We start from the raw sequence: 288,358 nt of genomic DNA on the forward strand, positions 1-288,358 counted from the left end.
CAAGGTTTGGAGACAGCGCGTGCGTTCACGGAGATCAAGAGCAGCCGCCGCAGGGGAGGGATACCATGGTAAATAGGTTACCTATTTACCATGGTATCTCTCCCCTGGGTGCGTTGTGTTTTGGTGAGCATTAATGCAGGAAAGCAGCGGGCGGGATGGCGAGCTTGTCCTGCTGCTCCAACACAAGCTACCTTAAGAGCCGGTACGATGCGGGCAATGGGTGAAGTTCGTCAGGAGTACTGCATAAAAAAACGAGTGTGTTGTCGTGGCAGTTGGTGATCAAAGAAATAAAACAAAATAAAATCAATAAATAATAATGTCATAGACTTAAAGTCATACCTTTGAAGTCATAATGCATTGCAAGTGTTATTAGGGAATGTTGTGCTGTGTTTTCAAGCGCTTCAATGTGCTGCTCTGCAAGGTTTGGAGACAGCGCGTGCGTTCACGGAGATCAAGAGCAGCCGCCGCAGGGGAGGGATACCATGGTAAATAGGTTACCTATTTACCATGGTATCTCTCCCCTGGGTGCGTTGTGTTTTGGTGAGCATTAATGCAGGAAAGCAGCGGGCGGGATGGCGAGCTTGTCCTGCTGCTCCAACACAAGCTACCTTAAGAGCCGGTACGATGCGGGCAATGGGTGAAGTTCGTCAGGAGTACTGCATAAAAAAACGAGTGTGTTGTCGTGGCAGTTGGTGATCAAAGAAATAAAACAAAATAAAATCAATAAATAATAATGTCATAGACTTAAAGTCATACCTTTGAAGTCATAATGCATTGCAAGTGTTATTAGGGAATGTTGTGCTGTGTTTTCAAGCGCTTCAATGTGCTGCTCTGCAAGGTTTGGAGACAGCGCGTGCGTTCACGGAGATCAAGAGCAGCCGCCGCAGGGGAGGGATACCATGGTAAATAGGTTACCTATTTACCATGGTATCTCTCCCCTGGGTGCGTTGTGTTTTGGTGAGCATTAATGCAGGAAAGCAGCGGGCGGGATGGCGAGCTTGTCCCGCTGCTCCAACACAAGCTACCTTAAGAGCCGTTACGATGCGGGCAATGGGTGAAGTTCGTCAGGAGTACTGCATAAAAAAACGAGTGTGTTGTCGTGGCAGTTGGTGATCAAAGAAATAAAACAAAATAAAATCAATAAATAATAATGTCATAGACTTAAAGTCATACCTTTGAAGTCATAATGCATTGCAAGTGTTATTAGGGAATGTTGTGCTGTGTTTTCAAGCGCTTCAATGTGCTGCTCTGCAAGGTTTGGAGACAGCGCGTGCGTTCACGGAGATCAAGAGCAGCCGCCGCAGGGGAGGGATACCATGGTAAATAGGTTACCTATTTACCATGGTATCTCTCCCCTGGGTGCGTTGTGTTTTGGTGAGCATTAATGCAGGAAAGCAGCGGGCGGGATGGCGAGCTTGTCCTGCTGCTCCAACACAAGCTACCTTAAGAGCCGGTACGATGCGGGCAATGGGTGAAGTTCGTCAGGAGTACTGCATAAAAAAACGAGTGTGTTGTCGTGGCAGTTGGTGATCAAAGAAATAAAACAAAATAAAATCAATAAATAATAATGTCATAGACTTAAAGTCATACCTTTGAAGTCATAATGCATTGCAAGTGTTATTAGGGAATGTTGTGCTGTGTTTTCAAGCGCTTCAATGTGCTGCTCTGCAAGGTTTGGAGACAGCGCGTGCGTTCACGGAGATCAAGAGCAGCCGCCGCAGGGGAGGGATACCATGGTAAATAGGTTACCTATTTACCATGGTATCTCTCCCCTGGGTGCGTTGTGTTTTGGTGAGCATTAATGCAGGAAAGCAGCGGGCGGGATGGCGAGCTTGTCCCGCTGCTCCAACACAAGCTACCTTAAGAGCCGGTACGATGCGGGCAATGGGTGAAGTTCGTCAGGAGTACTGCATAAAAAAACGAGTGTGTTGTCGTGGCAGTTGGTGATCAAAGAAATAAAACAAAATAAAATCAATAAATAATAATGTCATAGACTTAAAGTCATACCTTTGAAGTCATAATGCATTGCAAGTGTTATTAGGGAATGTTGTGCTGTGTTTTCAAGCGCTTCAATGTGCTGCTCTGCAAGGTTTGGAGACAGCGCGTGCGTTCACGGAGATCAAGAGCAGCCGGAGATCAAGAGCAGCCGCCGCAGGGGAGGGATACCATGGTAAATAGGTTACCTATTTACCATGGTATCTCTCCACTGGGTGCGTTGTGTTTTGGTGAGCATTAATGCAGGAAAGCAGCGGGCGGGATGGCGAGCTTGTCCTGCTGCTCCAACACAAGCTACCTTCAGAGCCGGTACGATGCGGGCAATGGGTGAAATTCGTCAGGAGTACTACATAAAAAAACGAGTGTGTTGTCGTGGCAGTTGGTGATCAAAGAAATAAAACAAAATAAAATCAATAAATAATAATGTCATAGACTTAAAGTCATACATTTGAAGTCATAATGCATTGCAAGTGTTATTAGGGAATGTTGTGCTGTGTTTTCAAGCGCTTCAATGTGCTGCTCTGCAAGGTTTGGAGACAGCGCGTGCGTTCACGGAGATCAAGAGCAGCCGCCGCAGGGGAGGGATACCATGGTAAATAGGTTACCTATTTACCATGGTATCTCTCCCCTGGGTGCGTTGTGTTTTGGTGAGCATTAATGCAGGAAAGCAGCGGGCGGGATGGCGAGCTTGTCCTGCTGCTCCAACACAAGCTACCTTAAGAGCCGGTACGATTCGGGCAATGGGTGAAGTTCGTCAGGAGTACTGCATAAAAAAACGAGTGTGTTGTCGTGGCAGTTGGTGATCAAAGAAATAAAACAAAATAAAATCAATAAATAATAATGTCATAGACTTAAAGTCATACCTTTGAAGTCATAATGCATTGCAAGTGTTATTAGGGAGTGTTGTGCTGTGTTTTCAAGCGCTTCAATGTGCTGCTCTGCAAGGTTTGGAGACAGCGCGTGCGTTCACGGAGATCAAGAGCAGCCGGAGATCAAGAGCAGCCGCCGCAGGGGAGGGATACCATGGTAAATAGGTTACCTATTTACCATGGTATCTCTCCCCTGGGTACGTTGTGTTTTGGTGAGCATTAATGCAGGAAAGCAGCGGGCGGGATGGCGAGCTTGTCCTGCTGCTCCAACACAAGCTACCTTAAGAGCCGGTACGATGCGGGCAATGGGTGAAGTTCGTCAGGAGTACTGCATAAAAAAACGAGTGTGTTGTCGTGGCAGTTGGTGATCAAAGAAATAAAACAAAATAAAATCAATAAATAATAATGTCATAGACTTAAAGTCATACCTTTGAAGTCATAATGCATTGCAAGTGTTATTAGGGAATGTTGTGCTGTGTTTTCAAGCGCTTCAATGTGCTGCTCTGCAAGGTTTGGAGACAGCGCGTGCGTTCTCGGAGATCAAGAGCAGCCGCAGATCAAGAGCAGCCGCCGCAGGGGAGGGATACCATGGTAAATAGGTTACCTATTTACCATGGTATCTCTCCCCTGGGTGCGTTGTGTTTTGGTGAGCATTAATGCAGGAAAGCAGCGGGCGGGATGGCGAGCTTGTCCTGCTGCTCCAACACAAGCTACCTTCAGAGCCGGTACGATGCGGGCAATGGGTGAAGTTCGTCAGGAGTACTGCATAAAAAAACGAGTGTGTTGTCGTGGCAGTTGGTGATCAAAGAAATAAAACAAAATAAAATCAATAAATAATAATGTCATAGACTTAAAGTCATACCTTTGAAGTCATAATGCATTGCAAGTGTTATTAGGGAATGTTGTGCTGTTTTTTCAAGCGCTTCAATGTGCTGCTCTGCAAGGTTTGGAGACAGCGCGTGCGTTCACGGAGATCAAGAGCAGCCGCCGCAGGGGAGGGATACCATGGTAAATAGGTTACCTATATACCATGGTATCTCTCCCCTGGGTGCGTTGTGTTTTGGTGAGCATTAATGCAGGAAAGCAGCGGGCGGGATGGCGAGCTTGTCCTGCTGCTCCAACACAAGCTACCTTAAGAGCCGGTACGATGCGGGCAATGGGTGAAGTTCGTCAGGAGTACTGCATAAAAAAACGAGTGTGTTGTCGTGGCAGTTGGTGATCAAAGAAATAAAACAAAATAAAATCAATAAATAATAATGTCATAGACTTAAAGTCATACCTTTGAAGTCATAATGCATTGCAAGTGTTATTAGGGAATGTTGTGCTGTGTTTTCAAGCGCTTCAATGTGCTGCTCTGCAAGGTTTGGAGACAGCGCGTGTATCCCGCCGCAGGGGAGGGATACCATGGTAAATAGGTTACCTATTTACCATGGTATCTCTCCCCTGGGTGCGTTGTGTTTTGGTGAGCATTAATGCAGGAAAGCAGCGGGCGGGATGGCGAGCTTGTCCTGCTGCTCCAACACAAGCTACCTTAAGAGTCGGTACGATGCGGGCAATGGGTGAAGTTCGTCAGGAGTACTGCATAAAAAAACGAGTGTGTTGTCGTGGCAGTTGGTGATCAAAGAAATAAAACAAAATAAAATCAATAAATAATAATGTCATAGACTTAAAGTCATACCTTTGAAGTCATAATGCATTGCAAGTGTTATTAGGGAATGTTGTGCTGTGTTTTCAAGCGCTTCAATGTGCTGCTCTGCAAGGTTTGGAGACAGCGCGTGCGTTCACGGAGATCAAGAGCAGCCGCCGCAGGGGAGGGATACCATGGTAAATAGGTTACCTATTTACCATGGTATCTCTCCCCTGGGTGCGTTGTGTTTTGGTGAGCATTAATGCAGGAAAGCAGCGGGCGGGATGGCGAGCTTGTCCTGCTGCTCCAACACAAGCTACCTTAAGAGTCGGTACGATGCGGGCAATGGGTGAAGTTCGTCAGGAGTACTGCATAAAAAAACGAGTGTGTTGTCGTGGCAGTTGGTGATCAAAGAAATAAAACAAAATAAAATCAATAAATAATAATGTCATAGACTTAAAGTCATACCTTTGAAGTCATAATGCATTGCAAGTGTTATTAGGGAATGTTGTGCTGTGTTTTCAAGCGCTTCAATGTGCTGCTCTGCAAGGTTTGGAGACAGCGCGTGCGTTCACGGAGATCAAGAGCAGCCGCCGCAGGGGAGGGATACCATGGTAAATAGGTTACCTATTTACCATGGCATCTCTCCCCTGGGTGCGTTGTGTTTTGGTGAGCATTAATGCAGGAAAGCAGCGGGCGGGATGGCGAGCTTGTCCCGCTGCTCCAACACAAGCTACCTTAAGAGCCGGTACGATGCGGGCAATGGGTGAAGTTCGTCAGGAGTACTGCATAAAAAAACGAGTGTGTTGTCGTGGCAGTTGGTGATCAAAGAAATAAAACAAAATAAAATCAATAAATAATAATGTCATAGACTTAAAGTCATACCTTTGAAGTCATAATGCATTGCAAGTGTTATTAGGGAATGTTGTGCTGTGTTTTCAAGCGCTTCAATGTGCTGCTCTGCAAGGTTTGGAGACAGCGCGTGCGTTCACGGAGATCAAGAGCAGCCGCCGCAGGGGAGGGATACCATGGTAAATAGGTTACCTATTTACCATGGTATCTCTCCCCTGGGTGCGTTGTGTTTTGGTGAGCATTAATGCAGGAAAGCAGCGGGCGGGATGGCGAGCTTGTCCTGCTGCTCCAACACAAGCTACCTTCAGAGCCGGTACGATGCGGGCAATGGGTGAAGTTCGTCAGGAGTACTGCATAAAAAAACGAGTGTGTTGTCGTGGCAGTTGGTGATCAAAGAAATAAAACAAAATAAAATCAATAAATAATAATGTCATAGACTTAAAGTCATACCTTTGAAGTCATAATGCATTGCAAGTGTTATTAGGGAATGTTGTGCTGTGTTTTCAAGCGCTTCAATGTGCTGCTCTGCAAGGTTTGGAGACAGCGCGTGCGTTCACGGAGATCAAGAGCAGCCGCCGCAGGGGAGGGATACCATGGTAAATAGGTTACCTATTTACCATGGTATCTCTCCCCTGGGTGCGTTGTGTTTTGGTGAGCATTAATGCAGGAAAGCAGCGGGCGGGATGGCGAGCTTGTCCCGCTGCTCCAACACAAGCTACCTTAAGAGCCGGTACGATGCGGGCAATGGGTGAAGTTCGTCAGGAGTACTGCATAAAAAAACGAGTGTGTTGTCGTGGCAGTTGGTGATCAAAGAAATAAAACAAAATAAAATCAATAAATAATAATGTCATAGACTTAAAGTCATACCTTTGAAGTCATAATGCATTGCAAGTGTTATTAGGGAATGTTGTGCTGTGTTTTCAAGCGCTTCAATGTGCTGCTCTGCAAGGTTTGGAGACAGCGCGTGCGTTCACGGAGATCAAGAGCAGCCGCCGCAGGGGAGGGATACCATGGTAAATAGGTTACCTATTTACCATGGTATCTCTCCCCTGGGTGCGTTGTGTTCTGGTGAGCATTAATGCAGGAAAGCAGCGGGCGGGATGGCGAGCTTGTCCTGCTGCTCCAACACAAGCTACCTTAAGAGCCGGTACGATGCGGGCAATGGGTGAAGTTCGTCAGGAGTACTGCATAAAAAAACGAATGTGTTGTCGTGGCAGTTGGTGATCAAAGAAATAAAACAAAATAAAATCAATAAATAATAATGTCATAGACTTAAAGTCATACCTTTGAAGTCATAATGCATTGCAAGTGTTATTAGGGAATGTTGTGCTGTGTTTTCAAGCGCTTCAATGTGATGCTCTGCAAGGTTTGGAGACAGCGCGTGCGTTCACGGAGATCAAGAGCAGCCGCCGCAGGGGAGGGATACCATGGTAAATAGGTTACCTATTTACCATGGTATCTCTCCCCTGGGTGCGTTGTGTTTTGGTGAGCATTAATGCAGGAAAGCAGCGGGCGGGATGGCGAGCTTGTCCTGCTGCTCCAACACAAGCTACCTTAAGAGCCGGTACGATGCGGGCAATGGGTGAAGTTCGTCAGGAGTACTGCATAAAAAAACGAGTGTGTTGTCGTGGCAGTTGGTGATCAAAGAAATAAAACAAAATAAAATCAATAAATAATAATGTCATAGACTTAAAGTCATACCTTTGAAGTCATAATGCATTGCAAGTGTTATTAGGGAATGTTGTGCTGTGTTTTCAAGCGCTTCAATGTGCTGCTCTGCAAGGTGTGGAGACAGCGCGTGCGTTCACGGAGATCAGAGCAGCCGGAGATCAAGAGCAGCCGCCGCAGAGGAGGGATACCATGGTAAATAGGTTACCTATTTACCATGGTATCTCTCCCCTGGGTGCGTTGTGTTTTGGTGAGCATTAATGCAGGAAAGCAGCGGGCGGGATGGCGAGCTTGTCCTGCTGCTCCAACACAAGCTACCTTAAGAGCCGGTACGATGCGGGCAATGGGTGAAGTTCGTCAGGAGTACTGCATAAAAAAACGAGTGTGTTGTCGTGGCAGTTGGTGATCAAAGAAATAAAACAAAATAAAATCAATAAATAATAATGTCATAGACTTAAAGTCATACCTTTGAAGTCATAATGCATTGCAAGTGTTATTAGGGAATGTTGTGCTGTGTTTTCAAGCGCTTCAATGTGCTGCTCTGCAAGGTTTGGAGACAGCGCGTGCGTTCACGGAGATCAAGAGCAGCCGCCGCAGGGGAGGGATACCATGGTAAATAGGTTACCTATTTACCATGGTATCTCTCCCCTGGGTGCGTTGTGTTTTGGTGAGCATTAATGCAGGAAAGCAGCGGGCGGGATGGCGAGCTTGTCCTGCTGCTCCAACACAAGCTACCTTAAGAGCCGGTACGATGCGGGCAATGGGTGAAGTTCGTCAGGAGTACTGCATAAAAAAACGAGTGTGTTGTCGTGGCAGTTGGTGATCAAAGAAATAAAACAAAATAAAATCAATAAATAATAATGTCATAGACTTAAAGTCATACCTTTGAAGTCATAATGCATTGCAAGTGTTATTAGGGAATGTTGTGCTGTGTTTTCAAGCGCTTCAATGTGCTGCTCTGCAAGGTTTGGAGACAGCGCGTGCGTTCACGGAGATCAAGAGCAGCCACCGCAGGGGAGGGATACCATGGTAAATAGGTTACCTATTTACCATGGTATCTCTCCCCTGGGTGCGTTGTGTTTTGGTGAGCATTAATGCAGGAAAGCAGCGGGCGGGATGGCGAGCTTGTCCTGCTGCTCCAACACAAGCTACCTTAAGAGCCGGTACGATGCGGGCAATGGGTGAAGTTCGTCAGGAGTACTGCATAAAAAAACGAGTGTGTTGTCGTGGCAGTTGGTGATCAAATAAATAAAACAAAATAAAATCAATAAATAATAATGTCATAGACTTAAAGTCATACCTTTGAAGTCATAATGCATTGCAAGTGTTATTAGGGAATGTTGTGCTGTGTTTTCAAGCGCTTCAATGTGCTGCTCTGCAAGGTTTGGAGACAGCGCGTGCGTTCACGGAGATCAAGAGCAGCCGGAGATCAAGAGCAGCCGCCGCAGGGGAGGGATACCATGGTAAATAAGTTACCTATTTACCATGCTATCTCTCCCCTGGGTGCGTTGTGTTTTGGTGAGCATTAATGCAGGAAAGCAGCGGGCGGGATGGCGAGCTTGTCCTGCTGCTCCAACACAAGCTACCTTCAGAGCCGGTACGATGCGGGCAATGGGTGAAGTTCGTCAGGAGTACTGCATAAAAAAACGAGTGTGTTGTCGTGGCAGTTGGTGATCAAAGAAATAAAACAAAATAAAATCAATAAATAATAATGTCATAGACTTAAAGTCATACCTTTGAAGTCATAATGCATTGCAAGTGTTATTAGGGAATGTTGTGCTGTGTTTTCAAGCGCTTCAATGTGCTGCTCTGCAAGGTTTGGAGACAGCGCGTGCGTTCAAGGAGATCAAGAGCAGCAGCCGCAGGGGAGGGATACCATGGTAAATAGGTTACCTATTTACCATGGTATCTCTCCCCTGGGTGCGTTGTGTTTTGGTGAGCATTAATGCAGGAAAGCAGCGGGCGGGATGGCGAGCTTGTCCTGCTGCTCCAACACAAGCTACCTTCAGAGCCGGTACGATGCGGGCAATGGGTGAAGTTCGTCAGGAGTACTGCATAAAAAAAACGAGTGTGTTGTCGTGGCAGTTGGTGATCAAAGAAATAAAACAAAATAAAATCAATAAATAATAATGTCATAGACTTAAAGTCATACCTTTGAAGTCATAATGCATTGCAAGTGTTATTAGGGAATGTTGTGCTGTGTTTTCAAGCGCTTCAATGTGCTGCTCTGCAAGGTTTGGAGACAGCGCGTGCGTTCACGGAGATCAAGAGCAGCCGCCGCTGGGGAGGGATACCATGGTAAATAGGTTACCTATTTACCATGGTATCTCTCCCCTGGGTGCGTTGTGTTTTGGTGAGCAATAATGCAGGAAAGCAGCGGGCGGGATGGCGAGCTTGTCCTGCTGCTCCAACACAAGCTACCTTAAGAGCCGGTACGATGCGGGCAATGGGTGAAGTTCGTCAGGAGTACTGCATAAAAAAACGAGTGTGTTGTCGTGGCAGTTGGTGATCAAAGAAATAAAACAAAATAAAATCAATAAATAATAATGTCATAGACTTAAAGTCATACCTTTGAAGTCATAATGCATTGCAAGTGTTATTAGGGAATGTTGTGCTGTGTTTTCAAGCGCTTCAATGTGCTGCTCTGCAAGGTTTGGAGACAGCGCGTGCGTTCACGGAGATCAAGAGCAGCCGCCGCAGGGGAGGGATACCATGGTAAATAGGTTACCTATTTACCATGGTATCTCTCCCCTGGGTGCGTTGTGTTTTGGTGAGCATTAATGCAGGAAAGCAGCGGGCGGGATGGCGAGCTTGTCCTGCTGCTCCAACACAAGCTACCTTCAGAGCCGGTACGATGCGGGCAATGGGTGAAGTTCGTCAGGAGTACTGCATAAAAAAACGAGTGTGTTGTCGTGGCAGTTGGTGATCAAAGAAATAAAACAAAATAAAATCAATAAATAATAATGTCATAGACTTAAAGTCATACCTTTGAAGTCATAATGCATTGCAAGTGTTATTAGGGAATGTTGTGCTGTGTTTTCAAGCGCTTCAATGTGCTGCTCTGCAAGGTTTGGAGACAGCGCGTGCGTTCACGGAGATCAAGAGCAGCCGCCGCAGGGGAGGGATACCATGGTAAATAGGTTACCTATTTACCATGGTATCTCTCCCCTGGGTGCGTTGTGTTTTGGTGAGCATTAATGCAGGAAAGCAGCGGGCGGGATGGCGAGCTTGTCCTGCTGCTCCAACACAAGCTACCTTCAGAGCCGGTACGATGCGGGCAATGGGTGAAGTTCGTCAGGAGTACTGCATAAAAAAACGAGTGTGTTGTCGTGGCAGTTGGTGATCAAAGAAATAAAACAAAATAAAATCAATAAATAATAATGTCATAGACTTAAAGTCATACCTTTGAAGTCATAATGCATTGCAAGTGTTATTAGGGAATGTTGTGCTGTGTCTTCAAGCGCTTCAATGTGCTGCTCTGCAAGGTTTGGAGACAGCGCGTGCGTTCACGGAGATGGTAAATAGGTTACCTATTTACCATGGTATCTCTCCCCTGGGTGCGTTGTGTTTTGGTGAGCATTAATGCAGGAAAGCAGCGGGCGGGATGGCGAGCTTGTCCTGCTGCTCCAACACAAGCTACCTTCAGAGCCGGTACGATGCGGGCAATGGGTGAAGTTCGTCAGGAGTACTGCATAAAAAAAAACGAGTGTGTTGTCGTGGCAGTTGGTGATCAAAGAAATAAAACAAAATAAAATCAATAAATAATAATGTCATAGACTTAAAGTCATACCTTTGAAGTCATAATGCATTGCAAGTGTTATTAGGGAATGTTGTGCTGTGTTTTCAAGCGCTTCAATGTGCTGCTCTGCAAGGTTTGGAGACAGCGCGTGCGTTCACGGAGATCAAGAGCAGCCGCCGCAGGGGAGGGATACCATGGTAAATAGGTTACCTATTTACCATGGTATCTCTCCCCTGGGTGCGTTGTGTTTTGGTGAGCATTAATGCAGGAAAGCAGCGGGCGGGATGGCGAGCTTGTCCTGCTGCTCAAACACAAGCTACCTTAAGAGCCGGTACGATGCGGGCAATGGGTGAAGTTCGTCAGGAGTACTGCATAAAAAAACGAGTGTGTTGTCGTGGCAGTTGGTGATCAAAGAAATAAAACAAAATAAAATCAATAAATAATAATGTCATAGACTTAAAGTCATACCTTTGAAGTCATAATGCATTGCAAGTGTTATTAGGGAATGTTGTGCTGTGTTTTCAAGCGCTTCAATGTGCTGCTCTGCAAGGTTTGGAGACAGCGCGTGCGTTCACGGAGATCAAGAGCAGCCGCCGCAGGGGAGGGATACCATGGTAAATAGGTTACCTATTTACCATGGTATCTCTCCCCTGGGTGCGTTGTGTTTTGGTGAGCATTAATGCAGGAAAGCAGCGGGCGGGATGGCGAGCTTGTCCTGCTGCTCCAACACAAGCTACCTTCAGAGCCGGTACGATGCGGGCAATGGGTGAAGTTCGTCAGGAGTACTGCATAAAAAAACGAGTGTGTTGTCGTGGCAGTTGGTGATCAAAGAAATAAAACAAAATAAAATCAATAAATAATAATGTCATAGACTTAAAGTCATACCTTTGAAGTCATAATGCATTGCAAGTGTTATTAGGGAATGTTGTGCTGTGTTTTCAAGCGCTTCAATGTGCTGCTCTGCAAGGTTTGGAGACAGCGCGTGCGTTCACGGAGATCAAGAGCAGCCGCCGCAGGGGAGGGATACCATGGTAAATAGGTTACCTATTTACCATGGTATCTCTCCCCTGGGTGCGTTGTGTTTTGGTGAGCATTAATGCAGGAAAGCAGCGGGCGGGATGGCGAGCTTGTCCTGCTGCTCCAACACAAGCTACCTTCAGAGCCGGTACGATGCGGGCAATGGGTGAAGTTCGTCAGGAGTACTGCATAAAAAAACGAGTGTGTTGTCGTGGCAGTTGGTGATCAAAGAAATAAAACAAAATAAAATCAATAAATAATAATGTCATAGACTTAAAGTCATACCTTTGAAGTCATAATGCATTGCAAGTGTTATTAGGGAATGTTGTGCTGTGTCTTCAAGCGCTTCAATGTGCTGCTCTGCAAGGTTTGGAGACAGCGCGTGCGTTCACGGAGATGGTAAATAGGTTACCTATTTACCATGGTATCTCTCCCCTGGGTGCGTTGTGTTTTGGTGAGCATTAATGCAGGAAAGCAGCGGGCGGGATGGCGAGCTTGTCCTGCTGCTCCAACACAAGCTACCTTCAGAGCCGGTACGATGCGGGCAATGGGTGAAGTTCGTCAGGAGTACTGCATAAAAAAACGAGTGTGTTGTCGTGGCAGTTGGTGATCAAAGAAATAAAACAAAATAAAATCAATAAATAATAATGTCATAGACTTAAAGTCATACCTTTGAAGTCATAATGCATTGCAAGTGTTATTAGGGAATGTTGTGCTGTGTTTTCAAGCGCTTCAATGTGCTGCTCTGCAAGGTTTGGAGACAGCGCGTGCGTTCACGGAGATCAAGAGCAGCCGCCGCAGGGGAGGGATACCATGGTAAATAGGTTACCTATTTACCATGGTATCTCTCCCCTGGGTGTGTTGTGTTTTGGTGAGCATTAATGCAGGAAAGCAGCGGGCGGGATGGCGAGCTTGTCCTGCTGCTCCAACACAAGCTACCTTCAGAGCCGGTACGATGCGGGCAATGGGTGAAGTTCGTCAGGAGTACTGCATAAAAAAACGAGTGTGTTGTCGTGGCAGTTGGTGATCAAAGAAATAAAACAAAATAAAATCAATAAATAATAATGTCATAGACTTAAAGTCATACCTTTGAAGTCATAATGCATTGCAAGTGTTATTAGGGAATGTTGTGCTGTGTTTTCAAGCGCTTCAATGTGCTGCTCTGCAAGGTATGGAGACAGCGCGTGCGTTCACGGAGATCAAGAGCAGCCGCCGCAGGGGAGGGATACCATGGTAAATAGGTTACCTATTTACCATGGTATCTCTCCCCTGGGTGCGTTGTGTTTTGGTGAGCATTAATGCAGGAAAGCAGCGGGCGGGATGGCGAGCTTGTCCTGCTGCTCCAACACAAGCTACCTTCAGAGCCGGTACGATGCGGGCAATGGGTGAAGTTCGTCAGGAGTACTGCATAAAAAAACGAGTGTGTTGTCGTGGCAGTTGGTGATCAAAGAAATAAAACAAAATAAAATCAATAAATAATAATGTCATAGACTTAAAGTCATACCTTTGAAGTCATAATGCATTGCAAGTGTTATTAGGGAATGTTGTGCTGTGTCTTCAAGCGCTTCAATGTGCTGCTCTGCAAGGTTTGGAGACAGCGCGTGCGTTCACGGAGATGGTAAATAGGTTACCTATTTACCATGGTATCTCTCCCCTGGGTGCGTTGTGTTTTGGTGAGCATTAATGCAGGAAAGCAGCGGGCAGGATGGCGAGCTTGTCCTGCTGCTCCAACACAAGCTACCTTCAGAGCCGGTACGATGCGGGCAATGGGTGAAGTTCGTCAGGAGTACTGCATAAAAAAACGAGTGTGTTGTCGTGGCAGTTGGTGATCAAAGAAATAAAACAAAATAAAATCAATAAATAATAATGTCATAGACTTAAAGTCATACCTTTGAAGTCATAATGCATTGCAAGTGTTATTAGGGAATGTTGTGCTGTGTTTTCAAGCGCTTCAATGTGCTGCTCTGCAAGGTTTGGAGACAGCGCGTGCGTTCACGGAGATCAAGAGCAGCCGCCGCAGGGGAGGGATACCATGGTAAATAGGTTACCTATTTACCATGGTATCTCTCCCCTGGGTGCGTTGTGTTTTGGTGAGCATTAATGCAGGAAAGCAGCGGGCGGGATGGCGAGCTTGTCCTGCTGCTCCAACACAAGCTACCTTAAGAGCCGGTACGATGCGGGCAATGGGTGAAGTTCGTCAGGAGTACTGCATAAAAAAACGAGTGTGTTGTCGTGGCAGTTGGTGATCAAAGAAATAAAACAAAATAAAATCAATAAATAATAATGTCATAGACTTAAAGTCATACCTTTGAAGTCATAATGCATTGCAAGTGTTATTAGGGAATGTTGTGCTGTGTTTTCAAGCGCTTCAATGTGCTGCTCTGCAAGGTTTGGAGACAGCGCGTGCGTTCACGGAGATCAAGAGCAGCCGCCGCAGGGGAGGGATACCATGGTAAATAGGTTACCTATTTACCATGGTATCTCTCCCCTGGGTGCGTTGTGTTTTGGTGAGCATTAATGCAGGAAAGCAGCGGGCGGGATGGCGAGCTTGTCCTGCTGCTCCAACACAAGCTACCTTAAGAGCCGGTACGATGCGGGCAATGGGTGAAGTTCGTCAGGAGTACTGCATAAAAAAACGAGTGTGTTGTCATGGCAGTTGGTGATCAAAGAAATAAAACAAAATAAAATCAATAAATAATAATGTCATAGACTTAAAGTCATACCTTTGAAGTCATAATGCATTGCAAGTGTTATTAGGGAATGTTGTGCTGTGTTTTCAAGCGCTTCAATGTGCTGCTCTGCAAGGTTTGGAGACAGCGCGTGCGTTCACGGAGATCAAGAGCAGCCGCCGCAGGGGAGGGATACCATGGTAAATAGGTTACCTATTTACCATGGTATCTCTCCCCTGGGTGCGTTGTGTTTTGGTGAGCATTAATGCAGGAAAGCAGCGGGCGGGATGGCGAGCTTGTCCTGCTGCTCCAACACAAGCTACCTTCAGAGCCGGTACGATGCGGGCAATGGGTGAAGTTCGTCAGGAGTACTGCATAAAAAAACGAGTGTGTTGTCGTGGCAGTTGGTGATCAAAGAAATAAAACAAAATAAAATCAATAAATAATAATGTCATAGACTTAAAGTCATACCTTTGAAGTCATAATGCATTGCAAGTGTTATTAGGGAATGTTGTGCTGTGTTTTCAAGCGCTTCAATGTGCTGCTCTGCAAGGTTTGGAGACAGCGCGTGCGTTCACGGAGATCAAGAGCAGCCGCCGCAGGGGAGGGATACCATGGTAAATAGGTTACCTATTTACCATGGTATCTCTCCCCTGGGTGCGTTGTGTTTTGGTGAGCATTAATGCAGGAAAGCAGCGGGCGGGATGGCGAGCTTGTCCTGCTGCTCCAACACAAGCTACCTTAAGAGCCGGTACGATGCGGGCAATGGGTGAAGTTCGTCAGGAGTACTGCATAAAAAAACGAGTGTGTTGTCGTGGCAGTTGGTGATCAAAGAAATAAAACAAAATAAAATCAATAAATAATAATGTCATAGACTTAAAGTCATACCTTTGAAGTCATAATGCATTGCAAGTGTTATTAGGGAATGTTGTGCTGTGTTTTCAAGCGCTTCAATGTGCTGCTCTGCAAGGTTTGGAGACAGCGCGTGCGTTCACGGAGATCAAGAGCAGCCGCCGCAGGGGAGGGATACCATGGTAAATAGGTTACCTATTTACCATGGTATCTCTCCCCTGGGTGCGTTGTGTTTTGGTGAGCATTAATGCAGGAAAGCAGCGGGCGGGATGGCGAGCTTGTCCTGCTGCTCCAACACAAGCTACCTTAAGAGCCGGTACGATGCGGGCAATGGGTGAAGTTCGTCAGGAGTACTGCATAAAAAAACGAGTGTGTTGTCGTGGCAGTTGGTGATCAAAGAAATAAAACAAAATAAAATCAATAAATAATAATGTCATAGACTTAAAGTCATACCTTTGAAGTCATAATGCATTGCAAGTGTTATTAGGGAATGTTGTGCTGTGTTTTCAAGCGCTTCAATGTGCTGCTCTGCAAGGTTTGGAGACAGCGCGTGCGTTCACGGAGATCAAGAGCAGCCGCCGCAGGGGAGGGATACCATGGTAAATAGGTTACCTATTTACCATGGTATCTCTCCCCTGGGTGCGTTGTGTTTTGGTGAGCATTAATGCAGGAAAGCAGCGGGCGGGATGGCGAGCTTGTCCTGCTGCTCCAACACAAGCTACCTTAAGAGCTGGTACGATGCGGGCAATGGGTGAAGTTCGTCAGGAGTACTGCATAAAAAAAACGAGTGTGTTGTCGTGGCAGTTGGTGATCAAAGAAATAAAACAAAATAAAATCAATAAATAATAATGTCATAGACTTAAAGTCATACCTTTGAAGTCATAATGCATTGCAAGTGTTATTAGGGAATGTTGTGCTGTGTTTTCAAGCGCTTCAATGTGCTGCTCTGCAAGGTTTGGAGACAGCGCGTGCGTTCACGGAGATCAAGAGCAGCCGCCGCAGGGGAGGGATACCATGGTAAATAGGTTACCTATTTACCATGGTATCTCTCCCCTGGGTGCGTTGTGTTTTGGTGAGCATTAATGCAGGAAAGCAGCGGGAGGGATGGCGAGCTTGTCCTGCTGCTCCAACACAAGCTACCTTAAGAGCTGGTACGATGCGGGCAATGGGTGAAGTTCGTCAGGAGTACTGCATAAAAAAAACGAGTGTGTTGTCGTGGCAGTTGGTGATCAAAGAAATAAAACAAAATAAAATCAATAAATAATAATGTCATAGACTTAAAGTCATACCTTTGAAGTCATAATGCATTGCAAGTGTTATTAGGGAATGTTGTGCTGTGTTTTCAAGCGCTTCAATGTGCTGCTCTGCAAGGTTTGGAGACAGCGCGTGCGTTCACGGATATCAAGAGCAGCCGCTGCAGGGGAGGGATACCATGGTAAATAGGTTACCTATTTACCATGGTATCTCTCCCCTGGGTGCGTTGTGTTTTGGTGAGCATTAATGCAGGAAAGCAGCGGGCAGGATGGCGAGCTTGTCCTGCTGCTCCAACACAAGCTACCTTAAGAGCCGGTACGATGCGGGCAATGGGTGAAGTTCGTCAGGAGTACTGCATAAAAAAAACGAGTGTGTTGTCGTGGCAGTTGGTGATCAAAGAAATAAAACAAAATAAAATCAATAAATAATAATGTCATAGACTTAAAGCCATACCTTTGAAGTCATAATGCATTGCAAGTGTTATTAGGGAATGTTGTGCTGTGTTTTCAAGCGCTTCAATGTGCTGCTCTGCAAGGTTTGGAGACAGCGCGTGCGTTCACGGAGATCAAGAGCAGCCGCCGCAGGGGAGGGATACCATGGTAATAGGTTACCTATTTACCATGGTATCTCTCCCCTGGGTGCGTTGTGTTTTGGTGAGCATTAATGCAGGAAAGCAGCGGGCGGGATGGCGAGCTTGTCCTGCTGCTCCAACACAAGCTACCTTCAGAGCCGGTACGATGCGGGCAATGGGTGAAGTTCGTCAGGAGTACTGCATAAAAAAACGAGTGTGTTGTCGTGGCAGTTGGTGATCAAAGAAATAAAACAAAATAAAATCAATAAATAATAATGTCATAGACTTAAAGTCATACCTTTGAAGTCATAATGCATTGCAAGTGTTATTAGGGAATGTTGTGCTGTGTTTTCAAGCGCTTCAATGTGCTGCTCTGCAAGGTTTGGAGACAGCGCGTGCGTTCACGGAGATCAAGAGCAGCCGCCGCAGGGGAGGGATACCATGGTAAATAGGTTACCTATTTACCATGGTATCTCTCCCCTGGGTGCGTTGTGTTTTGGTGAGCATTAATGCAGGAAAGCAGCGGGCGGGATGGCGAGCTTGTCCTGCTGCTCCAACACAAGCTACCTTAAGAGCCGGTACGATGCGGGCAATGGGTGATGTTCGTCAGGAGTACTGCATAAAAAAAACGAGTGTGTTGTCGTGGCAGTTGGTGATCAAAGAAATAAAACAAAATAAAATCAATAAATAATAATGTCATAGACTTAAAGTCATACCTTTGAAGTCATAATGCATTGCAAGTGTTATTAGGGAATGTTGTGCTGTGTTTTCAAGCGCTTCAATGTGCTGCTCTGCAAGGTTTGGAGACAGCGCGTGCGTTCACGGAGATCAAGAGCAGCCGCCGCAGGGGAGGGATACCATGGTAAATAGGTTACCTATTTACCATGGTATCTCTCCCCTGGGTGCGTTGTGTTTTGGTGAGCATTAATGCAGGAAAGCAGCGGGCGGGATGGCGAGCTTGTCCTGCTGCTCCAACACAAGCTACCTTAAGAGCCGGTACGATGCGGGCAATGGGTGAAGTTCGTCAGGAGTACTGCATAAAAAAAACGAGTGTGTTGTCGTGGCAGTTGGTGATCAAAGAAATAAAACAAAATAAAATCAATAAATAATAATGTCATAGACTTAAAGTCATACCTTTGAAGTCATAATGCATTGCAAGTGTTATTAGGGAATGTTGTGCTGTGTTTTCAAGCGCTTCAATGTGCTGCTCTGCAAGGTTTGGAGACAGCGCGTGCGTTCACGGAGATCAAGAGCAGCCGCCGCAGGGGAGGGATACCATGGTAAATAGGTTACCTATTTACCATGGTATCTCTCCCCTGGGTGCGTTGTGTTTTGGTGAGCATTAATGCAGGAAAGCAGCGGGCGGGATGGCGAGCTTGTCCTGCTGCTCCAACACAAGCTACCTTAAGAGCCGGTACGATGCGGGCAATGGGTGAAGTTCGTCAGGAGTACTGCATAAAAAAAACGAGTGTGTTGTCGTGGCAGTTGGTGATCAAAGAAATAAAACAAAATAAAATCAATAAATAATAATGTCATAGACTTAAAGTCATACCTTTGAAGTCATAATGCATTGCAAGTGTTATTAGGGAATGTTGTGCTGTGTTTTCAAGCGCTTCAATGTGCTGCTCTGCAAGGTTTGGAGACAGCGCGTGCGTTCACGGATATCAAGAGCAGCCGCTGCAGGGGAGGGATACCATGGTAAATAGGTTACCTATTTACCATGGTATCTCTCCCCTGGGTGCGTTGTGTTTTGGTGAGCATTAATGCAGGAAAGCAGCGGGCAGGATGGCGAGCTTGTCCTGCTGCTCCAACACAAGCTACCTTAAGAGCCGGTACGATGCGGGCAATGGGTGAAGTTCGTCAGGAGTACTGCATAAAAAAAACGAGTGTGTTGTCGTGGCAGTTGGTGATCAAAGAAATAAAACAAAATAAAATCAATAAATAATAATGTCATAGACTTAAAGCCATACCTTTGAAGTCATAATGCATTGCAAGTGTTATTAGGGAATGTTGTGCTGTGTTTTCAAGCGCTTCAATGTGCTGCTCTGCAAGGTTTGGAGACAGCGCGTGCGTTCACGGAGATCAAGAGCAGCCGCCGCAGGGGAGGGATACCATGGTAATAGGTTACCTATTTACCATGGTATCTCTCCCCTGGGTGCGTTGTGTTTTGGTGAGCATTAATGCAGGAAAGCAGCGGGCGGGATGGCGAGCTTGTCCTGCTGCTCCAACACAAGCTACCTTCAGAGCCGGTACGATGCGGGCAATGGGTGAAGTTCGTCAGGAGTACTGCATAAAAAAACGAGTGTGTTGTCGTGGCAGTTGGTGATCAAAGAAATAAAACAAAATAAAATCAATAAATAATAATGTCATAGACTTAAAGTCATACCTTTGAAGTCATAATGCATTGCAAGTGTTATTAGGGAATGTTGTGCTGTGTTTTCAAGCGCTTCAATGTGCTGCTCTGCAAGGTTTGGAGACAGCGCGTGCGTTCACGGAGATCAAGAGCAGCCGCCGCAGGGGAGGGATACCATGGTAAATAGGTTACCTATTTACCATGGTATCTCTCCCCTGGGTGCGTTGTGTTTTGGTGAGCATTAATGCAGGAAAGCAGCGGGCGGGATGGCGAGCTTGTCCTGCTGCTCCAACACAAGCTACCTTCAGAGCCGGTACGATGCGGGCAATGGGTGAAGTTCGTCAGGAGTACTGCATAAAAAAAACGAGTGTGTTGTCGTGGCAGTTGGTGATCAAAGAAATAAAACAAAATAAAATCAATAAATAATAATGTCATAGACTTAAAGTCATACCTTTGAAGTCATAATGCATTGCAAGTGTTATTAGGGAATGTTGTGCTGTGTTTTCAAGCGCTTCAATGTGCTGCTCTGCAAGGTTTGGAGACAGCGCGTGCGTTCACGGAGATCAAGAGCAGCCGCCGCAGGGGAGGGATACCATGGTAAATAGGTTACCTATTTACCATGGTATCTCTCCCCTGGGTGCATTGTGTTTTGGTGAGCATTAATGCAGGAAAGCAGCGGGCGGGATGGCGAGCTTGTCCTGCTGCTCCAACACAAGCTACCTTCAGAGCCGGTACGATGCGGGCAATGGGTGAAGTTCGTCAGGAGTACTGCATAAAAAAACGAGTGTGTTGTCGTGGCAGTTGGTGATCAAAGAAATAAAACAAAATAAAATCAATAAATAATAATGTCATAGACTTAAAGTCATACCTTTGAAGTCATAATGCATTGCAAGTGTTATTAGGGAATGTTGTGCTGTGTTTTCAAGCGCTTCAATGTGCTGCTCTGCAAGGTTTGGAGACAGCGCGTGCGTTCACGGAGATCAAGAGCAGCCGCCGCAGGGGAGGGATACCATGGTAAATAGGTTACCTATTTACCATGGTATCTCTCCCCTGGGTGCGTTGTGTTTTGGTGAGCATTAATGCAGGAAAGCAGCGGGCGGGATGGCGAGCTTGTCCTGCTGCTCCAACACAAGCTACCTTAAGAGCCGGTACGATGCGGGCAATGGGTGAAGTTCGTCAGGAGTACTGCATAAAAAAACGAGTGTGTTGTCGTGGCAGTTGGTGATCAAAGAAATAAAACAAAATAAAATCAATAAATAATAATGTCATAGACTTAAAGTCATACCTTTGAAGTCATAATGCATTGCAAGTGTTATTAGGGAATGTTGTGCTGTGTTTTCAAGCGCTTCAATGTGCTGCTCTGCAAGGTTTGGAGACAGCGCGTGCGTTCACGGAGATCAAGAGCAGCCGCCGCAGGGGAGGGATACCATGGTAAATAGGTTACCTATTTACCATGGTATCTCTCCCCTGGGTGCGTTGTGTTCTGGTGAGTATTAATGCAGGAAAGCAGCGGGCGGGATGGCGAGCTTGTCCTGCTGCTCCAACACAAGCTACCTTAAGAGCCGGTACGATGCGGGCAATGGGTGAAGTTCGTCAGGAGTACTGCATAAAAAAACGAGTGTGTTGTCGTGGCAGTTGGTGATCAAAGAAATAAAACAAAATAAAATCAATAAATAATAATGTCATAGACTTAAAGTCATACCTTTGAAGTCATAATGCATTGCAAGTGTTATTAGGGAATGTTGTGCTGTGTTTTCAAGCGCTTCAATGTGCTGCTCTGCAAGGTTTGGAGACAGCGCGTGCGTTCACGGAGATCAAGAGCAGCCGCCGCAGGGGAGGGATACCATGGTAAATAGGTTACCTATTTACCATGGTATCTCTCCCCTGGGTGCGTTGTGTTTTGGTGAGCATTAATGCAGGAAAGCAGCGGGCGGGATGGCGAGCTTGTCCTGCTGCTCCAACACAAGCTACCTTAAGAGCCGGTACGATGCGGGCAATGGGTGAAGTTCGTCAGGAGTACTGCATAAAAAAACGAGTGTGTTGTCGTGGCAGTTGGTGATCAAAGAAATAAAACAAAATAAAATCAATAAATAATAATGTCATAGACTTAAAGTCATACCTTTGAAGTCATAATGCATTGCAAGTGTTATTAGGGAATGTTGTGCTGTGTTTTCAAGCGCTTCAATGTGCTGCTCTGCAAGGTTTGGAGACAGCGCGTGCGTTCACGGAGATCAAGAGCAGCCGCCGCAGGGGAGGGATACCATGGTAAATAGGTTACCTATTTACCATGGTATCTCTCCCCTGGGTGCGTTGTGTTTTGGTGAGCATTAATGCAGGAAAGCAGCGGGCGGGATGGCGAGCTTGTCCTGCTGCTCCAACACAAGCTACCTTAAGAGCCGGTACGATGCGGGCAATGGGTGAAGTTCGTCAGGAGTACTGCATAAAAAAACGAGTGTGTTGTCGTGGCAGTTGGTGATCAAAGAAATAAAACAAAATAAAATCAATAAATAATAATGTCATAGACTTAAAGTCATACCTTTGAAGTCATAATGCATTGCAAGTGTTATTAGAGAATGTTGTGCTGTGTTTTCAAGCGCTTCAATGTGCTGCTCTGCAAGGTTTGGAGACAGCGCGTGCGTTCACGGAGATCAAGAGCAGCCGCCGCAGGGGAGGGATACCATGGTAAATAGGTTACCTATTTACCATGGTATCTCTCCCCTGGGTGCGTTGTGTTTTGGTGAGCATTAATGCAGGAAAGCAGCGGGTGGGATGGCGAGCTTGTCCTGCTGCTCCAACACAAGCTACCTTAAGAGCCGGTACGATGCGGGCAATGGGTGAAGTTCGTCAGGAGTACTGCATAAAAAAACGAGTGTGTTGTCGTGGCAGTTGGTGATCAAAGAAATAAAACAAAATAAAATCAATAAATAATAATGTCATAGACTTAAAGTCATACCTTTGAAGTCATAATGCATTGCAAGTGTTATTAGGGAATGTTGTGCTGTGTTTTCAAGCGCTTCAATGTGCTGCTCTGCAAGGTTTGGAGACAGCGCGTGCGTTCACGGAGATCAAGAGCAGCCGCCGCAGGGGAGGGATACCATGGTAAATAGGTTACCTATTTACCATGGTACCTCTCCCCTGGGTGCGTTGTGTTTTGGTGAGCATTAATGCAGGAAAGCAGCGGGCGGGATGGCGAGCTTGTCCTGCTGCTCCAACACAAGCTACCTTCAGAGCCGGTACGATGCGGGCAATGGGTGAAGTTCGTCAGGAGTACTGCATAAAAAAACGAGTGTGTTGTCGTGGCAGTTGGTGATCAAAGAAATAAAACAAAATAAAATCAATAAATAATAATGTCATAGACTTAAAGTCATACCTTTGAAGTCATAATGCATTGCAAGTGTTATTAGGGAATGTTGTGCTGTGTTTTCAAGCGCTTCAATGTGCTGCTCTGCAAGGTTTGGAGACAGCGCGTGCGTTCACGGAGATCAAGAGCAGCCGCCGCAGGGGAGGGATACCATGGTAAATAGGTTACCTATTTACCATGGTATCTCTCCCCTGGGTGCGTTGTGTTTTGGTGAGCATTAATGCAGGAAAGCAGCGGGCGGGATGGCGAGCTTGTCCTGCTGCTCCAACACAAGCTACCTTCAGAGCCGGTACGATGCGGGCAATGGGTGAAGTTCGTCAGGAGTACTGCATAAAAAAACGAGTGTGTTGTCGTGGCAGTTGGTGATCAAAGAAATAAAACAAAATAAAATCAATAAATAATAATGTCATAGACTTAAAGTCATACCTTTGAAGTCATAATGCATTGCAAGTGTTATTAGGGAATGTTGTGCTGTGTTTTCAAGCGCTTCAATGTGCTGCTCTGCAAGGTTTGGAGACAGCGCGTGCGTTCACAGAGATCAGAGCAGCCGGAGATCAAGAGCAGCCGCCGCAGGGGAGGGATACCATGGTAAATAGGTTACCTATTTACCATGGTATCTCTCCCCTGGGTGCGTTGTGTTTTGGTGAGGGTTAATGCAGGAAAGCAGCGGGCGGGATGGCGAGCTTGTCCTGCTGCTCCAACACAAGCTACCTTAAGAGCCGGTACGATGCGGGCAATGGGTGAAGTTCGTCAGGAGTACTGCATAAAAAAACGAGTGTGTTGTCGTGGCAGTTGGTGATCAAAGAAATAAAACAAAATAAAATCAATAAATAATAATGTCATAGACTTAAAGTCATACCTTTGAAGTCATAATGCATTGCAAGTGTTATTAGGGAATGTTGTGCTGTGTTTTCAAGCGCTTCAATGTGCTGCTCTGCAAGGTTTGGAGACAGCGCGTGCGTTCACGGAGATCAAGAGCAGCCGCCGCAGGGGAGGGATACCATGGTAAATAGGTTACCTATTTACCATGGTATCTCTCCCCTGGGTGCGTTGTGTTTTGGTGAGCATTAATGCAGGAAAGCAGCGGGCGGGATGGCGAGCTTGTCCTGCTGCTCCAACACAAGCTACCTTAAGAGCCGGTACGATGCGGGCAATGGGTGATGTTCGTCAGGAGTACTGCATAAAAAAAACGAGTGTGTTGTCGTGGCAGTTGGTGATCAAAGAAATCAAACAAAATAAAATCAATAAATAATAATGTCATAGACTTAAAGTCATACCTTTGAAGTCATAATGCATTGCAAGTGTTATTAGGGAATGTTGTGCTGTGTTTTCAAGCCCTTCAATGTGCTGCTCTGCAAGGTTTGGAGACAGCGCGTGCGTTCACGGAGATCAAGAGCAGCCGCCGCAGGGGAGGGATACCATGGTAAATAGGTTACCTATTTACCATGGTATCTCTCCCCTGGGTGCGTTGTGTTTTGGTGAGCATTAATGCAGGAAAGCAGCGGGCGGGATGGCGAGCTTGTCCTGCTGCTCCAACACAAGCTACCTTAAGAGCCGGTACGATGCGGGCAATGGGTGAAGTTCGTCAGGAGTACTGCATAAAAAAACGAGTGTGTTGTCGTGGCAGTTGGTGATCAAAGAAATAAAACAAAATAAAATCAATAAATAATAATGTCATAGACTTAAAGTCATACCTTTGAAGTCATAATGCATTGCAAGTGTTATTAGGGAATGTTGTGCTGTGTTTTCAAGCGCTTCAATGTGCTGCTCTGCAAGGTTTGGAGACAGCGCGTGCGTTCACGGAGATCAAGAGCAGCCACCGCAGGGGAGGGATACCATGGTAAATAGGTTACCTATTTACCATGGTATCTCTCCCCTGGGTGCGTTGTGTTTTGGTGAGCATTAATGCAGGAAAGCAGCGGGCGGGATGGCGAGCTTGTCCTGCTGCTCCAACACAAGCTACCTTAAGAGCCGGTACGATGCGGGCAATGGGTGAAGTTCGAGACAGCGCGTGCGCGGAGACAGCGCGTGCGTTCACGGAGATCAAGAGCAGCCACCGCAGGGGAGGGATACCATGGTAAATAGGTTACCTATTTACCATGGTATCTCTCCCCTGGGTGCGTTGTGTTTTGGTGAGCATTAATGCAGGAAAGCAGCGGGCGGGATGGCGAGCTTGTCCTGCTGCTCCAACACAAGCTACCTTAAGAGCCGGTACGATGCGGGCAATGGGTGAAGTTCGTCAGGAGTACTGCATAAAAAAACGAGTGTGTTGTCGTGGCAGTTGGTGATCAAATAAATAAAACAAAATAAAATCAATAAATAATAATGTCATAGACTTAAAGTCATACCTTTGAAGTCATAATGCATTGCAAGTGTTATTAGGGAATGTTGTGCTGTGTTTTCAAGCGCTTCAATGTGCTGCTCTGCAAGGTTTGGAGACAGCGGGTGCGTTCACGGAGATCAAGAGCAGCCGGAGATCAAGAGCAGCCGCCGCAGGGGAGGGATACCATGGTAAATAGGTTACCTATTTACCATGGTATCTCTCCCCTGGGTGCGTTGTGTTTTGGTGAGCATTAATGCAGGAAAGCAGCGGGCGGGATGGCGAGCTTGTCCTGCTGCTCCAACACAAGCTACCTTAAGAGCCGGTACGATGCGGGCAATGGGTGAAGTTCGTCAGGAGTACTGCATAAAAAAACGAGTGTGTTGTCGTGGCAGTTGGTGATCAAAGAAATAAAACAAAATAAAATCAATAAATAATAATGTCATAGACTTAAAGTCATACCTTTGAAGTCATAATGCATTGCAAGTGTTATTAGGGAATGTTGTGCTGTGTTTTCAAGCGCTTCAATGTGCTGCTCTGCAAGGTTTGGAGACAGCGCGTGCGTTCACGGAGATCAAGAGCAGCCGCCGCAGGGGAGGGATACCATGGTAAATAGGTTACCTATTTACCATGGTATCTCTCCCCTGGGTGCGTTGTGTTTTGGTGAGCATTAATGCAGGAAAGCAGCGGGCGGGATGGCGAGCTTGTCCTGCTGCTCCAACACAAGCTACCTTCAGAGCCGGTACGATGCGGGCAATGGGTGAAGTTCGTCAGGAGTACTGCATAAAAAAACGAGTGTGTTGTCGTGGCAGTTGGTGATCAAAGAAATAAAACAAAATAAAATCAATAAATAATAATGTCATAGACTTAAAGTCATACCTTTGAAGTCATAATGCATTGCTAGTGTTATTAGGGAATGGTGTGCTGTGTTTTCAAGCGCTTCAATGTGCTGCTCTGCAAGGTTTGGAGACAGCGCGTGCGTTCACGGAGATCAAGAGCAGCCGCCGCAGGGGAGGGATACCATGGTAAATAGGTTACCTATTTACCATGGTATCTCTCCCCTGGGTGCTTTGTGTTTTGGTGAGCATTAATGCAGGAAAGCAGCGGGCGGGATGGCGAGCTTGTCCTGCTGCTCCAACACAAGCTACCTTAAGAGCCGGTACGATGCGGGCAATGGGTGAAGTTCGTCAGGAGTACTGCATAAAAAAACGAGTGTGTTGTCGTGGCAGTTGGTGATCAAAGAAATAAAACAAAATAAAATCAATAAATAATAATGTCATAGACTTAAAGTCATACCTTTGAAGTCATAATGCATTGCAAGTGTTATTAGGGAATGTTGTGCTGTGTTTTCAAGCGCTTCAATGTGCTGCTCTGCAAGGTTTGGAGACAGCGCGTGCGTTCACGGAGATCAAGAGCAGCCGCCGCAGGGGAGGGATACCATGGTAAATAGGTTACCTATTTACCATGGTATCTCTCCCCTGGGTGCGTTGTGTTTTGGTGAGCATTAATGCAGGAAAGCAGCGGGCGGGATGGCGAGCTTGTCCTGCTGCTCCAACACAAGCTACCTTAAGAGCCGGTACGATGCGGGCAATGGGTGAAGTTCGTCAGGAGTACTGCATAAAAAAACGAGTGTGTTGTCGTGGCAGTTGGTGATCAAAGAAATAAAACAAAATAAAATCAATAAATAATAATGTCATAGACTTAAAGTCATACCTTTGAAGTCATAATGCATTGCAAGTGTTATTAGGGAATGTTGTGCTGTGTTTTCAAGCGCTTCAATGTGCTGCTCTGCAAGGTTTGGAGGCAGCGCGTGCGTTCACGGAGATCAAGAGCAGCCGCCGCAGGGGAGGGATACCATGGTAAATAGGTTACCTATTTACCATGGTATCTCTCCCCTGGGTGCGTTGTGTTTTGGTGAGCATTAATGCAGGAAAGCAGCGGGCGGGATGGCGAGCTTGTCCTGCTGCTCCAACACAAGCTACCTTCAGAGCCGGTACGATGCGGGCAATGGGTGAAGTTCGTCAGGAGTACTGCATAAAAAAACGAGTGTGTTGTCGTGGCAGTTGGTGATCAAAGAAATAAAACAAAATAAAATCAATAAATAATAATGTCATAGACTTAAAGTCATACCTTTGAAGTCATAATGCATTGCAAGTGTTATTAGGGAATGTTGTGCTGTGTTTTCAAGCGCTTCAATGTGCTGCTCTGCAAGGTTTGGAGACAGCGCGTGCGTTCACGGAGATCAAGAGCAGCCGCCGCAGGGGAGGGATACCATGGTAAATAGGTTACCTATTTACCATGGTATCTCTCCCCTGGGTGCGTTGTGTTTTGGTGAGCATTAATGCAGGAAAGCAGCGGGCGGGATGGCGAGCTTGTCCTGCTGCTCCAACACAAGCTACCTTCAGAGCCGGTACGATGCGGGCAATGGGTGAAGTTCGTCAGGAGTACTGCATAAAAAAACGAGTGTGTTGTCGTGGCAGTTGGTGATCAAAGAAATAAAACAAAATAAAATCAATAAATAATAATGTCATAGACTTAAAGTCATACCTTTGAAGTCATAATGCATTGCAAGTGTTATTAGGGAATGTTGTGCTGTGTTTTCAAGCGCTTCAATGTGCTGCTCTGCAAGGTTTGGAGACAGCGCGTGCGTTCACGGAGATCAAGAGCAGCCGCCGCAGGGGAGGGATACCATGGTAAATAGGTTACCTATTTACCATGGTATCTCTCCCCTGGGTGCGTTGTGTTTTGGTGAGCATTAATGCAGGAAAGCAGCGGGCGGGATGGCGAGCTTGTCCTGCTGCTCCAACACAAGCTACCTTCAGAGCCGGTACGATGCGGGCAATGGGTGAAGTTCGTCAGGAGTACTGCATAAAAAAAACGAGTGTGTTGTCGTGGCAGTTGGTGATCAAAGAAATAAAACAAAATAAAATCAATAAATAATAATGTCATAGACTTAAAGTCATACCTTTGAAGTCATAATGCATTGCAAGTGTTATTAGGGAATGTTGTGCTGTGTTTTCAAGCGCTTCAATGTGCTGCTCTGCAAGGTTTGGAGACAGCGCGTGCGTTCACGGAGATCAAGAGCAGCCGCCGCAGGGGAGGGATACCATGGTAAATAGGTTACCTATTTACCATGGTATCTCTCCCCTGGGTGCGTTGTGTTTTGGTGAGCATTAATGCAGGAAAGCAGCGGGCGGGATGGCGAGCTTGTCCTGCTGCTCCAACACAAGCTACCTTCAGAGCCGGTACGATGCGGGCAATGGGTGAAGTTCGTCAGGAGTACTGCATAAAAAAACGAGTGTGTTGTCGTGGCAGTTGGTGATCAAAGAAATAAAACAAAATAAAATCAATAAATAATAATGTCATAGACTTAAAGTCATACCTTTGAAGTCATAATGCATTGCAAGTGTTATTAGGGAATGTTGTGCTGTGTTTTCAAGCGCTTCAATGTGCTGCTCTGCAAGGTTTGGAGACAGCGCGTGCGTTCACGGAGATCAAGAGCAGCCGCCGCAGGGGAGGGATACCATGGTAAATAGGTTACCTATTTACCATGGTATCTCTCCCCTGGGTGCGTTGTGTTTTGGTGAGCATTAATGCAGGAAAGCAGCGGGCGGGATGGCGAGCTTGTCCTGCTGCTCCAACACAAGCTACCTTCAGAGCCGGTACGATGCGGGCAATGGGTGAAGTTCGTCAGGAGTACTGCATAAAAAAAACGAGTGTGTTGTCGTGGCAGTTGGTGATCAAAGAAATAAAACAAAATAAAATCAATAAATAATAATGTCATAGACTTAAAGTCATACCTTTGAAGTCATAATGCATTGCAAGTGTTATTAGGGAATGTTGTGCTGTGTTTTCAAGCGCTTCAATGTGCTGCTCTGCAAGGTTTGGAGACAGCGCGTGCGTTCACGGAGATCAAGAGCAGCCGCCGCAGGGGAGGGATACCATGGTAAATAGGTTACCTATTTACCATGGTATCTCTCCCCTGGGTGCGTTGTGTTTTGGTGAGCATTAATGCAGGAAAGCAGCGGGCGGGATGGCGAGCTTGTCCTGCTGCTCCAACACAAGCTACCTTCAGAGCCGGTACGATGCGGGCAATGGGTGAAGTTCGTCAGGAGTACTGCATAAAAAAAACGAGTGTGTTGTCGTGGCAGTTGGTGATCAAAGAAATAAAACAAAATAAAATCAATAAATAATAATGTCATAGACTTAAAGTCATACCTTTGAAGTCATAATGCATTGCAAGTGTTATTAGGGAATGTTGTGCTGTGTTTTCAAGCGCTTCAATGTGCTGCTCTGCAAGGTTTGGAGACAGCGCGTGCGTTCACGGAGATCAAGAGCAGCCGCCGCAGGGGAGGGATACCATGGTAAATAGGTTACCTATTTACCATGGTATCTCTCCCCTGGGTGCGTTGTGTTTTGGTGAGCATTAATGCAGGAAAGCAGCGGGCGGGATGGCGAGCTTGTCCTGCTGCTCCAACACAAGCTACCTTCAGAGCCGGTACGATGCGGGCAATGGGTGAAGTTCGTCAGGAGTACTGCATAAAAAAACGAGTGTGTTGTCGTGGCAGTTGGTGATCAAAGAAATAAAACAAAATAAAATCAATAAATAATAATGTCATAGACTTAAAGTCATACCTTTGAAGTCATAATGCATTGCAAGTGTTATTAGGGAATGTTGTGCTGTGTTTTCAAGCGCTTCAATGTGCTGCTCTGCAAGGTTTGGAGACAGCGCGTGCGTTCACGGAGATCAAGAGCAGCCGCCGCAGGGGAGGGATACCATGGTAAATAGGTTACCTATTTACCATGGTATCTCTCCCCTGGGTGCGTTGTGTTTTGGTGAGCATTAATGCAGGAAAGCAGCGGGCGGGATGGCGAGCTTGTCCTGCTGCTCCAACACAAGCTACCTTCAGAGCCGGTACGATGCGGGCAATGGGTGAAGTTCGTCAGGAGTACTGCATAAAAAAACGAGTGTGTTGTCGTGGCAGTTGGTGATCAAAGAAATAAAACAAAATAAAATCAATAAATAATAATGTCATAGACTTAAAGTCATACCTTTGAAGTCATAATGCATTGCAAGTGTTATTAGGGAATGTTGTGCTGTGTTTTCAAGCGCTTCAATGTGCTGCTCTGCAAGGTTTGGAGACAGCGCGTGCGTTCACGGAGATCAAGAGCAGCCGCCGCAGGGGAGGGATACCATGGTAAATAGGTTACCTATTTACCATGGTATCTCTCCCCTGGGTGCGTTGTGTTTTGGTGAGCATTAATGCAGGAAAGCAGCGGGCGGGATGGCGAGCTTGTCCTGCTGCTCCAACACAAGCTACCTTAAGAGCCGGTACGATGCGGGCAATGGGTGAAGTCCGTCAGGAGTACTGCATAAAAAAACGAGTGTGTTGTCGTGGCAGTTGGTGATCAAAGAAATAAAACAAAATAAAATCAATAAATAATAATGTCATAGACTTAAAGTCATACCTTTGAAGTCATAATGCATTGCAAGTGTTATTAGGGAATGTTGTGCTGTGTTTTCAAGCGCTTCAATGTGCTGCTCTGCAAGGTTTGGAGACAGCGCGTGCGTTCACGGAGATCAAGAGCAGCCGGAGATCAAGAGCAGCCGCCGCAGGGGAGGGATACCATGGTAAATAGGTTACCTATTTACCATGGTATCTCTCCCCTGGGTGCGTTGTGTTTTGGTGAGCATTAATGCAGGAAAGCAGCGGGCGGGATGGCGAGCTTGTCCTGCTGCTCCAACACAAGCTACCTTCAGAGCCGGTACGATGCGGGCAATGGGTGAAGTTCGTCAGGAGTACTGCATAAAAAAACGAGTGTGTTGTCGTGGCAGTTGGTGATCAAAGAAATAAAACAAAATAAAATCAATAAATAATAATGTCATAGACTTAAAGTCATACCTTTGAAGTCATAATGCATTGCAAGTGTTATTAGGGAATGTTGTGCTGTGTTTTCAAGCGCTTCAATGTGCTGCTCTGCAAGGTTTGGAGACAGCGCGTGCGTTCACGGAGATCAAGAGCAGCCGCCGCAGGGGAGGGATACCATGGTAAATAGGTTACCTATTTACCATGGTATCTCTCCCCTGGGTGCGTTGTGTTTTGGTGAGCATTAATGCAGGAAAGCAGCGGGCGGGATGGCGAGCTTGTCCTGCTGCTCCAACACAAGCTACCTTCAGAGCCGGTACGATGCGGGCAATGGGTGAAGTTCGTCAGGAGTACTGCATAAAAAAACGAGTGTGTTGTCGTGGCAGTTGGTGATCAAAGAAATAAAACAAAATAAAATCAATAAATAATAATGTCATAGACTTAAAGTCATACCTTTGAAGTCATAATGCATTGCAAGTGTTATTAGGGAATGTTGTGCTGTGTTTTCAAGCGCTTCAATGTGCTGCTCTGCAAGGTTTGGAGACAGCGCGTGCGTTCACGGAGATCAAGAGCAGCCGCCGCAGGGGAGGGATACCATGGTAAATAGGTTACCTATTTACCATGGTATCTCTCCCCTGGGTGCGTTGTGTTTTGGTGAGCAATAATGCAGGAAAGCAGCGGGCGGGATGGCGAGCTTGTCCTGCTGCTCCAACACAAGCTACCTTAAGAGCCGGTACGATGCGGGCAATGGGTGAAGTTAGTCAGGAGTACTGCATAAAAAAACGAGTGTGTTGTCGTGGCAGTTGGTGATCAAAGAAATAAAACAAAATAAAATCAATAAATAATAATGTCATAGACTTAAAGTCATACCTTTGAAGTCATAATGCATTGCAAGTGTTATTAGGGAATGTTGTGCTGTGTTTTCAAGCGCTTCAATGTGCTGCTCTGCAAGGTTTGGAGACAGCGGGTGCGTTCACGGAGATCAAGAGCAGCCGGAGATCAAGAGCAGCCGCCGCAGGGGAGGGATACCATGGTAAATAGGTTACCTATTTACCATGGTATCTCTCCCCTGGGTGCGTTGTGTTTTGGTGAGCATTAATGCAGGAAAGCAGCGGGCGGGATGGCGAGCTTGTCCTGCTGCTCCAACACAAGCTACCTTAAGAGCCGGTAAGATGCGGGCAATGGGTGAAGTTCGTCAGGAGTACTGCATAAAAAACGAGTGTGTTGTCGTGGCAGTTGGTGATCAAAGAAATAAAACAAAATAAAATCAATAAATAATAATGTCATAGACTTAAAGTCATACCTTTGAAGTCATAATGCATTGCAAGTGTTATTAGGGAATGTTGTGCTGTGTTTTCAAGCGCTTCAATGTGCTGCTCTGCAAGGTTTGGAGACAGCGCGTGCGTTCACGGAGATCAAGAGCAGCCGCCGCAGGGGAGGGATACCATGGTAAATAGGTTACCTATTTACCATGGTATCTCTCCCCTGGGTGCGTTGTGTTTTGGTGAGCATTAATGCAGGAAAGCAGCGGGCGGGATGGCGAGCTTGTCCTGCTGCTCCAACACAAGCTACCTTAAGAGCCGGTACGATGCGGGCAATGGGTGAAGTTCGTCAGGAGTACTGCATAAAAAAACGAGTGTGTTGTCGTGGCAGTTGGTGATCAAAGAAATAAAACAAAATAAAATCAATAAATAATAATGTCATAGACTTAAAGTCATACCTTTGAAGTCATAATGCATTGCAAGTGTTATTAGGGAATGTTGTGCTGTGTTTTCAAGCGCTTCAATGTGCTGCTCTGCAAGGTTTGGAGACAGCGCGTGCGTTCACGGAGATCAAGAGCAGCCGCCGCAGGGGAGGGATACCATGGTAAATAGGTTACCTATTTACCATGGTATCTCTCCCCTGGGTGCGTTGTGTTTTGGTGAGCATTAATGCAGGAAAGCAGCGGGCGGGATGGCGAGCTTGTCCTGCTGCTCCAACACAAGCTACCTTAAGAGCCGGTACGATGCGGGCAATGGGTGAAGTTCGTCAGGAGTACTGCATAAAAAAACGAGTGTGTTGTCGTGGCAGTTGGTGATCAAAGAAATAAAACAAAATAAAATCAATAAATAATAATGTCATAGACTTAAAGTCATACCTTTGAAGTCATAATGCATTGCAAGTGTTATTAGGGAATGTTGTGCTGTGTTTTCAAGCGCTTCAATGTGCTGCTCTGCAAGGTTTGGAGACAGCGCGTGCGTTCACGGAGATCAAGAGCAGCCGCCGCAGGGGAGGGATACCATGGTAAATAGGTTACCTATTTACCATGGTATCTCTCCCCTGGGTGCGTTGTGTTTTGGTGAGCATTAATGCAGGAAAGCAGCGGGCGGGATGGCGAGCTTGTCCTGCTGCTCCAACACAAGCTACCTTAAGTGCCGGTACGATGCGGGCAATGGGTGAAGTTCGTCAGGAGTACTGCATAAAAAAACGAGTGTGTTGTCGTGGCAGTTGGTGATCAAAGAAATAAAACAAAATAAAATCAATAAATAATAATGTCATAGACTTAAAGTCATACCTTTGAAGTCATAATGCATTGCAAGTGTTATTAGGGAATGTTGTGCTGTGTTTTCAAGCGCTTCAATGTGCTGCTCTGCAAGGTTTGGAGACAGCGCGTGCGTTCACGGAGATCAAGAGCAGCCGCCGCAGGGGAGGGATACCATGGTAAATAGGTTACCTATTTACCATGGTATCTCTCCCCTGGGTGCGTTGTGTTTTGGTGAGCATTAATGCAGGAAAGCAGCGGGCGGGATGGCGAGCTTGTCCTGCTGCTCCAACACAAGCTACCTTCAGAGCCGGTACGATGCGGGCAATGGGTGAAGTTCGTCAGGAGTACTGCATAAAAAAAACGAGTGTGTTGTCGTGGCAGTTGGTGATCAAAGAAATAAAACAAAATAAAATCAATAAATAATAATGTCATAGACTTAAAGTCATACCTTTGAAGTCATAATGCATTGCAAGTGTTATTAGGGAATGTTGTGCTGTGTTTTCAAGCGCTTCAATGTGCTGCTCTGCAAGGTTTGGAGACAGCGCGTGCGTTCACGGAGATCAAGAGCAGCCGCCGCAGGGGAGGGATACCATGGTAAACCATGGTAAAAAAAGGTTACCTATTTACCATGGTATCTCTCCCCTGGGTGCGTTGTGTTTTGGTGAGCATTAATGCAGGAAAGCAGCGGGCGGGATGGCGAGCTTGTCCTGCTGCTCCAACACAAGCTACCTTAAGAGCCGGTACGATGCGGGCAATGGGTGAAGTTCGTCAGGAGTACTGCATAAAAAAACGAGTGTGTTGTCGTGGCAGTTGGTGATCAAAGAAATAAAACAAAATAAAATCAATAAATAATAATGTCATAGACTTAAATTCATACCTTTGAAGTCATAATGCATTGCAAGTGTTATTAGGGAATGTTGTGCTGTGTTTTCAAGCGCTTCAATGTGCTGCTCTGCAAGGTTTGGAGACAGCGCGTGCGTTCACGGAGATCAAGAGCAGCCGCCGCAGGGGAGGGATACCATGGTAAATAGGTTACCTATTTACCATGGTATCTCTCCCCTGGGTGCGTTGTGTTTTGGTGAGCATTAATGCAGGAAAGCAGCGGGCGGGATGGCGAGCTTGTCCTGCTGCTCCAACACAAGCTACCTTAAGAGCCGGTACGATGCGGGCAATGGGTGAAGTTCGTCAGGAGTACTGCATAAAAAAAACGAGTGTGTTGTCGTGGCAGTTGGTGATCAAAGAAATAAAACAAAATAAAATCAATAAATAATAATGTCATAGACTTAAAGTCATACCTTTGAAGTCATAATGCATTGCAAGTGTTATTAGGGAATGTTGTGCTGTGTTTTCAAGCGCTTCAATGTGCTGCTCTGCAAGGTTTGGAGACAGTGCGTGCGTTCACGGAGATCAAGAGCAGCCGCCGCAGGGGAGGGATACCATGGTAAATAGGTTACCTATTTACCATGGTATCTCTCCCCTGGGTGCGTTGTGTTTTGGTGAGCATTAATGCAGGAAAGCAGCGGGCGGGATGGCGAGCTTGTCCTGCTGCTCCAACACAAGCTACCTTAAGAGCCGGTACGATGCGGGCAATGGGTGAAGTTCGTCAGGCGTACTGCATAAAAAAACGAGTGTGTTGTCGTGGCAGTTGGTGATCAAAGAAATAAAACAAAATAAAATCAATAAATAATAATGTCATAGACTTAAAGTCATACCTTTGAAGTCATAATGCATTGCAAGTGTTATTAGGGAATGTTGTGCTGTGTTTTCAAGCGCTTCAATGTGCTGCTCTGCAAGGTTTGGAGACAGCGCGTGCGTTCACGGAGATCAAGAGCAGCCGCCGCAGGGGAGGGATACCATGGTAAATAGGTTACCTATTTACCATGGTATCTCTCCCCTGGGTGCGTTGTGTTTTGGTGAGCATTAATGCAGGAAAGCAGCGGGCGGGATGGCGAGCTTGTCCCGCTGCTCCAACACAAGCTACCTTAAGAGCCGGTACGATGCGGGCAATGGGTGAAGTTCGTCAGGAGTACTGCATAAAAAAACGAGTGTGTTGTCGTGGCAGTTGGTGATCAAAGAAATAAAACAAAATAAAATCAATAAATAATAATGTCATAGACTTAAAGTCATACCTTTGAAGTCATAATGCATTGCAAGTGTTATTAGGGAATGTTGTGCTGTGTTTTCAAGCGCTTCAATGTGCTGCTCTGCAAGGTTTGGAGACAGCGCGTGCGTTCACGGAGATCAAGAGCAGCCGCCGCAGGGGAGGGATACCATGGTAAATAGGTTACCTATTTACCATGGTATCTCTCCCCTGGGTGCGTTGTGTTTTGGTGAGCATTAATGCAGGAAAGCAGCGGGCGGGATGGCGAGCTTGTCCTGCTGCTCCAACACAAGCTACATTAAGAGCCGGTACGATGCGGGCAATGGGTGAAGTTCGTCAGGAGTACTGCATAAAAAAACGAGTGTGTTGTCGTGGCAGTTGGTGATCAAAGAAATAAAACAAAATAAAATCAATAAATAATAATGTCATAGACTTAAAGTCATACCTTTGAAGTCATAATGCATTGCAAGTGTTATTAGGGAATGTTGTGCTGTGTTTTCAAGCGCTTCAATGTGCTGCTCTGCAAGGTTTGGAGACAGCGCGTGCGTTCACGGAGATCAAGAGCAGCCGCCGCAGGGGAGGGATACCATGGTAAATAGGTTACCTATTTACCATGGTATCTCTCCCCTGGGTGCGTTGTGTTTTGGTGAGCATTAATGCAGGAAAGCAGCGGGCGGGATGGCGAGCTTGTCCTGCTGCTCCAACACAAGCTACCTTAAGAGCCGGTATGATGCGGGCAATGGGTGAAGTTCGTCAGGAGTACTGCATAAAAAAACGAGTGTGTTGTCGTGGCAGTTGGTGATCAAAGAAATAAAACAAAATAAAATCAATAAATAATAATGTCATAGACTTAAAGTCATACCTTTGAAGTCATAATGCATTGCAAGTGTTATTAGGGAATGTTGTGCTGTGTTTTCAAGCGCTTCAATGTGCTGCTCTGCAAGGTTTGGAGACAGCGCGTGCGTTCACGGAGATCAAGAGCAGCCGCCGCAGGGGAGGGATACCATGGTAAATAGGTTACCTATTTACCATGGTATCTCTCCCCTGGGTGCGTTGTGTTTTGGTGAGCATTAATGCAGGAAAGCAGCGGGCGGGATGGCGAGCTTGTCCCGCTGCTCCAACACAAGCTACCTTAAGAGCCGGTACGATGCGGGCAATGGGTGAAGTTCGTCAGGAGTACTGCATAAAAAAACGAGTGTGTTGTCGTGGCAGTTGGTGATCAAAGAAATAAAACAAAATAAAATCAATAAATAATAATGTCATAGACTTAAAGTCATACCTTTGAAGTCATAATGCATTGCAAGTGTTATTAGGGAATGTTGTGCTGTGTTTTCAAGCGCTTCAATGTGCTGCTCTGCAAGGTTTGGAGACAGCGCGTGCGTTCACGGAGATCAAGAGCAGCCGCCGCAGGGGAGGGATACCATGGTAAATAGGTTACCTATTTACCATGGTATCTCTCCCCTGGGTGCGTTGTGTTTTGGTGAGCATTAATGCAGGAAAGCAGCGGGCGGGATGGCGAGCTTGTCCCGCTGCTCCAACACAAGCTACCTTAAGAGCCGGTACGATGCGGGCAATGGGTGAAGTTCGTCAGGAGTACTGCATAAAAAAACGAGTGTGTTGTCGTGGCAGTTGGTGATCAAAGAAATAAAACAAAATAAAATCAATAAATAATAATGTCATAGACTTAAAGTCATACCTTTGAAGTCATAATGCATTGCAAGTGTTATTAGGGAATGTTGTGCTGTGTTTTCAAGCGCTTCAATGTGCTGCTCTGCAAGGTTTGGAGACAGCGCGTGCGTTCACGGAGATCAAGAGCAGCCGCCGCAGGGGAGGGATACCATGGTAAATAGGTTACCTATTTACCATGGTATCTCTCCCCTGGGTGCGTTGTGTTTTGGTGAGCATTAATGCAGGAAAGCAGCGGGCGGGATGGCGAGCTTGTCCTGCTGCTCCAACACAAGCTACCTTAAGAGCCGGTACGATGCGGGCAATGGGTGAAGTTCGTCAGGAGTACTGCATAAAAAAACGAGTGTGTTGTCGTGGCAGTTGGTGATCAAAGAAATAAAACAAAATAAAATCAATAAATAATAATGTCATAGACTTAAAGTCATACCTTTGAAGTCATAATGCATTGCAAGTGTTATTAGGGAATGTTGTGCTGTGTTTTCAAGCGCTTCAATGTGCTGCTCTGCAAGGTTTGGAGACAGCGCGTGCGTTCACGGAGATCAAGAGCAGCCGCCGCAGGGGAGGCATACCATGGTAAATAGGTTACCTATTTACCATGGTATCTCTCCCCTGGGTGCGTTGTGTTTTGGTGAGCATTAATGCAGGAAAGCAGCGGGCGGGATGGCGAGCTTGTCCTGCTGCTCCAACACAAGCTACCTTAAGAGCCGGTACGATGCGGGCAATGGGTGATGTTCGTCAGGAGTACTGCATAAAAAAAACGAGTGTGTTGTCGTGGCAGTTGGTGATCAAAGAAATAAAACAAAATAAAATCAATAAATAATAATGTCATAGACTTAAAGTCATACCTTTGAAGTCATAATGCATTGCAAGTGTTATTAGGGAATGTTGTGCTGTGTTTTCAAGCGCTTCAATGTGCTGCTCTGCAAGGTTTGGAGACAGCGCGTGCGTTCACGGAGATCAAGAGCAGCCGCCGCAGGGGAGGGATACCATGGTAAATAGGTTACCTATTTACCATGGTATCTCTCCCCTGGGTGCGTTGTGTTTTGGTGAGCATTAATGCAGGAAAGCAGCGGGCGGGATGGCGAGCTTGTCCTGCTGCTCCAACACAAGCTACCTTAAGAGCCGGTACGATGCGGGCAATGGGTGAAGTTCGTCAGGAGTACTGCATAAAAAAACGAGTGTGTTGTCGTGGCAGTTGGTGATCAAAGAAATAAAACAAAATAAAATCAATAAATAATAATGTCATAGACTTAAAGTCATACCTTTGAAGTCATAATGCATTGCAAGTGTTATTAGGGAATGTTGTGCTGTGTTTTCAAGCGCTTCAATGTGCTGCTCTGCAAGGTTTGGAGACAGCGCGTGCGTTCACGGAGATCAAGAGCAGCCGCCGCAGGGGAGGGATACCATGGTAAATAGGTTACCTATTTACCATGGTATCTCTCCCCTGGGTGCGTTGTGTTTTGGTGAGAATTAATGCAGGAAAGCAGCGGGCGGGATGGCGAGCTTGTCCTGCTGCTCCAACACAAGCTACCTTAAGTGCCGGTACGATGCGGGCAATGGGTGAAGTTCGTCAGGAGTACTGCATAAAAAAAAACGAGTGTGTTGTCGTGGCAGTTGGTGATCAAAGAAATAAAACAAAATAAAATCAATAAATAATAATGTCATAGACTTAAAGTCATACCTTTGAAGTCATAATGCATTGCAAGTGTTATTAGGGAATGTTGTGCTGTGTTTTCAAGCGCTTCAATGTGCTGCTCTGCAAGGTTTGGAGACAGCGCGTGCGTTCACAGAGATCAAGAGCAGCCGCCGCAGGGGAGGGATACCATGGTAAATAGGTTACCTATTTACCATGGTATCTCTCCCCTGGGTGCGTTGTGTTTTGGTGAGCATTAATGCAGGAAAGCAGCGGGCGGGATGGCGAGCTTGTCCTGCTGCTCCAACACAAGCTACCTTAAGTGCCGGTACGATGCGGGCAATGGGTGAAGTTCGTCAGGAGTACTGCATAAAAAAAAACGAGTGTGTTGTCGTGGCAGTTGGTGATCAAAGAAATAAAACAAAATAAAATCAATAAATAATAATGTCATAGACTTAAAGTCATACCTTTGAAGTCATAATGCATTGCAAGTGTTATTAGGGAATGTTGTGCTGTGTTTTCAAGCGCTTCAATGTGCTGCTCTGCAAGGTTTGGAGACAGCGCGTGCGTTCACGGAGATCAAGAGCAGCCGCTGCAGGGGAGAGATACCATGGTAAATAGGTTACCTATTTACCATGGTATCTCTCCCCTGGGTGCGTTGTGTTTTGGTGAGCATTAATGCAGGAAAGCAGCGGGCGGGATGGCGAGCTTGTCCTGCTGCTCCAACACAAGCTACCTTAAGAGCCGGTACGATGCGGGCAATGGGTGAAGTTCGTCAGGAGTACTGCATAAAAAAACGAGTGTGTTGTCGTGGCAGTTGGTGATCAAAGAAATAAAACAAAATAAAATCAATAAATAATAATGTCATAGCCTTAAAGTCATACCTTTGAAGTCATAATGCATTGCAAGTGTTATTAGGGAATGTTGTGCTGTGTTTTCAAGCGCTTCAATGTGCTGCTCTGCAAGGTTTGGAGACAGCGCGTGCGTTCACGGAGATCAAGAGCAGCCGCCGCAGGGGAGGGATACCATGGTAAATAGGTTACCTATTTACCATGGTATCTCTCCCCTGGGTGCGTTGTGTTTTGGTGAGCATTAATGCAGGAAAGCAGCGGGCGGGATGGCGAGCTTGTCCTGCTGCTCCAACACAAGCTACCTTAAGAGCCGGTACGATGCGGGCAATGGGTGAAGTTCGTCAGGAGTACTGCATAAAAAAAACGAGTGTGTTGTCGTGGCAGTTGGTGATCAAAGAAATAAAACAAAATAAAATCAATAAATAATAATGTCATAGACTTAAAGTCATACCTTTGAAGTCATAATGCATTGCAAGTGTTATTAGGGAATGTTGTGCTGTGTTTTCAAGCGCTTCAATGTGCTGCTCTGCAAGGTTTGGAGACAGCGCGTGCGTTCACGGAGATCAAGAGCAGCCGCTGCAGGGGAGGGATACCATGGTAAATAGGTTACCTATTTACCATGGTATCTCTCCCCTGGGTGCGTTGTGTTTTGGTGAGCATTAATGCAGGAAAGCAGCGGGCGGGATGGCGAGCTTGTCCTGCTGCTCCAACACAAGCTACCTTAAGAGCCGGTACGATGCGGGCAATGGGTGAAGTTCGTCAGGCGTACTGCATAAAAAAAAACGAGTGTGTTGTCGTGGCAGTTGGTGATCAAAGAAATAAAACAAAATAAAATCAATAAATAATAATGTCATAGACTTAAAGTCATACCTTTGAAGTCATAATGCATTGCAAGTGTTATTAGGGAATGTTGTGCTGTGTTTTCAAGCGCTTCAATGTGCTGCTCTGCAAGGTTTGGAGACAGCGCGTGCGTTCACGGAGATCAAGAGCAGCCGCCGCAGGGGAGGGATACCATGGTAAATAGGTTACCTATTTACCATGGTATCTCTCCCCTGGGTGCGTTGTGTTTTGGTGAGCATTAATGCAGGAAAGCAGCGGGCGGGATGGCGAGCTTGTCCTGCTGCTCCAACACAAGCTACCTTAAGAGCCGGTACGATGCGGGCAATGGGTGAAGTTCGTCAGGAGTACTGCATAAAAAAACGAGTGTGTTGTCGTGGCAGTTGGTGATCAAAGAAATAAAACAAAATAAAATCAATAAATAATAATGTCATAGACTTAAAGTCATACCTTTGAAGTCATAATGCATTGCAAGTGTTATTAGGGAATGTTGTGCTGTGTTTTCAAGCGCTTCAATGTGCTGCTCTGCAAGGTTTGGAGACAGCGCGTGCGTTCACGGAGATCAAGAGCAGCCGCCGCAGGGGAGGGATACCATGGTAAATAGGTTACCTATTTACCATGGTATCTCTCCCCTGGGTGCGTTGTGTTTTGGTGAGCATTAATGCAGGAAAGCAGCGGGCGGGATGGCGAGCTTGTCCTGCTGCTCCAACACAAGCTACCTTAAGAGCCGGTACGATGCGGGCAATGGGTGAAGTTCGTCAGGAGTACTGCATAAAAAAAACGAGTGTGTTGTCGTGGCAGTTGGTGATCAAAGAAATAAAACAAAATAAAATCAATAAATAATAATGTCATAGACTTAAAGTCATACCTTTGAAGTCATAATGCATTGCAAGTGTTATTAGGGAATGTTGTGCTGTGTTTTCAAGCGCTTCAATGTGCTGCTCTGCAAGGTTTGGAGACAGCGCGTGCGTTCACGGAGATCAAGAGCAGCCGCTGCAGGGGAGGGATACCATGGTAAATAGGTTACCTATTTACCATGGTATCTCTCCCCTGGGTGCGTTGTGTTTTGGTGAGCATTAATGCAGGAAAGCAGCGGGCGGGATGGCGAGCTTGTCCTGCTGCTCCAACACAAGCTACCTTAAGAGCCGGTACGATGCGGGCAATGGGTGAAGTTCGTCAGGCGTACTGCATAAAAAAAAACGAGTGTGTTGTCGTGGCAGTTGGTGATCAAAGAAATAAAACAAAATAAAATCAATAAATAATAATGTCATAGACTTAAAGTCATACCTTTGAAGTCATAATGCATTGCAAGTGTTATTAGGGAATGTTGTGCTGTGTTTTCAAGCGCTTCAATGTGCTGCTCTGCAAGGTTTGGAGACAGCGCGTGCGTTCACGGAGATCAAGAGCAGCCGCCGCAGGGGAGGGATACCATGGTAAATAGGTTACCTATTTACCATGGTATCTCTCCCCTGGGTGCGTTGTGTTTTGGTGAGCATTAATGCAGGAAAGCAGCGGGCGGGATGGCGAGCTTGTCCTGCTGCTCCAACACAAGCTACCTTAAGAGCCGGTACGATGCGGGCAATGGGTGATGTTCGTCAGGAGTACTGCATAAAAAAAACGAGTGTGTTGTCGTGGCAGTTGGTGATCAAAGAAATAAAACAAAATAAAATCAATAAATAATAATGTCATAGACTTAAAGTCATACCTTTGAAGTCATAATGCATTGCAAGTGTTATTAGGGAATGTTGTGCTGTGATTTCAAGCGCTTCAATGTGCTGCTCTGCAAGGTTTGGAGACAGCGCGTGCGTTCACGGAGATCAAGAGCAGCCGCCGCAGGGGAGGGATACCATGGTAAATAGGTTACCTATTTACCATGGTATCTCTCCCCTGGGTGCTTTGTGTTTTGGTGAGCATTAATGCAGGAAAGCAGCGGGCGGGATGGCGAGCTTGTCCTGCTGCTCCAACACAAGCTACCTTAAGAGCCGGTACGATGCGGGCAATGGGTGAAGTTCGTCAGGAGTACTGCATAAAAAAACGAGTGTGTTGTCGTGGCAGTTGGTGATCAAAGAAATAAAACAAAATAAAATCAATAAATAATAATGTCATAGACTTAAAGTCATACCTTTGAAGTCATAATGCATTGCAAGTGTTATTAGGGAATGTTGTGCTGTGTTTTCAAGCGCTTCAATGTGCTGCTCTGCAAGGTTTGGAGACAGCGCGTGCGTTCACGGAGATCAAGAGCAGCCGCCGCAGGGGAGGGATACCATGGTAAATAGGTTACCTATTTACCATGGTATCTCTCCCCTGGGTGCGTTGTGTTTTGGTGAGCATTAATGCAGGAAAGCAGCGGGCGGGATGGCGAGCTTGTCCTGCTGCTCCAACACAAGCTACCTTAAGAGCCGGTACGATGCGGGCAATGGGTGAAGTTCGTCAGGAGTACTGCATAAAAAAACGAGTGTGTTGTCGTGGCAGTTGGTGATCAAAGAAATAAAACAAAATAAAATCAATAAATAATAATGTCATAGACTTAAAGTCATACCTTTGAAGTCATAATGCATTGCAAGTGTTATTAGGGAATGTTGTGCTGTGTTTTCAAGCGCTTCAATGTGCTGCTCTGCAAGGTTTGGAGACAGCGCGTGCGTTCACGGAGATCAAGAGCAGCCGCCGCAGGGGAGGGATACCATGGTAAATAGGTTACCTATTTACCATTGTATCTCTCCCCTGGGTGCGTTGTGTTTTGGTGAGCATTAATGCAGGAAAGCAGCGGGCGGGATGGCGAGCTTGTCCTGCTGCTCCAACACAAGCTACCTTCAGAGCCGGTACGATGCGGGCAATGGGTGAAGTTCGTCAGGAGTACTGCATAAAAAAACGAGTGTGTTGTCGTGGCAGTTGGTGATCAAAGAAATAAAACAAAATAAAATCAATAAATAATAATGTCATAGACTTAAAGTCATACCTTTGAAGTCATAATGCATTGCAAGTGTTATTAGGGAATGTTGTGCTGTGTTTTCAAGCGCTTCAATGTGCTGCTCTGCAAGGTTTGGAGACAGCGCGTGCGTTCACGGAGATCAAGAGCAGCCGCCGCAGGGGAGGGATACCATGGTAAATAGGTTACCTATTTACCATGGTATCTCTCCCCTGGGTGCGTTGTGTTTTGGTGAGCATTAATGCAGGAAAGCAGCGGGCGGGATGGCGAGCTTGTCCTGCTGCTCCAACACAAGCTACCTTAAGAGCCGGTACGATGCGGGCAATGGGTGAAATTCGTCAGGAGTACTGCATAAAAAAACGAGTGTGTTGTCGTGGCAGTTGGTGATCAAAGAAATAAAACAAAATAAAATCAATAAATAATAATGTCATAGACTTAAAGTCATACCTTTGAAGTCATAATGCATTGCAAGTGTTATTAGGGAATGTTGTGCTGTGTTTTCAAGCGCTTCAATGTGCTGCTCTGCAAGTTTTGGAGACAGCGCGTGCGTTCACGGAGATCAAGAGCAGCCGCCGCAGGGGAGGGATACCATGGTACCATGGTAAATAGGTTACCTATTTACCATGGTATCTCTCCCCTGGGTGCGTTGTGTTTTGGTGAGCATTAATGCAGGAAAGCAGCGGGCGGGATGGCGAGCTTGTCCTGCTGCTCCAACACAAGCTACCTTAAGAGCCGGTACGATGCGGGCAATGGGTGAAGTTCGTCAGGAGTACTGCATAAAAAAACGAGTGTGTTGTCGTGGCAGTTGGTGATCAAAGAAATAAAACAAAATAAAATCAATAAATAATAGTGTCATAGACTTAAAGTCATACCTTTGAAGTCATAATGCTTTGCAAGTGTTATTAGGGAATGTTGTGCTGTGTTTTCAAGCGCTTCAATGTGCTGCTCTGCAAGGTTTGGAGACAGCGCGTGCGTTCACGGAGATCAAGAGCAGCCGCCGCAGGGGAGGGATACCATGGTAAATAGGTTACCTATTTACCATGGTATCTCTCCCCTGGGTGCGTTGTGTTTTGGTGAGCATTAATGCAGGAAAGCAGCGGGCGGGATGGCGAGCTTGTCCTGCTGCTCCAACACAAGCTACCTTCAGAGCCGGTACGATGCGGGCAATGGGTGAAGTTCGTCAGGAGTACTGCAAAAAAAAACGAGTGTGTTGTCGTGGCAGTTGGTGATCAAAGAAATAAAACAAAATAAAATCAATAAATAATAATGTCATAGACTTAAAGTCATACCTTTGAAGTCATAATGCATTGCAAGTGTTATTAGGGAATGTTGTGCTGTGTTTTCAAGCGCTTCAATGTGCTGCTCTGCAAGGTTTGGAGACAGCGCGTGCGTTCACGGAGATCAAGAGCAGCCGCCGCAGGGGAGGGATACCATGGTAAATAGGTTACCTATTTACCATGGTATCTCTCCCCTGGGTGCGTTGTGTTTTGGTGAGCATTAATGCAGGAAAGCAGCGGGCGGGATGGCGAGCTTGTCCTGCTGCTCCAACACAAGCTACCTTCAGAGCCGGTACGATGCGGGCAATGGGTGAAGTTCGTCAGGAGTACTGCATAAAAAAACGAGTGTGTTGTCGTGGCAGTTGGTGATCAAAGAAATAAAACAAAATAAAATCAATAAATAATAATGTCATAGACTTAAAGTCATACCTTTGAAGTCATAATGCATTGCAAGTGTTATTAGGGAATGTTGTGCTGTGTTTTCAAGCGCTTCAATGTGCTGCTCTGCAAGGTTTGGAGACAGCGCGTGCGTTCACGGAGATCAAGAGCAGCCGCCGCAGGGGAGGGATACCATGGTAAATAGGTTACCTATTTACCATGGTATCTCTCCCCTGGGTGCGTTGTGTTTTGGTGAGCATTAATGCAGGAAAGCAGCGGGCGGGATGGCGAGCTTGTCCTGCTGCTCCAACACAAGCTACCTTCAGAGCCGGTACGATGCGGGCAATGGGTGAAGTTCGTCAGGAGTACTGCATAAAAAAACGAGTGTGTTGTCGTGGCAGTTGGTGATCAAAGAAATAAAACAAAATAAAATCAATAAATAATAATGTCATAGACTTAAAGTCATACCTTTGAAGTCATAATGCATTGCAAGTGTTATTAGGGAATGTTGTGCTGTGTTTTCAAGCGCTTCAATGTGCTGCTCTGCAAGGTTTGGAGACAGCGCGTGCGTTCACGGAGATCAAGAGCAGCCGCCGCAGGGGAGGGATACCATGGTAAATAGGTTACCTATTTACCATGGTATCTCTCCCCTGGGTGCGTTGTGTTTTGGTGAGCATTAATGCAGGAAAGCAGCGGGCGGGATGGCGAGCTTGTCCTGCTGCTCCAACACAAGCTACCTTCAGAGCCGGTACGATGCGGGCAATGGGTGAAGTTCGTCAGGAGTACTGCATAAAAAAACGAGTGTGTTGTCGTGGCAGTTGGTGATCAAAGAAATAAAACAAAATAAAATCAATAAATAATAATGTCATAGACTTAAAGTCATACCTTTGAAGTCATAATGCATTGCAAGTGTTATTAGGGAATGTTGTGCTGTGTTTTCAAGCGCTTCAATGTGCTGCTCTGCAAGGTTTGGAGACAGCGCGTGCGTTCACGGAGATCAAGAGCAGCCGCCGCAGGGGAGGGATACCATGGTAAATAGGTTACCTATTTAAAATCAATAAATAATAATGTCATAGACTTAAAGTCATACCTTTGAAGTCATAATGCATTGCAAGTGTTATTAGGGAATGTTGTGCTGTGTTTTCAAGCGCTTCAATGTGCTGCTCTGCAAGGTTTGGAGACAGCGCGTGCGTTCACGGAGATCATTGCAAGTGTTATTAGGGAATGTTGTGCTGCTATTTACCATGGTATCTCTCCCCTGGGTGCGTTGTGTTTTGGTGAGCATTAATGCAGGAAAGCAGCGGGCGGGATGGCGAGCTTGTCCTGCTGCTCCAACACAAGCTACCTTCAGAGCCGGTACGATGCGGGCAATGGGTGAAGTTCGTCAGGAGTACTGCATAAAAAAACGAGTGTGTTGTCGTGGCAGTTGGTGATCAAAGAAATAAAACAAAATAAAATCAATAAATAATAATGTCATAGACTTAAAGTCATACCTTTGAAGTCATAATGCATTGCAAGTGTTATTAGGGAATGTTGTGCTGTGTTTTCAAGCGCTTCAATGTGCTGCTCTGCAAGGTTTGGAGACAGCGCGTGCGTTCACGGAGATCAAGAGCAGCCGCCGCAGGGGAGGGATACCATGGTAAATAGGTTACCTATTTACCATGGTATCTCTCCCCTGGGTGCGTTGTGTTTTGGTGAGCATTAATGCAGGAAAGCAGCGGGCGGGATGGCGAGCTTGTCCTGCTGCTCCAACACAAGCTACCTTCAGAGCCGGTACGATGAGGGCAATGGGTGAAGTTCGTCAGGAGTACTGCATAAAAAAACGAGTGTGTTGTCGTGGCAGTTGGTGATCAAAGAAATAAAACAAAATAAAATCAATAAATAATAATGTCATAGACTTAAAGTCATACCTTTGAAGTCATAATGCATTGCAAGTGTTATTAGGGAATGTTGTGCTGTGTTTTCAAGCGCTTCAATGTGCTGCTCTGCAAGGTTTGGAGACAGCGCGTGCGTTCACGGAGATCAAGAGCAGCCGCCGCAGGGGAGGGATACCATGGTAAATAGGTTACCTATTTACCATGGTATCTCTCCCCTGGGTGCGTTGTGTTTTGGTGAGCATTAATGCAGGAAAGCAGCGGGCGGGATGGCGAGCTTGTCCTGCTGCTCCAACACAAGCTACCTTCAGAGCCGGTACGATGCGGGCAATGGGTGAAGTTCGTCAGGAGTACTGCATAAAAAAACGAGTGTGTTGTCGTGGCAGTTGGTGATCAAAGAAATAAAACAAAATAAAATCAATAAATAATAATGTCATAGACTTAAAGTCATACCTTTGAAGTCATAATGCATTGCAAGTGTTATTAGGGAATGTTGTGCTGTGTTTTCAAGCGCTTCAATGTGCTGCTCTGCAAGGTTTGGAGACAGCGCGTGCGTTCACGGAGATCAAGAGCAGCCGCCGCAGGGGAGGGATACCATGGTACCATGGTAAATAGGTTACCTATTTACCATGGTATCTCTCCCCTGGGTGCGTTGTGTTTTGGTGAGCATTAATGCAGGAAAGCAGCGGGCGGGATGGCGAGCTTGTCCTGCTGCTCCAACACAAGCTACCTTAAGAGCCGGTACGATGCGGGCAATGGGTGAAGTTCGTCAGGAGTACTGCATAAAAAAACGAGTGTGTTGTCGTGGCAGTTGGTGATCAAAGAAATAAAACAAAATAAAATCAATAAATAATAGTGTCATAGACTTAAAGTCATACCTTTGAAGTCATAATGCTTTGCAAGTGTTATTAGGGAATGTTGTGCTGTGTTTTCAAGCGCTTCAATGTGCTGCTCTGCAAGGTTTGGAGACAGCGCGTGCGTTCACGGAGATCAAGAGCAGCCGCCGCAGGGGAGGGATACCATGGTAAATAGGTTACCTATTTACCATGGTATCTCTCCCCTGGGTGCGTTGTGTTTTGGTGAGCATTAATGCAGGAAAGCAGCGGGCGGGATGGCGAGCTTGTCCTGCTGCTCCAACACAAGCTACCTTTAGAGCCGGTACGATGCGGGCAATGGGTGAAGTTCGTCAGGAGTACTGCATAAAAAAACGAGTGTGTTGTCGTGGCAGTTGGTGATCAAAGAAATAAAACAAAATAAAATCAATAAATAATAATGTCATAGACTTAAAGTCATACCTTTGAAGTCATAATGCATTGCAAGTGTTATTAGGGAATGTTGTGCTGTGTTTTCAAGCGCTTCAATGTGCTGCTCTGCAAGGTTTGGAGACAGCGCGTGCGTTCACGGAGATCAAGAGCAGCCGCCGCAGGGGAGGGATACCATGGTAAATAGGTTACCTATTTACCATGGTATCTCTCCCCTGGGTGCGTTGTGTTTTGGTGAGCATTAATGCAGGAAAGCAGCGGGCGGGATGGCGAGCTTGTCCTGCTGCTCCAACACAAGCTACCTTCAGAGCCGGTACGATGCGGGCAATGGGTGAAGTTCGTCAGGAGTACTGCATAAAAAAACGAGTGTGTTGTCGTGGCAGTTGGTGATCAAAGAAATAAAACAAAATAAAATCAATAAATAATAATGTCATAGACTTAAAGTCATACCTTTGAAGTCATAATGCATTGCAAGTGTTATTAGGGAATGTTGTGCTGTGTTTTCAAGCGCTTCAATGTGCTGCTCTGCAAGGTTTGGAGACAGCGCGTGCGTTCACGGAGATCAAGAGCAGCCGCCGCAGGGGAGGGATACCATGGTAAATAGGTTACCTATTTACCATGGTATCTCTCCCCTGGGTGCGTTGTGTTTTGGTGAGCATTAATGCAGGAAAGCAGCGGGCGGGATGGCGAGCTTGTCCTGCTGCTCCAACACAAGCTACCTTCAGAGCCGGTACGATGCGGGCAATGGGTGAAGTTCGTCAGGAGTACTGCATAAAAAAACGAGTGTGTTGTCGTGGCAGTTGGTGATCAAAGAAATAAAACAAAATAAAATCAATAAATAATAATGTCATAGACTTAAAGTCATACCTTTGAAGTCATAATGCATTGCAAGTGTTATTAGGGAATGTTGTGCTGTGTTTTCAAGCGCTTCAATGTGCTGCTCTGCAAGGTTTGGAGACAGCGCGTGCGTTCACGGAGATCAAGAGCAGCCGCCGCAGGGGAGGGATACCATGGTAAATAGGTTACCTATTTACCATGGTATCTCTCCCCTGGGTGCGTTGTGTTTTGGTGAGCATTAATGCAGGAAAGCAGCGGGCGGGATGGCGAGCTTGTCCTGCTGCTCCAACACAAGCTACCTTAAGAGCCGGTACGATGCGGGCAATGGGTGAAGTTCGTCAGGAGTACTGCATAAAAAAACGAGTGTGTTGTCGTGGCAGTTGGTGATCAAAGAAATAAAACAAAATAAAATCAATAAATAATAATGTCATAGACTTAAAGTCATACCTTTGAAGTCATAATGCATTGCAAGTGTTATTAGGGAATGTTGTGCTGTGTTTACAAGCGCTTCAATGTGCTGCTCTGCAAGGTTTGGAGACAGCGCGTGCGTTCACGGAGATCAAGAGCAGCCGCCGCAGGGGAGGGATACCATGGTAAATAGGTTACCATGGTATAGGATACCATGGTATCTCTCCCCTGGGTGCGTTGTGTTTTGGTGAGCATTAATGCAGGAAAGCAGCGGGCGGGATGGCGAGTTTGTCCTGCTGCTCCAACACAAGCTACCTTCAGAGCCGGTACGATGCGGGCAATGGGTGAAGTTCGTCAGGAGTACTGCATAAAAAAACGAGTGTGTTGTCGTGGCAGTTGGTGATCAAAGAAATAAAACAAAATAAAATCAATAAATAATAATGTCATAGACTTAAAGTCATACCTTTGAAGTCATAATGCATTGCAAGTGTTATTAGGGAATGTTGTGCTGTGTTTTCAAGCGCTTCAATGTGCTGCTCTGCAAGGTTTGGAGACAGCGCGTGCGTTCACGGAGATCAAGAGCAGCCGCCGCAGGGGAGGGATACCATGGTAAATAGGTTACCTATTTAAAATCAATAAATAATAATGTCATAGACTTAAAGTCATACCTTTGAAGTCATAATGCATTGCAAGTGTTATTAGGGAATGTTGTGCTGTGTTTTCAAGCGCTTCAATGTGCTGCTCTGCAAGGTTTGGAGACAGCGCGTGCGTTCACGGAGATCATTGCAAGTGTTATTAGGGAATGTTGTGCTGCTATTTACCATGGTATCTCTCCCCTGGGTGCGTTGTGTTTTGGTGAGCATTAATGCAGGAAAGCAGCGGGCGGGATGGCGAGCTTGTCCTGCTGCTCCAACACAAGCTACCTTCAGAGCCGGTACGATGCGGGCAATGGGTGAAGTTCGTCAGGAGTACTGCATAAAAAAACGAGTGTGTTGTCGTGGCAGTTGGTGATCAAAGAAATAAAACAAAATAAAATCAATAAATAATAGTGTCATAGACTTAAAGTCATACCTTTGAAGTCATAATGCTTTGCAAGTGTTATTAGGGAATGTTGTGCTGTGTTTTCAAGCGCTTCAATGTGCTGCTCTGCAAGGTTTGGAGACAGCGCGTGCGTTCACGGAGATCAAGAGCAGCCGCCGCAGGGGAGGGATACCATGGTAAATAGGTTACCTATTTACCATGGTATCTCTCCCCTGGGTGCGTTGTGTTTTGGTGAGCATTAATGCAGGAAAGCAGCGGGCGGGATGGCGAGCTTGTCCTGCTGCTCCAACACAAGCTACCTTTAGAGCCGGTACGATGCGGGCAATGGGTGAAGTTCGTCAGGAGTACTGCATAAAAAAACGAGTGTGTTGTCGTGGCAGTTGGTGATCAAAGAAATAAAACAAAATAAAATCAATAAATAATAATGTCATAGACTTAAAGTCATACCTTTGAAGTCATAATGCATTGCAAGTGTTATTAGGGAATGTTGTGCTGTGTTTTCAAGCGCTTCAATGTGCTGCTCTGCAAGGTTTGGAGACAGCGCGTGCGTTCACGGAGATCAAGAGCAGCCGCCGCAGGGGAGGGATACTCTCCCCTGGGTGCGTTGTGTATCTCTCCCCTGGGTGCGTTGTGTTTTGGTGAGCATTAATGCAGGAAAGCAGCGGGCGGGATGGCGAGCTTGTCCTGCTGCTCCAACACAAGCTACCTTCAGAGCCGGTACGATGCGGGCAATGGGTGAAGTTCGTCAGGAGTACTGCAAAAAAAAACGAGTGTGTTGTCGTGGCAGTTGGTGATCAAAGAAATAAAACAAAATAAAATCAATAAATAATAATGTCATAGACTTAAAGTCATACCTTTGAAGTCATAATGCATTGCAAGTGTTATTAGGGAATGTTGTGCTGTGTTTTCAAGCGCTTCAATGTGCTGCTCTGCAAGGTTTGGAGACAGCGCGTGCGTTCACGGAGATCAAGAGCAGCCGCCGCAGGGGAGGGATACTCTCCCCTGGGTGCGTTGTGTATCTCTCCCCTGGGTGCGTTGTGTTTTGGTGAGCATTAATGCAGGAAAGCAGCGGGCGGGATGGCGAGCTTGTCCTGCTGCTCCAACACAAGCTACCTTCAGAGCCGGTACGATGCGGGCAATGGGTGAAGTTCGTCAGGAGTACTGCATAAAAAAACGAGTGTGTTGTCGTGGCAGTTGGTGATCAAAGAAATAAAACAAAATAAAATCAATAAATAATAATGTCATAGACTTAAAGTCATACCTTTGAAGTCATAATGCATTGCAAGTGTTATTAGGGAATGTTGTGCTGTGTTTTCAAGCGCTTCAATGTGCTGCTCTGCAAGGTTTGGAGACAGCGCGTGCGTTCACGGAGATCAAGAGCAGCCGCCGCAGGGGAGGGATACCATGGTAAATAGGTTACCTATTTACCATGGTATCTCTCCCCTGGGTGCGTTGTGTTTTGGTGAGCATTAATGCAGGAAAGCAGCGGGCGGGATGGTGAGCTTGTCCTGCTGCTCCAACACAAGCTACCTTAAGAGCCGGTACGATGCGGGCAATGGGTGAAGTTCGTCAGGAGTACTGCATAAAAAAACGAGTGTGTTGTCGTGGCAGTTGGTGATCAAAGAAATAAAACAAAATAAAATCAATAAATAATAATGTCATAGACTTAAAGTCATACCTTTGAAGTCATAATGCATTGCAAGTGTTATTAGGGAATGTTGTGCTGTGTTTTCAAGCGCTTCAATGTGCTGCTCTGCAAGGTTTGGAGACAGCGCGTGCGTTCACGGAGATCATTGCAAGTGTTATTAGGGAATGTTGTGCTGCTATTTACCATGGTATCTCTCCCCTGGGTGCGTTGTGTTTTGGTGAGCATTAATGCAGGAAAGCAGCGGGCGGGATGGCGAGCTTGTCCTGCTGCTCCAACACAAGCTACCTTAAGAGCCGGTACGATGCGGGCAATGGGTGAAGTTCGTCAGGAGTACTGCATAAAAAAACGAGTGTGTTGTCGTGGCAGTTGGTGATCAAAGAAATAAAACAAAATAAAATCAATAAATAATAATGTCATAGACTTAAAGTCATACCTTTGAAGTCATAATGCATTGCAAGTGTTATTAGGGAATGTTGTGCTGTGTTTTCAAGCGCTTCAATGTGCTGCTCTGCAAGGTTTGGAGACAGCGCGTGCGTTCACGGAGATCAAGAGCAGCCGCCGCAGGGGAGGGATACCATGGTAAATAGGTTACCTATTTACCATGGTATCTCTCCCCTGGGTGCGTTGTGTTTTGGTGAGCATTAATGCAGGAAAGCAGCGGGCGGGATGGCGAGCTTGTCCTGCTGCTCCAACACAAGCTACCTTCAGAGCCGGTACGATGCGGGCAATGGGTGAAGTTCGTCAGGAGTACTGCATAAAAAAACGAGTGTGTTGTCGTGGCAGTTGGTGATCAAAGAAATAAAACAAAATAAAATCAATAAATAATAATGTCATAGACTTAAAGTCATACCTTTGAAGTCATAATGCATTGCAAGTGTTATTAGGGAATGTTGTGCTGTGTTTTCAAGCGCTTCAATGTGCTGCTCTGCAAGGTTTGGAGACAGCGCGTGCGTTCACGGAGATCAAGAGCAGCCGCCGCAGGGGAGGGATACCATGGTAAATAGGTTACCTATTTACCATGGTATCTCTCCCCTGGGTGCGTTGTGTTTTGGTGAGCATTAATGCAGGAAAGCAGCGGGCGGGATGGCGAGCTTGTCCTGCTGCTCCAACACAAGCTACCTTAAGAGCCGGTACGATGCGGGCAATGGGTGAAGTTCGTCAGGAGTACTGCATAAAAAAACGAGTGTGTTGTCGTGGCAGTTGGTGATCAAAGAAATAAAACAAAATAAAATCAATAAATAATAATGTCATAGACTTAAAGTCATACCTTTGAAGTCATAATGCATTGCAAGTGTTATTAGGGAATGTTGTGCTGTGTTTACAAGCGCTTCAATGTGCTGCTCTGCAAGGTTTGGAGACAGCGCGTGCGTTCACGGAGATCAAGAGCAGCCGCCGCAGGGGAGGGATACCATGGTAAATAGGTTACCATGGTATAGGATACCATGGTATCTCTCCCCTGGGTGCGTTGTGTTTTGGTGAGCATTAATGCAGGAAAGCAGCGGGCGGGATGGCGAGTTTGTCCTGCTGCTCCAACACAAGCTACCTTCAGAGCCGGTACGATGCGGGCAATGGGTGAAGTTCGTCAGGAGTACTGCATAAAAAAACGAGTGTGTTGTCGTGGCAGTTGGTGATCAAAGAAATAAAACAAAATAAAATCAATAAATAATAATGTCATAGACTTAAAGTCATACCTTTGAAGTCATAATGCATTGCAAGTGTTATTAGGGAATGTTGTGCTGTGTTTTCAAGCGCTTCAATGTGCTGCTCTGCAAGGTTTGGAGACAGCGCGTGCGTTCACGGAGATCAAGAGCAGCCGCCGCAGGGGAGGGATACCATGGTAAATAGGTTACCTATTTAAAATCAATAAATAATAATGTCATAGACTTAAAGTCATACCTTTGAAGTCATAATGCATTGCAAGTGTTATTAGGGAATGTTGTGCTGTGTTTTCAAGCGCTTCAATGTGCTGCTCTGCAAGGTTTGGAGACAGCGCGTGCGTTCACGGAGATCATTGCAAGTGTTATTAGGGAATGTTGTGCTGCTATTTACCATGGTATCTCTCCCCTGGGTGCGTTGTGTTTTGGTGAGCATTAATGCAGGAAAGCAGCGGGCGGGATGGCGAGCTTGTCCTGCTGCTCCAACACAAGCTACCTTCAGAGCCGGTACGATGCGGGCAATGGGTGAAGTTCGTCAGGAGTACTGCATAAAAAAACGAGTGTGTTGTCGTGGCAGTTGGTGATCAAAGAAATAAAACAAAATAAAATCAATAAATAATAGTGTCATAGACTTAAAGTCATACCTTTGAAGTCATAATGCTTTGCAAGTGTTATTAGGGAATGTTGTGCTGTGTTTTCAAGCGCTTCAATGTGCTGCTCTGCAAGGTTTGGAGACAGCGCGTGCGTTCACGGAGATCAAGAGCAGCCGCCGCAGGGGAGGGATACCATGGTAAATAGGTTACCTATTTACCATGGTATCTCTCCCCTGGGTGCGTTGTGTTTTGGTGAGCATTAATGCAGGAAAGCAGCGGGCGGGATGGCGAGCTTGTCCTGCTGCTCCAACACAAGCTACCTTTAGAGCCGGTACGATGCGGGCAATGGGTGAAGTTCGTCAGGAGTACTGCATAAAAAAACGAGTGTGTTGTCGTGGCAGTTGGTGATCAAAGAAATAAAACAAAATAAAATCAATAAATAATAATGTCATAGACTTAAAGTCATACCTTTGAAGTCATAATGCATTGCAAGTGTTATTAGGGAATGTTGTGCTGTGTTTTCAAGCGCTTCAATGTGCTGCTCTGCAAGGTTTGGAGACAGCGCGTGCGTTCACGGAGATCAAGAGCAGCCGCCGCAGGGGAGGGATACCATGGTAAATAGGTTACCTATTTAAAATCAATAAATAATAATGTCATAGACTTAAAGTCATACCTTTGAAGTCATAATGCATTGCAAGTGTTATTAGGGAATGTTGTGCTGTGTTTTCAAGCGCTTCAATGTGCTGCTCTGCAAGGTTTGGAGACAGCGCGTGCGTTCACGGAGATCATTGCAAGTGTTATTAGGGAATGTTGTGCTGCTATTTACCATGGTATCTCTCCCCTGGGTGCGTTGTGTTTTGGTGAGCATTAATGCAGGAAAGCAGCGGGCGGGATGGCGAGCTTGTCCTGCTGCTCCAACACAAGCTACCTTCAGAGCCGGTACGATGCGGGCAATGGGTGAAGTTCGTCAGGAGTACTGCATAAAAAAACGAGTGTGTTGTCGTGGCAGTTGGTGATCAAAGAAATAAAACAAAATAAAATCAATAAATAATAGTGTCATAGACTTAAAGTCATACCTTTGAAGTCATAATGCTTTGCAAGTGTTATTAGGGAATGTTGTGCTGTGTTTTCAAGCGCTTCAATGTGCTGCTCTGCAAGGTTTGGAGACAGCGCGTGCGTTCACGGAGATCAAGAGCAGCCGCCGCAGGGGAGGGATACCATGGTAAATAGGTTACCTATTTACCATGGTATCTCTCCCCTGGGTGCGTTGTGTTTTGGTGAGCATTAATGCAGGAAAGCAGCGGGCGGGATGGCGAGCTTGTCCTGCTGCTCCAACACAAGCTACCTTTAGAGCCGGTACGATGCGGGCAATGGGTGAAGTTCGTCAGGAGTACTGCATAAAAAAACGAGTGTGTTGTCGTGGCAGTTGGTGATCAAAGAAATAAAACAAAATAAAATCAATAAATAATAATGTCATAGACTTAAAGTCATACCTTTGAAGTCATAATGCATTGCAAGTGTTATTAGGGAATGTTGTGCTGTGTTTTCAAGCGCTTCAATGTGCTGCTCTGCAAGGTTTGGAGACAGCGCGTGCGTTCACGGAGATCAAGAGCAGCCGCCGCAGGGGAGGGATACTCTCCCCTGGGTGCGTTGTGTATCTCTCCCCTGGGTGCGTTGTGTTTTGGTGAGCATTAATGCAGGAAAGCAGCGGGCGGGATGGCGAGCTTGTCCTGCTGCTCCAACACAAGCTACCTTCAGAGCCGGTACGATGCGGGCAATGGGTGAAGTTCGTCAGGAGTACTGCAAAAAAAAACGAGTGTGTTGTCGTGGCAGTTGGTGATCAAAGAAATAAAACAAAATAAAATCAATAAATAATAATGTCATAGACTTAAAGTCATACCTTTGAAGTCATAATGCATTGCAAGTGTTATTAGGGAATGTTGTGCTGTGTTTTCAAGCGCTTCAATGTGCTGCTCTGCAAGGTTTGGAGACAGCGCGTGCGTTCACGGAGATCAAGAGCAGCCGCCGCAGGGGAGGGATACTCTCCCCTGGGTGCGTTGTGTATCTCTCCCCTGGGTGCGTTGTGTTTTGGTGAGCATTAATGCAGGAAAGCAGCGGGCGGGATGGCGAGCTTGTCCTGCTGCTCCAACACAAGCTACCTTCAGAGCCGGTACGATGCGGGCAATGGGTGAAGTTCGTCAGGAGTACTGCATAAAAAAACGAGTGTGTTGTCGTGGCAGTTGGTGATCAAAGAAATAAAACAAAATAAAATCAATAAATAATAATGTCATAGACTTAAAGTCATACCTTTGAAGTCATAATGCATTGCAAGTGTTATTAGGGAATGTTGTGCTGTGTTTTCAAGCGCTTCAATGTGCTGCTCTGCAAGGTTTGGAGACAGCGCGTGCGTTCACGGAGATCAAGAGCAGCCGCCGCAGGGGAGGGATACCATGGTAAATAGGTTACCTATTTACCATGGTATCTCTCCCCTGGGTGCGTTGTGTTTTGGTGAGCATTAATGCAGGAAAGCAGCGGGCGGGATGGTGAGCTTGTCCTGCTGCTCCAACACAAGCTACCTTAAGAGCCGGTACGATGCGGGCAATGGGTGAAGTTCGTCAGGAGTACTGCATAAAAAAACGAGTGTGTTGTCGTGGCAGTTGGTGATCAAAGAAATAAAACAAAATAAAATCAATAAATAATAATGTCATAGACTTAAAGTCATACCTTTGAAGTCATAATGCATTGCAAGTGTTATTAGGGAATGTTGTGCTGTGTTTTCAAGCGCTTCAATGTGCTGCTCTGCAAGGTTTGGAGACAGCGCGTGCGTTCACGGAGATCATTGCAAGTGTTATTAGGGAATGTTGTGCTGCTATTTACCATGGTATCTCTCCCCTGGGTGCGTTGTGTTTTGGTGAGCATTAATGCAGGAAAGCAGCGGGCGGGATGGCGAGCTTGTCCTGCTGCTCCAACACAAGCTACCTTAAGAGCCGGTACGATGCGGGCAATGGGTGAAGTTCGTCAGGAGTACTGCATAAAAAAACGAGTGTGTTGTCGTGGCAGTTGGTGATCAAAGAAATAAAACAAAATAAAATCAATAAATAATAATGTCATAGACTTAAAGTCATACCTTTGAAGTCATAATGCATTGCAAGTGTTATTAGGGAATGTTGTGCTGTGTTTTCAAGCGCTTCAATGTGCTGCTCTGCAAGGTTTGGAGACAGCGCGTGCGTTCACGGAGATCAAGAGCAGCCGCCGCAGGGGAGGGATACCATGGTAAATAGGTTACCTATTTACCATGGTATCTCTCCCCTGGGTGCGTTGTGTTTTGGTGAGCATTAATGCAGGAAAGCAGCGGGCGGGATGGCGAGCTTGTCCTGCTGCTCCAACACAAGCTACCTTCAGAGCCGGTACGATGCGGGCAATGGGTGAAGTTCGTCAGGAGTACTGCATAAAAAAACGAGTGTGTTGTCGTGGCAGTTGGTGATCAAAGAAATAAAACAAAATAAAATCAATAAATAATAATGTCATAGACTTAAAGTCATACCTTTGAAGTCATAATGCATTGCAAGTGTTATTAGGGAATGTTGTGCTGTGTTTTCAAGCGCTTCAATGTGCTGCTCTGCAAGGTTTGGAGACAGCGCGTGCGTTCACGGAGATAAAGAGCAGCCGCCGCAGGGGAGGGATACCATGGTAAATAGGTTACCTAGGTTACCTATTTACCATGGTATCTCTCCCCTGGGTGCGTTGTGTTTTGGTGAGCATTAATGCAGGAAAGCAGCGGGCGGGATGGCGAGCTTGTCCTGCTGCTCCAACACAAGCTACCTTCAGAGCCGGTACGATGCGGGCAATGGGTGAAGTTCGTCAGGAGTACTGCATAAAAAAACGAGTGTGTTGTCGTGGCAGTTGGTGATCAAAGAAATAAAACAAAATAAAATCAATAAATAATAATGTCATAGACTTAAAGTCATACCTTTGAAGTCATAATGCATTGCAAGTGTTATTAGGGAATGTTGTGCTGTGTTTTCAAGCGCTTCAATGTGCTGCTCTGCAAGGTTTGGAGACAGCGCGTGCGTTCACGGAGATCAAGAGCAGCCGCCGCAGGGGAGGGATACCATGGTAAATAGGTTACCTATTTACCATGGTATCTCTCCCCTGGGTGCGTTGTGTTTTGGTGAGCATTAATGCAGGAAAGCAGCGGGCGGGATGGCGAGCTTGTCCTGCTGCTCCAACACAAGCTACCTTAAGAGCCGGTACGATGCGGGCAATGGGTGAAGATCGTCAGGAGTACTGCATAAAAAAACGAGTGTGTTGTCGTGGCAGTTGGTGATCAAAGAAATAAAACAAAATAAAATCAATAAATAATAATGTCATAGACTTAAAGTCATACCTTTGAAGTCATAATGCATTGCAAGTGTTATTAGGGAATGTTGTGCTGTGTTTTCAAGCGCTTCAATGTGCTGCTCTGCAAGGTTTGGAGACAGCGCGTGCGTTCACGGAGATCAAGAGCAGCCACCGCAGGGGAGGGATACCATGGTAAATAGGTTACCTATTTACCATGGTATCTCTCCCCTGGGTGCGTTGTGTTTTGGTGAGCATTAATGCAGGAAAGCAGCGGGCGGGATGGCGAGCTTGTCCTGCTGCTCCAACACAAGCTACCTTAAGAGCCGGTACGATGCAGGCAATGGGTGAAGTTCGTCAGGAGTACTGCATAAAAAAACGAAATAAGAAAGAAATAAAACAAAATAAAATCAATAAATAATAATGTCATAGACTTAAAGTCATACCTTTGAAGTCATAATGCATTGCAAGTGTTATTAGGGAATGTTGTGCTGTGTTTTCAAGCGCTTCAATGTGCTGCTCTGCAAGGTTTGGAGACAGCGCGTGCGTTCACGGAGATCAAGAGCAGCCGCCGCAGGGGAGGGATACCATGGTAAATAGGTTACCTATTTACCATGGTATCTCTCCCCTGGGTGCGTTGTGTTTTGGTGAGCATTAATGCAGGAAAGCAGCGGGCGGGATGGCGAGCTTGTCCTGCTGCTCCAACACAAGCTACCTTAAGAGCCGGTACGATGCGGGCAATGGGTGAAGTTCGTCAGGAGTACTGCATAAAAAAACGAGTGTGTTGTCGTGGCAGTTGGTGATCAAAGAAATAAAACAAAATAAAATCAATAAATAATAATGTCATAGACTTAAAGTCATACCTTTGAAGTCATAATGCATTGCAAGTGTTATTAGGGAATGTTGTGCTGTGTTTTCAAGCGCTTCAATGTGCTGCTCTGCAAGGTTTGGAGACAGCGCGTGCGTTCACGGAGATCAAGAGCAGCCGCCGCAGGGGAGGGATACCATGGTAAATAGGTTACCTATTTACCATGGTATCTCTCCCCTGGGTGCGTTGTGTTTTGGTGAGCATTAATGCAGGAAAGCAGCGGGCGGGATGGCGAGCTTGTCCTGCTGCTCCAACACAAGCTACCTTAAGAGCCGGTACGATGCGGGCAATGGGTGAAGTTCGTCAGGAGTACTGCATAAAAAAACGAGTGTGTTGTCGTGGCAGTTGGTGATCAAAGAAATAAAACAAAATAAAATCAATAAATAATAATGTCATAGACTTAAAGTCATACCTTTGAAGTCATAATGCATTGCAAGTGTTATTAGGGAATGTTGTGCTGTGTTTTCAAGCGCTTCAATGTGCTGCTCTGCAAGGTTTGGAGACAGCGCGTGCGTTCACGGAGATCAAGAGCAGCCGCCGCAGGGGAGGGATACCATGGTAAATAGGTTACCTATTTACCATGGTATCTCTCCCCTGGGTGCGTTGTGTTTTGGTGAGCATTAATGCAGGAAAGCAGCGGGCGGGATGGCGAGCTTGTCCTGCTGCTCCAACACAAGCTACCTTAAGAGCCGGTACGATGCGGGCAATGGGTGAAGTTCGTCAGGAGTACTGCATAAAAAAACGAGTGTGTTGTCGTGGCAGTTGGTGATCAAAGAAATAAAACAAAATAAAATCAATAAATAATAATGTCATAGACTTAAAGTCATACCTTTGAAGTCATAATGCATTGCAAGTGTTATTAGGGAATGTTGTGCTGTGTTTTCAAGCGCTTCAATGTGCTGCTCTGCAAGGTTTGGAGACAGCGCGTGCGTTCACGGAGATCAAGAGCAGCCGCCGCAGGGGAGGGATACCATGGTAAATAGGTTACCTATTTACCATGGTATCTCTCCCCTGGGTGCGTTGTGTTTTGGTGAGCATTAATGCAGGAAAGCAGCGGGCGGGATGGCGAGCTTGTCCTGCTGCTCCAACACAAGCTACCTTAAGAGCCGGTACGATGCGGGCAATGGGTGAAGTTCGTCAGGAGTACTGCATAAAAAAACGAGTGTGTTGTCGTGGCAGTTGGTGATCAAAGAAATAAAACAAAATAAAATCAATAAATAATAATGTCATAGACTTAAAGTCATACCTTTGAAGTCATAATCCATTGCAAGTGTTATTAGGGAATGTTGTGCTGTGTTTTCAAGCGCTTCAATGTGCTGCTCTGCAAGGTTTGGAGACAGCGCGTGCGTTCACGGAGATCAAGAGCAGCCGCCGCAGGGGAGGGATACCATGGTAAATAGGTTACCTATTTACCATGGTATCTCTCCCCTGGGTGCGTTGTGTTTTGGTGAGCATTAATGCAGGAAAGCAGCGGGCGGGATGGCGAGCTTGTCCTGCTGCTCCAACACAAGCTACCTTCAGAGCCGGTACGATGCGGGCAATGGGTGAAGTTCGTCAGGAGTACTGCATAAAAAAACGAGTGTGTTGTCGTGGCAGTTGGTGATCAAAGAAATAAAACAAAATAAAATCAATAAATAATAATGTCATAGACTTAAAGTCATACCTTTGAAGTCATAATGCATTGCAAGTGTTATTAGGGAATGTTGTGCTGTGTTTTCAAGCGCTTCAATGTGCTGCTCTGCAAGGTTTGGAGACAGCGCGTGCGTTCACGGAGATCAAGAGCAGCCGCCGCAGGGGAGGGATACCATGGTAAATAGGTTACCTATTTACCATGGTATCTCTCCCCTGGGTGCGTTGTGTTTTGGTGAGCATTAATGCAGGAAAGCAGCGGGCGGGATGGCGAGCTTGTCCTGCTGCTCCAACACAAGCTACCTTAAGAGCCGGTACGATGCGGGCAATGGGTGAAGTTCGTCAGGAGTACTGCATAAAAAAACGAGTGTGTTGTCGTGGCAGTTGGTGATCAAAGAAATAAAACAAAATAAAATCAATAAATAATAATGTCATAGACTTAAAGTCATACCTTTGAAGTCATAATGCATTGCAAGTGTTATTAGGGAATGTTGTGCTGTGTTTTCAAGCGCTTCAATGTGCTGCTCTGCAAGGTTTGGAGACAGCGCGTGCGTTCACGGAGATCAAGAGCAGCCGCCGCAGGGGAGGGATACCATGGTAAATAGGTTACCTATTTACCATGGTATCTCTCCCCTGGGTGCGTTGTGTTTTGGTGAGCATTAATGCAGGAAAGCAGCGGGCGGGATGGCGAGCTTGTCCTGCTGCTCCAACACAAGCTACCTTAAGAGCCGGTACGATGCGGGCAATGGGTGAAGTTCGTCAGGAGTACTGCATAAAAAAACGAGTGTGTTGTCGTGGCAGTTGGTGATCAAAGAAATAAAACAAAATAAAATCAATAAATAATAATGTCATAGACTTAAAGTCATACCTTTGAAGTCATAATGCATTGCAAGTGTTATTAGGGAATGTTGTGCTGTGTTTTCAAGCGCTTCAATGTGCTGCTCTGCAAGGTTTGGAGACAGCGCGTGCGTTCACGGAGATCAAGAGCAGCCGCCGCAGGGGAGGGATACCATGGTAAATAGGTTACCTATTAGGTTACCTATTTACCATGGTATCTCTCCCCTGGGTGCGTTGTGTTTTGGTTTTGGTGAGCATTAATGCAGGAAAGCAGCGGGCGGGATGGTGAGCTTGTCCTGCTGCTCCAACATAAGCTACCTTCAGAGCCGGTACGATGCGGGCAATGGGTGAAGTTCGTCAGGAGTACTGCATAAAAAACGAGTGTGTTGTCGTGGCAGTTGGTGATCAAAGAAATAAAACAAAATAAAATCAATAAATAATAATGTCATAGACTTAAAGTCATACCTTTGAAGTCATAATGCATTGCAAGTGTTATTAGGGAATGTTGTGCTGTGTTTTCAAGCGCTTCAATGTGCTGCTCTGCAAGGCTTGGAGACAGCGCGTGCGTTCACGGAGATCAAGAGCAGCCGCCGCAGGGGAGGGATACCATGGTAAATAGGTTACCTATTTACCATGGTATCTCTCCCCTGGGTGCGTTGTGTTTTGGTGAGCATTAATGCAGGAAAGCAGCGGGCGGGATGGCGAGCTTGTCCTGCTGCTCCAACACAAGCTACCTTCAGAGCCGGTACGATGCGGGCAATGGGTGAAGTTCGTCAGGAGTACTGCATAAAAAAACGAGTGTGTTGTCGTGGCAGTTGGTGATCAAAGAAATAAAACAAAATAAAATCAATAAATAATAATGTCATAGACTTAAAGTCATACCTTTGAAGTCATAATGCATTGCAAGTGTTATTAGGGAATGTTGTGCTGTGTTTTCAAGCGCTTCAATGTGCTGCTCTGCAAGGTTTGGAGACAGCGCGTGCGTTCACGGAGATCAAGAGCAGCCGCCGCAGGGGAGGGATACCATGGTAAATAGGTTACCTATTTACCATGGTATCTCTCCCCTGGGTGCGTTGTGTTTTGGTGAGCATTAATGCAGGAAAGCAGCGGGCGGGATGGCGAGCTTGTCCTGCTGCTCCAACACAAGCTACCTTAAGAGCCGGTACGATGCGGGCAATGGGTGAAGTTCGTCAGGAGTACTGCATAAAAAAACGAGTGTGTTGTCGTGGCAGTTGGTGATCAAAGAAATAAAACAAAATAAAATCAATAAATAATAATGTCATAGACTTAAAGTCATACCTTTGAAGTCATAATGCATTGCAAGTGTTATTAGGGAATGTTGTGCTGTGTTTTCAAGCGCTTCAATGTGCTGCTCTGCAAGGTTTGGAGACAGCGCGTGCGTTCACGGAGATCAAGAGCAGCCGCCGCAGGGGAGGGATACCATGGTAAATAGGTTACCTATTTACCATGGTATCTCTCCCCTGGGTGCGTTGTGTTTTGGTGAGCATTAATGCAGGAAAGCAGCGGGCGGGATGGCGAGCTTGTCCTGCTGCTCCAACACAAGCTACCTTAAGAGCCGGTACGATGCGGGCAATGGGTGAAGTTCGTCAGGAGTACTGCATAAAAAAACGAGTGTGTTGTCGTGGCAGTTGGTGATCAAAGAAATAAAACAAAATAAAATCAATAAATAATAATGTCATAGACTTAAAGTCATACCTTTGAAGTCATAATGCATTGCAAGTGTTATTAGGGAATGTTGTGCTGTGTTTTCAAGCGCTTCAATGTGCTGCTCTGCAAGGTTTGGAGACAGCGCGTGCGTTCACGGAGATCAAGAGCAGCCGCCGCAGGGGAGGGATACCATGGTAAATAGGTTACCTATTTACCATGGTATCTCTCCCCTGGGTGCGTTGTGTTTTGGTGAGCATTAATGCAGGAAAGCAGCGGGCGGGATGGCGAGCTTGTCCTGCTGCTCCAACACAAGCTACCTTAAGAGCCGGTACGATGCGGGCAATGGGTGAAGTTCGTCAGGAGTACTGCATAAAAAAACGAGTGTGTTGTCGTGGCAGTTGGTGATCAAAGAAATAAAACAAAATAAAATCAATAAATAATAATGTCATAGACTTAAAGTCATACCTTTGAAGTCATAATGCATTGCAAGTGTTATTAGGGAATGTTGTGCTGTGTTTTCAAGCGCTTCAATGTGCTGCTCTGCAAGGTTTGGAGACAGCGCGTGCGTTCACGGAGATCAAGAGCAGCCGCCGCAGGGGAGGGATACCATGGTAAATAGGTTACCTATTTACCATGGTATCTCTCCCCTGGGTGCGTTGTGTTTTGGTGAGCATTAATGCAGGAAAGCAGCGGGCGGGATGGCGAGCTTGTCCTGCTGCTCCAACACAAGCTACCTTAAGAGCCGGTACGATGCGGGCAATGGGTGAAGTTCGTCAGGAGTACTGCATAAAAAAACGAGTGTGTTGTCGTGGCAGTTGGTGATCAAAGAAATAAAACAAAATAAAATCAATAAATAATAATGTCATAGACTTAAAGTCATACCTTTGAAGTCATAATGCATTGCAAGTGTTATTAGGGAATGTTGTGCTGTGTTTTCAAGCGCTTCAATGTGCTGCTCTGCAAGGTTTGGAGACAGCGCGTGCGTTCACGGAGATCAAGAGCAGCCGCCGCAGGGGAGGGATACCATGGTAAATAGGTTACCTATTTACCATGGTATCTCTCCCCTGGGTGCGTTGTGTTTTGGTGAGCATTAATGCAGGAAAGCAGCGGGCGGGATGGCGAGCTTGTCCTGCTGCTCCAACACAAGCTACCTTAAGAGCCGGTACGATGCGGGCAATGGGTGAAGTTCGTCAGGAGTACTGCATAAAAAAACGAGTGTGTTGTCGTGGCAGTTGGTGATCAAAGAAATAAAACAAAATAAAATCAATAAATAATAATGTCATAGACTTAAAGTCATACCTTTGAAGTCATAATGCATTGCAAGTGTTATTAGGGAATGTTGTGCTGTGTTTTCAAGCGCTTCAATGTGCTGCTCTGCAAGGTTTGGAGACAGCGCGTGCGTTCACGGAGATCAAGAGCAGCCGCCGCAGGGGAGGGATACCATGGTAAATAGGTTACCTATTTACCATGGTATCTCTCCCCTGGGTGCGTTGTGTTTTGGTGAGCATTAATGCAGGAAAGCAGCGGGCGGGATGGCGAGCTTGTCCTGCTGCTCCAACACAAGCTACCTTAAGAGCCGGTACGATGCGGGCAATGGGTGAAGTTCGTCAGGAGTACTGCATAAAAAAACGAGTGTGTTGTCGTGGCAGTTGGTGATCAAAGAAATAAAACAAAATAAAATCAATAAATAATAATGTCATAGACTTAAAGTCATACCTTTGAAGTCATAATGCATTGCAAGTGTTATTAGGGAATGTTGTGCTGTGTTTTCAAGCGCTTCAATGTGCTGCTCTCCAAGGTTTGGAGACAGCGCGTGCGTTCACGGAGATCAAGAGCAGCCGCCGCAGGGGAGGGATACCATGGTAAATAGGTTACCTATTTACCATGGTATCTCTCCCCTGGGTGCGTTGTGTTTTGGTGAGCATTAATGCAGGAAAGCAGCGGGCGGGATGGCGAGCTTGTCCTGCTGCTCCAACACAAGCTACCTTCAGAGCCGGTACGATGCGGGCAATGGGTGAAGTTCGTCAGGAGTACTGCATAAAAAAACGAGTGTGTTGTCGTGGCAGTTGGTGATCAAAGAAATAAAACAAAATAAAATCAATAAATAATAATGTCATAGACTTAAAGTCATACCTTTGAAGTCATAATGCATTGCAAGTGTTATTAGGGAATGTTGTGCTGTGTTTTCAAGCGCTTCAATGTGCTGCTCTGCAAGGTTTGGAGACAGCGCGTGCGTTCACGGAGATCAAGAGCAGCCGCCGCAGGGGAGGGATACCATGGTAAATAGGTTACCTATTTACCATGGTATCTCTCCCCTGGGTGCGTTGTGTTTTGGTGAGCATTAATGCAGGAAAGCAGCGGGCGGGATGGCGAGCTTGTCCTGCTGCTCCAACACAAGCTACCTTAAGAGCCGGTACGATGCGGGCAATGGGTGAAGTTCGTCAGGAGTACTGCATAAAAAAACGAGTGTGTTGTCGTGGCAGTTGGTGATCAAAGAAATAAAACAAAATAAAATCAATAAATAATAATGTCATAGACTTAAAGTCATACCTTTGAAGTCATAATGCATTGCAAGTGTTATTAGGGAATGTTGTGCTGTGTTTTCAAGCGCTTCAATGTGCTGCTCTGCAAGGTTTGGAGACAGCGCGTGCGTTCACGGAGATCAAGAGCAGCCGCCGCAGGGGAGGGATACCATGGTAAATAGGTTACCTATTTACCATGGTATCTCTCCCCTGGGTGCGTTGTGTTTTGGTGAGCATTAATGCAGGAAAGCAGCGGGCGGGATGGCGAGCTTGTCCTGCTGCTCCAACACAAGCTACCTTAAGAGCCGGTACGATGCGGGCAATGGGTGAAGTTCGTCAGGAGTACTGCATAAAAAAACGAGTGTGTTGTCGTGGCAGTTGGTGATCAAAGAAATAAAATAAAATAAAATCAATAAATAATAATGTCATAGACTTAAAGTCATACCTTTGAAGTCATAATGCATTGCAAGTGTTATTAGGGAATGTTGTGCTGTGTTTTCAAGCGCTTCAATGTGCTGCTCTGCAAGGTTTGGAGACAGCGGGTGCGTTCACGGAGATCAAGAGCAGCCGGAGATCAAGAGCAGCCGCCGCAGGGGAGGGATACCATGGTAAATAGGTTACCTATTTACCATGGTATCTCTCCCCTGGGTGCGTTGTGTTTTGGTGAGCATTAATGCAGGAAAGCAGCGGGCGGGATGGCGAGCTTGTCCTGCTGCTCCAACACAAGCTACCTTCAGAGCCGGTACGATGCGGGCAATGGGTGAAGTTCGTCAGGAGTACTACATAAAAAAACGAGTGTGTTGTCGTGGCAGTTGGTGATCAAAGAAATAAAACAAAATAAAATCAATAAATAATAATGTCATAGACTTAAAGTCATACCTTTGAAGTCATAATGCATTGCAAGTGTTATTAGGGAATGTTGTGCTGTGTTTTCAAGCGCTTCAATGTGCTGCTCTGCAAGGTTTGGAGACAGCCCGTGCGTTCACGGAGATCAAGAGCAGCCGGAGATCAAGAGCAGCCGCCGCAGGGGAGGGATACCATGGTAAATAGGTTACCTATTTACCATGGTATCTCTCCCCTGGGTGCGTTGTGTTTTGGTGAGCATTAATGCAGGAAAGCAGCGGGCGGGATGGCGAGCTTGTCCTGCTGCTCCAACACAAGCTACCTTAAGAGCCGGAACGATGCGGGCAATGGGTGAAGTTCGTCAGGAGTACTGCATAAAAAAAACGAGTGTGTTGTCGTGGCAGTTGGTGATCAAAGAAATAAAACAAAATAAAATCAATAAATAATAATGTCATAGACTTAAAGTCATACCTTTGAAGTCATAATGCATTGCAAGTGTTATTAGGGAATGTTGTGCTGTGTTTTCAAGCGCTTCAATGTGCTGCTCTGCAAGGTTTGGAGACAGCGCGTGCGTTCACGGAGATCAAGAGCAGCCGCCGCAGGGGAGGGATACCATGGTAAATAGGTTACCTATTTACCATGGTATCTCTCCCCTGGGTGCGTTGTGTTTTGGTGAGCATTAATGCAGGAAAGCAGCGGGCGGGATGGCGAGCTTGTCCTGCTGCTCCAACACAAGCTACCTTAAGAGCCGGTACGATGCGGGCAATGGGTGAAGTTCGTCAGGAGTACTGCATAAAAAAACGAGTGTGTTGTCGTGGCAGTTGGTGATCAAAGAAATAAAACAAAATAAAATCAATAAATAATAATGTCATAGACTTAAAGTCATACCTTTGAAGTCATAATGCATTGCAAGTGTTATTAGGGAATGTTGTGCTGTGTTTTCAAGCGCTTCAATGTGCTGCTCTGCAAGGTTTGGAGACAGCGCGTGCGTTCACGGAGATCAAGAGCAGCCGCCGCAGGGGAGGGATACCATGGTAAATAGGTTACCTATTTACCATGGTATCTCTCCCCTGGGTGCGTTGTGTTTTGGTGAGCATTAATGCAGGAAAGCAGCGGGCGGGATGGCGAGCTTGTCCTGCTGCTCCAACACAAGCTACCTTAAGAGCCGGTACGATGCGGGCAATGGGTGAAGTTCGTCAGGAGTACTGCATAAAAAAACGAGTGTGTTGTCGTGGCAGTTGGTGATCAAAGAAATAAAACAAAATAAAATCAATAAATAATAATGTCATAGACTTAAAGTCATACCTTTGAAGTCATAATGCATTGCAAGTGTTATTAGGGAATGTTGTGCTGTGTTTTCAAGCGCTTCAATGTGCTGCTCTGCAAGGTTTGGAGACAGCGCGTGCGTTCACGGAGATCAAGAGCAGCCGCCGCAGGGGAGGGATACCATGGTAAATAGGTTACCTAATTACCATGGTATCTCTCCCCTGGGTGCGTTGTGTTTTGGTGAGCATTAATGCAGGAAAGCAGCGGGCGGGATGGCAAGCTTGTCCTGCTGCTCCAACACAAGCTACCTTAAGAGCCGGTACGATGCGGGCAATGGGTGAAGTTCGTCAGGAGTACTGACGAACTTCACCCAAGTCATTCCTTTGAAGTCATAATGCATTGCAAGTGTTATTAGGGAATGTTGTGCTGTGTTTTCAAGCGCTTCAATGTGCTGCTCTGCAAGGTTTGGAGACAGCGCGTGCGTTCACGGAGATCAAGAGCAGCCGCCGCAGGGGAGGGATACCATGGTAAATAGGTATTATTAACCTATTTACCATGGTATCTCTCCCCTGGGTGCGTTGTGTTTTGGTGAGCATTAATGCAGGAAAGCAGCGGGCGGGATGGCGAGCTTGTCCCGCTGCTCCAACACAAGCTACCTTAAGAGCCGGTACGATGCGGGCAATGGGTGAAGTTCGTCAGGAGTACTGCATAAAAAAACGAGTGTGTTGTCGTGGCAGTTGGTGATCAAAGAAATAAAACAAAATAAAATCAATAAATAATAATGTCATAGACTTAAAGTCATACCTTTGAAGTCATAATCCATTGCAAGTGTTATTAGGGAATGTTGTGCTGTGTTTTCAAGCGCTTCAATGTGCTGCTCTGCAAGGTTTGGAGACAGCGCGTGCGTTCACGGAGATCAAGAGCAGCCGCCGCAGGGGAGGGATACCATGGTAAATAGGTTACATATTTACCATGGTATCTCTCCCCTGGGTGCGTTGTGTTTTGGTGAGCATTAATGCAGGAAAGCAGCGGGCGGGATGGCGAGCTTGTCCTGCTGCTCCAACACAAGCTACCTTAAGAGCCGGTACGATGCGGGCAATGGGTGAAGTTCGTCAGGAGTACTGCATAAAAAAACGAGTGTGTTGTCGTGGCAGTTGGTGATCAAAGAAATAAAACAAAATAAAATCAATAAATAATAATGTCATAGACTTAAAGTCATACCTTTGAAGTCATAATGCATTGCAAGTGTTATTAGGGAATGTTGTGCTGTGTTTTCAAGCGCTTCAATGTGCTGCTCTGCAAGGTTTGGAGACAGCGCGTGCGTTCACGGAGATCAAGAGCAGCCGCCGCAGGGGAGGGATACCATGGTAAATAGGTTACCTATTTACCATGGTATCTCTCCCCTGGGTGCGTTGTGTTTTGGTGAGCATTAATGCAGGAAAGCAGCGGGCGGGATGGCGAGCTTGTCCTGCTGCTCCAACACAAGCTACCTTAAGAGCCGGTACGATGCGGGCAATGGGTGAAGTTCGTCAGGAGTACTGCATAAAAAAACGAGTGTGTTGTCGTGGCAGTTGGTGATCAAAGAAATAAAACAAAATAAAATCAATAAATAATAATGTCATAGACTTAAAGTCATACCTTTGAAGTCATAATCCATTGCAAGTGTTATTAGGGAATGTTGTGCTGTGTTTTCAAGCGCTTCAATGTGCTGCTCTGCAAGGTTTGGAGACAGCGCGTGCGTTCACGGAGATCAAGAGCAGCCGCCGCAGGGGAGGGATACCATGGTAAATAGGTTACCTATTTACCATGGTATCTCTCCCCTTGGTGCGTTGTGTTTTGGTGAGCATTAATGCAGGAAAGCAGCGGGCGGGATGGCGAGCTTGTCCTGCTGCTCCAACACAAGCTACCTTAAGAGCCGGTACGATGCGGGCAATGGGTGAAGTTCGTCAGGAGTACTGCATAAAAAAACGAGTGTGTTGTCGTGGCAGTTGGTGATCAAAGAAATAAAACAAAATAAAATCAATAAATAATAATGTCATAGACTTAAAGTCATACCTTTGAAGTCATAATGCATTGCAAGTGTTATTAGGGAATGTTGTGCTGTGTTTTCAAGCGCTTCAATGTGCTGCTCTGCAAGGTTTGGAGACAGCGCGTGCGTTCACGGAGATCAAGAGCAGCCGCCGCAGGGGAGGGATACCATGGTAAATAGGTTACCTATTTACCATGGTATCTCTCCCCTGGGTGCGTTGTGTTTTGGTGAGCATTAATGCAGGAAAGCAGCGGGCGGGATGGCGAGCTTGTCCTGCTGCTCCAACACAAGCTACCTTAAGAGCCGGTACGATGCGGGCAATGGGTGAAGTTCGTCAGGAGTACTGCATAAAAAAACGAGTGTGTTGTCGTGGCAGTTGGTGATCAAAGAAATAAAACAAAATAAAATCAATAAATAATAATGTCATAGACTTAAAGTCATACCTTTGAAGTCATAATGCATTGCAAGTGTTATTAGGGAATGTTGTGCTGTGTTTTCAAGCGCTTCAATGTGCTGCTCTGCAAGGTTTGGAGACAGCGCGTGCGTTCACGGAGATCAAGAGCAGCCGCCACAGGGGAGGGATACCATGGTAAATAGGTTACCTATTTACCATGGTATCTCTCCCCTGGGTGCGTTGTGTTTTGGTGAGCATTAATGCAGGAAAGCAGCGGGCAGGATGGCGAGCTTGTCCTGCTGCTCCAACACAAGCTACCTTAAGAGCCGGTACGATGCGGGCAATGGGTGAAGTTCGTCAGGAGTACTGCATAAAAAAACGAGTGTGTTGTCGTGGCAGTTGGTGATCAAAGAAATAAAACAAAATAAAATCAATAAATAATAATGTCATAGACTTAAAGTCATACCTTTGAAGTCATAATGCATTGCAAGTGTTATTAGGGAATGTTGTGCTGTGTTTTCAAGCGCTTCAATGTGCTGCTCTGCAAGGTTTGGAGACAGCGCGTGCGTTCACGGAGATCAAGAGCAGCCGCCGCAGGGGAGGGATACCATGGTAAATAGGTTACCTATTTACCATGGTATCTCTCCCCTGGGTGCGTTGTGTTTTGGTGAGCATTAATGCAGGAAAGCAGCGGGCGGGATGGCGAGCTTGTCCTGCTGCTCCAACACAAGCTACCTTAAGAGCCGGTACGATGCGGGCAATGGGTGAAGTTCGTCAGGAGTACTGCATAAAAAAACGAGTGTGTTGTCGTGGCAGTTGGTGATCAAAGAAATAAAACAAAATAAAATCAATAAATAATAATGTCATAGACTTAAAGTCATACCTTTGAAGTCATAATGCATTGCAAGTGTTATTAGGGAATGTTGTGCTGTGTTTTCAAGCGCTTCAATGTGCTGCTCTGCAAGGTTTGGAGACAGCGCGTGCGTTCACGGAGATCAAGAGCAGCCGCCGCAGGGGAGGGATACCATGGTAAATAGGTTACCTATTTACCATGGTATCTCTCCCCTGGGTGCGTTGTGTTTTGGTGAGCATTAATGCAGGAAAGCAGCGGGCGGGATGGCGAGCTTGTCCTGCTGCTCCAACACAAGCTACCTTAAGAGCCGGTACGATGCGGGCAATGGGTGAAGTTCGTCAGGAGTACTGCATAAAAAAACGAGTGTGTTGTCGTGGCAGTTGGTGATCAAAGAAATAAAACAAAATAAAATCAATAAATAATAATGTCATAGACTTAAAGTCATACCTTTGAAGTCATAATGCATTGCAAGTGTTATTAGGGAATGTTGTGCTGTGTTTTCAAGCGCTTCAATGTGCTGCTCTGCAAGGTTTGGAGACAGCGCGTGCGTTCACGGAGATCAAGAGCAGCCGCCGCAGGGGAGGGATACCATGGTAAATAGGTTACCTAATTACCATGGTATCTCTCCCCTGGGTGCGTTGTGTTTTGGTGAGCATTAATGCAGGAAAGCAGCGGGCGGGATGGCGAGCTTGTCCTGCTGCTCCAACACAAGCTACCTTAAGAGCCGGTACGATGCGGGCAATGGGTGAAGTTCGTCAGGAGTACTGCATAAAAAAACGAGTGTGTTGTCGTGGCAGTTGGTGATCAAAGAAATAAAACAAAATAAAATCAATAAATAATAATGTCATAGACTTAAAGTCATACCTTTGAAGTCATAATGCATTGCAAGTGTTATTAGGGAATGTTGTGCTGTGTTTTCAAGCGCTTCAATGTGCTGCTCTGCAAGGTTTGGAGACAGCGCGTGCGTTCACGGAGATCAAGAGCAGCCGCCGCAGGGGAGGGATACCATGGTAAATAGGTTACCTATTTACCATGGTATCTCTCCCCTGGGTGCGTTGTGTTTTGGTGAGCATTAATGCAGGAAAGCAGCGGGCGGGATGGCGAGCTTGTCCTGCTGCTCCAACACAAGCTACCTTAAGAGCCGGTACGATGCGGGCAATGGGTGAAGTTCGTCAGGAGTACTGCATAAAAAAAACGAGTGTGTTGTCGTGGCAGTTGGTGATCAAAGAAATAAAACAAAATAAAATCAATAAATAATAATGTCATAGACTTAAAGTCATACCTTTGAAGTCATAATGCATTGCAAGTGTTATTAGGGAATGTTGTGCTGTGTTTTCAAGCGCTTCAATGTGCTGCTCTGCAAGGTTTGGAGACAGCGCGTGCGTTCACGGAGATCAAGAGCAGCCGCCGCAGGGGAGGGATACCATGGTAAATAGGTTACCTATTTACCATGGTATCTCTCCCCTGGGTGCGTTGTGTTTTGGTGAGCATTAATGCAGGAAAGCAGCGGGCGGGATGGCGAGCTTGTCCTGCTGCTCCAACACAAGCTACCTTAAGAGCCGGTACGATGCGGGCAATGGGTGAAGTTCGTCAGGAGTACTGCATAAAAAAACGAGTGTGTTGTCGTGGCAGTTGGTGATCAAAGAAATAAAACAAAATAAAATCAATAAATAATAATGTCATAGACTTAAAGTCATACCTTTGAAGTCATAATGCATTGCAAGTGTTATTAGGGAATGTTGTGCTGTGTTTTCAAGCGCTTCAATGTGCTGCTCTGCAAGGTTTGGAGACAGCGCGTGCGTTCACGGAGATCAAGAGCAGCCGCCGCAGGGGAGGGATACCATGGTAAATAGGTTACCTATTTACCATGGTATCTCTCCCCTGGGTGCGTTGTGTTTTGGTGAGCATTAATGCAGGAAAGCAGCGGGCGGGATGGCGAGCTTGTCCTGCTGCTCCAACACAAGCTACCTTAAGAGCCGGTACGATGCGGGCAATGGGTGAAGTTCGTCAGGAGTACTGCATAAAAAAAACTGGTGTGTTGTCGTGGCAGTTGGTGATCAAAGAAATAAAACAAAATAAAATCAATAAATAATAATGTCATAGACTTAAAGTCATACCTTTGAAGTCATAATGCATTGCAAGTGTTATTAGGGAATGTTGTGCTGTGTTTTCAAGCGCTTCAATGTGCTGCTCTGCAAGGTTTGGAGACAGCGCGTGCGTTCACGGAGATCAGAGCAGCCGGAGATCAAGAGCAGCCGCCGCAGGGGAGGGATACCATGGTAAATAGGTTACCTATTTACCATGGTATCTCTCCCCTGGGTGCGTTGTGTTTTGGTGAGCATTAATGCAGGAAAGCAGCGGGCGGGATGGCGAGCTTGTCCTGCTGCTCCAACACAAGCTACCTTAAGAGCCGGTACGATGCGGGCAATGGGTGAAGTTCGTCAGGAGTACTGCATAAAAAAACGAGTGTGTTGTCGTGGCAGTTGGTGATCAAAGAAATAAAACAAAATAAAATCAATAAATAATAATGTCATAGACTTGGCGAGCTTGTCCTGCTGCTCCAACACAAGCTACCTTAAGAGCCGGTACGATGCGGGCAATGGGTGAAGTTCGTCAGGAGTACTGCATAAAAAAACGAGTGTGTTGTCGTGGCAGTTGGTGATCAAAGAAATAAAACAAAATAAAATCAATAAATAATAATGTCATAGACTTAAAGTCATACCTTTGAAGTCATAATGCATTGCAAGTGTTATTAGGGAATGTTGTGCTGTGTTTTCAAGCGCTTCAATGTGCTGCTCTGCAAGGTTTGGAGACAGCGCGTGCGTTCACGGAGATCAGAGCAGCCGGAGATCAAAAGCAGCCGCCGCACGGGAGGGATACCATGGTAAATAGGTTACCTATTTACCATGGTATCTCTCCCCTGGGTGCGTTGTGTTTTGGTGAGCATTAATGCAGGAAAGCAGCGGGCGGGATGGCGAGCTTGTCCTGCTGCTCCAACACAAGCTACCTTAAGAGCCGGTACGATGCGGGCAATGGGTGAAGTTCGTCAGGAGTACTGCATAAAAAAACGAGTGTGTTGTCGTGGCAGTTGGTGATCAAAGAAATAAAACAAAATAAAATCAATAAATAATAATGTCATAGACTTGGCGAGCTTGTCCTGCTGCTCCAACACAAGCTACCTTAAGAGCCGGTACGATGCGGGCAATGGGTGAAGTTCGTCAGGAGTACTGCATAAAAAAACGAGTGTGTTGTCGTGGCAGTTGGTGATCAAAGAAATAAAACAAAATAAAATCAATAAATAATAATGTCATAGACTTAAAGTCATACCTTTGAAGTCATAATGCATTGCAAGTGTTATTAGGGAATGTTGTGCTGTGTTTTCAAGCGCTTCAATGTGCTGCTCTGCAAGGTTTGGAGACAGCGCGTGCGTTCACGGAGATCAAGAGCAGCCGCCGCAGGGGAGGGATACCATGGTAAATAGGTTACCTATTTACCATGGTATCTCTCCCCTGGGTGCGTTGTGTTTTGGTGAGCATTAAAGCAGGAAAGCAGCGGGCGGGATGGCGAGCTTGTCCTGCTGCTCCAACACAAGCTACCTTCAGAGCCGGTACGATGCGGGCAATGGGTGAAGTTCGTCAGGAGTACTGCATAAAAAAACGAGTGTGTTGTCGTGGCAGTTGGTGATCAAAGAAATAAAACAAAATAAAATCAATAAATAATAATGTCATAGACTTAAAGTCATACCTTTGAAGTCATAATGCATTGCAAGTGTTATTAGGGAATGTTGTGCTGTGTTTTCAAGCGCTTCAATGTGCTGCTCTGCAAGGTTTGGAGACAGCGCGTGCGTTCACGGAGATCAAGAGCAGCCGCCGCAGGGGAGGGATACCATGGTAAATAGGTTACCTATTTACCATGGTATCTCTCCCCTGGGTGCGTTGTGTTTTGGTGAGCATTAATGCAGGAAAGCAGCGGGCGGGATGGCGAGCTTGTCCTGCTGCTCCAACACAAGCTACCTTCAGAGCCGGTACGATGCGGGCAATGGGTGAAGTTCGTCAGGAGTACTGCATAAAAAAACGAGTGTGTTGTCGTGGCAGTTGGTGATCAAAGAAATAAAACAAAATAAAATCAATAAATAATAATGTCATAGACTTAAAGTCATACCTTTGAAGTCATAATGCATTGCAAGTGTTATTAGGGAATGTTGTGCTGTGTTTTCAAGCGCTTCAATGTGCTGCTCTGCAAGGTTTGGAGACAGCGCGTGCGTTCACGGAGATCAAGAGCAGCCGCAGCAGGGGAGGGATACTCTCCCCTGGGTGCGTTGTGTATCTCTCCCCTGGGTGCGTTGTGTTTTGGTGAGCATTAATGCAGGAAAGCAGCGGGCGGGATGGCGAGCTTGTCCTGCTGCTCCAACACAAGCTACCTTCAGAGCCGGTACGATGCGGGCAATGGGTGAAGTTCGTCAGGAGTACTGCATAAAAAAACGAGTGTGTTGTCGTGGCAGTTGGTGATCAAAGAAATAAAACAAAATAAAATCAATAAATAATAATGTCATAGACTTAAAGTCATACCTTTGAAGTCATAATGCATTGCAAGTGTTATTAGGGAATGTTGTGCTGTGTTTTCAAGCGCTTCAATGTGCTGCTCTGCAAGGTTTGGAGACAGCGCGTGCGTTCACGGAGATCAAGAGCAGCCGCCGCAGGGGAGGGATACCATGGTAAATAGGTTACCTATTTACCATGGTATCTCTCCCCTGGGTGCGTTGTGTTTTGGTGAGCATTAATGCAGGAAAGCAGCGGGCGGGATGGCGAGCTTGTCCTGCTGCTCCAACACAAGCTACCTTAAGAGCCGGTACGATGCGGGCAATGGGTGAAGTTCGTCAGGAGTACTGCATAAAAAAACGAGTGTGTTGTCGTGGCAGTTGGTGATCAAAGAAATAAAACAAAATAAAATCAATAAATAATAATGTCATAGACTTGGCGAGCTTGTCCTGCTGCTCCAACACAAGCTACCTTAAGAGCCGGTACGATGCGGGCAATGGGTGAAGTTCGTCAGGAGTACTGCATAAAAAAACGAGTGTGTTGTCGTGGCAGTTGGTGATCAAAGAAATAAAACAAAATAAAATCAATAAATAATAGTGTCATAGACTTAAAGTCATACCTTTGAAGTCATAATGCATTGCAAGTGTTATTAGGGAATGTTGTGCTGTGTTTTCAAGCGCTTCAATGTGCTGCTCTGCAAGGTTTGGAGACAGCGCGTGCGTTCACGGAGATCAAGAGCAGCCGCCGCAGGGGAGGGATACCATGGTAAATAGGTTACCTATTTACCATGGTATCTCTCCCCTGGGTGCGTTGTGTTTTGGTGAGCATTAATGCAGGAAAGCAGCGGGCGGGATGGCGAGCTTGTCCTGCTGCTCCAACACAAGCTACCTTCAGAGCCGGTACGATGCGGGCAATGGGTGAAGTTCGTCAGGAGTACTGCATAAAAAAACGAGTGTGTTGTCGTGGCAGTTGGTGATCAAAGAAATAAAACAAAATAAAATCAATAAATAATAATGTCATAGACTTAAAGTCATACCTTTGAAGTCATAATGCATTGCAAGTGTTATTAGGGAATGTTGTGCTGTGTTTTCAAGCGCTTCAATGTGCTGCTCTGCAAGGTTTGGAGACAGCGCGTGCGTTCACGGAGATCAAGAGCAGCCGCCGCAGGGGAGGGATACCATGGTAAATAGGTTACCTATTTACCATGGTATCTCTCCCCTGGGTGCGTTGTGTTTTGCTGAGCATTAATGCAGGAAAGCAGCGGGCGGGATGGCGAGCTTGTCCTGCTGCTCCAACACAAGCTACCTTCAGAGCCGGTACGATGCGGGCAATGGGTGAAGTTCGTCAGGAGTACTGCATAAAAAAACGAGTGTGTTGTCGTGGCAGTTGGTGATCAAAGAAATAAAACAAAATAAAATCAATAAATAATAATGTCATAGACTTAAAGTCATACCTTTGAAGTCATAATGCATTGCAAGTGTTATTAGGGAATGTTGTGCTGTGTTTTCAAGCGCTTCAATGTGCTGCTCTGCAAGGTTTGGAGACAGCGCGTGCGTTCACGGAGATCAAGAGCAGCCGCCGCAGGGGAGGGATACCATGGTAAATAGGTTACCTATTTACCATGGTATCTCTCCCCTGGGTGCGTTGTGTTTTGGTGAGCATTAATGCAGGAAAGCAGCGGGCGGGATGGCGAGCTTGTCCTGCTGCTCCAACACAAGCTACCTTAAGAGCCGGTACGATGCGGGCAATGGGTGAAGTTCGTCAGGAGTACTGCATAAAAAAACGAGTGTGTTGTCGTGGCAGTTGGTGATCAAAGAAATAAAACAAAATAAAATCAATAAATAATAATGTCATAGACTTAAAGTCATACCTTTGAAGTCATAATGCATTGCAAGTGTTATTAGGGAATGTTGTGCTGTGTTTTCAAGCGCTTCAATGTGCTGCTCTGCAAGGTTTGGAGACAGCGCGTGCGTTCACGGAGATCAAGAGCAGCCGCCGCAGGGGAGGGATACCGTGGTAAATAGGTTACCTATTTACCATGGTATCTCTCCCCTGGGTGCGTTGTGTTTTGGTGAGCATTAATGCAGGAAAGCAGCGGGCGGGATGGCGAGCTTGTCCTGCTGCTCCAACACAAGCTACCTTAAGAGCCGGTACGATGCGGGCAATGGGTGAAGTTCGTCAGGAGTACTGCATAAAAAAACGAGTGTGTTGTCGTGGCAGTTGGTGATCAAAGAAATAAAACAAAATAAAATCAATAAATAATAATGTCATAGACTTAAAGTCATACCTTTGAAGTCATAATGCATTGCAAGTGTTATTAGGGAATGTTGTGCTGTGTTTTCAAGCGCTTCAATGTGCTGCTCTGCAAGGTTTGGAGACAGCGCGTGCGTTCACGGAGATCAAGAGCAGCCGCCGCAGGGGAGGGATACCGTGGTAAATAGGTTACCTATTTACCATGGTATCTCTCCCCTGGGTGCGTTGTGTTTTGGTGAGCATTAATGCAGGAAAGCAGCGGGCGGGATGGCGAGCTTGTCCTGCTGCTCCAACACAAGCTACCTTAAGAGCCGGTACGATGCGGGCAATGGGTGAAGTTCGTCAGGAGTACTGCATAAAAAAACGAGTGTGTTGTCGTGGCAGTTGGTGATCAAAGAAATAAAACAAAATAAAATCAATAAATAATAATGTCATAGACTTAAAGTCATACCTTTGAAGTCATAATGCATTGCAAGTGTTATTAGGGAATGTTGTGCTGTGTTTTCAAGCGCTTCAATGTGCTGCTCTGCAAGGTTTGGAGACAGCGCGTGCGTTCACGGAGATCAAGAGCAGCCGCCGCAGGGGAGGGATACCGTGGTAAATAGGTTACCTATTTACCATGGTATCTCTCCCCTGGGTGCGTTGTGTTTTGGTGAGCATTAATGCAGGAAAGCAGCGGGCGGGATGGCGAGCTTGTCCTGCTGCTCCAACACAAGCTACCTTCAGAGCCGGTACGATGCGGGCAATGGGTGAAGTTCGTCAGGAGTACTGCATAAAAAAACGAGTGTGTTGTCGTGGCAGTTGGTGATCAAAGAAATAAAACAAAATAAAATCAATAAATAATAATGTCATAGACTTAAAGTCATACCTTTGAAGTCATAATGCATTGCAAGTGTTATTAGGGAATGTTGTGCTGTGTTTTCAAGCGCTTCAATGTGCTGCTCTGCAAGGTTTGGAGACAGCGCGTGCGTTCACGGAGATCAAGAGCAGCCGGAGATCAAGAGCAGCCGCCGCAGGGGAGGGATACCATGGTAAATAGTTTACCTATTTACCATGGTATCTCTCCCCTGGGTGCGTTGTGTTTTGGTGAGCATTAATGCAGGAAAGCAGCGGGCGGGATGGCGAGCTTGTCCTGCTGCTCCAACACAAGCTACCTTCAGAGCCGGTACGATGCGGGCAATGGGTGAAGTTCGTCAGGAGTACTGCATAAAAAAACGAGTGTGTTGTCGTGGCAGTTGGTGATCAAAGAAATAAAACAAAATAAAATCAATAAATAATAATGTCATAGACTTAAAGTCATACCTTTGAAGTCATAATGCATTGCAAGTGTTATTAGGGAATGTTGTGCTGTGTTTTCAAGCGCTTCAATGTGCTGCTCTGCAAGGTTTGGAGACAGTGCGTGCGTTCACGGAGATCAAGAGCAGCCGGAGATCAAGAGCAGCCGCCGCAGGGGAGGGATACCATGGTAAATAGGTTACCTATTTACCATGGTATCTCTCCCCTGGGTGCGTTGTGTTTTGGTGAGCATTAATGCAGGAAAGCAGCGGGCGGGATGGCGAGCTTGTCCTGCTGCTCCAACACAAGCTACCTTAAGAGCCGGTACGATGCGGGCAATGGGTGAAGTTCGTCAGGAGTACTGCATAAAAAAACGAGTGTGTTGTCGTGGCAGTTGGTGATTAAAGAAATAAAACAAAATAAAATCAATAAATAATAATGTCATAGACTTAAAGTCATACCTTTGAAGTCATAATGCATTGCAAGTGTTATTAGGGAATGTTGTGCTGTGTTTTCAAGCGCTTCAATATGCTGCTCTGCAAGGTTTGGAGACAGCGGGTGCGTTCACGGAGATCAAGAGCAGCCGGAGATCAAGAGCAGCCGCCGCAGGGGAGGGATACCATGGTAAATAGGTTACCTATTTACCATGGTATCTCTCCCCTGGGTGCGTTGTGTTTTGGTGAGCATTAATGCAGGAAAGCAGCGGGCGGGATGGCGAGCTTGTCCTGCTGCTCCAACACAAGCTACCTTCAGAGCCGGTACGATGCGGGCAATGGGTGAAGTTCGTCAGGAGTACTGCATAAAAAAACGAGTGTGTTGTCGTGGCAGTTGGTGATCAAAGAAATAAAACAAAATAAAATCAATAAATAATAATGTCATAGACTTAAAGTCATACCTTTGAAGTCATAATGCATTGCAAGTGTTATTAGTGAATGTTGTGCTGTGTTTTCAAGCGCTTCAATGTGCTGCTCTGCAAGGTTTGGAGACAGCGGGTGCGTTCACGGAGATCAAGAGCAGCCGCCGCAGGGGAGGGATACCATGGTAAGGTTACCTATTTACCATGGTATCTCTCCCCTGGGTGCGTTGTGTTTTGGTGAGCAATAATGCAGGAAAGCAGCGGGTGGGATGGCGAGCTTGTCCTGCTGCTCCAACACAAGCTACCTTAAGAGCCGGTACGATGCGGGCAATGGGTGAAGTTCGTCAGGAGTACTGCATAAAAAAACGAGTGTGTTGTCGTGGCAGTTGGTGATCAAAGAAATCAAACAAAATAAAATCAATAAATAATAATGTCATAGACTTAAAGTCATACCTTTGAAGTCATAATGCATTGCAAGTGTTATTAGGGAATGTTGTGCTGTGTTTTCAAGCGCTTCAATGTGCTGCTCTGCAAGGTTTGGAGACAGCGGGTGCGTTCACGGAGATCAAGAGCAGCCAGAGATCAAGAGCAGCCGCCGCAGGGGAGGGATACCATGGTAAATAGGTAACCTATTTACCATGGTATCTCTCCCCTGGGTGCGTTGTGTATTGGTGAGCATTAATGCAGGAAAGCAGCGGGCGGGATGGCGAGCTTGTCCTGCTGCTCCAACACAAGCTACCTTAAGAGCCGGTACGATGCGGGCAATGGGTGAAGTTCGTCAGGAGTACTGCTTAAAAAAACGAGTGTGTTGTCGTGGCAGTTGGTGATCAAAGAAATAAAACAAAATAAAATCAATAAATAATAATGTCATAGACTTAAAGTCATACCTTTGAAGTCATAATGCATTGCAAGTGTTATTAGGGAATGTTGTGCTGTGTTTTCAAGCGCTTCAATGTGCTGCTCTGCAAGGTTTGGAGACAGCGGGTGCGTTCACGGAGATCAAGAGCAGCCGCCGCAGGGGAGGGATACCATGGTAAGGTTACCTATTTACCATGGTATCTCTCCCCTGGGTGCGTTGTGTTTTGGTGAGCAATAATGCAGGAAAGCAGCGGGCGGGATGGCGAGCTTGTCCTGCTGCTCCAACACAAGCTACCTTAAGAGCCGGTACGATGCGGGCAATGGGTGAAGTTCGTCAGGAGTACTGCATAAAAAAACGAGTGTGTTGTCGTGGCAGTTGGTGATCAAAGAAATAAAACAAAATAAAATCAATAAATAATAATGTCATAGACTTAAAGTCATACCTTTGAAGTCATAATGCATTGCAAGTGTTATTAGGGAATGTTGTGCTGTGTTTTCAAGCGCTTCAATGTGCTGCTCTGCAAGGTTTGGAGACAGCGCGTGCGTTCACGGAGATCAAGAGCAGCCGGAGATCAAGAGCAGCCGCCGCAGGGGAGGGATACCATGGTAAATAGGTTACCTATTTACCATGGTATCTCTCCCCTGGGTGCGTTGTGTTTTGGTGAGCATTAATGCAGGAAAGCAGCGGGCGGGATGGCGAGCTTGTCCTGCTGCTCCAACACAAGCTACCTTAAGAGCCGGTACGATGCATGCAATGGGTGAAGTTCGTCAGGAGTACTGCATAAAAAAACGAGTGTGTTGTCGTGGCAGTTGGTGATCAAAGAAATAAAACAAAATAAAATCAATAAATAATAATGTCATAGACTTAAAGTCATACCTTTGAAGTCATAATGCATTGCAAGTGTTATTAGGGAATGTTGTGCTGTGTTTTCAAGCGCTTCAATGTGCTGCTCTGCAAGGTTTGGAGACAGCGGGTGCGTTCACGGAGATCAAGAGAAGCCGGAGATCAAGAGCAGCCGCCGCAGGGGAGGGATACCATGGTAAATAGGTTACCTATTTACCATGGTATCTCTCCCCTGGGTGCATTGTGTTTTGGTGAGCATTAATGCAGGAAAGCAGCGGGCGGGATGGCGAGCTTGTCCTGCTGCTCCAACACAAGCTACCTTAAGAGCCGGTACGATGCGGGCAATGGGTGAAGTTCGTCATGAGTACTGCATAAAAAAACGAGTGTGTTGTCGTGGCAGTTGGTGATCAAAGAAATAAAACAAAATAAAATCAATAAATAATAATGTCATAGACTTAAAGTCATACCTTTGAAGTCATAATGCATTGCAAGTGTTATTAGGGAATGTTGTGCTGTGTTTTCAAGCGCTTCAATGTGCTGCTCTGCAAGGTTTGGAGACAGCGGGTGCGTTCACGGAGATCAAGAGCAGCCGCCGCAGGGGAGGGATACCATGGTAAGGTTACCTATTTACCATGGTATCTCTCCCCTGGGTGCGTTGTGTTTTGGTGAGCAATAATGCAGGAAAGCAGCGGGCGGGATGGCGAGCTTGTCCTGCTGCTCCAACACAAGCTACCTTAAGAGCCGGTACGATGCGGGCAATGGGTGAAGTTCGTCATGAGTACTGCATAAAAAAACGACTGTGTTGTCGTGGCAGTTGGTGATCAAAGAAATAAAACAAAATAAAATCAATAAATAATAATGTCATAGACTTAAAGTCATACCTTTGAAGTCATAATGCATTGCAAGTGTTATTAGGGAATGTTGTGCTGTGTTTTCAAGCGCTTCAATGTGCTGCTCTGCAAGGTTTGGAGACAGCGGGTGCGTTCACGGAGATCAAGAGCAGCCAGAGATCAAGAGCAGCCGCCGCAGGGGAGGGATACCATGGTAAATAGGTTACCTATTTACCATGGTATCTCTCCCCTGGGTGCGTTGTGTTTTGGTGAGCATTAATGCAGGAAAGCAGCGGGCGGGATGGCGAGCTTGTCCTGCTGCTCCAACACAAGCTACCTTAAGAGCCGGTACGATGCGGGCAATGGGTGAAGTTCGTCAGGAGTACTGCATAAAAAAACGAGTGTGTTGTCGTGGCAGTTGGTGATCAAAGAAATAAAACAAAATAAAATCAATAAATAATAATGTCATAGACTTAAAGTCATACCTTTGAAGTCATAATGCATTGCAAGTGTTATTAGGGAATGTTGTGCTGTGTTTTCAAGCGCTTCAATGTGCTGCTCTGCAAGGTTTGGAGACAGCGGGTGCGTTCACGGAGATCAAGAGAAGCCGGAGATCAAGAGCAGCCGCCGCAGGGGAGGGATACCATGGTAAATAGGTTACCTATTTACCATGGTATCTCTCCCCTGGGTGCATTGTGTTTTGGTGAGCATTAATGCAGGAAAGCAGCGGGCGGGATGGCGAGCTTGTCCTGCTGCTCCAACACAAGCTACCTTAAGAGCCGGTACGATGCGGGCAATGGGTGAAGTTCGTCAGGAGTACTGCATAAAAAAACGAGTGTGTTGTCGTGGCAGTTGGTGATCAAAGAAATAAAACAAAATAAAATCAATAAATAATAATGTCATAGACTTAAAGTCATACCTTTGAAGTCATAATGCATTGCAAGTGTTATTAGGGAATGTTGTGCTGTGTTTTCAAGCGCTTCAATGTGCTGCTCTGCAAGGTTTGGAGACAGCGGGTGCGTTCACGGAGATCAAGAGAAGCCGGAGATCAAGAGCAGCCGCCGCAGGGGAGGGATACCATGGTAAATAGGTTACCTATTTACCATGGTATCTCTCCCCTGGGTGCATTGTGTTTTGGTGAGCATTAATGCAGGAAAGCAGCGGGTGGGATGGCGAGCTTGTCCTGCTGCTCCAACACAAGCTACCTTAAGAGCCGGTACGATGCGGGCAATGGGTGAAGTTCGTCATGAGTACTGCATAAAAAAACGAGTGTGTTGTCGTGGCAGTTGGTGATCAAAGAAATAAAACAAAATAAAATCAATAAATAATAATGTCATAGACTTAAAGTCATACCTTTGAAGTCATAATGCATTGCAAGTGTTATTAGGGAATGTTGTGCTGTGTTTTCAAGCGCTTCAATGTGCTGCACTGCAAGGTTTGGAGACAGCGCGTGCGTTCACGGAGATCAAGAGCAGCCGGAGATCAAGAGCAGCCGCCGCAGGGGAGGGATACCATGGTAAATAGGTTACCTATTTACCATGGTATCTCTCCCCTGGGTGCGTTGTGTTTTGGTGAGCATTAATGCAGGAAAGCAGCGGGCGGGATGGCGAGCTTGTCCTGCTGCTCCAACACAAGCTACCTTAAGAGCCGGTACGATGCGGGCAATGGGTGAAGTTCGTCAGGAGTACTGCATAAAAAAACGAGTGTGTTGTCGTGGCAGTTGGTGATCAAAGAAATAAAACAAAATAAAATCAATAAATAATAATGTCATAGACTTAAAGTCATACCTTTGAAGTCATAATGCATTGCAAGTGTTATTAGGGAATGTTGTGCTGTGTTTTCAAGCGCTTCAATGTGCTGCTCTGCAAGGTTTGGAGACAGCGGGTGCGTTCACGGAGATCAAGAGCAGCCGCCGCAGGGGAGGGATACCATGGTAAGGTTACCTATTTACCATGGTATCTCTCCCCTGGGTGCGTTGTGTTTTGGTGAGCAATAATGCAGGAAAGCAGCGGGCGGGATGGCGAGCTTGTCCTGCTGCTCCAACACAAGCTACCTTAAGATCCGGTACGATGCGGGCAATGAGTGAAGTTCGTCAGGAGTACTGCATAAAAAAAAACGAGTGTGTTGTCGTGGCAGTTGGTGATCAAAGAAATAAAACAAAATAAAATCAATAAATAATAATGTCATAGACTTAAAGTCATACCTTTGAAGTCATAATGCATTGCAAGTGTTATTAGGGAATGTTGTGCTGTGTTTTCAAGCGCTTCAATGTGCTGCTCTGCAAGGTTTGGAGACAGCGGGTGCGTTCACGGAGATCAAGAGCAGCCGGAGATCAAGAGCAGCCGCCGCAGGGGAGGGATACCATGGTAAATAGGTTACCTATTTACCATGGTATCTCTCCCCTGGGTGCGTTGTGTTTTGGTGAGCATTAATGCAGGAAAGCAGCGGGCGGGATGGCGAGCTTGTCCTGCTGCTCCAACACAAGCTACCTTAAGAGCCGGTACGATGCGGGCAATGGGTGAAGTTCGTCATGAGTACTGCATAAAAAAACGAGTGTGTTGTCGTGGCAGTTGGTGATCAAAGAAATAAAACAAAATAAAATCAATAAATAATAATGTCATAGACTTAAAGTCATACCTTTGAAGTCATAATGCATTGCAAGTGTTATTAGGGAATGTTGTGCTGTGTTTTCAAGCGCTTCAATGTGCTGCTCTGCAAGGTTTGGAGACAGCGGGTGCGTTCACGGAGATCAAGAGCAGCCGCCGCAGGGGAGGGATACCATGGTAAGGTTACCTATTTACCATGGTATCTCTCCCCTGGGTGCGTTGTGTTTTGGTGAGCAATAATGCAGGAAAGCAGCGGGCGGGATGGCGAGCTTGTCCTGCTGCTCCAACACAAGCTACCTTAAGAGCCGGTACGATGCGGGCAATGGGTGAAGTTCGTCAGGAGTACTGCATAAAAAAACGAGTGTGTTGTCGTGGCAGTTGGTGATCAAAGAAATAAAACAAAATAAAATCAATAAATAATAATGTCATAGACTTAAAGTCATACCTTTGAAGTCATAATGCATTGCAAGTGTTATTAGGGAATGTTGTGCTGTGTTTTCAAGCGCTTCAATGTGCTGCACTGCAAGGTTTGGAGACAGCGCGTGCGTTCACGGAGATCAAGAGCAGCCGGAGATCAAGAGCAGCCGCCGCAGGGGAGGGATACCATGGTAAATAGGTTACCTATTTACCATGGTATCTCTCCCCTGGGTGCGTTGTGTTTTGGTGAGCATTAATGCAGGAAAGCAGCGGGCGGGATGGCGAGCTTGTCCTGCTGCTCCAACACAAGCTACCTTAAGAGCCGGTACGATGCGGGCAATGGGTGAAGTTCGTCAGGAGTACTGCATAAAAAAACGAGTGTGTTGTCGTGGCAGTTGGTGATCAAAGAAATAAAACAAAATAAAATCAATAAATAATAATGTCATAGACTTAAAGTCATACCTTTGAAGTCATAATGCATTGCAAGTGTTATTAGGGAATGTTGTGCTGTGTTTTCAAGCGCTTCAATGTGCTGCTCTGCAAGGTTTGGAGACAGCGCGTGCGTTCACGGAGATCAAGAGCAGCCGCCGCAGGGGAGGGATACCATGGTAAATAGGTTACCTATTTACCATGGTATCTCTCCCCTGGGTGCGTTGTGTTTTGGTGAGCATTAATGCAGGAAAGCAGCGGGCGGGATGGCGAGCTTGTCCTGCTGCTCCAACACAAGCTACCTTAAGAGCCGGTACGATGCGGGCAATGGGTGAAGTTCGTCAGGAGTACTGCATAAAAAAACGAGTGTGTTGTCGTGGCAGTTGGTGATCAAAGAAATAAAACAAAATAAAATCAATAAATAATAATGTCATAGACTTAAAGTCATACCTTTGAAGTCATAATGCATTGCAAGTGTTATTAGGGAATGTTGTGCTGTGTATTCAAGCGCTTCAATGTGCTGCTCTGCAAGGTTTGGAGACAGCGCGTGCGTTCACGGAGATCAAGAGCAGACGGAGATCAAGAGCAGCCGCCGCAGGGGAGGGATACCATGGTAAGGTTACCTATTTACCATGGTATCTCTCCCCTGGGTGCGTTGTGTTTTGGTGAGCATTAATGCAGGAAAGCAGCGGGCGGGATGGTGAGCTTGTCCTGCTGCTACAACACAAGCTATCTTAAGAGCCGGTACGATGCGGGCAATGGGTGAAGTTCGTCAGGAGTACTGCATAAAAAAACGAGTGTGTTGTCGTGGCAGTTGGTGATCAAAGAAATAAAACAAAATAAAATCAATAAATAATAATGTCATAGACTTAAAGTCATACCTTTGAAGTCATAATGCATTGCAAGTGTTATTAGGGAATGTTGTGCTGTGTTTTCAAGCGCTTCAATGTGCTGCTCTGCAAGGTTTGGAGACAGCGCGTGCGTTCACGGAGATCAAGAGCAGCCGCCGCAGGGGAGGGATACCATGGTAAATAGGTTACCTATTTACCATGGTATCTCTCCCCTGGGTGCGTTGTGTTTTGGTGAGCATTAATGCAGGAAAGCAGCGGGCGGGATGGCGAGCTTGTCCTGCTGCTCCAACACAAGCTACCTTAAGAGCCGGTACGATGCGGGCAATGGGTGAAGTTCGTCAGGAGTACTGCATAAAAAAACGAGTGTGTTGTCGTGGCAGTTGGTGATCAAAGAAATAAAACAAAATAAAATCAATAAATAATAATGTCATAGACTTAAAGTCATACCTTTGAAGTCATAATGCATTGCAAGTGTTATTAGGGAATGTTGTGCTGTGTTTTCAAGCGCTTCAATGTGCTGCTCTGCAAGGTTTGGAGACAGCGCGTGCGTTCACGGAGATCAAGAGCAGCCGCCGCAGGGGAGGGATACCTCTCCCCTGGGTGCATTGTGTTTTGGTGAGCATTAATGCAGGAAAGCAGCGGGCGGGATGGCGAGCTTGTCCTGCTGCTCCAACACAAGCTACCTTAAGAGCCGGTACGATGCGGGCAATGGGTGAAGTTCGTCAGGAGTACTGCATAAAAAAACGAGTGTGTTGTCGTGGCAGTTGGTGATCAAAGAAATAAAACAAAATAAAATCAATAAATAATAATGTCATAGACTTAAAGTCATACCTTTGAAGTCATAATGCATTGCAAGTGTTATTAGGGAATGTTGTGCTGTGTTTTCAAGCGCTTCAATGTGCTGCTCTGCAAGGTTTGGAGACAGCGCGTGCGTTCACGGAGATCAATAGTAGCCGCCGCAGGGGAGGGATACCATGGTAAATAGGTTACCTATTTACCATGGTATCTCTCCCCTGGGTGCGTTGTGTTTTGGTGAGCATTAATGCAGGAAAGCAGCGGGCGGGATGGCGAGCTTGTCCTGCTGCTCCAACACAAGCTACCTTAAGAGCCGGTACGATGCGGGCAATGGGTGAAGTTCGTCAGGAGTACTGCATAAAAAAACGAGTGTGTTGTCGTGGCAGTTGGTGATCAAAGAAATAAAACAAAATAAAATCAATAAATAATAATGTCATAGACTTAAAGTCATACCTTTGAAGTCATAATGCATTGCAAGTGTTATTAGGGAATGTTGTGCTGTGTTTTCAAGCGCTTCAATGTGCTGCTCTGCAAGGTTTGGAGACAGCGCGTGCGTTCACGGAGATCAAGAGCAGCCGCCGCAGGGGAGGGATACCATGGTAAATAGGTTACCTATTTACCATGGTATCTCTCCCCTGGGTGCGTTGTGTTTTGGTGAGCATTAATGCAGGAAAGCAGCGGGCGGGATGGCGAGCTTGTCCTGCTGCTCCAACACAAGCTACCTTCAGAGCCGGTACGATGCGGGCAATGGGTGAAGTTCGTCAGGAGTACTGCATAAAAAAACGAGTGTGTTGTCGTGGCAGTTGGTGATCAAAGAAATAAAACAAAATAAAATCAATAAATAATAATGTCATAGACTTAAAGTCATACCTTTGAAGTCATAATGCATTGCAAGTGTTATTAGGGAATGTTGTGCTGTGTTTTCAAGCGCTTCAATGTGCTGCTCTGCAAGGTTTGGAGACAGCGCGTGCGTTCACGGAGATCAAGAGCAGCCGCCGCAGGGGAGGGATACCATGGTAAATAGGTTACCTATTTACCATGGTATCTCTCCCCTAGGTGCGTTGTGTTTTGTTGAGCATTAATGCAGGAAAGCAGCGGGCGGGATGGCGAGCTTGTCCTGCTGCTCCAACACAAGCTACCTTAAGAGCCGGTACGATGCGGGCAATGGGTGAAGTTTGTCAGGAGTACTGCATAAAAAAACGAGTGTGTTGTCGTGGCAGTTGGTGATCAAAGAAATAAAACAAAATAAAATCAATAAATAATAATGTCATAGACTTAAAGTCATACCTTTGAAGTCATAATGCATTGCAAGTGTTATTAGGGAATGTTGTGCTGTGTTTTCAAGCGCTTCAATGTGCTGCTCTGCAAGGTTTGGAGACAGCGCGTGCGTTCACGGAGCTGTGTTTTCAAGCGCTTCAATGTGCTGCTCTGCAAGGTTTGGAGACAGCGCGTGCGTTCACGGAGATCAAGAGCAGCCGCCGCAGGGGAGGGATACCATGGTAAATAGGTTACCTATTTACCATGGTATCTCTCCCCTGGGTGCGTTGTGTTTTGGTGAGCATTAATGCAGGAAAGCAGCGGGCGGGATGGCGAGCTTGTCCTGCTGCTCCAACACAAGCTACCTTAAGAGCCGGTACGATGCAGGCAATGGGTGAAGTTTGTCAGGAGTACTGCATAAAAAAAACGAGTGTGTTGTCGTGGCAGTTGGTGATCAAAGAAATAAAACAAAATAAAATCAATAAATAATAATGTCATAGACTTAAAGTCATACCTTTGAAGTCATAATGCATTGCAAGTGTTATTAGGGAATGTTGTGCTGTGTTTTCAAGCGCTTCAATGTGCTGCTCTGCAAGGTTTGGAGACAGCGCGTGCGTTCACGGAGATCAAGAGCAGCCGCCGCAGGGGAGGGATACCATGGTAAATAGGTTACCTATTTACCATGGTATCTCTCCCCTGGGTGCGTTGTGTTTTGGTGAGCATTAATGCAGGAAAGCAGCGGGCGGGATGGCGAGCTTGTCCTGCTGCTCCAACACAAGCTACCTTAAGAGCCGGTACGATGCGGGCAATGGGTGAAGTTCGTCAGGAGTACTGCATAAAAAAACGAGTGTGTTGTCGTGGCAGTTGGTGATCAAAGAAATAAAACAAAATAAAATCAATAAATAATAATGTCATAGACTTAAAGTCATACCTTTGAAGTCATAATGCATTGCAAGTGTTATTAGGGAATGTTGTGCTGTGTTTTCAAGCGCTTCAATGTGCTGCTCTGCAAGGTTTGGAGACAGCGCGTGCGTTCACGGAGATCAAGAGCAGCCGCCGCAGGGGAGGGATACCATGGTAAATAGGTTACCTATTTACCTATTTACCATGGTATCTCTCCCCTGGGTGCGTTGTGTTTTGGTGAGCATTAATGCAGCGGGCGGGATGGCGAGCTTGTCCTGCTGCTCCAACACAAGCTACCTTAAGAGCCGGTACGATGCGGGCAATGGGTGAAGTTCGTCAGGAGTACTGCATAAAAAAACGAGTGTGTTGTCGTGGCAGTTGGTGATCAAAGAAATAAAACAAAATAAAATCAATAAATAATAATGTCATAGACTTAAAGTCATACCTTTGAAGTCATAATGCATTGCAAGTGTTATTAGGGAATGTTGTGCTGTGTTTTCAAGCGCTTCAATGTGCTGCTCTGCAAGGTTTGGAGACAGCGCGTGCGTTCACGGAGATCAAGAGCAGCCGCCGCAGGGGAGGGATACCATGGTAAATAGGTTACCTAATTACCATGGTATCTCTCCCCTGGGTGCGTTGTGTTTTGGTGAGCATTAATGCAGGAAAGCAGCGGGCGGGATGGCGAGCTTGTCCCGCTGCTCCAACACAAGCTACCTTAAGAGCCGGTACGATGCGGGCAATGGGTGAAGTTCGTCAGGAGTACTGCATAAAAAAACGAGTGTGTTGTCGTGGCAGTTGGTGATCAAAGAAATAAAACAAAATAAAATCAATAAATAATAATGTCATAGACTTAAAGTCATACCTTTGAAGTCATAATGCATTGCAAGTGTTATTAGGGAATGTTGTGCTGTGTTTTCAAGCGCTTCAATGTGCTGCTCTGCAAGGTTTGGAGACAGCGCGTGCGTTCACGGAGATCAAGAGCAGCCGCCGCAGGGGAGGGATACCATGGTAAATAGGTTACCTATTTACCATGGTATCTCTCCCCTGGGTGCGTTGTGTTTTGGTGAGCATTAATGCAGGAAAGCAGCGGGCGGGATGGCGAGCTTGTCCTGCTGCTCCAACACAAGCTACCTTAAGAGCCGGTACGATGCGGGCAATGGGTGAAGTTCGTCAGGAGTACTGCATAAAAAAAACGGGTGTGTTGTCGTGGCAGTTGGTGATCAAAGAAATAAAACAAAATAAAATCAATAAATAATAATGTCATAGACTTAAAGTCATACCTTTGAAGTCATAATGCATTGCAAGTGTTATTAGGGAATGTTGTGCTGTGTTTTCAAGCGCTTCAATGTGCTGCTCTGCAAGGTTTGGAGACAGCGCGTGCGTTCACGGAGATCAAGAGCAGCCGCCGCAGGGGAGGGATACCATGGTAAATAGGTTACCTATTTACCATTGTATCTCTCCCCTGTGTGCGTTGTGTTTTGGTGAGCATTAATGCAGGAAAGCAGCGGGCGGGATGGCGAGCTTGTCCTGCTGCTCCAACACAAGCTACCTTAAGAGCCGGTACGATGCGGGCAATGGGTGAAGTTCGTCAGGAGTACTGCATAAAAAAACGAGTGTGTTGTCGTGGCAGTTGGTGATCAAAGAAATAAAACAAAATAAAATCAATAAATAATAATGTCATAGACTTAAAGTCATACCTTTGAAGTCATAATGCATTGCAAGTGTTATTAGGGAATGTTGTGCTGTGTTTTCAAGCGCTTCAATGTGCTGCTCTGCAAGGTTTGGAGACAGCGCGTGCGTTCACGGAGATCAAGAGCAGCCGCCGCAGGGGAGGGATACCATGGTAAATAGGTTACCTATTTACCATGGTATCTCTCCCCTGGGTGCGTTGTGTTTTGGTGAGCATTAATGCAGGAAAGCAGCGGGCGGGATGGCGAGCTTGTCCTGCTGCTCCAACACAAGCTACCTTAAGAGCCGGTACGATGCGGGCAATGGGTGAAGTTCGTCAGGAGTACTGCATAAAAAAACGAGTGTGTTGTCGTGGCAGTTGGTGATCAAAGAAATAAAACAAAATAAAATCAATAAATAATAATGTCATAGACTTAAAGTCATACCTTTGAAGTCATAATGCATTGCAAGTGTTATTAGGGAATGTTGTGCTGTGTTTTCAAGCGCTTCAATGTGCTGCTCTGCAAGGTTTGGAGACAGCGCGTGCGTTCACGGAGATCAAGAGCAGCCGCCGCAGGGGAGGGATACCATGGTAAATAGGTTACCTATTTACCATGGTATCTCTCCCCTGGGTGCGTTGTGTTTTGGTGAGCATTAATGCAGGAAAGCAGCGGGCGGGATGGCGAGCTTGTCCTGCTGCTCCAACACAAGCTACCTTAAGAGCCGGTACGATGCGGGCAATGGGTGAAGTTCGTCAGGAGTACTGCATAAAAAAACGAGTGTGTTGTCGTGGCAGTTGGTGATCAAAGAAATAAAACAAAATAAAATCAATAAATAATAATGTCATAGACTTAAAGTCATACCTTTGAAGTCATAATGCATTGCAAGTGTTATTAGGGAATGTTGTGCTGTGTTTTCAAGCGCTTCAATGTGCTGCTCTGCAAGGTTTGGAGACAGCGCGTGCGTTCACGGAGATCAAGAGCAGCCGCCGCAGGGGAGGGATACCATGGTAAATAGGTTACCTATTTACCATGGTATCTCTCCCCTGGGTGCGTTGTGTTTTGGTGAGCATTAATGCAGGAAAGCAGCGGGCGGGATGGCGAGCTTGTCCTGCTGCTCCAACACAAGCTACCTTAAGAGCCGGTACGATGCGGGCAATGGGTGAAGTTCGTCAGGAGTACTGCATAAAAAAACGTGTGTGTTGTCGTGGCAGTTGGTGATCAAAGAAATAAAACAAAATAAAATCAATAAATAATAATGTCATAGACTTAAAGTCATACCTTTGAAGTCATAATGCATTGCAAGTGTTATTAGGGAATGTTGTGCTGTGTTTTCAAGCGCTTCAATGTGCTGCTCTGCAAGGTTTGGAGACAGCGCGTGCGTTCACGGAGATCAAGAGCAGCCGCCGCAGGGGAGGGATACCATGGTAAATAGGTTACCTATTTACCATGGTATCTCTCCCCTGGGTGCGTTGTGTTTTGGTGAGCATTAATGCAGGAAAGCAGCGGGCGGGATGGCGAGCTTGTCCTGCTGCTCCAACACAAGCTACCTTAAGAGCCGGTACGATGCGGGCAATGGGTGAAGATCGTCAGGAGTACTGCATAAAAAAACGAGTGTGTTGTCGTGGCAGTTGGTGATCAAAGAAATAAAACAAAATAAAATCAATAAATAATAATGTCATAGACTTAAAGTCATACCTTTGAAGTCATAATGCATTGCAAGTGTTATTAGGGAATGTTGTGCTGTGTTTTCAAGCGCTTCAATGTGCTGCTCTGCAAGGTTTGGAGACAGCGCGTGCGTTCACGGAGATCAAGAGCAGCCGCCGCAGGGGAGGGATACCATGGTAAATAGGTTACCTATTTACCATGGTATCTCTCCCCTGGGTGCGTTGTGTTTTGGTGAGCATTAATGCAGGAAAGCAGCGGGCGGGATGGCGAGCTTGTCCTGCTGCTCCAACACAAGCTACCTTAAGAGCCGGTACGATGCGGGCAATGGGTGAAGTTCGTCAGGAGTACTGCATAAAAAAATGAGTGTGTTGTCGTGGCAGTTGGTGATCAAAGAAATAAAACAAAATAAAATCAATAAATAATAATGTCATAGACTTAAAGTCATACCTTTGAAGTCATAATGCATTGCAAGTGTTATTAGGGAATGTTGTGCTGTGTTTTCAAGCGCTTCAATGTGCTGCTCTGCAAGGTTTGGAGACAGCGCGTGCGTTCACGGAGATCAAGAGCAGCCGCCGCAGGGGAGGGATACCATGGTAAATAGGTTACCTATTTACCATGGTATCTCTCCCCTGGGTGCGTTGTGTTTTTGTGAGCATTAATGCAGGAAAGCAGCGGGCGGGATGGCGAGCTTGTCCTGCTGCTCCAACACAAGCTACCTTAAGAGCCGGTACGATGCGGGCAATGGGTGAAGTTCGTCAGGAGTACTGCATAAAAAAACGAGTGTGTTGTCGTGGCAGTTGGTGATCAAAGAAATAAAACAAAATAAAATCAATAAATAATAATGTCATAGACTTAAAGTCATACCTTTGAAGTCATAATGCATTGCAAGTGTTATTAGGGAATGTTGTGCTGTGTTTTCAAGCGCTTCAATGTGCTGCTCTGCAAGGTTTGGAGACAGCGCGTGCGTTCACGGAGATCAAGAGCAGCCGCCGCAGGGGAGGGATACCATGGTAAATAGGTTACCTATTTACCATGGTATCTCTCCCCTGGGTGCGTTGTGTTTTGGTGAGCATTAATGCAGGAAAGCAGCGGGCGGGATGGCGAGCTTGTCCTGCTGCTCCAACACAAGCTACCTTCAGAGCCGGTACGATGCGGGCAATGGGTGAAGTTCGTCAGGAGTACTGCATAAAAAAACAAGTGTGTTGTCGTGGCAGTTGGTGATCAAAGAAATAAAACAAAATAAAATCAATAAATAATAATGTCATAGACTTAAAGTCATACCTTTGAAGTCATAATGCATTGCAAGTGTTATTAGGGAATGTTGTGCTGTGTTTTCAAGCGCTTCAATGTGCTGCTCTGCAAGGTTTGGAGACAGCGCGTGCGTTCACGGAGATCAAGAGCAGCCGCCGCAGGGGAGGGATACCATGGTAAATAGGTTACCTATTTACCATGGTATCTCTCCCCTGGGTGCGTTGTGTTTTGGTGAGCATTAATGCAGGAAAGCAGCGGGCGGGATGGCGAGCTTGTCCTGCTGCTCCAACACAAGCTACCTTAAGAGATGGTACGATGCGAGCAATGGGTGAAGTTCGTCAGGAGTACTGCATAAAAAAACGAGTGTGTTGTCGTGGCAGTTGGTGATCAAAGAAATAAAACAAAATAAAATCAATAAATAATAATGTCATAGACTTAAAGTCATACCTTTGAAGTCATAATGCATTGCAAGTGTTATTAGGGAATGTTGTGCTGTGTTTTCAAGCGCTTCAATGTGCTGCTCTGCAAGGTTTGGAGACAGCGCGTGCGTTCACGGAGATCAAGAGCAGCCGCCGCAGGGGAGGGATACCATGGTAAATAGGTTACCTATTTACCATGGTATCTCTCCCCTGGGTGCGTTGTGTTTTGGTGAGCATTAATGCAGGAAAGCAGCGGGCGGGATGGCGAGCTTGTCCTGCTGCTCCAACACAAGCTACCTTCAGAGCCGGTACGATGCGGGCAATGGGTGAAGTTCGTCAGGAGTACTGCATAAAAAAACAAGTGTGTTGTCGTGGCAGTTGGTGATCAAAGAAATAAAACAAAATAAAATCAATAAATAATAATGTCATAGACTTAAAGTCATACCTTTGAAGTCATAATGCATTGCAAGTGTTATTAGGGAATGTTGTGCTGTGTTTTCAAGCGCTTCAATGTGCTGCTCTGCAAGGTTTGGAGACAGCGCGTGCGTTCACGGAGATCAAGAGCAGCCGCCGCAGGGGAGGGATACCATGGTAAATAGGTTACCTATTTACCATGGTATCTCTCCCCTGGGTGCGTTGTGTTTTGGTGAGCATTAATGCAGGAAAGCAGCGGGCGGGATGGCGAGCTTGTCCTGCTGCTCCAACACAAGCTACCTTCAGAGCCGGTACGATGCGGGCAATGGGTGAAGTTCGTCAGGAGTACTGCATAAAAAAACAAGTGTGTTGTCGTGGCAGTTGGTGATCAAAGAAATAAAACAAAATAAAATCAATAAATAATAATGTCATAGACTTAAAGTCATACCTTTGAAGTCATAATGCATTGCAAGTGTTATTAGGGAATGTTGTGCTGTGTTTTCAAGCGCTTCAATGTGCTGCTCTGCAAGGTTTGGAGACAGCGCGTGCGTTCACGGAGATCAAGAGCAGCCGCCGCAGGGGAGGGATACCATGGTAAATAGGTTACCTATTTACCATGGTATCTCTCCCCTGGGTGCGTTGTGTTTTGGTGAGCATTAATGCAGGAAAGCAGCGGGCGGGATGGCGAGCTTGTCCTGCTGCTCCAACACAAGCTACCTTAAGAGATGGTACGATGCGAGCAATGGGTGAAGTTCGTCAGGAGTACTGCATAAAAAAACGAGTGTGTTGTCGTGGCAGTTGGTGATCAAAGAAATAAAACAAAATAAAATCAATAAATAATAATGTCATAGACTTAAAGTCATACCTTTGAAGTCATAATGCATTGCAAGTGTTATTAGGGAATGTTGTGCTGTGTTTTCAAGCGCTTCAATGTGCTGCTCTGCAAGGTTTGGAGACAGCGCGTGCGTTCACGGAGATCAAGAGCAGCCGCCGCAGGGGAGGGATACCATGGTAAATAGGTTACCTATTTACCATGGTATCTCTCCCCTGGGTGCGTTGTGTTTTGGTGAGCATTAATGCAGGAAAGCAGCGGGCGGGATGGCGAGCTTGTCCTGCTGCTCCAACACAAGCTACCTTCAGAGCCGGTACGATGCGGGCAATGGGTGAAGTTCGTCAGGAGTACTGCATAAAAAAACAAGTGTGTTGTCGTGGCAGTTGGTGATCAAAGAAATAAAACAAAATAAAATCAATAAATAATAATGTCATAGACTTAAAGTCATACCTTTGAAGTCATAATGCATTGCAAGTGTTATTAGGGAATGTTGTGCTGTGTTTTCAAGCGCTTCAATGTGCTGCTCTGCAAGGTTTGGAGACAGCGCGTGCGTTCACGGAGATCAAGAGCAGCCGCCGCAGGGGAGGGATACCATGGTAAATAGGTTACCTATTTACCATGGTATCTCTCCCCTGGGTGCGTTGTGTTTTGGTGAGCATTAATGCAGGAAAGCAGCGGGCGGGATGGCGAGCTTGTCCTGCTGCTCCAACACAAGCTACCTTCAGAGCCGGTACGATGCGGGCAATGGGTGAAGTTCGTCAGGAGTACTGCATAAAAAAACAAGTGTGTTGTCGTGGCAGTTGGTGATCAAAGAAATAAAACAAAATAAAATCAATAAATAATAATGTCATAGACTTAAAGTCATACCTTTGAAGTCATAATGCATTGCAAGTGTTATTAGGGAATGTTGTGCTGTGTTTTCAAGCGCTTCAATGTGCTGCTCTGCAAGGTTTGGAGACAGCGCGTGCGTTCACGGAGATCAAGAGCAGCCGCCGCAGGGGAGGGATACCATGGTAAATAGGTTACCTATTTACCATGGTATCTCTCCCCTGGGTGCGTTGTGTTTTGGTGAGCATTAATGCAGGAAAGCAGCGGGCGGGATGGCGAGCTTGTCCTGCTGCTCCAACACAAGCTACCTTAAGAGATGGTACGATGCGAGCAATGGGTGAAGTTCGTCAGGAGTACTGCATAAAAAAACGAGTGTGTTGTCGTGGCAGTTGGTGATCAAAGAAATAAAACAAAATAAAATCAATAAATAATAATGTCATAGACTTAAAGTCATACCTTTGAAGTCATAATGCATTGCAAGTGTTATTAGGGAATGTTGTGCTGTGTTTTCAAGCGCTTCAATGTGCTGCTCTGCAAGGTTTGGAGACAGCGCGTGCGTTCACGGAGATCAAGAGCAGCCGCCGCAGGGGAGGGATACCATGGTAAATAGGTTACCTATTTACCATGGTATCTCTCCCCTGGGTGCGTTGTGTTTTGGTGAGCATTAATGCAGGAAAGCAGCGGGCGGGATGGCGAGCTTGTCCTGCTGCTCCAACACAAGCTACCTTAAGAGCCGGTACGATGCGGGCAATGGGTGAAGTTCGTCAGGAGTACTGCATAAAAAAACGAGTGTGTTGTCGTGGCAGTTGGTGATCAAAGAAATAAAACAAAATAAAATCAATAAATAATAATGTCATAGACTTAAAGTCATACCTTTGAAGTCATAATGCATTGCAAGTGTTATTAGGGAATGTTGTGCTGTGTTTTCAAGCGCTTCAATGTGCTGCTCTGCAAGGTTTGGAGGCAGCGCGTGCGTTCACGGAGATCAAGAGCAGCCACCGCAGGGGAGGGATACCATGGTAAATAGGTTACCTATTTACCATGGTATCTCTCCCCTGGGTGCGTTGTGTTTTGGTGAGCATTAATGCAGGAAAGCAGCGGGCGGGATGGCGAGCTTGTCCTGCTGCTCCAACACAAGCTACCTTCAGAGCCGGTACGATGCGGGCAATGGGTGAAGTTCGTCAGGAGTACTACATAAAAAAACGAGTGTGTTGTCGTGGCAGTTGGTGATCAAAGAAATAAAACAAAATAAAATCAATAAATAATAATGTCATAGACTTAAAGTCATACCTTTGAAGTCATAATGCATTGCAAGTGTTATTAGGGAATGTTGTGCTGTGTTTTCAAGCGCTTCAATGTGCTGCTCTGCAAGGTTTGGAGACAGCGCGTGCGTTCACGGAGATCAAGAGCAGCCGCCGCAGGGGAGGGATACCATGGTAAATAGGTTACCTATTTACCATGGTATCTCTCCCCTGGGTGCGTTGTGTTTTGGTGAGCATTAATGCAGGAAAGCAGCGGGCGGAATGGCGAGCTTGTCCTGCTGCTCCAACACAAGCTACCTTAAGAGCCGGTACGATGCGGGCAATGGGTGAAGTTCGTCAGGAGTACTGCATAAAAAAAACGAGTGTGTTGTCGTGGCAGTTGGTGATCAAAGAAATAAAACAAAATAAAATCAATAAATAATAATGTCATAGACTTAAAGTCATACCTTTGAAGTCATAATGCATTGCAAGTGTTATTAGGGAATGTTGTGCTGTGTTTTCAAGCGCTTCAATGTGCTGCTCTGCAAGGTTTGGAGACAGCGCGTGCGTTCACGGAGATCAAGAGCAGCCGCCGCAGGGGAGGGATACCATGGTAAATAGGTTACCTATTTACCATGGTATCTCTCCCCTGGGTGCGTTGTGTTTTGGTGAGCATTAATGCAGGAAAGCAGCGGGCGGGATGGCGAGCTTGTCCTGCTGCTCCAACACAAGCTACCTTAAGAGCCGGTACGATGCGGGCAATGGGTGAAGTTCGTCAGGAGTACTGCATAAAAAAACGAGTGTGTTGTCGTGGCAGTTGGTGATCAAAGAAATAAAACAAAATAAAATCGTTCACGGAGATCAAGAGCAGCCGCCGCAGGGGAGGGATACCATGGTAAATAGGTTACCTATTTACCATGGTATCTCTCCCCTGGGTGCGTTGTGTTTTGGTGAGCATTAATGCAGGAAAGCAGCGGGCGGGATGGCGAGCTTGTCCTGCTGCTCCAACACAAGCTACCTTAAGAGCCGGTACGATGCGGGCAATGGGTGAAGTTCGTCAGGTGTACTGCATAAAAAAACGAGTGTGTTGTCGTGGCAGTTGGTGATCAAAGAAATAAAATAAAATAAAATCAATAAATAATAATGTCATAGACTTAAAGTCATACCTTTGAAGTCATAATGCATTGCAAGTGTTATTAGGGAATGTTGTGCTGTGTTTTCAAGCGCTTCAATGTGCTGCTCTGCAAGGTTTGGAGACAGCGCGTGCGTTCACGGAGATCAAGAGCAGCCGCCGCAGGGGAGGAATACCATGGTAAATAGGTTACCTATTTACCATGGTATCTCTCCCCTGGGTGCGTTGTGTTTTGGTGAGCATTAATGCAGGAAAGCAGCGGGCGGGATGGCGAGCTTGTCCTGCTGCTCCAACACAAGCTACCTTAAGAGCCGGTACGATGCGGGCAATGGGTGAAGTTCGTCAGGAGTACTGCATAAAAAAACGAGTGTGTTGTCGTGGCAGTTGGTGATCAAAGAAATAAAACAAAATAAAATCAATAAATAATAATGTCATAGACTTAAAGTCATACCTTTGAAGTCATAATGCATTGCAAGTGTTATTAGGGAATGTTGTGCTGTGTTTTCAAGCGCTTCAATGTGCTGCTCTGCAAGGTTTGGAGACAGCGCGTGCGTTCACGGAGATCAAGAGCAGCCGCCGCAGGGCAGGGATACCATGGTAAATAGGTTACCTATTTACCATGGTATCTCTCCCCTGGGTGCGTTGTGTTTTGGTGAGCATTAATGCAGGAAAGCAGCGGGCGGGATGGCGAGCTTGTCCTGCTGCTCCAACACAAGCTACCTTCAGAGCCGGTACGATGCGGGCAATGGGTGAAGTTCGTCAGGAGTACTGCATAAAAAAACGAGTGTGTTGTCGTGGCAGTTGGTGATCAAAGAAATAAAACAAAATAAAATCAATAAATAATAATGTCATAGACTTAAAGTCATACCTTTGAAGTCATAATGCATTGCAAGTGTTATTAGGGAATGTTGTGCTGTGTTTTCAAGCGCTTCAATGTGCTGCTCTGCAAGGTTTGGAGACAGCGCGTGCGTTCACGGAGATCAAGAGCAGCCGGAGATCAAGAGCAGCCGCCGCAGGGGAGGGATACCATGGTAAATAGGTTACCTATTTACCATGGTATCTCTCCCCTGGGTGCGTTGTGTTCTGGTGAGTATTAATGCAGGAAAGCAGCGGGCGGGATGGCGAGCTTGTCCTGCTGCTCCAACACAAGCTACCTTAAGAGCCGGTACAATGCGGGCAATGGGTGAAGTTCGTCAGGAGTACTGCATGAAAAAACGAGTGTGTTGTCGTGGCAGTTGGTGATCAAAGAAATAAAACAAAATAAAATCAATAAATAATAATGTCATAGACTTAAAGTCATACCTTTGAAGTCATAATGCATTGCAAGTGTTATTAGGGAATGTTGTGCTGTGTTTTCAAGCGCTTCAATGTGCTGCTCTGCAAGGTTTGGAGACAGCGCGTGCGTTCACGGAGATCAAGAGCAGCCGCCGCAGGGGAGGGATACCATGGTAAATAGGTTACCTATTTACCATGGTATCTCTCCCCTGGGTGCGTTGTGTTTTGGTGAGCATTAATGCAGGAAAGCAGCGGGCGGGATGGCGAGCTTGTCCTGCTGCTCCAACACAAGCTACCTTAAGAGCCGGTACGATGCGGGCAATGGGTGAAGTTCGTCAGGAGTACTGCATAAAAAAACGAGTGTGTTGTCGTGGCAGTTGGTGATCAAAGAAATAAAACAAAATAAAATCAATAAATAATAATGTCATAGACTTAAAGTCATACCTTTGAAGTCATAATGCATTGCAAGTGTTATTAGGGAATGTTGTGCTGTGTTTTCAAGCGCTTCAATGTGCTGCTCTGCAAGGTTTGGAGACAGCGCGTGCGTTCACGGAGATCAAGAGCAGCCGCCGCAGGGGAGGGATACCATGGTAAATAGGTTACCTATTTACCATGGTATCTCTCCCCTGGGTGCGTTGTGTTTTGGTGAGCATTAATGCAGGAAAGCAGCGGGCGGGATGGCGAGCTTGTCCTGCTGCTCCAACACAAGCTACCTTAAGAGCCGGTACGATGCGGGCAATGGGTGAAGTTCGTCAGGAGTACTGCATAAAAAAACGAGTGTGTTGTCGTGGCAGTTGGTGATCAAAGAAATAAAACAAAATAAAATCAATAAATAATAATGTCATAGACTTAAAGTCATACCTTTGAAGTCATAATGCATTGCAAGTGTTATTAGGGAATGTTGTGCTGTGTTTTCAAGCGCTTCAATGTGCTGCTCTGCAAGGTTTGGAGACAGCGCGTGCGTTCACGGAGATCAAGAGCAGCCGCCGCAGGGGAGGGATACCATGGTAAATAGGTAACCTATTTACCATGGTATCTCTCCCCTGGGTGCGTTGTGTTTTGGTGAGCATTAATGCAGGAAAGCAGCGGGCGGGATGGCGAGCTTGTCCTGCTGCTCCAACACAAGCTACCTTAAGAGCCGGTACGATGCGGGCAATGGGTGAAGTTCGTCAGGAGTACTGCATAAAAAAACGAGTGTGTTGTCGTGGCAGTTGGTGATCAAAGAAATAAAACAAAATAAAATCAATAAATAATAATGTCATAGACTTAAAGTCATACCTTTGAAGTCATAATGCATTGCAAGTGTTATTAGGGAATGTTGTGCTGTGTTTTCAAGCGCTTCAATGTGCTGCTCTGCAAGGTTTGGAGACAGCGCGTGCGTTCACGGAGATCAAGAGCAGCCGCCGCAGGGGAGGGATACCATGGTAAATAGGTTACCTATTTACCATGGTATCTCTCCCCTGGGTGCGTTGTGTTTTGGTGAGCATTAATGCAGGAAAGCAGCGGGCGGGATGGCGAGCTTGTCCTGCTGCTCCAACACAAGCTACCTTAAGAGCCGGTACGATGCGGGCAATGGGTGAAGTTCGTCAGGAGTACTGCATAAAAAAACGAGTGTGTTGTCGTGGCAGTTGGTGATCAAAGAAATAAAACAAAATAAAATCAATAAATAATAATGTCATAGACTTAAAGTCATACCTTTGAAGTCATAATGCATTGCAAGTGTTATTAGGGAATGTTGTGCTGTGTTTTCAAGCGCTTCAATGTGCTGCTCTGCAAGGTTTGGAGACAGCGCGTGCGTTCACAGAGATCAAGAGCAGCCGCCGCAGGGGAGGGATACCATGGTAAATAGGTTACCTATTTACCATGGTATCTCTCCCCTGGGTGCGTTGTGTTTTGGTGAGCATTAATGCAGGAAAGCAGCGGGCGGGATGGCGAGCTTGTCCTGCTGCTCCAAAACAAGCTACCTTAAGAGCCGGTACGATGCGGGCAATGGGTGAAGTTCGTCAGGAGTACTGCATAAAAAAACGAGTGTGTTGTCGTGGCAGTTGGTGATCAAAGAAATAAAACAAAATAAAATCAATAAATAATAATGTCATAGACTTAAAGTCATACCTTTGAAGTCATAATGCATTGCAAGTGTTATTAGGGAATGTTGTGCTGTGTTTTCAAGCGCTTCAATGTGCTGCTCTGCAAGGTTTGGAGACAGCGCATGCGTTCACGGAGATCAAGAGCAGCCGCCGCAGGGGAGGGATACCATGGTAAATAGGTTACCTATTTACCATGGTATCTCTCCCCTGGGTGCGTTGTGTTTTGGTGAGCATTAATGCAGGAAAGCAGCGGGCGGGATGGCGAGCTTGTCCTGCTGCTCCAACACAAGCTACCTTAAGAGCCGGTACGATGCGGGCAATGGGTGAAGATCGTCAGGAGTACTGCATAAAAAAACGAGTGTGTTGTCGTGGCAGTTGGTGATCAAAGAAATAAAACAAAATAAAATCAATAAATAATAATGTCATAGGCTTAAAGTCATACCTTTGAAGTCATAATGCATTGCAAGTGTTATTAGGGAATGTTGTGCTGTGTTTTCAAGCGCTTCAATGTGCTGCTCTGCAAGGTTTGGAGACAGCGCGTGCGTTCACGGAGATCAAGAGCAGCCGCCGCAGGGGAGGGATACCATGGTAAATAGGTTACCTATTTACCATGGTATCTCTCCCCTGGGTGCGTTGTGTTTTGGTGAGCATTAATGCAGGAAAGCAGCGGGCGGGATGGCGAGCTTGTCCTGCTGCTCCAACACAAGCTACCTTAAGAGCCGGTACGATGCGGGCAATGGGTGAAGTTCGTCAGGAGTACTGCATAAAAAAACGAGTGTGTTGTCGTGGCAGTTGGTGATCAAAGAAATAAAACAAAATAAAATCAATAAATAATAATGTCATAGACTTAAAGTCATACCTTTGAAGTCATAATGCATTGCAAGTGTTATTAGGGAATGTTGTGCTGTGTTTTCAAGCGCTTCAATGTGCTGCTCTGCAAGGTTTGGAGACAGCGCGTGCGTTCACGGAGATCAAGAGCAGCCGCCGCAGGGGAGGGATACCATGGTAAATAGGTTACCTATTTACCATGGTATCTCTCCCCTGGGTGCGTTGTGTTTTGGTGAGCATTAATGCAGGAAAGCAGCGGGCGGGATGGCGAGCTTGTCCTGCTGCTCCAACACAAGCTACCTTAAGAGCCGGTACGATGCGGGCAATGGGTGAAGTTCGTCAGGAGTACTGCATAAAAAAAACGAAATAAGAAAGAAATAAAACAAAATAAAATCAATAAATAATAATGTCATAGACTTAAAGTCATACCTTTGAAGTCATAATGCATTGCAAGTGTTATTAGGGAATGTTGTGCTGTGTTTTCAAGCGCTTCAATGTGCTGCTCTGCAAGGTTTGGAGACAGCGCGTGCGTTCACGGAGATCAAGAGCAGCCGCCGCAGGGGAGGGATACCATGGTAAATAGGTTACCTATTTACCATGGTATCTCTCCCCTGGGTGCGTTGTGTTTTGGTGAGCATTAATGCAGGAAAGCAGCGGGCGGGATGGCGAGCTTGTCCTGCTGCTCCAACACAAGCTACCTTAAGAGCCGGTACGATGCGGGCAATGGGTGAAGTTCGTCAGGAGTACTGCATAAAAAAACGAAATAAGAAAGAAATAAAACAAAATAAAATCAATAAATAATAATGTCATAGACTTAAAGTCATACCTTTGAAGTCATAATGCATTGCAAGTGTTATTAGGGAATGTTGTGCTGTGTTTTCAAGCGCTTCAATGTGCTGCTCTGCAAGGTTTGGAGACAGCGCGTGCGTTCACGGAGATCAAGAGCAGCCGCCGCAGGGGAGGGATACCATGGTAAATAGGTTACCTATTTACCATGGTATCTCTCCCCTGGGTGCGTTGTGTTTTGGTGAGCATTAATGCAGGAAAGCAGCGGGCGGGATGGCGAGCTTGTCCTGCTGCTCCAACACAAGCTACCTTAAGAGCCGGTACGATGCGGGCAATGGGTGAAGTTCGTCAGGAGTACTGCATAAAAAAAACGAGTGTGTTGTCGTGGCAGTTGGTGATCAAAGAAATAAAACAAAATAAAATCAATAAATAATAATGTCATAGACTTAAAGTCATACCTTTGAAGTCATAATGCATTGCAAGTGTTATTAGGGAATGTTGTGCTGTGTTTTCAAGCGCTTCAATGTGCTGCTCTGCAAGGTTTGGAGACAGCGCGTGCGTTCACGGAGATCAAGAGCAGCCGCCGCAGGGGAGGGACACCATGGTAAATAGGTTACCTATTTACCATGGTATCTCTCCCCTGGGTGCGTTGTGTTTTGGTGAGCATTAATGCAGGAAAGCAGCGGGCGGGATGGCGAGCTTGTCCTGCTGCTCCAACACAAGCTACCTTCAGAGCCGGTACGATGCGGGCAATGGGTGAAGTTCGTCAGGAGTACTGCATAAAAAAACGAGTGTGTTGTCGTGGCAGTTGGTGATCAAAGAAATAAAACAAAATAAAATCAATAAATAATAATGTCATAGACTTAAAGTCATACCTTTGAAGTCATAATGCATTGCAAGTGTTATTAGGGAATGTTGTGCTGTGTTTTCAAGCGCTTCAATGTGCTGCTCTGCAAGGTTTGGAGACAGCGCGTGCGTTCACGGAGATCAAGAGCAGCCGCCGCAGGGGAGGGATACCATGGTAAATAGGTTACCTATTTACCATGGTATCTCTCCCCTGGGTGCGTTGTGTTTTGGTGAGCATTAATGCAGGAAAGCAGCGGGCGGGATGGCGAGCTTGTCCTGCTGCTCCAACACAAGCTACCTTAAGAGCCGGTACGATGCGGGCAATGGGTGAAGTTCGTCAGGAGTACTGCATAAAAAAACGAAATAAGAAAGAAATAAAACAAAATAAAATCAATAAATAATAATGTCATAGACTTAAAGTCATACCTTTGAAGTCATAATGCATTGCAAGTGTTATTAGGGAATGTTGTGCTGTGTTTTCAAGCGCTTCAATGTGCTGCTCTGCAAGGTTTGGAGACAGCGCGTGCGTTCACGGAGATCAAGAGCAGCCGCCGCAGGGGAGGGATACCATGGTAAATAGGTTACCTATTTACCATGGTATCTCTCCCCTGGGTGCGTTGTGTTTTGGTGAGCATTAATGCAGGAAAGCAGCGGGCGGGATGGCGAGCTTGTCCTGCTGCTCCAACACAAGCTACCTTAAGAGCCGGTACGATGCGGGCAATGGGTGAAGTTCGTCAGGAGTACTGCATAAAAAAACGAAATAAGAAAGAAATAAAACAAAATAAAATCAATAAATAATAATGTCATAGACTTAAAGTCATACCTTTGAAGTCATAATGCATTGCAAGTGTTATTAGGGAATGTTGTGCTGTGTTTTCAAGCGCTTCAATGTGCTGCTCTGCAAGGTTTGGAGACAGCGCGTGCGTTCACGGAGATCAAGAGCAGCCGCCGCAGGGGAGGGATACCATGGTAAATAGGTTACCTATTTACCATGGTATCTCTCCCCTGGGTGCGTTGTGTTTTGGTGAGCATTAATGCAGGAAAGCAGCGGGCGGGATGGCGAGCTTGTCCTGCTGCTCCAACACAAGCTACCTTAAGAGCCGGTACGATGCGGGCAATGGGTGAAGTTCGTCAGGAGTACTGCATAAAAAAAACGAGTGTGTTGTCGTGGCAGTTGGTGATCAAAGAAATAAAACAAAATAAAATCAATAAATAATAATGTCATAGACTTAAAGTCATACCTTTGAAGTCATAATGCATTGCAAGTGTTATTAGGGAATGTTGTGCTGTGTTTTCAAGCGCTTCAATGTGCTGCTCTGCAAGGTTTGGAGACAGCGCGTGCGTTCACGGAGATCAAGAGCAGCCGCCGCAGGGGAGGGATACCATGGTAAATAGGTTACCTATTTACCATGGTATCTCTCCCCTGGGTGCGTTGTGTTTTGGTGAGCATTAATGCAGGAAAGCAGCGGGCGGGATGGCGAGCTTGTCCTGCTGCTCCAACACAAGCTACCTTCAGAGCCGGTACGATGCGGGCAATGGGTGAAGTTCGTCAGGAGTACTGACGAACTTCACCCAAGTCATTCCTTTGAAGTCATAATGCATTGCAAGTGTTATTAGGGAATGTTGTGCTGTGTTTTCAAGCGCTTCAATGTGCTGCTCTGCAAGGTTTGGAGACAGCGCGTGCGTTCACGGAGATCAAGAGCAGCCGCCGCAGGGGAGGGATACCATGGTAAATAGGTTACCTATTTACCATGGTATCTCTCCCCTGGGTGCGTTGTGTTTTGGTGAGCATTAATGCAGGAAAGCAGCGGGCGGGATGGCGAGCTTGTCCTGCTGCTCCAACACAAGCTACCTTAAGAGCCGGTACGATGCAGGCAATGGGTGAAGTTCGTCAGGAGTACTGCATAAAAAAACGAAATAAGAAAGAAATAAAACAAAATAAAATCAATAAATAATAATGTCATAGACTTAAAGTCATACCTTTGAAGTCATAATGCATTGCAAGTGTTATTAGGGAATGTTGTGCTGTGTTTTCAAGCGCTTCAATGTGCTGCTCTGCAAGGTTTGGAGACAGCGCGTGCGTTCACGGAGATCAAGAGCAGCCGCCGCAGGGGAGGGATACCATGGTAAATAGGTTACCTATTTACCATGGTATCTCTCCCCTGGGTGCGTTGTGTTTTGGTGAGCATTAATGCAGGAAAGCAGCGGGCGGGATGGCGAGCTTGTCCTGCTGCTCAAACACAAGCTACCTTAAGAGCCGGTACGATGCGGGCAATGGGTGAAGTTCGTCAGGAGTACTGCATAAAAAAACGAGTGTGTTGTCGTGGCAGTTGGTGATCAAAGAAATAAAACAAAATAAAATCAATAAATAATAATGTCATAGACTTAAAGTCATACCTTTGAAGTCATAATGCATTGCAAGTGTTATTAGGGAATGTTGTGCTGTGTTTTCAAGCGCTTCAATGTGCTGCTCTGCAAGGTTTGGAGACAGCGCGTGCGTTCACGGAGATCAAGAGCAGCCGCCGCAGGGGAGGGATACCATGGTAAATAGGTTACCTATTTACCATGGTATCTCTCCCCTGGGTGCGTTGTGTTTTGGTGAGCATTAATGCAGGAAAGCAGCGGGCAGGGATGGCGAGCTTGTCCTGCTGCTCCAACACAAGCTACCTTAAGAGCCGGTACGATGCGGGCAATGGGTGAAGTTCGTCAGGAGTACTGCATAAAAAAACGAGTGTGTTGTCGTGGCAGTTGGTGATCAAAGAAATAAAACAAAATAAAATCAATAAATAATAATGTCATAGACTTAAAGTCATACCTTTGAAGTCATAATGCATTGCAAGTGTTATTAGGGAATGTTGTGCTGTGTTTTCAAGCGCTTCAATGTGCTGCTCTGCAAGGTTTGGAGACAGCGCGTGCGTTCACGGAGATCAAGAGCAGCCGCCGCAGGGGAGGGATACCATGGTAAATAGGTTACCTATTTACCATGGTATCTCTCCCCTGGGTGCGTTGTGTTTTGGTGAGCATTAATGCAGGAAAGCAGCGGGCAGGGATGGCGAGCTTGTCCTGCTGCTCCAACACAAGCTACCTTAAGAGCCGGTACGATGCGGGCAATGGGTGAAGTTCGTCAGGAGTACTGCATAAAAAAAACGAGTGTGTTGTCGTGGCAGTTGGTGATCAAAGAAATAAAACAAAATAAAATCAATAAATAATAATGTCATAGACTTAAAGTCATACCTTTGAAGTCATAATGCATTGCAAGTGTTATTAGGGAATGTTGTGCTGTGTTTTCAAGCGCTTCAATGTGCTGCTCTGCAAGGTTTGGAGACAGCGCGTGCGTTCACGGAGATCAAGAGCAGCCGCCGCAGGGGAGGGATACCATGGTAAATAGGCTACCAATGTGCATGGTAAATAGGTTACCTATTTACCATGGTATCTCTCCCCTGGGTGCGTTGTGTTTTGGTGAGCATTAATGCAGGAAAGCAGCGGGCGGGATGGCGAGCTTGTCCTGCTGCTCCAACACAAGCTACCTTCAGAGCCGGTACGATGCGGGCAATGGGTGAAGTTCGTCAGGAGTACTGACGAACTTCACCCAAGTCATTCCTTTGAAGTCATAATGCATTGCAAGTGTTATTAGTGAATGTTGTGCTGTGTTTTCAAGCGCTTCAATGTGCTGCTCTGCAAGGTTTGGAGACAGCGCGTGCGTTCACGGAGATCAAGAGCAGCCGCCGCAGGGGAGGGATACCATGGTAAATAGGTTACCTATTTACCATGGTATCTCTCCCCTGGGTGCGTTGTGTTTTGGTGAGCATTAATGCAGGAAAGCAGCGGGCGGGATGGCGAGCTTGTCCTGCTGCTCCAACACAAGCTACCTTAAGAGCCGGTACGATGCAGGCAATGGGTGAAGTTCGTCAGGAGTACTGCATAAAAAAACGAAATAAGAAAGAAATAAAACAAAATAAAATCAATAAATAATAATGTCATAGACTTAAAGTCATACCTTTGAAGTCATAATGCATTGCAAGTGTTATTAGGGAATGTTGTGCTGTGTTTTCAAGCGCTTCATTGTGCTGCTCTGCAAGGTTTGGAGACAGCGCGTGCGTTCACGGAGATCAAGAGCAGCCGCCGCAGGGGAGGGATACCATGGTAAATAGGTTACCTATTTACCATGGTATCTCTCCCCTGGGTGCGTTGTGTTTTGGTGAGCATTAATGCAGGAAAGCAGCGGGCGGGATGGCGAGCTTGTCCTGCTGCTCAAACACAAGCTACCTTCAGAGCCGGTACGATGCGGGCAATGGGTGAAGTTCGTCAGGAGTACTGCATAAAAAAACGAGTGTGTTGTCGTGGCAGTTGGTGATCAAAGAAATAAAACAAAATAAAATCAATAAATAATAATGTCATAGACTTAAAGTCATACCTTTGAAGTCATAATGCATTGCAAGTGTTATTAGGGAATGTTGTGCTGTGTTTTCAAGCGCTTCAATGTGCTGCTCTGCAAGGTTTGGAGACAGCGCGTGCGTTCACGGAGATCAAGAGCAGCCGCCGCAGGGGAGGGATACCATGGTAAATAGGTTACCTACTTACCATGGTATCTCTCCCCTGGGTGCGTTGTGTTTTGGTGAGCATTAATGCAGGAAAGCAGCGGGCGGGATGGCGAGCTTGTCCTGCTGCTCCAACACAAGCTACCTTAAGAGCCGGTACGATGCGGGCAATGGGTGAAGTTCGTCAGGAGTACTGCATAAAAAAACGAGTGTGTTGTCGTGGCAGTTGGTGATCAAAGAAATAAAACAAAATAAAATCAATAAATAATAATGTCATAGACTTAAAGTCATACCTTTGAAGTCATAATGCATTGCAAGTGTTATTAGGGAATGTTGTGCTGTGTTTTCAAGCGCTTCAATGTGCTGCTCTGCAAGGTTTGGAGACAGCGCGTGCGTTCACGGAGATCAAGAGCAGCCGCCGCAGGGGAGGGATACCATGGTAAATAGGTTACCTATTTACCATGGTATCTCTCCCCTGGGTGCGTTGTGTTTTGGTGAGCATTAATGCAGGAAAGCAGCGGGCGGGATGGCGAGCTTGTCCTGCTGCTCCAACACAAGCTACCTTAAGAGCCGGTACGATGCGGGCAATGGGTGAAGTTCGTCAGGAGTACTGCATAAAAAAACGAAATAAGAAAGAAATAAAACAAAATAAAATCAATAAATAATAATGTCATAGACTTAAAGTCATACCTTTGAAGTCATAATGCATTGCAAGTGTTATTAGGGAATGTTGTGCTGTGTTTTCAAGCGCTTCAATGTGCTGCTCTGCAAGGTTTGGAGACAGCGCGTGCGTTCACGGAGATCAAGAGCAGCCGCCGCAGGGGAGGGATACCATGGTAAATAGGTTACCTATTTACCATGGTATCTCTCCCCTGGGTGCGTTGTGTTTTGGTGAGCATTAATGCAGGAAAGCAGCGGGCGGGATGGCGAGCTTGTCCTGCTGCTCCAACACAAGCTACCTTAAGAGCCGGTACGATGCGGGCAATGGGTGAAGTTCGTCAGGAGTACTGCATAAAAAAAACGAGTGTGTTGTCGTGGCAGTTGGTGATCAAAGAAATAAAACAAAATAAAATCAATAAATAATAATGTCATAGACTTAAAGTCATACCTTTGAAGTCATAATGCATTGCAAGTGTTATTAGGGAATGTTGTGCTGTGTTTTCAAGCGCTTCAATATGCTGCTCTGCAAGGTTTGGAGACAGCGCGTGCGTTCACGGAGATCAAGAGCAGCCGCCGCAGGGGAGGGATACCATGGTAAATAGGTTACCTATTTACCATGGTATCTCTCCCCTGGGTGCGTTGTGTTTTGGTGAGCATTAATGCAGGAAAGCAGCGGGCGGGATGGCGAGCTTGTCCTGCTGCTCCAACACAAGCTACCTTAAGAGCCGGTACGATGCGGGCAATGGGTGAAGTTCGTCAGGAGTACTGCATAAAAAAACGAGTGTGTTGTCGTGGCAGTTGGTGATCAAAGAAATAAAACAAAATAAAATCAATAAATAATAATGTCATAGACTTAAAGTCATACCTTTGAAGTCATAATGCATTGCAAGTGTTATTAGGGAATGTTGTGCTGTGTTTTCAAGCGCTTCAATGTGCTGCTCTGCAAGGTTTGGAGACAGCGCGTGCGTTCACGGAGATCAAGAGCAGCCGCCGCAGGGGAGGGATACCATGGTAAATAGGTTACCTATTTACCATGGTATCTCTCCCCTGGGTGCGTTGTGTTTTGGTGAGCATTAATGCAGGAAAGCAGCGGGCGGGATGGCGAGCTTGTCCTGCTGCTCCAACACAAGCTACCTTCAGAGCCGGTACGATGCGGGCAATGGGTGAAGTTCGTCAGGAGTACTGACGAACTTCACCCAAGTCATTCCTTTGAAGTCATAATGCATTGCAAGTGTTATTAGGGAATGTTGTGCTGTGTTTTCAAGCGCTTCAATGTGCTGCTCTGCAAGGTTTGGAGACAGCGCGTGCGTTCACGGAGATCAAGAGCAGCCGCCGCAGGGGAGGGATACCATGGTAAATAGGTTACCTATTTACCATGGTATCTCTCCCCTGGGTGCGTTGTGTTTTGGTGAGCATTAATGCAGGAAAGCAGCGGGCGGGATGGCGAGCTTGTCCTGCTGCTCCAACACAAGCTACCTTAAGAGCCGGTACGATGCATGCAATGGGTGAAGTTCGTCAGGAGTACTGCATAAAAAAACGAAATAAGAAAGAAATAAAACAAAATAAAATCAATAAATAATAATGTCATAGACTTAAAGTCATACCTTTGAAGTCATAATGCATTGCAAGTGTTATTAGGGAATGTTGTGCTGTGTTTTCAAGCGCTTCAATGTGCTGCTCTGCAAGGTTTGGAGACAGCGCGTGCGTTCACGGAGATCAAGAGCAGCCGCCGCAGGGGAGGGATACCATGGTAAATAGGTTACCTATTTACCATGGTATCTCTCCCCTGGGTGCGTTGTGTTTTGGTGAGCATTAATGCAGGAAAGCAGCGGGCGGGATGGCGAGCTTGTCCTGCTGCTCAAACACAAGCTACCTTAAGAGCCGGTACGATGCGGGCAATGGGTGAAGTTCGTCAGGAGTACTGCATAAAAAAACGAGTGTGTTGTCGTGGCAGTTGGTGATCAAAGAAATAAAACAAAATAAAATCAATAAATAATAATGTCATAGACTTAAAGTCATACCTTTGAAGTCATAATGCATTGCAAGTGTTATTAGGGAATGTTGTGCTGTGTTTTCAAGCGCTTCAATGTGCTGCTCTGCAAGGTTTGGAGACAGCGCGTGCGTTCACGGAGATCAAGAGCAGCCGCCGCAGGGGAGGGATACCATGGTAAATAGGTTACCAATGTGCATGGTAAATAGGTTACCTATTAAACATGGTATCTCTCCCCTGGGTGCGTTGTGTTTTGGTGAGCATTAATGCAGGAAAGCAGCGGGCGGGATGGCGAGCTTGTCCTGCTGCTCCAACACAAGCTACCTTAAGAGCCGGTACGATGCGGGCAATGGGTGAAGTTCGTCAGGAGTACTGCATAAAAAAACGAGTGTGTTGTCGTGGCAGTTGGTGATCAAAGAAATAAAACAAAATAAAATCAATAAATAATAATGTCATAGACTTAAAGTCATACCTTTGAAGTCATAATGCATTGCAAGTGTTATTAGGGAATGTTGTGCTGTGTTTTCAAGCGCGTCAATGTGCTGCTCTGCAAGGTTTGGAGACAGCGCGTGCGTTCACGGAGATCAAGAGCAGCCGCCGCAGGGGAGGGATACCATGGTAAATAGGTTACCTATTTACCATGGTATCTCTCCCCTGGGTGCGTTGTGTTTTGGTGAGCATTAATGCAGGAAAGCAGCGGGCGGGATGGCGAGCTTGTCCTGCTGCTCCAACACAAGCTACCTTCAGAGCCGGTACGATGCGGGCAATGGGTGAAGTTCGTCAGGAGTACTGCATAAAAAAACGAGTGTGTTGTCGTGGCAGTTGGTGATCAAAGAAATAAAACAAAATAAAATCAATAAATAATAATGTCATAGACTTAAAGTCATACCTTTGAAGTCATAATGCATTGCAAGTGTTATTAGGGAATGTTGTGCTGTGTTTTCAAGCGCTTCAATGTGCTGCTCTGCAAGGTTTGGAGACAGCGCGTGCGTTCACGGAGATCAAGAGCAGCCGCCGCAGGGGAGGGATACCATGGTAAATAGGTTACCTATTTACCATGGTATCTCTCCCCTGGGTGCGTTGTGTTTTGGTGAGCATTAATGCAGGAAAGCAGCGGGCGGGATGGCGAGCTTGTCCTGCTGCTCCAACACAAGCTACCTTAAGAGCCGGTACGATGCGGGCAATGGGTGAAGTTCGTCAGGAGTACTGCATAAAAAAACGAGTGTGTTGTCGTGGCAGTTGGTGATCAAAGAAATAAAACAAAATAAAATCAATAAATAATAATGTCATAGACTTAAAGTCATACCTTTGAAGTCATAATGCATTGCAAGTGTTATTAGGGAATGTTGTGCTGTGTTTTCAAGCGCTTCAATGTGCTGCTCTGCAAGGTTTGGAGACAGCGCGTGCGTTCACGGAGATCAAGAGCAGCCGCCGCAGGGGAGGGATACCATGGTAAATAGGTTACCAATGTGCATGGTAAATAGGTTACCTATTAAACATGGTATCTCTCCCCTGGGTGCGTTGTGTTTTGGTGAGCATTAATGCAGGAAAGCAGCGGGCGGGATGGCGAGCTTGTCCTGCTGCTCCAACACAAGCTACCTTAAGAGCCGGTACGATGCGGGCAATGGGTGAAGTTCGTCAGGAGTACTGCATAAAAAAACGAGTGTGTTGTCGTGGCAGTTGGTGATCAAAGAAATAAAACAAAATAAAATCAATAAATAATAATGTCATAGACTTAAAGTCATACCTTTGAAGTCATAATGCATTGCAAGTGTTATTAGGGAATGTTGTGCTGTGTTTTCAAGCGCGTCAATGTGCTGCTCTGCAAGGTTTGGAGACAGCGCGTGCGTTCACGGAGATCAAGAGCAGCCGCCGCAGGGGAGGGATACCATGGTAAATAGGTTACCTATTTACCATGGTATCTCTCCCCTGGGTGCGTTGTGTTTTGGTGAGCATTAATGCAGGAAAGCAGCGGGCGGGATGGCGAGCTTGTCCTGCTGCTCCAACACAAGCTACCTTCAGAGCCGGTACGATGCGGGCAATGGGTGAAGTTCGTCAGGAGTACTGCATAAAAAAACGAGTGTGTTGTCGTGGCAGTTGGTGATCAAAGAAATAAAACAAAATAAAATCAATAAATAATAATGTCATAGACTTAAAGTCATACCTTTGAAGTCATAATGCATTGCAAGTGTTATTAGGGAATGTTGTGCTGTGTTTTCAAGCGCTTCAATGTGCTGCTCTGCAAGGTTTGGAGACAGCGCGTGCGTTCACGGAGATCAAGAGCAGCCGCCGCAGGGGAGGGATACCATGGTAAATAGGTTACCTATTTACCATGGTATCTCTCCCCTGGGTGCGTTGTGTTTTGGTGAGCATTAATGCAGGAAAGCAGCGGGCGGGATGGCGAGCTTGTCCTGCTGCTCCAACACAAGCTACCTTCAGAGCCGGTACGATGCGGGCAATGGGTGAAGTTCGTCAGGAGTACTGCATAAAAAAACGAGTATGTTGTCGTGGCAGTTGGTGATCAAAGAAATAAAACAAAATAAAATCAATAAATAATAATGTCATAGACTTAAAGTCATACCTTTGAAGTCATAATGCATTGCAAGTGTTATTAGGGAATGTTGTGCTGTGTTTTCAAGCGCTTCAATGTGCTGCTCTGCAAGGTTTGGAGACAGCGCGTGCGTTCACGGAGATCAAGAGCAGCCGCCGCAGGGGAGGGATACCATGGTAAATAGGTTACCTATTTACCATGGTATCTCTCCCCTGGGTGCGTTGTGTTTTGGTGAGCATTAATGCAGGAAAGCAGCGGGCGGGATGGCGAGCTTGTCCTGCTGCTCCAACACAAGCTACCTTCAGAGCCGGTACGATGCGGGCAATGGGTGAAGTTCGTCAGGAGTACTGCATAAAAAAACGAGTGTGTTGTCGTGGCAGTTGGTGATCAAAGAAATAAAACAAAATAAAATCAATAAATAATAATGTCATAGACTTAAAGTCATACCTTTGAAGTCATAATGCATTGCAAGTGTTATTAGGGAATGTTGTGCTGTGTTTTCAAGCGCGTCAATGTGCTGCTCTGCAAGGTTTGGAGACAGCGCGTGCGTTCACGGAGATCAAGAGCAGCCGCCGCAGGGGAGGGATACCATGGTAAATAGGTTACCTATTTACCATGGTATCTCTCCCCTGGGTGCGTTGTGTTTTGGTGAGCATTAATGCAGGAAAGCAGCGGGCGGGATGGCGAGCTTGTCCTGCTGCTCCAACACAAGCTACCTTCAGAGCCGGTACGATGCGGGCAATGGGTGAAGTTCGTCAGGAGTACTGCATAAAAAAACGAGTGTGTTGTCGTGGCAGTTGGTGATCAAAGAAATAAAACAAAATAAAATCAATAAATAATAATGTCATAGACTTAAAGTCATACCTTTGAAGTCATAATGCATTGCAAGTGTTATTAGGGAATGTTGTGCTGTGTTTTCAAGCGCTTCAATGTGCTGCTCTGCAAGGTTTGGAGACAGCGCGTGCGTTCACGGAGATCAAGAGCAGCCGCCGCAGGGGAGGGATACCATGGTAAATAGGTTACCTATTTACCATGGTATCTCTCCCCTGGGTGCGTTGTGTTTTGGTGAGCATTAATGCAGGAAAGCAGCGGGCGGGATGGCGAGCTTGTCCTGCTGCTCCAACACAAGCTACCTTCAGAGCCGGTACGATGCGGGCAATGGGTGAAGTTCGTCAGGAGTACTGCATAAAAAAACGAGTGTGTTGTCGTGGCAGTTGGTGATCAAAGAAATAAAACAAAATAAAATCAATAAATAATAATGTCATAGACTTAAAGTCATACCTTTGAAGTCATAATGCATTGCAAGTGTTATTAGGGAATGTTGTGCTGTGTTTTCAAGCGCTTCAATGTGCTGCTCTGCAAGGTTTGGAGACAGCGCGTGCGTTCACGGAGATCAAGAGCAGCCGCCGCAGGGGAGGGATACCATGGTAAATAGGTTACCTATTTACCATGGTATCTCTCCCCTGGGTGCGTTGTGTTTTGGTGAGCATTAATGCAGGAAAGCAGCGGGCGGGATGGCGAGCTTGTCCTGCTGCTCCAACACAAGCTACCTTAAGAGCCGGTACGATGCGGGCAATGGGTGAAGTTCGTCAGGAGTACTGCATAAAAAAACGAGTGTGTTGTCGTGGCAGTTGGTGATCAAAGAAATAAAACAAAATAAAATCAATAAATAATAATGTCATAGACTTAAAGTCATACCTTTGAAGTCATAATGCATTGCAAGTGTTATTAGGGAATGTTGTGCTGTGTTTTCAAGCGCTTCAATGTGCTGCTCTGCAAGGTTTGGAGACAGCGCGTGCGTTCACGGAGATCAAGAGCAGCCGCCGCAGGGGAGGGATACCATGGTAAATAGGTTACCTATTTACCATGGTATCTCTCCCCTGGGTGCGTTGTGTTTTGGTGAGCATTAATGCAGGAAAGCAGCGGGCGGGATGGCGAGCTTGTCCTGCTGCTCCAACACAAGCTACCTTAAGAGCCGGTACGATGCGGGCAATGGGTGAAGTTCGTCAGGAGTACTGCATAAAAAAACGAGTGTGTTGTCGTGGCAGTTGGTGATCAAAGAAATAAAACAAAATAAAATCAATAAATAATAATGTCATAGACTTAAAGTCATACCTTTGAAGTCATAATGCATTGCAAGTGTTATTAGGGAATGTTGTGCTGTGTTTTCAAGCGCTTCAATGTGCTGCTCTGCAAGGTTTGGAGACAGCGCGTGAGTTCACGGAGATCAAGAGCAGCCGCCGCAGGGGAGGGATACCATGGTAAATAGGTTACCTATTTACCATGGTATCTCTCCCCTGGGTGCGTTGTGTTTTGGTGAGCATTAATGCAGGAAAGCAGCGGGCGGGATGGCGAGCTTGTCCTGCTGCTCCAACACAAGCTACCTTCAGAGCCCGTACGATGCGGGCAATGGGTGAAGTTCGTCAGGAGTACTGCATAAAAAAACGAGTGTGTTGTCGTGGCAGTTGGTGATCAAAGAAATAAAACAAAATAAAATCAATAAATAATAATGTCATAGACTTAAAGTCATACCTTTGAAGTCATAATGCATTGCAAGTGTTATTAGGGAATGTTGTGCTGTGATTTCAAGCGCTTCAATGTGCTGCTCTGCAAGGTTTGGAGACAGCGCGTGCGTTCACAGAGATCAAGAGCAGCCGCCGCAGGGGAGGGATACCATGGTAAATAGGTTACCTATTTACCATGGTATCTCTCCCCTGGGTGCGTTGTGTTTTGGTGAGCATTAATGCAGGAAAGCAGCGGGCGGGATGGCGAGCTTGTCCTGCTGCTCCAACACAAGCTACCTTCAGAGCCGGTACGATGCGGGCAATGGGTGAAGTTCGTCAGGAGTACTGCATAAAAAAACGAGTGTGTTGTCGTGGCAGTTGGTGATCAAAGAAATAAAACAAAATAAAATCAATAAATAATAATGTCATAGACTTAAAGTCATACCTTTGAAGTCATAATGCATTGCAAGTGTTATTAGGGAATGTTGTGCTGTGTTTTCAAGCGCTTCAATGTGCTGCTCTGCAAGGTTTGGAGACAGCGCGTGCGTTCACGGAGATCAAGAGCAGCCGCCGCAGGGGAGGGATACCATGGTAAATAGGTTACCTATTTACCATGGTATCTCTCCCCTGGGTGCGTTGTGTTTTGGTGAGCATTAATGCAGGAAAGCAGCGGGCGGGATGGCGAGCTTGTCCTGCAGCTCCAACACAAGCTACCTTCAGAGCCGGTACGATGCGGGCAATGGGTGAAGTTCGTCAGGAGTACTGCATAAAAAAACGAGTGTGTTGTCGTGGCAGTTGGTGATCAAAGAAATAAAACAAAATAAAATCAATAAATAATAATGTCATAGACTTAAAGTCATACCTTTGAAGTCATAATGCATTGCAAGTGTTATTAGGGAATGTTGTGCTGTGTTTCCAAGCGCTTCAATGTGCTGCTCTGCAAGGTTTGGAGACAGCGCGTGCGTTCACGGAGATCAAGAGCAGCCGCCGCAGGGGAGGGATACCATGGTAAATAGGTTACCTATTTACCATGGTATCTCTCCCCTGGGTGCGTTGTGTTTTGGTGAGCATTAATGCAGGAAAGCAGCGGGCGGGATGGCGAGCTTGTCCTGCTGCTCCAACACAAGCTACCTTAAGAGCCGGTACGATGCGGGCAATGGGTGAAGTTCGTCAGGAGTACTGCATAAAAAAACGAGTGTGTTGTCGTGGCAGTTGGTGATCAAAGAAATAAAACAAAATAAAATCAATAAATAATAATGTCATAGACTTAAAGTCATACCTTTGAAGTCATAATGCATTGCAAGTGTTATTAGGGAATGTTGTGCTGTGTTTTCAAGCGCTTCAATGTGCTGCTCTGCAAGGTTTGGAGACAGCGCGTGCGTTCACGGAGATCAAGAGCAGCCGCCGCAGGGGAGGGATACCATGGTAAATAGGTTACCTATTTACCATGGTATCTCTCCCCTGGGTGCGTTGTGTTTTGGTGAGCATTAATGCAGGAAAGCAGCGGGCGGGATGGCGAGCTTGTCCTGCTGCTCCAACACAAGCTACCTTCAGAGCCGGTACGATGCGGGCAATGGGTGAAGTTCGTCAGGAGTACTGCATAAAAAAACGAGTGTGTTGTCGTGGCAGTTGGTGATCAAAGAAATAAAACAAAATAAAATCAATAAATAATAATGTCATAGACTTAAAGTCATACCTTTGAAGTCATAATGCATTGCAAGTGTTATTAGGGAATGTTGTGCTGTGTTTTCAAGCGCTTCAATGTGCTGCTCTGCAAGGTTTGGAGACAGCGCGTGCGTTCACGGAGATCAAGAGCAGCCGGAGATCAAGAGCAGCCGCCGCAGGGGAGGGATACCATGGTAAATAGGTTACCTATTTACCATGGTATCTCTCCCCTGGGTACGTTGTGTTTTGGTGAGCATTAATGCAGGAAAGCAGCGGGCGGGATGGCGAGCTTGTCCTGCTGCTCCAACACAAGCTACCTTAAGAGCCGGTACGATGCGGGCAATGGGTGAAGTTCGTCAGGAGTACTGCATAAAAAAACGAGTGTGTTGTCGTGGCAGTTGGTGATCAAAGAAATAAAACAAAATAAAATCAATAAATAATAATGTCATAGACTTAAAGTCATACCTTTGAAGTCATAATGCATTGCAAGTGTTATTAGGGAATGTTGTGCTGTGTTTTCAAGCGCTTCAATGTGCTGCTCTGCAAGGTTTGGAGACAGCGCGTGCGTTCACGGAGATCAAGAGCAGCCGCCGCAGGGGAGGGATACCATGGTAAATAGGTTACCTATTTACCATGGTATCTCTCCCCTGGGTGCGTTGTGTTTTGGTGAGCATTAATGCAGGAAAGCAGCGGGCGGGATGGCGAGCTTGTCCCGCTGCTCCAACACAAGCTACCTTCAGAGCCGTTACGATGCGGGCAATGGGTGAAGTTCGTCAGGAGTACTGCATAAAAAAACGAGTGTGTTGTCGTGGCAGTTGGTGATCAAAGAAATAAAACAAAATAAAATCAATAAATAATAATGTCATAGACTTAAAGTCATACCTTTGAAGTCATAATGCATTGCAAGTGTTATTAGGTAATGTTGTGCTGTGTTTTCAAGCGCTTCAATGTGCTGCTCTGCAAGGTTTGGAGACAGCGCGTGCGTTCACGGAGATCAAGAGCAGCCGCCGCAGGGGAGGGATACCATGGTAAACAGGTTACCTATTTACCATGGTATCTCTCCCCTGGGTGCGTTGTGTTTTGGTGAGCATTAATGCAGGAAAGCAGCGGGCGGGATGGCGAGCTTGTCCTGCTGCTCCAACACAAGCTACCTTCAGAGCCGTTACGATGCGGGCAATGGGTGAAGTTCGTCAGGAGTACTGCATAAAAAAACGAGTGTGTTGTCGTGGCAGTTGGTGATCAAAGAAATAAAACAAAATAAAATAAATAAATAATAATGTCATAGACTTAAAGTCATACCTTTGAAGTCATAATGCATTGCAAGTGTTATTAGGGAATGTTGTGCTGTGTTTTCAAGCGCTTCAATGTGCTGCTCTGCAAGGTTTGGAGACAGCGCGTGCGTTCACGGAGATCAAGAGCAGCCGCCGCAGGGGAGGGATACCATGGTAAATAGGTTACCTATTTACCATGGTATCTCTCCCCTGGGTGCGTTGTGTTTTGGTGAGCATTAATGCAGGAAAGCAGCGGGCGGGATGGCGAGCTTGTCCTGCTGCTCCAACACAAGCTACCTTAAGAGCCGGTACGATGCGGGCAATGGGTGAAGTTCGTCAGGAGTACTGCATAAAAAAAAACGAGTGTGTTGTCGTGGCAGTTGGTGATCAAAGAAATAAAACAAAATAAAATCAATAAATAATAATGTCATAGACTTAAAGTCATACCTTTGAAGTCATAATGCATTGCAAGTGTTATTAGGGAATGTTGTGCTGTGTTTTCAAGCGCTTCAATGTGCTGCTCTGCAAGGTTTGGAGACAGCGCGTGCGTTCACGGAGATCAAGAGCAGCCGCCGCAGGGGAGGGATACCATGGTAAATAGGTTACCTATTTACCATGGTATCTCTCCCCTGGGTGCGTTGTGTTTTGGTGAGCATTAATGCAGGAAAGCAGCGGGCGGGATGGCGAGCTTGTCCTGCTGCTCCAACACAAGCTACCTTAAGAGTCGGTACGATGCGGGCAATGGGTGAAGTTCGTCAGGAGTACTGCATAAAAAAAAACGAGTGTGTTGTCGTGGCAGTTGGTGATCAAAGAAATAAAACAAAATAAAATCAATAAATAATAATGTCATAGACTTAAAGTCATACCTTTGAAGTCATAATGCATTGCAAGTGTTATTAGGGAATGTTGTGCTGTGTTTTCAAGCGCTTCAATGTGCTGCTCTGCAAGGTTTGGAGACAGCGCGTGCGTTCACGGAGATCAAGAGCAGCTGCCGCAGGGGAGGGATACCATGGTAAATAGGTTACCTATTTACCATGGTATCTCTCCCCTGGGTGCGTTGTGTTCTGGTGAGCATTAATGCAGGAAAGCAGCGGGCGGGATGGCGAGCTTGTCCTGCTGCTCCAACACAAGCTACCTTAAGAGCCGGTACGATGCGGGCAATGGGTGAAGTTCGTCAGGAGTACTGCATAAAAAAACGAGTGTGTTGTCGTGGCAGTTGGTGATCAAAGAAATAAAACAAAATAAAATCAATAAATAATAATGTCATAGACTTAAAGTCATACCTTTGAAGTCATAATGCATTGCAAGTGTTATTAGGGAATGTTGTGCTGTGTTTTCAAGCGCTTCAATGTGCTGCTCTGCAAGGTTTGGAGACAGCGCGTGCGTTCACGGAGATCAAGAGCAGCCGCCGCAGGGGAGGGATACCATGGTAAATAGGTTACCTATTTACCATGGTATCTCTCCCCTTGGTGCGTTGTGTTTTGGTGAGCATTAATGCAGGAAAGCAGCGGGCGGGATGGCGAGCTTGTCCTGCTGCTCCAACACAAGCTACCTTAAGAGCCGGTACGATGCGGGCAATGGGTGAAGTTCGTCAGGAGTACTGCATAAAAAAACGAGTGTGTTGTCGTGGCAGTTGGTGATCAAAGAAATAAAACAAAATAAAATCAATAAATAATAATGTCATAGACTTAAAGTCATACCTTTGAAGTCATAATGCATTGCAAGTGTTATTAGGGAATGTTGTGCTGTGTTTTCAAGCGCTTCAATGTGCTGCTCTGCAAGGTTTGGAGACAGCGCGTGCGTTCACGGAGATCAGAGCAGCCGGAGATCAAGAGCAGCCGCCGCAGGGGAGGGATACCATGGTAAATAGGTTACCTATTTACCATGGTATCTCTCCCCTGGGTGCGTTGTGTTTTGGTGAGCATTAATGCAGGAAAGCAGCGGGCGGGATGGCGAGCTTGTCCTGCTGCTCCAACACAAGCTACCTTAAGAGCCGGTACGATGCGGGCAATGGGTGAAGTTCGTCAGGAGTACTGCATAAAAAAACGAGTGTGTTGTCGTGGCAGTTGGTGATCAAAGAAATAAAACAAAATAAAATCAATAAATAATAATGTCATAGACTTAAAGTCATACCTTTGAAGTCATAATGCATTGCAAGTGTTATTAGGGAATGTTGTGCTGTGTTTTCAAGCGCTTCAATGTGCTGCTCTGCAAGGTTTGGAGACAGCGCGTGCGTTCACGGAGATCAAGAGCAGCCGCCGCAGGGGAGGGATACCATGGTAAATAGGTTACCTATTTACCATGGTATCTCTCCCCTGGGTGCGTTGTGTTTTGGTGAGCATTAATGCAGGAAAGCAGCGGGCGGGATGGCGAGCTTGTCCTGCTGCTCCAACACAAGCTACCTTAAGAGCCGGTACGATGCGGGCAATGGGTGAAGTTCGTCAGGAGTACTGCATAAAAAAACGAGTGTGTTGTCGTGGCAGTTGGTGATCAAAGAAATAAAACAAAATAAAATCAATAAATAATAATGTCATAGACTTAAAGTCATACCTTTGAAGTCATAATGCATTGCAAGTGTTATTAGGGAATGTTGTGCTGTGTTTTCAAGCGCTTCAATGTGCTGCTCTGCAAGGTTTGGAGACAGCGCGTGCGTTCACGGAGATCAAGAGCAGCCACCGCAGGGGAGGGATACCATGGTAAATAGGTTACCTATTTACCATGGTATCTCTCCCCTGGGTGCGTTGTGTTTTGGTGAGCATTAATGCAGGAAAGCAGCGGGCGGGATGGCGAGCTTGTCCTACTGCTCCAACACAAGCTACCTTAAGAGCCGGTACGATGCGGGCAATGGGTGAAGTTCGTCAGGAGTACTGCATAAAAAAACGAGTGTGTTGTCGTGGCAGTTGGTGATCAAATAAATAAAACAAAATAAAATCAATAAATAATAATGTCATAGACTTAAAGTCATACCTTTGAAGTCATAATGCATTGCAAGTGTTATTAGGGAATGTTGTGCTGTGTTTTCAAGCGCTTCAATGTGCTGCTCTGCAAGGTTTGGAGACAGCGCGTGCGTTCACGGAGATCAAGAGCAGCCGGAGATCAAGAGCAGCCGCCGCAGGGGAGGGATACCATGGTAAATAGGTTACCTATTTACCATGGTATCTCTCCCCTGGGTGCGTTGTGTTTTGGTGAGCATTAATGCAGGAAAGCAGCGGGCGGGATGGCGAGCTTGTCCTGCTGCTCCAACACAAGCTACCTTAAGAGCCGGTACGATGCGGGCAATGGGTGAAGTTCGTCAGGAGTACTGCATAAAAAAACGAGTGTGTTGTCGTGGCAGTTGGTGATCAAAGAAATAAAACAAAATAAAATCAATAAATAATAATGTCATAGACTTAAAGTCATACCTTTGAAGTCATAATGCATTGCAAGTGTTATTAGGGAATGTTGTGCTGTGTTTTCAAGCGCTTCAATGTGCTGCTCTGCAAGGTTTGGAGACAGCGCGTGCGTTCACGGAGATCAAGAGCAGCCGCCGCAGGGGAGGGATACCATGGTAAATAGGTTACCTATTTACCATGGTATCTCTCCCCTGGGTGCGTTGTGTTTTGGTGAGCATTAATGCAGGAAAGCAGCGGGCGGGATGGCGAGCTTGTCCTGCTGCTCAAACACAAGCTACCTTAAGAGCCGGTACGATGCGGGCAATGGGTGAAGTTCGTCAGGAGTACTGCATAAAAAAACGAGTGTGTTGTCGTGGCAGTTGGTGATCAAAGAAATAAAACAAAATAAAATCAATAAATAATAATGTCATAGACTTAAAGTCATACCTTTGAAGTCATAATGCATTGCAAGTGTTATTAGGGAATGTTGTGCTGTGTTTTCAAGCGCTTCAATGTGCTGCTCTGCAAGGTTTGGAGACAGCGCGTGTGTTCACGGAGATCAAGAGCAGCCGCCGCAGGGGAGGGATACCATGGTAAATAGGTTACCTATTTACCATGGTATCTCTCCCCTGGGTGCGTTGTGTTTTGGTGAGCATTAATGCAGGAAAGCAGCGGGCGGGATGGCGAGCTTGTCCTGCTGCTCCAACACAAGCTACCTTCAGAGCCGGTACGATGCGGGCAATGGGTGAAGTTCGTCAGGAGTACTGCATAAAAAAAACGAGTGTGTTGTCGTGGCAGTTGGTGATCAAAGAAATAAAACAAAATAAAATCAATAAATAATAATGTCATAGACTTAAAGTCATACCTTTGAAGTCATAATGCATTGCAAGTGTTATTAGGGAATGTTGTGCTGTGTTTTCAAGCGCTTCAATGTGCTGCTCTGCAAGGTTTGGAGACAGCGCGTGCGTTCACGGAGATCAAGAGCAGCCGCCGCAGGGGAGGGATACCATGGTAAATAGGTTACCTATTTACCATGGTATCTCTCCCCTGGGTGCGTTGTGTTTTTGGTGAGCATTAATGCAGGAAAGCAGCGGGCGGGATGGCGAGCTTGTCCTGCTGCTCAAACACAAGCTACCTTAAGAGCCGGTACGATGCGGGCAATGGGTGAAGTTCGTCAGGAGTACTGCATAAAAAAACGAGTGTGTTGTCGTGGCAGTTGGTGATCAAAGAAATAAAACAAAATAAAATCAATAAATAATAATGTCATAGACTTAAAGTCATACCTTTGAAGTCATAATGCATTGCAAGTGTTATTAGGGAATGTTGTGCTGTGTTTTCAAGCGCTTCAATGTGCTGCTCTGCAAGGTTTGGAGACAGCGCGTGTGTTCACGGAGATCAAGAGCAGCCGCCGCAGGGGAGGGATACCATGGTAAATAGGTTACCTATTTACCATGGTATCTCTCCCCTGGGTGCGTTGTGTTTTGGTGAGCATTAATGCAGGAAAGCAGCGGGCGGGATGGCGAGCTTGTCCTGCTGCTCCAACACAAGCTACCTTAAGAGCCGGTACGATGAGGGCAATGGGTGAAGTTCGTCAGGAGTACTGCATAAAAAAACGAGTGTGTTGTCGTGGCAGTTGGTGATCAAAGAAATAAAACAAAATAAAATCAATAAATAATAATGTCATAGACTTAAAGTCATACCTTTGAAGTCATAATGCATTGCAAGTGTTATTAGGGAATGTTGTGCTGTGTTTTCAAGCGCTTCAATGTGCTGCTCTGCAAGGTTTGGAGACAGCGCGTGCGTTCACGGAGATCAAGAGCAGCCGCCGCAGGGGAGGGATACCATGGTAAATAGGTTACCTATTTACCATGGTATCTCTCCCCTGGGTGCGTTGTGTTTTGGTGAGCATTAATGCAGGAAAGCAGCGGGCGGGATGGCGAGCTTGTCCTGCTGCTCCAACACAAGCTACCTTCAGAGCCGGTACGATGCGGGCAATGGGTGAAGTTCGTCAGGAGTACTGCATAAAAAAACGAGTGTGTTGTCGTGGCAGTTGGTGATCAAAGAAATAAAACAAAATAAAATCAATAAATAATAATGTCATAGACTTAAAGTCATACCTTTGAAGTCATAATGCATTGCAAGTGTTATTAGGGAATGTTGTGCTGTGTCTTCAAGCGCTTCAATGTGCTGCTCTGCAAGGTTTGGAGACAGCGCGTGCGTTCACGGAGATGGTAAATAGCTTACCTATTTACCATGGTATCGTTCCCCTGGGTGCGTTGTGTTTTGGTGAGCATTAATGCAGGAAAGCAGCGGGCGGGATGGCGAGCTTGTCCTGCTGCTCCAACACAAGCTACCTTCAGAGCCGGTACGATGCGGGCAATGGGTGAAGTTCGTCAGGAGTACTGCATAAAAAAACGAGTGTGTTGTCGTGGCAGTTGGTGATCAAAGAAATAAAACAAAATAAAATCAATAAATAATAATGTCATAGACTTAAAGTCATACCTTTGAAGTCATAATGCATTGCAAGTGTTATTAGGGAATGTTGTGCTGTGTTTTCAAGCGCTTCAATGTGCTGCTCTGCAAGGTTTGGAGACAGCGCGTGCGTTCACGGAGATCAAGAGCAGCCGCCGCAGGGGAGGGATACCATGGTAAATAGGTTACCTATTTACCATGGTATCTCTCCCCTGGGTGCGTTGTGTTTTGGTGAGCATTAATGCAGGAAAGCAGCGGGCGGGATGGCAAGCTTGTCCTGCTGCTCCAACACAAGCTACCTTAAGAGCCGGTACGATGCGGGCAATGGGTGAAGTTCGTCAGGAGTACTGCATAAAAAAACGAGTGTGTTGTCGTGGCAGTTGGTGATCAAAGAAATAAAACAAAATAAAATCAATAAATAATAATGTCATAGACTTAAAGTCATACCTTTGAAGTCATAATGCATTGCAAGTGTTATTAGGGAATGTTGTGCTGTGTTTTCAAGCGCTTCAATGTGCTGCTCTGCAAGGTTTGGAGACAGCGCGTGCGTTCACGGAGATCAAGAGCAGCCGCCGCAGGGGAGGGATACCATGGTAAATAGGTTACCTATTTACCATGGTATCTCTCCCCTGGGTGCGTTGTGTTTTGGTGAGCATTAATGCAGGAAAGCAGCGGGCGGGATGGCGAGCTTGTCCTGCTGCTCCAACACAAGCTGCCTTCAGAGCCGGTACGATGCGGGCAATGGGTGAAGTTCGTCAGGAGTACTGCATAAAAAAACGAGTGTGTTGTCGTGGCAGTTGGTGATCAAAGAAATAAAACAAAATAAAATCAATAAATAATAATGTCATAGACTTAAAGTCATACCTTTGAAGTCATAATGCATTGCAAGTGTTATTAGGGAATGTTGTGCTGTGTTTTCAAGCGCTTCAATGTGCTGCTCTGCAAGGTTTGGAGACAGCGCGTGCGTTCACGGAGATCAAGAGCAGCCGCCGCAGGGGAGGGATACCATGGTAAATAGGTTACCTATTTACCATGGTATCTCTCCCCTGGGTGCGTTGTGTTTTGGTGAGCATTAATGCAGGAAAGCAGCGGGCGGGATGGCGAGCTTGTCCTGCTGCTCCAACACAAGCTACCTTCAGAGCCGGTACGATGCGGGCAATGGGTGAAGTTCGTCAGGAGTACTGCATAAAAAAAACGAGTGTGTTGTCGTGGCAGTTGGTGATCAAAGAAATAAAACAAAATAAAATCAATAAATAATAATGTCATAGACTTAAAGTCATACCTTTGAAGTCATAATGCATTGAAAGTGTTATTAGGGAATGTTGTGCTGTGTTTTCAAGCGCTTCAATGTGCTGCTCTGCAAGGTTTGGAGACAGCGCGTGCGTTCACGGAGATCAAGAGCAGCCGCCGCAGGGGAGGGATACCATGGTAAATAGGTTACCTATTTACCATGGTATCTCTCCCCTGGGTGCGTTGTGTTTTGGTGAGCATTAATGCAGGAAAGCAGCGGGCGGGATGGCGAGCTTGTCCTGCTGCTCCAACACAAGCTACCTTCAGAGCCGGTACGATGCGGGCAATGGGTGAAGTTCGTCAGGAGTACTGCATAAAAAAACGAGTGTGTTGTCGTGGCAGTTGGTGATCAAAGAAATAAAACAAAATAAAATCAATAAATAATAATGTCATAGACTTAAAGTCATACCTTTGAAGTCATAATGCATTGCAAGTGTTATTAGGGAATGTTGTGCTGTGTTTTCAAGCGCTTCAATGTGCTGCTCTGCAAGGTTTGGAGACAGCGCGTGCGTTCACGGAGATCAAGAGCAGCCGCCGCAGGGGAGGGATACCATGGTAAATAGGTTACCTATTTACCATGGTATCTCTCCCCTGGGTGCGTTGTGTTTTGGTGAGCATTAATGCAGGAAAGCAGCGGGCGGGATGGCGAGCTTGTCCTGCTGCTCCAACACAAGCTACCTTAAGAGCCGGTACGATGCGGGCAATGGGTGAAGTTCGTCAGGAGTACTGCATAAAAAAACGAGTGTGTTGTCGTGGCAGTTGGTGATCAAAGAAATAAAACAAAATAAAATCAATAAATAATAATGTCATAGACTTAAAGTCATACCTTTGAAGTCATAATGCATTGCAAGTGTTATTAGGGAATGTTGTGCTGTGTTTTCAAGCGCTTCAATGTGCTGCTCTGCAAGGTTTGGAGACAGCGCGTGCGTTCACGGAGATCAAGAGCAGCCGCCGCAGGGGAGGGATACCATGGTAAATAGGTTACCTATTTACCATGGTATCTCTCCCCTGGGTGCGTTGTGTTTTGGTGAGCATTAATGCAGGAAAGCAGCGGGCGGGATGGCGAGCTTGTCCTGCTGCTCCAACACAAGCTACCTTAAGAGCCGGTACGATGCGGGCAATGGGTGAAGTTCGTCAGGAGTACTGCATAAAAAAACGAGTGTGTTGTCGTGGCAGTTGGTGATCAAAGAAATAAAACAAAATAAAATCAATAAATAATAATGTCATAGACTTAAAGTCATACCTTTGAAGTCATAATGCATTGCAAGTGTTATTAGGGAATGTTGTGCTGTGTTTTCAAGCGCTTCAATGTGCTGCTCTGCAAGGTTTGGAGACAGCGCGTGCGTTCACGGAGATCAAGAGCAGCCGCCGCAGGGGAGGGATACCATGGTAAATAGGTTACCTATTTACCATGGTATCTCTCCCCTGGGTGCGTTGTGTTTTGGTGAGCATTAATGCAGGAAAGCAGCGGGCGGGATGGCGAGCTTGTCCTGCTGCTCCAACACAAGCTACCTTAAGAGCCGGTACGATGCGGGCAATGGGTGAAGTTCGTCAGGAGTACTGCATAAAAAAACGAGTGTGTTGTCGTGGCAGTTGGTGATCAAAGAAATAAAACAAAATAAAATCAATAAATAATAATGTCATAGACTTAAAGTCATACCTTTGAAGTCATAATGCATTGCAAGTGTTATTAGGGAATGTTGTGCTGTGTTTTCAAGCGCTTCAATGTGCTGCTCTGCAAGGTTTGGAGACAGCGCGTGCATTCACGGAGATCAAGAGCAGCCGCCGCAGGGGAGGGATACCATGGTAAATAGGTTACCTATTTACCATGGTATCTCTCCCCTGGGTGCGTTGTGTTTTGGTGAGCATTAATGCAGGAAAGCAGCGGGCGGGATGGCGAGCTTGTCCTGCTGCTCCAACACAAGCTACCTTAAGAGCCGGTACGATGCGGGCAATGGGTGAAGTTCGTCAGGAGTACTGCATAAAAAAACGAGTGTGTTGTCGTGGCAGTTGGTGATCAAAGAAATAAAACAAAATAAAATCAATAAATAATAATGTCATAGACTTAAAGTCATACCTTTGAAGTCATAATGCATTGCAAGTGTTATTAGGGAATGTTGTGCTGTGTTTTCAAGCGCTTCAATGTGCTGCTCTGCAAGGTTTGGAGACAGCGCGTGCGTTCACGGAGATCAAGAGCAGCCGCCGCAGGGGAGGGATACCATGGTAAATAGGTTACCTATTTACTACGGTATCTCTCCCCTGGGTGCGTTGTGTTTTGGTGAGCATTAATGCAGGAAAGCAGCGGGCGGGATGGCGAGCTTGTCCTGCTGCTCCAACACAAGCTACCTTCAGAGCCGGTACGATGCGGGCAATGGGTGAAGTTCGTCAGGAGTACTGCATAAAAAAACGAGTGTGTTGTCGTGGCAGTTGGTGATCAAAGAAATAAAACAAAATAAAATCAATAAATAATAATGTCATAGACTTAAAGTCATACCTTTGAAGTCATAATGCATTGCAAGTGTTATTAGGGAATGTTGTGCTGTGTTTTCAAGCGCTTCAATGTGCTGCTCTGCAAGGTTTGGAGACAGCGCGTGCGGTCACGGAGATCAAGAGCAGCCGCCGCAGGGGAGGGATACCATGGTAAATAGGTTACCTATTTACCATGGTATCTCTCCCCTGGGTGCGTTGTGTTTTGGTGAGCATTAATGCAGGAAAGCAGCGGGCGGGATGGCGAGCTTGTCCTGCTGCTCAAACACAAGCTACCTTAAGAGCCGGTACGATGCGGGCAATGGGTGAAGTTCGTCAGGAGTACTGCATAAAAAAACGAGTGTGTTGTCGTGGCAGTTGGTGATCAAAGAAATAAAACAAAATAAAATCAATAAATAATAATGTCATAGACTTAAAGTCATACCTTTGAAGTCATAATGCATTGCAAGTGTTATTAGGGAATGTTGTGCTGTGTTTTCAAGCGCTTCAATGGTATCTCTCCCCTGGGTGCGTTGTGTTTTGGTGAGCATTAATGCAGGAAAGCAGCGGGCGGGATGGCGAGCTTGTCCTGCTGCTCCAACACAAGCTACCTTCAGAGCCGGTACGATGCGGGCAATGGGTGAAGTTCGTCAGGAGTACTGCATAAAAAAACGAGTGTGTTGTCGTGGCAGTTGGTGATCAAAGAAATAAAACAAAATAAAATCAATAAATAATAATGTCATAGACTTAAAGTCATACCTTTGAAGTCATAATGCATTGCAAGTGTTATTAGGGAATGTTGTGCTGTGTTTTCAAGCGCTTCAATGTGCTGCTCTGCAAGGTTTGGAGACAGCGCGTGCGTTCACGGAGATCAAGAGCAGCCGCCGCAGGGGAGGGATACCATGGTATCTCTCCCCTGGGTGCGTTGTGTTTTGGTGAGCATTAATGCAGGAAAGCAGCGGGCAGGATGGCGAGCTTGTCCTGCTGCTCCAACACAAGCTACCTTCAGAGCCGGTACGATGCGGGCAATGGGTGAAGTTCGTCAGGAGTACTGCATAAAAAAACGAGTGTGTTGTCGTGGCAGTTGGTGATCAAAGAAATAAAACAAAATAAAATCAATAAATAATAATGTCATAGACTTAAAGTCATACCTTTGAAGTCATAATGCATTGCAAGTGTTATTAGGGAATGTTGTGCTGTGTTTTCAAGCGCTTCAATGTGCTGCTCTGCAAGGTTTGGAGACAGCGCGTGCGTTCACGGAGATCAAGAGCAGCCGCCGCAGGGGAGGGATACCATGGTATCTCTCCCCTGGGTGCGTTGTGTTTTGGTGAGCATTAATGCAGGAAAGCAGCGGGCGGGATGGCGAGCTTGTCCTGCTGCTCCAACACAAGCTACCTTCAGAGCCGGTACGATGCGGGCAATGGGTGAAGTTTGTCAGGAGTACTGCATAAAAAAACGAGTGTGTTGTCGTGGCAGTTGGTGATCAAAGAAATAAAACAAAATAAAATCAATAAATAATAATGTCATAGACTTAAAGTCATACCTTTGAAGTCATAATGCATTGCAAGTGTTATTAGGGAATGTTGTGCTGTGTTTTCAAGCGCTTCAATGTGCTGCTCTGCAAGGTTTGGAGACAGCGTGTGCGTTCACGGAGATCAAGAGCAGCAGCCGCAGGGGAGGGATACCATGGTAAATAGGTTACCTATTTACCATGGTATCTCTCCCCTGGGTGCGTTGTGTTCTGGTGAGTATTAATGCAGGAAAGCAGCGGGCGGGATGGCGAGCTTGTCCTGCTGCTCCAACACAAGCTACCTTAAGAACCGGTACGATGCGGGCAATGGGTGAAGTTCGTCAGGAGTACTGCATAAAAAAACGAGTGTGTTGTCGTGGCAGTTGGTGATCAAAGAAATAAAACAAAATAAAATCAATAAATAATAATGTCATAGACTTAAAGTCATACCTTTGAAGTCATAATGCATTGCAAGTGTTATTAGGGAATGTTGTGCTGTGTTTTCAAGCGCTTCAATGTGCTGCTCTGCAAGGTTTGGAGACAGTGCGTGCGTTCACGGAGATCAAGAGCAGCCGCCGCAGGGGAGGGATACCATGGTAAATAGGTTACCTATTTACCATGGTATCTCTCCCCTGGGTGCGTTGTGTTTTGGTGAGCATTAATGCAGGAAAGCAGCGGGCGGGATGGCGAGCTTGTCCTGCTGCTCCAACACAAGCTACCTTAAGAGCCGGTACGATGCGGGCAATGGGTGAAGTTCGTCAGGAGTACTGCATAAAAAAACGAGTGTGTTGTCGTGGCAGTTGGTGATCAAAGAAATAAAACAAAATAAAATCAATAAATAATAATGTCATAGACTTAAAGTCATACCTTTGAAGTCATAATGCATTGCAAGTGTTATTAGGGAATGTTGTGCTGTGTTTTCAAGCGCTTCAATGTGCTGCTCTGCAAGGTTTGGAGACAGCGTGTGCGTTCACGGAGATCAAGAGCAGCCGCCGCAGGGGAGGGATACCATGGTAAATAGGTTACCTATTTACCATGGTATCTCTCCCCTGGGTGCGTTGTGTTCTGGTGAGTATTAATGCAGGAAAGCAGCGGGCGGGATGGCGAGCTTGTCCTGCTGCTCCAACACAAGCTACCTTAAGAACCGGTACGATGCGGGCAATGGGTGAAGTTCGTCAGGAGTACTGCATAAAAAAACGAGTGTGTTGTCGTGGCAGTTGGTGATCAAAGAAATAAAACAAAATAAAATCAATAAATAATAATGTCATAGACTTAAAGTCATACCTTTGAAGTCATAATGCATTGCAAGTGTTATTAGGGAATGTTGTGCTGTGTTTTCAAGCGCTTCAATGTGCTGCTCTGCAAGGTTTGGAGACAGCGCGTGCGTTCACGGAGATCAAGAGCAGCCGCCGCAGGGGAGGGATACCATGGTAAATAGGTTACCTATTTACCATGGTATCTCTCCCCTGGGTGCGTTGTGTTTTGGTGAGCATTAATGCAGGAAAGCAGCGGGCGGGATGGCGAGCTTGTCCTGCTGCTCCAACACAAGCTACCTTAAGAGCCGGTACGATGCGGGCAATGGGTGAAGTTCGTCAGGAGTACTGCATAAAAAAACGAGTGTGTTGTCGTGGCAGTTGGTGATCAAAGAAATAAAACAAAATAAAATCAATAAATAATAATGTCATAGACTTAAAGTCATACCTTTGAAGTCATAATGCATTGCAAGTGTTATTAGGGAATGTTGTGCTGTGTTTTCAAGCGCTTCAATGTGCTGCTCTGCAAGGTTTGGAGACAGCGCGTGCGTTCACGGAGATCAAGAGCAGCCGCCGCAGGGGAGGGATACCATGGTAAATAGGTTACCTATTTACCATGGTATCTCTCCCCTGGGTGCGTTGTGTTTTGGTGAGCATTAATGCAGGAAAGCAGCGGGCGGGATGGCGAGCTTGTCCTGCTGCTCCAACACAAGCTACCTTAAGAGCCGGTACGATGCGGGCAATGGGTGAAGTTCGTCAGGAGTACTGCATAAAAAAACGAGTGTGTTGTCGTGGCAGTTGGTGATCAAAGAAATAAAACAAAATAAAATCAATAAATAATAATGTCATAGACTTAAAGTCATACCTTTGAAGTCATAATGCATTGCAAGTGTTATTAGGGAATGTTGTGCTGTGTTTTCAAGCGCTTCAATGTGCTGCTCTGCAAGGTTTGGAGACAGCGCGTGCGTTCACGGAGATCAAGAGCAGCCGCCGCAGGGGAGGGATACCATGGTAAATAGGTTACCTATTTACCATGGTATCTCTCCCCTGGGTGCGTTGTGTTTTGGTGAGCATTAATGCAGGAAAGCAGCGGGCGGGATGGCGAGCTTGTCCTGCTGCTCCAACACAAGCTACCTTAAGAGCCGGTACGATGCGGGCAATGGGTGAAGTTCGAGACAGCGCGTGCGCGGAGACAGCGCGTGCGTTCACGGAGATCAAGAGCAGCCGCCGCAGGGGAGGGATACCATGGTAAATAGGTTACCTATTTACCATGGTATCTCTCCCCCTGGGTGCGTTGTGTTTTGGTGAGCATTAATGCAGGAAAGCAGCGGGCGGGATGGCGAGCTTGTCCTGCTGCTCCAACACAAGCTACCTTAAGAGCCGGTACGATGCGGGCAATGGGTGAAGTTCGTCAGGAGTACTGCATAAAAAAACGAGTGTGTTGTCGTGGCAGTTGGTGATCCAAGAAATAAAACAAAATAAAATCAATAAATAATAATGTCATAGACTTAAAGTCATACCTTTGAAGTCATAATGCATTGCAAGTGTTATTAGGGAATGTTGTGCTGTGTTTTCAAGCGCTTCAATGTGCTGCTCTGCAAGGTTTGGAGACAGCGGGTGCGTTCACGGAGATCAAGAGCAGCCGCCGCAGGGGAGGGATACCATGGTAAATAGGTTACCTATTTACCATGGTATCTCTCCCCTGGGTGCGTTGTGTTTTGGTGAGCATTAATGCAGGAAAGCAGCGGGCGGGATGGCGAGCTTGTCCTGCTGCTCCAACACAAGCTACCTTCAGAGCCGGTACGATGCGGGCAATGGGTGAAGTTCGTCAGGAGTACTGCATAAAAAAACAAGTGTGTTGTCGTGGCAGTTGGTGATCAAAGAAATAAAACAAAATAAAATCAATAAATAATAATGTCATAGACTTAAAGTCATACCTTTGAAGTCATAATGCATTGCAAGTGTTATTAGGGAATGTTGTGCTGTGATTTCAAGCGCTTCAATGTGCTGCTCTGCAAGGTTTGGAGACAGCGCGTGCGTTCACGGAGATCAAGAGCAGCCGCCGCAGGGGAGGGATACCATGGTAAATAGGTTACCTATTTACCATGGTATCTCTCCCCTGGGTGCGTTGTGTTTTGGTGAGCATTAATGCAGGAAAGCAGCGGGCGGGATGGCGAGCTTGTCCTGCTGCTTCAACACAAGCTACCTTAAGAGCCGGTACGATGCGGCAATGGGTGAAGTTCGTCAGGAGTACTGCATAAAAAAACGAGTGTGTTGTCGTGGCAGTTGGTGATCAAAGAAATAAAACAAAATAAAATCAATAAATAATAATGTCATAGACTTAAAGTCATACCTTTGAAGTCATAATGCATTGCAAGTGTTATTAGGGAATGTTGTGCTGTGTTTTCAAGCGCTTCAATGTGCTGCTCTGCAAGGTTTGGAGGCAGCGCGTGCGTTCACGGAGATCAAGAGCAGCCGCCGCAGGGGAGGGATACCATGGTAAATAGGTTACCTATTTACCATGGTATCTCTCCCCTGGGTGCGTTGTGTTTTGGTGAGCATTAATGCAGGAAAGCAGCGGGCGGGATGGCGAGCTTGTCCTGCTGCTCCAACACAAGCTACCTTCAGAGCCGGTACGATGCGGGCAATGGGTGAAGTTCGTCAGGAGTACTGCATAAAAAAAACGAGTGTGTTGTCGTGGCAGTTGGTGATCAAAGAAATAAAACAAAATAAAATCAATAAATAATAATGTCATAGACTTAAAGTCATACCTTTGAAGTCATAATGCATTGCAAGTGTTATTAGGGAATGTTGTGCTGTGTTTTCAAGCTCTTCAATGTGCTGCTCTGCAAGGTTTGGAGACAGCGCGTGCGTTCACGGAGATCAAGAGCAGCCGCCGCAGGGGAGGGATACCATGGTAAATAGGTTACCTATTTACCATGGTATCTCTCCCCTGGGTGCGTTGTGTTTTGGTGAGCATTAATGCAGGAAAGCAGCGGGCGGGATGGCGAGCTTGTCCTGCTGCTCCAACACAAGCTACCTTCAGAGCCGGTACGATGCGGGCAATGGGTGAAGTTCGTCAGGAGTACTGCATAAAAAAACAAGTGTGTTGTCGTGGCAGTTGGTGATCAAAGAAATAAAACAAAATAAAATCAATAAATAATAATGTCATAGACTTAAAGTCATACCTTTGAAGTCATAATGCATTGCAAGTGTTATTAGGGAATGTTGTGCTGTGATTTCAAGCGCTTCAATGTGCTGCTCTGCAAGGTTTGGAGACAGCGCGTGCGTTCACGGAGATCAAGAGCAGCCGCCGCAGGGGAGGGATACCATGGTAAATAGGTTACCTATTTACCATGGTATCTCTCCCCTGGGTGCGTTGTGTTTTGGTGAGCATTAATGCAGGAAAGCAGCGGGCGGGATGGCGAGCTTGTCCTGGTGCTTCAACACAAGCTACCTTAAGAGCCGGTACGATGCGGGCAATGGGTGAAGTTCGTCAGGAGTACTGCATAAAAAAACGAGTGTGTTGTCGTGGCAGTTGGTGATCAAAGAAATAAAACAAAATAAAATCAATAAATAATAATGTCATAGACTTAAAGTCATACCTTTGAAGTCATAATGCATTGCAAGTGTTATTAGGGAATGTTGTGCTGTGTTTTCAAGCGCTTCAATGTGCTGCTCTGCAAGGTTTGGAGACAGCGCGTGCGTTCACGGAGATCAAGAGCAGCCGCCGCAGGGGAGGGATACCATGGTAAATAGGTTACCTATTTACCATGGTATCTCTCCCCTGGGTGCGTTGTGTTTTGGTGAGCATTAATGCAGGAAAGCAGCGGGCGGGATGGCGAGCTTGTCCTGCTGCTCCAACACAAGCTACCTTCAGAGCCGGTACGATGCGGGCAATGGGTGAAGTTCGTCAGGAGTACTGCATAAAAAAACAAGTGTGTTGTCGTGGCAGTTGGTGATCAAAGAAATAAAACAAAATAAAATCAATAAATAATAATGTCATAGACTTAAAGTCATACCTTTGAAGTCATAATGCATTGCAAGTGTTATTAGGGAATGTTGTGCTGTGATTTCAAGCGCTTCAATGTGCTGCTCTGCAAGGTTTGGAGACAGCGCGTGCGTTCACGGAGATCAAGAGCAGCCGCCGCAGGGGAGGGATACCATGGTAAATAGGTTACCTATTTACCATGGTATCTCTCCCCTGGGTGCGTTGTGTTTTGGTGAGCATTAATGCAGGAAAGCAGCGGGCGGGATGGCGAGCTTGTCCTGGTGCTTCAACACAAGCTACCTTAAGAGCCGGTACGATGCGGGCAATGGGTGAAGTTCGTCAGGAGTACTGCATAAAAAAACGAGTGTGTTGTCGTGGCAGTTGGTGATCAAAGAAATAAAACAAAATAAAATCAATAAATAATAATGTCATAGACTTAAAGTCATACCTTTGAAGTCATAATGCAATGCAAGTGTTATTAGGGAATGTTGTGCTGTGTTTTCAAGCGCTTCAATGTGCTGCTCTGCAAGGTTTGGAGGCAGCGCGTGCGTTCACGGAGATCAAGAGCAGCCGCCGCAGGGGAGGGATACCATGGTAAATAGGTTACCTATTTACCATGGTATCTCTCCCCTGGGTGCGTTGTGTTTTGGTGAGCATTAATGCAGGAAAGCAGCGGGCGGGATGGCGAGCTTGTCCTGCTGCTCCAACACAAGCTACCTTCAGAGCCGGTACGATGCGGGCAATGGGTGAAGTTCGTCAGGAGTACTGCATAAAAAAACGAGTGTGTTGTCGTGGCAGTTGGTGATCAAAGAAATAAAACAAAATAAAATCAATAAATAATAATGTCATAGACTTAAAGTCATACCTTTGAAGTCATAATGCATTGCAAGTGTTATTAGGGAATGTTGTGCTGTGTTTTCAAGCGCTTCAATGTGCTGCTCTGCAAGGTTTGGAGACAGCGCGTGCGTTCACGGAGATCAAGAGCAGCCGCCGCAGGGGAGGGATACCATGGTAAATAGGTTACCTATTTACCATGGTATCTCTCCCCTGGGTGCGTTGTGTTTTGGTGAGCAATAATGCAGGAAAGCAGCGGGCGGGATGGCGAGCTTGTCCTGCTGCTCCAACACAAGCTACCTTCAGAGCCGGTACGATGCGGGCAATGGGTGAAGTTCGTCAGGAGTACTGCATAAAAAAACGAGTGTGTTGTCGTGGCAGTTGGTGATCAAAGAAATAAAACAAAATAAAATCAATAAATAATAATGTCATAGACTTAAAGTCATACCTTTGAAGTCATAATGCATTGCAAGTGTTATTAGGGAATGTTGTGCTGTGTTTTCAAGCGCTTCAATGTGCTGCTCTGCAAGGTTTGGAGGCAGCGCGTGCGTTCACGGAGATCAAGAGCAGCCGCCGCAGGGGAGGGATACCATGGTAAATAGGTTACCTATTTACCATGGTATCTCTCCCCTGGGTGCGTTGTGTTTTGGTGAGCATTAATGCAGGAAAGCAGCGGGCGGGATGGCGAGCTTGTCCTGCTGCTCCAACACAAGCTACCTTCAGAGCCGGTACGATGCGGGCAATGGGTGAAGTTCGTCAGGAGTACTGCATAAAAAAAACGAGTGTGTTGTCGTGGCAGTTGGTGATCAAAGAAATAAAACAAAATAAAATCAATAAATAATAATGTCATAGACTTAAAGTCATACCTTTGAAGTCATAATGCATTGCAAGTGTTATTAGGGAATGTTGTGCTGTGTTTTCAAGCTCTTCAATGTGCTGCTCTGCAAGGTTTGGAGACAGCGCGTGCGTTCACGGAGATCAAGAGCAGCCGCCGCAGGGGAGGGATACCATGGTAAATAGGTTACCTATTTACCATGGTATCTCTCCCCTGGGTGCGTTGTGTTTTGGTGAGCATTAATGCAGGAAAGCAGCGGGCGGGATGGCGAGCTTGTCCTGCTGCTCCAACACAAGCTACCTTCAGAGCCGGTACGATGCGGGCAATGGGTGAAGTTCGTCAGGAGTACTGCATAAAAAAACGAGTGTGTTGTCGTGGCAGTTGGTGATCAAAGAAATAAAACAAAATAAAATCAATAAATAATAATGTCATAGACTTAAAGTCATACCTTTGAAGTCATAATGCATTGCAAGTGTTATTAGGGAATGTTGTGCTGTGTTTTCAAGCGCTTCAATGTGCTGCTCTGCAAGGTTTGGAGACAGCGCGTGCGTTCACGGAGATCAAGAGCAGCCGCCGCAGGGGAGGGATACCATGGTAAATAGGTTACCTATTTACCATGGTATCTCTCCCCTGGGTGCGTTGTGTTTTGGTGAGCAATAATGCAGGAAAGCAGCGGGCGGGATGGCGAGCTTGTCCTGCTGCTCCAACACAAGCTACCTTCAGAGCCGGTACGATGCGGGCAATGGGTGAAGTTCGTCAGGAGTACTGCATAAAAAAACGAGTGTGTTGTCGTGGCAGTTGGTGATCAAAGAAATAAAACAAAATAAAATCAATAAATAATAATGTCATAGACTTAAAGTCATACCTTTGAAGTCATAATGCATTGCAAGTGTTATTAGGGAATGTTGTGCTGTGTTTTCAAGCGCTTCAATGTGCTGCTCTGCAAGGTTTGGAGACAGCGCGTGCGTTCACGGAGATCAAGAGCAGCCGCCGCAGGGGAGGGATACCATGGTAAATAGGTTACCTATTTACCATGGTATCTCTCCCCTGGGTGCGTTGTGTTTTGGTGAGCATTAATGCAGGAAAGCAGCGGGCGGGATGGCGAGCTTGTCCTGCTGCTCCAACACAAGCTACCTTCAGAGCCGGTACGATGCGGGCAATGGGTGAAGTTCGTCAGGAGTACTGCATAAAAAAACGAGTGTGTTGTCGTGGCAGTTGGTGATCAAAGAAATAAAACAAAATAAAATCAATAAATAATAATGTCATAGACTTAAAGTCATACCTTTGAAGTCATAATGCATTGCAAGTGTTATTAGGGAATGTTGTGCTGTGTTTTCAAGCGCTTCAATGTGCTGCTCTGCAAGGTTTGGAGACAGCGCGTGCGTTCACGGAGATCAAGAGCAGCCGCCGCAGGGGAGGGATACCATGGTAAATAGGTTACCTATTTACCATGGTATCTCTCCCCTGGGTGCGTTGTGTTTTGGTGAGCAATAATGCAGGAAAGCAGCGGGCGGGATGGCGAGCTTGTCCTGCTGCTCCAACACAAGCTACCTTCAGAGCCGGTACGATGCGGGCAATGGGTGAAGTTCGTCAGGAGTACTGCATAAAAAAACGAGTGTGTTGTCGTGGCAGTTGGTGATCAAAGAAATAAAACAAAATAAAATCAATAAATAATAATGTCATAGACTTAAAGTCATACCTTTGAAGTCATAATGCATTGCAAGTGTTATTAGGGAATGTTGTGCTGTGTTTTCAAGCGCTTCAATGTGCTGCTCTGCAAGGTTTGGAGACAGCGCGTGCGTTCACGGAGATCAAGAGCAGCCGCCGCAGGGGAGGGATACCATGGTAAATAGGTTACCTATTTACCATGGTATCTCTCCCCTGGGTGCGTTGTGTTTTGGTGAGCATTAATGCAGGAAAGCAGCGGGCGGGATGGCGAGCTTGTCCTGCTGCTCCAACACAAGCTACCTTCAGAGCCGGTACGATGCGGGCAATGGGTGAAGTTCGTCAGGAGTACTGCATAAAAAAAACGAGTGTGTTGTCGTGGCAGTTGGTGATCAAAGAAATAAAACAAAATAAAATCAATAAATAATAATGTCATAGACTTAAAGTCATACCTTTGAAGTCATAATGCATTGCAAGTGTTATTAGGGAATGTTGTGCTGTGTTTTCAAGCTCTTCAATGTGCTGCTCTGCAAGGTTTGGAGACAGCGCGTGCGTTCACGGAGATCAAGAGCAGCCGCCGCAGGGGAGGGATACCATGGTAAATAGGTTACCTATTTACCATGGTATCTCTCCCCTGGGTGCGTTGTGTTTTGGTGAGCATTAATGCAGGAAAGCAGCGGGCGGGATGGCGAGCTTGTCCTGCTGCTCAAACACAAGCTACCTTAAGAGCCGGTACGATGCGGGCAATGGGTGAAGTTCGTCAGGAGTACTGCATAAAAAAACGAGTGTGTTGTCGTGGCAGTTGGTGATCAAAGAAATAAAACAAAATAAAATCAATAAATAATAATGTCATAGACTTAAAGTCATACCTTTGAAGTCATAATGCATTGCAAGTGTTATTAGGGAATGTTGTGCTGTGTTTTCAAGCGCTTCAATGTGCTGCTCTGCAAGGTTTGGAGACAGCGCGTGCGTTCACGGAGATCAAGAGCAGCCGCCGCAGGGGAGGGATACCATGGTAAATAGGTTACCTATTTACCATGGTATCTCTCCCCTGGGTGCGTTGTGTTTTGGTGAGCATTAATGCAGGAAAGCAGCGGGCGGGATGGCGAGCTTGTCCTGCTGCTCCAACACAAGCTACCTTCAGAGCCGGTACGATGCGGGCAATGGGTGAAGTTCGTCAGGAGTACTGCATAAAAAAACGAGTGTGTTGTCGTGGCAGTTGGTGATCAAAGAAATAAAACAAAATAAAATCAATAAATAATAATGTCATAGACTTAAAGTCATACCTTTGAAGTCATAATGCATTGCAAGTGTTATTAGGGAATGTTGTGCTGTGTTTTCAAGCGCTTCAATGTGCTGCTCTGCAAGGTTTGGAGACAGCGCGTGCGTTCACGGAGATCAAGAGCAGCCGCCGCAGGGGAGGGATACCATGGTAAATAGGTTACCTATTTACCATGGTATCTCTCCCCTGGGTGCGTTGTGTTTTGGTGAGCATTAATGCAGGAAAGCAGCGGGCGGGATGGCGAGCTTGTCCTGCTGCTCCAACACAAGCTACCTTAAGAGCCGGTACGATGCGGGCAATGGGTGAAGTTCGTCAGGAGTACTGCATAAAAAAACGAGTGTGTTGTCGTGGCAGTTGGTGATCTAAGAAATAAAACAAAATAAAATCAATAAATAATAATGTCATAGACTTAAAGTCATACCTTTGAAGTCATAATGCATTGCAAGTGTTATTAGGGAATGTTGTGCTGTGTTTTCAAGCGCTTCAATGTGCTGCTCTGCAAGGTTTGGAGACAGCGCGTGCGTTCACGGAGATCAAGAGCAGCCGCCGCAGGGGAGGGATACCATGGTAAATAGGTTACCTATTTACCATGGTATCTCTCCCCTGGGTGCGTTGTGTTTTGGTGAGCATTAATGCAGGAAAGCAGCGGGCGGGATGGCGAGCTTGTCCTGCTGCTCCAACACAAGCTACCTTCAGAGCTGGTACGATGCGGGCAATGGGTGAAGTTCGTCAGGAGTACTGCATAAAAAAACGAGTGTGTTGTCGTGGCAGTTGGTGATCAAAGAAATAAAACAAAATAAAATCAATAAATAATAATGTCATAGACTTAAAGTCATACCTTTGAAGTCATAATGCATTGCAAGTGTTATTAGGGAATGTTGTGCTGTGTTTTCAAGCGCTTCAATGTGCTGCTCTGCAAGGTTTGGAGACAGCGCGTGCGTTCACGGAGATGGTAAATAGGTTACCTATTTACCATGGTATCTCTCCCCTGGGTGCGTTGTGTTTTGGTGAGCATTAATGCAGGAAAGCAGCGGGCGGGATGGCGAGCTTGTCCTGCTGCTCCAACACAAGCTACCTTCAGAGCTGGTACGATGCGGGCAATGGGTGAAGTTCGTCAGGAGTACTGCATAAAAAAACGAGTGTGTTGTCGTGGCAGTTGGTGATCAAAGAAATAAAACAAAATAAAATCAATAAATAATAATGTCATAGACTTAAAGTCATACCTTTGAAGTCATAATGCATTGCAAGTGTTATTAGGGAATGTTGTGCTGTGTTTTCAAGCGCTTCAATGTGCTGCTCTGCAAGGTTTGGAGACAGCGCGTGCGTTCACGGAGATCAAGAGCAGCCGCCGCAGGGGAGGGATACCATGGTAAATAGGTTACCTATTTAACCTATTTACCATGGTCTCCGTGAACGCACGCGCTGTCTCCAAACCTTGCAGATTTTATTTTTGGTATCTCTCCCCTGGGTGCGTTGTGTTTTGGTGAGCATTAATGCAGGAAAGCAGCGGGCGGGATGGCGAGCTTGTCCTGCTGCTCCAACACAAGCTACCTTAAGAGCCGGTACGATGCGGGCAATGGGTGAAGTTCGTCAGGAGTACTGCATAAAAAAACGAGTGTGTTGTCGTGGCAGTTGGTGATCAAAGAAATAAAACAAAATAAAATCAATAAATAATAATGTCATAGACTTAAAGTCATACCTTTGAAGTCATAATGCATTGAAAGTGTTATTAGGGAATGTTGTGCTGTGTTTTCAAGCGCTTCAATGTGCTGCTCTGCAAGGTTTGGAGACAGCGCGTGCGTTCACGGAGATCAAGAGCAGCCGCCGCAGGGGAGGGATACCATGGTAAATAGGTTACCTATTTAACCTATTTACCATGGTCTCCGTGAACGCACGCGCTGTCTCCAAACCTTGCAGATTTTATTTTTGGTATCTCTCCCCTGGGTGCGTTGTGTTTTGGTGAGCATTAATGCAGGAAAGCAGCGGGCGGGATGGCGAGCTTGTCCTGCTGCTCCAACACAAGCTACCTTAAGAGCCGGTACGATGCGGGCAATGGGTGAAGTTCGTCAGGAGTACTGCATAAAAAAACGAGTGTGTTGTCGTGGCAGTTGGTGATCAAAGAAATAAAACAAAATAAAATCAATAAATAATAATGTCATAGACTTAAAGTCATACCTTTGAAGTCATAATGCATTGCAAGTGTTATTAGGGAATGTTGTGCTGTGTTTTCAAGCGCTTCAATGTGCTGCTCTGCAAGGTTTGGAGACAGCGCGTGCGTTCACGGAGATCAAGAGCAGCCGCCGCAGGGGAGGGATACCATGGTAAATAGGTTACCTATTTACCATGGTATCTCTCCCCTGGGTGCGTTGTGTTTTGGTGAGCATTAATGCAGGAAAGCAGCGGGCGGGATGGCGAGCTTGTCCTGCTGCTCCAACACAAGCTACCTTAAGAGCCGGTACGATGCGGGCAATGGGTGATGTTCGTCAGGAGTACTGCATAAAAAAAACGAGTGTGTTGTCGTGGCAGTTGGTGATCAAAGAAATCAAACAAAATAAAATCAATAAATAATAATGTCATAGACTTAAAGTCATACCTTTGAAGTCATAATGCATTGCAAGTGTTATTAGGGAATGTTGTGCTGTGTTTTCAAGCGCTTCAATGTGCTGCTCTGCAAGGTTTGGAGACAGCGCGTGCGTTCACGGAGATCAAGAGCAGCCGCCGCAGGGGAGGGATACCATGGTAAATAGGTTACCTATTTACCATGGTATCTCTCCCCTGGGTGCGTTGTGTTTTGGTGAGCATTAATGCAGGAAAGCAGCGGGCGGGATGGCGAGCTTGTCCTGCTGCTCCAACACAAGCTACCTTCAGAGCCGGTACGATGCGGGCAATGGGTGAAGTTCGTCAGGAGTACTGCATAAAAAACGAGTGTGTTGTCGTGGCAGTTGGTGATCAAAGAAATAAAACAAAATAAAATCAATAAATAATAATGTCATAGACTTAAAGTCATACCTTTGAAGTCATAATGCATTGCAAGTGTTATTAGGGAATGTTGTGCTGTGTTTTCAAGCCCTTCAATGTGCTGCTCTGCAAGGTTTGGAGACAGCGCGTGCGTTCACGGAGATCAAGAGCAGCCGCCGCAGGGGAGGGATACCATGGTAAATAGGTTACCTATTTACCATGGTATCTCTCCCCTGGGTGCGTTGTGTTTTGGTGAGCATTAATGCAGGAAAGCAGCGGGCGGGATGGCGAGCTTGTCCTGCTGCTCCAACACAAGCTACCTTAAGAGCCGGTACGATGCGGGCAATGGGTGAAGTTCGTCAGGAGTACTGCATAAAAAAACGAGTGTGTTGTCGTGGCAGTTGGTGATCAAAGAAATAAAACAAAATAAAATCAATAAATAATAATGTCATAGACTTAAAGTCATACCTTTGAAGTCATAATGCATTGCAAGTGTTATTAGGGAATGTTGTGCTGTGTTTTCAAGCGCTTCAATGTGCTGCTCTGCAAGGTTTGGAGACAGCGCGTGCGTTCACGGAGATCAAGAGCAGCCGCCGCAGGGGAGGGATACCATGGTAAATAGGTTACCTATTTACCATGGTATCTCTCCCCTGGGTGCGTTGTGTTTTGGTGAGCATTAATGCAGGAAAGCAGCGGGCGGGATGGCGAGCTTGTCCTGCTGCTCCAACACAAGCTACCTTAAGAGCCGGTACGATGCGGGCAATGGGTGAAGTTCGTCAGGAGTACTGCATAAAAAAACGAGTGTGTTGTCGTGGCAGTTGGTGATCAAAGAAATAAAACAAAATAAAATCAATAAATAATAATGTCATAGACTTAAAGTCATACCTTTGAAGTCATAATGCATTGCAAGTGTTATTAGGGAATGTTGTGCTGTGTTTTCAAGCGCTTCAATGTGCTGCTCTGCAAGGTTTGGAGACAGCGCGTGCGTTCACGGAGATCAAGAGCAGCCGCCGCAGGGGAGGGATACCATGGTAAATAGGTTACCTATTTACCATGGTATCTCTCCCCTGGGTGCATTGTGTTTTGGTGAGCATTAATGCAGGAAAGCAGCGGGCGGGATGACGAGCTTGTCCTGCTGCTCCAACACAAGCTACCTTCAGAGCCGGTACGATGCGGGCAATGGGTGAAGTTCGTCAGGAGTACTGCATAAAAAAACGAGTGTGTTGTCGTGGCAGTTGGTGATCAAAGAAATAAAACAAAATAAAATCAATAAATAATAATGTCATAGACTTAAAGTCATACCTTTGAAGTCATAATGCATTGCAAGTGTTATTAGGGAATGTTGTGCTGTGTTTTCAAGCGCTTCAATGTGCTGCTCTGCAAGGTTTGGAGACAGCGCGTGCGTTCACGGAGATCAAGAGCAGCCGCCGCAGGGGAGGGATACCATGGTAAATAGGTTACCTATTTACCATGGTATCTCTCCCCTGGGTGCATTGTGTTTTGGTGAGCATTAATGCAGGAAAGCAGCGGGCGGGATGACGAGCTTGTCCTGCTGCTCCAACACAAGCTACCTTCAGAGCCGGTACGATGCGGGCAATGGGTGAAGTTCGTCAGGAGTACTGCATAAAAAAACGAGTGTGTTGTCGTGGCAGTTGGTGATCAAAGAAATAAAACAAAATAAAATCAATAAATAATAATGTCATAGACTTAAAGTCATACCTTTGAAGTCATAATGCATTGCAAGTGTTATTAGGGAATGTTGTGCTGTGTTTTCAAGCGCTTCAATGTGCTGCTCTGCAAGGTTTGGAGACAGCGCGTGCGTTCACGGAGATCAAGAGCAGCCGCCGCAGGGGAGGGATACCATGGTAAATAGGTTACCTATTTACCATGGTATCTCTCCCCTGGGTGCGTTGTGTTTTGGTGAGCATTAATGCAGGAAAGCAGCGGGCGGGATGGCGAGCTTGTCCTGCTGCTCCAACACAAGCTACCTTAAGAGCCGGTACGATGCGGGCAATGGGTGAAGTTCGTCAGGAGTACTGCATAAAAAAACAAGTGTGTTGTCGTGGCAGTTGGTGATCAAAGAAATAAAACAAAATAAAATCAATAAATAATAATGTCATAGACTTAAAGTCATACCTTTGAAGTCATAATGCATTGCAAGTGTTAGTAGGGAATGTTGTGCTGTGTTTTCAAGCGCTTCAATGTGCTGCTCTGCAAGGTTTGGAGACAGCGCGTGCGTTCACGGAGATCAAGAGCAGCCGCCGCAGGGGAGGGATACCATGGTAAATAGGTTACCTATTTACCATGGTATCTCTCCCCTGGGTGCGTTGTGTTTTGGTGAGCATTAATGCATGAAAGCAGCGGGCGGAATGGCGAGCTTCTCCTGCTGCTCCAACACAAGCTACCTTAAGAGCCGGTACGATGCGGGCAATGGGTGAAGTTCGTCAGGAGTACTGCATAAAAAAACGAGTGTGTTGTCGTGGCAGTTGGTGATCAAAGAAATAAAACAAAATAAAATCAATAAATAATAATGTCATAGACTTAAAGTCATACCTTTGAAGTCATAATGCATTGCAAGTGTTATTAGGGAATGTTGTGCTGTGTTTTCAAGCGCTTCAATGTGCTGCTCTGCAAGGTTTGGAGACAGCGCGTGCGTTCACGGAGATCAAGAGCAGCCGGAGATCAAGAGCAGCCGCCGCAGGGGAGGGATACCATGGTAAATAGGTTACCTATTTACCATGGTATCTCTCCCCTGGGTGCGTTGTGTTTTGGTGAGCATTAATGCAGGAAAGCAGCGGGCGGGATGGCGAGCTTGTCCTGCTGCTCCAACACAAGCTACCTTAAGAGCCGGTACGATGCGGGCAATGGGTGAAGTTCGTCAGGAGTACTGCATAAAAAAACGAGTGTGTTGTCGTGGCAGTTGGTGATCAAAGAAATAAAACAAAATAAAATCAATAAATAATAATGTCATAGACTTAAAGTCATACCTTTGAAGTCATAATGCATTGCAAGTGTTATTAGGGAATGTTGTGCTGTGTTTTCAAGCGCTTCAATGTGCTGCTCTGCAAGGTTTGGAGACAGCGCGTGCGTTCACGGAGATCAAGAGCAGCCGGAGATCAATAGCAGCCGCCGCAGGGGAGGGATACCATGGTAAATAGGTTACCTATTTACCATGGTATCTCTCCCCTGGGTGCGTTGTGTTTTGGTGAGCATTAATGCAGGAAAGCAGCGGGCGGGATGGCGAGCTTGTCCTGTTGCTCCAACACAAGCTACCTTAAGAGCCGGTACGATGCGGGCAATGGGTGAAGTTCGTCAGGAGTACTGCATAAAAAAACGAGTGTGTTGTCGTGGCAGTTGGTGATCAAAGAAATAAAACAAAATAAAATCAATAAATAATAATGTCATAGACTTAAAGTCATACCTTTGAAGTCATAATGCATTGCTAGTGTTATTAGGGAATGTTGTGCTGTGTTTTCAAGCGCTTCAATGTGCTGCTCTGCAAGGTTTGGAGACAGCGCGTGCGTTCACGGAGATCAAGAGCAGCCGCCGCAGGGGAGGGATACCATGGTAAATAGGTTACCTATTTACCATGGTATCTCTCCCCTGGGTGCGTTGTGTTTTGGTGAGCATTAATGCAGGAAAGCAGCGGGCGGGATGGCGAGCTTGTCCTGCTGCTCCAACACAAGCTACCTTAAGAGCCGGTACGATGCGGGCAATGGGTGAAGTTCGTCAGGAGTACTGCATAAAAAAACGAGTGTGTTGTCGTGGCAGTTGGTGATCAAAGAAATAAAACAAAATAAAATCAATAAATAATAATGTCATAGACTTAAAGTCATACCTTTGAAGTCATAATGCATTGCAAGTGTTATTAGGGAATGTTGTGCTGTGTTTTCAAGCCCTTCAATGTGCTGCTCTGCAAGGTTTGGAGACAGCGCGTGCGTTCACGGAGATCAAGAGCAGCCGCCGCAGGGGAGGGATACCATGGTAAATAGGTTACCTATTTACCATGGTATCTCTCCCCTGGGTGCGTTGTGTTTTGGTGAGCATTAATGCAGGAAAGCAGCGGGCGGGATGGCGAGCTTGTCCTGCTGCTCCAACACAAGCTAACTTAAGAGCCGGTACGATGCGGGCAATGGGTGAAGTTCGTCAGGAGTACTGCATAAAAAAACGAGTGTGTTGTCGTGGCAGTTGGTGATCAAAGAAATAAAACAAAATAAAATCAATAAATAATAATGTCATAGACTTAAAGTCATACCTTTGAAGTCATAATGCATTGCAAGTGTTATTAGGGAATGTTGTGCTGTGTTTTCAAGCGCTTCAATGTGCTGCTCTGCAAGGTTTGGAGACAGCGCGTGCGTTCACGGAGATCAAGAGCAGCCGCCGCAGGGGAGGGATACCATGGTAAATAGGTTACCTATTTACCATGGTATCTCTCCCCTGGGTGCGTTGTGTTCTGGTGAGCATTAATGCAGGAAAGCAGCGGGCGGGATGGCGAGCTTGTCCTGCTGCTCCAACACAAGCTACCTTAAGAGCCGGTACGATGCGGGCAATGGGTGAAGTTCGTCAGGAGTACTGCATAAAAAAACGAGTGTGTTGTCGTGGCAGTTGGTGATCAAAGAAATAAAACAAAATAAAATCAATAAATAATAATGTCATAGACTTAAAGTCATACCTTTGAAGTCATAATGCATTGCAAGTGTTATTAGGGAATGTTGTGCTGTGTTTTCAAGCGCTTCAATGTGCTGCTCTGCAAGGTTTGGAGACAGCGCGTGCGTTCACGGAGATCAAGAGCAGCCGCCGCAGGGGAGGGATACCATGGTAAATAGGTTACCTATTTACCATGGTATCTCTCCCCTGGGTGCGTTGTGTTTTGGTGAGCATTAATGCAGGAAAGCAGCGGGCGGGATGGCGAGCTTGTCCTGCTGCTCCAACACAAGCTACCTTAAGAGCCGGTACGATGCGGGCAATGGGTGAAGTTCGTCAGGAGTACTGCATAAAAAAACGAGTGTGTTGTCGTGGCAGTTGGTGATCAAAGAAATAAAAAAAAAGAAAATCAATAAATAATAATGTCATAGACTTAAAGTCATACCTTTGAAGTCATAATGCATTGCAAGTGTTATTAGGGTCATAAAAGATAAGCTTGCAACATTGCGCAGAGCTGAGCGCCTACGGAAACGCTACAAAAAGAAGGAGTGTGCGAGAGCTAACTTTTATAAAGACCCATTCAAATTTGTAAAGAAGTTATTCACCAGTGAGAAGAATGGCACACTAAAAGCATCTAAGGTTGAGCTGGAGAGATATTTGGAGGAAACACATACAGATTCAAAAAGGCTGGAGCCTATGTCAATTCCGTCAGACATCCCACCTATCAATCCACCAGAATACCAAATGGAGGACTGTGCACCTAAGTGGAAAGAAATAGAGCAAGCTGTGAAAAAAGCAAGGGCTTCATCATCTCCAGGGCCTAATGGAGTTCCGTACAGAGTGTACAAGAGTGCTTCAGGAGTTCTACGAATTTTGTGGAAATTGATGAAAGTGGCATGGGAAAAACAGGTTGTACCAAGAGCATGGCGCCGAGCAGGTGGAGTCTTTATACCTAAAGAAAAAGATTCTACAAGCATCAGTCAGTTCCGTCCCATTTCCCTATTAAACGTAGAAGGCAAGATTTTCTTCAGCATTATTGCTCAGAGATTGTCAGCTTACCTATTAAAGAACTGCTTCATTGACACTTCAATACAAAAAGCGGGCATTCCAGGTTTCCCAGGTTGCTTAGAACACATCAATGTGATCTGGCAACAAATTCAATCAGCTAAAAAGGAGAGGAAGGAGCTCCATGTGACATTCCTGGATTTGGCTAATGCATATGGTTCAGTGCCACATGAACTACTTTGGGCAGCATTTGATTTTTTCAGTGTACCGATGACAATAACAAATTTAGTGAAAGCCTATTTTGGAGATTTGCAATTCAGTTTTTCAACTTCAGAATTCAGCACTACATGGCAATGCCTAGAGGTTGGAATAATGGCAGGATGCACCATTTCTCCACTGGCTTTTACCATGGCAATGGAAGTAATCATTAGGGCATCAAAATGGGTAGTAGGAGGAGAGCGCTTGGCTTCTGGAATGCGACTACCACCAATTCGAGCATACATGGATGACATGACAACCATGACTACAACAGTAGCCTGCACTAATCGATTATTGGGCAAATTAACCAATAACATTGAATGGGCACGAATGCAATTCAAGCCCACTAAATCAAGGAGCATCTCTATAATTAAAGGCAAAGTAGTAGATAAAACATTCTTCATTAATGGTGAGGCAATACCAACAGTGTCTGAGAAGCCAGTGAAGAGTCTTGGGAGATGGTACGACGGGGATCTAAAGGACACAGTTCGTGTGGGAGAAGTTAGACAACAAGCAGTGGAAGGGTTGAAGAGCATAGACAGCTGCGCTCTACCAGGTAAACTAAAACTCTGGTGCTTTCAGTTTGGTCTACTGCCGAGGTTGCTGTGGCCACTGACTGTGTACGAGGTTTCTTTGACAACAGTAGAGAAGCTGGAAGCTTTAATCAGTTCATACATCAGGAAATGGTTGGGAGTTCCACGCTGCCTCAGCCGAGTGGGACTTTATGGTAAAGGAATACTGCAGCTACCAGTCTCTGCTCTAACCGAGGAGTTTAAGTGCGCCAAGGTCAGACTGGAAATGACATTAGTAGAGTCACACGATAAATGCGGAAGGGAGGCAGCACCTGTGTTGAAAACTGGAAGAAAGTGGGCGGCAAAGAAAGCTGTGGAAGATGCAAAGGCTGCCCTTCGAATTGGTGATATCATGGGGCAAGTTCAGCATGGAAGAGGGGGTCTTGGTTTCAGTTCAACTCCTCCTACATGGCACAAGGCGGCCCCAGCTCAAAGAAGGAAGCTGGTAGTCAACGAGGTGCAAAAGCAGGAGGAGAGGATGAGGTGTATAAAGGCCATTTCCCAGGCCAAGCAGGGAGAATGGATGAGATGGGAGAGTGTGGAACAACGCAAGATTGGCTGGCAAGACCTATGGTCAATGGAACAGAGCAGGATCAGTTTCCTCATCAGGTCAACATATGATGTTCTCCCATCACCACAGAACCTAAACCTCTGGGTAGGAGAGGATCCCTCATGTCCTTTGTGTTCATCACCTGCAACATTAAGGCACATTTTGACAGGATGTAAGGTGGCTCTCAGCCAAGGACGGTTTACTTGGCGCCATGACCAGGTGCTGCGATGTTTGGCCTTAGCATTGGAAGACAAGCGTAACATGACCAATAAGTTGCCACCTGTTCCATCAAAACATTACACACAAAAGACAACATTCCTCCGCCCAGGAGAGCAACCACCAAGAAAAGGTGTTAAAACCAATCCTCGCCCAGGACAACTGGAAGCTGCTAGAGACTGGAATATGCTGGCAGATGTTGGTCAACGGCTTATTTTTCCACCTGAGATTGCCACCACTAACCTTCGACCAGATATTGTCTTGTGGTCTGGATCAGCACGCCTTGTTCACCTGGTAGAGTTAACAGTGCCATGGGAGGACGCTGTAGATGAGGCGTATGAGAGGAAGAAACTGCGGTATGCTCAACTAGCCACTGAAGCGGAACAGCGAGGATGGAGAGTTCGGGTTTACCCAGTGGAAGTGGGTTGTCGAGGATTTGTGGCACACTCTACAACCCGGTTTCTCAGAGACGTCGGATTCAGTGGCCAAGAGTTGCGTCGCACAGTGAAGAACTTATCTGAAGCAGCAGAGAGGAGCAGCAACTGGCTGTGGTTGAGACGGAAAGATTCTGGCTGGGGACAGGTAAGTAAGCTGGGCTGAGTTGAGTGGGGGACGGAGGGGGGTGATGCTGGGACGCCAGAATCACCGTCGAGCCCTCTTGAGGTGTCGTGGGCTAGTCGACGAAACACTGAGGATGGAAGGTGCCCACTTGAAAACCCCAGAGATGTACCCTACTTAGCTCAATCCAGACGGTTGTCATGCTGATGCGCTGGGGAGGCCGCACTTTGGTTGATCCCCGGAGCCAGCATCGCAGCCGTTGTGTGTGCTGATGCGCCAGGGAGGCAAAATAAGCTGATCCCTGGAGCCAGCATTACACTTCAGCCATTAACACCAGACAGAAGGATATCTACATCATCATATGGAAGGAAACGTAAATGGATGGAGACGCATATGGATCACATTAGTTTACTGTAAAGCTACGTCTTAGTTGGTGCTTATCTTGGCGAGAGCCGAGTTCAAATCAGCATGAAGTTTTAACATCTACTCTCGTGTAATGGAAATCATGAAGATCTGGATACGTCCAGTGACTGCTGTGAATAGTGCAGCTGGCAACAAGGGAAAGACCTTGTGACAGCCTGGAGAGACAGCTGACAGGAGGAAAGAGACCCCATTGGGGCTGGTAAGGGTTAGCTACCCTTGTCGGCAGTATCCAGCTCTGTGTTTACAGGATGCTGGAGACACCCGCCCAAGGCTTCTAAGAAATTAAAGAGAAAAATACCCCTAGAGTCTGCGAGAGCGGGGGCGGAAGATGACTCAACGTTGGACAACACGGTTAACGACTTAGGAACGGAAACGGATATGAGTATGGAGAGTACTTCACAAAAGACTAGTTCAAGATCTGCAGTTAACAAAGACATGGAACTCCAGGTTTGTGTCTGCGGCTGGAGCAAGGCGACAACGGTCAGGGGTTTGAAGATTCATCAAGGGAGAATGAAATGCTTGAGGGAGAAGGGACAAGGGCCTCGCATTGATCAGTACTTCTTACGAAGTCAGTCAAGTCAGTCGAATGAAATCCAGCGACAGGAAGCAAACCACAGTTCGCAGGATATCAGCACCCCTGTCATAGATGTGAGGAGGACTTGCATGGACACAGTTAGTGATGAACCTAATGATCCTTGTGAACCCGGTCAGACAAACCAGCATAAGAGAGAAAAGAACCTCAACGGGCACAAGCCTGGAGTTAAATGGCCAAGAGCTTGTGAGAAAACTGCATGGGACACAGTAAACACAGATCTCTGCGTTGCATTGGAAAGATTAAGTGGAACAGTTGAAAAGAAGCTGGATAAATTTGGGGACATCATCTACGCATATGGAAGTGAGAGGTTTGGAGTTGAAAAAAGGAAGGAAAAAGTACAAACTATTCCTGGAAAGTCTAGACGGCAGCAGGAGATTGAACGCTTAGTTAGAGAAAGGAGACAGCTGAGGAACCAATGGAGAAGAGCAGAACAAAGTCAGAAGGAGGGACTCAATCTCTTACAAAGGGTCATAAAAGATAAGCTTGCAACATTGCGCAGAGCTGAGCGCCTACGGAAACGCTACAAAAAGAAGGAGCGTGCGAGAGCTAACTTTTATAAAGACCCATTCAAATTTGTAAAGAAGTTATTCACCAGTGAGAAGAATGGCACACTAAAAGCATCTAAGGTTGAGCTGGAGAGATATTTGGAGGAAACACATACAGATTCAAAAAGGCAGGAGCCTATGTCAATTCCGTCAGACATCCCACCTATCAATCCACCAGAATACCAAATGGAGGACTGTGCACCTAAGTGGAAAGAAATAGAGCAAGCTGTGAAAAAAGCAAGGGCTTCATCATCTCCAGGGCCTAATGGAGTTCCGTACAGAGTGTACAAGAGTGCTTCAGGAGTTCTACGAATTTTGTGGAAATTGATGAAAGTGGCATGGGAAAAACAGGTTGTACCAAGAGCATGGCGCCGAGCAGGTGGAGTCTTTATACCTAAAGAAAAAGATTCTACAAGCATCAGTCAGTTCCGTCCCATTTCCCTATTAAACGTAGAAGGCAAGATTTTCTTCAGCATTATTGCTCAGAGATTGTCAGCTTACCTATTAAAGAACTGCTTCATTGACACTTCAATACAAAAAGCGGGCATTCCAGGTTTCCCAGGTTGCTTAGAACACATCAATGTGATCTGGCAACAAATTCAATCAGCTAAAAAGGAGAGGAAGGAGCTCCATGTGACATTCCTGGATTTGGCTAATGCATATGGTTCAGTGCCACATGAACTACTTTGGGCAGCATTTGATTTTTTCAGTGTACCGATGACAATAACAAATTTAGTGAAAGCCTATTTTGGAGATTTGCAATTCAGTTTTTCAACTTCAGAATTCAGCACTACATGGCAATGCCTAGAGGTTGGAATAATGGCAGGATGCACCATTTCTCCACTGGCTTTTACCATGGCAATGGAAGTAATCATTAGGGCATCAAAATGGGTAGTAGGAGGAGAGCGCTTGGCTTCTGGAATGCGACTACCACCAATTCGAGCATACATGGATGACATGACAACCATGACTACAACAGTAGCCTGCACTAATCGATTATTGGGCAAATTAACCAATAACATTGAATGGGCACGAATGCAATTCAAGCCCACTAAATCAAGGAGCATCTCTATAATTAAAGGCAAAGTAGTAGATAAAACATTCTTCATTAATGGTGAGGCAATACCAACAGTGTCTGAGAAGCCAGTGAAGAGTCTTGGGAGATGGTACGACGGGGATCTAAAGGACACAGTTCGTGTGGGAGAAGTTAGACAACAAGCAGTGGAAGGGTTGAAGAGCATAGACAGCTGCGCTCTACCAGGTAAACTAAAACTCTGGTGCTTTCAGTTTGGTCTACTGCCGAGGTTGCTGTGGCCACTGACTGTGTACGAGGTTTCTTTGACAACAGTAGAGAAGCTGGAAGCTTTAATCAGTTCATACATCAGGAAATGGTTGGGAGTTCCACGCTGCCTCAGCAGAGTGGGACTTTATGGTAAAGGAATACTGCAGCTACCAGTCTCTGCTCTAACCGAGGAGTTTAAGTGCGCCAAGGTCAGACTGGAAATGACATTAGTAGAGTCACACGATAAATGCGTAAGGGAGGCAGCACCTGTGTTGAAAACTGGAAGAAAGTGGGCGGCAAAGAAAGCTGTGGAAGATGCAAAGGCTGCCCTTCGAATTGGTGATATCATGGGGCAAGTTCAGCATGGAAGAGGGGGTCTTGGTTTCAGTTCAACTCCTCCTACATGGCACAAGGCGGCCCCAGCTCAAAGAAGGAAGCTGGTAGTCAACGAGGTGCAAAAGCAGGAGGAGAGGATGAGGTGTATAAAGGCCATTTCCCAGGCCAAGCAGGGAGAATGGATGAGATGGGAGAGTGTGGAACAACGCAAGATTGGCTGGCAAGACCTATGGTCAATGGAACAGAGCAGGATCAGTTTCCTCATCAGGTCAACATATGATGTTCTCCCATCACCACAGAACCTAAACCTCTGGGTAGGAGAGGATCCCTCATGTCCTTTGTGTTCATCACCTGCAACATTAAGGCACATTTTGACAGGATGTAAGGTGGCTCTCAGCCAAGGACGGTTTACTTGGCGCCATGACCAGGTGCTGCGATGTTTGGCCTTAGCATTGGAAGACAAGCGTAACATGACCAATAAGTTGCCACCTGTTCCATCAAAACATTACACACAAAAGACAACATTCCTCCGCCCAGGAGAGCAACCACCAAGAAAAGGTGTTAAAACCAATCCTCACCCAGGACAACTGGAAGCTGCTAGAGACTGGAATATGCTGGCAGATGTTGGTCAACGGCTTATTTTTCCACCTGAGATTGCCACCACTAACCTTCGACCAGATATTGTCTTGTGGTCTGGATCAGCACGCCTTGTTCACCTGGTAGAGTTAACAGTGCCATGGGAGGACGCTGTAGATGAGGCGTATGAGAGGAAGAAACTGCGGTATGCTCAACTAGCCACTGAAGCGGAACAGCGAGGATGGAGAGTTCGGGTTTACCCAGTGGAAGTGGGTTGTCGAGGATTTGTGGCACACTCTACAACCCGGTTTCTCAGAGACGTCGGATTCAGTGGCCAAGAGTTGCGTCGCACAGTGAAGAACTTATCTGAAGCAGCAGAGAGGAGCAGCAACTGGCTGTGGTTGAGACGGAAAGATTCTGGCTGGGGACAGGTAAGTAAGCTGGGCTGAGTTGAGTGGGGGACGGAGGGGGGTGATGCTGGGACGCCAGAATCACCGTCGAGCCCTCTTGAGGTGTCGTGGGCTAGTCGACGAAACACTGAGGATGGAAGGTGCCTACTTGAAAACCCCAGAGATGTACCCTACTTAGCTCAATCCAGACGGTTGTCATGCTGATGCGCTGGGGAGGCCGCACTTTGGTTGATCCCCGGAGCCAGCATCGCAGCCGTTGTGTGTGCTGATGCGCCAGGGAGGCAAAATAAGCTGATCCCTGGAGCCAGCATTACACTTCAGCCATTAACACCAGACAGAAGGATATCTACATCATCATATGGAAGGAAACGTAAATGGATGGAGACGCATATGGATCACATTAGTTTACTGTAAAGCTACGTCTTAGTTGGTGCTTATCTTGGCGAGAGCCGAGTTCAAATCAGCATGAAGTTTTAACATCTACTCTCGTGTAATGGAAATCAGGGAATGTTGTGCTGTGTTTTCAAGCGCTTCAATGTGCTGCTCTGCAAGGTTTGGAGACAGCGCGTGCGTTCACGGAGATCAAGAGCAGCCGCCGCAGGGGAGGGATACCATGGTAAATAGGTTACCTATTTACCATGGTATCTCTCCCCTGGGTGCGTTGTGTTTTGGTGAGCATTAATGCAGGAAAGCAGCGGGCGGGATGGCGAGCTTGTCCTGCTGCTCCAACACAAGCTACCTTCAGAGCCGGTACGATGCGGGCAATGGGTGAAGTTCGTCAGGAGTACTGCATAAAAAAACGAGTGTGTTGTCGTGGCAGTTGGTGATCAAAGAAATAAAACAAAATAAAATCAATAAATAATAATGTCATAGACTTAAAGTCATACCTTTGAAGTCATAATGCATTGCAAGTGTTATTAGGGAATGTTGTGCTGTGTTTTCAAGCGCTTCAATGTGCTGCTCTGCAAGGTTTGGAGACAGCGCGTGCGTTCACGGAGATCAAGAGCAGCCGCCGCAGGGGAGGGATACCATGGTAAATAGGTTACCTATTTACCATGGTATCTCTCCCCTGGGTGCGTTGTGTTTTGGTGAGCATTAATGCAGGAAAGCAGCGGGCGGGATGGCGAGCTTGTCCTGCTGCTCCAACACAAGCTACCTTAAGTGCCGGTACGATGCGGGCAATGGGTGAAGTTCGTCAGGAGTACTGCATAAAAAAAAACGAGTGTGTTGTCGTGGCAGTTGGTGATCAAAGAAATAAAACAAAATAAAATCAATAAATAATAATGTCATAGACTTAAAGTCATACCTTTGAAGTCATAATGCATTGCAAGTGTTATTAGGGAATGTTGTGCTGTGTTTTCAAGCGCTTCAATGTGCTGCTCTGCAAGGTTTGGAGACAGCGCGTGCGTTCACGGAGATCAAGAGCAGCCGCCGCAGGGGAGGGATACCATGGTAAATAGATTACCTATTTACCATGGTATCTCTCCCCTGGGTGCGTTGTGTTTTGGTGAGCATTAATGCAGGAAAGCAGCGGGCGGGATGGCGAGCTTGTCCTGCTGCTCCAACACAAGCTACCTTAAGAGCCGGTACGATGCGGGCAATGGGTGAAGTTCGTCAGGAGTACTGCATAAAAAAACGAGTGTGTTGTCGTGGCAGTTGGTGATCAAAGAAATAAAACAAAATAAAATCAATAAATAATAATGTCATAGACTTAAAGTCATACCTTTGAAGTCATAATGCATTGCAAGTGTTATTAGGGAATGTTGTGCTGTGTTTTCAAGCGCTTCAATGTGCTGCTCTGCAAGGTTTGGAGACAGCGCGTGCGTTCACGGAGATCAAGAGCAGCCGCCGCAGGGGAGGGATACCATGGTTAATAGGTTACCTATTTACCATGGTATCTCTCCCCTGGGTGCGTTGTGTTTTGGTGAGCATTAATGCAGGAAAGCAGCGGGCGGGATGGCGAGCTTGTCCTGCTGCTCCAACACAAGCTACCTTCAGAGCCGGTACGATGCGGGCAATGGGTGAAGTTCGTAAGGAGTACTACATAAAAAAACGAGTGTGTTGTCGTGGCAGTTGGTGATCAAAGAAATAAAACAAAATAAAATCAATAAATAATAATGTCATAGACTTAAAGTCATACCTTTGAAGTCATAATGCATTGCAAGTGTTATTAGGGAATGTTGTGCTGTGTTTTCAAGCGCTTCAATGTGCTGCTCTGCAAGGTTTGGAGACAGCGCGTGCGTTCACGGAGATCAAGAGCAGCCGCCGCAGGGGAGGGATACCATGGTAAATAGGTTACCTATTTACCATGGTATCTCTCCCCTGGGTGCGTTGTGTTTTGGTGAGCATTAATGCAGGAAAGCAGCGGGCGGGATGGCGAGCTTGTCCTGCTGCTCCAACACAAGCTACCTTAAGAGCCGGTACGATGCGGGCAATGGGTGAAGTTCGTCAGGAGTACTGCATAAAAAAACGAGTGTGTTGTCGTGGCAGTTGGTGATCAAAGAAATAAAACAAAATAAAATCAATAAATAATAATGTCATAGACTTAAAGTCATACCTTTGAAGTTAGAATGCATTGCAAGTGTTATTAGGGAATGTTGTGCTGTGTTTTCAAGCGCTTCAATGTGCTGCTCTGCAAGGTTTGGAGACAGCGCGTGCGTTCACGGAGATCAAGAGCAGCCGCCGCAGGGGAGGGATACCATGGTAAATAGGTTACCTATTTACCATGGTATCTCTCCCCTGGGTGCGTTGTGTTTTGGTGAGCATTAATGCAGGAAAGCAGCGGGCGGGATGGCGAGCTTGTCCTGCTGCTCCAACACAAGCTACCTTCAGAGCCGGTACGATGCGGGCAATGGGTGAAGTTCGTCAGGAGTACTGCATAAAAAAACGAGTGTGTTGTCGTGGCAGTTGGTGATCAAAGAAATAAAACAAAATAAAATCAATAAATAATAATGTCATAGACTTAAAGTCATACCTTTGAAGTTAGAATGCATTGCAAGTGTTATTAGGGAATGTTGTGCTGTGTTTTCAAGCGCTTCAATGTGCTGCTCTGCAAGGTTTGGAGACAGCGCGTGCGTTCACGGAGATCAAGAGCAGCCGCCGCAGGGGAGGGATACCATGGTAAATAGGTTACCTATTTACCATGGTATCTCTCCCCTGGGTGCGTTGTGTTTTGGTGAGCATTAATGCAGGAAAGCAGCGGGCGGGATGGCGAGCTTGTCCTGCTGCTCCAACACAAGCTACCTTAAGAGCCGGTACGATGCGGGCAATGGGTGAAGTTCGTCAGGAGTACTGCATAAAAAAACGAGTGTGTTGTCGTGGCAGTTGGTGATCAAAGAAATAAAACAAAATAAAATCAATAAATAATAATGTCATAGACTTAAAGTCATACCTTTGAAGTTAGAATGCATTGCAAGTGTTATTAGGGAATGTTGTGCTGTGTTTTCAAGCGCTTCAATGTGCTGCTCTGCAAGGTTTGGAGACAGCGCGTGCGTTCACGGAGATCAAGAGCAGCCGCCGCAGGGGAGGGATACCATGGTAAATAGGTTACCTATTTACCATGGTATCTCTCCCCTGGGTGCGTTGTGTTTTGGTGAGCATTAATGCAGGAAAGCAGCGGGCGGGATGGCGAGCTTGTCCTGCTGCTCCAACACAAGCTACCTTCAGAGCCGGTACGATGCGGGCAATGGGTGAAGTTCGTCAGGAGTACTGCATAAAAAAACGAGTGTGTTGTCGTGGCAGTTGGTGATCAAAGAAATAAAACAAAATAAAATCAATAAATAATAATGTCATAGACTTAAAGTCATACCTTTGAAGTTAGAATGCATTGCAAGTGTTATTAGGGAATGTTGTGCTGTGTTTTCAAGCGCTTCAATGTGCTGCTCTGCAAGGTTTGGAGACAGCGCGTGCGTTCACGGAGATCAAGAGCAGCCGCCGCAGGGGAGGGATACCATGGTAAATAGGTTACCATGGTTAATAGGTTACCTATTTACCATGGTATCTCTCCCCTGGGTGCGTTGTGTTTTGGTGAGCATTAATGCAGGAAAGCAGCGGGCGGGATGGCGAGCTTGTCCTGCTGCTCCAACACAAGCTACCTTCAGAGCCGGTACGATGCGGGCAATGGGTGAAGTTCGTCAGGAGTACTGCATAAAAAAACGAGTGTGTTGTCGTGGCAGTTGGTGATCAAAGAAATAAAACAAAATAAAATCAATAAATAATAATGTCATAGACTTAAAGTCATACCTTTGAAGTCATAATGCATTGCAAGTGTTATTAGGGAATGTTGTGCTGTGTTTTCAAGCGCTTCAATGTGCTGCTCTGCAAGGTTTGGAGACAGCGCGTGCGTTCACGGAGATCAAGAGCAGCCGCCGCAGGGGAGGGATACCATGGTAAATAGGTTACCTATTTACCATGGTATCTCTCCCCTGGGTGCGTTGTGTTTTGGTGAGCATTAATGCAGGAAAGCAGCGGGCGGGATGGCGAGCTTGTCCTGCTGCTCCAACACAAGCTACCTTCAGAGCCGGTACGATGCGGGCAATGGGTGAAGTTCGTCAGGAGTACTGCATAAAAAAACGAGTGTGTTGTCGTGGCAGTTGGTGATCAAAGAAATAAAACAAAATAAAATCAATAAATAATAATGTCATAGACTTAAAGTCATACCTTTGAAGTCATAATGCATTGCAAGTGTTATTAGGGAATGTTGTGCTGTGTTTTCAAGCGCTTCAATGTGCTGCTCTGCAAGGTTTGGAGACAGCGCGTGCGTTCACGGAGATCAAGAGCAGCCGCCGCAGGGGAGGGATACCATGGTAAATAGGTTACCATGGTTAATAGGTTACCTATTTACCATGGTATCTCTCCCCTGGGTGCGTTGTGTTTTGGTGAGCATTAATGCAGGAAAGCAGCGGGCGGGATGGCGAGCTTGTCCTGCTGCTCCAACACAAGCTACCTTCAGAGCCGGTACGATGCGGGCAATGGGTGAAGTTCGTCAGGAGTACTGCATAAAAAAACGAGTGTGTTGTCGTGGCAGTTGGTGATCAAAGAAATAAAACAAAATAAAATCAATAAATAATAATGTCATAGACTTAAAGTCATACCTTTGAAGTCATAATGCATTGCAAGTGTTATTAGGGAATGTTGTGCTGTGTTTTCAAGCGCTTCAATGTGCTGCTCTGCAAGGTTTGGAGACAGCGCGTGCGTTCACGGAGATCAAGAGCAGCCGCCGCAGGGGAGGGATACCATGGTAAATAGGTTACCTATTTACCATGGTATCTCTCCCCTGGGTGCGTTGTGTTTTGGTGAGCATTAATGCAGGAAAGCAGCGGGCGGGATGGCGAGCTTGTCCTGCTGCTCCAACACAAGCTACCTTCAGAGCCGGTACGATGCGGGCAATGGGTGAAGTTCGTCAGGAGTACTGCATAAAAAAACGAGTGTGTTGTCGTGGCAGTTGGTGATCAAAGAAATAAAACAAAATAAAATCAATAAATAATAATGTCATAGACTTAAAGTCATACCTTTGAAGTCATAATGCATTGCAAGTGTTATTAGGGAATGTTGTGCTGTGTTTTCAAGCGCTTCAATGTGCTGCTCTGCAAGGTTTGGAGACAGCGCGTGCGTTCACGGAGATCAAGAGCAGCCGGAGATCAAGAGCAGCCGCCGCAGGGGAGGGATACCATGGTAAATAGGTTACCTATTTACCATGGTATCTCTCCCCTGGGTGCGTTGTGTTTTGGTGAGCATTAATGCAGGAAAGCAGCGGGCGGGATGGCGAGCTTGTCCTGCTGCTCCAACACAAGCTACCTTCAGAGCCGGTACGATGCGGGCAATGGGTGAAGTTCGTCAGGAGTACTACATAAAAAAACGAGTGTGTTGTCGTGGCAGTTGGTGATCAAATAAATAAAACAAAATAAAATCAATAAATAATAATGTCATAGACTTAAAGTCATACCTTTGAAGTCATAATGCATTGCAAGTGTTATTAGGGAATGTTGTGCTGTGTTTTCAAGCGCTTCAATGTGCTGCTCTGCAAGGTTTGGAGACAGCGCGTGCGTTCACGGAGATCAAGAGCAGCCGCCGCAGGGGAGGGATACCATGGTAAATAGGTTACCTATTTACCATGGTATCTCGCCCCTGGGTGCGTTGTGTTTTGGTGAGCATTAATGCAGGAAAGCAGCGGGCGGAATGGCGAGCTTGTCCTGCTGCTCCAACACAAGCTACCTTAAGAGCCGGTACGATGCGGGCAATGGGTGAAGTTCGTCAGGAGTACTGCATAAAAAAACGAGTGTGTTGTCGTGGCAGTTGGTGATCAAAGAAATAAAACAAAATAAAATCAATAAATAATAATGTCATAGACTTAAAGTCATACCTTTGAAGTCATAATGCATTGCAAGTGTTGTTAGGGAATGTTGTGCTGTGTTTTCAAGCGCTTCAATGTGCTGCTCTGCAAGGTTTGGAGACAGCGCGTGCGTTCACGGAGATCAAGAGCAGCCGGAGATCAAGAGCAGCCGCCGCAGGGGAGGGATACCATGGTAAATAGGTTACCTATTTACCATGGTATCTCTCCCCTGGGTGCGTTGTGTTTTGGTGAGCATTAATGCAGGAAAGCAGCGGGCGGGATGGCGAGCTTGTCCTGCTGCTCCAACACAAGCTACCTTAAGAGCCGGTACGATGCGGGCAATGGGTGAAGTTCGTCAGGAGTACTGCATAAAAAAACGAGTGTGTTGTCGTGGCAGTTGGTGATCAAAGAAATAAAACAAAATAAAATCAATAAATAATAATGTCATAGACTTAAAGTCATACCTTTGAAGTCATAATGCATTGCAAGTGTTATTAGGGAATGTTGTGCTGTGTTTTCAAGCGCTTCAATGTGCTGCTCTGCAAGGTTTGGAGACAGCGCGTGCGTTCACGGAGATCAAGAGCAGCCGCCGCAGGGGAGGGATACCATAGTAAATAGGTTACCTATTTACCATGGTATCTCTCCCCTGGGTGCGTTGTGTTTTGGTGAGCATTAATGCAGGAAAGCAGCGGGCGGGATGGCGAGCTTGTCCTGCTGCTCCAACACAAGCTACCTTCAGAGCCGGTACGATGCGGGCAATGGGTGAAGTTCGTCAGGAGTACTGCATAAAAAAACGAGTGTGTTGTCGTGGCAGTTGGTGATCAAAGAAATAAAACAAAATAAAATCAATAAATAATAATGTCATAGACTTAAAGTCATACCTTTGAAGTCATAATGCATTGCAAGTGTTATTAGGGAATGTTGTGCTGTGTTTTCAAGCGCTTCAATGTGCTGCTCTGCAAGGTTTGGAGACAGCGCGTGCGTTCACGGAGATCAAGAGCAGCCGCCGCAGGGGAGGGATACCATGGTAAATAGGTTACCTATTTACCATGGTATCTCTCCCCTGGGTGCGTTGTGTTTTGGTGAGCATTAATGCAGGAAAGCAGCGGGCGGGATGGCGAGCTTGTCCTGCTGCTCCAACACAAGCTACCTTCAGAGCCGGTACGATGCGGGCAATGGGTGAAGTTCGTCAGGAGTACTGCATAAAAAAACGAGTGTGTTGTCGTGGCAGTTGGTGATCAAAGAAATAAAACAAAATAAAATCAATAAATAATAATGTCATAGACTTAAAGTCATACCTTTGAAGTCATAATGCATTGCAAGTGTTATTAGGGAATGTTGTGCTGTGTTTTCAAGCGCTTCAATGTGCTGCTCTGCAAGGTTTGGAGACAGCGCGTGCGTTCACGGAGATCAAGAGCAGCCGCCGCAGGGGAGGGATACCATGGTAAATAGGTTACCTATTTACCATGGTATCTCTCCCCTGGGTGCGTTGTGTTTTGGTGAGCATTAATGCAGGAAAGCAGCGGGCGGGATGGCGAGCTTGTCCTGCTGCTCCAACACAAGCTACCTTAAGAGCCGGTACGATGCGGGCAATGGGTGAAGTTCGTCAGGAGTACTGCATAAAAAAACGAGTGTGTTGTCGTGGCAGTTGGTGATCAAAGAAATAAAACAAAATAAAATCAATAAATAATAATGTCATAGACTTAAAGTCATACCTTTGAAGTTAGAATGCATTGCAAGTGTTATTAGGGAATGTTGTGCTGTGTTTTCAAGCGCTTCAATGTGCTGCTCTGCAAGGTTTGGAGACAGCGCGTGCGTTCACGGAGATCAAGAGCAGCCGCCGCAGGGGAGGGATACCATGGTAAATAGGTTACCTATTTACCATGGTATCTCTCCCCTGGGTGCGTTGTGTTTTGGTGAGCATTAATGCAGGAAAGCAGCGGGCGGGATGGCGAGCTTGTCCTGCTGCTCCAACACAAGCTACCTTCAGAGCCGGTACGATGCGGGCAATGGGTGAAGTTCGTCAGGAGTACTGCATAAAAAAACGAGTGTGTTGTCGTGGCAGTTGGTGATCAAAGAAATAAAACAAAATAAAATCAATAAATAATAATGTCATAGACTTAAAGTCATACCTTTGAAGTCATAATGCATTGCAAGTGTTATTAGGGAATGTTGTGCTGTGTTTTCAAGCGCTTCAATGTGCTGCTCTGCAAGGTTTGGAGACAGCGCGTGCGTTCACGGAGATCAAGAGCAGCCGCCGCAGGGGAGGGATACCATGGTAAATAGGTTACCTATTTACCATGGTATCTCTCCCCTGGGTGCGTTGTGTTTTGGTGAGCATTAATGCAGGAAAGCAGCGGGCGGGATGGCGAGCTTGTCCTGCTGCTCCAACACAAGCTACCTTCAGAGCCGGTACGATGCGGGCAATGGGTGAAGTTCGTCAGGAGTACTGCATAAAAAAACGAGTGTGTTGTCGTGGCAGTTGGTGATCAAAGAAATAAAACAAAATAAAATCAATAAATAATAATGTCATAGACTTAAAGTCATACCTTTGAAGTCATAATGCATTGCAAGTGTTATTAGGGAATGTTGTGCTGTGTTTTCAAGCGCTTCAATGTGCTGCTCTGCAAGGTTTGGAGACAGCGCGTGCGTTCACGGAGATCAAGAGCAGCCGCCGCAGGGGAGGGATACCATGGTAAATAGGTTACCTATTTACCATGGTATCTCTCCCCTGGGTGCGTTGTGTTTTGGTGAGCATTAATGCAGGAAAGCAGCGGGCGGGATGGCGAGCTTGTCCTGCTGCTCCAACACAAGCTACCTTCAGAGCCGGTACGATGCGGGCAATGGGTGAAGTTCGTCAGGAGTACTGCATAAAAAAACGAGTGTGTTGTCGTGGCAGTTGGTGATCAAAGAAATAAAACAAAATAAAATCAATAAATAATAATGTCATAGACTTAAAGTCATACCTTTGAAGTCATAATGCATTGCAAGTGTTATTAGGGAATGTTGTGCTGTGTTTTCAAGCGCTTCAATGTGCTGCTCTGCAAGGTTTGGAGACAGCGCGTGCGTTCACGGAGATCAAGAGCAGCCGCCGCAGGGGAGGGATACCATGGTAAATAGGTTACCTATTTACCATGGTATCTCTCCCCTGGGTGCGTTGTGTTTTGGTGAGCATTAATGCAGGAAAGCAGCGGGCGGGATGGCGAGCTTGTCCTGCTGCTCCAACACAAGCTACCTTAAGAGCCGGTACGATGCGGGCAATGGGTGAAATTCGTCAGGAGTACTGCATAAAAAAACGAGTGTGTTGTCGTGGCAGTTGGTGATCAAAGAAATAAAACAAAATAAAATCAATAAATAATAATGTCATAGACTTAAAGTCATACCTTTGAAGTCATAATGCATTGCAAGTGTTATTAGGGAATGTTGTGCTGTGTTTTCAAGCGCTTCAATGTGCTGCTCTGCAAGGTTTGGAGACAGCGCGTGCGTTCACAGAGATCAAGAGCAGCCGCCGCAGGGGAGGGATACCATGGTAAATAGGTTACCTATTTACCATGGTATCTCTCCCCTTGGTGCGTTGTGTTTTGGTGAGCATTAATGCAGGAAAGCAGCGGGCGGGATGGCGAGCTTGTCTGCTGCTCCAACACAAGCTACCTTAAGAGCCGGTACGATGCGGGCAATGGGTGAAGTTCGTCAGGAGTACTGCATAAAAAAACGAGTGTGTTGTCGTGGCAGTTGGTGATCAAAGAAATAAAACAAAATAAAATCAATAAATAATAATGTCATAGACTTAAAGTCATACCTTTGAAGTCATAATGCATTGCAAGTGTTATTAGGGAATGTTGTGCTGTGTTTTCAAGCGCTTCAATGTGCTGCTCTGCAAGGTTTGGAGACAGCGCGTGCGTTCACGGAGATCAAGAGCAGCCGCCGCAGGGGAGGGATACCATGGTAAATAGGTTACCTATTTACCATGGTATCTCTCCCCTGGGTGCGTTGTGTTTTGGTGAGCATTAATGCAGGAAAGCAGCGGGCGGGATGGCGAGCTTGTCCTGCTGCTCCAACACAAGCTACCTTAAGAGCCGGTACGATGCGGGCAATGGGTGAAGTTCGTCAGGAGTACTGCATAAAAAAACGAGTGTGTTGTCGTGGCAGTTGGTGATCAAAGAAATAAAACAAAATAAAATCAATAAATAATAATGTCATAGACTTAAAGTCATACCTTTGAAGTCATAATGCATTGCAAGTGTTATTAGGGAATGTTGTGCTGTGTTTTCAAGCGCTTCAATGTGCTGCTCTGCAAGGTTTGGAGACAGCGCGTGCGTTCACGGAGATCAAGAGCAGCCGCCGCAGGGGAGGGATACCATGGTAAATAGGTTACCTATTTACCATGGTATCTCTCCCCTGGGTGCGTTGTGTTTTGGTGAGCATTAATGCAGGAAAGCAGCGGGCGGGATGGCGAGCTTGTCCTGCTGCTCCAACACAAGCTACCTTAAGAGCCGGTATGATGCGGGCAATGGGTGAAGTTCGTCAGGAGTACTGCATAAAAAAACGAGTGTGTTGTCGTGGCAGTTGGTGATCAAAGAAATAAAACAAAATAAAATCAATAAATAATAATGTCATAGACTTAAAGTCATACCTTTGAAGTCATAATGCATTGCAAGTGTTATTAGGGAATGTTGTGCTGTGTTTTCAAGCGCTTCAATGTGCTGCTCTGCAAGGTTTGGAGACAGCGCGTGCGTTCACGGAGATCAAGAGCAGCCGCCGCAGGAGAGGGATACCATGGTAAATAGGTTACCTATTTACCATGGTATCTCTCCCCTGGGTGCGTTGTGTTTTGGTGAGCATTAATGCAGGAAAGCAGCGGGCGGGATGGCGAGCTTGTCCTGCTGCTCCAACACAAGCTACCTTAAGAGCCGGTACGATGCGGGCAATGGGTGAAGTTCGTCAGGAGTACTGCATAAAAAAAACGAGTGTGTTGTCGTGGCAGTTGGTGATCAAAGAAATAAAACAAAATAAAATCAATAAATAATAATGTCATAAACTTAAAGTCATACCTTTGAAGACATAATGCATTGCAAGTGTTATTAGGGAATGTTGTGCTGTGTTTTCAAGCGCTTCAATGTGCTGCTCTGCAAGGTTTGGAGACAGCGCGTGCGTTCACGGAGATCAAGAGCAGCCGCCGCAGGGGAGGGAGGGATACCATGGTAAATAGGTTACCATGGTAAATAGGTTACCTATTTACCATGGTATCTCTCCCCTGGGTGCGTTGTGTTTTGGTGAGCATTAATGCAGGAAAGCAGCGGGCGGGATGGCGAGCTTGTCCTGCTGCTCCAACACAAGCTACCTTAAGAGCCGGTACGATGCGGGCAATGGGTGAAGTTCGTCAGGAGTACTGCATAAAAAAACGAGTGTGTTGTCGTGGCAGTTGGTGATCAAAGAAATAAAACAAAATAAAATCAATAAATAATAATGTCATAAACTTAAAGTCATACCTTTGAAGACATAATGCATTGCAAGTGTTATTAGGGAATGTTGTGCTGTGTTTTCAAGCGCTTCAATGTGCTGCTCTGCAAGGTTTGGAGACAGCGCGTGCGTTCACGGAGATCAAGAGCAGCCGCCGCAGGGGAGGGATACCATGGTAAATAGGTTACCTATTTACCATGGTATCTCTCCCCTGGGTGTGTTGTGTTTTGGTGAGCATTAATGCAGGAAAGCAGCGGGCGGGATGGCGAGCTTGTCCTGCTGCTCCAACACAAGCTACCTTCAGAGCCGGTACGATGCGGGCAATGGGTGAAGTTCGTCAGGAGTACTGCATAAAAAAACGAGTGTGTTGTCGTGGCAGTTGGTGATCAAAGAAATAAAACAAAATAAAATCAATAAATAATAATGTCATAGACTTAAAGTCATACCTTTGAAGTCATAATGCATTGCAAGTGTTATTAGGGAATGTTGTGCTGTGTTTTCAAGCGCTTCAATGTGCTGCTCTGCAAGGTTTGGAGACAGCGCGTGCGTTCACGGAGATCAAGAGCAGCCGCCGCAGGGGAGGGATACCATGGTAAATAGGTTACCTATTTACCATGGTATCTCTCCCCTGGGTGTGTTGTGTTTTGGTGAGCATTAATGCAGGAAAGCAGCGGGCGGGATGGCGAGCTTGTCCTGCTGCTCCAACACAAGCTACCTTCAGAGCCGGTACGATGCGGGCAATGGGTGAAGTTCGTCAGGAGTACTGCATAAAAAAACGAGTGTGTTGTCGTGGCAGTTGGTGATCAAAGAAATAAAACAAAATAAAATCAATAAATAATAATGTCATAGACTTAAAGTCATACCTTTGAAGTCATAATGCATTGCAAGTGTTATTAGGGAATGTTGTGCTGTGTTTTCAAGCGCTTCAATGTGCTGCTCTGCAAGGTTTGGAGACAGCGCGTGCGTTCACGGAGATCAAGAGCAGCCGCCGCAGGGGAGGGATACCATGGTAAATAGGTTACCTATTTACCATGGTATCTCTCCCCTGGGTGCGTTGTGTTTTGGTGAGCATTAATGCAGGAAAGCAGCGGGCGGGATGGCGAGCTTGTCCTGCTGCTCCAACACAAGCTACCTTAAGAGCCGGTACGATGCGGGCAATGGGTGAAGTTCGTCAGGAGTACTGCATAAAAAAACGAGTGTGTTGTCGTGGCAGTTGGTGATCAAAGAAATAAAACAAAATAAAATCAATAAATAATAATGTCATAGACTTAAAGTCATACCTTTGAAGTCGTAATGCATTGCAAGTGTTATTGAATGTTGTGCTGTGTTTTCAAGCGCTTCAATGTGCTGCTCTGCAAGGTTTGGAGACAGCGCGTGCGTTCACGGAGATCAAGAGCAGCCGCCGCAGGGGAGGGATACCATGGTAAATAGGTTACCTATTTACCATGGTATCTCTCCCCTGGGTGCGTTGTGTTTTGGTGAGCAATAATGCAGGAAAGCAGCGGGCGGGATGGCGAGCTTGTCCTGCTGCTCCAACACAAGCTACCTTAAGAGCCGGTACGATGCGGGCAATGGGTGAAGTTAGTCAGGAGTACTGCATAAAAAAACGAGTGTGTTGTCGTGGCAGTTGGTGATCAAAGAAATAAAACAAAATAAAATCAATAAATAATAATGTCATAGACTTAAAGTCATACCTTTGAAGTCATAATGCATTGCAAGTGTTATTAGGGAATGTTGTGCTGTGTTTTCAAGCGCTTCAATGTGCTGCTCTGCAAGGTTTGGAGACAGCGTGTGCGTTCACGGAGATCAAGAGCAGCCGCCGCAGGGGAGGGATACCATGGTAAATAGGTTACCTATTTACCATGGTATCTCTCCCCTGGGTGCGTTGTGTTTTGGTGAGCATTAATGCAGGAAAGCAGCGGGCGGGATGGCGAGCTTGTCCTGCTGCTCCAACACAAGCTACCTTAAGAGCCGGTACGATGCGGGCAATGGGTGAAGTTCGTCAGGAGTACTGCATAAAAAAAACGAGTGTGTTGTCGTGGCAGTTGGTGATCAAAGAAATAAAACAAAATAAAATCAATAAATAATAATGTCATAGACTTAAAGTCATACCTTTGAAGTCATAATGCATTGCAAGTGTTATTAGGGAATGTTGTGCTGTGTTTTCAAGCGCTTCAATGTGCAAATCTGCAAGGTTTGGAGACAGCGCGTGCGTTCACAGAGATCAAGAGCAGCCGCCGCAGGGGAGGGATACCATGGTAAATAGGTTACCTATTTACCATGGTATCTCTCCCCTGGGTGCGTTGTGTTTTGGTGAGCATTAATGCAGGAAAGCAGCGGGCGGGATGGCGAGCTTGTCCTGCTGCTCCAACACAAGCTACCTTAAGAGCCGGTACGATGCGGGCAATGGGTGAAGTTCGTCAGGAGTACTGCATAAAAAAACGAGTGTGTTGTCGTGGCAGTTGGTGATCAAAGAAATAAAACAAAATAAAATCAATAAATAATAATGTCATAAACTTAAAGTCATACCTTTGAAGTCATAATGCATTGCAAGTGTTATTAGGGAATGTTGTGCTGTGTTTTCAAGAGCTTCAATGTGCTGCTCTCCAAGGTTTGGAGACAGCGGGTGCGTTCACGGAGATCAAGAGCAGCCGGAGATCAAGAGCAGCCGCCGCAGGGGAGGGATACCATGGTAAATAGGTTACCTATTTACCATGGTATCTCTCCCCTGGGTGCGTTGTGTTTTGGTGAGCATTAATGCAGGAAAGCAGCGGGCGGGATGGCGAGCTTGTCCTGCTGCTCCAACACAAGCTACCTTCAGAGCCGGTACGATGCGGGCAATGGGTGAAGTTCGTCAGGAGTACTGCATAAAAAAACGAGTGTGTTGTCGTGGCAGTTGGTGATCAAAGAAATAAAACAAAATAAAATCAATAAATAATAATGTCATAGACTTAAAGTCATACCTTTGAAGTCATAATGCATTGCAAGTGTTATTAGGGAATGTTGTGCTGTGTTTTCAAGCGCTTCAATGTGCTGCTCTGCAAGGTTTGGAGACAGCGCGTGCGTTCACGGAGATCAAGAGCAGCCGCCGCAGGGGAGGGATACCATGGTAAATAGGTTACCTATTTACCATGGTATCTCTCCCCTGGGTGCGTTGTGTTTTGGTGAGCAATAATGCAGGAAAGCAGCGGGCGGGATGGCGAGCTTGTCCTGCTGCTCCAACACAAGCTACCTTAAGAGCCGGTACGATGCGGGCAATGGGTGAAGTTAGTCAGGAGTACTGCATAAAAAAACGAGTGTGTTGTCGTGGCAGTTGGTGATCAAAGAAATAAAACAAAATAAAATCAATAAATAATAATGTCATAGACTTAAAGTCATACCTTTGAAGTCATAATGCATTGCAAGTGTTATTAGGGAATGTTGTGCTGTGTTTTCAAGCGCTTCAATGTGCTGCTCTGCAAGGTTTGGAGACAGCGGGTGCGTTCACGGAGATCAAGAGCAGCCGGAGATCAAGAGCAGCCGCAGGGGAGGGATACCATGGTAAATTACCTATTTACCATGGTATCTCTCCCCTGGGTGCGTTGTGTTTTGGTGAGCATTAATGCAGGAAAGCAGCGGGCGGGATGGCGAGCTTGTCCTGCTGCTCCAACACAAGCTACCTTCAGAGCCGGTACGATGCGGGCAATGGGTGAAGTTCGTCAGGAGTACTGCATAAAAAAACGAGTGTGTTGTCGTGGCAGTTGGTGATCAAAGAAATAAAACAAAATAAAATCAATAAATAATAATGTCATAGACTTAAAGTCATACCTTTGAAGTCATAATGCATTGCAAGTGTTATTAGGGAATGTTGTGCTGTGTTTTCAAGCGCTTCAATGTGCTGCTCTGCAAGGTTTGGAGACAGCGCGTGCGTTCACGGAGATCAAGAGCAGCCGCCGCAGGGGAGGGATACCATGGTAAATAGGTTACCTATTTACCATGGTATCTCTCCCCTGGGTGCGTTGTGTTTTGGTGAGCATTAATGCAGGAAAGCAGCGGGCGGGATGGCGAGCTTGTCCTGCTGCTCCAACACAAGCTACCTTAAGAGCCGGTACGATGCGGGCAATGGGTGAAGTTCGTCAGGAGTACTGCATAAAAAAACGAGTGTGTTGTCGTGGCAGTTGGTGATCAAAGAAATAAAACAAAATAAAATCAATAAATAATAATGTCATAGACTTAAAGTCATACCTTTGAAGTCATAATGCATTGCAAGTGTTATTAGGGAATGTTGTGCTGTGTTTTCAAGCGCTTCAATGTGCTGCTCTGCAAGGTTTGGAGACAGCGCGTGCGTTCACGGAGATCAAGAGCAGCCGCCGCAGGGGAGGGATACCATGGTAAATAGGTTACCTATTTACCATGGTATCTCTCCCCTGGGTGCGTTGTGTTTTGGTGAGCATTAATGCAGGAAAGCAGCGGGCGGGATGGCGAGCTTGTCCTGCTGCTCCAACACAAGCTACCTTAAGAGCCGGTACGATGCGGGCAATGGGTGAAGTTCGTCAGGAGTACTGCATAAAAAAACGAGTGTGTTGTCGTGGCAGTTGGTGATCAAAGAAATAAAACAAAATAAAATCAATAAATAATAATGTCATAGACTTAAAGTCATACCTTTGAAGTCATAATGCATTGCAAGTGTTATTAGGGAATGTTGTGCTGTGTTTTCAAGCGCTTCAATGTGCTGCTCTGCAAGGTTTGGAGACAGCGCGTGCGTTCACGGAGATCAAGAGCAGCCGCCGCAGGGGAGGGATACCATGGTAAATAGGTTACCTATTTACCATGGTATCTCTCCCCTGGGTGCGTTGTGTTTTGGTGAGCATTAATGCAGGAAAGCAGCGGGCGGGATGGCGAGCTTGTCCTGCTGCTCCAACACAAGCTACCTTCAGAGCCGGTACGATGCGGGCAATGGGTGAAGTTCGTCAGGAGTACTGCATAAAAAAACGAGTGTGTTGTCGTGGCAGTTGGTGATCAAAGAAATAAAACAAAATAAAATCAATAAATAATAATGTCATAGACTTAAAGTCATACCTTTGAAGTCATAATGCATTGCAAGTGTTATTAGGGAATGTTGTGCTGTGTTTTCAAGCGCTTCAATGTGCTGCTCTGCAAGGTTTGGAGGCAGCGCGTGCGTTCACGGAGATCAAGAGCAGCCGCCGCAGGGGAGGGATACCATGGTATCTCTCCCCTGGGTGCGTTGTGTTTTGGTGAGCATTAATGCAGGAAAGCAGCGGGCGGGATGGCGAGCTTGTCCTGCTGCTCCAACACAAGCTACCTTCAAAGCCGGTACGATGCGGGCAATGGGTGAAGTTCGTCAGGAGTACTGCATAAAAAAACGAGTGTGTTGTCGTGGCAGTTGGTGATCAAAGAAATAAAACAAAATAAAATCAATAAATAATAATGTCATAGACTTAAAGTCATACCTTTGAAGTCATAATGCATTGCAAGTGTTATTAGGGAATGTTGTGCTGTGTTTTCAAGCGCTTCAATGTGCTGCTCTGCAAGGTTTGGAGACAGCGCGTGCGTTCACGGAGATCAAGAGCAGCCGCCGCAGGGGAGGGATACCATGGTAAATAGGTTACCTATTTACCATGGTATCTCTCCCCTGGGTGCGTTGTGTTTTGGTGAGCATTAATGCAGGAAAGCAGCGGGCGGGATGGCGAGCTTGTCCTGCTGCTCCAACACAAGCTACCTTAATAGCCGGTACGATGCGGGCAATGGGTGAAGTTCGTCAGGAGTACTGCATAAAAAAACGAGTGTGTTGTCGTGGCAGTTGGTGATCAAAGAAATAAAACAAAATAAAATCAATAAATAATAATGTCATAGACTTAAAGTCATACCTTTGAAGTCATAATGCATTGCAAGTGTTATTAGGGAATGTTGTGCTGTGTTTTCAAGCGCTTCAATGTGCTGCTCTGCAAGGTTTGGAGACAGCGCGTGCGTTCACGGAGATCAAGAGCAGCCGCCGCAGGGGAGGGATACCATGGTAAATAGGTTACCTATTTACCATGGTATCTCTCCCCTGGGTGCGTTGTGTTTTGGTGAGCATTAATGCAGGAAAGCAGCGGGCGGGATGGCGCGCTTGTCCTGCTGCTCCAACACAAGCTACCTTCAGAGCCGGTACGATGCGGGCAATGGGTGAAGTTCGTCAGGAGTACTGCATAAAAAAACGAGTGTGTTGTCGTGGCAGTTGGTGATCAAAGAAATAAAACAAAATAAAATCAATAAATAATAATGTCATAGACTTAAAGTCATACCTTTGAAGTCATAATGCATTGCAAGTGTTATTAGGGAATGTTGTGCTGTGTTTTCAAGCGCTTCAATGTGCTGCTCTGCAAGGTTTGGAGACAGCGGGTGCGTTCACGGAGATCAAGAGCAGCCGCCGCAGGGGAGGGATACCATGGTAAATAGGTTACCTATTTACCATGGTATCTCTCCCCTGGGTGCGTTGTGTTTTGGTGAGCATTAATGCAGGAAAGCAGCGGGCGGGATGGCGAGCTTGTCCTGCTGCTCCAACACAAGCTACCTTAAGAGCCGGTACGATGCGTCAATGGGTGAAGTTCGTCAGGAGTACTGCATAAAAAAACGAGTGTGTTGTCGTGGCAGTTGGTGATCAAAGAAATAAAACAAAATAAAATCAATAAATAATAATGTCATAGACTTAAAGTCATACCTTTGAAGTCATAATGCATTGCAAGTGTTATTAGGGAATGTTGTGCTGTGTTTTCAAGCGCTTCAATGTGCTGCTCTGCAAGGTTTGGAGACAGCGCGTGCGTTCACGGAGATCAAGAGCAGCCGCCGCAGGGGAGGGATACCATGGTAAATAGGTTACCTATTTACCATGGTATCTCTCCCCTGGGTGCGTTGTGTTTTGGTGAGCATTAATGCAGGAAAGCAGCGGGCGGGATGGCGAGCTTGTCCTGCTGCTCCAACACAAGCTACCTTAAGAGCCGGTACGATGCGGGCAATGGGTGAAGTTCGTCAGGAGTACTGCATAAAAAAACGAGTGTGTTGTCGTGGCAGTTGGTGATCAAAGAAATAAAACAAAATAAAATCAATAAATAATAATGTCATAGACTTAAAGTCATACCTTTGAAGTCATAATGCATTGCAAGTGTTATTAGGGAATGTTGTGCTGTGTTTTCAAGCGCTTCAATGTGCTGCTCTGCAAGGTTTGGAGACAGCGCGTGCGTTCACGGAGATCAAGAGCAGCCGCCGCAGGGGAGGGATACCATGGTAAATAGGTTACCTATTTACCATGGTATCTCTCCCCTGGGTGCGTTGTGTTTTGGTGAGCATTAATGCAGGAAAGCAGCGGGCGGGATGGCGAGCTTGTCCTGCTGCTCCAACACAAGCTACCTTAAGAGCCGGTACGATGCGGGCAATGGGTGAAGTCCGTCAGGAGTACTGCATAAAAAAACGAGTGTGTTGTCGTGGCAGTTGGTGATCAAAGAAATAAAACAAAATAAAATCAATAAATAATAATGTCATAGACTTAAAGTCATACCTTTGAAGTCATAATGCATTGCAAGTGTTATTAGGGAATGTTGTGCTGTGTTTTCAAGCGCTTCAATGTGCTGCTCTGCAAGGTTTGGAGACAGCGCGTGCGTTCACGGAGATCAAGAGCAGCCGCCGCAGGGGAGGGATACCATGGTAAATAGGTTACCTATTTACCTGCTGCTCCAACACAAGCTACCTTAAGAGCCGGTACGATGCGGGCAATGGGTGAAGTTCGTCAGGCGTACTGCATAAAAAAACGAGTGTGTTGTCGTGGCAGTTGGTGATCAAAGAAATAAAACAAAATAAAATCAATAAATAATAATGTCATAGACTTAAAGTCATACCTTTGAAGTCATAATGCATTGCAAGTGTTATTAGGGAATGTTGTGCTGTGTTTTCAAGCGCTTCAATGTGCTGCTCTGCAAGGTTTGGAGACAGCGCGTGCGTTCACGGAGATCAAGAGCAGCCGGAGATCAAGAGCAGCCGCCGCAGGGGAGGGATACCATGGTAAATAGGTTACCAAATAGGTTACCTATTTACCATGGTATCTCTCCCCTGGGTGCGTTGTGTTTTGGTGAGCAATAATGCAGGAAAGCAGCGGGCGGGATGGCGAGCTTGTCCTGCTGCTCCAACACAAGCTACCTTCAGAGCCGGTACGATGCGGGCAATGGGTGAGGTTCGTCAGGAGTACTGCATAAAAAAACGAGTGTGTTGTCGTGGCAGTTGGTGATCAAAGAAATAAAACAAAATAAAATCAATAAATAATAATGTCATAGACTTAAAGTCATACCTTTGAAGTCATAATGCATTGCAAGTGTTATTAGGGAATGTTGTGCTGTGTTTTCAAGCGCTTCAATGTGCTGCTCTGCAAGGTTTGGAGACAGCGCGTGCGTTCACGGAGATCAAGAGCAGCCGGAGATCAAGAGCAGCCGCCGCAGGGGAGGGATACCATGGTAAATAGGTTACCTATTTACCATGGTATCTCTCCCCTGGGTGCGTTGTGTTTTGGTGAGCAATAATGCAGGAAAGCAGCGGGCGTGATGGCGAGCTTGTCCTGCTGCTCCAACACAAGCTACCTTAAGAGCCGGTACGATGCGGGCAATGGGTGAAGTTCGTCAGGAGTACTGCATAAAAAAAACGAGTGTGTTGTCGTGGCAGTTGGTGATCAAAGAAATAAAACAAAATAAAATCAATAAATAATAATGTCATAGACTTAAAGTCATACCTTTGAAGTCATAATGCATTGCAAGTGTTATTAGGGAATGTTGTGCTGTGTTTTCAAGCGCTTCAATGTGCTGCTCTGCAAGGTTTGGAGACAGCGCGTGCGTTCACGGAGATCAAGAGCAGCCGCCGCAGGGGAGGGATACCATGGTAAATAGGTTACCTATTTACCATGGTATCTCTCCCCTGGGTGCGTTGTGTTTTGGTGAGCATTAATGCAGGAAAGCAGCGGGCGGGATGGCGAGCTTGTCCTGCTGCTCCAACACAAGCTACCTTAAGAGCCGGTACGATGCGGGCAATGGGTGAAGTTCGTCAGGAGTACTGCATAAAAAAACGAGTGTGTTGTCGTGGCAGTTGGTGATCAAAGAAATAAAACAAAATAAAATCAATAAATAATAATGTCATAGACTTAAAGTCATACCTTTGAAGTCATAATGCATTGCAAGTGTTATTAGGGAATGTTGTGCTGTGTTTTCAAGCGCTTCAATGTGCTGCTCTGCAAGGTTTGGAGACAGCGCGTGCGTTCACGGAGATCAAGAGCAGCCGCCGCAGGGGAGGGATACCATGGTAAATAGGTTACCTATTTACCATGGTATCTCTCCCCTGGGTGCGTTGTGTTTTGGTGAGCATTAATGCAGGAAAGCAGCGGGCGGGATGGCGAGCTTGTCCTGCTGCTCCAACACAAGCTACCTTAAGAGCCGGTACGATGCGGGCAATGGGTGAAGTTCGTCAGGAGTACTGCATAAAAAAACGAGTGTGTTGTCGTGGCAGTTGGTGATCAAAGAAATAAAACAAAATAAAATCAATAAATAATAATGTCATAGACTTAAAGTCATACCTTTGAAGTCATAATGCATTGCAAGTGTTATTAGGGAATGTTGTGCTGTGTTTTCAAGCGCTTCAATGTGCTGCTCTGCAAGGTTTGGAGACAGCGCGTGCGTTCACGGAGATCAAGAGCAGCCGCCGCAGGGGAGGGATACCATGGTAAATAGGTTACCTATTTACCATGGTATCTCTCCCCTGGGTGCGTTGTGTTCTGGTGAGCATTAATGCAGGAAAGCAGCGGGCGGGATGGCGAGCTTGTCCTGCTGCTCCAACACAAGCTACCTTAAGAGCCGGTACGATGCGGGCAATGGGTGAAGTTCGTCAGGAGTACTGCATAAAAAAACGAGTGTGTTGTCGTGGCAGTTGGTGATCAAAGAAATAAAACTAAATAAAATCAATAAATAATAATGTCATAGACTTAAAGTCATACCTTTGAAGTCATAATGCATTGCAAGTGTTATTAGGGAATGTTGTGCTGTGTTTTCAAGCGCTTCAATGTGCTGCTCTGCAAGGTTTGGAGACAGCGCGTGCATTCACGGAGATCAAGAGCAGCCGCCGCAGGGGAGGGATACCATGGTAAATAGGTTACCTATTTACCATGGTATCTCTCCCCTGGGTGTGTTGTGTTTTGGTGAGCATTAATGCAGGAAAGCAGAGGGCGGGATGGCGAGCTTGTCCTGCTGCTCCAACACAAGCTACCTTAAGAGCCGGTACGATGCGGGCAATGTGTGATGTTCGTCAGGAGTACTGCATAAAAAAAACGAGTGTGTTGTCGTGGCAGTTGGTGATCAAAGAAATAAAACAAAATAAAATCAATAAATAATAATGTCATAGACTTAAAGTCATACCTTTGAAGTCATAATGCATTGCAAGTGTTATTAGGGAATGTTGTGCTGTGTTTTCAAGCGCTTCAATGTGCTGCTCTGCAAGGTTTGGAGACAGCGCGTGCGTTCACGGAGATCAAGAGCAGCCGCCGCAGGGGAGGGATACCATGGTAAATAGGTTACCTATTTACCATGGTATCTCTCCCCTGGGTGCGTTGTGTTTTGGTGAGCATTAATGCAGGAAAGCAGCGGGCGGGATGGCGAGCTTGTCCTGCTGCTCCAACACAAGCTACCTTAAGAGCCGGTACGATGCGGGCAATGGGTGATGTTCGTCAGGAGTACTGCATAAAAAAAACGAGTGTGTTGTCGTGGCAGTTGGTGATCAAAGAAATAAAACAAAATAAAATCAATAAATAATAATGTCATAGACTTAAAGTCATACCTTTGAAGTCATAATGCATTGCAAGTGTTATTAGGGAATGTTGTGCTGTGTTTTCAAGCGCTTCAATGTGCTGCTCTGCAAGGTTTGGAGACAGCGCGTGCGTTCACGGAGATCAAGAGCAGCCGCCGCAGGGGAGGGATACCATGGTAAATAGGTTACCTATTTACCATGGTATCTCTCCCCTGGGTGCGTTGTGTTTTGGTGAGCATTAATGCAGGAAAGCAGCGGGCGGGATGGCGAGCTTGTCCTGCTGCTCCAACACAAGCTACCTTAAGAGCCGGTACGATGCGGGCAATGTGTGATGTTCGTCAGGAGTACTGCATAAAAAAAACGAGTGTGTTGTCGTGGCAGTTGGTGATCAAAGAAATAAAACAAAATAAAATCAATAAATAATAATGTCATAGACTTAAAGTCATACCTTTGAAGTCATAATGCATTGCAAGTGTTATTAGGGAATGTTGTGCTGTGTTTTCAAGCGCTTCAATGTGCTGCTCTGCAAGGTTTGGAGACAGCGCGTGCGTTCACGGAGATCAAGAGCAGCCGCCGCAGGGGAGGGATACCATGGTAAATAGGTTACCTATTTACCATGGTATCTCTCCCCTGGGTGCGTTGTGTTTTGGTGAGCATTAATGCAGGAAAGCAGCGGGCGGGATGGCGAGCTTGTCCTGCTGCTCCAACACAAGCTACCTTAAGTGCCGGTACGATGCGGGCAATGGGTGAAGTTCGTCAGGAGTACTGCATAAAAAAAAACGAGTGTGTTGTCGTGGCAGTTGGTGATCAAAGAAATAAAACAAAATAAAATCAATAAATAATAATGTCATAGACTTAAAGTCATACCTTTGAAGTCATAATGCATTGCAAGTGTTATTAGGGAATGTTGTGCTGTGTTTTCAAGCGCTTCAATGTGCTGCTCTGCAAGGTTTGGAGACAGCGCGTGCGTTCACGGAGATCAAGAGCAGCCGCCGCAGGGGAGGGATACCATGGTAAATAGGTTACCTATTTACCATGGTATCTCTCCCCTGGGTGCGTTGTGTTTTGGTGAGCATTAATGCAGGAAAGCAGCGGGCGGGATGGCGAGCTTGTCCTGCTGCTCCAACACAAGCTACCTTAAGAGCCGGTACGATGCGGGCAATGGGTGAAGTTCGTCAGGAGTACTGCATAAAAAAACGAGTGTGTTGTCGTGGCAGTTGGTGATCAAAGAAATAAAACAAAATAAAATCAATAAATAATAATGTCATAGACTTAAAGTCATACCTTTGAAGTCATAATGCATTGCAAGTGTTATTAGGGAATGTTGTGCTGTGTTTTCAAGCGCTTCAATGTGCTGCTCTGCAAGGTTTGGAGACAGCGCGTGCGTTCACGGAGATCAAGAGCAGCCGCCGCAGGGGAGGGATACCATGGTAAATAGGTTACCTATTTACCATGGTATCTCTCCCCTGGGTGCGTTGTGTTTTGGTGAGCATTAATGCAGGAAAGCAGCGGGCGGGATGGCGAGCTTGTCCTGCTGCTCCAACACAAGCTACCTTAAGAGCCGGTACGATGCGGGCAATGGGTGAAGTTTGTCAGGAGTACTGCATAAAAAAACGAGTGTGTTGTCGTGGCAGTTGGTGATCAAAGAAATAAAACAAAATAAAATCAATAAATAATAATGTCATAGACTTAAAGTCATACCTTTGAAGTCATAATGCATTGCAAGTGTTATTAGGGAATGTTGTGCTGTGTTTTCAAGCGCTTCAATGTGCTGCTCTGCAAGGTTTGGAGACAGCGCGTGCGTTCACGGAGATCAAGAGCAGCCGCCACAGGGGAGGGATACCATGGTAAATAGGTTACCTATTTACCATGGTATCTCTCCCCTGGGTGCGTTGTGTTTTGGTGAGCATTAATGCAGGAAAGCAGCGGGCGGGATGGCGAGCTTGTCCTGCTGCTCCAACACAAGCTACCTTAAGAGCCGGTACGATGCGGGCAATGGGTGATGTTCGTCAGGAGTACTGCATAAAAAAAACGAGTGTGTTGTCGTGGCAGTTGGTGATCAAAGAAATAAAACAAAATAAAATCAATAAATAATAATGTCATAGACTTAAAGTCATACCTTTGAAGTCATAATGCATTGCAAGTGTTATTAGGGAATGTTGTGCTGTGTTTTCAAGCGCTTCAATGTGCTGCTCTGCAAGGTTTGGAGACAGCGCGTGCGTTCACGGAGATCAAGAGCAGCCGCCGCAGGGGAGGGATACCATGGTAAATAGGTTACCTATTTACCATGGTATCTCTCCCCTGGGTGCTTTGTGTTTTGGTGAGCATTAATGCAGGAAAGCAGCGGGCGGGATGGCGAGCTTGTCCTGCTGCTCCAACACAAGCTACCTTAAGAGCCGGTACGATGCGGGCAATGGGTGAAGTTCGTCAGGAGTACTGCATAAAAAAACGAGTGTGTTGTCGTGGCAGTTGGTGATCAAAGAAATAAAACAAAATAAAATCAATAAATAATAATGTCATAGACTTAAAGTCATACCTTTGAAGTCATAATGCATTGCAAGTGTTATTAGGGAATGTTGTGCTGTGTTTTCAAGCGCTTCAATGTGCTGCTCTGCAAGGTTTGGAGACAGCGCGTGCGTTCACGGAGATCAAGAGCAGCCGCCGCAGGGGAGGGATACCATGGTAAATAGGTTACCTATTTACCATGGTATCTCTCCCCTGGGTGCGTTGTGTTTTGGTGAGCATTAATGCAGGAAAGCAGCGGGCGGGATGGCGAGCTTGTCCTGCTGCTCCAACACAAGCTACCTTAAGAGCCGGTACGATGCGGGCAATGGGTGAAGTTCGTCAGGAGTACTGCATAAAAAAACGAGTGTGTTGTCGTGGCAGTTGGTGATCAAAGAAATAAAACAAAATAAAATCAATAAATAATAATGTCATAGACAATAAAGTCATACCTTTGAAGTCATAATGCATTGCAAGTGTTATTAGGGAATGTTGTGCTGTGTTTTCAAGCGCTTCAATGTGCTGCTCTGCAAGGTTTGGAGACAGCGCGTGCGTTCACGGAGATCAAGAGCAGCCGCCGCAGGGGAGGGATACCATGGTAAATAGGTTACCTATTTACCATGGTATCTCTCCCCTGGGTGCGTTGTGTTTTGGTGAGCATTAATGCAGGAAAGCAGCGGGCGGGATGGCGAGCTTGTCCTGCTGCTCCAACACAAGCTACCTTAAGAGCCGGTACGATGCGGGCAATGGGTGAAGTTCGTCAGGAGTACTGCATAAAAAAACGAGTGTGTTGTCGTGGCAGTTGGTGATCAAAGAAATAAAACAAAATAAAATCAATAAATAATAATGTCATAGACTTAAAGTCATACCTTTGAAGTCATAATGCATTGCAAGTGTTATTAGGGAATGTTGTGCTGTGTTTTCAAGCGCTTCAATGTGCTGCTCTGCAAGGTTTGGAGACAGCGCGTGCGTTCACGGAGATCAAGAGCAGCCGCCGCAGGGGAGGGATACCATGGTAAATAGGTTACCTATTTACCATGGTATCTCTCCCCTGGGTGCGTTGTGTTTTGGTGAGCATTAATGCAGGAAAGCAGCGGGCGGGATGGCGAGCTTGTCCTGCTGCTCCAACACAAGCTACCTTAAGAGATGGTACGATGCGAGCAATGGGTGAAGTTCGTCAGGAGTACTGCATAAAAAAACGAGTGTGTTGTCGTGGCAGTTGGTGATCAAAGAAATAAAACAAAATAAAATCAATAAATAATAATGTCATAGACTTAAAGTCATACCTTTGAAGTCATAATGCATTGCAAGTGTTATTAGGGAATGTTGTGCTGTGTTTTCAAGCGCTTCAATGTGCTGCACTGCAAGGTTTGGAGGCAGCGCGTGCGTTCACGGAGATCAAGAGCAGCCGCCGCAGGGGAGGGATACCATGGTAAATAGGTTACCTATTTACCATGGTATCTCTCCCCTGGGTGCGTTGTGTTTTGGTGAGCATTAATGCAGGAAAGCAGCGGGCGGGATGGCGAGCTTGTCCTGCTGCTCCAACACAAGCTACCTTCAGAGCCGGTACGATGCGGGCAATGGGTGAAGTTCGTCAGGAGTACTGCATAAAAAAACGAGTGTGTTGTCGTGGCAGTTGGTGATCAAAGAAATAAAACAAAATAAAATCAATAAATAATAATGTCATAGACTTAAAGTCATACCTTTGAAGTCATAATGCATTGCAAGTGTTATTAGGGAATGTTGTGCTGTGTTTTCAAGCGCTTCAATGTGCTGCTCTGCAAGGTTTGGAGACAGCGCGTGCGTTCACGGAGATCAAGAGCAGCCGGAGATCAAGAGCAGCCGCCGCAGGGGAGGGATACCATGGTAAATAGGTTACCTATTTACCATGGTATCTCTCCCCTGGGTGCGTTGTGTTTTGGTGAGCAATAATGCAGGAAAGCAGCGGGCGGGATGGCGAGCTTGTCCTGCTGCTCCAACACAAGCTACCTTAAGAGCCGGTACGATGCGGGCAATGGGTGAAGTTAGTCAGGAGTACTGCATAAAAAAACGAGTGTGTTGTCGTGGCAGTTGGTGATCAAAGAAATAAAACAAAATAAAATCAATAAATAATAATGTCATAGACTTAAAGTCATACCTTTGAAGTCATAATCCATTGCAAGTGTTATTAGGGAATGTTGTGCTGTGTTTTCAAGCGCTTCAATGTGCTGCTCTGCAAGGTTTGGAGACAGCGGGTGCGTTCACGGAGATCAAGAGCAGCCGGAGATCAAGAGCAGCCGCCGCAGGGGAGGGATACCATGGTAAATAGGTTACCTATTTACCATGGTATCTCTCCCCTGGGTGCGTTGTGTTTTGGTGAGCATTAATGCAGGAAAGCAGCGGGCGGGATGGCGAGATTGTCCTGCTGCTCCAACACAAGCTACCTTCAGAGCCGGTACGATGCGGGCAATGGGTGAAGTTCGTCAGGAGTACTGCATAAAAAAACGAGTGTGTTGTCGTGGCAGTTGGTGATCAAAGAAATAAAACAAAATAAAATCGATAAATAATAATGTCATAGACTTAAAGTCATACCTTTGAAGTCATAATGCATTGCAAGTGTTATTAGGGAATGTTGTGCTGTGTTTTCAAACGCTTCAATGTGCTGCTCTGCAAGGTTTGGAGACAGCGCGTGCGTTCACGGAGATCAAGAGCAGCCGCCGCAGGGGAGGGATACCATGGTAAATAGGTTACCTATTTACCATGGTATCTCTCCCCTGGGTGCGTTGTGTTTTGGTGAGCATTAATGCAGGAAAGCAGCGGGCGGGATGGCGAGCTTGTCCTGCTGCTCCAACACAAGCTACCTTAAGAGCCGGTACGATGCGGGCAATGGGTGAAATTCGTCAGGAGTACTGCATAAAAAAACGAGTGTGTTGTCGTGGCAGTTGGTGATCAAAGAAATAAAACAAAATAAAATCAATAAATAATAATGTCATAGACTTAAAGTCATACCTTTGAAGTCATAATGCATTGCAAGTGTTATTAGGGAATGTTGTGCTGTGTTTTCAAGCGCTTCAATGTGCTGCTCTGCAAGGTTTGGAGACAGCGCGTGCGTTCACGGAGATCAAGAGCAGCCGCCGCAGGGGAGGGATACCATGGTAAATAGGTTACCTATTTACCATGGTATCTCTCCCCTGGGTGCGTTGTGTTTTGGTGAGCATTAATGCAGGAAAGCAGCGGGCGGGATGGCGAGCTTGTCCTGCTGCTCCAACACAAGCTAACTTCAGAGCCGGTACGATGCGGGCAATGGGTGAAGTTCGTCAGGAGTACTGCATAAAAAAACGAGTGTGTTGTCGTGGCAGTTGGTGATCAAAGAAATAAAACAAAATAAAATCAATAAATAATAATGTCATAGACTTAAAGTCATACCTTTGAAGTCATAATGCATTGCAAGTGTTAGTAGGGAATGTTGTGCTGTGTTTTCAAGCGCTTCAATGTGCTGCTCTGCAAGGTTTGGAGACAGCGCGTGCGTTCACGGAGATCAAGAGCAGCCGCCGCAGGGGAGGGATACCATGGTAAATAGGTTACCTATTTACCATGGTATCTCTCCCCTGGGTGCGTTGTGTTTTGGTGAGCATTAATGCAGGAAAGCAGCGGGCGGGATGGCGAGCTTGTCCTGCTGCTCCAACACAAGCTACCTTCAGAGCCGGTACGATGCGGGCAATGGGTGAAGTTCATCAGGAGTACTGCATAAAAAAACGAGTGTGTTGTCGTGGCAGTTGGTGATCAAAGAAATAAAACAAAATAAAATCAATAAATAATAGTGTCATAGACTTAAAGTCATACCTTTGAAGTCATAATGCTTTGCAAGTGTTATTAGGGAATGTTGTGCTGTGTTTTCAAGCGCTTCAATGTGCTGCTCTGCAAGGTTTGGAGACAGCGCGTGCGTTCACGGAGATCAAGAGCAGCCGCCGCAGGGGAGGGATACCATGGTAAATAGGTTACCTATTTACCATGGTATCTCTCCCCTGGGTGCGTTGTGTTTTGGTGAGCATTAATGCAGGAAAGCAGCGGGCGGGATGGCGAGCTTGTCCTGCTGCTCCAACACAAGCTACCTTCAGAGCCGGTACGATGCGGGCAATGGGTGAAGTTCGTCAGGAGTACTGCATAAAAAAACGAGTGTGTTGTCGTGGCAGTTGGTGATCAAAGAAATAAAACAAAATAAAATCAATAAATAATAATGTCATAGACTTAAAGTCATACCTTTGAAGTCATAATGCATTGCAAGTGTATTAGGGAATGTTGTGCTGTGTTTTCAAGCGCTTCAATGTGCTGCTCTGCAAGGTTTGGAGACAGCGCGTGCGTTCACGGAGATCAAGAGCAGCCGCCGCAGGGGAGGGATACCATGGTAAATAGGTTACCTATTTACCATGGTATCTCTCCCCTGGGTGCGTTGTGTTTTGGTGAGCATTAATGCAGGAAAGCAGCGGGCGGGATGGCGAGCTTGTCCTGCTGCTCCAACACAAGCTACCTTCAGAGCCGGTACGATGCGGGCAATGGGTGAAGTTCGTCAGGAGTACTGCATAAAAAAACGAGTGTGTTGTCGTGGCAGTTGGTGATCAAAGAAATAAAACAAAATAAAATCAATAAATAATAATGTCATAGACTTAAAGTCATACCTTTGAAGTCATAATGCATTGCAAGTGTTATTAGGGAATGTTGTGCTGTGTTTTCAAGCGCTTCAATGTGCTGCTCTGCAAGGTTTGGAGACAGCGCGTGCGTTCACGGAGATCAAGAGCAGCCGCCGCAGGGGAGGGATACCATGGTAAATAGGTTACCTATTTAAAATCAATAAATAATAATGTCATAGACTTAAAGTCATACCTTTGAAGTCATAATGCATTGCAAGTGTTATTAGGGAATGTTGTGCTGTGTTTTCAAGCGCTTCAATGTGCTGCTCTGCAAGGTTTGGAGACAGCGCGTGCGTTCACGGAGATCATTGCAAGTGTTATTAGGGAATGTTGTGCTGCTATTTACCATGGTATCTCTCCCCTGGGTGCGTTGTGTTTTGGTGAGCATTAATGCAGGAAAGCAGCGGGCGGGATGGCGAGCTTGTCCTGCTGCTCCAACACAAGCTACCTTCAGAGCCGGTACGATGCGGGCAATGGGTGAAGTTCGTCAGGAGTACTGCATAAAAAAACGAGTGTGTTGTCGTGGCAGTTGGTGATCAAAGAAATAAAACAAAATAAAATCAATAAATAATAATGTCATAGACTTAAAGTCATACCTTTGAAGTCATAATGCATTGCAAGTGTTATTAGGGAATGTTGTGCTGTGTTTTCAAGCGCTTCAATGTGCTGCTCTGCAAGGTTTGGAGACAGCGCGTGCGTTCACGGAGATCAAGAGCAGCCGCCGCAGGGGAGGGATACCATGGTAAATAGGTTACCTATTTACCATGGTATCTCTCCCCTGGGTGCGTTGTGTTTTGGTGAGCATTAATGCAGGAAAGCAGCGGGCGGGATGGCGAGCTTGTCCTGCTGCTCCAACACAAGCTTCCTTCAGAGCCGGTACGATGCGGGCAATGGGTGAAGTTCGTCAGGAGTACTGCATAAAAAAACGAGTGTGTTGTCGTGGCAGTTGGTGATCAAAGAAATAAAACAAAATAAAATCAATAAATAATAATGTCATAGACTTAAAGTCATACCTTTGAAGTCATAATGCATTGCAAGTGTTATTAGGGAATGTTGTGCTGTGTTTTCAAGCGCTTCAATGTGCTGCTCTGCAAGGTTTGGAGACAGCGCGTGCGTTCACGGAGATCAAGAGCAGCCGCCGCAGGGGAGGGATACCATGGTAAATAGGTTACCTATTTACCATGGTATCTCTCCCCTGGGTGCGTTGTGTTTTGGTGAGCATTAATGCAGGAAAGCAGCGGGCGGGATGGCGAGCTTGTCCTGCTGCTCCAACACAAGCTACCTTCAGAGCCGGTACGATGCGGGCAATGGGTGAAGTTCGTCAGGAGTACTGCATAAAAAAACGAGTGTGTTGTCGTGGCAGTTGGTGATCAAAGAAATAAAACAAAATAAAATCAATAAATAATAATGTCATAGACTTAAAGTCATACCTTTGAAGTCATAATGCATTGCAAGTGTTATTAGGGAATGTTGTGCTGTGTTTTCAAGCGCTTCAATGTGCTGCTCTGCAAGGTTTGGAGACAGCGCGTGCGTTCACGGAGATCAAGAGCAGCCGCCGCAGGGGAGGGATACTCTCCCCTGGGTGCGTTGTGTATCTCTCCCCTGGGTGCGTTGTGTTTTGGTGAGCATTAATGCAGGAAAGCAGCGGGCGGGATGGCGAGCTTGTCCTGCTGCTCCAACACAAGCTACCTTCAGAGCCGGTACGATGCGGGCAATGGGTGAAGTTCGTCAGGAGTACTGCAAAAAAAAACGAGTGTGTTGTCGTGGCAGTTGGTGATCAAAGAAATAAAACAAAATAAAATCAATAAATAATAATGTCATAGACTTAAAGTCATACCTTTGAAGTCATAATGCATTGCAAGTGTTATTAGGGAATGTTGTGCTGTGTTTTCAAGCGCTTCAATGTGCTGCTCTGCAAGGTTTGGAGACAGCGCGTGCGTTCACGGAGATCAAGAGCAGCCGCCGCAGGGGAGGGATACACTCCCCTGGGTGCGTTGTGTATCTCTCCCCTGGGTGCGTTGTGTTTTGGTGAGCATTAATGCAGGAAAGCAGCGGGCGGGATGGCGAGCTTGTCCTGCTGCTCCAACACAAGCTACCTTCAGAGCCGGTACGATGCGGGCAATGGGTGAAGTTCGTCAGGAGTACTGCATAAAAAAACGAGTGTGTTGTCGTGGCAGTTGGTGATCAAAGAAATAAAACAAAATAAAATCAATAAATAATAATGTCATAGACTTAAAGTCATACCTTTGAAGTCATAATGCATTGCAAGTGTTATTAGGGAATGTTGTGCTGTGTTTTCAAGCGCTTCAATGTGCTGCTCTGCAAGGTTTGGAGACAGCGCGTGCGTTCACGGAGATCAAGAGCAGCCGCCGCAGGGGAGGGATACCATGGTAAATAGGTTACCTATTTACCATGGTATCTCTCCCCTGGGTGCGTTGTGTTTTGGTGAGCATTAATGCAGGAAAGCAGCGGGCGGGATGGCGAGCTTGTCCTGCTGCTCCAACACAAGCTACCTTCAGAGCCGGTACGATGCGGGCAATGGGTGAAGTTCGTCAGGAGTACTGCATAAAAAAACGAGTGTGTTGTCGTGGCAGTTGGTGATCAAAGAAATAAAACAAAATAAAATCAATAAATAATAATGTCATAGACTTAAAGTCATACCTTTGAAGTCATAATGCATTGCAAGTGTTATTAGGGAATGTTGTGCTGTGTTTTCAAGCGCTTCAATGTGCTGCTCTGCAAGGTTTGGAGACAGCGCGTGCGTTCACGGAGATCAAGAGCAGCCGCCGCAGGGGAGGGATACCATGGTAAATAGGTTACCTATTTACCATGGTATCTCTCCCCTGGGTGCGTTGTGTTTTGGTGAGCATTAATGCAGGAAAGCAGCGGGCGGGATGGCGAGCTTGTCCTGCTGCTCCAACACAAGCTACCTTCAGAGCCGGTACGATGCGGGCAATGGGTGAAGTTCGTCAGGAGTACTGCATAAAAAAACGAGTGTGTTGTCGTGGCAGTTGGTGATCAAAGAAATAAAACAAAATAAAATCAATAAATAATAATGTCATAGACTTAAAGTCATACCTTTGAAGTCATAATGCATTGCAAGTGTTATTAGGGAATGTTGTGCTGTGTTTTCAAGCGCTTCAATGTGCTGCTCTGCAAGGTTTGGAGACAGCGCGTGCGTTCACGGAGATCAAGAGCAGCCGCCGCAGGGGAGGGATACCATGGTAAATAGGTTACCTATTTACCATGGTATCTCTCCCCTGGGTGCGTTGTGTTTTGGTGAGCATTAATGCAGGAAAGCAGCGGGCGGGATGGCGAGCTTGTCCTGCTGCTCCAACACAAGCTACCTTCAGAGCCGGTACGATGCGGGCAATGGGTGAAGTTCGTCAGGAGTACTGCATAAAAAAACGAGTGTGTTGTCGTGGCAGTTGGTGATCAAAGAAATAAAACAAAATAAAATCAATAAATAATAATGTCATAGACTTAAAGTCATACCTTTGAAGTCATAATGCATTGCAAGTGTTATTAGGGAATGTTGTGCTGTGTTTTCAAGCGCTTCAATGTGCTGCTCTGCAAGGTTTGGAGACAGCGCGTGCGTTCACGGAGATCAAGAGCAGCCGCCGCAGGGGAGGGATACCATGGTAAATAGGTTACCTATTTACCATGGTATCTCTCCCCTGGGTGCGTTGTGTTTTGGTGAGCATTAATGCAGGAAAGCAGCGGGTGGGATGGCGAGCTTGTCCTGCTGCTCCAACATAAGCTACCTTCAGAGCCGGTACGATGCGGGCAATGGGTGAAGTTCGTCAGGAGTACTGCATAAAAAACGAGTGTGTTGTCGTGGCAGTTGGTGATCAAAGAAATAAAACAAAATAAAATCAATAAATAATAATGTCATAGACTTAAAGTCATACCTTTGAAGTCATAATGCATTGCAAGTGTTATTAGGGAATGTTGTGCTGTGTTTTCAAGCGCTTCAATGTGCTGCTCTGCAAGGTTTGGAGACAGCGCGTGCGTTCACGGAGATCAAGAGCAGCCGCCGCAGGGGAGGGATACCATGGTAAATAGGTTACCTATTTACCATGGTATCTCTCCCCTGGGTGCGTTGTGTTTTGGTGAGCATTAATGCAGGAAAGCAGCGGGCGGGATGGCGAGCTTGTCCTGCTGCTCCAACACAAGCTACCTTCAGAGCCGGTACGATGCGGGCAATGGGTGAAGTTCGTCAGGAGTACTGCATAAAAAAACGAGTGTGTTGTCGTGGCAGTTGGTGATCAAAGAAATAAAACAAAATAAAATCAATAAATAATAATGTCATAGACTTAAAGTCATACCTTTGAAGTCATAATGCATTGCAAGTGTTATTAGGGAATGTTGTGCTGTGTTTTCAAGCGCTTCAATGTGCTGCTCTGCAAGGTTTGGAGACAGCGCGTGCGTTCAAGGAGATCAAGAGCAGCCGCCGCAGGGGAGGGATACCATGGTAAATAGGTTACCTATTTACCATGGTATCTCTCCCCTGGGTGCGTTGTGTTTTGGTGAGCATTAATGCAGGAAAGCAGCGGGCGGGATGGCGAGCTTGTCCTGCTGCTCCAACACAAGCTACCTTCAGAGCCGGTACGATGCGGGCAATGGGTGAAGTTCGTCAGGAGTACTGCATAAAAAAAACGAGTGTGTTGTCGTGGCAGTTGGTGATCAAAGAAATAAAACAAAATAAAATCAATAAATAATAATGTCATAGACTTAAAGTCATACCTTTGAAGTCATAATGCATTGCAAGTGTTATTAGGGAATGTTGTGCTGTGTTTTCAAGCGCTTCAATGTGCTGCTCTGCAAGGTTTGGAGACAGCGCGTGCGTTCACGGAGATCAAGAGCAGCCGCCGCAGGGGAGGGATACCATGGTAAATAGGTTACCTATTTAACCTATTTACCATGGTCTCCGTGAACGCACGCGCTGTCTCCAAACCTTGCAGATTTTATTTTTGGTATCTCTCCCCTGGGTGCGTTGTGTTTTGGTGAGCATTAATGCAGGAAAGCAGCGGGCGGGATGGCGAGCTTGTCCTGCTGCTCCAACACAAGCTACCTTAAGAGCCGGTACGATGCGGGCAATGGGTGAAGTTCGTCAGGAGTACTGCATAAAAAAACGAGTGTGTTGTCGTGGCAGTTGGTGATCAAAGAAATAAAACAAAATAAAATCAATAAATAATAATGTCATAGACTTAAAGTCATACCTTTGAAGTCATAATGCATTGCAAGTGTTATTAGGGAATGTTGTGCTGTGTTTTGAAGCGCTTCAATGTGCTGCTCTGCAAGGTTTGGAGACAGTGCGTGCGTTCACGGAGATCAAGAGCAGCCGCCGCAGGGGAGGGATACCATGGTAAATAGGTTACCTATTTACCATGGTATCTCTCCCCTGGGTGCGTTGTGTTTTGGTGAGCATTAATGCAGGAAAGCAGCGGGCGGGATGGCGAGCTTGTCCTGCTGCTCCAACACAAGCTACCTTCAGAGCCGGTACGATGCGGGCAATGGGTGAAGTTCGTCAGGAGTACTGCATAAAAAAACGAGTGTGTTGTCGTGGCAGTTGGTGATCAAAGAAATAAAACAAAATAAAATCAATAAATAATAATGTCATAGACTTAAAGTCATACCTTTGAAGTCATAATGCATTGCAAGTGTTATTAGGGAATGTTGTGCTGTGTTTTCAAGCGCTTCAATGTGCTGCTCTGCAAGGTTTGGAGACAGCGCGTGCGTTCACGGAGATCAAGAGCAGCCGCCGCAGGGGAGGGATACCATGGTAAATAGGTTACCTATTTACCATGGTATCTCTCCCCTGGGTGCGTTGTGTTTTGGTGAGCATTAATGCAGGAAAGCAGCGGGCGGGATGGCGAGCTTGTCCTGCTGCTCCAACACAAGCTACCTTAAGAGCCGGTACGATGCGGGCAATGGGTGAAGTTCGTCAGGAGTACTGCATAAAAAAACGAGTGTGTTGTCGTGGCAGTTGGTGATCAAAGAAATAAAACAAAATAAAATCAATAAATAATAATGTCATAGACTTAAAGTCATACCTTTGAAGTCATAATGCATTGCAAGTGTTATTAGGGAATGTTGTGCTGTGTTTTCAAGCGCTTCAATGTGCTGCTCTGCAAGGTTTGGAGACAGCGCGTGCGTTCACGGAGATCAAGAGCAGCCGCCGCAGGGGAGGGATACCATGGTAAATAGGTTACCTATTTACCATGGTATCTCTCCCCTGGGTGCGTTGTGTTTTGGTGAGCATTAATGCAGGAAAGCAGCGGGCGGGATGGCGAGCTTGTCCTGCTGCTCCAACACAAGCTACCTTCAGAGCCGGTACGATGCGGGCAATGGGTGAAGTTCGTCAGGAGTACTGCATAAAAAAACGAGTGTGTTGTCGTGGCAGTTGGTGATCAAAGAAATAAAACAAAATAAAATCAATAAATAATAATGTCATAGACTTAAAGTCATACCTTTGAAGTCATAATGCATTGCAAGTGTTATTAGGGAATGTTGTGCTGTGTTTTCAAGCGCTTCAATGTGCTGCTCTGCAAGGTTTGGAGACAGCGCGTGCGTTCACGGAGATCAAGAGCAGCCGCCGCAGGGGAGGGATACCATGGTAAATAGGTTACCTATTTACCATGGTATCTCTCCCCTGGGTGCGTTGTGTTTTGGTGAGCATTAATGCAGGAAAGCAGCGGGCGGGATGGCGAGCTTGTCCTGCTGCTCAAACACAAGCTACCTTAAGAGCCGGTACGATGCGGGCAATGGGTGAAGTTCGTCAGGAGTACTGCATAAAAAAACGAGTGTGTTGTCGTGGCAGTTGGTGATCAAAGAAATAAAACAAAATAAAATCAATAAATAATAATGTCATAGACTTAAAGTCATACCTTTGAAGTCATAATGCATTGCAAGTGTTATTAGGGAATGTTGTGCTGTGTTTTCAAGCGCTTCAATGTGCTGCTCTGCAAGGTTTGGAGACAGCGCGTGCGTTCACGGAGATCAAGAGCAGCCGCCGCAGGGGAGGGATACCATGGTAAATAGGTTACCTATTTACCATGGTATCTCTCCCCTGGGTGCGTTGTGTTTTGGTGAGCATTAATGCAGGAAAGCAGCGGGCGGGATGGCGAGCTTGTCCTGCTGCTCAAACACAAGCTACCTTAAGAGCCGGTACGATGCGGGCAATGGGTGAAGTTCGTCAGGAGTACTGCATAAAAAAACGAGTGTGTTGTCGTGGCAGTTGGTGATCAAAGAAATAAAACAAAATAAAATCAATAAATAATAATGTCATAGACTTAAAGTCATACCTTTGAAGTCATAATGCATTGCAAGTGTTATTAGGGAATGTTGTGCTGTGTTTTCAAGCGCTTCAATGTGCTGCTCTGCAAGGTTTGGAGACAGCGCGTGTGTTCACGGAGATCAAGAGCAGCCGCCGCAGGGGAGGGATACCATGGTAAATAGGTTACCTATTTACCATGGTATCTCTCCCCTGGGTGCGTTGTGTTTTGGTGAGCATTAATGCAGGAAAGCAGCGGGCGGGATGGCGAGCTTGTCCTGCTGCTCCAACACAAGCTACCTTCAGAGCCGGTACGATGCGGGCAATGGGTGAAGTTCGTCAGGAGTACTGCATAAAAAAACGAGTGTGTTGTCGTGGCAGTTGGTGATCAAAGAAATAAAACAAAATAAAATCAATAAATAATAATGTCATAGACTTAAAGTCATACCTTTGAAGTCATAATGCATTGCAAGTGTTATTAGAGAATGTTGTGCTGTGTTTTCAAGCGCTTCAATGTGCTGCTCTGCAAGGTTTGGAGACAGCGCGTGCGTTCACGGAGATCAAGAGCAGCCGCCGCAGGGGAGGGATACCATGGTAAATAGGTTACCTATTTACCATGGTATCTCTCCCCTGGGTGCGTTGTGTTTTGGTGAGCATTAATGCAGGAAAGCAGCGGGCGGGATGGCGAGCTTGTCCTGCTGCTCCAACACAAGCTACCTTAAGAGCCTGTACGATGAGGGCAATGGGTGAAGTTCGTCAGGAGTACTGCATAAAAAAACGAGTGTGTTGTCGTGGCAGTTGGTGATCAAAGAAATAAAACAAAATAAAATCAATAAATAATAATGTCATAGACTTAAAGTCATACCTTTGAAGTCATAATGCATTGCAAGTGTTATTAGGGAATGTTGTGCTGTGTTTTCAAGCGCTTCAATGTGCTGCTCTGCAAGGTTTGGAGACAGCGCGTGCGTTCACGGAGATCAAGAGCAGCCGCCGCAGGGGAGGGATACCATGGTAAATAGGTTACCTATTTACCATGGTATCTCTCCCCTGGGTGCGTTGTGTTTTGGTGAGCATTAATGCAGGAAAGCAGCGGGCGGGATGGCGAGCTTGTCCTGCTGCTCCAACACAAGCTACCTTCAGAGCCGGTACGATGCGGGCAATGGGTGAAGTTCGTCAGGAGTACTGCATAAAAAAACGAGTGTGTTGTCGTGGCAGTTGGTGATCAAAGAAATAAAACAAAATAAAATCAATAAATAATAATGTCATAGACTTAAAGTCATACCTTTGAAGTCATAATGCATTGCAAGTGTTATTAGGGAATGTTGTGCTGTGTCTTCAAGCGCTTCAATGTGCTGCTCTGCAAGGTTTGGAGACAGCGCGTGCGTTCACGGAGATGGTAAATAGCTTACCTATTTACCATGGTATCGTTCCCCTGGGTGCGTTGTGTTTTGGTGAGCATTAATGCAGGAAAGCAGCGGGCGGGATGGCGAGCTTGTCCTGCTGCTCCAACACAAGCTACCTTCAGAGCCGGTACGATGCGGGCAATGGGTGAAGTTCGTCAGGAGTACTGCATAAAAAAACGAGTGTGTTGTCGTGGCAGTTGGTGATCAAAGAAATAAAACAAAATAAAATCAATAAATAATAATGTCATAGACTTAAAGTCATACCTTTGAAGTCATAATGCATTGCAAGTGTTATTAGGGAATGTTGTGCTGTGTTTTCAAGCGCTTCAATGTGCTGCTCTGCAAGGTTTGGAGACAGCGCGTGCGTTCACGGAGATCAGAGCAGCCGGAGATCAAGAGCAGCCGCCGCAGGGGAGGGATACCATGGTAAATAGGTTACCTATTTACCATGGTATCTCTCCCCTGGGTGCGTTGTGTTTTGGTGAGCATTAATGCAGGAAAGCAGCGGGCGGGATGGCGAGCTTGTCCTGCTGCTCCAACACAAGCTACCTTCAGAGCCGGTACGATGCGGGCAATGGGTGAAGTTCGTCAGGAGTACTGCATAAAAAAACGAGTGTGTTGTCGTGGCAGTTGGTGATCAAAGAAATAAAACAAAATAAAATCAATAAATAATAATGTCATAGACTTAAAGTCATACCTTTGAAGTCATAATGCATTGCAAGTGTTATTAGGGAATGTTGTGCTGTGTTTTCAAGCGCTTCAATGTGCTGCTCTGCAAGGTTTGGAGACAGCGCGTGCGTTCACGGAGATCAAGAGCAGCCGCCGCAGGGGAGGGATACCATGGTAAATAGGTTACCTATTTACCATGGTATCTCTCCCCTGGGTGCGTTGTGTTTTGGTGAGCATTAATGCAGGAAAGCAGCGGGCGGGATGGCGAGCTTGTCCTGCTGCTCCAACACAAGCTACCTTAAGAGCCGGTACGATGCGGGCAATGGGTGAAGTTCGTCAGGAGTACTGCATAAAAAAACGAGTGTGTTGTCGTGGCAGTTGGTGATCAAAGAAATAAAACAAAATAAAATCAATAAATAATATTGTCATAGACTTAAAGTCATACCTTTGAAGTCATAATGCATTGCAAGTGTTATTAGGGAATGTTGTGCTGTGTTTTAAAGCGCTTCAATGTGCTGCTCTGCAAGGTTTGGAGACAGCGCGTGCGTTCACGGAGATCAAGAGCAGCCGCCGCAGGGGAGGGATACCATGGTAAATAGGTTACCTATTTACCATGGTATCTCTCCCCTGGGTGCGTTGTGTTTTGGTGAGCATTAATGCAGGAAAGCAGCGGGCGGGATGGCGAGCTTGTCCTGCTGCTCCAACACAAGCTACCTTAAGTGCCGGTACGATGCGGGCAATGGGTGAAGTTCGTCAGGAGTACTGCATAAAAAAACGAGTGTGTTGTCGTGGCAGTTGGTGATCAAAGAAATAAAACAAAATAAAATCAATAAATAATAATGTCATAGACTTAAAGTCATACCTTTGAAGTCATAATGCATTGCAAGTGTTATTAGGGAATGTTGTGCTGTGTTTTCAAGCGCTTCAATGTGCTGCTCTGCAAGGTTTGGAGACAGCGCGTGCGTTCACGGAGATCAAGAGCAGCCGCCGCAGGGGAGGGATACCATGGTAAATAGGTTACCTATTTACCATGGTATCTCTCCCCTGGGTGCGTTGTGTTTTGGTGAGCATTAATGCAGGAAAGCAGCGGGCGGGATGGCGAGCTTGTCCTGCTGCTCCAACACAAGCTACCTTAAGAGCCGGTACGATGCGGGCAATGGGTGAAGTTCGTCAGGAGTACTGCATAAAAAAACGAGTGTGTTGTCGTGGCAGTTGGTGATCAAAGAAATAAAACAAAATAAAATCAATAAATAATAATGTCATAGACTTAAAGTCATACCTTTGAAGTCATAATGCATTGCAAGTGTTATTAGGGAATGTTGTGCTGTGTTTTCAAGCGCTTCAATGTGCTGCTCTGCAAGGTTTGGAGACAGCGCGTGCGTTCACGGAGATCAAGAGCAGCCGCCGCAGGGGAGGGATACCATGGTAAATAGGTTACCTATTTACCATGGTATCTCTCCCCTGGGTGCGTTGTGTTTTGGTGAGCATTAATGCAGGAAAGCAGCGGGCGGGATGGCGAGCTTGTCCTGCTGCTCCAACACAAGCTACCTTAAGAGCCGGTACGATGCGGGCAATGGGTGAAGTTCGTCAGGAGTACTGCATAAAAAAACGAGTGTGTTGTCGTGGCAGTTGGTGATCAAAGAAATAAAACAAAATAAAATCAATAAATAATAATGTCATAGACTTAAAGTCATACCTTTGAAGTCATAATGCATTGCAAGTGTTATTAGGGAATGTTGTGCTGTGTTTTCAAGCGCTTCAATGTGCTGCTCTGCAAGGTTTGGAGACAGCGCGTGCGTTCACGGAGATCAAGAGCAGCCGCCGCAGGGGAGGGATACCATGGTAAATAGGTTACCTATTTACCATGGTATCTCTCCCCTGGGTGCGTTGTGTTTTGGTGAGCATTAATGCAGGAAAGCAGCGGGCGGGATGGCGAGCTTGTCCTGCTGCTCCAACACAAGCTACCTTAAGAGCCGGTACGATGCGGGCAATGGGTGAAGTTCGTCAGGAGTACTGCATAAAAAAACGAGTGTGTTGTCGTGGCAGTTGGTGATCAAAGAAATAAAACAAAATAAAATCAATAAATAATAATGTCATAGACTTAAAGTCATACCTTTGAAGTCATAATGCATTGCAAGTGTTATCAGGGAATGTTGTGCTGTGTTTTCAAGCGCTTCAATGTGCTGCTCTGCAAGGTTTGGAGACAGCGCGTGCGTTCACGGAGATCAAGAGCAGCCACCGCAGGGGAGGGATACCATGGTAAATAGGTTAGCTATTTACCATGGCATCTCTCCCCTGGGTGCGTTGTGTTTTGGTGAGCATTAATGCAGGAAAGCAGCGGGCGGGATGGCGAGCTTGTCCTGCTGCTCCAACACAAGCTACCTTAAGAGCCGGTACGATGCGGGCAATGGGTGAAGTTCGTCAGGAGTACTGCATAAAAAAACGAGTGTGTTGTCGTGGCAGTTGGTGATCAAAGAAATAAAACAAAATAAAATCAATAAATAATTATGTCATAGACTTAAAGTCATACCTTTGAAGTCATAATGCATTGCAAGTGTTATTAGGGAATGTTGTGCTGTGTTTTGAAGCGCTTCAATGTGCTGCTCTGCAAGGTTTGGAGACAGCGCGTGCGTTCACGGAGATCAAGAGCAGCCGCCGCAGGGGAGGGATACCATGGTAAATAGGTTACCTATTTACCATGGTATCTCTCCCCTGGGTGCGTTGTGTTTTGGTGAGCATTAATGCAGGAAAGCAGCGGGCGGGATGGCGAGCTTGTCCTGCTGCTCCAACACAAGCTACCTTCAGAGCCGGTACGATGCGGGCAATGGGTGAAGTTCGTCAGGAGTACTGCATAAAAAAACGAGTGTGTTGTCGTGGCAGTTGGTGATCAAAGAAATAAAACAAAATAAAATCAATAAATAATAATGTCATAGACTTAAAGTCATACCTTTGAAGTCATAATGCATTGCAAGTGTTATTAGGGAATGTTGTGCTGTGTTTTCAAGCGCTTCAATGTGCTGCTCTGCAAGGTTTGGAGACAGCGCGTGCGTTCACGGAGATCAAGAGCAGCCGCCGCAGGGGAGGGATACCATGGTAAATAGGTTACCTATTTACCATGGTATCTCTCCCCTGGGTGCGTTGTGTTTTGGTGAGCATTAATGCAGGAAAGCAGCGGGCGGGATGGCGAGCTTGTCCTGCTGCTCCAACACAAGCTACCTTAAGAGCCGGTACGATGCGGGCAATGGGTGAAGTTCGTCAGGAGTACTGCATAAAAAAAACGAGTGTGTTGTCGTGGCAGTTGGTGATCAAAGAAATAAAACAAAATAAAATCAATAAATAATATTGTCATAGACTTAAAGTCATACCTTTGAAGTCATAATGCATTGCAAGTGTTATTAGGGAATGTTGTGCTGTGTTTTCAAGCGCTTCAATGTGCTGCTCTGCAAGGTTTGGAGACAGCGCGTGCGTTCACGGAGATCAAGAGCAGCCGCCGCAGGGGAGGGATACCATGGTAAATAGGTTACCTATTTACCATGGTATCTCTCCCCTGGGTGCGTTGTGTTTTGGTGAGCATTAATGCAGGAAAGCAGCGGGCGGGATGGCGAGCTTGTCCTGCTGCTCCAACACAAGCTACCTTAAGTGCCGGTACGATGCGGGCAATGGGTGAAGTTCGTCAGGAGTACTGCATAAAAAAACGAGTGTGTTGTCGTGGCAGTTGGTGATCAAAGAAATAAAACAAAATAAAATCAATAAATAATAATGTCATAGACTTAAAGTCATACCTTTGAAGTCATAATGCATTGCAAGTGTTATTAGGGAATGTTGTGCTGTGTTTTCAAGCGCTTCAATGTGCTGCTCTGCAAGGTTTGGAGACAGCGCGTGCGTTCACGGAGATCAAGAGCAGCCGCCGCAGGGGAGGGATACCATGGTAAATAGGTTACCTATTTACCATGGTATCTCTCCCCTGGGTGCGTTGTGTTTTGGTGAGCATTAATGCAGGAAAGCAGCGGGCGGGATGGCGAGCTTGTCCTGCTGCTCCAACACAAGCTACCTTAAGAGCCGGTACGATGCGGGCAATGGGTGAAGTTCGTCAGGAGTACTGCATAAAAAAACGAGTGTGTTGTCGTGGCAGTTGGTGATCAAAGAAATAAAACAAAATAAAATCAATAAATAATAATGTCATAGACTTAAAGTCATACCTTTGAAGTCATAATGCATTGCAAGTGTTATTAGGGAATGTTGTGCTGTGTTTTCAAGCGCTTCAATGTGCTGCTCTGCAAGGTTTGGAGACAGCGCGTGCGTTCACGGAGATCAAGAGCAGCCGCCGCAGGGGAGGGATACCATGGTAAATAGGTTACCTATTTACCATGATAATTCTCCCCTGGGTGCGTTGTGTTTTGGTGAGCATTAATGCAGGAAAGCAGCGGGCGGGATGGCGAGCTTGTCCTGCTGCTCCAACACAAGCTACCTTAAGAGCCGGTACGATGCGGGCAATGGGTGAAGTTCGTCAGGAGTACTGCATAAAAAAACGAGTGTGTTGTCGTGGCAGTTGGTGATCAAAGAAATAAAACAAAATAAAATCAATAAATAATAATGTCATAGACTTAAAGTCATACCTTTGAAGTCATAATGCATTGCAAGTGTTATCAGGGAATGTTGTGCTGTGTTTTCAAGCGCTTCAATGTGCTGCTCTGCAAGGTTTGGAGACAGCGCGTGCGTTCACGGAGATCAAGAGCAGCCGCCGCAGGGGAGGGATACCATGGTAAATAGGTTACCTATTTACCATGGCATCTCTCCCCTGGGTGCGTTGTGTTTTGGTGAGCATTAATGCAGGAAAGCAGCGGGCGGGATGGCGAGCTTGTCCTGCTGCTCCAACACAAGCTACCTTAAGAGCCGGTACGATGCGGGCAATGGGTGAAGTTCGTCAGGAGTACTGCATAAAAAAACGAGTGTGTTGTCGTGGCAGTTGGTGATCAAAGAAATAAAACAAAATAAAATCAATAAATAATAATGTCATAGACTTAAAGTCATACCTTTGAAGTCATAATGCATTGCAAGTGTTATTAGGGAATGTTGTGCTGTGTTTTCAAGCGCTTCAATGTGCTGCTCTGCAAGGTTTGGAGACAGCGCGTGCGTTCACGGAGATCAAGAGCAGCCGCCGCAGGGGAGGGATACCATGGTAAATAGGTTACCTATTTACCTGGTAAATAGGTTACCTATTTACCATGGTATCTCTCCCCTGGGTGCGTTGTGTTTTGGTGAGCATTAATGCAGGAAAGCAGCGGGCGGGATGGCGAGCTTGTCCTGCTGCTCCAACACAAGCTACCTTAAGAGCCGGTACGATGCGGGCAATGGGTGAAGTTCGTCATGAGTACTGCATAAAAAAACGAGTGTGTTGTCGTGGCAGTTGGTGATCAAAGAAATAAAACAAAATAAAATCAATAAATAATAATGTCATAGGCTTAAAGTCATACCTTTGAAGTCATAATGCATTGCAAGTGTTATTAGAGAATGTTGTGCTGTGTTTTCAAGCGCTTCAATGTGCTGCTCTGCAAGGTTTGGAGACAGCGCGTGCGTTCACGGAGATCAAGAGCAGCCGCCGCAGGGGAGGGATACCATGGTAAATAGGTAACCTATTTACCATGGTATCCCTCCCATGGTAAATAGGTTACCTATTTACCATGGTATCTCTCCCCTGGGTGCGTTGTGTTCTGGTGAGCATTAATGCAGGAAAGCAGCGGGCGGGATGGCGAGCTTGTCCTGCTGCTCCAACACAAGCTACCTTAAGAGCCGGTACGATGCGGGCAATGGGTGAAGTTCGTCAGGAGTACTGCATAAAAAAACGAGTGTGTTGTCGTGGCAGTTGGTGATCAAAGAAATAAAACAAAATAAAATCAATAAATAATAATGTCATAGACTTAAAGTCATACCTTTGAAGTCATAATGCATTGCAAGTGTTATTAGGGAATGTTGTGCTGTGTTTTCAAGCGCTTCAATGTGCTGCTCTGCAAGGTTTGGAGACAGCGCGTGCGTTCACGGAGATCAAGAGCAGCCGCCGCAGGGGAGGGATACCATGGTAAATAGGTTACCTATTTACCATGGTATCTCTCCCCTGGGTGCGTTGTGTTTTGGTGAGCATTAATGCAGGAAAGCAGCGGGTGGGATGGCGAGCTTGTCCTGCTGCTCCAACACAAGCTACCTTAAGAGCCGGTACGATGCGGGCAATGGGTGAAGTTCGTCATGAGTACTGCATAAAAAAACGAGTGTGTTGTCGTGGCAGTTGGTGATCAAAGAAATAAAACAAAATAAAATCAATAAATAATAATGTCATAGACTTAAAGTCATACCTTTGAAGTCATAATGCATTGCAAGTGTTATTAGGGAATGTTGTGCTGTGTTTTCAAGCGCTTCAATGTGCTGCTCTGCAAGGTTTGGAGACAGCGCGTGCGTTCACGGAGATCAAGAGCAGCCGCCGCAGGGGAGGGATACCATGGTAAATAGGTTACCTTTTTACCATGGTATCTCTCCCCTGGGTGCGTTGTGTTTTGGTGAGCATTAATGCAGGAAAGCAGCGGGAGGGATGGCGAGCTTGTCCTGCTGCTCCCTTAAGAGCCGGTACGATGCGGGCAATGGGTGAAGTTCGTCAGGAGTACTGCATAAAAAAACGAGTGTGTTGTCGTGGCAGTTGGTGATCAAAGAAATAAAACAAAATAAAATCAATAAATAATAATGTCATAGGCTTAAAGTCATACCTTTGAAGTCATAATGCATTGCAAGTGTTATTAGGGAATGTTGTGCTGTGTTTTCAAGCGCTTCAATGTGCTGCTCTGCAAGGTTTGGAGACAGCGCGTGCGTTCACGGAGATCAAGAGCAGCCGCCGCAGGGGAGGGATACCATGGTAAATAGGTTACCTATTTACCATGGTATCTCTCCCCTGGGTGCGTTGTGTTTTGGTGAGCATTAATGCAGGAAAGCAGCGGGCGGGATGGCGAGCTTGTCCTGCTGCTCCAACACAAGCTACCTTAAGAGCCGGTACGATGCGGGCAATGGGTGAAGTTCGTCAGGAGTACTGCATAAAAAAACGAGTGTGTTGTCGTGGCAGTTGGTGATCAAAGAAATAAAACAAAATAAAATCAATAAATAATAATGTCATAGACTTAAAGTCATACCTTTGAAGTCATAATGCATTGCAAGTGTTATTAGGGAATGTTGTGCTGTGTTTTCAAGCGCTTCAATGTGCTGCTCTGCAAGGTTTGGAGACAGTGCGTGCGTTCACGGAGATCAAGAGCAGCCGCCGCAGGGGAGGGATACCATGGTAAATAGGTTACCTATTTACCATGGTATCTCTCCCCTGGGTGCGTTGTGTTTTGGTGAGCATTAATGCAGGAAAGCAGCGGGCGGGATGGCGAGCTTGTCCTGCTGCTCCAACACAAGCTACCTTAAGAGCCGGTACGATGCGGGCAATGGGTGAAGTTCGTCAGGCGTACTGCATAAAAAAACGAGTGTGTTGTCGTGGCAGTTGGTGATCAAAGAAATAAAACAAAATAAAATCAATAAATAATAATGTCATAGACTTAAAGTCATACCTTTGAAGTCATAATGCATTGCAAGTGTTATTAGGGAATGTTGTGCTGTGTTTTCAAGCGCTTCAATGTGCTGCTCTGCAAGGTTTGGAGACAGCGCGTGCGTTCACGGAGATCAAGAGCAGCCGGAGATCAAGAGCAGCCGCTGCAGGGGAGGGATACCATGGTAAATAGGTTACCTATTTACCATGGTATCTCTCCCCTGGGTGCGTTGTGTTTTGGTGAGCAATAATGCAGGAAAGCAGCGGGCGGGATGGCGAGCTTGTCCTGCTGCTCCAACACAAGCTACCTTAAGAGCCGGTACGATGCGGGCAATGGGTGAAGTTCGTCAGGAGTACTGCATAAAAAAACGAGTGTGTTGTCGTGGCAGTTGGTGATCAAAGAAATAAAACAAAATAAAATCAATAAATAATAATGTCATAGACTTAAAGTCATACCTTTGAAGTCATAATGCATTGCAAGTGTTATTAGGGAATGTTGTGCTGTGTTTTCAAGCGCTTCAATGTGCTGCTCTGCAAGGTTTGGAGACAGCGGGTGCGTTCACGGAGATCAAGAGCAGCCGCCGCAGGGGAGGGATACCATGGTAAATAGGTTACCTATTTACCATGGTATCTCTCCCCTGGGTGCGTTGTGTTCTGGTGAGCATTAATGCAGGAAAGCAGCGGGCGGGATGGCGAGCTTGTCCTGCTGCTCCAACACAAGCTACCTTAAGAGCCGGTACGATGCGGGCAATGGGTGAAGTTCGTCAGGAGTACTGCATAAAAAAACGAGTGTGTTGTCGTGGCAGTTGGTGATCAAAGAAATAAAACAAAATAAAATCAATAAATAATAATGTCATAGACTTAAAGTCATACCTTTGAAGTCATAATGCATTGCAAGTGTTATTAGGGAATGTTGTGCTGTGTTTTCAAGCGCTTCAATGTGCTGCTCTGCAAGGTTTGGAGACAGCGCGTGCGTTCACGGAGATCAAGACCAGCCGCCGCAGGGGAGGGATACCATGGTAAATAGGTTACCTATTTACCATGGTATCTCTCCCCTGGGTGCGTTGTGTTCTGGTGAGCATTAATGCAGGAAAGCAGCGGGCGGGATGGCGAGCTTGTTCTGCTGCTCCAACACAAGCTACCTTAAGAACCGGTACGATGCGGGCAATGGGTGAAGTTCGTCAGGAGTACTGCATAAAAAAACGAGTGTGTTGTCGTGGCAGTTGGTGATCAAAGAAATAAAACAAAATAAAATCAATAAATAATAATGTCATAGACTTAAAGTCATACCTTTGAAGTCATAATGCATTGCAAGTGTTATTAGGGAATGTTGTGCTGTGTTTTCAAGCGCTTCAATGTGCTGCTCTGCAAGGTTTGGAGACAGCGCGTGCGTTCACGGAGATCAAGAGCAGCCGCCGCAGGGGAGGGATACCATGGTAAATAGGTTACCTATTTACCATGGTATCTCTCCCCTGGGTGCGTTGTGTTTTGGTGAGCATTAATGCAGGAAAGCAGCGGGCGGGATGGCGAGCTTGTCCTGCTGCTCCAACACAAGCTACCTTAAGAGCCGGTACGATGCGTCAATGGGTGAAGTTCGTCAGGAGTACTGCATAAAAAAACGAGTGTGTTGTCGTGGCAGTTGGTGATCAAAGAAATAAAACAAAATAAAATCAATAAATAATAATGTCATAGACTTAAAGTCATACCTTTGAAGTCATAATGCATTGCAAGTGTTATTAGGGAATGTTGTGCTGTGTTTTCAAGCGCTTCAATGTGCTGCTCTGCAAGGTTTGGAGACAGCGGGTGCGTTCACGGAGATCAAGATCAGCCGCCGCAGGGGAGGGATACCATGGTAAATAGGTTACCTATTTACCATGGTATCTCTCCCCTGGGTGCGTTGTGTTCTGGTGAGCATTAATGCAGGAAAGCAGCGGGCGGGATGGCGAGCTTGTCCTGCTGCTCCAACACAAGCTACCTTAAGAGCCGGTACGATGCGGGCAATGGGTGAAGTTCGTCAGGAGTACTGCATAAAAAAACGAGTGTGTTGTCGTGGCAGTTGGTGATCAAAGAAATAAAACAAAATAAAATCAATAAATAATAATGTCATAGACTTAAAGTCATACCTTTGAAGTCATAATGCATTGCAAGTGTTATTAGGGAATGTTGTGCTGTGTTTTCAAGCGCTTCAATGTGCTGCTCTGCAAGGTTTGGAGACAGCGGGTGCGTTCACGGAGATCAAGAGCAGCCGCCGCAGGGGAGGGATACCATGGTAAATAGGTTACCTATTTACCATGGTATCTCTCCCCTGGGTGCGTTGTGTTCTGGTGAGCATTAATGCAGGAAAGCAGCGGGCGGGATGGCGAGCTTGTTCTGCTGCTCCAACACAAGCTACCTTAAGAACCGGTACGATGCGGGCAATGGGTGAAGTTCGTCAGGAGTACTGCATAAAAAAACGAGTGTGTTGTCGTGGCAGTTGGTGATCAAAGAAATAAAACAAAATAAAATCAATAAATAATAATGTCATAGACTTAAAGTCATACCTTTGAAGTCATAATGCATTGCAAGTGTTATTAGGGAATGTTGTGCTGTGTTTTCAAGCGCTTCAATGTGCTGCTCTGCAAGGTTTGGAGACAGCGCGTGCGTTCACGGAGATCAAGAGCAGCCGCCGCAGGGGAGGGATACCATGGTAAATTGGTTACCTATTTACCATGGTATCTCTCCCCTGGGTGCGTTGTGTTTTGGTGAGCATTAATGCAGGAAAGCAGCGGGCGGGATGGCGAGCTTGTCCTGCTGCTCCAACACAAGCTACCTTAAGAGCCGGTACGATGCGGGCAATGGGTGAAGTTCGTCAGGAGTACTGCATAAAAAAACGAGTGTGTTGTCGTGGCAGTTGGTGATCAAAGAAATAAAACAAAATAAAATCAATAAATAATAATGTCATAGACTTAAAGTCATACCTTTGAAGTCATAATGCATTGCAAGTGTTATTAGGGAATGTTGTGCTGTGTTTTCAAGCGCTTCAATGTGCTGCTCTGCAAGGTTTGGAGACAGCGCGTGCGTTCACGGAGATCAAGAGCAGCCGCCGCAGGGGAGGGATACCATGGTAAATAGGTTACCTATTTACCATGGTATCTCTCCCCTGGGTGCGTTGTGTTTTGGTGAGCATTAATGCAGGAAAGCAGCGGGCGGGATGGCGAGCTTGTCCTGCTGCTCCAACACAAGCTACCTTAAGTGCCGGTACGATGCGGGCAATGGGTGAAGTTCGTCAGGAGTACTGCATAAAAAAAAAACGAGTGTGTTGTCGTGGCAGTTGGTGATCAAAGAAATAAAACAAAATAAAATCAATAAATAATAATGTCATAGACTTAAAGTCATACCTTTGAAGTCATAATGCATTGCAAGTGTTATTAGGGAATGTTGTGCTGTGTTTTCAAGCGCTTCAATGTGCTGCTCTGCAAGGTTTGGAGACAGCGCGTGCGTTCACGGAGATCAAGAGCAGCCGCCGCAGGGGAGGGATACCATGGTAAATAGGTTACCTATTTACCATGGTATCTCTCCCCTGGGTGCGTTGTGTTTTGGTGAGCATTAATGCAGGAAAGCAGCGGGCGGGATGGCGAGCTTGTCCTGCTGCTCCAACACAAGCTACCTTAAGAGCCGGTACGATGCGGGCAATGGGTGAAGTCCGTCAGGAGTACTGCATAAAAAAACGAGTGTGTTGTCGTGGCAGTTGGTGATCAAAGAAATAAAACAAAATAAAATCAATAAATAATAATGTCATAGACTTAAAGTCATACCTTTGAAGTCATAATGCATTGCAAGTGTTATTAGGGAATGTTGTGCTGTGTTTTCAAGCGCTTCAATGTGCTGCTCTGCAAGGTTTGGAGACAGCGCGTGCGTTCACGGAGATCAAGAGCAGCCGCCGCAGGGGAGGGATACCATGGTAAATAGGTTACCTATTTACCATGGTATCTCTCCCCTGGGTGCGTTGTGTTTTGGTGAGCATTAATGCAGGAAAGCAGCGGGCGGGATGGCGAGCTTGTCCTGCTGCTCCAACACAAGCTACCTTAAGAGCCGGTACGATGCGGGCAATGGGTGAAGTTCGTCAGGAGTACTGCATAAAAAAAACGAGTGTGTTGTCGTGGCAGTTGGTGATCAAAGAAATAAAACAAAATAAAATAAATAAATAATAATGTCATAGACTTAAAGTCATACCTTTGAAGTCATAATGCATTGCAAGTGTTATTAGGGAATGTTGTGCTGTGTTTTCAAGCGCTTCAATGTGCTGCTCTGCAAGGTTTGGAGACAGCGCGTGCGTTCACGGAGATCAAGAGCAGCCGCCGCAGGGGAGGGATACCATGGTAAATAGGTTACCTATTTACCATGGTATCTCTCCCCTGGGTGCGTTGTGTTTTGGTGAGCATTAATGCAGGAAAGCAGCGGGCGGGATGGCGAGCTTGTCCTGCTACTCCAACACAAGCTACCTTAAGAGCCGGTACGATGCGGGCAATGGGTGAAGTTCGTCAGGAGTACTGCATAAAAAAAAACGAGTGTGTTGTCGTGGCAGTTGGTGATCAAAGAAATAAAACAAAATAAAATCACTAAATAATAATGTCATAGACTTAAAGTCGTACCTTTGAAGTCATAATGCATTGCAAGTGTTATTAGGGAATGTTGTGCTGTGTTTTCAAGCGCTTCAAAGTGCTGCTCTGCAAGGTTTGGAGACAGCGCGTGCGTTCACGGAGATCAAGAGCAGCCGCCGCAGGGGAGGGATACCATGGTAAATAGGTTACCTATTTACCATGGTATCTCTCCCCTGGGTGCGTTGTGTTTTGGTGAGCATTAATGCAGGAAAGCAGCGGGCGGTATGGCGAGCTTGTCCTGCTGCTCCAACACAAGCTACCTTAAGAGCCGGTACGATGCGGGCAATGGGTGAAGTTCGTCAGGAGTACTGCATAAAAAAACGAGTGTGTTGTCGTGGCAGTTGGTGATCAAAGAAATAAAACAAAATAAAATCAATAAATAATAATGTCATAGACTTAAAGTCATACCTTTGAAGTCATAATGCATTGCAAGTGTTATTAGGGAATGTTGTGCTGTGTTTTCAAGCGCTTCAATGTGCTGCTCTGCAAGGTTTGGAGACAGCGCGTGCGTTCACGGAGATCAAGAGCAGCCGCCGCAGGGGAGGGATACCATGGTAAATAGGTTACCTATTTACCATGGTATCTCTCCCCTGGGTGTGTTGTGTTTTGGTGAGCATTAATGCAGGAAAGCAGCGGGCGGGATGGCGAGCTTGTCCTGCTGCTCCAACACAAGCTACCTTAAGAGCCGGTACGATGCGGGCAATGGGTGAAGTTCGTCAGGAGTACTGCATAAAAAAACGAGTGTGTTGTCGTGGCAGTTGGTGATCAAAGAAATAAAACAAAATAAAATCAATAAATAATAATGTCATAGACTTAAAGTCATACCTTTGAAGTCATAATGCATTGCAAGTGTTATTAGGGAATGTTGTGCTGTGTTTTCAAGCGCTTCAATGTGCTGCTCTGCAAGGTTTGGAGACAGCGCGTGCGTTCACGGAGATCAAGAGCAGCCGCCGCAGGGGAGGGATACCATGGTAAATAGGTTACCTATTTACCATGGTATCTCTCCCCTGGGTGCGTTGTGTTTTGGTGAGCATTAATGCAGGAAAGCAGCGGGCGGGATGGCGAGCTTGTCCTGCTGCTCCAACACAAGCTACCTTAAGAGCCGGTACGATGCGGGCAATGGGTGAAGTTCGTCAGGAGTACTGCATAAAAAAACGAGTGTGTTGTCGTGGCAGTTGGTGATCAAAGAAATAAAACAAAATAAAATCAATAAATAATAATGTCATAGACTTAAAGTCATACCTTTGAAGTCATAATGCATTGCAAGTGTTATTAGGGAATGTTGTGCTGTGTTTTCAAGCGCTTCAATGTGCTGCTCTGCAAGGTTTGGAGACAGCGCGTGCGTTCACGGAGATCAAGAGCAGCCGCCGCAGGGGAGGGATACCATGGTAAATAGGTTACCTATTTACCATGGTATCTCTCCCCTGGGTGCGTTGTGTTTTGGTGAGCATTAATGCAGGAAAGCAGCGGGCGGGATGGCGAGCTTGTCCTGCTGCTCCAACACAAGCTACCTTAAGAGCCGGTACGATGCGGGCAATGGGTGAAGTTCGTCAGGAGTACTGCATAAAAAAACGAGTGTGTTGTCGTGGCAGTTGGTGATCAAAGAAATAAAACAAAATAAAATCAATAAATAATAATGTCATAGACTTAAAGTCATACCTTTGAAGTCATAATGCATTGCAAGTGTTATTAGGGAATGTTGTGCTGTGTTTTCAAGCGCTTCAATGTGCTGCTCTGCAAGGTTTGGAGACAGCGCGTGCGTTCACGGAGATCAAGAGCAGCCGCCGCAGGGGAGATACCATGGTAAATAGGTTACCTATTTACCATGGTATCTCTCCCCTGGGTGCGTTGTGTTTTGGTGAGCATTAATGCAGGAAAGCAGCGGGCGGGATGGCGAGCTTGTCCTGCTGCTCCAACACAAGCTACCTTAAGTGCCGGTACGATGCGGGCAATGGGTGAAGTTCGTCAGGAGTACTGCATAAAAAAACGAGTGTGTTGTCGTGGCAGTTGGTGATCAAAGAAATAAAACAAAATAAAATCAATAAATAATAATGTCATAGGCTTAAAGTCATACCTTTGAAGTCATAATGCATTGCAAGTGTTATTAGGGAATGTTGTGCTGTGTTTTCAAGCGCTTCAATGTGCTGCTCTGCAAGGTTTGGAGACAGCGCGTGCGTTCACGGAGATCAAGAGCAGCCGCCGCAGGGGAGGGATACCATGGTAAATAGGTTACCTATTTACCATGGTATCTCTCCCCTGGGTGCGTTGTGTTTTGGTGAGCATTAATGCAGGAAAGCAGCGGGCGGGATGGCGAGCTTGTCCTGCTGCTCCAACACAAGCTACCTTCAGAGCCGGTACGATGCGGGCAATGGGTGAAGTTCGTCAGGAGTACTGCATAAAAAAACGAGTGTGTTGTCGTGGCAGTTGGTGATCAAAGAAATAAAACAAAATAAAATCAATAAATAATAATGTCATAGACTTAAAGTCATACCTTTGAAGTCATAATGCATTGCAAGTGTTATTAGGGAATGTTGTGCTGTGTTTTCAAGCGCTTCAATGTGCTGCTCTGCAAGGTTTGGAGACAGCGCGTGCGTTCACGGAGATCAAGAGCAGCCGCCGCAGGGGAGGGATACCATGGTAAATAGGTTACCTATTTACCATGGTATCTCTCCCCTGGGTGCGTTGTGTTTTGGTGAGCATTAATGCAGGAAAGCAGCGGGCGGGATGGCGAGCTTGTCCTGCTGCTCCAACACAAGCTACCTTAAGAGCCGGTACGATGCGGGCAATGGGTGAAGTTCGTCAGGAGTACTGCATAAAAAAACGAGTGTGTTGTCGTGGCAGTTGGTGATCAAAGAAATAAAACAAAATAAAATCAATAAATAATAATGTCATAGACTTAAAGTCATACCTTTGAAGTCATAATGCATTGCAAGTGTTATTAGGGAATGTTGTGCTGTGTTTTCAAGCGCTTCAATGTGCTGCTCTGCAAGGTTTGGAGACAGCGCGTGCGTTCACGGAGATCAAGAGCAGCCGCCGCAGGGGAGGGATACCATGGTAAATAGGTTACCTATTTACCATGGTATCTCTCCCCTGGGTGCGTTGTGTTTTGGTGAGCATTAATGCAGGAAAGCAGCGGGCGGGATGGCGAGCTTGTCCTGCTGCTCCAACACAAGCTACCTTAAGTGCCGGTACGATGCGGGCAATGGGTGAAGTTCGTCAGGAGTACTGCATAAAAAAAAAAACGAGTGTGTTGTCGTGGCAGTTGGTGATCAAAGAAATAAAACAAAATAAAATCAATAAATAATAATGTCATAGACTTAAAGTCATACCTTTGAAGTCATAATGCATTGCAAGTGTTATTAGGGAATGTTGTGCTGTGTTTTCAAGCGCTTCAATGTGCTGCTCTGCAAGGTTTGGAGACAGCGCGTGCGTTCACGGAGATCAAGAGCAGCCGCCGCAGGGGAGGGATACCATGGTAAATAGGTTACCTATTTACCATGGTATCTCTCCCCTGGGTGCGTTGTGTTTTGGTGAGCATTAATGCAGGAAAGCAGCGGGCGGGATGGCGAGCTTGTCCTGCTGCTCCAACACAAGCTACCTTAAGTGCCGGTACGATGCGGGCAATGGGTGAAGTTCGTCAGGAGTACTGCATAAAAAAACGAGTGTGTTGTCGTGGCAGTTGGTGATCAAAGAAATAAAACAAAATAAAATCAATAAATAATAATGTCATAGGCTTAAAGTCATACCTTTGAAGTCATAATGCATTGCAAGTGTTATTAGGGAATGTTGTGCTGTGTTTTCAAGCGCTTCAATGTGCTGCTCTGCAAGGTTTGGAGACAGCGCGTGCGTTCACGGAGATCAAGAGCAGCCGCCGCAGGGGAGGGATACCATGGTAAATAGGTTACCTATTTACCATGGTATCTCTCCCCTGGGTGCGTTGTGTTTTGGTGAGCATTAATGCAGGAAAGCAGCGGGCGGGATGGCGAGCTTGTCCTGCTGCTCCAACACAAGCTACCTTCAGAGCCGGTACGATGCGGGCAATGGGTGAAGTTCGTCAGGAGTACTGCATAAAAAAACGAGTGTGTTGTCGTGGCAGTTGGTGATCAAAGAAATAAAACAAAATAAAATCAATAAATAATAATGTCATAGACTTAAAGTCATACCTTTGAAGTCATAATGCATTGCAAGTGTTATTAGGGAATGTTGTGCTGTGTTTTCAAGCGCTTCAATGTGCTGCTCTGCAAGGTTTGGAGACAGCGCGTGCGTTCACGGAGATCAAGAGCAGCCGCCGCAGGGGAGGGATACCATGGTAAATAGGTTACCTATTTACCATGGTATCTCTCCCCTGGGTGCGTTGTGTTTTGGTGAGCATTAATGCAGGAAAGCAGCGGGCGGGATGGCGAGCTTGTCCTGCTGCTCCAACACAAGCTACCTTAAGAGCCGGTACGATGCGGGCAATGGGTGAAGTTCGTCAGGAGTACTGCATAAAAAAACGAGTGTGTTGTCGTGGCAGTTGGTGATCAAAGAAATAAAACAAAATAAAATCAATAAATAATAATGTCATAGACTTAAAGTCATACCTTTGAAGTCATAATGCATTGCAAGTGTTATTAGGGAATGTTGTGCTGTGTTTTCAAGCGCTTCAATGTGCTGCTCTGCAAGGTTTGGAGACAGCGCGTGCGTTCACGGAGATCAAGAGCAGCCGCCGCAGGGGAGGGATACCATGGTAAATAGGTTACCTATTTACCATGGTATCTCTCCCCTGGGTGCGTTGTGTTTTGGTGAGCATTAATGCAGGAAAGCAGCGGGCGGGATGGCGAGCTTGTCCTGCTGCTCCAACACAAGCTACCTTAAGTGCCGGTACGATGCGGGCAATGGGTGAAGTTCGTCAGGAGTACTGCATAAAAAAAAAAAACGAGTGTGTTGTCGTGGCAGTTGGTGATCAAAGAAATAAAACAAAATAAAATCAATAAATAATAATGTCATAGACTTAAAGTCATACCTTTGAAGTCATAATGCATTGCAAGTGTTATTAGGGAATGTTGTGCTGTGTTTTCAAGCGCTTCAATGTGCTGCTCTGCAAGGTTTGGAGACAGCGCGTGCGTTCACGGAGATCAAGAGCAGCCGCCGCAGGGGAGGGATACCATGGTAAATAGGTTACCTATTTACCATGGTATCTCTCCCCTGGGTGCGTTGTGTTTTGGTGAGCATTAATGCAGGAAAGCAGCGGGCGGGATGGCGAGCTTGTCCTGCTGCTCCAACACAAGCTACCTTAAGAGCCGGTACGATGCGGGCAATGGGTGATGTTCGTCAGGAGTACTGCATAAAAAAACGAGTGTGTTGTCGTGGCAGTTGGTGATCAAAGAAATAAAACAAAATAAAATCAATAAATAATAATGTCATAGACTTAAAGTCATACCTTTGAAGTCATAATGCATTGCAAGTGTTATTAGGGAATGTTGTGCTGTGTTTTCAAGCGCTTCAATGTGCTGCTCTGCAAGGTTTGGAGACAGCGCGTGCGTTCACGGAGATCAAGAGCAGCCGCCGCAGGGGAGGGATACCATGGTAAATAGGTTACCTATTTACCATGGTATCTCTCCCCTGGGTGCGTTGTGTTTTGGTGAGCATTAATGCAGGAAAGCAGCGGGCGGGATGGCGAGCTTGTCCTGCTGCTCCAACACAAGCTACCTTAAGTGCCGGTACGATGCGGGCAATGGGTGAAGTTCGTCAGGAGTACTGCATAAAAAAAAACGAGTGTGTTGTCGTGGCAGTTGGTGATCAAAGAAATAAAACAAAATAAAATCAATAAATAATAATGTCATAGACTTAAAGTCATACCTTTGAAGTCATAATGCATTGCAAGTGTTATTAGGGAATGTTGTGCTGTGTTTTCAAGCGCTTCAATGTGCTGCTCTGCAAGGTTTGGAGACAGCGCGTGCGTTCACGGAGATCAAGAGCAGCCGCCGCAGGGGAGGGATACCATGGTAAATAGGTTACCTATTTACCTATTTACCATGGTATCTCTCCCCTGGGTGCGTTGTGTTTTGGTGAGCATTAATGCAGGAAAGCAGCGGGCGGGATGGCGAGCTTGTCCTGCTGCTCCAACACAAGCTACCTTAAGAGCCGGTACGATGCGGGCAATGGGTGAAGTTAGTCAGGAGTACTGCATAAAAAAACGAGTGTGTTGTCGTGGCAGTTGGTGATCAAAGAAATAAAACAAAATAAAATCAATAAATAATAATGTCATAGACTTAAAGTCATACCTTTGAAGTCATAATGCATTGCAAGTGTTATTAGGGAATGTTGTGCTGTGTTTTCAAACGCTTCAATGTGCTGCTCTGCAAGGTTTGGAGACAGCGCGTGCGTTCACGGAGATCAAGAGCAGCCGCCGCAGGGGAGGGATACCATGGTAAATAGGTTACCTATTTACCATGGTATCTCTCCCCTGGGTGCGTTGTGTTTTGGTGAGCATTAATGCAGGAAAGCAGCGGGCGGGATGGCGAGCTTGTCCTGCTGCTCCAACACAAGCTACCTTAAGAGCCGGTACGATGCGGGCAATGGGTGAAGTTCGTCAGGAGTACTGCATAAAAAAACGAGTGTGTTGTCGTGGCAGTTGGTGATCAAAGAAATAAAACAAAATAAAATCAATAAATAATAATGTCATAGACTTAAAGTCATACCTTTGAAGTCATAATGCATTGCAAGTGTTATTAGGGAATGTTGTGCTGTGTTTTCAAGCGCTTCAATGTGCTGCTCTGCAAGGTTTGGAGACAGCGCGTGCGTTCACGGAGATCAAGAGCAGCCGCCGCAGGGGAGGGATACCATGGTAAATAGGTTACCTATTTACCATGGTATCTCTCCCCTGGGTGCGTTGTGTTTTGGTGAGCATTAATGCAGGAAAGCAGCGGGCGGGATGGCGAGCTTGTCCTGCTGCTCCAACACAAGCTACCTTAAGAGCCGGTACGATGCGGGCAATGGGTGATGTTCGTCAGGAGTACTGCATAAAAAAAACGAGTGTGTTGTCGTGGCAGTTGGTGATCAAAGAAATAAAACAAAATAAAATCAATAAATAATAATGTCATAGACTTAAAGTCATACCTTTGAAGTCATAATGCATTGCAAGTGTTATTAGGGAATGTTGTGCTGTGTTTTCAAGCGCTTCAATGTGCTGCTCTGCAAGGTTTGGAGACAGCGCGTGCGTTCACGGAGATCAAGAGCAGCCGCCGCAGGGGAGGGATACCATGGTAAATAGGTTACCTATTTACCTATTTACCATGGTATCTCTCCCCTGGGTGCGTTGTGTTTTGGTGAGCATTAATGCAGGAAAGCAGCGGGCGGGATGGCGAGCTTGTCCTGCTGCTCCAACACAAGCTACCTTAAGAGCCGGTACGATGCGGGCAATGGGTGAAGTTAGTCAGGAGTACTGCATAAAAAAACGAGTGTGTTGTCGTGGCAGTTGGTGATCAAAGAAATAAAACAAAATAAAATCAATAAATAATAATGTCATAGACTTAAAGTCATACCTTTGAAGTCATAATGCATTGCAAGTGTTATTAGGGAATGTTGTGCTGTGTTTTCAAACGCTTCAATGTGCTGCTCTGCAAGGTTTGGAGACAGCGCGTGCGTTCACGGAGATCAAGAGCAGCCGCCGCAGGGGAGGGATACCATGGTAAATAGGTTACCTATTTACCATGGTATCTCTCCCCTGGGTGCGTTGTGTTTTGGTGAGCATTAATGCAGGAAAGCAGCGGGCGGGATGGCGAGCTTGTCCTGCTGCTCCAACACAAGCTACCTTAAGAGCCGGTACGATGCGGGCAATGGGTGAAGTTCGTCAGGAGTACTGCATAAAAAAACGAGTGTGTTGTCGTGGCAGTTGGTGATCAAAGAAATAAAACAAAATAAAATCAATAAATAATAATGTCATAGACTTAAAGTCATACCTTTGAAGTCATAATGCATTGCAAGTGTTATTAGGGAATGTTGTGCTGTGTTTTCAAGCGCTTCAATGTGCTGCTCTGCAAGGTTTGGAGACAGCGCGTGCGTTCACGGAGATCAAGAGCAGCCGCCGCAGGGGAGGGATACCATGGTAAATAGGTTACCTATTTACCATGGTATCTCTCCCCTGGGTGCGTTGTGTTTTGGTGAGCATTAATGCAGGAAAGCAGCGGGCGGGATGGCGAGCTTGTCCTGCTGCTCCAACACAAGCTACCTTAAAAGCCGGTACGATGCGGGCAATGGGTGAAGTTCGTCAGGAGTACTGCATAAAAAAACGAGTGTGTTGTCGTGGCAGTTGGTGATCAAAGAAATAAAACAAAATAAAATCAATAAATAATAATGTCATAGACTTAAAGTCATACCTTTGAAGTCATAATGCATTGCAAGTGTTATTAGGGAATGTTGTGCTGTGTTTTCAAGCGCTTCAATGTGCTGCTCTGCAAGGTTTGGAGACAGCGCGTGCGTTCACGGAGATCAAGAGCAGCCGCCGCAGGGGAGGGATACCATGGTAAATAGGTTACCTATTTACCATGGTATCTCTCCCCTGGGTGCGTTGTGTTTTGGTGAGCATTAATGCAGGAAAGCAGCGGGCGGGATGGCGAGCTTGTCCTGCTGCTCCAACACAAGCTACCTTAAGAGCCGGTACGATGCGGGCAATGGGTGAAGTTCGTCAGGAGTACTGCATAAAAAAACGAGTGTGTTGTCGTGGCAGTTGGTGATCAAAGAAATAAAACAAAATAAAATCAATAAATAATAATGTCATAGACTTAAAGTCATACCTTTGAAGTCATAATGCATTGCAAGTGTTATTAGGGAATGTTGTGCTGTGTTTTCAAGCGCTTCAATGTGCTGCTCTGCAAGGTTTGGAGACAGCGCGTGCGTTCACGGAGATCAAGAGCAGCCGCCGCAGGGGAGGGATACCATGGTAAATAGGTTACCTATTTACCATGGTATCTCTCCCCTGGGTGCGTTGTGTTTTGGTGAGCATTAATGCAGGAAAGCAGCGGGCGGGATGGCGAGCTTGTCCTGCTGCTCCAACACAAGCTACCTTAAGAGCCGGTACGATGCGGGCAATGGGTGAAGTTCGTCAGGAGTACTGCATAAAAAAACGAGTGTGTTGTCGTGGCAGTTGGTGATCAAAGAAATAAAACAAAATAAAATCAATAAATAATAATGTCATAGACTTAAAGTCATACCTTTGAAGTCATAATGCATTGCAAGTGTTATTAGGGAATGTTGTGCTGTGTTTTCAAGCGCTTCAATGTGCTGCTCTGCAAGGTTTGGAGACAGCGCGTGCGTTCACGGAGATCAAGAGCAGCCGCCGCAGGGGAGGGATACCATAGTAAATAGGTTACCTAGGTTACCTATTTACCATGGTATCTCTCCCCTGGGTGCGTTGTGTTTTGGTGAGCATTAATGCAGGAAAGCAGCGGGCGGGATGGCGAGCTTGTCCTGCTGCTCCAACACAAGCTACCTTAAGAGCCGGTACGATGCGGGCAATGGGTGAAGTTCGTCAGGAGTACTGCATAAAAAAACGAGTGTGTTGTCGTGGCAGTTGGTGATCAAAGAAATAAAACAAAATAAAATCAATAAATAATAATGTCATAGACTTAAAGTCATACCTTTGAAGTCATAATGCATTGCAAGTGTTATTAGGGAATGTTGTGCTGTGTTTTCAAGCGCTTCAATGTGCTGCTCTGCAAGGTTTGGAGACAGCGCGTGCGTTCACGGAGATCAAGAGCAGCCGCCGCAGGGGAGGGATACCATGGTAAATAGGTTACCTATTTACCATGGTATCTCTCCCCTGGGTGCGTTGTGTTTTGGTGAGCATTAATGCAGGAAAGCAGCGGGCGGGATGGCGAGCTTGTCCTGCTGCTCCAACACAAGCTACCTTAAGTGCCGGTACGATGCGGGCAATGGGTGAAGTTCGTCAGGAGTACTGCATAAAAAAAAACGAGTGTGTTGTCGTGGCAGTTGGTGATCAAAGAAATAAAACAAAATAAAATCAATAAATAATAATGTCATAGAATTAAAGTCATACCTTTGAAGTCATAATGCATTGCAAGTGTTATTAGGGAATGTTGTGCTGTGTTTTCAAGCGCTTCAATGTGCTGCTCTGCAAGGTTTGGAGACAGCGCGTGCGTTCACGGAGATCAAGAGCAGCCGCCGCAGGGGAGGGATACCATGGTAAATAGGTTACCTATTTACCATGGTATCTCTCCCCTGGGTGCGTTGTGTTTTGGTGAGCATTAATGCAGGAAAGCAGCGGGCGGGATGGCGAGCTTGTCCTGCTGCTCCAACACAAGCTACCTTAAGAGCCGGTACGATGCGGGCAATGGGTGAAGTTCGTCAGGAGTACTGCATAAAAAAACGAGTGTGTTGTCGTGGCAGTTGGTGATCAAAGAAATAAAACAAAATAAAATCAATAAATAATAATGTCATAGACTTAAAGTCATACCTTTGAAGTCATAATGCATTGCAAGTGTTATTAGGGAATGTTGTGCTGTGTTTTCAAGCGCTTCAATGTGCTGCTCTGCAAGGTTTGGAGACAGCGCGTGCGTTCACGGAGATCAAGAGCAGCCGCCGCAGGGGAGGGATACCATGGTAAATAGGTTACCTATTTACCATGGTATCTCTCCCCTGGGTGCGTTGTGTTTTGGTGAGCATTAATGCAGGAAAGCAGCGGGCGGGATGGCGAGCTTGTCCTGCTGCTCCAACACAAGCTACCTTAAGAGCCGGTACGATGCGGGCAATGGGTGAAGTTCGTCAGGAGTACTGCATAAAAAAAACGAGTGTGTTGTCGTGGCAGTTGGTGATCAAAGAAATAAAACAAAATTAAATCAATAAATAATAATGTCATAGACTTAAAGTCATACCTTTGAAGTCATAATGCATTGCAAGTGTTATTAGGGAATGTTGTGCTGTGTTTTCAAGCGCTTCAATGTGCTGCTCTGCAAGGTTTGGAGACAGCGCGTGCGTTCACGGAGATCAAGAGCAGCCACCGCAGGGGAGGGATACCATGGTAAATAGGTTACCTATTTACCATGGTATCTCTCCCCTGGGTGCGTTGTGTTTTGGTGAGCATTAATGCAGGAAAGCAGCGGGCGGGATGGCGAGCTTGTCCTGCTGCTCCAACACAAGCTACCTTAAGAGCCGGTACGATGCGGGCAATGGGTGAAGTTCGTCAGGAGTACTGCATAAAAAAACGAGTGTGTTGTCGTGGCAGTTGGTGATCAAAGAAATAAAACAAAATAAAATCAATAAATAATAATGTCATAGACTTAAAGTCATACCTTTGAAGTCATAATGCATTGCAAGTGTTATTAGGGAATGTTGTGCTGTGTTTTCAAGCGCTTCAATGTGCTGCTCTGCAAGGTTTGGAGACAGCGCGTGCGTTCACGGAGATCAAGAGCAGCCGCCGCAGGGGAGGGATACCATGGTAAATAGGTTACCTATTTACCATGGTATCTCTCCCCTGGGTGTGTTCTGTTTTGGTGAGCATTAATGCAGGAAAGCAGCGGGCGGGATGGCGAGCTTGTCCTGCTGCTCCAACACAAGCTACCTTAAGAGCCGGTACGATGCGGGCAATGGGTGAAGTTCGTCAGGAGTACTGCATAAAAAAACGAGTGTGTTGTCGTGGCAGTTGGTGATCAAAGAAATAAAACAAAATAAAATCAATAAATAATAATGTCATAGACTTAAAGTCATACCTTTGAAGTCATAATGCATTGCAAGTGTTATTAGGGAATGTTGTGCTGTGTTTTCAAGCGCTTCAATGTGCTGCTCTGCAAGGTTTGGAGACAGCGCGTGCGTTCACGGAGATCAAGAGCAGCCGCCGCAGGGGAGGGATACCATGGTAAATAGGTTACCTATTTACCATGGTATCTCTCCCCTGGGTGCGTTGTGTTTTGGTGAGCATTAATGCAGGAAAGCAGCGGGCGGGATGGCGAGCTTGTCCTGCTGCTCCAACACAAGCTACCTTAAGAGCCGGTACGATGCGGGCAATGGGTGAAGTTCGTCAGGAGTACTGCATAAAAAAACGAGTGTGTTGTCGTGGCAGTTGGTGATCAAAGAAATAAAACAAAATAAAATCAATAAATAATAATGTCATAGACTTAAAGTCATACCTTTGAAGTCATAATGCATTGCAAGTGTTATTAGGGAATGTTGTGCTGTGTTTTCAAGCGCTTCAATGTGCTGCTCTGCAAGGTTTGGAGACAGCGCGTGCGTTCACGGAGATCAAGAGCAGCCGCCGCAGGGGAGGGATACCGTGGTAAATAGGTTACCTATTTACCATGGTATCTCTCCCCTGGGTGCGTTGTGTTTTGGTGAGCATTAATGCAGGAAAGCAGCGGGCGGGATGGCGAGCTTGTCCTGCTGCTCCAACACAAGCTACCTTCAGAGCCGGTACGATGCGGGCAATGGGTGAAGTTCGTCAGGAGTACTGCATAAAAAAACAAGTGTGTTGTCGTGGCAGTTGGTGATCAAAGAAATAAAACAAAATAAAATCAATAAATAATAATGTCATAGACTTAAAGTCATACCTTTGAAGTCATAATGCATTGCAAGTGTTATTAGGGAATGTTGTGCTGTGTTTTCAAGCGCTTCAATGTGCTGCTCTGCAAGGTTTGGAGACAGCGCGTGCGTTCACGGAGATCAAGAGCAGCCGCCGCAGGGGAGGGATACCATGGTAAATAGGTTACCTATTTACCATGGTATCTCTCCCCTGGGTGCGTTGTGTTTTGGTGAGCATTAATGCAGGAAAGCAGCGGGCGGGATGGCGAGCTTGTCCTGCTGCTCCAACACAAGCTACCTTAAGAGCCGGTACGATGCGGGCAATGGGTGAAGTTCGTCAGGAGTACTGCATAAAAAAACGAGTGTGTTGTCGTGGCAGTTGGTGATCAAAGAAATAAAACAAAATAAAATCAATAAATAATAATGTCATAGACTTAAAGTCATACCTTTGAAGTCATAATGCATTGCAAGTGTTATTAGGGAATGTTGTGCTGTGTTTTCAAGCGCTTCAATGTGCTGCTCTGCAAGGTTTGGAGACAGCGCGTGCGTTCACGGAGATCAAGAGCAGCCGCCGCAGGGGAGGGATACCATGGTAAATAGGTTACCTATTAGGTTACCTATTTACCATGGTATCTCTCCCCTGGGTGCGTTGTGTTTTGGTGAGCATTAATGCAGGAAAGCAGCGGGCGGGATGGCGAGCTTGTCCTGCTGCTCCAACACAAGCTACCTTAAGAGCCGGTACGATGCGGGCAATGGGTGAAGTTCGTCAGGAGTACTGCATAAAAAAACGAGTGTGTTGTCGTGGCAGTTGGTGATCAAAGAAATAAAACAAAATAAAATCAATAAATAATAATGTCATAGACTTAAAGTCATACCTTTGAAGTCATAATGCATTGCAAGTGTTATTAGGGAATGTTGTGCTGTGTTTTCAAGCGCTTCAATGTGCTGCTCTGCAAGGTTTGGAGACAGCGCGTGCGTTCACGGAGATCAAGAGCAGCCGCCGCAGGGGAGGGATACCATGGTAAATAGGTTACCTATTTACCATGGTATCTCTCCCCTGGGTGCGTTGTGTTTTGGTGAGCATTAATGCAGGAAAGCAGCGGGCGGGATGGCGAGCTTGTCCTGCTGCTCCAACACAAGCTACCTTCAGAGCCGGTACGATGCGGGCAATGAGTGAAGTTCGTCAGGAGTACTGCATAAAAAAAACGAGTGTGTTGTCGTGGCAGTTGGTGATCAAAGAAATAAAACAAAATAAAATCAATAAATAATAATGTCATAGACTTAAAGTCATACCTTTGAAGTCATAATGCATTGCAAGTGTTATTAGGGAATGTTGTGCTGTGTTTTCAAGCGCTTCAATGTGCTGCTCTGCAAGGTTTGGAGACAGCGCGTGCGTTCACGGAGATCAAGAGCAGCCGCCGCAGGGGAGGGATACCATGGTAAATAGGTTACCTATTTACCATGGTATCTCTCCCCTGGGTGCGTTGTGTTTTGGTGAGCATTAATGCAGGAAAGCAGCGGGCGGGATGGCGAGCTTGTCCTGCTGCTCCAACACAAGCTACCTTAAGAGCCGGTACGATGCGGGCAATGGGTGAAGTTCGTCAGGAGTACTGCATAAAAAAACGAGTGTGTTGTCGTGGCAGTTGGTGATCAAAGAAATAAAACAAAATAAAATCAATAAATAATAATGTCATAGACTTAAAGTCATACCTTTGAAGTCATAATGCATTGCAAGTGTTATTAGGGAATGTTGTGCTGTGTTTTCAAGCGCTTCAATGTGCTGCTCTGCAAGGTTTGGAGACAGCGCGTGCGTTCACGGAGATCAAGAGCAGCCGCCGCAGGGGAGGGATACCATGGTAAATAGGTTACCTATTTACCATGGTATCTCTCCCCTGGGTGCGTTGTGTTTTGGTGAGCATTAATGCAGGAAAGCAGCGGGCGGGATGGCGAGCTTGTCCTGCTGCTCCAACACAAGCTACCTTCAGAGCCGGTACGATGCGGGCAATGAGTGAAGTTCGTCAGGAGTACTGCATAAAAAAAACGAGTGTGTTGTCGTGGCAGTTGGTGATCAAAGAAATAAAACAAAATAAAATCAATAAATAATAATGTCATAGACTTAAAGTCATACCTTTGAAGTCATAATGCATTGCAAGTGTTATTAGGGAATGTTGTGCTGTGTTTTCAAGCGCTTCAATGTGCTGCTCTGCAAGGTTTGGAGACAGCGCGTGCGTTCACGGAGATCAAGAGCAGCCGCCGCAGGGGAGGGATACCATGGTAAATAGGTTACCTATTAGGTTACCTATTTACCATGGTATCTCTCCCCTGGGTGCGTTGTGTTTTGGTGAGCATTAATGCAGGAAAGCAGCGGGCGGGATGGCGAGCTTGTCCTGCTGCTCCAACACAAGCTACCTTCAGAGCCGGTACGATGCGGGCAATGGGTGAAGTTCGTCAGGAGTACTGCATAAAAAAACGAGTGTGTTGTCGTGGCAGTTGGTGATCAAAGAAATAAAACAAAATAAAATCAATAAATAATAATGTCATAGACTTAAAGTCATACCTTTGAAGTCATAATGCATTGCAAGTGTTATTAGGGAATGTTGTGCTGTGTTTTCAAGCGCTTCAATGTGCTGCTCTGCAAGGTTTGGAGACAGCGCGTGCGTTCACGGAGATCAAGAGCAGCCGCCGCAGGGGAGGGATACCATGGTAAATAGGTTACCTATTTACCATGGTATCTCTCCCCTGGGTGCGTTGTGTTTTGGTGAGCATTAATGCAGGAAAGCAGCGGGCGGGATGGCGAGCTTGTCCTGCTGCTCCAACACAAGCTACCTTCAGAGCCGGTACGATGCGGGCAATGGGTGAAGTTCGTCAGGAGTACTGCATAAAAAAACGAGTGTGTTGTCGTGGCAGTTGGTGATCAAAGAAATAAAACAAAATAAAATCAATAAATAATAATGTCATAGACTTAAAGTCATACCTTTGAAGTCATAATGCATTGCAAGTGTTATTAGGGAATGTTGTGCTGTGTTTTCAAGCGCTTCAATGTGCTGCTCTGCAAGGTTTGGAGACAGCGCGTGCGTTCACGGAGATCAAGAGCAGCCGCCGCAGGGGAGGGATACCATGGTAAATAGGTTACCTATTTACCATGGTATCTCTCCCCTGGGTGCGTTGTGTTTTGGTGAGCATTAATGCAGGAAAGCAGCGGGCGGGATGGCGAGCTTGTCCTGCTGCTCCAACACAAGCTACCTTCAGAGCCGGTACGATGCGGGCAATGGGTGAAGTTCGTCAGGAGTACTGCATAAAAAAACGAGTGTGTTGTCGTGGCAGTTGTTGATCAAAGAAATAAAACAAAATAAAATCAATAAATAATAATGTCATAGACTTAAAGTCATACCTTTGAAGTCATAATGCATTGCAAGTGTTATTAGGGAATGTTGTGCTGTGTTTTCAAGCGCTTCAATGTGCTGCTCTGCAAGGTTTGGAGACAGCGCGTGCGTTCACGGAGATCAAGAGCAGCCGCCGCAGGGGAGGGATACCATGGTAAATAGGTTACCTATTTACCATGGTATCTCTCCCCTGGGTGCGTTGTGTTTTGGTGAGCATTAATGCAGGAAAGCAGCGGGCGGGATGGCGAGCTTGTCCTGCTGCTCCAACACAAGCTACCTTCAGAGCCGGTACGATGCGGGCAATGAGTGAAGTTCGTCAGGAGTACTGCATAAAAAAAACGAGTGTGTTGTCGTGGCAGTTGGTGATCAAAGAAATAAAACAAAATAAAATCAATAAATAATAATGTCATAGACTTAAAGTCATACCTTTGAAGTCATAATGCATTGCAAGTGTTATTAGGGAATGTTGTGCTGTGTTTTCAAGCGCTTCAATGTGCTGCTCTGCAAGGTTTGGAGACAGCGCGTGCGTTCACGGAGATCAAGAGCAGCCGCCGCAGGGGAGGGATACCATGGTAAATAGGTTACCTATTTACCATGGTATCTCTCCCCTGGGTGCGTTGTGTTTTGGTGAGCATTAATGCAGGAAAGCAGCGGGCGGGATGGCGAGCTTGTCCTGCTGCTCCAACACAAGCTACCTTAAGAGCCGGTACGATGCGGGCAATGGGTGAAGTTCGTCAGGAGTACTGCATAAAAAAACGAGTGTGTTGTCGTGGCAGTTGGTGATCAAAGAAATAAAACAAAATAAAATCAATAAATAATAATGTCATAGACTTAAAGTCATACCTTTGAAGTCATAATGCATTGCAAGTGTTATTAGGGAATGTTGTGCTGTGTTTTCAAGCGCTTCAATGTGCTGCTCTGCAAGGTTTGGAGACAGCGCGTGCGTTCACGGAGATCAAGAGCAGCCGCCGCAGGGGAGGGATACCATGGTAAATAGGTTACCTATTTACCATGGTATCTCTCCCCTGGGTGCGTTGTGTTTTGGTGAGCATTAATGCAGGAAAGCAGCGGGCGGGATGGCGAGCTTGTCCTGCTGCTCCAACACAAGCTACCTTAAGAGCCGGTACGATGCGGGCAATGGGTGAAGTTCGTCAGGAGTACTGCATAAAAAAACGAGTGTGTTGTCGTGGCAGTTGGTGATCAAAGAAATAAAACAAAATAAAATCAATAAATAATAATGTCATAGACTTAAAGTCATACCTTTGAAGTCATAATGCATTGCAAGTGTTATTAGGGAATGTTGTGCTGTGTTTTCAAGCGCTTCAATGTGCTGCTCTGCAAGGTTTGGAGACAGCGCGTGCGTTCACGGAGATCAAGAGCAGCCGCCGCAGGGGAGGGATACCATGGTAAATAGGTTACCTATTTACCATGGTATCTCTCCCCTGGGTGCGTTGTGTTTTGGTGAGCATTAATGCAGGAAAGCAGCGGGCGGGATGGCGAGCTTGTCCTGCTGCTCCAACACAAGCTACCTTCAGAGCCGGTACGATGCGGGCAATGGGTGAAGTTCGTCAGGAGTACTGCATAAAAAAACGAGTGTGTTGTCGTGGCAGTTGGTGATCAAAGAAATAAAACAAAATAAAATCAATAAATAATAATGTCATAGACTTAAAGTCATACCTTTGAAGTCATAATGCATTGCAAGTGTTATTAGGGAATGTTGTGCTGTGTTTTCAAGCGCTTCAATGTGCTGCTCTGCAAGGTTTGGAGACAGCGCGTGCGTTCACGGAGATCAAGAGCAGCCGCCGCAGGGGAGGGATACCATGGTAAATAGGTTACCTATTTACCATGTTATCTCTCCCCTGGGTGCGTTGTGTTTTGGTGAGCATTAATGCAGGAAAGCAGCGGGCGGGATGGCGAGCTTGTCCTGCTGCTCCAACACAAGCTACCTTAAGAGCCGGTACGATGCGGGCAATGGGTGAAGTTCGTCAGGAGTACTGCATAAAAAAACGAGTGTGTTGTCGTGGCAGTTGGTGATCAAAGAAATAAAACAAAATAAAATCAATAAATAATAATGTCATAGACTTAAAGTCATACCTTTGAAGTCATAATGCATTGCAAGTGTTATTAGGGAATGTTGTGCTGTGTTTTCAAGCGCTTCAATGTGCTGCTCTGCAAGGTTTGGAGACAGCGCGTGCGTTCACGGAGATCAGAGCAGCCGCCGCAGGGGAGGGATACCATGGTAAATAGGTTACCTATTTACCATGGTATCTCTCCCCTGGGTGCGTTGTGTTTTGGTGAGCATTAATGCAGGAAAGCAGCGGGCGGGATGGCGAGCTTGTCCTGCTGCTCCAACACAAGCTACCTTAAGAGCCGGTACGATGCGGGCAATGGGTGAAGTTCGTCAGTAGTACTGCATAAAAAAACGAGTGTGTTGTCGTGGCAGTTGGTGATCAAAGAAATAAAACAAAATAAAATCAATAAATAATAATGTCATAGACTTAAAGTCATACCTTTGAAGTCATAATGCATTGCAAGTGTTATTAGGGAATGTTGTGCTGTGTTTTCAAGCGCTTCAATGTGATGCTCTGCAAGGTTTGGAGACAGCGCGTGCGTTCACGGAGATCAAGAGCAGCCGCCGCAGGGGAGGGTTACCATGGTAAATAGGTTACCTATTTACCATGGTATCTCTCCCCTGGGTGCGTTGTGTTTTGGTGAGCATTAATGCAGGAAAGCAGCGGGCGGGATGGCGAGCTTGTCCTGCTGCTCCAACACAAGCTACCTTAAGAGCCGGTACGATGCGGGCAATGGGTGAAGTTCGTCAGGAGTACTGCATAAAAAAACGAGTGTGTTGTCGTGGCAGTTGGTGATCAAAGAAATAAAACAAAATAAAATCAATAAATAATAATGTCATAGACTTAAAGTCATACCTTTGAAGTCATAATGCATTGCAAGTGTTATTAGGGAATGTTGTGCTGTGTTTTCAAGCGCTTCAATGTGCTGCTCTGCAAGGTTTGGAGACAGCGCGTGCGTTCACGGAGATCAAGAGCAGCCGCCGCAGGGGAGGGATACCATGGTAAATAGGTTACCTATTTACCATGGTATCTCTCCCCTGGGTGCGTTGTGTTTTGGTGAGCATTAATGCAGGAAAGCAGCGGGCGGGATGGCGAGCTTGTCCTGCTGCTCCAACACAAGCTACCTTCAGAGCCGGTACGATGCGGGCAATGGGTGAAGTTCGTCAGGAGTACTGCATAAAAAAACGAGTGTGTTGTCGTGGCAGTTGGTGATCAAAGAAATAAAACAAAATAAAATCAATAAATAATAATGTCATAGACTTAAAGTCATACCTTTGAAGTCATAATGCATTGCAAGTGTTATTAGGGAATGTTGTGCTGTGTTTTCAAGCGCTTCAATGTGCTGCTCTGCAAGGTTTGGAGACAGCGCGTGCGTTCACGGAGATCAAGAGCAGCCGCCGCAGGGGAGGGATACCATGGTAAATAGGTTACCTATTTACCATGGTATCTCTCCCCTGGGTACGTTGTGTTTTGGTGAGCATTAATGCAGGAAAGCAGCGGGCGGGATGGCGAGCTTGTCCTGCTGCTCCAACACAAGCTACCTTAAGAGCCGGTACGATGCGGGCAATGGGTGAAGTTCGTCAGGAGTACTGCATAAAAAAACGAGTGTGTTGTCGTGGCAGTTGGTGATCAAAGAAATAAAACAAAATAAAATCAATAAATAATAATGTCATAGACTTAAAGTCATACCTTTGAAGTCATAATGCATTGCAAGTGTTATTAGGGAATGTTGTGCTGTGTTTTCAAGCGCTTCAATGTGCTGCTCTGCAAGGTTTGGAGACAGTGCGTGCGTTCACGGAGATCAAGAGCAGCCGCCGCAGGGGAGGGATACCATGGTAAATAGGTTACCTATTTAGGTTACCTATTTACCATGGTATCTCTCCCCTGGGTGCGTTGTGTTTTGGTGAGCATTAATGCAGGAAAGCAGCGGGCGGGATGGCGAGCTTGTCCTGCTGCTCCAACACAAGCTACCTTAAGAGCCGGTACGATGCGGGCAATGGGTGAAGTTCGTCAGGAGTACTGCATAAAAAAACGAGTGTGTTGTCGTGGCAGTTGGTGATCAAAGAAATAAAACAAAATAAAATCAATAAATAATAATGTCATAGACTTAAAGTCATACCTTTGAAGTCATAATGCATTGCAAGTGTTATTAGGGAATGTTGTGCTGTGTTTTCAAGCGCTTCAATGTGCTGCTCTGCAAGGTTTGGAGACAGCGCGTGCGTTCACGGAGATCAAGAGCAGCCGCCGCAGGGGAGGGATACCGTGGTAAATAGGTTACCTATTTACCATGGTATCTCTCCCCTGGGTGCGTTGTGTTTTGGTGAGCATTAATGCAGGAAAGCAGCGGGCGGGATGGCGAGCTTGTCCTGCTGCTCCAACACAAGCTACCTTAAGAGCCGGTACGATGCGGGCAATGAGTGAAGTTCGTCAGGAGTACTGCATAAAAAAACGAGTGTGTTGTCGTGGCAGTTGGTGATCAAAGAAATAAAACAAAATAAAATCAATAAATAATAATGTCATAGACTTAAAGTCATACCTTTGAAGTCATAATGCATTGCAAGTGTTATTAGGGAATGTTGTGCTGTGTTTTCAAGCGCTTCAATGTGCTGCTCTGCAAGGTTTGGAGACAGCGCGTGCGTTCACGGAGATCAAGAGCAGCCGGAGATCAAGAGCAGCCGCCGCAGGGGAGGGATACCATGGTAAATAGGTTACCTATTTACCATGGTATCTCTCCCCTGGGTGCGTTGTGTTTTGGTGAGCATTAATGCAGGAAAGCAGCGGGCGGGATGGCGAGCTTGTCCTGCTGCTCCAACACAAGCTACCTTCAGAGCCGGTACGATGCGGGCAATGGGTGAAGTTCGTCAGGAGTACTGCATAAAAAAACGAGTGTGTTGTCGTGGCAGTTGGTGATCAAAGAAATAAAACAAAATAAAATCAATAAATAATAATGTCATAGACTTAAAGTCATACCTTTGAAGTCATAATGCATTGCAAGTGTTATTAGGGAATGTTGTGCTGTGTTTTCAAGCGCTTCAATGTGCTGCTCTGCAAGGTTTGGAGACAGTGCGTGCGTTCACGGAGATCAAGAGCAGCCGCCGCAGGGGAGGGATACCATGGTAAATAGGTTACCTATTTAGGTTACCTATTTACCATGGTATCTCTCCCCTGGGTGCGTTGTGTTTTGGTGAGCATTAATGCAGGAAAGCAGCGGGCGGGATGGCGAGCTTGTCCTGCTGCTCCAACACAAGCTACCTTAAGAGCCGGTACGATGCGGGCAATGGGTGAAGTTCGTCAGGAGTACTGCATAAAAAAACGAGTGTGTTGTCGTGGCAGTTGGTGATCAAAGAAATAAAACAAAATAAAATCAATAAATAATAATGTCATAGACTTAAAGTCATACCTTTGAAGTCATAATGCATTGCAAGTGTTATTAGGGAATGTTGTGCTGTGTTTTCAAGCGCTTCAATGTGCTGCTCTGCAAGGTTTGGAGACAGCGCGTGCGTTCACGGAGATCAAGAGCAGCCGCCGCAGGGGAGGGATACCGTGGTAAATAGGTTACCTATTTACCATGGTATCTCTCCCCTGGGTGCGTTGTGTTTTGGTGAGCATTAATGCAGGAAAGCAGCGGGCGGGATGGCGAGCTTGTCCTGCTGCTCCAACACAAGCTACCTTAAGAGCCGGTACGATGCGGGCAATGAGTGAAGTTCGTCAGGAGTACTGCATAAAAAAACGAGTGTGTTGTCGTGGCAGTTGGTGATCAAAGAAATAAAACAAAATAAAATCAATAAATAATAATGTCATAGACTTAAAGTCATACCTTTGAAGTCATAATGCATTGCAAGTGTTATTAGGGAATGTTGTGCTGTGTTTTCAAGCGCTTCAATGTGCTGCTCTGCAAGGTTTGGAGACAGCGCGTGCGTTCACGGAGATCAAGAGCAGCCGCCGCAGGGGAGGGATACCATGGTAAATAGGTTACCTATTTACCATGGTATCTCTCCCCTGGGTGCGTTGTGTTTTGGTGAGCATTAATGCAGGAAAGCAGCGGGCGGGATGGCGAGCTTGTCCTGCTGCTCCAACACAAGCTACCTTCAGAGCCGGTACGATGCGGGCAATGGGTGAAGTTCGTCAGGAGTACTGCATAAAAAAAACGAGTGTGTTGTCGTGGCAGTTGGTGATCAAAGAAATAAAACAAAATAAAATCAATAAATAATAATGTCATAGACTTAAAGTCATACCTTTGAAGTCATAATGCATTGCAAGTGTTATTAGGGAATGTTGTGCTGTGTTTTCAAGCGCTTCAATGTGCTGCTCTGCAAGGTTTGGAGACAGCGCGTGCGTTCACGGAGATCAAGAGCAGCCGCCGCAGGGGAGGGATACCATGGTAAATAGGTTACCTATTTACCATGGTATCTCTCCCCTGGGTACGTTGTGTTTTGGTGAGCATTAATGCAGGAAAGCAGCGGGCGGGATGGCGAGCTTGTCCTGCTGCTCCAACACAAGCTACCTTAAGAGCCGGTACGATGCGGGCAATGGGTGAAGTTCGTCAGGAGTACTGCATAAAAAAACGAGTGTGTTGTCGTGGCAGTTGGTGATCAAAGAAATAAAACAAAATAAAATCAATAAATAATAATGTCATAGACTTAAAGTCATACCTTTGAAGTCATAATGCATTGCAAGTGTTATTAGGGAATGTTGTGCTGTGTTTTCAAGCGCTTCAATGTGCTGCTCTGCAAGGTTTGGAGACAGTGCGTGCGTTCACGGAGATCAAGAGCAGCCGCCGCAGGGGAGGGATACCATGGTAAATAGGTTACCTATTTACCATGGTATCTCTCCCCTGGGTGCGTTGTGTTTTGGTGAGCATTAATGCAGGAAAGCAGCGGGCGGGATGGCGAGCTTGTCCTGCTGCTCCAACACAAGCTACCTTCAGAGCCGGTACGATGCGGGCAATGGGTGAAGTTCGTCAGGAGTACTGCATAAAAAAACGAGTGTGTTGTCCTGGCAGTTGGTGATCAAAGAAATAAAACAAAATAAAATCAATAAATAATAATGTCATAGACTTAAAGTCATACCTTTGAAGTCATAATGCATTGCAAGTGTTATTAGGGAATGTTGTGCTGTGTTTTCAAGCGCTTCAATGTGCTGCTCTGCAAGGTTTGGAGACAGCGCGTGCGTTCACGGAGATCAAGAGCAGCCGCCGCAGGGGAGGGATACCATGGTAAATAGGTTACCTATTTACCATGGTATCTCTCCCCTGGGTGCGTTGTGTTTTGGTGAGCATTAATGCAGGAAAGCAGCGGGCGGGATGGCGAGCTTGTCCTGCTGCTCCAACACAAGCTACCTTCAGAGCCGGTACGATGCGGGCAATGGGTGAAGTTCGTCAGGAGTACTGCATAAAAAAACGAGTGTGTTGTCGTGGCAGTTGGTGATCAAAGAAATAAAACAAAATAAAATCAATAAATAATAATGTCATAGACTTAAAGTCATACCTTTGAAGTCATAATGCATTGCAAGTGTTATTAGGGAATGTTGTGCTGTGTTTTCAAGCGCTTCAATGTGCTGCTCTGCAAGGTTTGGAGACAGCGCGTGCGTTCACGGAGATCAAGAGCAGCCGCCGCAGGGGAGGGATACCATGGTAAATAGGTTACCTATTTACCATGGTATCTCTCCCCTGGGTGCGTTGTGTTTTGGTGAGCATTAATGCAGGAAAGCAGCGGGCGGGATGGCGAGCTTGTCCTGCTGCTCCAACACAAGCTACCTTAAGAGCCGGTACGATGCGGGCAATGGGTGAAGTTCGTCAGGAGTACTGCATAAAAAAAACGAGTGTGTTGTCGTGGCAGTTGGTGATCAAAGAAATAAAACAAAATAAAATCAATAAATAATAATGTCATAGACTTAAAGTCATACCTTTGAAGTCATAATGCATTGCAAGTGTTATTAGGGAATGTTGTGCTGTGTTTTCAAGCGCTTCAATGTGCTGCTCTGCAAGGTTTGGAGACAGCGCGTGCGTTCACGGAGATCAAGAGCAGCCGCCGCAGGGGAGGGATACCATGGTAAATAGGTTACCTATTTACCATGGTATCTCTCCCCTGGGTGCGTTGTGTTTTGGTGAGCATTAATGCAGGAAAGCAGCGGGCGGGATGGCGAGCTTGTCCTGCTGCTCCAACACAAGCTACCTTAAGAGCCGGTACGATGCGGGCAATGGGTGAAGTTCGTCAGGAGTACTGCATAAAAAAAACGAGTGTGTTGTCGTGGCAGTTGGTGATCAAAGAAATAAAACAAAATAAAATCAATAAATAATAATGTCATAGACTTAAAGTCATACCTTTGAAGTCATAATGCATTGCAAGTGTTATTAGGGAATGTTGTGCTGTGTTTTCAAGCGCTTCAATGTGCTGCTCTGCAAGGTTTGGAGACAGCGCGTGCGTTCACGGAGATCAAGAGCAGCCGCCGCAGGGGAGGGATACCATGGTAAATAGGTTACCTATTTACCATGGTATCTCTCCCCTGGGTGCGTTGTGTTTTGGTGAGCATTAATGCAGGAAAGCAGCGGGCGGGATGGCGAGCTTGTCCTGCTGCTCCAACACAAGCTACCTTAAGAGCCGGTACGATGCGGGCAATGGGTGAAGTTCGTCAGGAGTACTGCATAAAAAAACGAGTGTGTTGTCGTGGCAGTTGGTGATCAAAGAAATAAAACAAAAGAAAATCAATAAATAATAATGTCATAGACTTAAAGTCATACCTTTGAAGTCATAATGCATTGCAAGTGTTATTAGGGAATGTTGTGCTGTGTTTTCAAGCGCTTCAATGTGCTGCTCTGCAAGGTTTGGAGACAGCGCGTGCGTTCACGGAGATCAAGAGCAGCCGCCGCAGGGGAGGGATACCATGGTAAATAGGTTACCTATTTACCATGGTATCTCTCCCCTGGGTGCGTTGTGTTCTGGTGAGTATTAATGCAGGAAAGCAGCGGGCGGGATGGCGAGCTTGTCCTGCTGCTCCAACACAAGCTACCTTCAGAGCCGGTACGATGCGGGCAATGGGTGAAGTTCGTCAGGAGTACTGCATAAAAAAACGAGTGTGTTGTCGTGGCAGTTGGTGATCAAAGAAATAAAACAAAATAAAATCAATAAATAATAATGTCATAGACTTAAAGTCATACCTTTGAAGTCATAATGCATTGCAAGTGTTATTAGGGAATGTTGTGCTGTGTTTTCAAGCGCTTCAATGTGCTGCTCTGCAAGGTTTGGAGACAGCGCGTGCGTTCACGGATATCAAGAGCAGCCGCTGCAGGGGAGGGATACCATGGTAAATAGGTTACCTATTTACCATGGTATCTCTCCCCTGGGTGAGTTGTGTTTTGGTGAGCATTAATGCAGGAAAGCAGCGGGCGGGATGGCGAGCTTGTCCTGCTGCTCCAACACAAGCTACCTTAAGAGCCGATACGATGCGGGCAATGGGTGAAGTTCGTCAGGAGTACTGCATAAAAAAAACGAGTGTGTTGTCGTGGCAGTTGGTGATCAAAGAAATAAAACAAAATAAAATCAATAAATAATAATGTCATAGACTTAAAGCCATACCTTTGAAGTCATAATGCATTGCAAGTGTTATTAGGGAATGTTGTGCTGTGTTTTCAAGCGCTTCAATGTGCTGCTCTGCAAGGTTTGGAGACAGCGCGTGCGTTCACGGAGATCAAGAGCAGCCGCCGCAGGGGAGGGATACCATGGTAAATAGGTTACCTATTTACCATGGTATCTCTCCCCTGGGTGCGTTGTGTTTTGGTGAGCATTAATGCAGGAAAGCAGCGGGCGGCTCCAACACAAGCTACCTTAAGAGCCGGTACGATGCGGGCAATGGGTGAAGTTCGTCAGGAGTACTGCATAAAAAAACGAGTGTGTTGTCGTGGCAGTTGGTGATCAAAGAAATAAAACAAAATAAAATCAATAAATAATATTGTCATAGACTTAAAGTCATACCTTTGAAGTCATAATGCATTGCAAGTGTTATTAGGGAATGTTGTGCTGTGTTTTCAAGCGCTTCAATGTGCTGCTCTGCAAGGTTTGGAGACAGCGCGTGCGTTCACGGAGATCAAGAGCAGCCGCCGCAGGGGAGGGATACCATGGTAAATAGGTTACCTATTTACCATGGTATCTCTCCCCTGGGTGCGTTGTGTTTTGGTGAGCATTAATGCAGGAAAGCAGCGGGCGGGATGGCGAGCTTGTCCTGCTGCTCCAACACAAGCTACCTTAAGAGCCGGTACGATGCGGGCAATGGGTGAAGTTCGTCAGGAGTACTGCATAAAAAAACGAGTGTGTTGTCGTGGCAGTTGGTGATCAAAGAAATAAAACAAAATAAAATCAATAAATAATAATGTCATAGACTTAAAGTCATACCTTTGAAGTCATAATGCATTGCAAGTGTTATTAGGGAATGTTGTGCTGTGTTTTCAAGCGCTTCAATGTGCTGCTCTGCAAGGTTTGGAGACAGCGCGTGCGTTCACGGAGATCAAGAGCAGCCGCCGCAGGGGAGGGATACCATGGTAAATAGGTTACCTATTTACCATGGTATCTCTCCCCTGGGTGCGTTGTGTTTTGGTGAGCATTAATGCAGGAAAGCAGCGGGCGGGATGGCGAGCTTGTCCTGCTGCTCCAACACAAGCTACCTTCAGAGCCGGTACGATGCGGGCAATGGGTGAAGTTCGTCAGGAGTACTACATAAAAAAACGAGTGTGTTGTCGTGGCAGTTGGTGATCAAAGAAATAAAACAAAATAAAATCAATAAATAATAATGTCATAGACTTAAAGTCATACCTTTGAAGTCATAATGCATTGCAAGTGTTATTAGGGAATGTTGTGCTGTGTTTTCAAGCGCTTCAATGTGCTGCTCTGCAAGGTTTGGAGACAGCGCGTGCGTTCACGGAGATCAAGAGCAGCCGGAGATCAAGAGCAGCCGCCGCAGGGGAGGGATACCATGGTAAATAGGTTACCTATTTACCATGGTATCTCTCCCCTGGGTGCGTTGTGTTTTGGTGAGCATTAATGCAGGAAAGCAGCGGGCGGGATGGCGAGCTTGTCCTGCTGCTCCAACACAAGCTACCTTAAGAGCCGGTACGATGCGGGCAATGGGTGAAGTTCGTCAGGAGTACTGCATAAAAAAACGAGTGTGTTGTCGTGGCAGTTGGTGATCAAAGAAATAAAACAAAATAAAATCAATAAATAATATTGTCATAGACTTAAAGTCATACCTTTGAAGTCATAATGCATTGCAAGTGTTATTAGGGAATGTTGTGCTGTGTTTTCAAGCGCTTCAATGTGCTGCTCTGCAAGGTTTGGAGACAGCGCGTGCGTTCACGGAGATCAAGAGCAGCCGCCGCAGGGGAGGGATACCATGGTAAATAGGTTACCTATTTACCATGGTATCTCTCCCCTGGGTGCGTTGTGTTTTGGTGAGCATTAATGCAGGAAAGCAGCGGGCGGGATGGCGAGCTTGTCCTGCTGCTCCAACACAAGCTACCTTAAGAGCCGGTACGATGCGGGCAATGGGTGAAGTTCGTCAGGAGTACTGCATAAAAAAACGAGTGTGTTGTCGTGGCAGTTGGTGATCAAAGAAATAAAACAAAATAAAATCAATAAATAATATTGTCATAGACTTAAAGTCATACCTTTGAAGTCATAATGCATTGCAAGTGTTATTAGGGAATGTTGTGCTGTGTTTTCAAGCGCTTCAATGTGCTGCTCTGCAAGGTTTGGAGACAGCGCGTGCGTTCACGGAGATCAAGAGCAGCCGCCGCAGGGGAAGGATACCATGGTAAATAGGTTACCTATTTACCATGGTATCTCTCCCCTGGGTGCGTTGTGTTCTGGTGAGCATTAATGCAGGAAAGCAGCGGGCGGGATGGCGAGCTTGTCCTGCTGCTCCAACACAAGCTACCTTAAGAGCCGGTACGATGCGGGCAATGGGTGAAGTTCGTCAGGAGTACTGCATAAAAAAACGAGTGTGTTGTCGTGGCAGTTGGTGATCAAAGAAATAAAACAAAATAAAATCAATAAATAATAATGTCATAGACTTAAAGTCATACCTTTGAAGTCATAATGCATAGCAAGTGTTATTAGGGAATGTTGTGCTGTGTTTTCAAGCGCTTCAATGTGCTGCTCTGCAAGGTTTGGAGACAGCGCGTGCGTTCACGGAGATCAAGAGCAGCCGCCGCAGGGGAGGGATACCATAGTAAATAGGTTACCTATTTACCATGGTATCTCTCCCCTGGGTGCGTTGTGTTTTGGTGAGCATTAATGCAGGAAAGCAGCGGGCGGGATGGCGAGCTTGTCCTGCTGCTCCAACACAAGCTACCTTCAGAGCCGGTACGATGCGGGCAATGGGTGAAGTTCGTCAGGAGTACTGCATAAAAAAACGAGTGTGTTGTCGTGGCAGTTGGTGATCAAAGAAATAAAACAAAATAAAATCAATAAATAATAATGTCATAGACTTAAAGTCATACCTTTGAAGTCATAATGCATTGCAAGTGTTATTAGGGAATGTTGTGCTGTGTTTTCAAGCGCTTCAATGTGCTGCTCTGCAAGGTTTGGAGACAGCGCGTGCGTTCACGGAGATCAAGAGCAGCCGCCGCAGGGGAGGGATACCATGGTAAATAGGTTACCTATTTACCATGGTATCTCTCCCCTGGGTGCGTTGTGTTTTGGTGAGCATTAATGCAGGAAAGCAGCGGGCGGGATGGCGAGCTTGTCCTGCTGCTCCAACACAAGCTACCTTAAGAGCCGGAACGATGCGGGCAATGGGTGAAGTTCGTCAGGAGTACTGCATAAAAAAAACGAGTGTGTTGTCGTGGCAGTTGGTGATCAAAGAAATAAAACAAAATAAAATCAATAAATAATAATGTCATAGACTTAAAGTCATACCTTTGAAGTCATAATGCATTGCAAGTGTTATTAGGGAATGTTGTGCTGTGTTTTCAAGCGCTTCAATGTGCTGCTCTGCAAGGTTTGGAGACAGCGCGTGCGTTCACGGAGATCAAGAGCAGCCGCCGCAGGGGAGGGATACCATGGTAAATAGGTTACCTATTTACCATGGTATCTCTCCCCTGGGTGCGTTGTGTTTTGGTGAGCATTAATGCAGGAAAGCAGCGGGCGGGATGGCGAGCTTGTCCTGCTGCTCCAACACAAGCTACCTTCAGAGCCGGTACGATGCGGGCAATGGGTGAAGTTCGTCAGGAGTACTGCATAAAAAAACGAGTGTGTTGTCGTGGCAGTTGGTGATCAAAGAAATAAAACAAAATAAAATCAATAAATAATAATGTCATAGACTTAAAGTCATACCTTTGAAGTCATAATGCATTGCAAGTGTTATTAGGGAATGTTGTGCTGTGTTTTCAAGCGCTTCAATGTGCTGCTCTGCAAGGTTTGGAGACAGCGCGTGCGTTCACGGAGATCAAGAGCAGCCGCCGCAGGGGAGGGATACCATGGTAAATAGGTTACCTATTTACCATGGTATCTCTCCCCTGGGTGCGTTGTGTTTTGGTGAGCATTAATGCAGGAAAGCAGCGGGCGGGATGGCGAGCTTGTCCTGCTGCTCCAACACAAGCTACCTTAAGAGCCGGTACGATGCGGGCAATGGGTGAAGTTCCTCAGGAGTACTGCATAAAAAAACGAGTGTGTTGTCGTGGCAGTTGGTGATCAAAGAAATAAAACAAAATAAAATCAATAAATAATAATGTCATAGACTTAAAGTCATACCTTTGAAGTCATAATGCATTGCAAGTGTTATTAGGGAATGTTGTGCTGTGTTTTCAAGCGCTTCAATGTGCTGCTCTGCAAGGTTTGGAGACAGCGCGTGCGTTCACGGAGATCAAGAGCAGCCGCCGCAGGGGAGGGATACCATGGTAAATAGGTTACCTATTTACCATGGTATCTCTCCCCTGGGTGCGTTGTGTTTTGGTGAGCATTAATGCAGGAAAGCAGCGGGCGGGATGGCGAGCTTGTCCTGCTGCTCCAACACAAGCTACCTTAAGAGCCGGTAAGATGCGGGCAATGGGTGAAGTTCGTCAGGAGTACTGCATAAAAAAACGAGTGTGTTGTCGTGGCAGTTGGTGATCAAAGAAATAAAACAAAATAAAATCAATAAATAATAATGTCATAGACTTAAAGTCATACCTTTGAAGTCATAATGCATTGCAAGTGTTATTAGGGAATGTTGTGCTGTGTTTTCAAGCGCTTCAATGTGCTGCTCTGCAAGGTTTGGAGACAGCGCGTGCGTTCACGGAGATCAAGAGCAGCCGCCGCAGGGGAGGGATACCATGGTAAATAGGTTACCTATTTACCATGGTATCTCTCCCCTGGGTGCGTTGTGTTTTGGTGAGCATTAATGCAGGAAAGCAGCGGGCGGGATGGCGAGCTTGTCCTGCTGCTCCAACACAAGCTACCTTAAGAGCCGGTAAGATGCGGGCAATGGGTGAAGTTCGTCAGGAGTACTGCATAAAAAAACGAGTGTGTTGTCGTGGCAGTTGGTGATCAAAGAAATAAAACAAAATAAAATCAATAAATAATAATGTCATAGACTTAAAGTCATACCTTTGAAGTCATAATGCATTGCAAGTGTTATTAGGGAATGTTGTGCTGTGTTTTCAAGCGCTTCAATGTGCTGCTCTGCAAGGTTTGGAGACAGCGCGTGCGTTCACGGAGATCAAGAGCAGCCGCCGCAGGGGAGGGATACCATGGTAAATAGGTTACCTATTTACCATGGTATCTCTCCCCTGGGTGCGTTGTGTTTTGGTGAGCATTAATGCAGGAAAGCAGCGGGCGGGATGGCGAGCTTGTCCTGCTGCTCCAACACAAGCTACCTTAAGAGCCGGTACGATGCGGGCAATGGGTGAAGTTCGTCAGGAGTACTGCATAAAAAAACGAGTGTGTTGTCGTGGCAGTTGGTGATCAAAGAAATAAAACAAAATAAAATCAATAATTAATAATGTCATAGACTTAAAGTCATACCTTTGAAGTCATAATGCATTGCAAGTGTTATTAGGGAATGTTGTGCTGTGTTTTCAAGCGCTTCAATGTGCTGCTCTGCAAGGTTTGGAGACAGCGCGTGCGTTCACGGAGATCAAGAGCAGCCGCCGCAGGGGAGGGATACCATGGTAAATAGGTTACCTAATTACCATGGTATCTCTCCCCTGGGTGCGTTGTGTTTTGGTGAGCATTAATGCAGGAAAGCAGCGGGCGGGATGGCAAGCTTGTCCCGCTGCTCCAACACAAGCTACCTTAAGAGCCGGTACGATGCGGGCAATGGGTGAAGTTCGTCAGGAGTACTGCATAAAAAAACGAGTGTGTTGTCGTGGCAGTTGGTGATCAAAGAAATAAAACAAAATAAAATCAATAAATAATAATGTCATAGACTTAAAGTCATACCTTTGAAGTCATAATGCATTGCAAGTGATATTAGGGAATGTTGTGCTGTGTTTTCAAGCGCTTCAATGTGCTGATCTGCAAGGTTTGGAGACAGCGCGTGCGTTCACGGAGATCAAGAGCAGCCGCCGCAGGGGAGGGATACCATGGTAAATAGGTTACCTATTTACCATGGTATCTCTCCCCTGGGTGCGTTGTGTTTTGGTGAGCATTAATGCAGGAAAGCAGCGGGCGGGATGGCGAGCTTGTCCTGCTGCTCCAACACAAGCTACCTTAAGAGCCGGTACGATGCGGGCAATGGGTGAAGTTCGTCAGGAGTACTGCATAAAAAAACGAGTGTGTTGTCGTGGCAGTTGGTGATCAAAGAAATAAAACAAAATAAAATCAATAAATAATAATGTCATAGACTTAAAGTCATACCTTTGAAGTCATAATCCATTGCAAATGTTATTAGGGAATGTTGTGCTGTGTTTTCAAGCGCTTCAATGTGCTGCTCTGCAAGGTTTGGAGACAGCGCGTGCGTTCACGGAGATCAAGAGCAGCCGCCGCAGGGGAGGGATACCATGGTAAATAGGTTACCTATTTACCATGGTATCTCTCCCCTTGGTGCGTTGTGTTTTGGTGAGCATTAATGCAGGAAAGCAGCGGGCGGGATGGCGAGCTTGTCCTGCTGCTCCAACACAAGCTACCTTAAGAGCCGGTACGATGCGGGCAATGGGTGAAGTTCGTCAGGAGTACTGCATAAAAAAACGAGTGTGTTGTCGTGGCAGTTGGTGATCAAAGAAAAAAAACTAAATAAAATCAATAAATAATAATGTCATAGACTTAAAGTCATACCTTTGAAGTCATAATGCATTGCAAGTGTTATTAGGGAATGTTGTGCTGTGTTTTCAAGCGCTTCAATGTGCTGCTCTGCAAGGTTTGGAGACAGCGCGTGCGTTCACGGAGATCAAGAGCAGCCGCCGCAGGGGAGGGATACCATGGTAAATAGGTTACCTATTTACCATAGGTTACCTATTTACCATGGTATCTCTCCCCTGGGTGCGTTGTGTTTTGGTGAGCATTAATGCAGGAAAGCAGCGGGCGGGATGGCGAGCTTGTCTGCTGCTCCAACACAAGCTACCTTAAGAGCCGGTACGATGCGGGCAATGGGTGAAGTTCGTCAGGAGTACTGCATAAAAAAACGAGTGTGTTGTCGTGGCAGTTGGTGATCAAAGAAATAAAACAAAATAAAATCAATAAATAATAATGTCATAGACTTAAAGTCATACCTTTGAAGTCATAATGCATTGCAAGTGTTATTAGGGAATGTTGTGCTGTGTTTTCAAGCGCTTCAATGTGCTGCTCTGCAAGGTTTGGAGACAGCGCGTGCGTTCACGGAGATCAAGAGCAGCCGCCGCAGGGGAGGGATACCATGGTAAATAGGTTACCTAATTACCATGGTATCTCTCCCCTGGGTGCGTTGTGTTTTGGTGAGCATTAATGCAGGAAAGCAGAGGGCGGGATGGCAAGCTTGTCCTGCTGCTCCAACACAAGCTACCTTAAGAGCCGGTACGATGCGGGCAATGGGTGAAGTTCGTCAGGAGTACTGCATAAAAAAACGAGTGTGTTGTCGTGGCAGTTGGTGATCAAAGAAATAAAACAAAATAAAATCAATAAATAATAATGTCATAGACTTAAAGTCATACCTTTGAAGTCATAATGCATTGCAAGTGTTATTAGGGAATGTTGTGCTGTGTTTTCAAGCGCTTCAATGTGCTGCTCTGCAAGGTTTGGAGACAGCGCGTGCGTTCACGGAGATCAAGAGCAGCCGCCGCAGGGGAGGGATACCATGGTAAATAGGTTACCTATTTACCATGGTATCTCTCCCCTGGGTGCGTTGTGTTTTGGTGAGCATTAATGCAGGAAAGCAGCGGGCGGGATGGCGAGCTTGTCCTGCTGCTCCAACACAAGCTACCTTAAGAGCCGGTACGATGCGGGCAATGGGTGAAGTTCGTCAGGAGTACTGCATAAAAAAACGAGTGTGTTGTCGTGGCAGTTGGTGATCAAAGAAATAAAACAAAATAAAATCAATAAATAATAATGTCATAGACTTAAAGTCATACCTTTGAAGTCATAATCCATTGCAAGTGTTATTAGGGAATGTTGTGCTGTGTTTTCAAGCGCTTCAATGTGCTGCTCTGCAAGGTTTGGAGACAGCGCGTGCGTTCACGGAGATCAAGAGCAGCCGCCGCAGGGGAGGGATACCATGGTAAATAGGTTACCTATTTACCATGGTATCTCTCCCCTGGGTGCGTTGTGTTTTGGTGAGCATTAATGCAGGAAAGCAGCGGGCGGGATGGCGAGCTTGTCCTGCTGCTCCAACACAAGCTACCTTAAGAGCCGGTACGATGCGGGCAATGGGTGAAGTTCGTCAGGAGTACTGCATAAAAAAACGAGTGTGTTGTCGTGGCAGTTGGTGATCAAAGAAATAAAACAAAATAAAATCAATAAATAATAATGTCATAGACTTAAAGTCATACCTTTGAAGTCATAATCCATTGCAAGTGTTATTAGGGAATGTTGTGCTGTGTTTTCAAGCGCTTCAATGTGCTGCTCTGCAAGGTTTGGAGACAGCGCGTGCGTTCACGGAGATCAAGAGCAGCCGCCGCAGAGGAGGGATACCATGGTAAATAGGTTACCTATTTACCATGGTATCTCTCCCCTGGGTGCGTTGTGTTTTGGTGAGCATTAATGCAGGAAAGCAGCGGGCGGGATGGCGAGCTTGTCCTGCTGCTCCAACACAAGCTACCTTAAGAGCCGGTACGATGCGGGCAATGGGTGAAGTTCGTCAGGAGTACTGCATAAAAAAACGAGTGTGTTGTCGTGGCAGTTGGTGATCAAAGAAATAAAACAAAATAAAATCAATAAATAATAATGTCATAGACTTAAAGTCATACCTTTGAAGTCATAATGCATTGCAAGTGTTATTAGGGAATGTTGTGCTGTGTTTTCAAGCGCTTCAATGTGCTGCTCTGCACGGTTTGGAGACAGCGCGTGCGTTCACGGAGATCAAGAGCAGCCGCCGCAGGGGAGGGATACCATGGTAAATAGGTTACCTATTTACCATGGTATCTCTCCCCTGGGTGCGTTGTGTTTTGGTGAGCATTAATGCAGGAAAGCAGCGGGCGGGATGGCGAGCTTGTCTGCTGCTCCAACACAAGCTACCTTAAGAGCCGGTACGATGCGGGCAATGGCTGAAGTTCGTCAGGAGTACTGCATAAAAAAACGAGTGTGTTGTCGTGGCAGTTGGTGATCAAAGAAATAAAACAAAATAAAATCAATAAATAATAATGTCATAGACTTAAAGTCATACCTTTGAAGTCATAATGCATTGCAAGTGTTATTAGGGAATGTTGTGCTGTGTTTTCAAGCGCTTCAATGTGCTGCTCTGCAAGGTTTGGAGACAGCGCGTGCGTTCACGGAGATCAAGAGCAGCCGCCGCAGGGGAGGGATACCATGGTAAATAGGTTACCTATTTACCATGGTATCTCTCCCCTGGGTGCGTTGTGTTTTGGTGAGCATTAATGCAGGAAAGCAGCGGGCGGGATGGCGAGCTTGTCCTGCTGCTCCAACACAAGCTACCTTAAGAGCCGGTACGATGCGGGCAATGGGTGAAGTTCGTCAGGAGTACTGCATAAAAAAACGAGTGTGTTGTCGTGGCAGTTGGTGATCAAAGAAATAAAACAAAATAAAATCAATAAATAATAATGTCATAGACTTAAAGTCATACCTTTGAAGTCATAATGCATTGCAAGTGTTATTAGGGAATGTTGTGCTGTGTTTTCAAGCGCTTCAATGTGCTGCTCTGCAAGGTTTGGAGACAGCGCGTGCGTTCACGGAGATCAAGAGCAGCCGCCGCAGGGGAGGGATACCATGGTAAATAGGTTACCTAATTACCATGGTATCTCTCCCCTGGGTGCGTTGTGTTTTGGTGAGCATTAATGCAGGAAAGCAGAGGGCGGGATGGCAAGCTTGTCCTGCTGCTCCAACACAAGCTACCTTAAGAGCCGGTACGATGCGGGCAATGGGTGAAGTTCGTCAGGAGTACTGCATAAAAAAACGAGTGTGTTGTCGTGGCAGTTGGTGATCAAAGAAATAAAACAAAATAAAATCAATAAATAATAATGTCATAGACTTAAAGTCATACCTTTGAAGTCATAATGCATTGCAAGTGTTATTAGGGAATGTTGTGCTGTGTTTTCAAGCGCTTCAATGTGCTGCTCTGCAAGGTTTGGAGACAGCGCGTGCGTTCACGGAGATCAAGAGCAGCCGCCGCAGGGGAGGGATACCATGGTAAATAGGTTACCTATTTACCATGGTATCTCTCCCCTGGGTGCGTTGTGTTTTGGTGAGCATTAATGCAGGAAAGCAGCGGGCGGGATGGCGAGCTTGTCCTGCTGCTCCAACACAAGCTACCTTAAGAGCCGGTACGATGCGGGCAATGGGTGAAGTTCGTCAGGAGTACTGCATAAAAAAACGAGTGTGTTGTCGTGGCAGTTGGTGATCAAAGAAATAAAACAAAATAAAATCAATAAATAATAATGTCATAGACTTAAAGTCATACCTTTGAAGTCATAATGCATTGCAAGTGTTATTAGGGAATGTTGTGCTGTGTTTTCAAGCGCTTCAATGTGCTGCTCTGCAAGGTTTGGAGACAGCGCGTGCGTTCACGGAGATCAAGAGCAGCCGCCGCAGGGGAGGGATACCATGGTAAATAGGTTACCTATTTACCATGGTATCTCTCCCCTTGGTGCGTTGTGTTTTGGTGAGCATTAATGCAGGAAAGCAGCGGGCGGGATGGCGAGCTTGTCCCGCTGCTCCAACACAAGCTACCTTAAGAGCCGGTACGATGCGGGCAATGGGTGAAGTTCGTCAGGAGTACTGCATAAAAAAACGAGTGTGTTGTCGTGGCAGTTGGTGATCAAAGAAATAAAACAAAATAAAATCAATAAATAATAATGTCATAGACTTAAAGTCATACCTTTGAAGTCATAATGCATTGCAAGTGTTATTAGGGAATGTTGTGCTGTGTTTTCAAGCGCTTCAATGTGCTGCTCTGCAAGGTTTGGAGACAGCGCGTGCGTTCACGGAGATCAAGAGCAGCCGCCGCAGGGGAGGGATACCATGGTAAATAGGTTACCTATTTACCATGGTATCTCTCCCCTGGGTGCGTTGTGTTTTGGTGAGCATTAATGCAGGAAAGCAGCGGGCGGGATGGCGAGCTTGTCCTGCTGCTCCAACACAAGCTACCTTAAGAGCCGGTACGATGCGGGCAATGGGTGAAGTTCGTCAGGAGTACTGCATAAAAAAACGAGTGTGTTGTCGTGGCAGTTGGTGATCAAAGAAATAAAACAAAATAAAATCAATAAATAATAATGTCATAGACTTAAAGTCATACCTTTGAAGTCATAATGCATTGCAAGTGTTATTAGGGAATGTTGTGCTGTGTTTTCAAGCGCTTCAATGTGCTGCTCTGCAAGGTTTGGAGACAGCGCGTGCGTTCACGGAGATCAAGAGCAGCCGCCGCAGGGGAGGGATACCATGGTAAATAGGTTACCTATTTACCATGGTATCTCTCCCCTGGGTGCGTTGTGTTTTGGTGAGCATTAATGCAGGAAAGCAGCGGGCGGGATGGCGAGCTTGTCCCGCTGCTCCAACACAAGCTACCTTAAGAGCCGGTACGATGCGGGCAATGGGTGAAGTTCGTCAGGAGTACTGCATAAAAAAACGAGTGTGTTGTCGTGGCAGTTGGTGATCAAAGAAATAAAACAAAATAAAATCAATAAATAATAATGTCATAGACTTAAAGTCATACCTTTGAAGTCATAATCCATTGCAAGTGTTATTAGGGAATGTTGTGCTGTGTTTTCAAGCGCTTCAATGTGCTGCTCTGCAAGGTTTGGAGACAGCGCGTGCGTTCACGGAGATCAAGAGCAGCCGCCGCAGGGGAGGGATACCATGGTAAATAGGTTACCTATTTACCATGGTATCTCTCCCCTGGGTGCGTTGTGTTTTGGTGAGCATTAATGCAGGAAAGCAGCGGGCGGGATGGCGAGCTTGTCCTGCTGCTCCAACACAAGCTACCTTAAGAGCCGGTACGATGCGGGCAATGGGTGAAGTTCGTCAGGAGTACTGCATAAAAAAACGAGTGTGTTGTCGTGGCAGTTGGTGATCAAAGAAATAAAACAAAATAAAATCAATAAATAATAATGTCATAGACTTAAAGTCATACCTTTGAAGTCATAATGCATTGCAAGTGTTATTAGGGAATGTTGTGCTGTGTTTTCAAGCGCTTCAATGTGCTGCTCTGCAAGGTTTGGAGACAGCGCGTGCGTTCACGGAGATCAAGAGCAGCCGCCGCAGGGGAGGGATACCATGGTAAATAGGTTACCTATTTACCATGGTATCTCTCCCCTTGGTGCGTTGTGTTTTGGTGAGCATTAATGCAGGAAAGCAGCGGGCGGGATGGCGAGCTTGTCCCGCTGCTCCAACACAAGCTACCTTAAGAGCCGGTACGATGCGGGCAATGGGTGAAGTTCGTCAGGAGTACTGCATAAAAAAACGAGTGTGTTGTCGTGGCAGTTGGTGATCAAAGAAATAAAACAAAATAAAATCAATAAATAATAATGTCATAGACTTAAAGTCATACCTTTGAAGTCATAATGCATTGCAAGTGTTATTAGGGAATGTTGTGCTGTGTTTTCAAGCGCTTCAATGTGCTGCTCTGCAAGGTTTGGAGACAGCGCGTGCGTTCACGGAGATCAAGAGCAGCCGCCGCAGGGGAGGGATACCATGGTAAATAGGTTACCTATTTACCATGGTATCTCTCCCCTGGGTGCGTTGTGTTTTGGTGAGCATTAATGCAGGAAAGCAGCGGGCGGGATGGCGAGCTTGTCCTGCTGCTCCAACACAAGCTACCTTAAGAGCCGGTACGATGCGGGCAATGGGTGAAGTTCGTCAGGAGTACTGCATAAAAAAACGAGTGTGTTGTCGTGGCAGTTGGTGATCAAAGAAATAAAACAAAATAAAATCAATAAATAATAATGTCATAGACTTAAAGTCATACCTTTGAAGTCATAATGCATTGCAAGTGTTATTAGGGAATGTTGTGCTGTGTTTTCAAGCGCTTCAATGTGCTGCTCTGCAAGGTTTGGAGACAGCGCGTGCGTTCACGGAGATCAAGAGCAGCCGCCGCAGGGGAGGGATACCATGGTAAATAGGTTACCTATTTACCATGGTATCTCTCCCCTGGGTGCGTTGTGTTTTGGTGAGCATTAATGCAGGAAAGCAGCGGGCGGGATGGCGAGCTTGTCCTGCTGCTCCAACACAAGCTACCTTAAGAGCCGGTACGATGCGGGCAATGGGTGAAGTTCGTCAGGAGTACTGCATAAAAAAACGAGTGTGTTGTCGTGGCAGTTGGTGATCAAAGAAATAAAACAAAATAAAATCAATAAATAATAATGTCATAGACTTAAAGTCATACCTTTGAAGTCATAATCCATTGCAAGTGTTATTAGGGAATGTTGTGCTGTGTTTTCAAGCGCTTCAATGTGCTGCTCTGCAAGGTTTGGAGACAGCGCGTGCGTTCACGGAGATCAAGAGCAGCCGCCGCAGGGGAGGGATACCATGGTAAATAGGTTACCTATTTACCATGGTATCTCTCCCCTTGGTGCGTTGTGTTTTGGTGAGCATTAATGCAGGAAAGCAGCGGGCGGGATGGCGAGCTTGTCCTGCTGCTCCAACACAAGCTACCTTAAGAGCCGGTACGATGCGGGCAATGGGTGAAGTTCGTCAGGAGTACTGCATAAAAAAACGAGTGTGTTGTCGTGGCAGTTGGTGATCAAAGAAATAAAACAAAATAAAATCAATAAATAATAATGTCATAGACTTAAAGTCATACCTTTGAAGTCATAATGCATTGCAAGTGTTATTAGGGAATGTTGTGCTGTGTTTTCAAGCGCTTCAATGTGCTGCTCTGCAAGGTTTGGAGACAGCGCGTGCGTTCACGGAGATCAAGAGCAGCCGCCGCAGGGGAGGGATACCATGGTAAATAGGTTACCTATTTACCATGGTATCTCTCCCCTGGGTGCGTTGTGTTTTGGTGAGCATTAATGCAGGAAAGCAGCGGGCGGGATGGCGAGCTTGTCCTGCTGCTCCAACACAAGCTACCTTAAGAGCCGGTACGATGCGGGCAATGGGTGAAGTTCGTCAGGAGTACTGCATAAAAAAACGAGTGTGTTGTCGTGGCAGTTGGTGATCAAAGAAATAAAACAAAATAAAATCAATAAATAATAATGTCATAGACTTAAAGTCATACCTTTGAAGTCATAATGCATTGCAAGTGTTATTAGGGAATGTTGTGCTGTGTTTTCAAGCGCTTCAATGTGCTGCTCTGCAAGGTTTGGAGACAGCGCGTGCGTTCACGGAGATCAAGAGCAGCCGCCACAGGGGAGGGATACCATGGTAAATAGGTTACCTATTTACCATGGTATCTCTCCCCTGGGTGCGTTGTGTTTTGGTGAGCATTAATGCAGGAAAGCAGCGGGCAGGATGGCGAGCTTGTCCTGCTGCTCCAACACAAGCTACCTTAAGAGCCGGTACGATGCGGGCAATGGGTGAAGTTCGTCAGGAGTACTGCATAAAAAAACGAGTGTGTTGTCGTGGCAGTTGGTGATCAAAGAAATAAAACAAAATAAAATCAATAAATAATAATGTCATAGACTTAAAGTCATACCTTTGAAGTCATAATGCATTGCAAGTGTTATTAGGGAATGTTGTGCTGTGTTTTCAAGCGCTTCAATGTGCTGCTCTGCAAGGTTTGGAGACAGCGCGTGCGTTCACGGAGATCAAGAGCAGCCGCCGCAGGGGAGGGATACCATGGTAAATAGGTTACCTATTTACCATGGTATCTCTCCCCTTGGTGCGTTGTGTTTTGGTGAGCATTAATGCAGGAAAGCAGCGGGCGGGATGGCGAGCTTGTCCTGCTGCTCCAACACAAGCTACCTTAAGAGCCGGTACGATGCGGGCAATGGGTGAAGTTCGTCAGGAGTACTGCATAAAAAAACGAGTGTGTTGTCGTGGCAGTTGGTGATCAAAGAAATAAAACAAAATAAAATCAATAAATAATAATGTCATAGACTTAAAGTCATACCTTTGAAGTCATAATGCATTGCAAGTGTTATTAGGGAATGTTGTGCTGTGTTTTCAAGCGCTTCAATGTGCTGCTCTGCAAGGTTTGGAGACAGCGCGTGCGTTCACGGAGATCAAGAGCAGCCGCCGCAGGGGAGGGATACCATGGTAAATAGGTTACCTAATTACCATGGTATCTCTCCCCTGGGTGCGTTGTGTTTTGGTGAGCATTAATGCAGGAAAGCAGCGGGCGGGATGGCGAGCTTGTCCTGCTGCTCCAACACAAGCTACCTTAAGAGCCGGTACGATGCGGGCAATGGGTGAAGTTCGTCAGGAGTACTGCATAAAAAAACGAGTGTGTTGTCGTGGCAGTTGGTGATCAAAGAAATAAAACAAAATAAAATCAATAAATAATAATGTCATAGACTTAAAGTCATACCTTTGAAGTCATAATGCATTGCAAGTGTTATTAGGGAATGTTGTGCTGTGTTTTCAAGCGCTTCAATGTGCTGCTCTGCAAGGTTTGGAGACAGCGCGTGCGTTCACGGAGATCAAGAGCAGCCGCCGCAGGGGAGGGATACCATGGTAAATAGGTTACCTATTTACCATGGTATCTCTCCCCTGGGTGCGTTGTGTTTTGGTGAGCATTAATGCAGGAAAGCAGCGGGCGGGATGGCGAGCTTGTCCTGCTGCTCCAACACAAGCTACCTTAAGAGCCGGTACGATGCGGGCAATGGGTGAAGTTCGTCAGGAGTACTGCATAAAAAAACGAGTGTGTTGTCGTGGCAGTTGGTGATCAAAGAAATAAAAAAAAAGAAAATCAATAAATAATAATGTCATAGACTTAAAGTCATACCTTTGAAGTCATAATGCATTGCAAGTGTTATTAGGGAATGTTGTGCTGTGTTTTCAAGCGCTTCAATGTGCTGCTCTGCAAGGTTTGGAGACAGCGCGTGCGTTCACGGAGATCAGAGCAGCCGGAGATCAAGAGCAGCCGCCGCAGGGGAGGGATACCATGGTAAATAGGTTACCTATTTACCATGGTATCTCTCCCCTGGGTGCGTTGTGTTTTGGTGAGCATTAATGCAGGAAAGCAGCGGGCGGGATGGCGAGCTTGTCCTGCTGCTCCAACACAAGCTACCTTAAGAGCCGGTACGATGCGGGCAATGGGTGAAGTTCGTCAGGAGTACTGCATAAAAAAACGAGTGTGTTGTCGTGGCAGTTGGTGATCAAAGAAATAAAACAAAATAAAATCAATAAATAATAATGTCATAGACTTGGCGAGCTTGTCCTGCTGCTCCAACACAAGCTACCTTAAGAGCCGGTACGATGCGGGCAATGGGTGAAGTTCGTCAGGAGTACTGCATAAAAAAACGAGTGTGTTGTCGTGGCAGTTGGTGATCAAAGAAATAAAACAAAATAAAATCAATAAATAATAATGTCATAGACTTAAAGTCATACCTTTGAAGTCATAATGCATTGAAAGTGTTATTAGGGAATGTTGTGCTGTGTTTTCAAGCGCTTCAATGTGCTGCTCTGCAAGGTTTGGAGACAGCGCGTGCGTTCACGGAGATCAAGAGCAGCCGCCGCAGGGGAGGGATACCATGGTAAATAGGTTACCTATTTACCATGGTATCTCTCCCCTGGGTGCGTTGTGTTTTGGTGAGCATTAATGCAGGAAAGCAGCGGGCGGGATGGCGAGCTTGTCCTGCTGCTCCAACACAAGCTACCTTAAGAGCCGGTACGATGCGGGCAATGGGTGAAGTTCGTCAGGAGTACTGCATAAAAAAACGAGTGTGTTGTCGTGGCAGTTGGTGATCAAAGAAATAAAACAAAATAAAATCAATAAATAATAATGTCATAGACTTAAAGTCATACCTTTGAAGTCATAATGCATTGCAAGTGTTATTAGGGAATGTTGTGCTGTGTTTTCAAGCGCTTCAATGTGCTGCTCTGCAAGGTTTGGAGACAGCGCGTGCGTTCACGGAGATCAAGAGCAGCCGCCGCAGGGGAGGGATACCATGGTAAATAGGTTACCTATTTAGGTTACCTATTAGGTTACCTATTTACCATGGTATCTCTCCCCTGGGTGCGTTGTGTTTTGGTGAGCATTAATGCAGGAAAGCAGCGGGCGGGATGGCGAGCTTGTCCTGCTGCTCCAACACAAGCTACCTTAAGAGCCGGTACGATGCGGGCAATGGGTGAAGTTCGTCAGGAGTACTGCATAAAAAAACGAGTGTGTTGTCGTGGCAGTTGGTGATCAAAGAAATAAAAAAAAAGAAAATCAATAAATAATAATGTCATAGACTTAAAGTCATACCTTTGAAGTCATAATGCATTGCAAGTGTTATTAGGGAATGTTGTGCTGTGTTTTCAAGCGCTTCAATGTGCTGCTCTGCAAGGTTTGGAGACAGCGCGTGCGTTCACGGAGATCAAGAGCAGCCGCCGCAGGGGAGGGATACCATGGTAAATAGGTTACCTATTTACCATGGTATCTCTCCCCTTGGTGCGTTGTGTTTTGGTGAGCATTAATGCAGGAAAGCAGCGGGCGGGATGGCGAGCTTGTCCTGCTGCTCCAACACAAGCTACCTTAAGAGCCGGTACGATGCGGGCAATGGGTGAAGTTCGTCAGGAGTACTGCATAAAAAAACGAGTGTGTTGTCGTGGCAGTTGGTGATCAAAGAAATAAAACAAAATAAAATCAATAAATAATAATGTCATAGACTTAAAGTCATACCTTTGAAGTCATAATGCATTGCAAGTGTTATTAGGGAATGTTGTGCTGTGTTTTCAAGCGCTTCAATGTGCTGCTCTGCAAGGTTTGGAGACAGCGCGTGCGTTCACGGAGATCAAGAGCAGCCGCCGCAGGGGAGGGATACCATGGTAAATAGGTTACCTATTTACCATGGTATCTCTCCCCTGGGTGCGTTGTGTTTTGGTGAGCATTAATGCAGGAAAGCAGCGGGCGGGATGGCGAGCTTGTCCTGCTGCTCCAACACAAGCTACCTTCAGAGCCGGTACGATGCGGGCAATGGGTGAAGTTCGTCAGGAGTACTGCATAAAAAAACGAGTGTGTTGTCGTGGCAGTTGGTGATCAAAGAAATAAAACAAAATAAAATCAATAAATAATAATGTCATAGACTTAAAGTCATACCTTTGAAGTCATAATGCATTGCAAGTGTTATTAGGGAATGTTGTGCTGTGTTTTCAAGCGCTTCAATGTGCTGCTCTGCAAGGTTTGGAGACAGCGCGTGCGTTCACGGAGATCAAGAGCAGCCGCCGCAGGGGAGGGATACCATGGTAAATAGGTTACCTATTTACCATGGTATCTCTCCCCTGGGTGCGTTGTGTTTTGGTGAGCATTAATGCAGGAAAGCAGCGGGCGGGATGGCGAGCTTGTCCTGCTGCTCCAACAAAAGCTACCTTCAGAGCCGGTACGATGCGGGAAATAGGTGAAGTTCGTCAGGAGTACTGCATAAAAAAACGAGTGTGTTGTCGTGGCAGTTGGTGATCAAAGAAATAAAACAAAATAAAATCAATAAATAATAATGTCATAGACTTAAAGTCATACCTTTGAAGTCATAATGCATTGCAAGTGTTATTAGGGAATGTTGTGCTGTGTTTTCAAGCGCTTCAATGTGCTGCTCTGCAAGGTTTGGAGACAGCGCGTGCGTTCACGGAGATCAAGAGCAGCCGCCGCAGGGGAGGGATACTCTCCCCTGGGTGCGTTGTGTATCTCTCCCCTGGGTGCGTTGTGTTTTGGTGAGCATTAATGCAGGAAAGCAGCGGGCGGGATGGCGAGCTTGTCCTGCTGCTCCAACACAAGCTACCTTCAGAGCCGGTACGATGCGGGCAATGGGTGAAGTTCGTCAGGAGTACTGCATAAAAAAACGAGTGTGTTGTCGTGGCAGTTGGTGATCAAAGAAATAAAACAAAATAAAATCAATAAATAATAATGTCATAGACTTAAAGTCATACCTTTGAAGTCATAATGCATTGCAAGTGTTATTAGGGAATGTTGTGCTGTGTTTTCAAGCGCTTCAATGTGCTGCTCTGCAAGGTTTGGAGACATCGCGTGCGTTCACGGAGATCAAGAGCAGCCGCCGCAGGGGAGGGATACCATGGTAAATAGGTTACCTATTTACCATGGTATCTCTCCCCTGGGTGCGTTGTGTTTTGGTGAGCATTAATGCAGGAAAGCAGCGGGCGGGATGGCGAGCTTGTCCTGCTGCTCCAACACAAGCTACCTTAAGAGTCGGTACGATGCGGGCAATGGGTGAAGTTCGTCAGGAGTACTGCATAAAAAAACGAGTGTGTTGTCGTGGCAGTTGGTGATCAAAGAAATAAAACAAAATAAAATCAATAAATAATAATGTCATAGACTTGGCGAGCTTGTCCTGCTGCTCCAACACAAGCTACCTTAAGAGCCGGTACGATGCGGGCAATGGGTGAAGTTCGTCAGGAGTACTGCATAAAAAAACGAGTGTGTTGTCGTGGCAGTTGGTGATCAAAGAAATAAAACAAAATAAAATCAATAAATAATAGTGTCATAGACTTAAAGTCATACCTTTGAAGTCATAATGCATTGCAAGTGTTATTAGGGAATGTTGTGCTGTGTTTTCAAGCGCTTCAATGTGCTGCTCTGCAAGGTTTGGAGACAGCGCGTGCGTTCACGGAGATCAAGAGCAGCCGCCGCAGGGGAGGGATACCATGGTAAATAGGTTACCTATTTACCATGGTATCTCTCCCCTGGGTGCGTTGTGTTTTGGTGAGCATTAATGCAGGAAAGCAGCGGGCGGGATGGCGAGCTTGTCCTGCTGCTCCAACACAAGCTACCTTCAGAGCCGGTACGATGCGGGCAATGGGTGAAGTTCGTCAGGAGTACTGCATAAAAAAACGAGTGTGTTGTCGTGGCAGTTGGTGATCAAAGAAATAAAACAAAATAAAATCAATAAATAATAATGTCATAGACTTAAAGTCATACCTTTGAAGTCATAATGCATTGCAAGTGTTATTAGGGAATGTTGTGCTGTGTTTTCAAGCGCTTCAATATGCTGCTCTGCAAGGTTTGGAGACAGCGCGTGCGTTCACGGAGATCAAGAGCAGCCGCCGCAGGGGAGGGATACCATGGTAAATAGGTTACCTATTTACCATGGTATCTCTCCCCTGGGTGCGTTGTGTTTTGGTGAGCATTAATGCAGGAAAGCAGCGGGCGGGATGGCGAGCTTGTCCTGCTGCTCCAACACAAGCTACCTTAAGAGCCGGTACGATGCGGGCAATGGGTGAAGTTCGTCAGGAGTACTGCATAAAAAAACGAGTGTGTTGTCGTGGCAGTTGGTGATCAAAGAAATAAAACAAAATAAAATCAATAAATAATAATGTCATAGACTTAAAGTCATACCTTTGAAGTCATAATGCATTGCAAGTGTTATTAGGGAATGTTGTGCTGTGTTTTCAAGCGCTTCAATGTGCTGCTCTGCAAGGTTTGGAGACAGCGCGTGCGTTCACGGAGATCAAGAGCAGCCGCCGCAGGGGAGGGATACCATGGTAAATAGGTTACCTATTTACCATGGTATCTCTCCCCTGGGTGCGTTGTGTTTTGCTGAGCATTAATGCAGGAAAGCAGCGGGCGGGATGGCGAGCTTGTCCTGCTGCTCCAACACAAGCTACCTTCAGAGCCGGTACGATGCGGGCAATGGGTGAAGTTCGTCAGGAGTACTGCATAAAAAAACGAGTGTGTTGTCGTGGCAGTTGGTGATCAAAGAAATAAAACAAAATAAAATCAATAAATAATAATGTCATAGACTTAAAGTCATACCTTTGAAGTCATAATGCATTGCAAGTGTTATTAGGGAATGTTGTGCTGTGTTTTCAAGCGCTTCAATGTGCTGCTCTGCAAGGTTTGGAGACATCGCGTGCGTTCACGGAGATCAAGAGCAGCCGCCGCAGGGGAGGGATACCATGGTAAATAGGTTACCTATTTACCATGGTATCTCTCCCCTGGGTGCGTTGTGTTTTGGTGAGCATTAATGCAGGAAAGCAGCGGGCGGGATGGCGAGCTTGTCCTGCTGCTCCAACACAAGCTACCTTAAGAGTCGGTACGATGCGGGCAATGGGTGAAGTTCGTCAGGAGTACTGCATAAAAAAACGAGTGTGTTGTCGTGGCAGTTGGTGATCAAAGAAATAAAACAAAATAAAATCAATAAATAATAATGTCATAGACTTGGCGAGCTTGTCCTGCTGCTCCAACACAAGCTACCTTAAGAGCCGGTACGATGCGGGCAATGGGTGAAGTTCGTCAGGAGTACTGCATAAAAAAACGAGTGTGTTGTCGTGGCAGTTGGTGATCAAAGAAATAAAACAAAATAAAATCAATAAATAATAGCGTCATAGACTTAAAGTCATACCTTTGAAGTCATAATGCATTGCAAGTGTTATTAGGGAATGTTGTGCTGTGTTTTCAAGCGCTTCAATGTGCTGCTCTGCAAGGTTTGGAGACAGCGCGTGCGTTCACGGAGATCAAGAGCAGCCGCCGCAGGGGAGGGATACCATGGTAAATAGGTTACCTATTTACCATGGTATCTCTCCCCTGGGTGCGTTGTGTTTTGGTGAGCATTAATGCAGGAAAGCAGCGGGCGGGATGGCGAGCTTGTCCTGCTGCTCCAACACAAGCTACCTTCAGAGCCGGTACGATGCGGGCAATGGGTGAAGTTCGTCAGGAGTACTGCATAAAAAAACGAGTGTGTTGTCGTGGCAGTTGGTGATCAAAGAAATAAAACAAAATAAAATCAATAAATAATAATGTCATAGACTTAAAGTCATACCTTTGAAGTCATAATGCATTGCAAGTGTTATTAGGGAATGTTGTGCTGTGTTTTCAAGCGCTTCAATATGCTGCTCTGCAAGGTTTGGAGACAGCGCGTGCGTTCACGGAGATTTTGACCAGCCGCCGCAGGGGAGGGATACCATGGTAAATAGGTTACCTATTTACCATGGTATCTCTCCCCTGGGTGCGTTGTGTTTTGGTGAGCATTAATGCAGGAAAGCAGCGGGCGGGATGGCGAGCTTGTCCTGCTGCTCCAACACAAGCTACCTTAAGAGCCGGTACGATGCGGGCAATGGGTGAAGTTCGTCAGGAGTACTGCATAAAAAAACGAGTGTGTTGTCGTGGCAGTTGGTGATCAAAGAAATAAAACAAAATAAAATCAATAAATAATAATGTCATAGACTTAAAGTCATACCTTTGAAGTCATAATGCATTGCAAGTGTTATTAGGGAATGTTGTGCTGTGTTTTCAAGCGCTTCAATGTGCTGCTCTGCAAGGTTTGGAGACAGCGCGTGCGTTCACGGAGATCAAGAGCAGCCGCCGCAGGGGAGGGATACCATGGTAAATAGGTTACCTATTTACCATGGTATCTCTCCCCTGGGTGCGTTGTGTTTTGGTGAGCATTAATGCAGGAAAGCAGCGGGCGGGATGGCGAGCTTGTCCTGCTGCTCCAACACAAGCTACCTTCAGAGCCGGTACGATGCGGGCAATGGGTGAAGTTCGTCAGGAGTACTGCATAAAAAAACGAGTGTGTTGTCGTGGCAGTTGGTGATCAAAGAAATAAAACAAAATAAAATCAATAAATAATAATGTCATAGACTTAAAGTCATACCTTTGAAGTCATAATGCATTGCAAGTGTTATTAGGGAATGTTGTGCTGTGTTTTCAAGCGCTTCAATATGCTGCTCTGCAAGGTTTGGAGACAGCGCGTGCGTTCACGGAGATCAAGAGCAGCCGCCGCAGGGGAGGGATACCATGGTAAATAGGTTACCTATTTACCATGGTATCTCTCCCCTGGGTGCGTTGTGTTTTGGTGAGCATTAATGCAGGAAAGCAGCGGGCGGGATGGCGAGCTTGTCCTGCTGCTCCAACACAAGCTACCTTAAGAGCCGGTACGATGCGGGCAATGGGTGAAGTTCGTCAGGAGTACTGCATAAAAAAACGAGTGTGTTGTCGTGGCAGTTGGTGATCAAAGAAATAAAACAAAATAAAATCAATAAATAATAATGTCATAGACTTAAAGTCATACCTTTGAAGTCATAATGCATTGCAAGTGTTATTAGGGAATGTTGTGCTGTGTTTTCAAGCGCTTCAATGTGCTGCTCTGCAAGGTTTGGAGACAGCGCGTGCGTTCACGGAGATCAAGAGCAGCCGCCGCAGGGGAGGGATACCATGGTAAATAGGTTACCTATTTACCATGGTATCTCTCCCCTGGGTGCGTTGTGTTTTGCTGAGCATTAATGCAGGAAAGCAGCGGGCGGGATGGCGAGCTTGTCCTGCTGCTCCAACACAAGCTACCTTCAGAGCCGGTACGATGCGGGCAATGGGTGAAGTTCGTCAGGAGTACTGCATAAAAAAACGAGTGTGTTGTCGTGGCAGTTGGTGATCAAAGAAATAAAACAAAATAAAATCAATAAATAATAATGTCATAGACTTAAAGTCATACCTTTGAAGTCATAATGCATTGCAAGTGTTATTAGGGAATGTTGTGCTGTGTTTTCAAGCGCTTCAATGTGCTGCTCTGCAAGGTTTGGAGACAGCGCGTGCGTTCACGGAGATCAAGAGCAGCCGCCGCAGGGGAGGGATACCATGGTAAATAGGTTACCTATTTACCATGGTATCTCTCCCCTGGGTGCGTTGTGTTTTGGTGAGCATTAATGCAGGAAAGCAGCGGGCGGGATGGCGAGCTTGTCCTGCTGCTCCAACACAAGCTACCTTAAGAGCCGGTACGATGCGGGCAATGGGTGAAGTTCGTCAGGAGTACTGCATAAAAAAACGAGTGTGTTGTCGTGGCAGTTGGTGATCAAAGAAATAAAACAAAATAAAATCAATAAATAATAATGTCATAGACTTAAAGTCATACCTTTGAAGTCATAATGCATTGCAAGTGTTATTAGGGAATGTTGTGCTGTGTTTTCAAGCGCTTCAATGTGCTGCTCTGCAAGGTTTGGAGACAGCGCGTGCGTTCACGGAGATCAAGAGCAGCCGCCGCAGGGGAGGGATACCATGGTAAATAGGTTACCTATTTACCATGGTATCTCTCCCCTGGGTGCGTTGTGTTTTGGTGAGCATTAATGCAGGAAAGCAGCGGGCGGGATGGCGAGCTTGTCCCGCTGCTCCAACACAAGCTACCTTCAGAGCCGGTACGATGCGGGCAATGGGTGAAGTTCGTCAGGAGTACTGCATAAAAAAACGAGTGTGTTGTCGTGGCAGTTGGTGATCAAAGAAATAAAACAAAATAAAATCAATAAATAATAATGTCATAGACTTAAAGTCATACCTTTGAAGTCATAATGCATTGCAAGTGTTATTAGGGAATGTTGTGCTGTGTTTTCAAGCGCTTCAATGTGCTGCTCTGCAAGGTTTGGAGACAGTGCGTGCGTTCACGGAGATCAAGAGCAGCCGGAGATCAAGAGCAGCCGCCGCAGGGGAGGGATACCATGGTAAATAGGTTACCTATTTACCATGGTATCTCTCCCCTGGGTGCGTTGTGTTTTGGTGAGCATTAATGCAGGAAAGCAGCGGGCGGGATGGCGAGCTTGTCCTGCTGCTCCAACACAAGCTACCTTAAGAGCCGGTACGATGCGGGCAATGGGTGAAGTTCGTCAGGAGTACTGCATAAAAAAACGAGTGTGTTGTCGTGGCAGTTGGTGATTAAAGAAATAAAACAAAATAAAATCAATAAATAATAATGTCATAGACTTAAAGTCATACCTTTGAAGTCATAATGCATTGCAAGTGTTATTAGGGAATGTTGTGCTGTGTTTTCAAGCGCTTCAATGTGCTGCTCTGCAAGGTTTGGAGACAGCGGGTGCGTTCACGGAGATCAAGAGCAGCCGGAGATCAAGAGCAGCCGCCGCAGGGGAGGGATACCATGGTAAATAGGTTACCTATTTACCATGGTATCTCTCCCCTGGGTGCGTTGTGTTTTGGTGAGCATTAATGCAGGAAAGCAGCGGGCGGGATGGCGAGCTTGTCCTGCTGCTCCAACACAAGCTACCTTCAGAGCCGGTACGATGCGGGCAATGGGTGAAGTTCGTCAGGAGTACTGCATAAAAAAACGAGTGTGTTGTCGTGGCAGTTGGTGATCAAAGAAATAAAACAAAATAAAATCAATAAATAATAATGTCATAGACTTAAAGTCATACCTTTGAAGTCATAATGCATTGCAAGTGTTATTAGTGAATGTTGTGCTGTGTTTTCAAGCGCTTCAATGTGCTGCTCTGCAAGGTTTGGAGACAGCGGGTGCGTTCACGGAGATCAAGAGCAGCCGCCGCAGGGGAGGGATACCATGGTAAGGTTACCTATTTACCATGGTATCTCTCCCCTGGGTGCGTTGTGTTTTGGTGAGCAATAATGCAGGAAAGCAGCGGGTGGGATGGCGAGCTTGTCCTGCTGCTCCAACACAAGCTACCTTAAGAGCCGGTACGATGCGGGCAATGGGTGAAGTTCGTCAGGAGTACTGCATAAAAAAACGAGTGTGTTGTCGTGGCAGTTGGTGATCAAAGAAATAAAACAAAATAAAATCAATAAATAATAATGTCATAGACTTAAAGTCATACCTTTGAAGTCATAATGCATTGCAAGTGTTATTAGGGAATGTTGTGCTGTGTTTTCAAGCGCTTCAATGTGCTGCTCTGCAAGGTTTGGAGACAGCGGGTGCTTTCACGGAGATCAAGAGCAGCCAGAGATCAAGAGCAGCCGCCGCAGGGGAGGGATACCATGGTAAATAGGTAACCTATTTACCATGGTATCTCTCCCCTGGGTGCGTTGTGTTTTGGTGAGCATTAATTCAGGAAAGCAGCGGGCGGGATGGCGAGCTTGTCCTGCTGCTCCAACACAAGCTACCTTAAGAGCCGGTACGATGCGGGCAATGGGTGAAGTTCGTCAGGAGTACTGCATAAAAAAACGAGTGTGTTGTCGTGGCAGTTGGTGATCAAAGAAATAAAACAAAATAAAATCAATAAATAATAATGTCATAGACTTAAAGTCATACCTTTGAAGTCATAATGCATTGCAAGTGTTATTAGGGAATGTTGTGCTGTGTTTTCAAGCGCTTCAATGTGCTGCTCTGCAAGGTTTGGAGACAGCGGGTGCGTTCACGGAGATCAAGAGCAGCCGCCGCAGGGGAGGGATACCATGGTAAGGTTACCTATTTACCATGGTATCTCTCCCCTGGGTGCGTTGTGTTTTGGTGAGCAATAATGCAGGAAAGCAGCGGGCGGGATGGCGAGCTTGTCCTGCTGCTCCAACACAAGCTACCTTAAGAGCCGGTACGATGCGGGCAATGGGTGAAGTTCGTCAGGAGTACTGCATAAAAAAACGAGTGTGTTGTCGTGGCAGTTGGTGATCAAAGAAATAAAACAAAATAAAATCAATAAATAATAATGTCATAGACTTAAAGTCATACCTTTGAAGTCATAATGCATTGCAAGTGTTATTAGGGAATGTTGTGCTGTGTTTTCAAGCGCTTCAATGTGCTGCTCTGCAAGGTTTGGAGACAGCGCGTGCGTTCACGGAGATCAAGAGCAGCCGGAGATCAAGAGCAGCCGCCGCAGGGGAGGGATACCATGGTAAATAGGTTACCTATTTACCATGGTATCTCTCCCCTGGGTGCGTTGTGTTTTGGTGAGCATTAATGCAGGAAAGCAGCGGGCGGGATGGCGAGCTTGTCCTGCTGCTCCAACACAAGCTACCTTAAGAGCCGGTACGATGCATGCAATGGGTGAAGTTCGTCAGGAGTACTGCATAAAAAAACGAGTGTGTTGTCGTGGCAGTTGGTGATCAAAGAAATAAAACAAAATAAAATCAATAAATAATAATGTCATAGACTTAAAGTCATACCTTTGAAGTCATAATGCATTGCAAGTGTTATTAGGGAATGTTGTGCTGTGTTTTCAAGCGCTTCAATGTGCTGCTCTGCAAGGTTTGGAGACAGCGGGTGCGTTCACGGAGATCAAGAGCAGCCGGAGATCAAGAGCAGCCGCCGCAGGGGAGGGATACCATGGTAAATAGGTTACCTATTTACCATGGTATCTCTCCCCTGGGTGCGTTGTGTTTTGGTGAGCATTAATGCAGGAAAGCAGCGGGCGGGATGGCGAGCTTGTCCTGCTGCTCCAACACAAGCTACCTTAAGAGCCGGTACGATGCGGGCAATGGGTGAAGTTCATCAGGAGTACTGCATAAAAAAACGAGTGTGTTGTCGTGGCAGTTGGTAATTAAAGAAATAAAACAAAATAAAATCAATAAATAATAATGTCATAGACTTAAAGTCATACCTTTGAAGTCATAATGCATTGCAAGTGTTATTAGGGAATGTTGTGCTGTGTTTTCAAGCGCTTCAATGTGCTGCTCTGCAAGGTTTGGAGACAGCGGGTGCGTTCACGGAGATCAAGAGAAGCCGGAGATCAAGAGCAGCCGCCGCAGGGGAGGGATACCATGGTAAATAGGTTACCTATTTACCATGGTATCTCTCCCCTGGGTGCATTGTGTTTTGGTGAGCATTAATGCAGGAAAGCAGCGGGCGGGATGGCGAGCTTGTCCTGCTGCTCCAACACAAGCTACCTTAAGAGCCGGTACGATGCGGGCAATGGGTGAAGTTCGTCAGGAGTACTGCATAAAAAAACGAGTGTGTTGTCGTGGCAGTTGGTGATCAAAGAAATAAAACAAAATAAAATCAATAAATAATAATGTCATAGACTTAAAGTCATACCTTTGAAGTCATAATGCATTGCAAGTGTTATTAGGGAATGTTGTGCTGTGTTTTCAAGCGCTTCAATGTGCTGCTCTGCAAGGTTTGGAGACAGCGGGTGCGTTCACGGAGATCAAGAGCAGCCGGAGATCAAGAGCAGCCGCCGCAGGGGAGGGATACCATGGTAAATAGGTTACCTATTTACCATGGTATCTCTCCCCTGGGTGCGTTGTGTTTTGGTGAGCATTAATGCAGGAAAGCAGCGGGCGGGATGGCAAGCTTGTCCTGCTGCTCCAACACAAGCTACCTTAAGAGCCGGTACGATGCGGGCAATGGGTGAAGTTCGTCAGGAGTACTGCATAAAAAAACGAGTGTGTTGTCGTGGCAGTTGGTGATTAAAGAAATAAAACAAAATAAAATCAATAAATAATAATGTCATAGACTTAAAGTCATACCTTTGAAGTCATAATGCATTGCAAGTGTTATTAGGGAATGTTGTGCTGTGTTTTCAAGCGCTTCAATGTGCTGCTCTGCAAGGTTTGGAGACAGCGGGTGCGTTCACGGAGATCAAGAGAAGCCGGAGATCAAGAGCAGCCGCCGCAGGGGAGGGATACCATGGTAAATAGGTTACCTATTTACCATGGTATCTCTCCCCTGGGTGCATTGTGTTTTGGTGAGCATTAATGCAGGAAAGCAGCGGGCGGGATGGCGAGCTTGTCCTGCTGCTCCAACACAAGCTACCTTAAGAGCCGGTACGATGCGGGCAATGGGTGAAGTTCGTCATGAGTACTGCATAAAAAAACGAGTGTGTTGTCGTGGCAGTTGGTGATCAAAGAAATAAAACAAAATAAAATCAATAAATAATAATGTCATAGACTTAAAGTCATACCTTTGAAGTCATAATGCATTGCAAGTGTTATTAGGGAATGTTGTGCTGTGTTTTCAAGCGCTTCAATGTGCTGCTCTGCAAGGTTTGGAGACAGCGGGTGCGTTCACGGAGATCAAGAGCAGCCGCCGCAGGGGAGGGATACCATGGTAAGGTTACCTATTTACCATGGTATCTCTCCCCTGGGTGCGTTGTGTTTTGGTGAGCAATAATGCAGGAAAGCAGCGGGCGGGATGGCGAGCTTGTCCTGCTGCTCCAACACAAGCTACCTTAAGAGCCGGTACGATGCGGGCAATGGGTGAAGTTCGTCATGAGTACTGCATAAAAAAACGACTGTGTTGTCGTGGCAGTTGGTGATCAAAGAAATAAAACAAAATAAAATCAATAAATAATAATGTCATAGACTTAAAGTCATACCTTTGAAGTCATAATGCATTGCAAGTGTTATTAGGGAATGTTGTGCTGTGTTTTCAAGCGCTTCAATGTGCTGCACTGCAAGGTTTGGAGACAGCGCGTGCGTTCACGGAGATCAAGAGCAGCCGGAGATCAAGAGCAGCCGCCGCAGGGGAGGGATACCATGGTAAATAGGTTATCTATTTACCATGGTATCTCTCCCCTGGGTGCGTTGTGTTTTGGTGAGCATTAATGCAGGAAAGCAGCGGGCGGGATGGCGAGCTTGTCCTGCTGCTCCAACACAAGCTACCTTAAGAGCCGGTACGATGCGGGCAATGGGTGAAGTTCGTCAGGAGTACTGCATAAAAAAACGAGTGTGTTGTCGTGGCAGTTGGTGATCAAAGAAATAAAACAAAATAAAATCAATAAATAATAATGTCATAGACTTAAAGTCATACCTTTGAAGTCATAATGCATTGCAAGTGTTATTAGGGAATGTTGTGCTGTGTTTTCAAGCGCTTCAATGTGCTGCTCTGCAAGGTTTGGAGACAGCGGGTGCGTTCACGGAGATCAAGAGCAGCCAGAGATCAAGAGCAGCCGCCGCAGGGGAGGGATACCATGGTAAATAGGTTACCTATTTACCATGGTATCTCTCCCCTGGGTGCGTTGTGTTTTGGTGAGCATTAATGCAGGAAAGCAGCGGGCGGGATGGCGAGCTTGTCCTGCTGCTCCAACACAAGCTACCTTAAGAGCCGGTACGATGCGGGCAATGGGTGAAGTTCGTCAGGAGTACTGCATAAAAAAACGAGTGTGTTGTCGTGGCAGTTGGTGATCAAAGAAATAAAACAAAATAAAATCAATAAATAATAATGTCATAGACTTAAAGTCATACCTTTGAAGTCATAATGCATTGCAAGTGTTATTAGGGAATGTTGTGCTGTGTTTTCAAGCGCTTCAATGTGCTGCTCTGCAAGGTTTGGAGACAGCGGGTGCGTTCACGGAGATCAAGAGAAGCCGGAGATCAAGAGCAGCCGCCGCAGGGGAGGGATACCATGGTAAATAGGTTACCTATTTACCATGGTATCTCTCCCCTGGGTGCATTGTGTTTTGGTGAGCATTAATGCAGGAAAGCAGCGGGCGGGATGGCGAGCTTGTCCTGCTGCTCCAACACAAGCTACCTTAAGAGCCGGTACGATGCGGGCAATGGGTGAAGTTCGTCAGGAGTACTGCATAAAAAAACGAGTGTGTTGTCGTGGCAGTTGGTGATCAAAGAAATAAAACAAAATAAAATCAATAAATAATAATGTCATAGACTTAAAGTCATACCTTTGAAGTCATAATGCATTGCAAGTGTTATTAGGGAATGTTGTGCTGTGTTTTCAAGCGCTTCAATGTGCTGCACTGCAAGGTTTGGAGACAGCGCGTGCGTTCACGGAGATCAAGAGCAGCCGGAGATCAAGAGCAGCCGCCGCAGGGGAGGGATACCATGGTAAATAGGTTACCTATTTACCATGGTATCTCTCCCCTGGGTGCGTTGTGTTTTGGTGAGCATTAATGCAGGAAAGCAGCGGGCGGGATGGCGAGCTTGTCCTGCTGCTCCAACACAAGCTACCTTAAGAGCCGGTACGATGCGGGCAATGGGTGAAGTTCGTCAGGAGTACTGCATAAAAAAACGAGTGTGTTGTCGTGGCAGTTGGTGATCAAAGAAATAAAACAAAATAAAATCAATAAATAATAATGTCATAGACTTAAAGTCATACCTTTGAAGTCATAATGCATTGCAAGTGTTATTAGGGAATGTTGTGCTGTGTTTTCAAGCGCTTCAATGTGCTGCTCTGCAAGGTTTGGAGACAGCGGGTGCGTTCACGGAGATCAAGAGCAGCCAGAGATCAAGAGCAGCCGCCGCAGGGGAGGGATACCATGGTAAATAGGTTACCTATTTACCATGGTATCTCTCCCCTGGGTGCGTTGTGTTTTGGTGAGCATTAATGCAGGAAAGCAGCGGGCGGGATGGCGAGCTTGTCCTGCTGCTCCAACACAAGCTACCTTAAGAGCCGGTACGATGCGGGCAATGGGTGAAGTTCGTCAGGAGTACTGCATAAAAAAACGAGTGTGTTGTCGTGGCAGTTGGTGATCAAAGAAATAAAACAAAATAAAATCAATAAATAATAATGTCATAGACTTAAAGTCATACCTTTGAAGTCATAATGCATTGCAAGTGTTATTAGGGAATGTTGTGCTGTGTTTTCAAGCGCTTCAATGTGCTGCTCTGCAAGGTTTGGAGACAGCGGGTGCGTTCACGGAGATCAAGAGAAGCCGGAGATCAAGAGCAGCCGCCGCAGGGGAGGGATACCATGGTAAATAGGTTACCTATTTACCATGGTATCTCTCCCCTGGGTGCATTGTGTTTTGGTGAGCATTAATGCAGGAAAGCAGCGGGCGGGATGGCGAGCTTGTCCTGCTGCTCCAACACAAGCTACCTTAAGAGCCGGTACGATGCGGGCAATGGGTGAAGTTCGTCATGAGTACTGCATAAAAAAACGAGTGTGTTGTCGTGGCAGTTGGTGATCAAAGAAATAAAACAAAATAAAATCAATAAATAATAATGTCATAGACTTAAAGTCATACCTTTGAAGTCATAATGCATTGCAAGTGTTATTAGGGAATGTTGTGCTGTGTTTTCAAGCGCTTCAATGTGCTGCACTGCAAGGTTTGGAGACAGCGCGTGCGTTCACGGAAATCAAGAGCAGCCGGAGATCAAGAGCAGCCGCCGCAGGGGAGGGATACCATGGTAAATAGGTTACCTATTTACCATGGTATCTCTCCCCTGGGTGCGTTGTGTTTTGGTGAGCATTAATGCAGGAAAGCAGCGGGCGGGATGGCGAGCTTGTCCTGCTGCTCCAACACAAGCTACCTTAAGAGCCGGTACGATGCGGGCAATGGGTGAAGTTCGTCAGGAGTACTGCATAAAAAAACGAGTGTGTTGTCGTGGCAGTTGGTGATCAAAGAAATAAAACAAAATAAAATCAATAAATAATAATGTCATAGACTTAAAGTCATACCTTTGAAGTCATAATGCATTGCAAGTGTTATTAGGGAATGTTGTGCTGTGTTTTCAAGCGCTTCAATGTGCTGCTCTGCAAGGTTTGGAGACAGCGGGTGCGTTCACGGAGATCAAGAGCAGCCGCCGCAGGGGAGGGATACCATGGTAAGGTTACCTATTTACCATGGTATCTCTCCCCTGGGTGCGTTGTGTTTTGGTGAGCAATAATGCAGGAAAGCAGCGGGCGGGATGGCGAGCTTGTCCTGCTGCTCCAACACAAGCTACCTTAAGATCCGGTACGATGCGGGCAATGAGTGAAGTTCGTCAGGAGTACTGCATAAAAAAAAACGAGTGTGTTGTCGTGGCAGTTGGTGATCAAAGAAATAAAACAAAATAAAATCAATAAATAATAATGTCATAGACTTAAAGTCATACCTTTGAAGTCATAATGCATTGCAAGTGTTATTAGGGAATGTTGTGCTGTGTTTTCAAGCGCTTCAATGTGCTGCTCTGCAAGGTTTGGAGACAGCGGGTGCGTTCACGGAGATCAAGAGCAGCCGGAGATCAAGAGAAGCCGCCGCAGGGGAGGGATACCATGGTAAATAGGTTACCTATTTACCATGGTATCTCTCCCCTGGGTGCGTTGTGTTTTGGTGAGCATTAATGCAGGAAAGCAGCGGGCGGGATGGCGAGCTTGTCCTGCTGCTCCAACACAAGCTACCTTAAGAGCCGGTACGATGCGGGCAATGGGTGAAGTTCGTCAGGAGTACTGCATAAAAAAACGAGTGTGTTGTCGTGGCAGTTGGTGATTAAAGAAATAAAACAAAATAAAATCAATAAATAATAATGTCATAGACTTAAAGTCATACCTTTGAAGTCATAATGCATTGCAAGTGTTATTAGGGAATGTTGTGCTGTGTTTTCAAGCGCTTCAATGTGCTGCTCTGCAAGGTTTGGAGACAGCGGGTGCGTTCACGGAGATCAAGAGAAGCCGGAGATCAAGAGCAGCCGCCGCAGGTGAGGGATACCATGGTAAATAGGTTACCTATTTACCATGGTATCTCTCCCCTGGGTGCATTGTGTTTTGGTGAGCATTAATGCAGGAAAGCAGCGGGCGGGATGGCGAGCTTGTCCTGCTGCTCCAACACAAGCTACCTTAAGAGCCGGTACGATGCGGGCAATGGGTGAAGTTCGTCATGAGTACTGCATAAAAAAACGAGTGTGTTGTCGTGGCAGTTGGTGATCAAAGAAATAAAATAAAATAAAATCAATAAATAATAATGTCATAGACTTAAAGTCATACCTTTGAAGTCATAATGCATTGCAAGTGTTATTAGGGAATGTTGTGCTGTGTTTTCAAGCGCTTCAATGTGCTGCTCTGCAAGGTTTGGAGACAGCGGGTGCGTTCACGGAGATCAAGAGCAGCCGCCGCAGGGGAGGGATACCATGGTAAGGTTACCTATTTACCATGGTATCTCTCCCCTGGGTGCGTTGTGTTTTGGTGAGCAATAATGCAGGAAAGCAGCGGGCGGGATGGCGAGCTTGTCCTGCTGCTCCAACACAAGCTACCTTAAGAGCCGGTACGATGCGGGCAATGGGTGAAGTTCGTCAGGAGTACTGCATAAAAAAACGAGTGTGTTGTCGTGGCAGTTGGTGATCAAAGAAATAAAACAAAATAAAATCAATAAATAATAATGTCATAGACTTAAAGTCATACCTTTGAAGTCATAATGCATTGCAAGTGTTATTAGGGAATGTTGTGCTGTGTTTTCAAGCGCTTCAATGTGCTGCACTGCAAGGTTTGGAGACAGCGCGTGCGTTCACGGAGATCAAGAGCAGCCGGAGATCAAGAGCAGCCGCCGCAGGGGAGGGATACCATGGTAAATAGGTTACCTATTTACCATGGTATCTCTCCCCTGGGTGCGTTGTGTTTTGGTGAGCATTAATGCAGGAAAGCAGCGGGCGGGATGGCGAGCTTGTCCTGCTGCTCCAACACAAGCTACCTTAAGAGCCGGTACGATGCGGGCAATGGGTGAAGTTCGTCAGGAGTACTGCATAAAAAAACGAGTGTGTTGTCGTGGCAGTTGGTGATCAAAGAAATAAAACAAAATAAAATCAATAAATAATAATGTCATAGACTTAAAGTCATACCTTTGAAGTCATAATGCATTGCAAGTGTTATTAGGGAATGTTGTGCTGTGTTTTCAAGCGCTTCAATGTGCTGCTCTGCAAGGTTTGGAGACAGCGCGTGCGTTCACGGAGATCAAGAGCAGCCGCCGCAGGGGAGGGATACCATGGTAAATAGGTTACCTATTTACCATGGTATCTCTCCCCTGGGTGCGTTGTGTTTTGGTGAGCATTAATGCAGGAAAGCAGCGGGCGGGATGGCGAGCTTGTCCTGCTGCTCCAACACAAGCTACCTTAAGAGCCGGTACGATGCGGGCAATGGGTGAAGTTCGTCAGGAGTACTGCATAAAAAAACGAGTGTGTTGTCGTGGCAGTTGGTGATCAAAGAAATAAAACAAAATAAAATCAATAAATAATAATGTCATAGACTTAAAGTCATACCTTTGAAGTCATAATGCATTGCAAGTGTTATTAGGGAATGTTGTGCTGTGTTTTCAAGCGCTTCAATGTGCTGCTCTGCAAGGTTTGGAGACAGCGGGTGCGTTCACGGAGATCAAGAGCAGCCGCCGCAGGGGAGGGATACCATGGTAAGGTTACCTATTTACCATGGTATCTCTCCCCTGGGTGCGTTGTGTTTTGGTGAGCAATAATGCAGGAAAGCAGCGGGCGGGATGGCGAGCTTGTCCTGCTGCTCCAACACAAGCTACCTTAAGAGCCGGTACGATGCGGGCAATGGGTGAAGTTCGTCAGGAGTACTGCATAAAAAAACGAGTGTGTTGTCGTGGCAGTTGGTGATCAAAGAAATAAAACAAAATAAAATCAATAAATAATAATGTCATAGACTTAAAGTCATACCTTTGAAGTCATAATGCATTGCAAGTGTTATTAGGGAATGTTGTGCTGTGTTTTCAAGCGCTTCAATGTGCTGCACTGCAAGGTTTGGAGACAGCGCGTGCGTTCACGGAGATCAAGAGCAGCCGGAGATCAAGAGCAGCCGCCGCAGGGGAGGGATACCATGGTAAATAGGTTACCTATTTACCATGGTATCTCTCCCCTGGGTGCATTGTGTTTTGGTGAGCATTAATGCAGGAAAGCAGCGGGCGGGATGGCGAGCTTGTCCTGCTGCTCCAACACAAGCTACCTTAAGAGCCGGTACGATGCGGGCAATGGGTGAAGTTCGTCAGGAGTACTGCATAAAAAAACGAGTGTGTTGTCGTGGCAGTTGGTGATCAAAGAAATAAAACAAAATAAAATCAATAAATAATAATGTCATAGACTTAAAGTCATACCTTTGAAGTCATAATGCATTGCAAGTGTTATTAGGGAATGTTGTGCTGTGTTTTCAAGCGCTTCAATGTGCTGCTCTGCAAGGTTTGGAGACAGCGGGTGCGTTCACGGAGATCAAGAGCAGCCGCCGCAGGGGAGGGATACCATGGTAAGGTTACCTATTTACCATGGTATCTCTCCCCTGGGTGCGTTGTGTTTTGGTGAGCAATAATGCAGGAAAGCAGCGGGCGGGATGGCGAGCTTGTCCTGCTGCTCCAACACAAGCTACCTTAAGAGCCGGTACGATGCGGGCAATGGGTGAAGTTCGTCAGGAGTACTGCATAAAAAAACGAGTGTGTTGTCGTGGCAGTTGGTGATCAAAGAAATAAAACAAAATAAAATCAATAAATAATAATGTCATAGACTTAAAGTCATACCTTTGAAGTCATAATGCATTGCAAGTGTTATTAGGGAATGTTGTGCTGTGTATTCAAGCGCTTCAATGTGCTGCTCTGCAAGGTTTGGAGACAGCGCGTGCGTTCACGGAGATCAAGAGCAGCCGGAGATCAAGAGCAGCCGCCGCAGGGGAGGGATACCATGGTAAATAGGTTACCTATTTACCATGGTATCTCTCCCCTGGGTGCGTTGTGTTTTGGTGAGCATTAATGCAGGAAAGCAGCGGGTGGGATGGCGAGCTTGTCCTGCTGCTCCAACACAAGCTACCTTAAGAGCCGGTACGATGCGGGCAATGGGTGAAGTTCGTCAGGAGTACTGCATAAAAAAACGAGTGTGTTGTCGTGGCAGTTGGTGATCAAAGAAATAAAACAAAATAAAATCAATAAATAATAATGTCATAGACTTAAAGTCATACCTTTGAAGTCATAATGCATTGCAAGTGTTATTAGGGAATGTTGTGCTGTGTTTTCAAGCGCTTCAATGTGCTGCTCTCAAGGTTTGGAAACAGCGGGTGCGTTCACGGAGATCAAGAGCAGCCGGAGATCAAGAGCAGCCGCCGCAGGGGAGGGATACCATGGTAAGGTTACCTATTTACCATGGTATCTCTCCCCTGGGTGCGTTGTGTTTTGGTGAGCATTAATGCAGGAAAGCAGCGGGCGGGATGGCGAGCTTGTCCTGCTGCTCCAACACAAGCTACCTTAAGAGCCGGTACGATGCGGGCAATGGGTGAAGTTCGTCAGGAGTACTGCATAAAAAAACGAGTGTGTTGTCGTGGCAGTTGGTGATCAAAGAAATAAAACAAAATAAAATCAATAAATAATAATGTCATAGACTTAAAGTCATACCTTTGAAGTCATAATGCATTGCAAGTGTTATTAGGGAATGTTGTGCTGTGTTTTCAAGCGCTTCAATGTGCTGCTCTGCAAGGTTTGGAGACAGCGCGTGCGTTCACGGAGATCAAGAGCAGCCGCCGCAGGGGAGGGATACCTCTCCCCTGGGTGCATTGTGTTTTGGTGAGCATTAATGCAGGAAAGCAGCGGGCGGGATGGCGAGCTTGTCCTGCTGCTCCAACACAAGCTACCTTAAGAGCCGGTACGATGCGGGCAATGGGTGAAGTTCGTCAGGAGTACTGCATAAAAAAACGAGTGTGTTGTCGTGGCAGTTGGTGATCAAAGAAATAAAACAAAATAAAATCAATAAATAATAATGTCATAGACTTAAAGTCATACCTTTGAAGTCATAATGCATTGCAAGTGTTATTAGGGAATGTTGTGCTGTGTTTTCAAGCGCTTCAATGTGCTGCTCTGCAAGGTTTGGAGACAGCGCGTGCGTTCACGGAGATCAAGAGCAGCCGCCGCAGGGGAGGGATACCATGGTAAATAGGTTACCTATTTACCATGGTATCTCTCCCCTGGGTGCGTTGTGTTTTGGTGAGCATTAATGCAGGAAAGCAGCGGGCGGGATGGCGAGCTTGTCCTGCTGCTCCAACACAAGCTACCTTAAGAGCCGGTACGATGCGGGCAATGGGTGAAGTTCGTCAGGAGTACTGCATAAAAAAAACGAGTGTGTTGTCGTGGCAGTTGGTGATCAAAGAAATAAAACAAAATAAAATCAATAAATAATAATGTCATAGACTTAAAGTCATACCTTTGAAGTCATAATGCATTGCAAGTGTTATTAGGGAATGTTGTGCTGTGTTTTCAAGCGCTTCAATGTGCTGCTCTGCAAGGTTTGGAGACAGCGCGTGCGTTCACGGAGATCAAGAGCAGCCGCCGCAGGGGAGGGATACCATGGTAAATAGGTTACCTATTTACCATGGTATCTCTCCCCTGGGTGCGTTGTGTTTTGGTGAGCATTAATGCAGGAAAGCAGCGGGCGGGATGGCGAGCTTGTCCTGCTGCTCCAACACAAGCTACCTTAAGAGCCGGTACGATGCGGGCAATGGGTGAAGTTCGTCAGGAGTACTGCATAAAAAAACGAGTGTGTTGTCGTGGCAGTTGGTGATCAAAGAAATAAAACAAAATAAAATCAATAAATAATAATGTCATAGACTTAAAGTCATACCTTTGAAGTCATAATGCATTGCAAGTGTTATTAGGGAATGTTGTGCTGTGTTTTCAAGCGCTTCAATGTGCTGCTCTGCAAGGTTTGGAGACAGCGCGTGCGTTCACGGAGATCAAGAGCAGCCGCCGCAGGGGAGGGATACCATGGTAAATAGGTTACCTATTTACCATGGTATCTCTCCCCTGGGTGCGTTGTGTTTTGGTGAGCATTAATGCAGGAAAGCAGCGGGCGGTATGGCGAGCTTGTCCTGCTGCTCCAACACAAGCTACCTTAAGAGCCGGTACGATGCGGGCAATGGGTGAAGTTCGTCAGGAGTACTGCATAAAAAAACAAGTGTGTTGTCGTGGCAGTTGGTGATCAAAGAAATAAAACAAAATAAAATCAATAAATAATAATGTCATAGACTTAAAGTCATACCTTTGAAGTCATAATGCATTGCAAGTGTTATTAGTGAATGTTGTGCTGTGTTTTCAAGCGCTTCAATGTGCTGCTCTGCAAGGTTTGGAGACAGCGCGTGCGTTCACGGAGATCAAGAGCAGCCGCCGCAGGGGAGGGATACCATGGTAAGATTAACTATTTACCATGGTATCTCTCCCCTGGGTGCGTTGTGTTTTGGTGAGCATTAATGCAGGAAAGCAGCGGGCGGGATGGCGAGCTTGTCCTGCTGCTCCAACACAAGCTACCTTAAGAGCCGGTACGATGCGGGCAATGGGTGAAGTTCGTCAGGAGTACTGCATAAAAAAACGAGTGTGTTGTCGTGGCAGTTGGTGATCAAAGAAATAAAACAAAATAAAATCAATAAATAATAATGTCATAGACTTAAAGTCATACCTTTGAAGTCATAATGCATTGCAAGTGTTATTAGGGAATGTTGTGCTGTGTTTTCAAGCGCTTCAATGTGCTGCTCTGCAAGGTTTGGAGACAGCGCGTGCGTTCACGGAGATCAAGAGCAGCCGCCGCAGGGGAGGGATACCTCTCCCCTGGGTGCATTGTGTTTTGGTGAGCATTAATGCAGGAAAGCAGCGGGCGGGATGGCGAGCTTGTCCTGCTGCTCCAACACAAGCTACCTTAAGAGCCGGTACGATGCGGGCAATGGGTGAAGTTCGTCAGGAGTACTGCATAAAAAAACGAGTGTGTTGTCGTGGCAGTTGGTGATCAAAGAAATAAAACAAAATAAAATCAATAAATAATAATGTCATAGACTTAAAGTCATACCTTTGAAGTCATAATGCATTGCAAGTGTTATTAGGGAATGTTGTGCTGTGTTTTCAAGCGCTTCAATGTGCTGCTCTGCAAGGTTTGGAGACAGCGCGTGCGTTCACGGAGATCAAGAGCAGCCGCCGCAGGGGAGGGATACCATGGTAAATAGGTTACCTATTTACCATGGTATCTCTCCCCTGGGTGCGTTGTGTTTTGGTGAGCATTAATGCAGGAAAGCAGCGGGCGGGATGGCGAGCTTGTCCTGCTGCTCCAACACAAGCTACCTTAAGAGCCGGTACGATGCGGGCAATGGGTGAAGTTCGTCAGGAGTACTGCATAAAAAAACGAGTGTGTTGTCGTGGCAGTTGGTGATCAAAGAAATAAAACAAAATAAAATCAATAAATAATAATGTCATAGACTTAAAGTCATACCTTTGAAGTCATAATGCATTGCAAGTGTTATTAGGGAATGTTGTGCTGTGTTTTCAAGCGCTTCAATGTGCTGCTCTGCAAGGTTTGGAGACAGCGCGTGCGTTCACGGAGATCAAGAGCAGCCGCCAGAGGGGAGGGATACCATGGTAAATAGGTTACCTATTTACCATGGTATCTCTCCCCTGGGTGCGTTGTGTTTTGGTGAGCATTAATGCAGGAAAGCAGCGGGCGGGATGGCGAGCTTGTCCTGCTGCTCCAACACAAGCTACCTTAAGAGCCGGTACGATGCGGGCAATGGGTGAAGTTCGTCAGGAGTACTGCATAAAAAAACGAGTGTGTTGTCGTGGCAGTTGGTGATCAAAGAAATAAAACAAAATAAAATCAATAAATAATAATGTCATAGACTTAAAGTCATACCTTTGAAGTCATAATGCATTGCAAGTGTTATTAGGGAATGTTGTGCTGTGTTTTCAAGCGCTTCAATGTGCTGCTCTGCAAGGTTTGGAGACAGCGCGTGCGTTCACGGCGATCAAGAGCAGCCGCCGCAGGGGAGGGATACCATGGTAAATAGGTTACCTATTTACCATGGTATCTCTCCCCTGGGTGCGTTGTGTTTTGGTGAGCATTAATGCAGGAAAGCAGCGGGCGGGATGGCGAGCTTGTCCTGCTGCTCCAACACAAGCTACCTTAAGAGCCGGTACGATGCGGGCAATGGGTGAAGTTCGTCAGGAGTACTGCATAAAAAAACGAGTGTGTTGTCGTGGCAGTTGGTGATCAAAGAAATAAAACAAAATAAAATCAATAAATAATAATGTCATAGACTTAAAGTCATACCTTTGAAGTCATAATGCATTGCAAGTGTTATTAGGGAATGTTGTGCTGTGTTTTCAAGCGCTTCAATGTGCTGCTCTGCAAGGTTTGGAGACAGCGCGTGCGTTCACGGAGATCAAGAGCAGCCGCCGCAGGGGAGGGATACCATGGTAAATAGGTTACCTATTTACCATGGTATCTCTCCCCTAGGTGCGTTGTGTTTTGTTGAGCATTAATGCAGGAAAGCAGCGGGCGGGATGGCGAGCTTGTCCTGCTGCTCCAACACAAGCTACCTTAAGAGCCGGTACGATGCGGGCAATGGGTGAAGTTTGTCAGGAGTACTGCATAAAAAAACGAGTGTGTTGTCGTGGCAGTTGGTGATCAAAGAAATAAAACAAAATAAAATCAATAAATAATAATGTCATAGACTTAAAGTCATACCTTTGAAGTCATAATGCATTGCAAGTGTTATTAGGGAATGTTGTGCTGTGTTTTCAAGCGCTTCAATGTGCTGCTCTGCAAGGTTTGGAGACAGCGCGTGCGTTCACGGAGATCAAGAGCAGCCGCCGCAGGGGAGGGATACCATGGTAAATAGGTTACCTATTTACCATGGTATCTCTCCCCTGGGTGCGTTGTGTTTTGGTGAGCATTAATGCAGGAAAGCAGCGGGCGGAATGGCGAGCTTGTCCTGCTGCTCCAACACAAGCTACCTTAAGAGCCGGTACGATGCGGGCAATGGGTGAAGTTCGTCAGGAGTACTGCATATAAAAACGAGTGTGTTGTCGTGGCAGTTGGTGATCAAAGAAATAAAACAAAATAAAATCAATAAATAATAATGTCATAGACTTAAAGTCATACCTTTGAAGTCATAATGCATTGCAAGTGTTATTAGGGAATGTTGTGCTGTGTTTTCAAGCGCTTCAATGTGCTGCTCTGCAAGGTTTGGAGACAGCGCGTGCGTTCACGGAGATCAAGAGCAGCCGGAGATCAAGAGCAGCCGCCGCAGGGGAGGGATACCATGGTAAATAGGTTACCTATTTACCATGGTATCTCTCCCCTGGGTGCGTTGTGTTTTGGTGAGCATTAATGCAGGAAAGCAGCGGGCGGGATGGCGAGCTTGTCCTGCTGCTCCAACACAAGCTACCTTCAGAGCCGGTACGATGCGGGCAATGGGTGAAGTTCGTCAGGAGTACTGCATAAAAAAACGAGTGTGTTGTCGTGGCAGTTGGTGATCAAAGAAATAAAACAAAATAAAATCAATAAATAATAATGTCATAGACTTTAAGTCATACCTTTGAAGTCATAATGCATTGCAAGTGTTATTAGGGAATGTTGTGCTGTGTTTTCAAGCGCTTCAATGTGCTGCTCTGCAAGGTTTGGAGACAGCGCGTGCGTTCACGGAGATCAAGAGCAGCCGGAGATCAAGAGCAGCCGCCGCAGGGGAGGGATACCATGGTAAATAGGTTACCTATTTACCATGGTATCTCTCCCCTGGGTGCGTTGTGTTTTGGTGAGCAATAATGCAGGAAAGCAGCGGGCGGGATGGCGAGCTTGTCCTGCTGCTCCAACACAAGCTACCTTAAGAGTCGGTACGATGCGGGCAATGGGTGAAGTTCGTCAGGAGTACTGCATAAAAAAACGAGTGTGTTGTCGTGGCAGTTGGTGATCAAAGAAATAAAACAAAATAAAATCAATAAATAATAATGTCATAGACTTAAAGTCATACCTTTGAAGTCATAATGCATTGCAAGTGTTATTAGGGAATGTTGTGCTGTGTTTTCAAGCGCTTCAATGTGCTGCTCTGCAAGGTTTGGAGACAGCGCGTGCGTTCACGGAGATCAAGAGCAGCCGCCGCAGGGGAGGGATACCATGGTAAATAGGTTACCTATTTACCATGGTATCTCTCCCCTGGGTGCGTTGTGTTTTGGTGAGCATTAATGCAGGAAAGCAGCGGGCGGGATGGCGAGCTTGTCCTGCTGCTCCAACACAAGCTACCTTAAGAGCCGGTACGATGCAGGCAATGGGTGAAGTTTGTCAGGAGTACTGCATAAAAAAAACGAGTGTGTTGTCGTGGCAGTTGGTGATCAAAGAAATAAAACAAAATAAAATCAATAAATAATAATGTCATAGACTTAAAGTCATACCTTTGAAGTCATAATGCATTGCAAGTGTTATTAGGGAATGTTGTGCTGTGTTTTCAAGCGCTTCAATGTGCTGCTCTGCAAGGTTTGGAGACAGCGCGTGCGTTCACGGAGATCAAGAGCAGCCGCCGCAGGGGAGGGATACCATGGTAAATAGGTTACCTATTTACCATGGTATCTCTCCCCTGTGTGCGTTGTGTTTTGGTGAGCATTAATGCAGGAAAGCAGCGGGCGGGATGGCGAGCTTGTCCTGCTGCTCCAACACAAGCTACCTTAAGAGCCGGTACGATGCGGGCAATGGGTGAAGTTCGTCAGGAGTACTGCATAAAAAAACGAGTGTGTTGTCGTGGCAGTTGGTGATCAAAGAAATAAAACAAAATAAAATCAATAAATAATAATGTCATAGACTTAAAGTCATACCTTTGAAGTCATAATGCATTGCAAGTGTTATTAGAGAATGTTGTGCTGTGTTTTCAAGCGCTTCAATGTGCTGCTCTGCAAGGTTTGGAGACAGCGCGTGCGTTCACGGAGATCAAGAGCAGCCGCCGCAGGGGAGGGATACCATGGTAAATAGGTTACCTATTTACCATGGTATCTCTCCCCTGGGTGCGTTGTGTTTTGGTGAGCATTAATGCAGGAAAGCAGCGGGCGGGATGGCGAGCTTGTCCTGCTGCTCCAACACAAGCTACCTTAAGTGCCGGTACGATGCGGGCAATGGGTGAAGTTCGTCAGGAGTACTGCATAAAAAAAAAACGAGTGTGTTGTCGTGGCAGTTGGTGATCAAAGAAATAAAACAAAATAAAATCAATAAATAATAATGTCATAGACTTAAAGTCATACCTTTGAAGTCATAATGCATTGCAAGTGTTATTAGGGAATGTTGTGCTGTGTTTTCAAGCGCTTCAATGTGCTGCTCTGCAAGGTTTGGAGACAGCGCGTGCGTTCACGGAGATCAAGAGCAGCCGCCGCAGGGGAGGGATACCATGGTAAATAGGTTACCTATTTACCATGGTATCTCTCCCCTGGGTGCGTTGTGTTTTGGTGAGCATTAATGCAGGGAAAGCAGCGGGCGGGATGGCGAGCTTGTCCTGCTGCTCCAACACAAGCTACCTTCAGAGCCGGTACGATGCGGGCAATGGGTGAAGTTCGTCAGGAGTACTGCATAAAAAAACGAGTGTGTTGTCGTGGCAGTTGGTGATCAAAGAAATAAAACAAAATAAAATCAATAAATAATAATGTCATAGACTTAAAGTCATACCTTTGAAGTCATAATGCATTGCAAGTGTTATTAGGGAATGTTGTGCTGTGTTTTCAAGCGCTTCAATGTGCTGCTCTGCAAGGTTTGGAGACAGCGCGTGCGTTCACGGAGATCAAGAGCAGCCGCCGCAGGGGAGGGATACCATGGTAAATAGGTTACCTATTTACCATGGTATCTCTCCCCTGGGTGCGTTGTGTTTTGGTGAGCATTAATGCAGGAAAGCAGCGGGCGGGATGGCGAGCTTGTCCTGCTGCTCCAACACAAGCTACCTTCAGAGCCGGTACGATGCGGGCAATGGGTGAAGTTCGTCAGGAGTACTGCATAAAAAAACGAGTGTGTTGTCGTGGCAGTTGGTGATCAAAGAAATAAAACAAAATAAAATCAATAAATAATAATGTCATAGACTTAAAGTCATACCTTTGAAGTCATAATGCATTGCAAGTGTTATTAGGGAATGTTGTGCTGTGTTTTCAAGCGCTTCAATGTGCTGCTCTGCAAGGTTTGGAGACAGCGCGTGCGTTCACGGAGATCAAGAGCAGCCGCCGCAGGGGAGGGATACCATGGTAAATAGGTTACCTATTTACCATGGTATCTCTCCCCTGGGTGCGTTGTGTTTTGGTGAGCATTAATGCAGGAAAGCAGCGGGCGGGATGGCGAGCTTGTCCTGCTGCTCCAACAAAAGCTACCTTCAGAGCCGGTACGATGCGGGAAATAGGTGAAGTTCGTCAGGAGTACTGCATAAAAAAACGAGTGTGTTGTCGTGGCAGTTGGTGATCAAAGAAATAAAACAAAATAAAATCAATAAATAATAATGTCATAGACTTAAAGTCATACCTTTGAAGTCATAATGCATTGCAAGTGTTATTAGGGAATGTTGTGCTGTGTTTTCAAGCGCTTCAATGTGCTGCTCTGCAAGGTTTGGAGACAGCGCGTGCGTTCACGGAGATCAAGAGCAGCCGCCGCAGGGGAGGGATACTCTCCCCTGGGTGCGTTGTGTATCTCTCCCCTGGGTGCGTTGTGTTTTGGTGAGCATTAATGCAGGAAAGCAGCGGGCGGGATGGCGAGCTTGTCCTGCTGCTCCAACACAAGCTACCTTCAGAGCCGGTACGATGCGGGCAATGGGTGAAGTTCGTCAGGAGTACTGCATAAAAAAACGAGTGTGTTGTCGTGGCAGTTGGTGATCAAAGAAATAAAACAAAATAAAATCAATAAATAATAATGTCATAGACTTAAAGTCATACCTTTGAAGTCATAATGCATTGCAAGTGTTATTAGGGAATGTTGTGCTGTGTTTTCAAGCGCTTCAATGTGCTGCTCTGCAAGGTTTGGAGACATCGCGTGCGTTCACGGAGATCAAGAGCAGCCGCCGCAGGGGAGGGATACCATGGTAAATAGGTTACCTATTTACCATGGTATCTCTCCCCTGGGTGCGTTGTGTTTTGGTGAGCATTAATGCAGGAAAGCAGCGGGCGGGATGGCGAGCTTGTCCTGCTGCTCCAACACAAGCTACCTTAAGAGTCGGTACGATGCGGGCAATGGGTGAAGTTCGTCAGGAGTACTGCATAAAAAAACGAGTGTGTTGTCGTGGCAGTTGGTGATCAAAGAAATAAAACAAAATAAAATCAATAAATAATAATGTCATAGACTTGGCGAGCTTGTCCTGCTGCTCCAACACAAGCTACCTTAAGAGCCGGTACGATGCGGGCAATGGGTGAAGTTCGTCAGGAGTACTGCATAAAAAAACGAGTGTGTTGTCGTGGCAGTTGGTGATCAAAGAAATAAAACAAAATAAAATCAATAAATAATAGTGTCATAGACTTAAAGTCATACCTTTGAAGTCATAATGCATTGCAAGTGTTATTAGGGAATGTTGTGCTGTGTTTTCAAGCGCTTCAATGTGCTGCTCTGCAAGGTTTGGAGACAGCGCGTGCGTTCACGGAGATCAAGAGCAGCCGCCGCAGGGGAGGGATACCATGGTAAATAGGTTACCTATTTACCATGGTATCTCTCCCCTGGGTGCGTTGTGTTTTGGTGAGCATTAATGCAGGAAAGCAGCGGGCGGGATGGCGAGCTTGTCCTGCTGCTCCAACACAAGCTACCTTAAGAGCCGGTACGATGCGGGCAATGGGTGAAGTTCGTCAGGAGTACTGCATAAAAAAACGAGTGTGTTGTCGTGGCAGTTGGTGATCAAAGAAATAAAACAAAATAAAATCAATAAATAATAATGTCATAGACTTAAAGTCATACCTTTGAAGTCATAATGCATTGCAAGTGTTATTAGGGAATGTTGTGCTGTGTTTTCAAGCGCTTCAATGTGCTGCTCTGCAAGGTTTGGAGACAGCGCGTGCGTTCACGGAGATCAAGAGCAGCCGCCGCAGGGGAGGGATACCATGGTAAATAGGTTACCTATTTACCATGGTATCTCTCCCCTGGGTGCGTTGTGTTTTGGTGAGCATTAATGCAGGAAAGCAGCGGGCGGGATGGCGAGCTTGTCCTGCTGCTCCAACACAAGCTACCTTAAGAGCCGGTACGATGCGGGCAATGGGTGAAGTTCGTCAGGAGTACTGCATAAAAAAACGAGTGTGTTGTCGTGGCAGTTGGTGATCAAAGAAATAAAAAAAAAGAAAATCAATAAATAATAATGTCATAGACTTAAAGTCATACCTTTGAAGTCATAATGCATTGCAAGTGTTATTAGGGAATGTTGTGCTGTGTTTTCAAGCGCTTCAATGTGCTGCTCTGCAAGGTTTGGAGACAGCGCGTGCGTTCACGGAGATCAAGAGCAGCCGCCGCAGGGGAGGGATACCATGGTAAATAGGTTACCTATTTACCATGGTATCTCTCCCCTTGGTGCGTTGTGTTTTGGTGAGCATTAATGCAGGAAAGCAGCGGGCGGGATGGCGAGCTTGTCCTGCTGCTCCAACACAAGCTACCTTAAGAGCCGGTACGATGCGGGCAATGGGTGAAGTTCGTCAGGAGTACTGCATAAAAAAAACTGGTGTGTTGTCGTGGCAGTTGGTGATCAAAGAAATAAAACAAAATAAAATCAATAAATAATAATGTCATAGACTTAAAGTCATACCTTTGAAGTCATAATGCATTGCAAGTGTTATTAGGGAATGTTGTGCTGTGTTTTCAAGCGCTTCAATGTGCTGCTCTGCAAGGTTTGGAGACAGCGCGTGCGTTCACGGAGATCAGAGCAGCCGGAGATCAAGAGCAGCCGCCGCAGGGGAGGGATACCATGGTAAATAGGTTACCTATTTACCATGGTATCTCTCCCCTGGGTGCGTTGTGTTTTGGTGAGCATTAATGCAGGAAAGCAGCGGGCGGGATGGCGAGCTTGTCCTGCTGCTCCAACACAAGCTACCTTAAGAGCCGGTACGATGCGGGCAATGGGTGAAGTTCGTCAGGAGTACTGCATAAAAAAACGAGTGTGTTGTCGTGGCAGTTGGTGATCAAAGAAATAAAACAAAATAAAATCAATAAATAATAATGTCATAGACTTGGCGAGCTTGTCCTGCTGCTCCAACACAAGCTACCTTAAGAGCCGGTACGATGCGGGCAATGGGTGAAGTTCGTCAGGAGTACTGCATAAAAAAACGAGTGTGTTGTCGTGGCAGTTGGTGATCAAAGAAATAAAACAAAATAAAATCAATAAATAATAATGTCATAGACTTAAAGTCATACCTTTGAAGTCATAATGCATTGAAAGTGTTATTAGGGAATGTTGTGCTGTGTTTTCAAGCGCTTCAATGTGCTGCTCTGCAAGGTTTGGAGACAGCGCGTGCGTTCACGGAGATCAAGAGCAGCCGCCGCAGGGGAGGGATACCATGGTAAATAGGTTACCTATTTACCATGGTATCTCTCCCCTGGGTGCGTTGTGTTTTGGTGAGCATTAATGCAGGAAAGCAGCGGGCGGGATGGCGAGCTTGTCCTGCTGCTCCAACACAAGCTACCTTAAGAGCCGGTACGATGCGGGCAATGGGTGAAGTTCGTCAGGAGTACTGCATAAAAAAACGAGTGTGTTGTCGTGGCAGTTGGTGATCAAAGAAATAAAACAAAATAAAATCAATAAATAATAATGTCATAGACTTAAAGTCATACCTTTGAAGTCATAATGCATTGCAAGTGTTATTAGGGAATGTTGTGCTGTGTTTTCAAGCGCTTCAATGTGCTGCTCTGCAAGGTTTGGAGACAGCGCGTGCGTTCACGGAGATCAAGAGCAGCCGCCGCAGGGGAGGGATACCATGGTAAATAGGTTACCTATTTACCATGGTATCTCTCCCCTGGGTGCGTTGTGTTTTGGTGAGCATTAATGCAGGAAAGCAGCGGGCGGGATGGCGAGCTTGTCCTGCTGCTCCAACACAAGCTACCTTAAGTGCCGGTACGATGCGGGCAATGGGTGAAGTTCGTCAGGAGTACTGCATAAAAAAAAAACGAGTGTGTTGTCGTGGCAGTTGGTGATCAAAGAAATAAAACAAAATAAAATCAATAAATAATAATGTCATAGACTTAAAGTCATACCTTTGAAGTCATAATGCATTGCAAGTGTTATTAGGGAATGTTGTGCTGTGTTTTCAAGCGCTTCAATGTGCTGCTCTGCAAGGTTTGGAGACAGCGCGTGCGTTCACGGAGATCAAGAGCAGCCGCCGCAGGGGAGGGATACCATGGTAAATAGGTTACCTATTTACCATGGTATCTCTCCCCTGGGTGCGTTGTGTTTTGGTGAGCATTAATGCAGGGAAAGCAGCGGGCGGGATGGCGAGCTTGTCCTGCTGCTCCAACACAAGCTACCTTCAGAGCCGGTACGATGCGGGCAATGGGTGAAGTTCGTCAGGAGTACTGCATAAAAAAACGAGTGTGTTGTCGTGGCAGTTGGTGATCAAAGAAATAAAACAAAATAAAATCAATAAATAATAATGTCATAGACTTAAAGTCATACCTTTGAAGTCATAATGCATTGCAAGTGTTATTAGGGAATGTTGTGCTGTGTTTTCAAGCGCTTCAATGTGCTGCTCTGCAAGGTTTGGAGACAGCGCGTGCGTTCACGGAGATCAAGAGCAGCCGCCGCAGGGGAGGGATACCATGGTAAATAGGTTACCTATTTACCATGGTATCTCTCCCCTGGGTGCGTTGTGTTTTGGTGAGCATTAATGCAGGAAAGCAGCGGGCGGGATGGCGAGCTTGTCCTGCTGCTCCAACACAAGCTACCTTAAGAGCCGGTACGATGCGGGCAATGGGTGAAGTTCGTCAGGAGTACTGCATAAAAAAACGAGTGTGTTGTCGTGGCAGTTGGTGATCAAAGAAATAAAACAAAATAAAATCAATAAATAATAATGTCATAGGCTTAAAGTCATACCTTTGAAGTCATAATGCATTGCAAGTGTTATTAGGGAATGTTGTGCTGTGTTTTCAAGCGCTTCAATGTGCTGCTCTGCAAGGTTTGGAGACAGCGCGTGCGTTCACGGAGATCAAGAGCAGCCGCCGCAGGGGAGGGATACCATGGTAAATAGGTTACCTATTTACCATGGTATCTCTCCCCTGGGTGCGTTGTGTTTTGGTGAGCATTAATGCAGGAAAGCAGCGGGCGGGATGGCGAGCTTGTCCTGCTGCTCCAACACAAGCTACCTTAAGAGCCGGTACGATGCGGGCAATGGGTGAAGTTCGTCAGGAGTACTGCATAAAAAAACGAGTGTGTTGTCGTGGCAGTTGGTGATCAAAGAAATAAAACAAAATAAAATCAATAAATAATAATGTCATAGACTTAAAGTCATACCTTTGAAGTCATAATGCATTGCAAGTGTTATTAGGGAATGTTGTGCTGTGTTTTCAAGCGCTTCAATGTGCTGCTCTGCAAGGTTTGGAGACAGCGCGTGCGTTCACGGAGATCAAGAGCAGCCGCCGCAGGGGAGGGATACCATGGTAAATAGGTTACCTATTTACCATGGTATCTCTCCCCTGGGTGCGTTGTGTTTTGGTGAGCATTAATGCAGGAAAGCAGCGGGCGGGATGGCGAGCTTGTCCTGCTGCTCCAACACAAGCTACCTTAAGAGCCGGTACGATGCGGGCAATGGGTGAAGTTCGTCAGGAGTACTGCATAAAAAAACGAGTGTGTTGTCGTGGCAGTTGGTGATCAAAGAAATAAAACAAAATAAAATCAATAAATAATAATGTCATAGACTTAAAGTCATACCTTTGAAGTCATAATGCATTGCAAGTGTTATTAGGGAATGTTGTGCTGTGTTTTCAAGCGCTTCAATGTGCTGCTCTGCAAGGTTTGGAGACAGCGCGTGCGTTCACGGAGATCAAGAGCAGCCGCCGCAGGGGAGGGATACCATGGTAAATAGGTTACCTATTTACCATGGTATCTCTCCCCTGGGTGCGTTGTGTTTTGGTGAGCATTAATGCAGGAAAGCAGCGGGCGGGATGGCGAGCTTGTCCTGCTGCTCCAACACAAGCTACCTTAAGAGCCGGTACGATGCGGGCAATGGGTGAAGTTCGTCAGGAGTACTGCATAAAAAAAACGAGTGTGTTGTCGTGGCAGTTGGTGATCAAAGAAATAAAACAAAATAAAATCAATAAATAATAATGTCATAGACTTAAAGTCATACCTTTGAAGTCATAATGCATTGCAAGTGTTATTAGGGAATGTTGTGCTGTGTTTTCAAGCGCTTCAATGTGCTGCTCTGCAAGGTTTGGAGACAGCGCGTGCGTTCACGGAGATCAAGAGCAGCCGCCGCAGGGGAGGGATACCATGGTAAATAGGTTACCTATTTACCATGGTATCTCTCCCCTGGGTGCGTTGTGTTTTGGTGAGCATTAATGCAGGAAAGCAGCGGGCGGGATGGCGAGCTTGTCCTGCTGCTCCAACACAAGCTACCTTAAGAGCCGGTACGATGCGGGCAATGGGTGAAGTTCGTCAGGAGTACTGCATAAAAAAAACGAGTGTGTTGTCGTGGCAGTTGGTGATCAAAGAAATAAAACAAAATAAAATAAATAAATAATAATGTCATAGACTTAAAGTCATACCTTTGAAGTCATAATGCATTGCAAGTGTTATTAGGGAATGTTGTGCTGTGTTTTCAAGCGCTTCAATGTGCTGCTCTGCAAGGTTTGGAGACAGCGCGTGCGTTCACGGAGATCAAGAGCAGCCGCCGCAGGGGAGGGATACCATGGTAAATAGGTTACCTATTTACCATGGTATCTCTCCCCTGGGTGCGTTGTGTTTTGGTGAGCATTAATGCAGGAAAGCAGCGGGCGGGATGGCGAGCTTGTCCTGCTGCTCCAACACAAGCTACCTTAAGAGCCGGTACGATGCGGGCAATGGGTGAAGTTCGTCAGGAGTACTGCATAAAAAAACGAGTGTGTTGTCGTGGCAGTTGGTGATCAAAGAAATAAAACAAAATAAAATCAATAAATAATAATGTCATAGACTTAAAGTCATACCTTTGAAGTCATAATGCATTGCAAGTGTTATTAGGGAATGTTGTGCTGTGTTTTCAAGCGCTTCAATGTGCTGCTCTGCAAGGTTTGGAGACAGCGCGTGCGTTCACGGAGATCAAGAGCAGCCGCCGCAGGGGAGGGATACCATGGTAAATAGGTTACCTATTTACCATGGTATCTCTCCCCTGGGTGCGTTGTGTTTTGGTGAGCATTAATGCAGGAAAGCAGCGGGCGGGATGGCGAGCTTGTCCTGCTGCTCCAACACAAGCTACCTTCAGAGCCGGTACGATGCGGGCAATGGGTGAAGTTCGTCAGGAGTACTGCATAAAAAAACGAGTGTGTTGTCGTGGCAGTTGGTGATCAAAGAAATAAAACAAAATAAAATCAATAAATAATAATGTCATAGACTTAAAGTCATACCTTTGAAGTCATAATGCATTGCAAGTGTTATTAGGGAATGTTGTGCTGTGTTTTCAAGCGCTTCAATGTGCTGCTCTGCAAGGTTTGGAGACAGCGCGTGCGTTCACGGAGATCAAGAGCAGCCGCCGCAGGGGAGGGATACCATGGTAAATAGGTTACCTATTTACCATGGTATCTCTCCCCTGGGTGCGTTGTGTTTTGGTGAGCATTAATGCAGGAAAGCAGCGGGCGGGATGGCGAGCTTGTCCTGCTGCTCCAACACAAGCTACCTTCAGAGCCGATACGATGCGGGCAATGGGTGAAGTTCGTCAGGAGTACTGCATAAAAAAACGAGTGTGTTGTCGTGGCAGTTGGTGATCAAAGAAATAAAACAAAATAAAATCAATAAATAATAATGTCATAGACTTAAAGTCATACCTTTGAAGTCATAATGCATTGCAAGTGTTATTAGGGAATGTTGTGCTGTGTTTTCAAGCGCTTCAATGTGCTGCTCTGCAAGGTTTGGAGACAGCGCGTGCGTTCACGGAGATCAAGAGCAGCCGCCGCAGGGGAGGGATACCATGGTAAATAGGTTACCTATTTACCATGGTATCTCTCCCCTGGGTGCGTTGTGTTTTGGTGAGCATTAATGCAGGAAAGCAGCGGGCGGGATGGCGAGCTTGTCCTGCTGCTCCAACACAAGCTACCTTAAGAGCCGGTACGATGCGGGCAATGGGTGAAGTTCGTCAGGAGTACTGCATAAAAAAACGAGTGTGTTGTCGTGGCAGTTGGTGATCAAAGAAATAAAACAAAATAAAATCAATAAATAATAATGTCATAGACTTAAAGTCATACCTTTGAAGTCATAATGCATTGCAAGTGTTATTAGGGAATGTTGTGCTGTGTTTTCAAGCGCTTCAATGTGCTGCTCTGCAAGGTTTGGAGACAGCGCGTGCGTTCACGGAGATCAAGAGCAGCCGCCGCAGGGGAGGGATACCATGGTAAATAGGTTACCTATTTACCATGGTATCTCTCCCCTGGGTGCGTTGTGTTTTGGTGAGCATTAATGCAGGAAAGCAGCGGGCGGAATGGCGAGCTTGTCCTGCTGCTCCAACACAAGCTACCTTAAGAGCCGGTACGATGCGGGCAATGGGTGAAGTTCGTCAGGAGTACTGCATAAAAAAACGAGTGTGTTGTCGTGGCAGTTGGTGATCAAAGAAATAAAACAAAATAAAATCAATAAATAATAATGTCATAGACTTAAAGTCATACCTTTGAAGTCATAATGCATTGCAAGTGTTATTAGGGAGTGTTGTGCTGTGTTTTCAAGCGCTTCAATGTGCTGCTCTGCAAGGTTTGGAGAAAGCGCGTGCGTTCACGGAGATCAAGAGCAGCCGCAGCAGGGGAGGGATACCATGGTAAATAGGTTACCTATTTACCATGGTATCTCTCCCCTGGGTGCGTTGTGTTTTGGTGAGCATTAATGCAGGAAAGCAGCGGGCGGGATGGCGAGCTTGTCCTGCTGCTCCAACACAAGCTACCTTAAGAGCCGGTACGATGCGGGCAATAGGTGAAGAACGTCAGGAGTACTGCATAAAAAAACGAGTGTGTTGTCGTGGCAGTTGGTGATCAAAGAAATAAAACAAAATAAAATCAATAAATAATAATGTCATAGACTTAAAGTCATACCTTTGAAGTCATAATGCATTGCAAGTGTTATTAGGGAATGTTGTGCTGTGTTTTCAAGCGCTTCAATGTGCTGCTCTGCAAGGTTTGGAGACAGCGCGTGCGTTCACGGAGATCAAGAGCAGCCGCAGCAGGGGAGGGATACCATGGTAAATAGGTTACCTATTTACCATGGTATCTCTCCCCTGGGTGCGTTGTGTTTTGGTGAGCATTAATGCAGGAAAGCAGCGGGCGGGATGGCGAGCTTGTCCTGCTGCTCCAACACAAGCTACCTTCAGAGCCGGTACGATGCGGGCAATGGGTGAAGTTCGTCAGGAGTACTGCATAAAAAAACGAGTGTGTTGTCGTGGCAGTTGGTGATCAAAGAAATAAAACAAAATAAAATCAATAAATAATAATGTCATAGACTTAAAGTCATACCTTTGAAGTCATAATGCATTGCAAGTGTTATTAGGGAATGTTGTGCTGTGTTTTCAAGCGCTTCAATGTGCTGCTCTGCAAGGTTTGGAGACAGCGCGTGCGTTCACGGAGATCAAGAGCAGCCGCCGCAGGGGAGGGATACCATGGTAAATAGGTTACCTATTTACCATGGTATCTCTCCCCTGGGTGCGTTGTGTTTTGGTGAGCATTAATGCAGGAAAGCAGCGGGCGGGATGGCGAGCTTGTCCTGCTGCTCCAACACAAGCTACCTTAAGAGCCGGTACGATGCGGGCAATGGGTGAAGTTCGTCAGGAGTACTGCATAAAAAAACGAGTGTGTTGTCGTGGCAGTTGGTGATCAAAGAAATAAAACAAAATAAAATCAATAAATAATAATGTCATAGACTTAAAGTCATACCTTTGAAGTCATAATGCATTGCAAGTGTTATTAGGGAATGTTGTGCTGTGTTTTCAAGCGCTTCAATGTGCTGCTCTGCAAGGTTTGGAGACAGCGCGTGCGTTCACGGAGATCAAGAGCAGCCGCCGCAGGGGAGGGATACCATGGTAAATAGGTTACCTATTTACCATGGTATCTCTCCCCTGGGTGCGTTGTGTTTTGGTGAGCATTAATGCAGGAAAGCAGCGGGCGGGATGGCGAGCTTGTCCTGCTGCTCCAACACAAGCTACCTTCAGAGCCGGTACGATGCGGGCAATGGGTGAAGTTCGTCAGGAGTACTGCATAAAAAAACGAGTGTGTTGTCGTGGCAGTTGGTGATCAAAGAAATAAAACAAAATAAAATCAATAAATAATAATGTCATAGACTTAAAGTCATACCTTTGAAGTCATAATGCATTGCAAGTGTTATTAGGGAATGTTGTGC

The sequence above is a fragment of the Acipenser ruthenus genome, chromosome 3 (assembly GCF_902713425.1).
Source record: "Acipenser ruthenus chromosome 3, fAciRut3.2 maternal haplotype, whole genome shotgun sequence".
Lineage (NCBI taxonomy): Eukaryota > Metazoa > Chordata > Actinopteri > Acipenseriformes > Acipenseridae > Acipenser > Acipenser ruthenus.